Source organism: Ruditapes philippinarum, unplaced genomic scaffold (assembly GCF_026571515.1).
Source record: "Ruditapes philippinarum isolate M1 unplaced genomic scaffold, ASM2657151v2 ctg1152_1_1_1_1, whole genome shotgun sequence".
Classification (NCBI taxonomy): domain Eukaryota; kingdom Metazoa; phylum Mollusca; class Bivalvia; order Venerida; family Veneridae; genus Ruditapes; species Ruditapes philippinarum.
The window spans coordinates 1-288,358 of record NW_026856449.1 but is presented as its reverse complement, the minus strand read 5'-3'; the positions used below and the strand labels follow the sequence as shown (position 1 = coordinate 288,358).

At 31.8% G+C, this 288,358-nt stretch overlaps 13 protein-coding genes and 1 long non-coding RNA gene across 33 annotated transcripts; 7 read left to right on the top strand and 7 right to left on the bottom strand.

The window, feature by feature from the left end:
* Positions 1–13,512: 13,512 nt before the first annotated feature.
* On the bottom strand, positions 13,513–16,900 carry LOC132746557 (fibrinogen C domain-containing protein 1-A-like). Its single transcript, XM_060735742.1, has 2 exons — positions 16,743–16,900; positions 13,513–13,945 (listed from the first exon to the last, which is right to left on the bottom strand). Exons 1-2 carry the CDS (start codon positions 16,891–16,893, stop codon positions 13,680–13,682), a joined length of 417 nt encoding a protein of 138 aa, XP_060591725.1. The 5' UTR covers positions 16,894–16,900; the 3' UTR covers positions 13,513–13,679.
* A 10,454-nt stretch (positions 16,901–27,354) lies between these two features.
* Positions 27,355–32,644, top strand: LOC132746559 (microfibril-associated glycoprotein 4-like). Its single transcript, XM_060735743.1, has 5 exons — positions 27,355–27,876; positions 30,089–30,182; positions 30,614–30,750; positions 31,753–31,849; positions 32,283–32,644. The coding sequence occupies exons 1-5, from the start codon at positions 27,529–27,531 to the stop codon at positions 32,642–32,644; spliced, it is 1,038 nt and encodes a 345-aa protein (XP_060591726.1). The 5' UTR covers positions 27,355–27,528.
* A 7,646-nt stretch (positions 32,645–40,290) lies between these two features.
* Positions 40,291–50,262, top strand: LOC132746571 (derlin-1-like). The gene is made up of 8 exons (XM_060735771.1): positions 40,291–40,592; positions 42,888–42,999; positions 43,395–43,459; positions 43,796–43,822; positions 44,261–44,356; positions 44,709–44,761; positions 45,474–45,584; positions 46,317–50,262. The coding sequence occupies exons 1-8, from the start codon at positions 40,434–40,436 to the stop codon at positions 46,456–46,458; spliced, it is 765 nt and encodes a 254-aa protein (XP_060591754.1). The 5' UTR covers positions 40,291–40,433; the 3' UTR covers positions 46,459–50,262.
* Positions 50,263–51,889: 1,627 nt separating this feature from the next.
* On the bottom strand, positions 51,890–56,993 carry LOC132746556 (uncharacterized). Of its 3 annotated transcripts, none has more exons than XM_060735740.1 (3): positions 56,839–56,993; positions 54,053–54,162; positions 51,890–53,478 (listed from the first exon to the last, which is right to left on the bottom strand). In XM_060735740.1, the coding sequence occupies exons 1-3, from the start codon at positions 56,936–56,938 to the stop codon at positions 53,311–53,313; spliced, it is 378 nt and encodes a 125-aa protein (XP_060591723.1). In that variant the 5' UTR covers positions 56,939–56,993; the 3' UTR covers positions 51,890–53,310. The 3 variants fall into 3 exon arrangements, 2 of the variants coding, with proteins under 2 accessions (XP_060591723.1, XP_060591724.1); XM_060735741.1 differs by having other exon boundaries at positions 52,938–53,478; positions 54,068–54,162; XR_009627994.1 differs by lacking the exon at positions 56,839–56,993 and adding an exon at positions 55,690–55,814 and having other exon boundaries at positions 52,941–53,478; positions 54,068–54,162.
* Positions 56,994–72,194: 15,201 nt separating this feature from the next.
* Positions 72,195–76,525, bottom strand: LOC132746570 (uncharacterized). The gene has a single exon (XM_060735770.1). It carries the CDS (start codon positions 76,092–76,094, stop codon positions 74,361–74,363), a length of 1,734 nt encoding a protein of 577 aa, XP_060591753.1. The 5' UTR covers positions 76,095–76,525; the 3' UTR covers positions 72,195–74,360.
* A 158-nt stretch (positions 76,526–76,683) lies between these two features.
* Positions 76,684–104,686, top strand: LOC132746568 (short transient receptor potential channel 4-associated protein-like). 2 transcript variants are annotated; one of them, XM_060735767.1, is made up of 23 exons: positions 76,684–76,840; positions 78,265–78,384; positions 78,538–78,651; positions 81,501–81,561; positions 82,365–82,429; positions 83,632–83,791; positions 84,650–84,760; positions 86,602–86,727; positions 87,455–87,577; positions 88,930–89,063; positions 89,851–89,930; positions 90,973–91,033; positions 91,668–91,726; positions 92,282–92,337; positions 92,743–92,788; positions 93,430–93,513; positions 93,916–94,006; positions 94,812–94,952; positions 95,918–96,029; positions 97,575–97,595; positions 101,199–101,308; positions 102,865–103,080; positions 103,696–104,686. In XM_060735767.1, the coding sequence occupies exons 1-23, from the start codon at positions 76,739–76,741 to the stop codon at positions 103,816–103,818; spliced, it is 2,316 nt and encodes a 771-aa protein (XP_060591750.1). In that variant the 5' UTR covers positions 76,684–76,738; the 3' UTR covers positions 103,819–104,686. The 2 variants fall into 2 exon arrangements, with proteins under 2 accessions (XP_060591750.1, XP_060591751.1); XM_060735768.1 differs by lacking the exon at positions 97,575–97,595.
* A 2,092-nt stretch (positions 104,687–106,778) lies between these two features.
* On the top strand, positions 106,779–109,573 carry LOC132746569 (uncharacterized). The gene is made up of 2 exons (XR_009627997.1): positions 106,779–108,000; positions 108,100–109,573. It is a non-coding gene; the product is annotated as an uncharacterized LOC132746569 (long non-coding RNA).
* Positions 109,574–113,778: 4,205 nt separating this feature from the next.
* Positions 113,779–114,684, bottom strand: LOC132746555 (C-type lectin domain family 4 member E-like). The gene has a single exon (XM_060735739.1). The coding sequence runs from the start codon at positions 114,652–114,654 to the stop codon at positions 113,911–113,913; it is 744 nt and encodes a 247-aa protein (XP_060591722.1). The 5' UTR covers positions 114,655–114,684; the 3' UTR covers positions 113,779–113,910.
* Positions 114,685–121,615: 6,931 nt separating this feature from the next.
* On the bottom strand, positions 121,616–128,276 carry LOC132746567 (uncharacterized). The gene is made up of 5 exons (XM_060735766.1): positions 127,219–128,276; positions 126,541–126,699; positions 125,598–125,852; positions 125,224–125,314; positions 121,616–124,555 (listed from the first exon to the last, which is right to left on the bottom strand). Exons 1-5 carry the CDS (start codon positions 127,780–127,782, stop codon positions 121,938–121,940), a joined length of 3,687 nt encoding a protein of 1,228 aa, XP_060591749.1. The 5' UTR covers positions 127,783–128,276; the 3' UTR covers positions 121,616–121,937.
* Positions 128,277–140,501: 12,225 nt separating this feature from the next.
* LOC132746554 (uncharacterized) lies at positions 140,502–141,795 on the top strand. Its single transcript, XM_060735738.1, has one exon. It carries the CDS (start codon positions 140,833–140,835, stop codon positions 141,733–141,735), a length of 903 nt encoding a protein of 300 aa, XP_060591721.1. The 5' UTR covers positions 140,502–140,832; the 3' UTR covers positions 141,736–141,795.
* A 667-nt stretch (positions 141,796–142,462) lies between these two features.
* On the top strand, positions 142,463–147,551 carry LOC132746566 (uncharacterized protein KIAA1143 homolog). Its single transcript, XM_060735765.1, has 3 exons — positions 142,463–142,597; positions 144,976–145,120; positions 145,949–147,551. Exons 1-3 carry the CDS (start codon positions 142,496–142,498, stop codon positions 146,152–146,154), a joined length of 453 nt encoding a protein of 150 aa, XP_060591748.1. The 5' UTR covers positions 142,463–142,495; the 3' UTR covers positions 146,155–147,551.
* Positions 147,552–149,711: 2,160 nt separating this feature from the next.
* LOC132746563 (hydrocephalus-inducing protein homolog) lies at positions 149,712–228,797 on the bottom strand. Of its 16 annotated transcripts, none has more exons than XM_060735746.1 (72): positions 228,570–228,797; positions 227,990–228,136; positions 225,960–226,157; positions 225,447–225,656; positions 224,987–225,124; positions 224,242–224,565; positions 222,413–222,430; positions 220,923–220,961; positions 219,353–219,552; positions 218,797–219,070; positions 218,313–218,507; positions 217,932–217,955; positions 216,117–216,263; positions 215,505–215,744; positions 214,736–214,838; positions 214,487–214,585; positions 213,807–213,965; positions 213,294–213,452; positions 212,570–212,815; positions 210,067–210,224; positions 209,360–209,467; positions 206,737–206,877; positions 206,001–206,184; positions 205,683–205,824; positions 202,374–202,406; positions 195,301–195,381; positions 194,242–194,472; positions 193,646–193,771; positions 193,108–193,268; positions 190,473–190,529; positions 189,837–189,887; positions 187,576–187,655; positions 186,619–186,807; positions 186,127–186,278; positions 185,364–185,636; positions 184,066–184,110; positions 181,217–181,399; positions 180,531–180,650; positions 180,012–180,171; positions 179,482–179,654; positions 178,816–179,017; positions 178,320–178,419; positions 176,123–176,222; positions 175,437–175,688; positions 174,915–175,082; positions 170,832–170,921; positions 168,420–168,545; positions 167,324–167,459; positions 166,731–166,901; positions 165,898–166,152; positions 165,304–165,537; positions 164,734–164,824; positions 163,842–164,108; positions 163,084–163,355; positions 162,531–162,817; positions 161,932–162,198; positions 161,106–161,330; positions 160,613–160,751; positions 160,156–160,321; positions 159,434–159,581; positions 157,895–158,102; positions 157,273–157,494; positions 156,571–156,740; positions 155,785–155,983; positions 155,064–155,333; positions 154,408–154,577; positions 153,944–154,079; positions 153,054–153,517; positions 152,607–152,757; positions 151,944–152,174; positions 151,319–151,543; positions 149,712–151,107 (listed from the first exon to the last, which is right to left on the bottom strand). In XM_060735746.1, the coding sequence occupies exons 1-72, from the start codon at positions 228,663–228,665 to the stop codon at positions 150,622–150,624; spliced, it is 12,492 nt and encodes a 4,163-aa protein (XP_060591729.1). In that variant the 5' UTR covers positions 228,666–228,797; the 3' UTR covers positions 149,712–150,621. The 16 variants fall into 16 exon arrangements, with proteins under 16 accessions (XP_060591729.1, XP_060591730.1, XP_060591737.1 ...); XM_060735747.1 differs by having other exon boundaries at positions 210,067–210,221; XM_060735754.1 differs by having other exon boundaries at positions 210,067–210,158.
* A 4,014-nt stretch (positions 228,798–232,811) lies between these two features.
* Positions 232,812–254,639, bottom strand: LOC132746565 (hydrocephalus-inducing protein homolog). Of its 2 annotated transcripts, XM_060735763.1 has the most exons (18): positions 254,520–254,639; positions 253,322–253,391; positions 247,773–247,923; positions 247,344–247,469; positions 243,370–243,429; positions 242,622–242,741; positions 242,202–242,336; positions 241,584–241,783; positions 240,844–241,170; positions 240,506–240,632; positions 239,481–239,980; positions 238,812–238,879; positions 237,074–237,413; positions 236,686–236,869; positions 236,206–236,322; positions 235,159–235,311; positions 233,627–233,733; positions 232,812–232,950 (listed from the first exon to the last, which is right to left on the bottom strand). In XM_060735763.1, exons 2-18 carry the CDS (start codon positions 253,369–253,371, stop codon positions 232,812–232,814), a joined length of 2,904 nt encoding a protein of 967 aa, XP_060591746.1. In that variant the 5' UTR covers positions 253,372–253,391; positions 254,520–254,639. The 2 variants fall into 2 exon arrangements, with proteins under 2 accessions (XP_060591746.1, XP_060591747.1); XM_060735764.1 differs by lacking the exon at positions 243,370–243,429.
* A 6,445-nt stretch (positions 254,640–261,084) lies between these two features.
* LOC132746561 (PRELI domain containing protein 3B-like) lies at positions 261,085–288,197 on the top strand. The gene is made up of 6 exons (XM_060735745.1): positions 261,085–261,369; positions 276,543–276,711; positions 280,547–280,633; positions 285,462–285,532; positions 286,244–286,346; positions 287,596–288,197. Exons 1-6 carry the CDS (start codon positions 261,197–261,199, stop codon positions 287,734–287,736), a joined length of 744 nt encoding a protein of 247 aa, XP_060591728.1. The 5' UTR covers positions 261,085–261,196; the 3' UTR covers positions 287,737–288,197.
* Positions 288,198–288,358: the final 161 nt, after the last annotated feature.

Below are 288,358 nucleotides of genomic sequence, written 5' to 3'. Positions count from 1 at the left end.
TAATTCATGTACCAGTTCATGAGAAGAAAAAGACGAAGAGAAAAAGCTCAATCAAACCGAGCCTGCAACATTTTCAAGTCTGCCGTGTTGGGCTTTCTTTAGGGATTCTTATTTTCTCTATTTCATATTATTTCTCAATTCAGCGCAAGCTTACAGTTTTACAATTCATTTGAAATGGAGGAATACATGCTATTGGTACAATTGAAAAGCTTTTAAGGTTATGTAGATCAAACAAAGCAGACTATCCCATTAACAAAGTTATGCTTTATTTTCACAACTCAGCTCAACTCAACTCAAATATTTTATTAAAGTCTCATCTTTGTGCATCTTTACATATTTACATATTTAAATTATTTAAAATACATTTCAGTTCATATTAGTTACTATTCGAATACAATCATTAATTAATAAACTAGTAAAAAGCCGAAAAAAGGGATATAACTGTACACAACAATATATGTTACATTCATCACGTTACTTCCCTTCAATAAGAAGTAAGAGTTTAAAATATGTTTCGCCGTTTTTTAACTTTATAATTGCGTGCAGTGATGAAAATTTAAACGCCTGATTTAACACTGGGCCTTCGTAAAATAATAGCGGTCAACGGCTGGTCAATTTCTCAAAGCGCTGTGCTTGGGATTAACGTGTCGCATATACTACTGGAATCGAACATCGGTAGTCGGACATCTATACCAATACACCACGCCTAACTGATGAGTGATGTTAGCAAAATATATCAATATATTCGATAAATACTGGCCAGTGTTTATTCCAATGACCTTTACGAAAGTTAATGAAGTGCCAGGTCAATGTTGTTGGACAATACAAATTTACTTTTCAAAAGAGTTGCTAATATTTTTGAAATGTGTACATCATTCACACCTTTTAATTTTAAAGTCAAATCAAATTGCAAAAGTTTAATTACTATTTAAACACGTTTTAGCAGGATTTTTATGATAATAATAATTATTGCCGTTCAATAATTAACAGCCAATTATTCGTTGGTGCGTTTGTTTATATAATGCATTTTTTGATTGTGAAACTTTGTTAAATAATAACATGTGTATTTATTAAATCTGTGAAATATTGTTTGATTACATTAAGATGAGACTTTAATGAACGCAGCATTGTTTGGAGTAAAAGGCATCACTGGTCTGAAGTGATGCGACCGGTAGACCGTTAATTTTTTTTATTTGTTTCTTTATTTTTTTTATTTTGTTACACATTTTGAACAAAAACAAAATCTTCTCTACGCATCCAAAAAATTAATTTTTCTGGTCAATACTTTATAATATCTTAATATCTTTATATTTCGCTACGATTCTACTAGATTTATCGATGTGGGGAAATGACATCACGCGCACCTGTTTTTATACGGCCGATACACAAATATGGCCGCGCCTACTGATTTGTAGAAATCGGTGATTTAGCGATTTAAATTTTGTTATCATTCGTTTAATATTATTATTTGAAGGCAGAAAATATGCATAATTACTATTTATAGTATTCTTTTTCTGATATCAAATAGTGATTAACAGAGTCCCTAAAGAAAGCCCAACACGGCAAAATTGTAAAATGTTGCAGACTCGGTTCATGGACGGTACTGTAAAGTGCAAGTTACCGTCCACGACCCCTAGCACCGGCTTAAGCAGAATTCAACATTTAAACACAGAAATGGTGAAATTTTGAATTTAGAAACATCCGCAGATGTGTTCATACGGCGGTTATCATGGAACCTTCAATGTGACACAGAAGTGTCATTCCATGAAAAGCGGCGTATGGTCCCCAAGTAAATGAATGCGTGTGCCCTAAACGAGAAAACAATGGGCGGAACTAAATAAAATAGAATTTTGAAAGGGGATCTGAGGTTATGAAGCCTGCATATCACAGACAAGATGTCAAAAGACAAATTTAAAAAGCAGGCAACATATCCTAAGGGTGATTATACAGTATTCAAGTAGGAATACTGGAGCCACTCAAGTTGAAAAAGGCCAAATACAAGAAACTAAAAATACCATCTAAAATGTATACATAACAATAATGTCGTGCTGAACGATCTTCAAGGATCGAAAATATAACATCATTGATTTAATGTACGGGGAGACTTTTTACAGTCGCCACACGGCATAAATAACACGGATGTGACAATGAAATCAAGTTTTTATTCTAACATTGCCTTTCCCTTTAAGAGATGTTGACTTTACATTATCTTCCATGAACAGACTTAATAAAACCGAGTCTGCAATTGTCAACTTTTTGCTTTGTTTTTTATTACTCTCCTCAAAAATTTTCATATATAGAATCTTTATTGAAAAGAAGGTTAAAATTGTAAATGGTTGTAAATCCAACAAAACACCGCTCTACCTCTATAATAAGACTTTTGTTAAAATGAAATGCCAGTTCTAGCACAAGAAGGTGGGTGTTGTTAAGACTTTCAAATTTATTCTTTAGAATGACGATCTTTATTTAAAATCAGAGAATGACATCGAACCAAATCATGGTTGAATACCTTAAAGATATACTATGCTCATCTTTGGGTAAAATATTTTTATTGCAGAAATGTATTTAAATCCATGAAATTCTTACTGAATATGTTTAATCTGAATAAAAGAATGTATAAACTATGTATGGGAAGCTGCATTCCTTATTACTGTAAAGTTGGCCTTTTCTTTAAAAAATGCCAGTTTTTTAATGATATTACATATTCATATTGTGTCCACATGTAGTGTGAAGAGTTTAAAACATGGCATATCTACTTTAAATGAAGCAAAGACATGTTCATTTTATATTTACAGCAATAATCAATATTTTCAAACATCGAATTTGAGCATAGTGTATCTTTAATACTTTTTTTTTTTAAAAAATAACTTTTAATAAAGATCGTTATTTCAAAAAGTAAATTTCAAATCATGACACTTTAGCAACGAAAACAAAGTTGCAGACTCTGATTGAGGTTTTTCTCCAAAATTATACCAATTTCCTTATAATTGCATAGGCATGACTCATTCACATTGATGTGCCAACTTCAAAACTTCATATTGTTGAATTTCAATGTTCACATTTACGGTTTGAAGGCAGGGAATCAGACAACGTTATCCCAGGTGGGGACTTGTCTGTGACAAACTCATTTTTTATATAAAAACATCTTGGTGATGGGTATATTAATTACAGTATGTCACAATGAAAGACATTTTACGACAAATTGCGCTGTTTATTGTCATTGTGCTTGGTGGTAAAACGCGTGTTGCCACTTAAACCTAAACGATTAGTACGTTACTCCAGGCACTGTTTATCCCATTGGCCACTAGCTTTGGCCGTTTAATAAACAATCTCTTAAAGAAACAAAAAAAATGATGTTCGGCGAGTTATTACAAATGATTCATTACTTGCAAACTAATCTATAAAAAACATATACTCGTTCAATCATTTACACGATGAAAACACAGAGAATAGAAGCTGTATTGTGTATTATATTCATACAATGTACGTTACGAAACGCCTACATCTCGAGAAGGGGTCATAGTTGCAAGCTCGACAAAATTTAGCTAATTGGTATGCATGCATCTATCCTCGGTAACCCGTGCGTATTCTTGATTGACCTTTTCGAAAACGTAGCTAAACACCGTTTTCCGGTACATTACGGATTTAGCTCTGGGGAATTACACCAAATGAAGTACATAACACAGTTACATGATATTTCTATTTTTCTATCATTATTTTATCGTTTAAGGTGAAAAAAATTGATGTCTTTGAAAATTATCAATATTCCTTTAATATCTTTTGCAAATTTTTCAAAAAATAAATTGTTTATAATGAAAATCAATAAAATTAAAACAGACGTAGTGGAATCTTCCATATTATCTGCGTAAACTTGTGTAGCTTAACTTTATTTTTTGTATGGAATTATTCATACAATGATATTTAATTATTTTCTTATAAAGAAATAACTGTTTTATTTCAATTTAATTTAAGAAAAGACCGAAAACATCGAGATCGCTATTACACTCCATTAGGTGAATTCCCCAGAGCTATGTACAGAAAGTACCGGAATACGGCGTTTAGCTAGGTTTTCGAATCCGTGAATGAATTAAGTTCAGCAAAATCAGTACATGTGGGTTCCAACGATAACATGCATCGTAACTGAAAAATACATAAATTTCTTTCTTCGACAAAAAATGCATGAATTGCCATTCCAGATACAGTTTTGTCAGACACGTTTGAAGATAGATACTTATACAAATTTGCCACTTCCACCTATCCTTTGATTTGTATATTTTTGATGTCTTGTAATTTATTGTATGCATTACTTCATTTTGTTTTTAATTTGCTTCATTGTACGGAAACGTCCTGGTGCCAATTCATAATGTTCTATAAAAAAAATAAACTCCTACGTAGGAGATAAAAAAAGCCTAAGGAGTTTAAAAGTCCTACGTAGGAGTTTAAAAATTCTACGTAGGAGTTATAAACTCCTAATTAGGCCTTTTTATCTCCTACGTAGGAGTTATAAAGTCCTACGTAGGACTTTGTAACTCCTACGTAGGAGTTTATAACTCCTAAAAAGGACTTTATAACTCCTACGTACGACTTTGTAACTCCTACGTAGGACTTTATTACTCCTAAGTAGGAGATAAAAAGGCCTAATTAGGAGTTTATAACTCCTACGTAGAATTTTTAAACTCCTACGTAGGACTTTTAAACTCCTACGTAGGACTTTGAAATTCCTACGTAGGACTTTATAACTCCTACGTAGGACTTTGTAAGCCCTACGTAGAACTTTATAACTTCTATGTAGGACTTTATAAGTCCTACGTCCTACGTAGGACTTTATAACTCCTACGTAGGAGATAAGAAAGCCTAATTAAGAGTTTATAACTCCTTTTAAACTCCTACGTAGGACTTTATTACTCCTACGTAGGACTTTATAAGTCCTACGTAGGACTTTATAAGTCCTACGTAGGACCTTGTAACTCCTACGTAGGACTTTATAACTCCTACTTAGGAGATAAAAAGCCTAATTAGGACTTTATAACTCCTACGTATGACTTTATAACTCCTACGTAAGACTTTTAAACTCCTACGTAGGACTTTATAACTCCTACGTAGGGTACATATCAATGTTCTGAAAGCACAGAGTTCAACGGACATGTATGCTAGAGTATAATTTAAGATAGCGTATTATATAGGAAAATAAATTATATGTGTCAAGTTGTAATTGTGGCAAGCCGCTTTAGTAAATAAACTTAGTCTGTAGCCAGAGATGATTTTGTCATTCTCTGCATATATTAAACGATGATTCTGTATTATGTACGTTTAGTTATATTGATTATACACATGTACACAAAATGTATGGGTTAAACTTGTTCAAAGTAGGATATAATTCATTATTAAACATATGCATGCATAATGATCCGCAAACCGTTTTCTTCTTAAACTTTATGGAGCAGGAACAAGACACTTCCCTACTCCCCCTGCCCCCTATAAGGATGTAATCATTTCAAACGGCCGAAAATGGATAAATTGCTCGTTTTGTTAGCAGGTTCGTATGGAAATGGTAATTGTTAAAGCCTTTTAAAATTTTGATATATTCGTATTTTAGAAATGCTTGTTTTCGAATAAGTTTTTCGAATAGCTGTAAAGATATTTTCCGGGATACATCGCCAATGCTTACAGACACCTCGCTCTAAGACACTGTACACTCTAGAAACCTGAGACACTTTATTAAAAGGTAAAGTGTGGCGGCATGGCCGTGTGATTACTAGCCGCATGTGTTCAACCCCGTTAGGTGCAAGCCGTTGTTTCCTTGAGCAAGAAACTTTACACTCATTGCTCAGTACGTACTGGCTGGTTCCAGGAACGGATTCGAAAGTGTGTCAATAAGCTTAAAGCTTCCTACATAATCAAATATAAATAAATTCTGTATAAACCAAAGGTGAAATGTCCTCTATATTTAAGATTTGAAATTTCGGCCGGGGGCGGGGGTCGTGTCTTGTTGCATGGCCGATATACCGGTCCGGAATGTTGAGATTTTGCAAAGCATTCTGTATGCATTTCTTATAAAGTCATAAAGTCCTACGTAGGAGATACAAACTTCTAATTAGGAATTTTTATCTCCTACTTAGGAGTTATAAAGTCCTACGACTCATAGGACTTTATGACTTTATAGAACATTATAAATTGGCACCAGGACGCTTCCGTATCATTGAGTTGTTCATGAAATTTTGTCCGCTTTATTTGTATACTTGTTATTAACACTTTCATGAGCTCCTCAGTGTATACGGATCGTCAACTCTTGACTATTTATTGTTGCATATTGATGATTTTGAACTTGTTCACATTTTTGTATTACCCCAGCTAACGAGTTTTCCGATCATAGCGGACTCTGTTTAGTCTACCATGTAAAAATCAAGCTTCACCGCCTATTGAAATACACAAAGAAACGTTTTTGGAAATTTGATAATGCACAAATTTTACAATTTATAGAATGCTTAAACTCAAAAAGAGGAGATATATGAAAACAAACTAATGAAATTAACCAAAACGAAAATATTGATACTATATCACAATCTTTTATTAAGATTTTAAACGATTGCTCAAATGATATTTTCGGACAAACACGAACAACACGAACTGTATCTATAAATAAAGTATTAAAGAAAAAAACATGGTTCAATGCTGACTGTTACACTGCTACAGCTGAATTTAAAAAAGCAAGAAATGGTTTTGTAAAAAATAAAGACAATGATAACCTTCGTAATCTATATATAAACCATAAAAATAATTATAACAAAATTAAACGAACCCAAAAGAAAAAATATAACTTTAATGAGAGGCAAAACTTAAATGAAATGAGTAAATCTCAACCACGTAAATTCTGGAATAAGATTAGAAGTCAGTACACTAAAAATACAAGAAGGGCTGAAACTTTAACAACACAAAATCTATATGGGCATTTTAAAACACTGTATAGCACAGAGACAACAACTGGAAATACATCTCATAATCAAAATATTATAGATGAAGATTTAGATAAAGAAATTAGTATGTCAGAATAACATAAAGCAGTATTTTCACAAAACAATACATGTAATAAAAGTAGTAGAATGATACACTTATATCGGAAATATATAAAATTTCTTTTAATGAAACGTCTGATTTTATTCTAAGACTTCTTAACAGGATATTTAATACCGGAGAATATCCCAGTGAGTGGGAATCAGGAATTATTGTTCCTATACATAAGGGAGATGCCAAAAATTATAGGGGTATAACTTTGATAAACATTATTGCTAAATTTTATTCCCAGGTATTACTTAATCGCCTAGCATCATGGACTATAAAACATAAAACTATAAAAGATAATCAATACGGATTCCAAAAAGGAAAATCAACTACAGATTGCATATTTATACCTCACTCAATAATAGTAAAAACTTTTTCTGATAAAAATAAATTATACGTAGCCTTTGTAGACTTCGAAAAATGCTTTGATAAATTACAGCGTTCGTTTATCTTTCAAAAACTAATCCAGGAAAATGTTAGTTCAAAATTTGTAAAAGCAACTGAAAGCATGTACAGCAGCGAAAAATCAGCGGTAAGGTTTAAAAAAGAGATATCACCAAACTTCATCTCAAACATAGGTGCAAAACAAGGTGACCCCAGTTCAAGTCTTTTATTTTTATTTTTCGTAAATGACATAATTTCATAACTTTAACTGTAACATTGATGGAATTTTCACCGTACATGAATTAAAATTATTTATGCTACTTTTTGCCTATACACCCAATGCATTACAATCAATGTTAAATTATTTGAATTTATACTGCCAAACATGGAATCTAAAAGTTAACACATCTAAAACTAAAATAATGATATTTGAACAAGTTAGACATTCAACGTTTAACTTCATTCCTTAGAAATCGTTAAAAGCTTTAAATATTTAGGCGTTTATTTCTTTAAAAATTGACATTGGAATCGGACACAAAAGCATCTTGCTCAACATTCATCATTTTCTATGCATAACCTTTCTACAGTATTTAACCAACTTGATCTAAAGATTCAAGATAAATGTAAACTGTTTAATACATTAGTTGGATCCGTCTTAAATTATTGCGCAGAAGTGTTTGGATACTATGATTGTAAAAATATAGAATTTGTACATTGTAAATTTATTCGAAAGATCCTTTGTGTCCGTAAATCAACAAATCTAGATGCATTATATGGAGAAATAGGGAGATATCCAATGGCAATACACCGTAAAATCATATTGTTTAAATACTGGATTAAAATACTTAAGTTACCTGATAACTCAATTATTAAAAAAAATGTATAACATGCTAAAAGAAGATGCAGATAATGGGCTATCATACAGAGAAAAAAACTGGGCTTATCAAATAAAAAATATACTTAACCAAATGGGAATGTCTTACGTTTGGCTACAACAAGATAATTTAAATATAAATGTATGTGTCCTAAAACAAAGAATTTTAGATATCTACAAACAAAATTGGTATTCAAGCATTAATAATTCTAACAGACTTTCGTCTTACAGTCATTTTAAACACGAATTTCAGTGCGAAATGTATTTCAGCGTTATAAACAATGATAGCCATAGGATTATTTTAACCAAATTTAGACTATCAGCTCATAATCTCGAAATAGAAAAAGGAAGGCACGATAATATTCAAAGAGAAAACAGAAAATGTCGAAATTGTCCATTAAATTTGGTAGAGACAGAATATCATTTCTTATTAATATGCCCGAAATATTACAATTTACGTAGAAAGTTTTTTAAACCATATTTTTGTAGATGTCCTTCAATGCAGAAATTCGAAACACTAATGACAAGCACAAATTTCAAAACAATTAATAATCTGGCAAGTTATCTGTACTACGCATTTAAAGAAATGACATAACCTTTTAATATCCGATAACACACTTTTTCCTTATAATTACTGGTAAATGGGAGATAACTACGACAAGAAATGATTAGTACATATACAACGGTTATGTCATCTTAGAAATATTATAATTGCCGTTTGATGATATAATATAACGTTAACAAATATCTTTCTACTTAGTTTCTTACATAATTATTTAAGTGTGTTTATGCCAACTCTCTGTTTATACTTGTCACCAATAATTCTCGGCACGTGAACAAATCTCGTTCTACTGTGTACAAGTATTAGTATTCTTTTATGCAATTATGTCGTAACCTTTGTTTATATTTGTCAACAATACTTCTCGGCAACGTTAACAAATATTGTTTCTTCTTTGTTTAAGTACATTAGTTTCTTACATGTATGAGTATTTCTTATGCAAACTCTGTTACAAATATCATATCATTTGTTCATACTCGTTAACAATACTTCTCGGCTAATTGTTACTTGTAACACTTTACACCATACAGAATCTGATTTGACCATAAATTGTATGTTTACAATTTTATGTTAAATAAAATTTATGTAATGTTATGCTATGTTATGTATACTGGGACCTAGTTCTTCTGTCTAATATGCGGATTTGTTCTTAATAGTTATTTAAAACGATGTTTAAACAACAATAACACGTACAGTTTTTCAAAATATTATTATTTCGTTATCGACGCGTTTCGGTGAACAAAACTTTCATCCGAATAAATGGATAATTATAATAAAAAAAATCTTTCCTTTTATACTAGTTATTTAGCAGTTATAGGTAAGTGAATTAATTATTATCCTCAGCCTTAAAGTTTGTGAAAAAATTAAGCTTAGATGGAGAACGAAATACTTCAACTGGAAAGCTTTAATTGTTGCTTAGGATTTTATGGGGGAAAACAAAATTAAATATTTTAACAGAAAGTTTATTTCTTTTTATTTCCCCCTTTAAAACTATTTCATAGTGAGAAGGTATGGCTGGCTATGATCAATAAAAAGAGTCATCATCGATTAATTAAGTATTTACAAAAAGAGCAACAATCATTTTTTTTCCGGGTTGAATGCTTAAATAGGAATCAGCTTTCATCATCGCTTTTGATATTTTGTATTAATAATGTTATTCTTAACTCTAATCTTTTCATACAATGTTGATGTCAAAGATTATATTTAGTGATTAGTGCGTGCTGTCTTTGGACCATCAGTTGTTATATTTTGAACAAGATTTGAGTGATAAAAGTTTTAGCATACATGTTTCTTAAAGTTATGATAATATGCTTCTAATTACAATTTTGAATTTGTTCTTTTTTCGTTTCATAAAAACCGATTTGTATTATTGAACATTGATAGCATACCATTCAATTCATTTTAACAATAGATAAAAGGTGTGAATTTTGAGTATTGTAAACACTAAAATGCAATAAAAAAATTAATTAAAGAAAACCACCTTACTCATCCCATCCACCTAAAGCATGAGTTAGCTGTGTTCACATGCAACAATTTGTGTTAGATGTGTAGTCTACAAAAGGTAATGCTCGTTCAAATTTACATACTGAATTTACTGAAGGTATATAGTAAAGGAAAATAACATGAATTGTATTTTCTGTTGGATTGTATCGCCCTCTTGATTGCATTAAGATAACTTTATATAATCAGCTCAAGCGAAAGAACGCACAAGAATAACAAATTCACGCAATATTCCTTATGTATTTCATGTTTATAATTGGAAGTATATTTACGATGATAAAGCCTTAATAAAGCGGCAAACGCTAATTTGTAAATTGAAGTGGGTTTTTAAGGTGAATCTGCTATATTTAATTGTAATTTTTCAGTAAGTTTAATATGGTATACTCTCTACTGTGTGTATCCAGTAAGGTCAGCTGCATTTTACCAATAAGCTCAATAGCGTGTATCCATTTAGCTAAATTCAGCTCACGTTGTATTCAATGAGTATAATCCATACATGCGCAGTGGAGTTATTGCGCATGTATCAGTTCAGTTCAATGGGTTGTCCTTTAGATGAAAATGTGTTCAATGAGGTTAATCTAAAATAACTGCATTTTGTCAATTACCTCAATGAGTGTATTTAATTAGCTCAATAAGATGTATCATTTTCGTTGTTGTGTTCAATAGAGTGTATCATTTTAGCTCAATGGGGTTTATTCATTTAGGTCAAATTGTGTTCAACGAGGTTACTCGTACAATTGCATTTTACCAGTAAATATTTTACCATGAATTGCATTTTACCAATAATTTCAATTTGATGTATCTATTCTGTTTGATAAGTGAAATGAGATGCAATATTATCACTACATTGCAATTTATATTAACTCATTTATAACATGAGCGTGTCGTTAAAATACGTTATTCTGTTCTGAAGATTGTCTCAAAGAAATATAAGTAGTAGATATCAATCTGAATTCTCCTATTTATTAAAGACGAACTCGTCAAAATGCAAGTGTCGAAAATACAATATTTCGGACTAACTCATGAGATATTTTTTCTAAGATGCCAAGATATTTTAAGGTACATATATAGACGCTGAGATTCTCTGTGTGTGTTGACTGGTACTTAAATGTTTCCAATGGCCTCTTTTGGCGCTTTCACTTTAGTAGCTCTGAACTGAAACGTTTTGTTATACCAGTGAAACAGAAGTTGTTAGATGTTTTTTTAAACAGGGAGTGATTCAGTATGGTATTGATAAGTCGATAATGTGAATTAAAACCAAGTCAAAAAGTTTAAGCTATTTATTAAAAAAGGATACAAAAACAACAACAACAACAAAACAATACAATATACAAGATCAAAAACTACCATTTGTTTTTGTAAAACATAACTGCATCGCCTTTATGTCTTTGTGGCCAAAAAGAAAATAACTTTCATTTCTTCTTCGAGTGTACACAATTTGACACAGCTCGACAAAAGTTACTTCGCAATTTGAATAATGTTGACATTGATTTAATTGTTCCACTTTTAGACAACCATGACCTTTCTGACCAAACTCATGAGATAATTTTTCACACGTACACATTTACATCCAAGAGATAAAAAGGTTCATTTAACACCCAAACACTAAATCATTATATTTCTATACTTGAGACGCGTCATTATCAATCTTTCTTCTTCTTCACTAAATTCTTATCTTTCTGTGTTCCTTTCAAATACTATTCTATTTTGTTTGTTTATATTGATATACATGTTAATTCGAACCAATAATATATTCATTCTAAATGTTTTAAATGGAACATATACTATGTTTCTTGAAAATTTTAAATACATATCAGATTCTGTGTTTTCTTTTTTCCAATATAAACTTATGATTATTTTTTATTATTACATTCGTCTCAGATTATAAAATATGTAATGAATTGAGCGCCTATTATGTCAATTACTCACTTTCGTTCTTATTCTTTTTAAGAATATTTGAATTGATTTGTGTATATTGTAAATTGTAACATGTATATATATATATTTTGAGAAATAAAGTATGTTTAAACTAAACTAAGATCATTCACAATATGAATGGTGCATGTTGATATATATTCTTCTATAATTTCAGGATACATGTTGCTCATTTGTTTTCCCCGTCTCAGTGGAGAGTGGTGCCGGGGAACTATCCACCACTTCCACTCATAATATCATATATCTATCCCAGTAAAAGAACATACATAGTTATATTATACAATATAAGTGTTTTCAAAAATACAACAATCAAAAAAATCCATACATTACAATGTATAATGTTTAAAAAAAAATCATAACAATGTATACAATTTCAAAAAAAAATCAAGCGAACAGATTTTTGTAGTATTCTAAATGTTTTTTTTTCTTTTTGAATCAAAGATAATTTTGTTTCACAAAACTTACTTAATCCTTTATGTCAAAGCTAACTGCCACGTTTTGCAAATTATATTATTTTAAATGTACAATTCCACATTCTTGCATATCATACTGATGTTTATGTTAGCTTTACCCATGCCGGAAATTTCATGGGTGGTGCCAGATGAGTTGCGTGCTATACAATGGCATGCTTAGGATGACGTAATTTCGCCGTTATGATTGAATTTGTAATTTCATACGCTGTTGTAAGAAAATAGTTACGGTGTTATATGGAAAATAGTTTTAGTAAGGTAAATAATTTAAAATATTGTGTTATATGGTAGAATATGGAAGTAAAATATCTGACATATGTTTGCGGTTCGGATATTCCCTCCGAACAGCAACAAATGAAGATATTATTATTGTTATTCTGTCTACATTCAGTCATAAATGTAAAACTTGTCTAACTTGTTCACAGATTATAGTAGACTAGATCACACACTAACATCTATATTATAAGTTCTTCATAACTGCATCAAAATATACTAAAGCAATTCAACTGTAGGAGAGTTTGCTCATTGCATATGGTTGTCACCTAGAGTAAATTGGCCATACATGTTTAGGCTATCTTCAGCCTATTTGGTATAGTTATTGGCGACAACATTGCATGTATCATTGCTAGGAAGAATAAGTTATTTTACATGTTATTGTGAACAAGTTATTTAACTGTATGACTTCTTAAGTTTGTTTTTATTTCAAGTTCAAGTTCAACTATTTTCAACATTTAAGGTCTAACCAAGCGAATTATACACTTTTCATAGTCTAACCTTCAACACTTCTTATTGTACTACATAATTCACTAAAGTAAATAAAAAAATGTCAAATTCTATAAATGGAGAATAACATGTACAATGTGTACAGTTTGAAGAAGTAAGTAATGTTCATTTATATCTACATTGCGCGAAACATCAATTTAGTTGCTTTAAGTGAATTTAAACTATATGGTTGATAGAAAATGCCCAACCAATAACCGCCTGGATGTTTAAAACCTGGGGTTGCATATTCTCCATTCAAGTTGATACCGCCACACTGATTATACCACCACGCTCCATGTTGATTATGTGCACAATTTTCAGGAAGATATGGATCGCGATCGACATCTTTTGTTGTAAAGTTCATACCATTGTGAGCTATCATACCGTGTGATAAATGATCACCTAAAGAAAAAAGTAACAATATGACGATTTATATTAAACGTATAAAAATAAACAAAAATGAACAAAAACGTAACAAAGGGCAAGGGAAGTAGTGCAAGAGCAAACGAAAGCGGTAATGTCCCCAATCCCTACGTTTCAATGCCTGCAGCATTTATTTAATTTGCCGTTTTGGACTTTTTAGGGCTTCCTATTACCTCTTTTTGAAATGTTATACTATAACTATCCATATCACCGGAATACACAACATGAAGAGCAGTTTATTAATACGTGTTTCAAATAAATTGAGATGTACGCTAAAATGAAACATTTTTTATTCAACTTTATATTTTTTTCACATACATCGGAAAAATCAGTACAACATTACACCATTGATATTTCTAAAAGTAGTTTTTGGTGGAATATTGAATTAAATCCTATCAAAAGAATTTTTATAGAGTTTCTAATTTAATTTTCTTCAGTAACCGCTTTATGTGCATTAGAAATGTTATCTTTTTGAGAAGCTTCTTTCTTGAACATTATCAATGATATGCTTGTCACATTAAATTAAAAAAAAATGTCAAACAGATTAACCAATGTACGAAAAATAACAATGTCACGGATGACGCATATGTCTTTATCGAAAACTACTGAATAGCACACATCATTTTATTTGTATGCCTACCAAAGGGGATGCAATGGAAAGGTCGTTCTTACATGTGCTTGATCGACTTGGGATTTTATTCTCATAGTCGCTTAAGAGTTTTCCAATCGCTATTAAATTTGGAAATTAAATCAAATTTACGACTATGAATTAATGTAATTTATTTCCGTTAATAAGGATAACGGTAGCCATGTTTAAGAAGTATTACGTTCTTTAAAATAAATATATAGTTTATGCTTCAGTGGATCTTGATCTAAGTAACTATAACACATATTTTGCATTGAGTATATCTCCATCTAATTGTGGATAATGTACTGCACCAAAATCAAAGTCATCTCGCAACTTTAATATTTGATTGTTTGATTGGTTTTATGTCATACCGACTCATTATAATTCATATGGTGATGTTACAGCTTTACTGGTGGAGGAAAACCTCATGTACCTTGCATTATCTAGGAGTAGAACAATCACGTCCCGTAAGCTGGCTGGATAGCTTCCACTCATGAAAGATTCCAAAGTCCCTGCCGTGATTCGAACCCACAGCGATGAGGGGCAAGTGGTAAACTCATAGTAAACTCATAGTATATCGTGCCCACGACTTAATTTTCTCGTTCCCATGACTAAGTTTCTTGTGCGCACGACTTAATTATCTCGTGCCTACGACTAAGTATTCGTGGCCACGACTTAATTATCTCGTTCCCACGATTAAGTAACTCTTGGCCACGCCATAGTATTTCGTGCGCACGAGATAAATAAAAATAAATGTCTCCTCTGTGTCACCGTTATTCCTCTACCTTTAAGGAAGGTAAATCAACCGACATCAACATCAAACGCAAGGGGGAGGGGGGGCAAAACAGGTTATAACACAAAAATCTCGAAAGCAAATAATTGTCTAGCAAAAAGTCTTCCATTCGGCTTGCAAGATGCAATCAAAATAGGAAACTACGCGTAAAACTTTAAGAGGGTTGACACCCAATCATTTGGTATGCCTTAAATCTTTTTGGTTAAGACAGCACAAAAAATAACTAAGAAGTTTATAAATTACAGTTTCAAAGTCATCAGGCTTTCTTCAACCTTGTCGTAAAAGAGTATGTAAGAATACAATCATCTCTTGGACTTAATTCTAGAACCTTGTAAAGCATATACGTTATTTATAATAGCAATAGCCGTATTGAAGAAATTAAAACCATCTTCTACATGACTACATGCTCTAGCAAATTATATCAACTGAGAAATTTTAACTTTTTTACCCTCATTTGATGTTGCATGCGGTACATCTCCGTGTTAACGAATATAGGTAACGATATTGAAACACAGTGTTATGTCACTTTAGTATTGTTAAAGAGATAGACATTTTTAACTGAAACAAATGATAATAAATATCCAAAGAGTCCACTTTAATATAATATATATTACAGTAGCTGTTTGATCAACATAAGGATTATTTATATTAAGGATATCACCAGGTAGCGAGAAATGTTACCATATGCTTTTATAGCTTCCTGCTGGGAATAAGGAGAGAGACTTCAAAAACAATTCATCTCGAAGCAATATAAGAACGGTGGCAAGGGGGTGAACATTTAGTTCCCATTGGAAAGCCTATATTCTTTTAGAAAACTGTATTACCAAAACTGACATAGATGTAAATTAACAAAGTTGAGAATGATTTGCAACTTTAGTCACAGATCCACATTGTATACTTTTAAATGAAACAATTCGTATGGAAAGCCTTCTTTGAATAACAAAGATGAAAAGTGCAAACAATTCTAATAGGTTTCAAAAGTAACCTTAAGTGGAAACAAATCTAATAGGTTAGAAAAAGTAATTAAACCTAAAGTGTAAATAACTCTAATAAATAAGAGAAGTATTTAAACATAAAATGTAAACAAATCTATTAGATTAAAAAAGTATTTGAACCTAAACTGTACATAAACAAATCCAATAGATAAGAAAAGTGTTTTAACCTTAAGTGCTATTGAAAAAGTATTTAAATCTAAAGTGTAATTAGACAAGTATTTAAACCTAAAGTGTACATTTACAAATCCAATAGATAAGAAAAGTAATTTAATCTAAAGTGTAATTTAAAAAAGTATTTAAACCTAAAGTGTAATTAGAAAAGTATTTAAACATAAAGTGTAAACAAATCTAATAGATAACCTGCTGTTCCCTGTCCAAAATCAAGATGGATTGTGTACTCTGGACCAGCATCAAGATGAAAGTTCTGGAAAGTTACATAAACTTGTGTTCCATCCCCAGCTGTTAAGTCAAATCTTAGCTCTGTAGGTTTCTTTGACACCATTTCCTGCATAAACTTGAGGCCTGAGATTAAAAAACAGGACTGTTTCAAAACATTTATGACAGAGTTTTATGTGCATAGTATTCTTTTTTGTATTAACGTATGTTTTTTGGATTTTTATGTTTCGTGGACTTGTTTGATTCATAAACCCTTGAAAGTTTTTTCTTTTAATTTTTTTGACTCTTTTTTAAAGGAAAGAAAACCCGGGCCCAAAATTATTTAAGTTTATAGTTAAATTTAATTTTAAAAAATTCCATCACTTTTTGGTTTGGTTCTAAAACTTTTTTTTGAAATTGATTTGTTTTTTTTTCCCAAATTTTTAAATGAAAAATAAACCCGGGAAAATTTTTCGGGCGTGTTAATTATTGTATTGGGGCCAGTTATAAATTTTTCCTTTTTTAAATTTAAAAAAATTTTACCAATGAGATATGGTAAGAATTAAAAATTTTAAACATAACAAAACAAAAATTTCAAACCCAGCGGGCACAAAAGAAATAAAGGGCTGAAATGGATTTTTTTTGGTATAACGAATGTGAACGGGTTGGTTATTAATGAAATACAACTTATAGTTTATTGCGATGCTCTTTGGTACGGACAAACTTATACAGGCGAAATATAGAACAGAACTTTGTTGATGTTTCTGTTATACAAACAAAGTTATTAAGTCAGTAAGGGAAAATCAAATTTTATATCATGTTCGCTTGCATCAGGGTCTTTGAAAGACCCTGTTTGCGCAAATATATCTAGCCAGGCAATAAAATCATAGAAAGAAATAGAACATTTGAAATGTTCCAGCCTTGTAAGGTAAACAAGATGGAAATAATCCGGTTATATGTCGGAACGTTAAAAAGAATGACCTGCCTTGCATCGATGACGATTATTTAACTTGTGACAGTTTTCTAAATAATTAACAAATAACGTTTCTTTTCTTTTTTATCTTAAACATGTTTGAAGTTCAGGGATTCAAGAATCGAATTTCAGTTTGTAGCCATAGGTAATTTTAGTTTCATAAAGAGAAAATTTAAATGGAAAGGGGATGTTTTTTTATTTAATTTCATTTTTATGAAATGGTAGAAATATTTTTATTGTTTACAAATTTTACTAAACAGCAATAATTTATTCAGAAAAATCAGAAAACCTAGTTCAAACTGAACTATCAAAAAACAAAGGTTAAAAAAACCCAAGTTTCCCCCCTATGTTATTTATTCTGAAAAATATCTGGAACAAAAACGATTTACTATCTTTCCCCAACAACTTTTTTTTGCTTAAAATTTTTCTTTCGGACGGTTTAAAAAGGGGTTTTAATTTTTAAAAATTTTTTTCCTTTTTTAAGAAAAAATTTCCAACAAAAAAAAACCGGGTTTTTTTTTTAAAATTAAATAATTGTAATTTCCAATTTTTTAAAGTAAAAATTTTTAAAATTAGGAAAAAAGGCAAATATAATTTTTTTTCTTAAAAATTTTGTTTTGTTAAAAGGGTTTAAATTCTTTCCCTTGGAGGGGAAATTGGTTTTGTTTTTAAAAAAGCAAAAAAAAGGTCTGTAAAAATTTAGTGTTAAAAAATAGAAATGAGTTAAATTGCAATGTTTTTTGGCAAAATTTGGCTTTTTTTAACCCATTTTTTTTTACATTCATATCAATATTTCAAAAAGGCTTGGGTATGAAGTAAGTATTAATGATAACTGTATTTTGTTTTTGTATGTATAAATAATTACCCAATTTTGAACATTTTTGACAAGTTTTGTCTTTAATTTTGAAAAAATTTGAATGCGTTGTTGTGAAGTCAGCTTGAAATGATTCAGAGTGATAAATTGCAGGGCTTTTGAAAGTTTGACCATGCATTCGTTGGGTTCTATATAGCGCAGATATTTTCTATAATTAAATATTGTTGAACACACATTAGATGGAGAGCGTAATTGTCATAAATTTTCCTAAATTTTAATTACTTTTTGGGAAAATATTTTTTCATTTTTTAAAAAAAGAAACCGGGGTTTTAAATGAAATTTAGGGTATTTTTTTAGAAATGATAAACGAATAAAAAACCCGGGAATTATTCATTATTGAGTTTAAAAGATAAAAAAAATAAATAAAAAGAAATTTGTAAAACAAAATAAATTTTTGGGTGATTTTTAAACGTTTTTTTAAATCAAAAAATAAATTTTTCCCTACCCAAAAACTTTTTAAATCCAGACTCCCCAAAAACCCTTTTTTCAAAATTCAGTTGAATTTCTGAAAAAGTCGACAGAACCATAAAACGATTCTGAAAACCTGAAAAAAAAATTTTTTTATGAATAATTAACAACGGGCAAGTATTTTTTTTTTTAAAGGGGTTTAAAAAAAAGTTTTTGCCCCAGAATTTAAAATTTTGGGAAATTTTAAAGATCAATCCCTTCAAAATCGCCATTGAAATTTTTGTTTTCTTTTTTCCGGGTTTTATGGGGGGAAAAACGGTGATTTTTTGGGGGGGAAAAAGAAAATACTTCAATAATAAAATTTTTGGGCAGACAGACTAAAAGATAATTGAATGATCCCCCCCTAGGGATTTTCATGTCCGGGGTTTAAAAATTTTCATTTTAAAATTTATTTTTGCTAGGAAAAAAAATTTGTTTTAACTTTAAAACTTGAAAGGGGGTTGGGTTTTGGTATAAATTTACGAATTTAAATTTTTAAAAGGAAATTTAATGGTTTTAAACTGTAATTGTCTTTTTAATGAAATTTGGTTTGGTAGTTTTTAATTTTTTTGGGATTTTAAAAAACCGCCCAAGAAAAAAAATTTGTTGCTTGAAAAAAATTTTTTTTTAAATTTTTTTAAAAATTTTTAGTGAAAAATTTTTTAAATTATTAACTATGCATGTCAATTTGCCACAATAATCAGACGAGTTTTGTTAATGTTCGTACATCTACATTTTGCATATGCATGAAAACGACAAGTTTCTGTGAAATCAAAATACCAGTTAACATTTTACCAAAACCTTCAAAAGTTGTTTCGGAAATAGGATGTGTTATACCTGTTAAATGTGCAAAATTGAAAAATTTAATGATTATAATACACTAACCGTCCATCCTCCACCTTGCGTCTCCATGTCACAGACAACTGTTAATAAGTCATGTGATTTCCATAGTTTTATTTTATGCTGCCCGCTGATCGCATTAGGGAAATGATATTGAACGTCTGCACAATCTGTGGCTGTAACTGTAAAGGAGAAGAAGTATTCATTTTCGTTTTTTTTTTTTCAAATTAAAGATTGACAGAACATTAACATAAGTTTGACTTTGCTGTATGCGGAAAGATATAATATAAACTAAGGATATTTGTACAATTGGTGGCTGAAAAAAAAATACAGATTTTTATAGGGACAAAATGGAATTTAAATTCATAAATTGATTAAAGTCATATTTTTTGATCAAAGTTTATTGAGTATTTGTAAGAATCGATTTTATTTGCAGTTCATAATTAACAAAGTTAGCAACTTAAACAGTCAGCAGCAAATGAACCGTTATATCGTTGATTTTTTCTATGTAATTTGGATTGCAGCAAAAATTTAAGATTGTATTGGAATTTCCGTTATTTTTTTTCTTGTCAGGTTTATGACAAAACGAAAGATAACGACAAAAAGTAGTCATTTAAAACCCTTTTTCGTTGAATGAAAAATGTATGCTTATACAACATGTCTTGACAGAGCTTATTAGTTAATTGTTACAGTGCTGAAGATCCCCCTAACATGCAATCATGTATCTAAATGTAAAAAATTTTCTTGATTTATTAAGAATGTGCCAATTTCAGGTTAACTGTTAATTGAAATAGATTTTTTTATAATATTGTCCTAGTTTTAATAGTTTTAATTATTTATTAACATTTTAGTTAAAGTAATCGTTATTGTATTAAATACATTTCGGACAGAAATATTATTTGTGCATATTTGATATTTGTAGATTATTTTAGATTTAGAATATGTACTGCGTAGGGGTATGTAATTGAAGAAATTAGAACGGCATATTTTAGTCTAAATAGTCACATAAAATTCTGCTCAGTAATATTGAAAGGAAAAATAAAATTTCTCACGCATTTGTATTATTTCTATACAGTTTGAAAACAATGGTAATGAGCATATATATGACAATAACCTCTCTCTTTGCATTTCGGATTGTCTTTTCCGGGTAAGCATATTTGTGTTTCAGAACATGGTCGCTGACCACATGATCCAACCATCTCCTGCAATGAAATGAAAATTGAATATTTGAATTTGTTTCTTCCTAAATGTATTAAATTTGGTCCTTCTGAAATGTATTGAATTTGTTTCTTCCGAAATGTTTTGAATTTGGTCCTTCTGAAATGTATTGAATTTGTTTCTTCTAAAATGTATTGAACTTGTTTCTTCTTAAATGTATTGAACTTGTTTCTTCTGAAATGTATTGAATTTGGTCCTTCTGAAATGTTTTGAATTTTATCCTCCTGAAATGTATTGAATTTGTTTCTTCTAAAATGTATTAAATTTGTTTCTTCTGAAATGTATTGAATTTGTTTTTTTCTGAAAGGAATAGAAGCTGTTCCTTAGAGTGCTTACAATTTTTCTCAACGTTTAGAATTTAGATGTAGATATGTATGATGTATGTTGTTTTATCATACAATATAAATGCATACCATTCGCTGTGTCGATACAATAGTAGTTTGATTATTAGAAAGAAAAGCTTAATTATACAGTGAAAATGCATCTTGTATATATACAAGTGCTAGTGTTATGTAATATAAAGCCAAAAAGATAAAAAGATAACTGAAATGAGATAATTGATTAAAATATCTTGAGTGTTAAAAAAATCAGTTTTGAAGTATCAGTTAAAATCAGAATTAAGGTAAGGATCTGTAAAGACTTTTCAATTTAATGAGTTTATTTTTTTTTCAGAGGAAATGTCAAGTGTTTTAATTGAAATCGAAAGCTAACATGTAGCTTACAATTTACATTAATTTAGTACATTCAAATGATTCAAAAGAAAACTTGAATGAGATTGTTTGAATTATGAATATTTTGACAGCTAAGTTTATTGAATTTTGCATTTTTAAAATGAATTTGAATTTCGACTAATATCAATATTATTATAAGTATATACGAATATATGAAAACAGTAAAAATATTTTAGAAACAATCTGTAATTGAAGAGTATTAAAAGAAAATTAAATTACTTTGTGGGCGAATAAAATGAAACGTTGATTGTATTAACCCTGAATATAATCCTAAAAAATGTGTATACAAGACATATAAGATTAACTTACAATTGGCCAATCACTTATGTCGGTGAATATAGCCCCATTCTTTACTTCAAATTCGTTAAGTGTGGCAGACAGACTGTCGGCGTCGTTTAGTTTGCATGCACCTTTATAATAATCCAAACTTTTACACGCTGATAATGTAAAACATTCACGAGCACATTCATGATGGTGATTTACAGATAGTTCCATAATTGTGTGTCCCGTAAGATGTTTATTTAAATGTTCCTTCTTGATTTGAACATTTGCAAATGCACAAGACAACGGAATAAGCAGTAGAACTAAATACATTTTAAAATATCTATATTTTAAAACTTTGTATCGTTGAAGAATCTGAAATTAATTTAACTGAAATGTAGTCAGTTTTTTCTTCTTAATTAGTTCATGACTTTGAAATACATTTATATTGTCGAAGTTAAGAAACTATAAATGCGAACACTACAAGTATAATGATTTCTCGAACGTCATAATTCTCATTTGGTTCTCTGTATCCATTTCGTTTAGCATCATCATTTGATAATATGCAAATTACCAAGTTTCACATATATTTTGTGAGGACAGTATTCGTAATGAAGGCAATCAAGGTTCACTTAATCCCTCTTTCAAATAAAGAAAAGCTTTCACGATCAGCGATGTGTTATCATAAATATAATTGACTATTTTACATCAAGAAAAAATATGCTCTATGATGCTGTTTTTCAGATCATAATAAATGATGCCTTTTACTTTTAATGATGGTAGGCTGTACATTTACGTCTAAGTGACATACAAACATAAAAACATAAACGATTTGTTGTAAGATAAACTATTCCTACTACCTTGACGTATTTAATCTGTATTTCCCATCATAATTACCTCAGTGTATTCCCCTTACAAGCTTAATTGATCACATGGGTACAAGGTTTAAAACGCAATAAAAAAAGATCTGACACAATTTCCGTTTATATTTAATATTTCATCGTTTTCCTCTATTTATGAAAAGTGGTCAAAATATGTTTTGTACTAATAGAAATGTCAGATGACGTCGACAAAATTCCCCACAGATTCAACTGCTATTAATGACATGTTTTATATTCACTTACAAAATTATTGTAAATGCTCATCTGATACCTAAAGAATTCCCCGATCCCAATGTCACAGTTCTGAAAAAGTTTTACTTCTTTCAATAATGTTTGAAACTATAATCTATCTGTTTGCACCAAGATTAATCTGTTTTCAAATACATGTAATGAATTATAAAATTATTTCTCGACAAGATTTTTTGGTTCCTGTTTAATTTCGCATTGGTAATCAATTTAAGTCGTGAAAAATATATCTCATATTTATTCATTAATGTTAGGGGATAACATATATAAAAAGCACACAGTGGCGCAACTTTGATTTTTTGTTATGCTGAAATCATTTTGAAACAGACCAAAACGAAAAAAGCAAAGTATCAAATATTTTAAATGAAGTGCACAAGCACTATGAACATTTTTATGTCTTGAGTAAACGTTTCTCTTTATTCACATTATTTATTTAAAAAGACCAATATAATAAAGTCATAATAAGTTTATAATAAAACAGTTCAGATTTAATTAGACTTCAAAGGTATGCATTCAAGCGACTTATCAGTTTGTAATAAAACAAATCAGCTTTAATTAGACTTCAAAGGTATGAGTTCAAGCGAGTTATTAGTTTGTAATAAACTAGTCCAGGTTTAACTAGACTTCAACGGTATGCGTTCAAGCGAGTTTTACGAGTATTACGTGCCTGAATACTTAAGTTAAATATTCTTTTTTTAATTACCTCTGTATAAAAGTTTTGAAAAAAAAAGAAAAAAGAGATTTTTATTGCAGTGGAATCTCTGGGTAATTCATAAACTCACTTAATGACAGACCCTTTTAAAAGTAAATTAGCCTACTAAAGCCAATGTTTTGTTTATTGAACATAACAATAAAAAGTCACAATAGGACAAATACTTCATTAATATTTTATAAAGACTTTAAAACAAAATATTCTACAATAGGTTAACCACAATTCCAGATTCGCGCATATATTTTCGGATTTTCTTTCAAAACTTTCCCGATAATGCGTTTTTTGCAACCAGAGAAAAGGCATATCGTCATATTTAACATATACTCTCAATTGCATGTCTTTTCTTAACTAAAAACGGTTCAATACAAAACAGTAAAATTTATTTTATGCAATTACCAAGGAGTAGGTTAAAGAATTACAAAAAACGGACTTTGAAACTAGAAAAGTCTTTACAATGCATTGATTTTGTGGCTAACAAATCTTTTTTTTAAAAAAAAAAATTACAATCGTACTCCGTCTTTAACTATTTTTACCCGCTTCCAAGTCTACCGTGTCTTTTTCAGCAACGGTCATTTATATGGCAGCATTTCCGGCTGTAGTAGCAAGTAGAATTTAATGAATATCTATTGTCAAATGCTTAAAGCGACATCTTTTAACGCAAAAATAAGACATTAACGCGTGTAACTGGAGAGAGGCTTATCTTTTTGGATAATAAGTCACAAAAGTTTTTTTTTCTTTAAAATTACTGAAAAAAAAATTGTACCATTACAGATTTAAACCCTTTCCAAAAATGCATGTGACGTTGTTAAAATTAATTGGAAAAACTACAGGCCCCGCCTAAAGAAATAAAGTTACGGTTCCATTGGGGGAAATTTGGGCAGTTTTTTCTTTTTTTTAACGAATAGAAATAAAGTTTAAACTTTAAAATTAAAATTTTCCTTAATTTAGACCTTTTCTATCAATGTAATGTGTCTTAAAAAAATATTCAAAAGTTTTTTAATTTAAAAATCAATTTTCAAACAAAAGGGCAAAAAAAAAGTCCTTTAAAATTTTTAAAAAAATATGAGTTTTTGACTTCCGTTTTCCCATTTCAAATTTTAAATTTCAAAATTAATTTTTAAAAAAAAAAATTTTAAATATATTAATGAAATAGATTTTTCAATTTTCATAAGGTTAAAAAAATTAAAGTAAAAGCCATATATTTGTTGTCTGTTGATTGTAAAATAATTTGAAATTATTGGTTCAAGAATGAATAATGTTATGGTTGATTTGCCTTCATCATATAAAGAGCAAGACGTATATATTCTAAAGAGTAAAGACACACTATACAAATATGAACACATATTGGCTAATGAGAAAAGACTATATTTAAAAAGTGAACATAAATAATTTCATTTCATATGATCAAACGAAACTGGGTGTATTTATCTCTTCGTTTTTAGTAAGATACTCGGTGGGTATACTTTAAGATTTTAGTGTTGTTACAAAAAGGAGTTGCAGAAAATAAGGCTCTAATCTTTTCATTTTTAATTCTAACAGAAATATTGAAAATTCAAATTTGTTCGCAAAAGAACTTGTTGAAAGCCACTTTTGCCTCCTCTCACAAAAAAATTCCAGTGACCGGAAATGATGAAAATGGAACATTTTCTGAAATTAAGCTTTAGAAAGAAAGAAACATATTCGGTTATAGTATGGCTATCATGTGTACTCGTAATGTATTTCTATATCTATGTGTAAAAGTATGGCCTATTTTCATGGTAAGTGTAAATTTAATAACGCCGATAGGAAATCAGTCTTGCTCGAAGACTTCGAGGACAAGCTAGGTGCGATCTTCTGTGATATATCTGACTGGCAATTTGTAAGTATATCTTTTGACTCGAAGTCTACTTCAACAGCGGAATTCAACGTTTTTTTTAACTAAACAGTTTTCTACAATCAATTTTCAAGTGCTAATCTGTTCTCAAATATGATATACCATAATAAATAAGTAATTCCAAATCATGACAGTCACATTTGTTATTGCCTTTGCCTATTGCCTCTAAAGGACAAATGATCTTAGACTTAAATACATGTATAATGATATTTGTTTTGTGAACATGAGGGATTAGGATTTGATCACATGTGGAGAAATTTGTAATCATTTGTTAGCAGAGCTGCATTACTGGTACTTCAGTATGTACTGCAGTGGTTTTGCAAGTACTGGTACTGATACTGAATTACTCTTACAAAACATTATGCAAAATGTTGCTACTACTCGTACTGGTACTTCATTACTGTCTTAAAAAGTAGTACTGCTACTGCTAAAAACGTTTAAATTGAAAAACATGCATTTAAGTTTTTATTGTTTTCTCTGTTGCCCTTTCCAAGACAACCTGCCGGAAACCTTACATTATTTGAATCAGCATACGCGTTTGCAAATAGTTTGCAAATAGTTCCACCAGGTTTTTCTTTTCTAAAATCACTTCGCATATATGGTAATCTTAGTCATCACCATGCAGAAAAGCGTTATGGATATTTCATTAACTTGTGTATCGTTTAAATTATTTGAACATTTTCTGCTCTCAGTCATGTGAACAGATATTTCTGAAATTTTTGTTTCTCCTGTAGCTTTGGGATCTGGGGCTTGACCCCCTATCCCCTACAATCACCCCACTCAAAAGAAATAAAAATAAATAATAATCATTAGCAAGTGCGCTTTTGTTGGAAATTGATTGACATTACAGGTAGATAATTAAGTGGTTTGTCGTTTTACTAGACAAGTATAAGCCGTGTCATAAACGATCTACATAAAAGTACACCCTGCACGGGAGTGTGCCTGTTTAGTTTAAATAGAATTATATAAAAAAAAATGAAAAAGTTTCCATGATATATATTTACGAATGAAACTATTTTTGTAAAAATAATATATAATTCATAATTACCCTTTAATTTGAATAAAATTCATCTAAAATTTCCATAATGGCCCTTTTGTTTTAAAAATGGTTTGTACTTCAGTGTTATTGACGATACTTGGCTTTCTCTAATTTCCTTTGATTTATTAATAATTTACTAAGCACCGGCGTTGTCAATTGTTGACAGTACTATGGCCTGTAAATTGAATATTGACTCATACATTTTGGCATTATAAATTTATTAGGATTCAAGGGAAATTTTTGACAGGAAAAGAAAATTAATCCTATTCAAATAGTGAATGTAAATGATATAATATTTGATGAGCCTCTTTTGAAATAGCCAATGAATAATATATTAATTGAATAGCCTACATAATGTTAGGCATTTTACAGAGAGAAAGCATGCGAATATAAATAATTACTGTACGGGCAAATGAAATTGAACTTATTTTTGAGATGAAGTTAAATTTGGTTGTTTTTTTTTATCTTTGTATCAAGGAATTGTTCGGTTAAGTAAGGAACTCGGTGCTTCTACTTTTAGATTCTAATGTTATTTAAAATAATTATCTAAAATAAAATCTGCAGTTATACACATTGTTTTTGCAAGAAATTTTCTAAAATATTATTTGTTCGGAAAAGAAATTATTTAGGACAACGAAGTTGCAAAATAGATTTGATCTGACAGGAAGTGATAAAAATGGAAACTTTTTGTGAGAAAAAAAATCCAAAATTAAGTTTTGGAAAGAAAGTAACGTACTTAGTTCTAGTTTGGCTGTCATGTGCTTTTGCCAATGATTGTGTGAAGCCATTCCAAATGAAATCAGAATTCTTGAATAAACGTCTTAACAAACATTATATCGTAGAATTGAAAGTTCAGAACCTACACATGTGTGCTCGTGAATGTTTTTATGTTTCCATGTGTAAAAGTATGGATTACTTTCATGGTTCGTGTAAACTTAATGACGCGGATAGCAAATCTGTTTCGCAAGGAGAATTTCAGCACAAGCCAGGTTCGATCTTCTCGGATGTTTCAGACTGGCCCCATGTATGTATATCTTTAGGCTTTTAATCTCCTTCAACTATCACATTCTGTCCACATTGTTGGGCTTACCACTCAATTCGAGTAATTCGAGTTGATGTACTATATAAGATGAAGGCAAATCACCGATTTGGATATATTATTTCGATTCTAACACGACTCCAACAAATAAATGCTGCCGGACCTGATATTTAGCTAAATTGCGCCTGATTTGTTTCCGTACTAATTGTCAGCGCGTCACATTTTTAGTGGTAACGTCACGTGTATTATGATTACGTCACATGTCTAAATATAGAACGTCAAACAGCATATCCTAACACGACTCGAATTTTCCCTATTGAACATAGAAGAACCGAAAGTGTGTGTTGTAATGCTATAAAATCACTGTTTGACGTTCTATATTTAGACATGTAACGTATTTATAATACACGTGACGTAACCACTAAAAATGTGACGCGCTGACAATAAGTACGGAAACAAATCAGGCGCAATTTAGCTAAATATCAGGTACGGCAGCATTTATTTGTTGATGTCGTGTTAGAATCGAAATAATATATCCAAATCGGTGATTTTATTGCTTGATAACACCACTGTTAGTCGTTCGGATGCGCATCATTATATCACTCGGGCTACGCCCTCGTGATATAATTCCTCGCATCCAAACTCCAAACAGTGATGTTATTGAGCAATAAAATCACAGTTTGGGATATATTATTTCTTAAATAATACACACTTTCGGTTCTTCTATGTTCAACAGGGAAAAATGCGAGTCGTGTTAGAATAGTTTATATATTATAATTTACACGCAAAAAAGCAAATAAAAACACTTTCTCTCTTCTGTAACCGTTATATAGAGGATATTTGTTTAGTTCAGTGTAAGATCGGAATATATATTTCACCGAGTGAGCACCAAAAGGTATATTTCACGAGTGGCGCAGCCACGAGTGAAATATGAACTTTTGGTGTTCACAAGGTAAAATATATTTCAATCTTACACTAAACTAAACAAATTTTCTTTTTATTACATGCAAAGAAACGTTTTAAAAAGACATTTAACCTAATACTGAATGAAAAGCGCGCCAAATAATAATACAACGTGTCGTCATTTACGACGTCACGTCATTAAGTTGGTACCCAGTACTGTGCACGCCGGTATTTCACTGAAACAACGTAAGGGGCTAAAATTCAAAACAGTGAAATTATCAAAGTGGTATTTTCACTGTTTCAAACAGTGAAATTACCAGTTTTATATCACTGATATATTTCTATAAACCACCGAAAAGCATGTAATAAATACAATTTAATCTCATGGGTGGTTAAACCAAAATGAGCTTTCAATGCTCGTGTACATTTAAAAGTTAACATATTTGAGCCGCGCCATGACTAAACCAACATAATGCGTTTGCGACCAGCATGGATCCAGACCATCCTGCGCAATTCGCGCAGTCTGATCAGGATCCATGCTGTTCGCTATCAGTTTCTCTACTTGTAATAGGGTTTGTAAGCGAACAGCATGGATCCTGATCAGACTGCACGGGTGCGCAGGCTGGTCTGGATCAATGCTGGTCGCAAACGCATTACTTTGGTTTTGACGTAACGCAGCTCATAACAGAGGGTGTTTAAGGTTCCTTGATCAAAGCGATATGATGCCTCTAAATTTAAAACGTTTTTAAGTGAAAATTTTGAATTCTTCTAAAACCGATGTTTAACCGATTTGAGCCTGCGTCGTTTTCTATCATTTCCTTGGTCGTTCTTTAAAGCTTTCATTTTTCTACAGCAAAACTATATCGCACACTTCGTCTTTTATTTTCTTCGCGATCACTGATTATTAAAAACATTAAAAAACTGTCTTTAATCTTGATAATTAATTAAGTCCTTTGTGACATAAAAGACACGAACATACTCGATCAAGTCGAGCTTGAATGTTGTTGTATATTGTTTTGTTCATTTGCTCTTTACAGATTTTATCTTTTTAGATTAGTAAAAATGAAACTTTATATGAAAACTCAGTAAAACCAGGTCTGCAATTTTCATGTAATTTTGTTGTGATTATTGCCACCAGAGGACTACCCTTTACCCAGAACATAAGCTTTATCTAAATACTATTTGAAAGGCGGATGATGCTCAAGTAATTTTTACTTTGTCTTAAGAATATAGTACATTCAAACAGAACGATATGTTAAGGAATATATATAAGTACATTTCTCTATTGTTACAGGTGATTGCCGGAGCTTGTGGTCAGCGACCATGTTCAGAGACTCAAAAATGTATTCCCTTCAAAGGTGGCTACAAATGCGAGGAAATACAATTGTGTACGTTCATTGGTGTGCAAGGAATTGTTTACTTGACAATGTTTGAAGACTAATCTAATCACTATTGAACGATTAGAAAATAATAACATGTATATATAAATAAAGTTTAGGGGTCAAGTAAAACCAAATATGTTATACCGTAACTTTAAGTGGGAAAATCGGAAAGGTCGAAAAATGAAAGTATGGTTCAATATATAAATATACGGTTGACAACTATAACAAAGGGTTACTACCAATAATTACATTGTCTATATATTTCTTTCCTTGACCTGACGATTATATTCAATAACTTTAGAAAGTACCATTTTCAGTATCTTTAGATTAAATCAATTTAAAATCCACGTTTACAATAAATAATATTTTTTACAAAATGCTTGTTAATTCCGTTGTTTTTGTTGTTGTTGTTGTTTTGTTGTTTTTGTTGTTTTCAGTTATGCCAACAGACTGTACAGATGTTAAGCGTTATTTCCCTTCTGCTACCAGTGGGCAACATGAAATTAAACTATGGAAATCACGTAAAACATTGTCAGTTGTATGTGACATGGACACAGAAGGTGGCGGTTGGACGGTAAAAATGTGTTAAAAAGAGGAAGATTTAATATGAAATAGTTTATCGAAGCTTTTGTAAAAGATATTTCAAGTTAATAAACACTATCATAGCTCGGACATTGCCTGGTTTGCCTGAACGTGCATATATTTAGCGGGCCAATTATGATTATGAAATTTCCGGCCACGAGCTGCATACTTATAAACGTTCACGTAACACTTATAATAAATGTAGTAACAATTGTATTAATTCTCATTACGAACTATTTACCGGTACATTATTTCCATTGTTGTCGATGGATATCTTCAATTGTACATATTTTCAATTAAAGGTATACTTTGCTCAAATTTGATATTTGAAAATATTGATAATCGCTACACATTCTCTTTGTAAATATTAAATATACATGTTTTTACTTCACACAAAGTAGATATATTATGTTTAAAACCCTACACACAATAGATGATCACATTAAAAATATATAGTTTCATTAAAAAAACTTTTAAGAAAAGACCGACTTTACTTGACCTGTAATAGTGAACGCAGCTTTATTTAAAATATTTTTCTTCAAGGATGAGCACAGTATATATTTTAGCATTAATTGTTCTGTCATGTGATACACATTATTTTAATCAAAGAAATAAAATGTCCACTTTAAAGGAAGTCCACTGAGATACAAAAGCATAAAACACAACACTGGAGATTTTACATAGATCAAGGAAAACATTTTAAAACAGAAAGATATATATGATTATTAACAAATATACTAAGTCATAAATTGCTGTTTTTTTGCGCTATTCGTAGCCCAATTTGTGTGAAAAGCGTTGTAATGCTTTTCAATTTAGGGTCATTTTTCACGACTAGAATGATTACTCTGGAAAAACGGAGTAAGCGAATGATCTGAAATTATGAACAAAAATTATTGGTCAAGACTTACATCTGTTGGAATTTTCGCTGCCTCTGAAATTGTCCCTGTGTGAGAATAATTCCATGAGAATATATTCTTTTTATGGCACTTTATAGGTACTTCAGACACGATTTGATGGTTCTGTAGACTTTTACAGGAACTCAACGGAGTATGAATATGGATTTGGCAATTTGAATACAGAGTTTTGGCTAGGTAAGATGGTTGATTTCTGTACGGTGCTCTACTGGGTGCCTTTCCAATAGTCTTATGTGGCTAAATTTAAGATGGGACTGCTCTGTGAAATTCGTTCACTCCTGTTGATCTTTATACGCATTCCTTTTTTTATTTTCATAATGAATGTATTACTCTCCTGCGCATCGGTCGAATGTTCCACTACCGTCCATTTGTTTGTAGTAACGGTAGTGTTTTCAATAAGCTATTGAGGGAGCGTATGAACGTATAATAGTATGTCATAAGGAGTTTTAACGTGTCATTTAACATTATCATTTTTGTTAAAGCCATTTAATAGGGTCAATATTTCACTTTTTTTTAATATTCATGACTTAATCATCTTCACAATGCAGATAAAACAGTCAAACTGGTAGAAAGCACTACTGAATTATGAATACTGATATTTGCATTTAAGGTCTGAAGTATTTACAAGAAATGACGTCTCAAGGAAAGAATGAATTAAGATTTGACTTAATGGCCGCTGATGGAACTACCGTGCATGAAACATTCCCGAACTTTATGTCATACCACAATGGTATGCATTTTACGACAAAAGACGAAGATAGAGCTAACTACATCAAGAACTGCGCCATTCATTGTCATGGTGCTTGGTGGTATAACGCTTGTGGCGGCGTGAACCTCAACGGACAGTATGTTACTCCAGGGATTACTCATCCCCTTGGTCACTGGGTTGGAGTGATTTATCAACCATTTAGTCTACAGTCTCTGAAAGAAACTAAAATGATGTTCCGGAGAGCTATTACAAATGATGTTTGACAGAAGTAATAAGAGGCAAACAGTAAACATGTACAATCATTCTTTTGTGCGTTAATGAAATAAATATATAGTTTAATTCTATTTAAGGAAAAGATCAAAATTTGAGTGTTATAGATGGTGTAGACATGTTTAAGACTGTCGATGTTTTATTCTGTATAGATTGCTTCGAGACTCTCAAAATCTGAATGGGGTCATTGTTGCCATCTGGTATAAATTCAGCTTAAAGGCCCATTATGCCTCATATTATGATTTTATATTTAGTTCTCATAGGCTTTTTAATTTTGGTGTACTTTTATAGTATCCAACAAGGAATTGATTGGCCAATAAACAGAACCATCTTTTTCATCTGTTGTTTTTTTGTTACAAGAAGTACAGTTATAGTGAATTAGTGTTTTGTATGGAATACTTAGTTTACATTTTGCTCCTTTTATGACAAATTAGTTCACATTTATCGCTACATTGTCAGGTAACAAGCATCTAACAATTCTCTTAAACTATTATTTACACATTATAAAAGTCATGTTTGCCCTTTCTTAAAAAGTAAAACATTATTTGTGTCTGGGGAATAATGTACCTTTTTAATGATACATTGTAACTGACAAAACACAATCTTTTTTTAAATTTTTCAATCATCAACAATCATCATTTTCAATTTAATCAAATACAAATGTTGTAAGCTCGGTATTTTCAGTAAGCCATGGACGGCATTGATCATTGAGCCGTGTCACGACAAAACCAACGTAATGCGTTTGCGACCAGCATGGATCCAGACCAGCCTGCGCATCCGGGCAGTCTGATCAGGATCCATGCTGTTCGCTTACAAACCATATAACAAGTAGAGAAACTGTTAGCAAACAGCATGGATCCTAATCAGACTGCGCGGATGCGCAGGCTGGTCTGGATCCATGCTGGTCGCAAACCCATTATGTTAAATTTGTCGTGACACGGCTCAATTATGTGTTTCTGTGTACGATCCACCACAGCACCGACTTAATCATCTGATGTGTTATCGCAAAATCGAAATGTTCAAACTAAAATTTTAGGTGTTATTTAAAAACAAAATCATTCAAAAACCGTCATTCAAAAATTTTCAATTTTGCCATGCTGGGCCACATTTTCAGGTTCATTCATGAAAATTTATATTATTTGGAAAACAAAAACAGGGAGTAAATGACATCACTCTTTCATCAAATTAATTACTTCTTTAAAAAATAGACGAACATTCGAGGAACTTATCCGAAGTTTCTCGGGACTTTCCGTAAAAAAGAAAATATTTGAAGGAATACTTCATGTACCAGTTAATGAGAAGAAAAAGAGGAAGAGAAAAGGCTCAATCAAACCGAGCCTGCAACATTTTCAAGTTTGCCGTGTTGGGCTTTCTTTAGGGATTCTTATTTTCTCCATTTCATATTATTTCTCAATTCAGCGCAAGCTTACAGTTTTACAATTCATTTGAAATGATGGAATACATGGTATGCATGGTACCAATCGCAACTACTCGGCCCTTTCCGTCAGACTTCGGATAAGGACCTCGAACACAATAGTATGAATACACAGAACGGATGCGGTATTCCGGTCTAACCTACGCTAAGAAATTAAACATGTAAACAAATAGTAATTTAATGCTGGGAGTTGTTGACACGTTTATTTCCAATATATATAGTAAAAGTCCACTTAAAATAAGTGAATTCATAGGTACAAAAGCAAACAATACATTATTTATATATTTACAAATAAGGCTGTAGAAACCGAAAGTACAAAAAACCAACCTGTTGACATTTAGTCGGATTTGTTTAAAATTGAACATCAGTGGGCATATTTAAATTACAAATTGTTGTCAGACTTATTTTCAAGCATAAGAGTACCGGAACAGACATAGATGTCAAATATATGCATTCGTTTTACATTATCTCTGTTTTTGTTTACATCTGTAAACCACGTGGTAGAATTACTTTCAATCCGTATTGTTTCCGAGGTTAATATTATAGATAATAGCCGAGGCAGTTCCGAATGGCATGGTAAAACTGAAAAGCTTTTAAAGTTATGTAGATAAAACAAAGCAGACTATCCCATTAACAAAGTTATGCTTTATTTTCACATTTAAATTATTAAAACTTTTTTCAATTATTGCTAGGTGTGATCATAGTCCAATATATTAGACGTTACAGGCTTGTTACGGTTTTTGTCGGTCAAGCCTGACGTCTAATAGTTATTGCTCAAAAACGCATAGCATCATAAAAAATTCCAAAAATGTCTATTGTCTTGCCTTTCAAGCTTTATTCAAAAGCTTATCATATTTTCTTTCAATTTCATGCTCAATCATACACAAAAACTTTCAAACGATGTACTTATCAATTTAAAATAAAATATAAACATCAATCTATTTTTGTCTATCAGCCATACTGGTTAAGCAAGGTGCTTTACAGATTGATTCCAAATTTTTGAACGGAAAAATATATTCGAACACACTGACGGTGCATGGGCAATTATTTCGTTAAAAAAATATTCCGTTAGATTGTTCTGACTCAGTTAAAGGCTTGCATTTGAATTAGCCAATCAGATTTCGCGCACTTTACGGCCGCCATTTGTTTATCGGCTGTAAAAGGAATTGAAATACATTAGAGGATTTAATCATGATTTTTCGGATGTGACAGTTTAATTATTTTGACTAAAGGTATTTATTTTTTAGTTTTGTTCATAAATAGGTCAAAAATTATGTAAATACACGCTGTCTTCATTGTTTTTCGTTCCGCCCGATTTTCTGGCGGAACATGCTATGGGTTTTTGAGCAATTTCGATATGACGTTGCTTTGCCCAGAAGCAAAAATATCTCAAAGCGACGTCATATTTATAGGACTAGGTGTGATCAATGAAATGTGCTTTAATCAATTATACATTGTGCACAATAGAAGCAATTTTTTCCAATACTTTTGTACGCAGAAATGTTTTTTATAAATGGTTTCAACCCAATTTTCGAAAAAAGAATTTAGTTTCAAATGGTAGACTTAATGAACATAGGTTTTGACATCATCAATGAATATATCGGCTGATACTTTGGAGACATCAATATTTTCTGTCAACGCTTTTGAAAGAACAACAAAAAATCGGGATATTTCCACATATATGGCTGCTTCATTAAAAAAGTAACTAGTTTTGATGGATTAATTCCATGATTTATTTATCATACTGTATAAATATGCAAAAGAAAAACCTTATCGAAACGAATCTGTTGTACATTAACATGTAACTTATATTTCCAAACATATGTTTCTGTCTATCATGTTTAAGAAGCTATATAACTCATAAAGTCGTTTATTTTAAAATATAGGTCCAGCTACAACAGGAACGTTACTCCTGGCAATGTCCACCCTTTTGGCGTTTGTCATGGGGTGGTTTATAGACCATTGAAAGAAACTAAAATGATGTTCCGGCGAGTTTTTCCAAATGATTAAAACTTGCACACAATTTGAAAATAAAAGAAACAATATACAAACAATTTCGCAGTTAAACCGAAAATTTTAGGTTAATTCCATACAATTTTTTCAATTAATTATAAAAATGTTCATTCTTAATCATTTAAAACTTTATCAATACATTTTAATTGTTTTTATAAATTTATCTAAATGACTATTTTCTATTGTTTTTATCTATATTTGAAAAATTTATGGAAAATGTGCCCATTGTAGACCTACCCCCCTTACATTAAGTAAATATATACATTAACAATGTGCAAGTATAAAGTACATTATTCATATACTATGTTTTAAAACCCGAAAGTACCTGTTGACGACATTTTAGAGGTTTTGAATATAAAAGATTTACAACTGGCATCCTTAATACGATTCTCAATATCAGGCATATTTTCCAATAATAATTTTACCGAAATTGGATTTATTTTTTATTTATTCATTTAATTTTCTTATTTTTCTTTTTTTTTCGTTATCTATTTTTTTTTTTTTCGTCGGATGCTTATAATGCTTTTTCATTATACAAAGGATAGTTCCTCTGTTTTGTTTACACTTGTAGTCATGTGGTATAACTACTTTTAATTTGTACTAATCACTTATCACGTAATACTAGTATACTATTATAATACATTTACATATCAAAAATGTTATTAAGATAAATTATATTTTTAGTCATGCACTTTGTAGTTTCATCTTTTTTCTAGGTTGGCAGTGTTCTTAAAAAAAGAAACAAAACTGCATTGTAGACTTTTTGAAGCAATTTTTTACAAAAAAGTATTTTGAGGTGTTGTTTGTTCGCTTTTTATTTGTACTTTCTATTTTACATAAATATTTATTTATAATTCAATATGTACATACTGTCCTAACAAATTGAAGTATTGTATTTTTTTGGCTTTACGTGTCACCAACACAGTATATTTAGCTGGATAGCTTATTCACTTAAGAATTCGAACCTACACAGTGAAGGGCAAGTGGTTTGAAGTCAACGACCTAAACCACTCGGTCAATGACGCTTAATTTTCTTCATGTCATCAATAGATAAATTGTATGGGAAAAAAATAAAACGAAATTGGTAAACGACAAATGAGCCGCGTCACGACAAAACCAACATAATGGGTTTGCGACCAGCATGGATCCAGACCAGCTTGCGCATCCGCGCAGTCTGATCAGGATCCATGCTGTTCGCTTACAAACCCTATAACAAGTTGAGAAACTGATAGCAATCAGCATGGATCCTGATCAGACTGCGCGGATGCGCAGGCTGGTCTGGATCCATGCTGGTCGCAAACCAATTATGTTGGTTTTGTCGTGACGCGGCTCAAATATTGTCAGATTGAGATTGGTTATATTCTTAACTAATAAGCGCCACCTCGTTCGTTCCACCCAACCACCACACGCTAAAGCTGTTCTCACATGCAACAACTTGTGTTATCGGAAGCATTTAAGCCGTTGTATCTGAATAAAAGTGCTTACTTAAGGCAGCATGCCTCCAGGTGAGACATGATAAACTAAGAAAATCAACTTCGAAAAAAAGAATATTTTCATCTTAAGAAAAGTAAAAAAAAAATCACAATTCTTGGAATAATTTGCATTTTAAATACCAGCACATGAAATAAATGACTGATTTTGCAGTATTGATCATCATATTTCTACTGCGTGACTGACGCAGTAAGTGCTTTCTTTGCATATTCTGACCTAATTTTGTTAAAAATTACCGTTTGAAATGTGTCCATTAGCATGAATCTGGGTGTGAGAATAAACTTCTTTCCGTCGAAATATTATGTTCTTTGCATGATAACATTGTTTGCGTTATATTTTTACTCAAACTACATTGTATTATACTGCAAATTTTATGTATATAATGTTTCAGCCATTAAATATATACTATACTCATCTTTTAGTGAAATATTTTTATCACAGAAATTTATTGTTATCTATAATACTCTTTCTAAATGTATCTAATTTTGGAATAAATAATACAAACTATGTATGGGAAGCTGCATTCTCAAAATTATGTGTCAAGTAAAGTTGGTTTTTGTTTAGCTGCCGGTTTTTGTTAAGCTCCCGGGTTTTTATCGATTCTTTCAAGAGTTTAAAACATAGCATATATACTTTTATATACTTTTCGTGAAGACAAAACACGTTTATTTTATATATTCAAGGAGATAGTGGAGCAATTATCATTTTTTTTAATGTTAAATTTGAGCATAGCATATCTGCTATTATATAATATATCTGCTGTCATACTATTCTTAATATTCGTGTAACGTTTGTATTGTGGTCGATATTATGTCATTAAAGTTTTGTTTATATATAGAAAATGAGATGATTCTTGTTAATGATGCGTTTTATATGTGCTGCTATTCATTTACAGAACTTGCAATTAATTAGATTTTGACATTTGGGAAATTATTGAGTTGGTATTATGGTAATGATCATAGATTTCTGAACATCTTTGGTTGTTGTGTCTATTAAATTATTGATTATCATTTTAAAAGTGTGTTTTCCTTTATCTTAAATTTATTATGTTTTATGAAATAAATTATGAAGTAGATCTGTGTTAAAAAATATCAAACACAGTTTGATAAATAAATTCTGAAAATTAGTCACATACAAATTGTCAAAATTCTTGATCAAAGAAATATTTGATGTCTTTTGAATGATATAAATGTCTATAATCTTTGTTATTTTTGTATTTATGTATGTTTTTTCCCAATAAATAACTGGAGCTTTTTTGGACTTGGTTTTAAATCAAATGAACGACGCTATTATGGTTTTAAGTCAAATAAACGACACTGTTGAATCATAGCTTGTCTTACTTTTACCAATTTTAAATTGACTGTGCAGTTTCTAAATTGAATTAATGTAACCATTCCCATGAAAGAATATACTTTTCATCAAATTACAGTGGGATACACTTAACTTCGACTATATTACAGATATTTGAGAAAATAAATTTGGTGAAAAGTTTAGATGCTCGATAAAATATTAAACTGAATTTTAACTTCTTATAATTATATATTTTATTTGATTATAATATAATACCTTTTCTTTTACGTGCCAAACGTGGCGTCTATTAACATAGACGTGTGTTTGGTACGTTTACGCCATTTCCTGTTTTATGTATCAACTGACGAAGCTAATAAAGCGAAACATGTATTGATATTTAAAATGGTGTTGGTTTTATCTATTTGTCCTTACCTCTTATAATGAAAGCCCTTAAGTAGATTATGCCAAAGAGTTCGTTTCGATGCTTTGCCATATTCATAGCGTATCTTGTTTGCACTGTACAATTTTTGATGGTCGTGAAAATGTCCTGGAAAACCACACATCCAAACTGTTTTATTCGATATTCTCTTGAAATTTGGTCAGCTTGGCATTCTTGGTGTGTTTATGGCTGTCTCCTTGTAACGCTTCGCCAATATAATGAATGTAGATCAACCAACAAGAGTATAATCAAATACGTGATTTAATATGAACAAAATGGCGTAGTACAGATAAGGGGAGAGAAATATAACATTTAGTCCGAAACAGGCAAATTTCCGAATGTTACACAGGCCCGTCGTCACGATTTTGTTATTGGTGCGGCCAATTTGGTTGGTTTTAGCCAGCATCTAGGCGGGTACGGGGGCATGCTCCCCCGGATTTTTTTTTTAATTCTAGGATGCTCTCAGGGGCGTTTTCCCGTATATTTGGCACAGTTTACAGTCTGCCGCTAGTACTTGTTATAGTAATATGTCAACGATTTTTTTAACAGATTGTATGTGCATACAATACAGTCTGGCGCTTTTCAAATGTTTTGTAGGCTTTCTTTGTTATACAGAAATAATTTTATTTTCAATCCTGCACATTACCCTGAAGATCAAATGTAATCTGTTTGTACAGGCTTTTTATCGGCGTTGTACATACATACATACATGACTTAATCCCTTGATCACGATTGGCATGTTCAAATATTCAATTGAACTTATACCTTTATTGAAATATCTAATTACTGTTTTGAATGGTACTCTAGACCAATGTCTATATGGCATAAATATCATGAAAATTAAACTTAACTTGCAACTTTGATATTGGCATGTTTGGGGTTGTTTATGAAACGTATGTCAGAGAAGGAAAAGATTTAGCGTTGTTTCACCTACGATTCATTTTAAATTTCACAAGTTAGATTTTTCTCAAGACACCAATCTGTGTTTACTTCCGGTGAAATTTGCAGAAATTTTAGAAAGGCCACGTCAAAGTATATTCATCTATTTTACTTGTGATTCGGTTTCGGAGACACTGTCATTTATAGATATACATCTAAGTGGTAGTATTGGAAGATGGCGTCTAATGATATTGGTGATTGGTACAGAGGAATTCCTCAAATATCGAAATATTGGTTCACAGGATCAGTGATTGTTCCAATAGCTGCAAGATTTGGTCTTCTTAATCCAATGTATCTTATTCTTTTGTTTGAACCTGTCATATATAAATTTCAGGTAAGTGTTATTTCTGTTTAATTTTTTAGACTTAAAATTTAACTGATGTAATTACTGATTGAATTATAGATTTATGATAAGGATAAAGATAAGGATACTTCTGAATGAGGAGGCCATTGTTAATTGCTGTGCCAAAACCTGCTTTCAAATGTTAGAAAAGCGTCGTGATAGTTTGTATACTGGATAATATTAAACTGTACTATATTTTTTTATTGTATATAAACATTGTTTTAGTATATGAACATTGTTTTAGTATATGAACATTGTTTTAGTATATGAACATTGTTTTAGTATATGAACATTGTTTTATCTTGCTCTAGAAAACCTTATTAATAATTCATATGTCTGATTAGATCAGTCCTGTGCTTTTACTGTTTAGGCCATTTTGTAATGTTGAGCTTTATAAACTATTCCTTTTAAAGATATTCTGGGTTATAATTTTAAAACAAAACAAAACGACAGATTATCATCAAGAAGAGTTTTCTAGGTCATAGCATTTAGAATATGTGTATATATATGGTAAAGAAATTAGTATAGTTTAGAACCGAAAAATAAGGAGGGTTTGTTTTTGGTTATACAAATCAATGCCAAGTCATAATTTTGACACAACCACTGTTGTTATAGAACATGAATATTTGGGTCTTCATACAGTTTAGCACATTACAGTTTTCTGAACTATTTTGTTTATGATTAAATTTTTCAGCCTTTCTATGGGATAGACAGAGTAGTTTGAATTTTAACTTTACTCAAATATGAATACTTGCCAAGATCTTTGAATTGACAAAGTTATGATTAAGAACAAACTCAGATGACATTTCATTTCATTTCTTTTTCTGTATATGTACATTAAGTGAGTAGTCATTAAAATATGTGATAGAGTTTTTAAGAATGTGAAAATGTATAGTTTTTTAATAGTCTCTAGCAAATCAAACATTTGATTGGTTTCATATATGTATGCCATTTGTTTTATCCTGTATTTTATATTGATTGATATGTACATATATGTTATTGAGACGTAAATAAATAAATAAATAAATAAATATGATTATCTGATTTTTTTTTTGTTCACAAAATTTTGACTTCATACTGACTTCTTAATATGAAAGTAAGCAAAACCTATGAACGAGGTAGTCAGATAAAAGTATTTTGTTCTTTTCTTTATTTTACATTTTTCATTTTGAAAGTGTCAGTCGGTATTTTATAGATCGATTCCAATTTCAATTGGAACACCTCTGTGATGATTTTTTAGCCGAAAAGTTGCAGTTCTTCTGTTATCAAAATACCCCGGTGTTTATCATATTTTAACTACAGTGTAACTTCCGAAAACCGAACACCCATAGGACTTGTCAAAAAGTTCGGATTTCAGAGGTTTTCGGAATTCAGAGGTTTATGATAATGCGGACAAGACTAAGCCACTTAATATTACTAAATGTCAAAGAAGATGTGGCCATTACTGTATTATCATATATAATAGTCTTTTAATCAAGATAAAGATGTGCATGAAAAGAATACATTTTTATCTTACCTGCAAATGCTTTTGAATTTCTATCAGTTTGTAGAAATGTTGTTAATTGCATAAACTTACATATCGTCCGATGCTAGTTAATTAATTATTACATAAAATGCAATAAAATCCCTAAAGACGTTTGATGCATACATTGTCCAATTAATTGTCATTTAATCCGCTAATAAACACTTCAAATTAACTGACCGCCGTAAATTACTTTGATTAACCGCATCACTTCAAACATACCATTTCACAGTTTGTGATTTTAACGCGTGTCAAATTACACGATCACCGCTAATTAGTAAACAATCGATAGGGAGATTAAATCTTCCTGCAGGGTAAAAATTCTCGTTTTACAATGTATTTCACACCTTTGGATATTTCCGGTTTTTGGAGGTAAAATTGCATTGATTTGACTCTAATTTTACGAAAATATCGTCCGGAATTCAGAATTTAGAAGTTCCGGAATTCAGAAGTATTATATTAATAGAAAATAGAAGGGAAAAAATCGGGACCGAAAAAAATGTTCGGTTTTTAGAAGTTTCCGGAATTCAGAAGTTCCGGAATTCGGAAGTTACACTGTACTGGTTGCGCCCAATTAGAAATGATACTGTCAATTTCACCGATTGGTATAGAATTTTATATATATTTTTAATTGTTGTTTTATTTGATTTCCTTTTAAATATACACATGCAGTCTATAGCCAGGCAAGCCAAAGCCCAGGACCACTTTGACTTTCCCATATTATTTTATACATTCCAATGTTTATGTTTCAAGAAATATTTCAGATATGGCGTTTGGTGACATCAGTGTTGTATTATCCAATTGCAGGACCAAAAGGGTTTCATTACCTAATAAACTTATATTTCCTCTATTCTTATTCTACAAGACTTGAAACAGGTAACTAATAAACTATATGTTCTTCCTTTTTAGTTTTGTTCATCATTTACTTTTGTAAAAAAAAAAATTCTGCAAATGATACAATTTGTCATATCATTCTTTGAGAATGAAGCCTTGACAGTGTTTGTTTAATGTGAATATTACATGTCCATTATTTTATTATTTAAAGAAGAAGATCATTGGAAATAACAAGACTGTATACTAACTCTTATTTAAGCTATATAATGTAAGAATTAATTATTTATAGATTAATATAATTATTAATTATTATACATCTTCACACAACAATGTTAAAAAACAATATGTACATTATACCTCAATTGGTATATTTGCTATCTATGTTTATAACGGCATCTTGAACTGTTATGTATATTGTATGTTAAAATGTTTTGCAGGAATCTTTGATGGAAAACCAGCAGAGTATGTGTTCATGTTGTTATTTAACTGGCTGTGTCTGGTGGTATCCTTTCGTGTGAAATTTTGAAACATAAAAAAATTCTTCATATAAATTTCATTATACATCATAATTAGTGGATCAAATGCTGTATATATTATCTCAAGTGAGCTCAGGACACTTTTATTTTGAGACTGGTTGTTTTTATTGTAGTATGTTCAGAAAGTTAATGTAATGTATTAATCGTTCAAAACTTATTTAACTGTTTCCGAGGCAAATTTGGGTAGTGACTCTATGTAAATAATATAAATACATGTAAAGTAATATAAATCATTTATCCATGAACAATAAATATGTTAGCTATTTTATAAAGTGGATAGATTTTCTTAACTTTCTCAACAGATAATAGGATTTTGTGCTGATTTAATGGTAAGATTCAATTTTTATTTAACATTTTTTGTTGTTGTATATTTCTTACATATATATATTATATTAGTTCCTAATTTCCACATTTATACAGTTACAACTTAAGACAGAATTTTCTTTGAGTTTAAAGAAAATAGAAAGAATAAGTAGATTACTAGACACATCTATAGATGGATGGTTAATCTTTTTCTGTTCAGATCATAGTCTTATTGGTTCAATATCTGCCAGGAACAGTGAAATCTTTCATTTGTCATTTAATTTATTGTATGTCAGTTTTTTCAATTAGATTACCATGAACCAGAAAAGCAGAGATAGTCATCATACAACCTAAAATATGTCACTTGAAAATAAGATATGGGCAAAAAAAGAAAATTTCACTTAAGTCTTTTAGTCATACTTCCATAGCCTTGTGTTTTATCAATGTGCATGTTTATATTTCAGCTTTTGATGGACCCCATGATATTAAGTGTTTTGTATGTTTGGTGTCAACTGAACAAAGATACTATCGTGTCATTTTGGTTTGGCACACGGTTTAAGGTAAGAAATAAACAAAATCCTTGTATGTACATGTAGTAAGTATTGAATCATGGTAGAAGAAACTTGATTAAAGATTTTCAGTCAAAATGTGTGTGGATCACTGTGTTGTTAGTGTTGTCATGGCATCTGTTACCATGGTAATCTGTTTAAAAACACAATATCGAAACTGTAGTTTGCAAGGCTGATATTGTAACTGTAAAATAACTATATGATATAAATATTAAGATGAGAATTGTGTTGTAAGCACATGATTTGTCACCTTCAGTAAGAAGTCTTTTAAAATTTCCTTTAAATAAATTATTGGTTACAGTTAAATTTTGCATGTAGCCCTCATGTATAAATGGTTTTGCAGGCGATGTACTTGCCATGGGTGCTGTTAGCTTTCAACATGATCGTTGGTGGAGGGTAAGTTTATGAAGGATTTTATATTTTTGGTAGTACAGGCGACTTTAAATCTAATTTCTAGAGAGACAATACAAAGAAAAATTAGAATCAATGATTTTAAAATGATACATGATTGATGCGTTCAATCATACTGAATTGTTTGTTTTTCTTGTTTTTACTCAAATTTCCACACATTTTTGGTCATGTCTCGGCATTGGATCAACCTAACCCTCTTTTCGGGATAACTAACCAGTTATAACCAATTTCTCAGCAAGTGACTGACTACCATTAATTTTGAAATGTGTGAGAGAGTCAAATGACCATAAGACTTGATGTCCAAGATGAATTTCTTGGAAAAATTATGCCTTACACAGGGATCAAACCAGGCACCCCAGGATAACAAATCTGATGCTCCCTCCATTATGAACTTAGGGGGTGGACCTATGGTATAAGATAATTGGATAATGTATAATTGATACAAGTTTGATACATGCTATGGTGTAACTGAAGTCTACTCTGTCTAAACCTGTTGAAATGTTTGGGAAAATAGATACAAAATAATTATAGAGTCATTGATTATGATATAATTACTACACTGTATTGAATGATAGATATTTTACTGATATTCAGTATTGAGAGTGTATCGTTATAGTGATTGAAAGAATTGAAAGATGTATAAATCTGTTACCTGGTATATAATGATTTATTAATGTTGTTGTATATATCATTGCAGGGGTTTGATGGAACTTGTTGGTATCGTTGTTGGCCACATGTATTTCTTCCTTATGTTCAAATATCCACAGGATTTCGGAGGTGTAAGACTGCTAAATACTCCTCAAATACTGTAAGTTTTTTGGTTCTCTTGAGATGATTGTCACACTATTTAGTTACATTCATAAAAAAATTATTTAGGTATGCCAAGGTTGCTTTAAGCTCTGGTTTTATCACACATTTGAATTAAACATTCAATTGTTTAAAAAAATAGTGTTTGCTTTACACTTAGCATTGTAACAGATTGCATAGATAAAAAGGACATAACTCTGTCTGGATAACTTGTTTTATTCTCCCTTTTTCACTGATTTTATCTTATGTACCAACATTATTTAAAAATTATTGAGTTTGGACCCAGGTGCTTGCCTAAAATAATGCACATTCGGTCAACTGGAGTAATTATCTTACTGCAAGCTCTGTGATATTTTCTTTGTTGCTATGAACTCATTTCAGATTAAACAAAAAAACAGGAAAACATATATATCTATATATATAATTATGTATGCTCACCCCTATGGTAATGGTAATTTTTCTAGAGGCAAGGGTAAACAAACATAAATATACACACGTAAAGGAAGCAGGCAACAAGATTGAGTATGAGATTGAGTCTTTGCTCTCCTGTAAAATTGATATTTTATTTTTCAGTTGCATACCTGTAAAAAGAATTCCAGTGCATTGATTAATGAAACATTGATAATGTGCTTTGTCAGGCGAATAAAACCTATGTTGGTCTTAATTGTTCATCTAATAAATCATGACACAATTTTGTATGAAATTATTAATCTAATTATTGGTATTGTTTCAGTTACAAATATTTTCCTAATAGACGAGGGGGTGTGGCAGGGTTTGGACAAGCCCCAGCTAGTCAGCGACGCCCAAATAATGATGACAATGACCCTGGTAGACATAGATGGGGTGGTGGCGGCCAGCAACTTGGTGGAAACTAAATAAAACTTTATAGTTAAATTTTGGGCAAGACATTTTTTTTCTCAACATAATGGTGAGGATTTCTACAGAAAATCATTTACCTGGATTTGCAATGTATCCAGAGTATACAGAATGCAAGTGTAAGAGATCATGAAATATATATAAAAACATTGCCACTTGTGTTTGATTTCCAGCTATCGAGCATATTGAATGAACTTATAACAGCTTTATTATTATTTAAGTTTTCTTTACATAGGTTTTCTTTATGTGATGTTTTTCTGTAAATACTTTAGAACTATTTATATATCCATCATAAGTATTCCACCAGGGACTTTAGTTTCTTTCATGTGAAAAAAAGCTATCCAGCTAGCTATCAGAACATTGATGGTACTACTCAGTTGCCCGTTCATGCCTGAAAAAAATGCACAGAGGGTTACCTGAGGTTTTCCTGCACTAGTAAAGCTAAAAAGTTGCTGTGTTAGTGCAACATAAAACCAAACAAGAGATAATAATAATCATACAACTCTCCATGCCTTAGTAAAGAAAAAATTCAGATTTTACTTAAAGGAACTCCACTAAGGTTTAAAAGCCGAAAAACATAACATTTGAAATTCTAACATAAATGAGCTGGGGCACTTTAAACAGAAATATATGCAAAGATAGTTAAGAAATATACTTCGAAATAAATTTCAAATTGTATTTTTATGCTTTTCTTAGCCCAATTTGAGTGAGAAGCGTTTAAACGCTTTTCATTTTGGGTCATTTTTTTACAATTTGAATAAGTATTCTGGATAAACGAAGTGCGCGAATGATCTGAAATTTTGCACAAAGATTAGTGGTCTAAACCTTCATCAAATGGTTCATTTATCTGGAAAAAATATTGTCAGTCCCATCATGTCAAAAAACCTCAGTGGAGTCCCTTTAAAATAGCAGAAAAGCTTTGAAGATGTACCACTTCTCAATTGAAATATATGACAAAATATGAATTTATACAAGTTAATGAATGATGCAATTTCAGAAACAAACTTTTTTTGTTGAAGAAAATGAGAAAGTGACAGCATGGCTTTATTAAAGAAACAACCATAATGTTTAAGTAAAATTAAGCTTGCATACTGAGCTTGCCCTGCTTTAAATATGCGCCTTTTTGTTGTTTATTTTATGTTGTTGATAATGAATATACGTAAATTTAATAGGCCATTAATATAAAATGTGTAGTTTAAGACTGTCTTGTATAGCTGAAAGTCATTATGTCTACCAACAATTATAGAGTGACAGCGGACGTTATTTCAAATTTTGTTGTGGTTTTCATTTTTTGTCATTTTTCATCTTAAACACTTACAAATGCTTACTTGCATAATATTTGTAATTTGAATTATATTATTCAGTATTTGCTTATTTGAAATGGTCAGCACACACATTTATCAATGTGTCCTGTCCAATGCCATTTTCGTTTCTTGATGGTGTTTGTGATGGATAACCCATGAACTAAAGGAACTGAAAGTAATCAGCCTTTGCCACCTCTGAATAAATCCAGGTCAGCTTGCATATCTATGTAACCTCATCAGGGTCTAAACTTTTAGATTATATTTTGATATAAATCCCTTAAGCTTGGAATGAACAAATCAAAGGTTGGACATAATACACTGATTCAACAGGCTAAGGGTTAAGAAAATGATCTGATAAAAATGAATCAATTTAAAGAAACTTATAAAGTAATAAATGACCGAGTAGCAAACAGTGCTGACCATGTTGAGACATATAATCAGATGTGTCAGCTGATCCTTGTCTGTATGTTCATGGTCTGTTTCCAAAGGTAAATAAATTGCATTTAAAATTTGTTCCAATATTTACTATAGAAGCTACCAAACTATTACGTTGTTTGAACTTTATTCAGAATATTCATATTGACCTGTGCATTATAAATATGAAGGGGTATGGTACATGTATGTGTTTCATTTATAATGATGATATTTAATGGTATCTTTTGCAAATTAAAAATGCATTTGATATTATTTCACCTTTTATCACAAGCAATTTTTAATCATGAAAACAGCATTGAATATTTCTAAATCCACTTTAACATGTTTCTAATAGAAACACTGACTTGTCATGACCTGGTATCAAAACATATGTTCAAAGAAATTATTAAATTTGCTTTAAGTTAGTTACATGTTTTCTTATGAACAAATAGATTTTGCTGTTTATAAATTTTATAGTTTATAAATTTTAATCTTGGCAGACAATATCAGTAAACAATGTAAGGATCTTGCACCGGCTGCCAGTACAGACCGGAATATCTGGCTCAAAGGCAACTGTTTATAACAGTAATGCCTCATGAATAAGTAGGTTTTGAATAGCAAACAGTGAAGACCTAAACATTTACACGAGGCAAGATATTCCAGTCCGTACTGGCTGCCGTGTAACTAGTTGTTAAACCGGACTGATATGCAAGAATGCTTCTTCTAAGACTTATTATATGTAAATGACTTGCAGTTTGAAGATACAAAAAAGATGTTCCCCTCATTTGCTCAAATACATCATGGATAAACATGTACTTGCATATAAAAATATTCCACTGAAGTGAAATCCATTATATTTTATCTGCTTTGATTAACTTGTAGCCAGGTTTCATTACATCTTGTGACCACTGGCATCAGAGTCCTTAGATAATCATAAAATGACTGAAATTATACCCATATAACACAAACTGCCAGAAAAATTATCAAGAACTACTTTTCAGACACATCCCTGTATATACTATCATAGTATTTCAGGCAGTTTGTGTATGAAATGTATGAAAGCCGTGGTTGATGGTACTACTCGGGTGCTTACTCTTGCCTGAAGTAATATGTTCAAGGTCAGACAAAATAATTCAGCTGATTGTTTTACTGACTGAAAAAAATTCTACAAATTTTTTAATCTAGTCAAGTATTTAGTATCACAGCCCCACATTTCTGAAGCACATAGATTTGTAAACCATGTTGACTTTTGATCATGATTAAAGCTGCCTGCATTAGAATATATGTGAGTGTAGGGATCATGAGACTATGTTACTTAACCATTATCATGCTCAATATCTTAAACGAACATTACCCATCCTTTAATCTGAACTAAACCATTCATCAGTTTTAGGGAAGATTTGAAAACATGCACTGACTGTCTGCACAGATCGCATGGTTAATTTTAGTTGCCACCAGCAAGCATGGAGTGAATGTTATGAATGTAGTAGTTTTATTTTGTCTTTAAAGCTGCACACCTCCAGATTTGTGCAAATTATTTATGACAAAAATAATTAAAGATGTTCTTAACCAGTCCATATATGCTGAATCTATTTGTAACTTAATAGACATAATTATGATAATAAGAATAGTATTTCATATTTTCTGTAAAATTGTGTCATATGAACAACCACTCAGCTGGAGAAGTGCAGCTTTAATACTTGAGAAATATAAATATTTGTATTTAATATGATACATAGTATTTGTTCATTATCATTTTGTTTATTGAAAAATATTCATACATTGTACACAGACATGGCAAATTTAGATACTTTTTACAATATTGAACTTAATGAGGGAATCTTTTGCTTCATTTTTGAGCTTTTTGTGTGTAAGCTGTAATTGGAAACACTTGTGTTATAATTATTTTAAATGCTGTTCACTATCAGTTTCTCTACTTGTAATAGACTTGGTAAGCGAACAGCATGGATCCTGATCAGACTGCGCGGATGCGCAGGCTGGTCTGGATCCATGCTGGTCGCAAACCCATTATGTTGGTTTTGTCGTGACGCGGCTCATTTATCTTCGATATTGCACCAATAATTGTTTGAAGAAATTTGCTCATGTTTGTCACATTATGATATTTAATATTTATCTACATAGCTTAGTGTTCAAGACCTTTTTGGATGATATTTAGTTATTTACGCTACTTTAATATGTTACTGATTCAGTTTAAATATTCATAAATATAAGTTTGATAGTTAGATAAAAATGTAGCTTATTTGAACATCTCTCGTGTATACTTCCTGGATCAAACCAGCACTGTGTAATATGAGGAAACAATGTCGTGACCCTAGTAGGGCTCGAACCCACCATTCTTAGTTGAGATGATACACCTTAACCGCTGAATCTTTTAACATGATAAAATATGCTGGAATGTGGAAAATTGAACATCTTATATGATGTATACATATTACTATAATATATTTGAATTGTATATACAGGAAATTTTGCTTCTTTATCATCAAATTGATATCCATTGTTTCTTTTGAAATTATTTTTTTTAGAAACGAAATAAAAAGACATATAAAATAATTGTTTCATTCAAGTTCTTTTAACCTGTCATTCAACTGTTCGCTATAAACTGTTCCAAGTTTGAGATAGTTGACAAACACATTTTGAGTAAAAAGAAAAAAAAACGTATGACGACTGGTCGCTTATCATCGTGCAATTATATCATGCATACATGTGAACTCTCCCACTCTTAGCGGGAGACTCCCGCTTTCTGCAGGCATATTTTCAAAGATTTTTCTTAAAAAAGGAAAAAAGGGGTATTTTCACAAATTAAAGAAATCTCCCCCTTTTTTATGTCACAACTTCCTTCTTTGTTTATTGCAAATTCTAAAATCTCCCTCTTTTTGCAAAAAAAATCCAGCTTGATCATCGAAAAAAGTTCACATGTAAGTATATGTACCAGTTAAAGTGAAGAGAATTGCAAATTCACTATGATTATGTCAGTAAAATTCAAAATTGACACATGGACTCGACAGTAGTATTCCTTGTTGTCGAAGTTCTACAAGCTCTGTTACCACGTCACGGAATAATTCATTGTTACTCAAGTAGCCTTTTTGTATTAAATAAATGTGTATATTAGCCTTAATGAGAAGAAGAATCTTTATTTTGCAAATTAACTCTCAAAAGAGTCATGTACAAGCATTCATAACATATACAATTACATGTATGCATAAGTAAATAACTAATTACATAGCAAGATGACGTGACTGCAAGTATTTCTTTTCTTTCATTATTAATGGTTACCATTGATTATATATTTAATTTACAAATTATTAATTTTTGAGAGATTCTACATTCAAATATATAAAATAAGAAATACTTCGTGTATGTTCACGGGAGAGACATTGTCAGCATCTATTACATAGTATACTTTAAAGTCTCTTCCATACACTGGTCTTTGTAGTACATTTACTAATCTAGGCTTTATGGTTTTGATTTATTGCAATAGTAATATGGCACAACAAAACAAAACAAATGTTACTTCTAAACTATACTTTTGAACGCATATAATGCTTCTAACTTGATACAAGTAAGACCAGTGTATGATTTGAAACTTACAAATTTATAGCCTTTATAATCATCGTGTTACTTAACCTATTATACATACAATACACAAAGAATTGCAATGTATCAATAATACATCTATATAACATGACAGCTAATATTCGTACATAACACACATAGAAGTACAATACAATGTGTCAATTAACTTTTATGTACGTTTGCATGGGGCTAGATATTCGCATAAAACATATAAAATACCAGTATCTATGCCCTCGACTCCTTTAGCTAAAAACACATCTTCAAGATCATTCAAATACATGCTAAATAAAAATGGGGACAGGCTCTCACCTTGTCTTACTCCTAAATTACAAGTAAAAGCTTCACTTATATTATCAAAATGTTTAACTCTTGAGGAAATGCCTTCATATATGCTCTGTATAACTTTGAGAATATTACCAGTCACTCCGTATTTTATTAATTTGTACCACAGTACATCTCTAACTACGAAATCAAAAGCTTTTTTAAAATCAACAAAGCTACATATAGCTTTAATTTTTTTCAAACAATGTGAAATAAGAGCATTTAAAATAAAAACATTATCAACAGTACCCATATTTTTTCGAAAACCTGCCTGGGCCTCTACACAAACACCAAAGGAATCAGCCCAGTTATCTAATCTAGTATTCAATATTCTAGTAAATAATTTTCCGAGAGAACTTAACAATGTAACACCTCTATAGTTCGATGGTTGATCAACATCACCACATTGAGTAAACTTGTGCCTCAAAACCCATGGGTCGTGGGCCGAGTCCTATCTTTTTTACTAATATGTTTTCTAGTACGAAGCATGAACGTAATTTGACTACTGTGATTAGAAAAATTTCTTCGCCGTAGGAGGTGGGGATGTAAACGTAAAATAAAACCTGTTTTTTTCTCTTAAGTATATTTTTGTCATTTTAAGGAAATGAATTTCAATAAAATTTCATAAATTACTCATGATTGTTAAATATGTATAAAGATGCAATGCATATAAGAAAAATTAAGATATGTTGACATACATATGTACAGTATATACTGCAGTTGACATACACATATGTACAGTATATACTGCAGTTGACACATACATATGTACAGTATATACTGCAGTTGACATACACATATGTACAGTATATACTGCAGTTGACATATACATATGTACAGTATATACTGCAGTTGACATATACATATGTACAGTATATACTGCAGTTGACATATACATATGTACAGTATATACTGCAGTTGACATATACATATGTACAGTATATACTGCAGTTGACACATACATATGTACAGTATATACTGCAGTTGACATATACATATGTACAGTATATACTGCAGATACATTTATACCCAGCGTTCCTTGTAGCCTTGGATTAAGTCAATCTATAACAAGTTCTGTTAAACAGTCAAGTGATATACGATTATGATAAATTCCAATAACGTTTAATAAACAAGTCTGTCAGCACCAATTCTATGATTAGCGTTGACGTCTGACATCGAATGTACATGCGCGATAAATGTAAAGAGATGATCGATTCATTTCGGATTTCTTCTGTCTTTATCGGTTATATGCGACTCTTCAAACATAATAGCAAACATCCTCATGTCAGCATTAAAACTTTTTCTGCTCTTCTCTAGCAAGGACTCCTCGCTGAATATTTCGCGTAGCACGTTTTTCTCGTGAGATTCCGTTTTAAATGTAACCTGAAAATAATTTTCGAACAATTTTATTTTTGCTTCAAGTTTGAACCAGTCATCAACGATCGAATAAGACTTTACCCCAGTCTAATATTGCTATGTCCCCAGATATGCACAGATTTTTATTTCTCAAACACGCAGCATTTTTTGTGTCCTAATTTAGTTTCTTAAACGTTTCTACCTTAACTTTCTGTTGCTTTTGTGCAGTAAGTACAGTTATAGTGATTTATTTAGTACATGTATTTTGTATGGAGGTCAAAATAATACATTTTGCGTCTTTTATGACAAATAATGTCACATTCAGTGTTAATTTCTAAGTAATAATCATTTAAAATACACTTTAAAAGTAATTTAAACATTATAAAACTTACGTTTGCCATTTCTAAAGAAGAAGAAAAAAATCGGCATAATGTGCCTTTAACCTTCCACTGCCGTTGTTGCGACTTTTCAACATGTAGATTTTAATGGTATATTTTATTTGAATAAAGGAATTTTATGTAGAAATTACCATAGTAGGAAACTTAATAATCAAATTTTGCTGAAAAAAAAATGACTGACATGCCTTAATACGTTTTTTTACCGCTTTACCACTTACCTTGCTCGTGGCATTTTCTTGTGTGGCGCTGTTTCGTGGCGACATGGCGCCATCTTCCCCATCCCGACTTACGTCACTCGCACTAGCTGTCGTACCTTTCAGTTACAGAATTTAATTAAAATTTAAAACCCTGCATAAGTAATTTTAAACATTTATTTTTTTTTAATATACTCACTTTTTACATTTGGCAAAGGGAAAAGGGAAACTCAAGGAAGCCCCATTAATTTTCCTAACCAGGGGAGTAAAAACACCCCGGAAATGAATTTTTTTTGCCCCGAAAATTTGCCCCGGCCGTTAGGGTTTGAAAAAATTTGGGTTTAAAATTTGGGAAAATTTTTTAAATCAAAACTTGTAATGTTCGAAGCCCCAAATGGTAACCCGGCCCTTTAAAATGGGGGAGAGTCAAGTAAAAATTTTAAAATAAAACCTTTGTCAAAGTTTTGGTAAAAAAACCCAAAGAAAATTTCCCATTTGGGGGATCACTTTTTTGGTCTTTTAAACCTAGAAATGGGGTTTAAAAACGGCCTCTTTGGACTGTCCCCGGGGGCCCACAATCATGGCAATGGGCATTGCTGTACTTGAGCCACCGTCTACATTGCGTATTGGGTCGCATTTCAACAAATGAACTAATAGGTGTTCATTAACTACTCGAGGTATATATATATGTCTTTAAGATAATATTTACAAGAAACTTCAGCATGGGTCTTAATTATATTGTGTGCACGAAATAAAATCCTCGTAAACCATCAAAATCAATAGGGGCCACCTACTGGTCATGGTCAATGTTTTATGATTTTTTTTTAATTTATTGATCAAATGAGGATATTATACAAAGAGTCACTGTGACCTTGAGCGAATGACTCAATGTCAAACTTTTTCCTTAAGTACTGATCGGACAAGGAGTGTACGTGTATATTTTGTACAAATGTCACTGTGTCAGTGATCTGGTCTGCGGACCATATGCAATGTTCCTACACACCTTAAATCTAATGACCTCACAATCAATAGGAATCCAAGTGACATTCACCATGACTTAGACCTTCTCAAGTTATTGATAGACAAGGATAACAGGAATACGGACAGGCCACCATTTTTACAGTATGTGCCTTTTTCTTTGATATTTCTAAATATGGCATTTTCCCACATAAACCAATTAAATCTACCACTTAAACCAACGGTATAATTAAGTTTTTTTGCAGGATTGACCGTCGGATCTTTGCCCGACCCATTACAGTATGCTCCCCACCATAAAAAATCGCATCCTCATATGTTAATTGCTTTTAAGACACAGAAATTTAGATGAAATGAAAACGTTTATATTGCAAAATACATGAATGTATTTTTTTTAGACATTATTTTGAACTTATAAACGTAGATGGCGTGGAAATGGAAAAACAAATACATTCGATGAAATCGCAAAAAAAAAACAAGCTTCCATTAAGCATACATTGCCACGGACGTTTAAAAATCTTTTGTTTTGAGAAATTACTTTCAATGGATTTGTGCAGTTGCAGTTATATTACATATGCATTAAAGTAAAAATAAATAAGCAAGTATTTATTTAGGAAATAAAGTAAAATAAGTATTTAGTATTTACATTTATTTCGAGATGTGATGCTTACCTATTTTGTCTGTTTCTGATCCCAGAACATAAAAAAAATCCTTAAAATATATTTCCCTATTTCAGTCTATATGTGCGTGTCAGTCCAGCGTTCTTTATCAGTATTATACAGTTCTTATCTTGTTTACTAAACGCTTTATAGATAAATCCATAGATATACAGTTTTTCTATATATTTTACGTCGATAAGATAAAAAAGAAATATAAAATGTAGTATGCAAATGCTGAAAAAATTAAACGCGTAATTGTTGATAATATTTCCTCTTTTGGTGTAATTCAATTCTTTTTGTTAATTCCACTATTGTAACACAGACAATGATAGATTTTTGTCTATACATTATCTTATCTTATAATATCTTATATATTTAGCCGTCTTTTTTTAAGGAAATGGGTTAACGGCAAATTAGATATTTTTTAAAAACAGAAAATAAAACGTAAATATTCTTTTCGGTCGATTTCCATTTCCTTACTTTAACACCCCAGATTTATTGGGGCAATTATGCGCAGTGCAAAAATAAAACTGAATGACTAGGAAAAATAATATAAACCCTGAAAATATGTAAAATTTAGATCAATTAAATGCATAATGATTTAAACATGCAATAAATACAGAGATAAAATACCGAACAACTGTAGGCTGCTTATTTCCCCCTGTTTTAATGCTACATGTATTTATCAAATCTTCGAAAAATGGGGGACTAAGAAGGAATAAATTTATGGTCAGTGAAGTTTTCCCAGTTCACAAAGAATTAAATTCAAACGAATTTTAACACGGAAAAAAACAAGAGAATCTAATATATTCTAAATGTATCTATCTATCTATTTTCCATATAGTCAAACCCCTGCTGGGGACCTAGACTTGACGCGCGTCAACTGACAAGAATGTTAGTAAAAGAGCTGAAATAAAAGAATATAAAAGTAATGGAAATGAGTATATTGTTAAAAACAGGTTAAAAAACAAAAAAAAGGTATTTTAGGGAGATGTATGTTCAATCCGGCATGTACATGTATAATAAAATGTCAATATTTCGCTTAAACTTTAAGGCCGTATTGCTTTTCTTGGTTGTTTTTAGGGGGATTAGCACTCCTCAAATTTCGAGACCGATCGCCGGTATATACCTATATAGGCTTCAAAATAACAGTACCTATACCATTTTCTGCAACCTCGTCATCACTGTGGCTATCCCAGTCGTTCTCTGTCTCGTCACGGTCACTAATGTTACTTTCAGGTACACTTAAACAAATTCCCATGGTTTACCATATGAAATTTTAATGATGCTTCATCTGACGCCGTTGTTATGGTGACGTCATTTATTGGTGACGTCATAGACGTTTGCTCGAATTATGATTATGGGATTGACACTATCGTCTTGAAATTGAAATGTCAGGGACGTGCCCCCTTTCAATTCATTTTGCACGAGAACATTACATAAGTTGAATAACAAGATTATTCCTCGAAGAAATTAAATAAAACATTCAGAGTGTTGTTTCATAAAATGTTCATATTTTTATCTACAATAGACTGAGAAACAGATCAATAAAATGAATAACAAGCAAATGAGAAAAAATATAATTATATGAAATGTTTCTATGGCATGGATAACATTTCTGATATGGCAAATTGTAACGGAATCGTAAAAAACGTCACTGTAAGGTGATTAAAATATATATAGGCTATAGGCTATTTAGAAAATTATAAATGTCCTATATAATGAAAAAATGTCGTAAACGGGAGTAAAATGATACAATTAATTATTAAAAACTTACTTCCCGCCAATTTAATTGATTTATGGGAAGTAATACACTGGAAGAATTTTGCCTTTTTATTCTAGTTATCTCCCTTTGTAACATTAAAGCATCCCCATTGTATAAAAAATATCGTCTATTTTGCTGGCTCAAACAAACATACTGTGACATATTGAGATCACAGGTGGCAGTATCAGTGTTAATACACCCCACCCCTATAGTTATAGAAATCTATAACTATAATTTTGATAGTGGAAAAAAAATTATATAATTTTATCGGTGGTTTTGTATTTGGTACCTTATAGTAAGCCTTAGAGTGTTGAATTATTTTTTTCAGGGTTGTAGTAGGGGTCCAGGGGCAGATAGGAGTGGGGTGTCTAAACACTGATACTGCCACCTGTGATTGAGATCTAACAAGATCGTTTTTTGTACCGACAATGCGAACATACAAATTCAAGAAAATACGTTAATTATATCATTGAAACTATCACTTTTATTATTTTTATATGCTTTTTTATTTACCCAAAGATTATATGTTTCTGTAATGATGACAAGTCCGTGTTTGTGATTGCTTTTTTCTATATTTACTGAGCCAACATGTCTAAATATTTACACACACAGATTTGCAACTAAGGTCATGGACTGATCGTAGGCCTACTTAATACTAGCTTACCATATATTTGGAGTCACATTTTAATCATGTTTGAAAAGAATTAGAAGATTACATATACATATTATGAACATATTAATAACTATAAGCAATCCCCTTGATTTTTTATGTTTTTAACATAGATTAGACGCTAATCATTCAATTATAGTTTATATATATAAAATAACGTAAGCTTCTGGATCTGTGACTTGTATACATTTGATCGAATTTGCGAGGATATGATAGCATTAGGAGCGCTTGACCAGAGTAGCACGAATAGCGTTTGGCCAACGTATCACGAAGTGTGTTTGGCCATGGTAGCACGACGCACATATGACTATAGTATAGCACGAGACACATTTGAATATGATAGCACGATGTACATTTGACTAGGATTGCACGGGATACATAAAAAGGAAAGCACGGGGCACATTTTCGTACGGCAACAAGAGGCACATTTGACAAGGATAGCATCAGGCACATTTGACTAGGATTGCATTGGGCATGTTACAATAGGAAAACACGAGGCACATTTTCATAGGGTAACACTATTTGACTAGGGACGCACGATACACATTTGCCTATTTGCCACAAAAATTCGATTTCCAGTTTATTCCGAGTACATTTCTTAAATATCTTTTGGATATCTTTCTGTTTTAGTGCCCAAGTTGATCTTTGTAAGAAATCAAATTTTATGTTTTTAGGCTTTTGGACCTCCGTGGAGTTCCTTTAATACAACGAATATTCGGTTCTGTCGGGTCGGGTTCTTTGTATAGGCATTGAACGCTACAAAATATTTACAGCAAAACTGTAATTTTGTGAATGACATGTGAGGTACTAAATGCGTCCGTTATTTCACCTATTCTCACAAGATAGGCCCAACTTAAATTGACAAAATGTTAAAAAATGAACTTGTTTTTTATCAAATTTTTATTACATAGATGGTTAAAGAGATATGTGTCTGACAAATTGGGGAAGTTACAGCACTCAAACTCCATTATTTACCTGTATAACAGTCCACTGGAAACAAAATTGAGTAAACTTTTTTGCAAAATGGTAATTTACGCGTTACCTTAACTAAAAATAAACCAATGGTCATATTAAAGATATTTGATATATTCTATAAAATGCACTTGATACAGATAGTCACTTCGATAAATAATTTGCCAAAGTAACATAACATATTTTATGCAAAAGGTTTTAATAAAACCGTACACCAAGCTTAACTTTTTCATTTATGTTGGGTTGAATATTTCTGGAAAATATGATCATCAGTAATAATAGCTACATAAACAAACTCATTGTTGTACTTATTTAGCTGATTTTATTATGAATTATAAGCACCAAAATATTAACATACAACAGTATTTGACTTTGAAAAATATTTTGTATGCAGCATACACCAATACAAACACAACTAGGAAATGGTAACGTAAATTACAAAGTATGCACCTTTAACTGGGCAACAGCAAAAAACTCAAAGATTAAAGATAAAATGACAGCTATGTTTCATTTTTTTTGCTTTTGAATAATCTTAGATGTAATTATCAGTTATAAGTTTTCATCCGTACTGAGATTAAATTTTATGAAAAAAAGGTTTATGCTCAAACATAAATTCATTTTTTTTTTATCCATTTCTTCTTAACAAAACTCAAAATAGCTTAAGTCCGTTTATAGTTAAATATCTTCGGTTTGTGAATGCCATTAAGACATTATCGGTTTTTTTATCATATTAATAAAAAGTTATTATAAAAATATAAACAAAGCCTATGATTGTTGGTTTAAAAATCTGTTACTTTCAAGACCAAAATTAAACAAATAATGAACCAAAGTTAAAAGAATTGAACCGAGTTATGGTAACGCGTTAAATTACCGTTATATTCAAGGGATTTTTTATATATGTTTGAACATGGTCAAACAAAATAAAATGTTTGATGTCCGGAGCTATTGCAAAAAGAAATATAAATTAATTCATAAATTGAAATAGAAAAGTCTGTTCAAACGCATAAGAAAATCTTTAATTTTTAAACATGATGTTTATTGAAAGTTAAAAACGAAAAACAAAAAACAAAAAAAACAAAGGATTTGTTTGAAACAAAGCCGTACAATCATTTATTTAAAGCGGCCTTCAGTTTATATAAAAGTCAAATAAAAAAAATATGGTGGAAAATTATATTTGCCATCATAAATTATAGAATCAATAATTAAACTCCTGGATTCCTCTAATTTATATGTCCGCTATCTATTTGTATATTAGTAAAGCGTGTGATTCGTTTTCCGATTTTCTATTTTTAGAAACGAACATCACCGGCGTTCTATAAAATTTAGCTCTTGAAACACTGTTTTAAAGTAGTCCTTACAGTGATATGTTGCACTTTTCTAAGATAAAATTACTGAAATACTTAATTTGGGAAAAAAAAACATTTTCGAACAAAAGTGAAAGCTGAATGTCGCGCTTTAAATTTATCTTATCTCTTCCTCTTTTAACCTGAAAGAGCGCACATAACAACTAACTTTGGATGACTCATCTATGCCAGAAAAACCGTCTTCTAACTTGACACAAATCTTGTCGGCATTGTTTGGCCAATTGAAAGTTGGTGCTTTAACCCCTTTACATTTTCGATTTTGCTAGTATGAAACAAGAAAATCGTCATCAGCTACGACAACCTCTTCAATCAGTCCAAGGTACCAATGTGCCTAACTACTATTTTCGTGTTTCCGGGTGCTTGAACGTACACAATTTTCATCATCGACAATCAGTCTGTCTTCATCTTGAACACAACCAGACCAATTAATGTATTAACTTATATTTGTGTCTCAAGCTCTTTCATTCTGTGTCAATTTCTGGACATATTATTTTCGGGCATTCTATGTTCTGGTCGCTAAAGTCCCCCCCCCCCCCATCTATCTTTTAACTGTTGTAGCTCAGTATGATTTTGTTCTTTTTCTTTCTTTTTTCAAGTTATTTTACTCCTTATGTTGATTTTTTCCTCCCACAAAAGGCTCGCTGTATTTCAGCATATGATATACCCATTCTTGCTGAAACAAAGAAAAAGTAATCTACGTTACTTATTTTGTAATCAACGTTACCATTTTTAGAAACCATTTATTTATGCCTAAATTACAGTTTTTTCTCCAGGAACAAACAGAGTTATTACATTAAACTACCATATAATGATCTACAATATAGGAACATGTCAAATATTTGGAGAAGAACTACTTATTGGTGTTGCAGATATCACAAGTTGATATTTTTGTAATCTACGTTACCAACATTGGTATCACATTTGTTACACCTTTATAAAATCTTAGATGATCTGGTATAACACAGATAACATACATGTATCTGTGTAGATCACATATGACAAAAAACTTTATGAACAAAATCTTTTGGTAAGTAAAAATGGACACCAAAAAAAGGATTTGTTAAAAACTTAGTGGGCCATAACGTAACTAATATATGCAATAAATGTTTGAATTATAAGTGTACAGGATTAATTTCATTGAAATTAAAGATGTATACTTCAATTATAATCTTAAAACTATAATAAAAACATTTTTATCACTTACCTTGTTGAACTTTCCTAAAGATAACTGGAACTCAGTAATATAGTGATTCTACGCGGAAATTGCAAATGCAAATGGCGGAATATGTGGCAAATTTAAAATAAAGGGAAACTAACTATGTGTATATTGATCTAGAAGTTTATATAACGGAACCTTGAAACAGCTGAACATGATCTCGGACAGTAAAATCAAATTATTTGCAGGAATTGAAAAAACCGTGGTAACGTTGATTACATCTCGTAGATTACATTTTTATTGTCATGAGCATGAATTTTTTTACAAACAATCAACTTTTACAAAATAAAGAAATATTGAATGTTTAATAAGTCTAATCTAATTGATAATAGTATATATAGAGCATCCTATGTCACAATATTTGAGTAATAGCAGTAACGTAGATTACATTCTTAAATTTACTTTACAAATATAAAGTTTGTGTTTCTGGTGTAATGTTTTTTTATGAAATGAGTTAATCATTGTATCGCGTATTGTTTATACTATGTTTTGTTAGTATTTTCATCTGTTTAAACACCTTTTAATGTGTTTATTGCCTATGTATTTTTTGTGTGCAAACTAAGTAACGTAGATTACATTGGATTTGGAGACAAGAAAGTTTTATTTTATAACGAATAATGCAAAGAGCTTCACTCAGAAATTCTTTTAATTTTCAAACTTCAACATGTCGTGAAACAAAAATTAAAAAGATATGTTCAGTTTTTAATAAATTGATGCAGCACTTGTGTGTTAAATCATGTAACCCTTTACAGAGACAGCATATTTTTCTTTAAATTGATATTATTTGTTCATTTCTTTTCCTAAATACCAGTTTCTGACATCTATTGTGAATATGATTTAAGAGAAGGAACCATGTTATGTTGAAAAAATAACAAAACTCAACTGTATAATTGTATATGTTTTAACTTTTGTCAAGAGACACTCAAATTTCAAACTTGGGCCTATCTTGTGAGAATAGGTGATTTGTGAATTGGATGATATATCGTATTTATCAGAGACAAATAGCCTTCATCATTTACTGTATGTTTCTTTTAAAAGCTTACTCTTTTTTCGACAAGAATAGAGCTAAAAGAAACCTAAACTGAATGAATCTGAAATATATTTATATATCAACGATCATGAAATTTCTACAACAGTCAAGCAATTCACTCTTCAAAAAAAGGAACAAAGACCCTTTATAGTATGCATTAACGTCTGTTTTTATATTAGATCTTCAACTCCTCCAATAAGCTGAATAAATAACATTTGAACCCACTTTATGAAGTATATATTGACTAGTAATAAGAGCAATTGGGACAAACTTAAAGTCTATACCTACATCTTTAAATAAATATAAAATAAAGTGGGAAAATATTTGAATAAATTTGCTTAAAATGGTTTTCTTTTGCAATTACATGTATAAATAAAACTAACAGTGCTTGTGTGCTAAATTCAGTTTGAATTAAAGTACAAATGCTAACGTTGTATGATATTGGAGATTAAAAGTTGAAAGCAACCCTGCAATAAGTAAGCATGAGACAGATTTCTAAAAAAATTAAGAAGTCGAAGATATGCTACACTTTCAGACTACTTAGAAAAATGGCGGACAATGAAAATTCTCAATAATCATATGCTTAAAGTTATATTCGTAACACCAAAAGATTTTAAACAAATTTGCCCTGCTGCTCAGTTACTTGTGTAAATAACTAATTAATATGAAAAATAAACGAATATAAACATTCGTGTATATACCGTAACGAGCATAGGTATATACTGTACATTGATACCGTGTGCAAACAAATTCTGAATATGAGGAGATGCATCGACGAGGCTTCCGGTTCCGAGTGGTTAGAGCCATTGGATCCAATGAAAGTTAGAATTTTACAACAAATAAAAGTAAACGAAACCCCGCTTTAATATTGTTAAATAATAGGGACAAAAAAAATGTTGGACTACATCATCTATGTTATCTGCAAGTTCGTTCACATTTTTTTTTACTCGTGGGAGGTGCAAATGTCCTATTTCTTTGGGATCTTACTCCTCTCTGCAACCTTTCATCGAATATAAAAAATAGTGCCATTGCCTACTCTATGATCAACATTTTATAGACCACAAGTCTGTAGACGACAAGTGAAATATTACACAGTTTACCTCTAATAAAACAATGCGGTAAGTCATACATACAGTAACATACATGTTAAGCATGTTATCTTTGAATAACTTTCATTCAAGTCTGGCAAATAACATTCCTCCATACTGTGCGACCTGCTCAATCGCATTTTTTTCTGTCATTTGCGTCTAATTCCGGATATGGACTTTATTAAACTCGCTGAGGTGTTCCGAATACAACCTGTCACTTAGCGCAAAGAGATAATAATAATAATAATAATAATAATAATAATAATAATAATAATAATAATAATAATAATAATAATAATAATAAAATCATTATTTCATGAAGGTAACATATTAAGAAATACATATCTTATTAACAATATGGCCTACAATTAAACAAGATAATGAAATTCACAAATATGTACACACATATCAACAACACAAACAACAACCATTCAAATTGACAGACACATGCATACATCAGATTCATTTAAATTGTATATCAAGTAAATATTTTTTCATATTTCTTTTAAAAGCATATAGAGACGAAGACTCTTTAATATATAAATGTAAATTATTCCATACTTGCATTGCATTATTAAAAGTTCTTTTAACATATTTTGTATTAGATCTTACATGTATTATGTTTCTATTTGTAGTTGATCTAAGTGTATACGTTTCATTTTTCGAGAACACTATGATATCTGAAATGTAGGAAGGAGTCAATCCTTGTATAGATTTAAATACAAATAATGCTGTATGATACGTGCATCTATTTTCAAAAGTTAACCAGTTTATTTTAAGGAAAAGCTGTAAAGAAGGCGTTTTAACTGGTTTACACAATATTATCTTTGCTGCGCGTTTCTGCAGTTTATTCACTTTTTCAAATTCAGTTTTATTACAAGTACTCCATATAATACAACAATAATCAAAACAAGGTAAAATATAAGCATTGTTAAACATTTCTTTCATTTCAGCGGATAAAAAGTACGATATACGCTTTAAGAAAGCCATTTTTTATAATTTATTAAAGACGTGCTTTATTTGAACATTCCATTCTAAGTTTTCATCTAAGTAAATACCTAATAATTTCTGTGATTTCTTTTGACATAGCCATGTACCTTCTATATTTATATCTAAAGAAGGTGTCGAGGGACTTTTTTTTAATCTATTTTGGGTTGAAAATCAACATTTTCATTTGCAAACGAAGAACCATGTACCGGGCAAGTGCCCACGGAATGACTTTGCCTATTTTTTCTTATCTATTGTTACACAATTTTTGCAACGTATGTTTATTTATTTTTTTAAGTAAGTTTGTTTCATGTGTAATTTATTTTTCTACGATATAAACAGTGGTATAGAAATACAATACAAACATTTATACTATTGTAGAGATAATTTATCGTAAATATCTGACGTGTTATTGTTGATCATAAGATATGACGACATATTGCACACAAAGGCTAAAAAACCTATACTACTTTACCCGAGCGACAAATCAACCAATTTTCTACACAATGATATATCTATAGATAAATCGAGCGCTTACAATAACAATAGAGTAACAAAATTGTATAACAAATACCTAAATTGAAAATTTAAGTTTACCATTACATTATTTTGTTGTGCTTATGTCAATACCTAAGCATCACAGTGACTAAATATATTATATGTTTGCATATGTGATTTGCGCATGTTTTTGTAAATTATACAAACTGATTGTTATTGTAAATAAATAAATAAAATGAAATCGAAACAAAGCAATATAAATAAATAAAAAAATTAAAACATACTGTGCAATTAGGTTTCGACATTGTTCTTTTTTATTTAAAAATCAAAAACTAGTATATTTCGTATTTAAGATAAAAAAAACAAAGAATGGTCAATAGTTGCTATTTGTGTAATGAATTGCTTTCGGGTTTCTACTAGAGAATAAACCAAACTAACTAACTGTTTATTCCTTATGATATGGTGCCTACTTTTATAACTTGTCTTTTTGCAGGCTTCATAACCTCTTTTTTTTCAAAATTCCATGATATTCAGTTTTATCTATTTCATTCTTGTTTAGGGCACAAGCATCCCTTTACTTGGGGACCATACATCACTGATCATAAAAGACTAAAGGTCCTATTATCATCGCCGCAGGAATAAATCCGTGGATGTGTCTAAATTCATAATTTTACTATTTTCTTGTGTATGTTGAGTGGTCTTCAGCCGGTGCTTGGGGGTGAACGTTAGTTTACACTTGTCATTGTCGTCTATGAAACATTTTCAGTGTTGCCATCTTTTTGGTGCTCTTTAAGCTTTCCATTTTATTTAACTTTAAATGACAATTAATCTATCAGATAAAGTTGTCGAAGTTTGATATAGCTAACAATTTGAAACCATTTTAGGACAAAAAGACATAAAGAAGTAAAATAAAATTAATGAAATGTGTCATTAGATAATATTTCTTATGACAAGCATATTTGAAATGGTAGAAATTGCTGCATTCAATAACACTATTTTTTTCTTACCTTTCAAAGGGGGCCAGGATACGAAATTCGTCTAAGACCTTTAGTCTTTTATGATCATACCAATTTGTATCTATGGTAATACATAATTCATTTATATAACAATACTAGTTATACCATAATTATAGTCGAATCAGATGTATAATTTCTGGCCGATCCAACTGATAAATATTAAGTTTCAGCTGTATGCGTCATTGAAATACAATTTTTTCCATCATAACAAATTATACAAAATGATATAATTTATTAATATGATTTTTATGCCTAATTTGACTGCAAATCATAATACTACCAAATAAAATAAAACTTTTTATACTGACAAAAAAAGCTTTATAACGGCATCTAAGAGTTTCAACACGATCGAAGACGATTTTAAAATCTGTAAAACAAATCAAAGCAACATTTAAACAATTAGCTTCATAATTCAAAGATTTTTTAATGAATGAAAGAAGAAAATGCACGTATATTCAATTTATATCAGGATAGAAAATACATTTGTTTTCAATATAAAAGGTCCTTGGTCTTGTTTATTCTTACCACCACTTAGATTTATCACCGTAAAGGTTAAAGTCCCATATGGAGTAGATAATAAAAAATCATTTTAACAAAATCCGGAGCAATGACAAAGCTTAAAGTGTGATCAGACAAAAACACGTCTAAATTGTTGAAATATTGAAATAGCCGGTTATCTTAAATATCTCGCATATCCTTGGTTTATATATTAAGACAAGATAATATTCTTCACAGTATAATAATAAACAGGGATATTCAAACTAGTTGAACCAATGCAATAATGCAGGACAATATATTCCTAAACCATTGAGGATCTACCGACGAACTTCTGCTCCACTTTTAGATATAAAGCAGAGATTTAGCATGGATTTTCTGGGTTAAATAAGAACTTTGTATAGTATATTTCAGCTTTTATTAATTTCCTTTAATTATTTAGTTTATATGAGAACAATTTTAGGGTAAGCCTGTCTTAATTTTTTATAAACGTGTCAAGAGTGAGGGTGTCAATTTTTGAACACTTACAAGATTCTAAATAGTTGAACTAAATGTTTGACATTAATACATACACGTACCACTTGCAGGAAAGCGGGCCTAGGTCTTTGTAAACCTTTGTTTTTCTAAAAGGCAAGCACGTTTTATTAAACAATGTTCAACAATTTCATAATCGAGTGAAGCGAAAATACATTTTTGTAGACCTGTATAAATGTATATTACTAACAAAGAAGCGCATGACATTGTTAAATAGTTATTACCCTACTTACGGTCAATTAGTGGGCCAAATAGTAAAATGTATTGTTTCAAATGAAATTTAAAACCACAAATGAAATAAACTTTAAAGTCTGTAATGCACTTCATCGTTCAATTATGTCAGTCTATCTATGTAGAACAAATTAGTGTCATAAAAAACTTGAAATGATCATACTTGTATACAACAGTCGGATAAAAAAAATAAATACCGATATAGTTTTAATGTTGGTGTTGCTGTTTAACGAATACTTGAGGTCTTGGTAAGAAGGCATATAAATATCAACACTGGTTTTAATGTACTTGCACATTTACATGTTTTTTTTTATATTTCAAGTAGAAACCATAAAAGTAAACAAACAAAGAAAAATCAAGATACATTGTGTATTTGATCAGCGGCACACTATTTGTACGGTTCAATGATTCTCAATATACGAGTGTCTGGTTTTGAAAAAGAGTTCTCTTATTTTAGAAAATGAAATGTGTAATTCATTAATTTCCCCCCATTAAATATCAAGATGTTTTGTTGTTTTTTTATTTTGAAATTATTCTTTTATTTGCCACCGTTAATTCCCGCTGCTATGTTACATTCAGTAAGTATACATATATATTTTGTCCATATATTAATGCGAAAACGTTACTTTATTCTTCTCGTTTCTTTCAAGTACTCTATGTTTTTCATACACGATTGAAAAACAACTAAATAAACGCAAAACTTAAGTAATTTTCTCAATAAACATACGTTAATAAATCAATTGTTGAAGTTTTTATCGCAAATATCTGAAGTGTCCTTGTTCATTGTAAAAAGAAGATAAAATATATGCGCGTAATGTGTTAAGGGGGTTTATACTATCTTACCAGAGCGACAAATCAACCAATTTTCTGCACAATTGATCTATTGAGAGAAAAACTTTGACAGATGAGGTAATACAACTATTCAAGCAATAGTTTCAATATAGTTTAATTGACTCGTAGACCTATTCAAAATATGAAACAATTTTATATAAAGGACCATAATAACGATAATTGAAAAACTTCTTAAAGCACATTATTATGCGTCAGAAATAAATAAATTTTAACTTTTACGTGAATTTTATAATGTTTCAATGTGAAATAATTTGTCATGAACGTAGCAAAATGTAAACAAATACTCAGTATAGGAATTTTACTTCCATACAAAATATCACTATACATGTATATCATAATTGTACTTATTGCCAATAAGCAACAGATGCAAAAGATGGGTCAGGTAATTGGCCAATGTGTAACTTTTTGGTTACTATAGAAGTACATCAATATTAAATAGTTTTTGAGAAATAAAATTAAAAATATTTTTTGGGGCATATTGGACCTAAATATAAGTTAGAACAAGTTAATCTGTCAAGTTCATATTTATAATATCATTGAATGATTTGGTATGAATTCAAATAAAACTTATTTTGCCTGATTAATTTTTTTTCTGTAAATTTATAATAATAACTCTCATTTAAAAAGCTTGCAGACGACACATTTAGCTTCCAAATGATTAATGAATACTCAGTCATACAAACCAATTAAAAATGTATACACCTTCAGACGACGTTGGTAAGTTAATTTCATTCGGATACGGTATATATAATATAAGTCTTCTGTTGGAGTACTTATACTCGTACAAGTTCCGTCTTGTATATTTACAAACGTGTTTTTCATCAAATATTTCATGAACTATGACAAATATATTTTCTTATCCACTAACAATGTCATATCGTAAAAGTACAGCCAAATAAAATATCAACCTGTAATTGAAAATTAAAATTCAATTTTAAATCTATATAAAGTGCTACCTGCTAGAAAGATAAATGTTTGCAATCCACTTGACAAACCAATTAGAGTGGCACTCTGCGAGTTTCATGACCTGCATGATTTTATTTGTCATCAATTAAAATTCTTAAAAAGCTTTTTAGGGGATATTTGAACAATATATATAGTTGGAAAAGGATAGTCCAAATATGTATAAAATTATAAATCAAACACTGCACATTTGATAGTATCACGCCCAAGGAACATAGATTTGTTTTCTTAAAACATGAAACTTTTTATGTAAAAATGTTGAAGGTTTTTGTTTGATAACTCTATAATATCGATACTGAAAAATAAGACTTTTGTGATAAAAATAACAGCAATCAGGGAAGCCTGTGTGTAACTCAACGTTGCAAGATCGTGATTTTCAGTTGTAGGGTTGCTTGTCGCCGCTTTGGAAGTAACTTTGGAAAGTGATGATTTAATTAAAAATCACAATACATGTACTGCACATAAATACACATAAAGCCTGATATTTTAATATTTTTTATACTTTTCGTTCTCTTTCTAAAATTTAAACAATGCATTTCTTGCTTCTAAGTTGTAGTAAAGCTAGTGAGCGTTTTGTTCGTCTAGAGTCCTACAATAGTTGTTTTCATGTATTTATTAATTTTAACAACTCGTCCTAGACGTCTCCTATATTGTCCCTCTACAGACGCCTATTGGAAGAAAACAAAAGTAGAAAAATGCCCCAATAAATGTCCTTATTATTTATACAAAACTGATATAATTAACTTGTCAACTAATTTCCGTTTCACTGAAAATCAAAACGTATTCTTGATATCAAGTTACATATATATCCTATTAACCTTATTTAGACACAGGTATTTATTACAAAATCATCAACTAGTTAAAGGGTTATAATGTGTTTCGACGGTAATTGAATTGTATTACAAAATGAACAACAATAGTTTATCAGTAAACGTCAATCTTTGTGATCAATTAAAGAGAGAAAATGTTGGTGTCAGTTTCATGTAAATGCATGTAGAAAACTGCTCGCAAGGTCCTTGTTCCAATAAAGGTTCCTGTTTCTATATCAATGTTACAATTAATTCAGTACAAAAAATGGCATCACAACAAAAGACGAAAGCGGCAAATAATGGAAACAAATCAAAGATAATTGCATCACTCTAAAAATAACATAAACAACTCAATGTTGATCAATTTCTAATTATCTTGACTGTTACCAATGGAACAAGTACAGGAAGTTAATTATAGATCTGCCAGGTAAAATTACGTCAGTCTACTGATTATTTTACTATAGGGCGTGTAGTCATAAGCGCATCTTATAAATCTTTTAAATTGTGCCCTCGTTCTTTATTGTTTTTTGTTTTGTTTTGTTTTTTACATATATAAACAAGCATAAACTAATATTCATTATATGTGTCAGCTTAAGAAATCCGTATTAATTTTGTTTCTTTCTCTGCTGTTCGTATTATTGTACCTGTTACAACCTGTTAATTTGCTTTACATTTTAAATAGTAAAAAAATGTAGTCCAATCACTTCCCCTCCATACTTAGAGCATTAGTTTTGTAAAATGTTTTTGACAAGATTATATTTTTGTTACGTGTACTACTGCTGCTAACTTAATGATTGTATATGTTCACATGTTTTTGCATATTGTAAACTGTGACTCTGACAATAAAGTTTGAATTGAATTGAATTGAATTGTGAGCCAAGTTATATGTGGATACTTCTGCAAGTATTAAAATAAATTGTTCCGAGGATATGATAAAAACTAGATCCAACAACGTTCTCATATAATTTGACATTATTATAGTTAATTATAAGTTATAATTATTGAATTATTGATCACGTCACAAAGTAACAATAAAGCATACGTTATTCTTTTTAGTACAGATAGTTGCATACAATAAAATGACAGTAAAATGCAAATTAATGATTGTTTTTCAATATCGTATGAAGTTTGCTTTAGAAAAGTTGATCAATGTGTTATTATTTTTATCGTGTTAGCATGTAAACAAACAACAAAATTTTATAATAGATTATTAAAATTATACGTATCTACATGTATTTTACATTTTTGTAATTGTTTTCCAGAACTTTTTATTTGGGGAGATGGTCTATATTGTTTCTTTTTGCTTTAATCTATTATTGATGTTCGTGGATTGAGTCAAATTCAAAAATGAAAAAGTACGTATTTTTCTCATATGTAAGGACAACCTTCTCTTACTTGAAATTACTCTTATTGGCCAGCCCATGTTTAAAGTCCAAATTTCTAGACACACATAGCCAAAATATTCTCAATGCCAGTTTGGATTATTTCCCCAAGACATTTTCCCCCTTAAAATGAAGTACTTTGGGTATACAGGACTGTCTTGACCTCTGTAAACACTACACTATCGTAATAATATTACCAGTTTTATAATAATATTCTATAAATATTTTATTGTAACTAATGTTTTCTTCTCTTATGTAAGCACCATAACTATTTCAGCACAAAGTTGAAGTCATTTGTACTCAATGTGTGTGATTCATTTGTAAACAAAGTACACGTATGTGTTGTTTAATTCATCTACATAAATTTACAAGAAGCAACAAAACAAGTTTTTTATCATTATTGTTGTTTTGTTTTATTTTATTTCCGAATAACTTTCTAAAGTTTACATTAAACATGTAGTAAATACTTTGAATTTATTCGTCGAGATGTCAAACTCTTTGCATAAGTCGTTGGTAGTCTTGCTTCCAATTAAATAAGATGTTCGACTGGACTTTTAAATAAAATTATATCTTCAACTGCCAGTTTAAAACTATAAACTTTCTGTTAAATATAGAAAACTTTGGGGAATATATAAAACAACATAACTAATTACCAGATTTAATAATATATTGCAATATTGCATGATACATAAAATAAACATCTTTAAAATAACAATAAACAATAAATGCTTGTAAACGCATTATACAATGAACAGATGCAGAAAACGTTAGCAATTCTTATAACTAATTCTGCATGTTTTATTTTAACCTGAATGGCCTTGATATTTGGAAATGCATCGTCTTGATGTAGCTAGCATGTTAATGGGTCAAACTTATAGCAATAACGTCCATGATTTAGTTTCGCTGCAATTATTTTGATTTGCCGTTTTGGATGTGTGTTTCTTTTTACGTTAAGGTTTGCACTTATTTATTTTCTTTAAATACAGTGCAATTCGTGCGGGAGACGATTGGACATAGCGAAACGCACAGGCCATGGCGGCATTTCTCGATAATTAATGCAGAGAAATATACATGTATAAATTTTAACATGTATTCATATCATTATAATCTCCTATGTCATTAAAGTTTTTTTTTAAATATTAAATAAAATAAGTGAAAAGACGGCGCATTTAAAATCATACAGTTCGTCTCATCCTGCAGTCAGCCGCCAGTCTTGACACTATTTCAACGCTAATTAATAAAGGTAAATCGCTGTAAAATATACCTATTTATGGATTTGATCGCATTATTACTGTCATATGATTAAAATTTTGATCGCATTATTACTGTCATATGATTAAAATAGAGATATCTACGAATTGACACACAGTTAACCTACAGATTAAAATGGATTTAATACTTTAACAGTCATAAAATCGATATTTAAAATAAGCTTAAAATATAACTTAAATCATGACCTTGCATTATCAAAAAGTATATTTTAATCTTTTTCGCAGATTAAACTATTTGTCTGTGTAAGTACAATACACGATTATGTTAAAATCAATGCATGGCTAATCCATCATTTCTTTCCATTACAAAATAAATGCAAAATATATATTCCACTACAACTGAGAAAATACCTAAAACATAGGCAATATTTTGAAACAGAAACAATAGATAATACAAGTACATTTGTATCCCCAAATTAATTTTAGATGCAACAATTTTAAAAGAAATTCATGAGAGAAAAAAAATATGCCTTTTAGAATAAAGCGCGATACTGCTCAAGAGACATATCCGTTGAACTAAATATTAGCTTAGTTTTTCCATAGAAAAATCTATAAGTTACATAACTCTTACCGGGAGACTTTCAATTAGATACACAAGAAGGTATGTGTGCTATAACAGAGAATGATCATTTATTTTGAACAAAAATATTGCATTATGAGACATAATATTGCGACGAGTACAAACTGCTCACGACAATACAGAGCCAAATCCAGTTTTTTTTTTATCAAAGTAAGGGAAAATCTATTAATCATAACGACTGGGTCTTCTTCAAAGCAAGTAACTGATTAGCTCCCCTATTAACCAGTTCAATCATTTAAACATTAAACAGAAGAATCAATTACAGGAGAGATAAACAGAGGATATTTTGTCTATCACTGGTAGACATATTATTAATTATTCATCTACAGTCTCTTTAAATGTCCAATCACAAAGAATGTAAGAAGAAATAGCCATTATAACTCATTACTTATTCATCCCAATAAGTTTATGCAGAATTTTATAATTAAGTTCTTTGTTGGTGAAAATTGAATCTTTACAGTAACAAAAATAGTCTTTAAGACTTTTTAGATACCAGTTTTATTAACAACTGTGGACGAATCAATAAACTTTAATATCAGTATTAAATAACCAGAACACTGTTAATCACTTTAAATAAATCGTTTTAAGTTTTGTACTTAATTCAATTTTTCAAAGAGGAATATCTTATTGAATATGAATATTAATGGTGGTTTAATAAAATTTAATTGAGATAATAAACATTAAAAAGACACATCCACTCTAATAAAATGGATGACTTCAAAATCAATTAATCATTTAAAAGACTTGCTATGAAGACCCGTTTACAAATTTGTAAATAGTTAACGTGGAATGGTTAACATATAACATGAGAACACTATTAAGTTTGCAGTCAACATACACAAAATGAAATGACTGAAATTTTCTATTAATAAGGCAGCTTTCGGTACTGTAATCATAGAAACAAGTACTTATAGGAAATGGCAGTATAGAATTACTTTTAAAAGACATGCATCAGTATGATCACATTAACCTGTGACCTACACTGGTAGGTTCCAATCGTTTTCCTGATATTTCTGGTAGCAATGCTGGTACATTTTGCAAGGTTCCCCGTTTCTCGTGTTTCTTTTCAATTACAATTGGTATTGGCCTATATAAATCGCCTGCTTTTTCGTTTACATGTTGACTAGTATTCCCATTATTAGACCCGTTATCACAAAGTGTGATCGTCGATGGAGTTGAAAATCCTTTTGATGTCTTTTTATTGTTTTGTGTATTGATTTTTGTACCTGTGAGTGTATCAAAAAGTCCTTGTTTACAGATATCATCGGCACCTTTATAGATAGGTCCTCTGTCTAATTCCATATTGTTGTTATTGGCGTTTGTAAAACCATTATGATTAATATGATTATTTTTGTTTGGGCTATTGCCATATCTCTCATTCTGAATGAAATCTCCCATATTATTTGTCTTATTTCCATTCTTTATTTTGTCCAATGGCCGTAGTTCTTTTTGAGCCATCGGTTTTACACTGAAAATATCACTAGTGAGGTGTTCCGTTCTGATTGGGCCACGAGGTGTCAAACTGTCTTTGAAATTAGAACGGCCAGCTTCTCTATATTTTGGGCGATTACTTTGCATTTTAGTTAAATCATTTTCATTTTTGCGTAACCATTTTGAATCTTTTTTTATTTCATCCTCTAAAGCACTTATTCTTGTAGAGAAGTTTTCAATAAAAAGATCGCTCGCTGACTTAATCATCTGGCTACCAGATGGTATTGAATAATGAGGCACAGGAGTAACTGGCTCTGATTCGTGAATTGTTTTCATCTTTCCTTTTTGATTAACAGCACCATCCGAATGAGTACTTCTGACCCGAGTTTCTTTCCTACGAACATGTTTGACATATTCAATACCAGATAACCTAGTGTCATTTGATGCCACTTCTTTATGTTTGACTGATTGCTCCCTACCAATAAAAAGCTCATTATGGATCGACTGTTGTGGTTCCTTTTCGACAGATTGTTCAAAATACTGATTTCCTTTTTTAGCTTCTGTCAAATTTTCTTCTACTGACAGCAAGCTTCTACCTGTAGATATATGGGTTTCTTCTGCACTCGTATATCCAGTACTACTTTTAGCACTACTTTGTCTACTTTTCAGATTTAAATTTCTGTCACGCTCTCGTTCAGCAGTAGCCAGCTCTTTCTTTAATTGTCTTTTCATTTCCCTTTGCATTCTTTTACATGTATGATGCCATGTAGTTGAAACTTTCTCTGGACGTTTTTTTCGCATAGTATACCATTCTTTTCTGTCATCATACATAAACTTCAGCGTCCTATAACTACCATTATCATGTATATACCTACATGTACCCTGTTCAATGTTGGATTTCCACGGCGGAACAGGAAATGTTTCCATTTCATCTCCAATACACCTGACCGCCTGTTTCTGCTCTCCAAGAGCTGAGCCATTAGACCAATAATCATCTCCAAAGTTTTGGTTCGAGTAACCATTGCCATAAGTAAGATCAGTAAGTGATCTTTCCACAATTCGTTTCTTTTTAATAGTGTTACCGTTATTTGTTTTTAAAGCATTATCATTTGGTTTTTTCCATCCTGTGATTGCATTTGTCCACTCTACAGCAGATCTTGAACCCTTTGTTTTATTGTCATTAAAATATATAGACACTTCACTTAAATCTATCAAGCTATTTGTAACTTCCCTGTCGTCATAATTGTGGTCTGATTCACACATTGTTAACAACACTTAAACTAAGGTAGATCTAAATAATTCCCTGAGAAGTTTCTTAAACGACATTTATTTTAGCTATCTGGCCGTCTGATTCACTGGATTACAGGTAAAGGATTAACCTTCATAACGATATAAACACAAATGCTTTAAATTCCAATATATCCGATAAATATACATACGTGGTATTAAAGCGGTAGATCGACTTATCTATTCGTAGGTGTTTAAACACTTCACATTCTCATGCAATACATATGAGCAAGCATGATAAGAAGATAATCATTTACATAAATAAAACTTCCGTTTACTGATCAATTTTACTTTCTCTTTCGAGTATTTATCCTTACACGGCGCACTGACCATCAATTAAAGAATCGCTTCACCAGTAGCAACAGTAATCAAAATACTTCCGGCAGACGATCGGAAGTGCATGTCGCTTAAACAAATATAACCATTTAATTTATGAATAAAACAAAATCAATTGCACTCTCATATTCGACTCTATTTCTTATAAACAAGGCATCTTTTGCACTACTCAAAAAATATATTTTCGTAAAACTCTTAAAATATTTTGTGGAAGATATAAGCGGATATTTGCCCATGCGCGAACTAGATGCGCAGAAAAAATATTACCGCCGAGAAAGAAAAAAATGTTCCGTCAAAAACCACGGAATGCTCCAAATAAGAGCTCTGTTTTTCTTTCTCATGAACAGTGGCAATATTCTGGAAACGGGTACAAGCGGTTGAGCCAAGTATGTTTTTTTTTCGGTGAAAAGATCTTTGAAAATAAATGTTTCGTTTTCTTCGAAGCTCATGAAAAATGCAGTGGGTGGGGTAACAAAAACAAAGATGTTTTGGAAACTATCCCAACATTTTTACGGAAAAAACAAACTAAAATAGTTAAATCTTTAAGGAAAATATTAGGTAAATAAATTATCAGACTTTATATCATGTAACAATGTGTTAGATCTAGTCTGTTTGATATTTTTTTAATGAAAATTGAAATTAAGAAAATAAAGTATGAACCACTCAAACAGACTTACTCTTAAGTTATGTCTGTTAAACCTTTAGTGATATAATAATAATGGTTGAGTGTCTGCCAAGAAGCCAACTTTCCTTTGTATTCCTTTTAGTAACCTGGTCAGTAGCTAAGGGTTTTTCTGGTTTCAATTGTGAAAAAGTTACAAAGCATGATTGAAATGCATCAAGTTATTCATTTGTGGTCATGAAAAATTGACTAACACTCAATAACAGGCAGAAAGACAAGAGTGCAATTAGAATGTTCCTAAAATTTAAAAGTAAAGGGAACTGTATCTAGGTAAAATGCTAGGATGTTTAATTTAATGAAACACATGCTTTATCAACTCATGTTTCAAATAATTAAAAGAAATAATAAAATTCTTAGTTACTTTATGTAAACTACAAAAAAATGGTTTGTCCAAGATTCGACGTTGCAACTATGAGGTCACTCCCCACTAGGCAATTAAGCAGTTATAATGATTTATGTTTTGAGATCTATACTGTCATTAAAATTCTTAGTGTAAATAAATATAAATAATAGTAAATTACAAATATTATTAACAGAAACCGGAAAATGTTTTGGTCAATATTGCCAAACAATAATTATTTTTCATTTAAAACTGATAAATGTAAAGATTAATAAAAATACAAGACTTAGAGGCATTGATGACAGCTGTTTGAATGTCATGTCAGGCAGATATTTTTGAAAATTACTTTTGTTGAATCAAAGCTTGCTTGCCCTGACCTAAAAAGATAGAAACCACCAAACATTTTCAAAATGGGTGTGCAATCTTCCAAAAGGCCTTTGGGCATACATGTGAACTCCACTTTAAGCGGGAGACTCCCACTTTCTGCAGTCATATTTTCAAAGATTTTTCTTAAAATAAGGGGTATTTTCACAAATTAAAGAAATATCCCTCTTTTTGATATCAAAACTTTCTTCTTTGTTAATTGCAAATTCTAAAATCTCCCTCTTTTTGAAAAAAAATCTCTCACTTGATAAAAAGTTCACATGTATGTTTGGGAGTTAATTTATCCACTAGTCATGCATTTTTGATAATAAAACATAGATTTTTCTTTGTCATATTAAACAGATATTTATGAATTGTTCTAAATTATTAAATAAATGAGATATGACATTTTTGTGTTTATTTAGGTACCTAAACATGTTCTGGAAAGTGTCAGTGATAATGACATACCCCTTACAGTTACTAAACTTGATGATGGAAGTCTCGATCCAGAATGTGATAAAGAACAATTCTTTCAAGACTTAAAGGTAAACAACAGAACATCATTCTTTCTAATAAACCTTAATTAATAATTTCATTACCTCAAATATATTCTTTATATCTAGAAGTTAAACATGTTTTAGAATTTGGTGCTTTTTGATATTTTTAGTGTATTTTTAGGACTGTTGTTGTAATTTCAGGGAATCCTAGGAAAACTAATGAACTTTGAGTCTCGTAGAGGTCAGGATGATTCCGGAGCCGACGATGAGCAGAATAAATATGCAGTTAGCTTGTATAAAAATGGTGGAGTGGATGTAAGTTCTTTTCCTGTGTAAAATCTTGAAATTCACCTCATAAAATAACATCTTTTCTGTGACATTATGATTATTAAAATAATGTACATATTTAAAATATTTTTATACCTTTAAAAGTAACTTTCTACAGGTATATTTTATATATCCATGGTTGGTAAATATCTTTATGATTTTTCCTGAATGCAGGATTTTTAGATTCTAAGAAGTCTGCTTTTTCTTTAAAAAATTCTTCGTAAAAAAACTGAATAATTTTTTTACTTTGCTTTGAATTTGGAACAGTTATTTGAAGGTTAAGGGATTTTATTATCAAGGAACAAAAAATTAAGTTCTACCAACAACTTTCATGTAGTCATGAGTTTTTCTCTTTTAATTGGAAAGATACCTTTTGATTTTTTTTAGAAGAATTATTGCTATTCAATTTTCAAGAAACCTGCATCAGTGTTCAATCTAGAACAAATTCCCAGGGGGCCCTTCGGGCCCATAAACTTTTCAAAAGGGGGTCATTTGAGAAAAAAGGGGGCCCACACTTAAAATGAACATCAAATTCAAATAAGGTGTTGTATCTTTTAAGTTACTTGTTCACGTACCATATTTAGACCAAAAACGGTTGAAAATTCCAAAACAGCTCGACTAAAAAAAAAATGACATTAGCGTTGATACAGGCTCAATTTTAAGAACTGATTGGTAAAGAAACGCGATGACATAATGTTCAAAGAAAAATATGAATCTTATTTTAATGTTACCAGGGATATTTGATAATAATGTTCAGTTTTTAGCTCGACTTTTCTATGAAAAGGGGAGCTATCCTACTCGCCCCGGCGTCGGCGTCACACCTTGGTTAAGTTTTTCGTACCACCCCACTTTATTTCAGAAGTATTACAAGTATGGCTTTGAAACTTACCATACTTGTTCACCATCATAACCTCCATCTACAGACAAGAGTACATAACTCTGTCAAGGTTTTTGACAGAATTATGGCCCTTTTTTGACTTAGAAAGTGTATTGAGCTTGGTTAAGTTTTTTGTACCACCTCACTTTATTTCAAAACCATTGGAGGTATTGCTTTGAAACTGACCATACTTGTTTACCATCACGACCTTCATCAACAGACAAGAGGACATAACTCTGTCAATGTTTTTGACAGAATTATGCCCCTTTTTGACTTAGAAAATACATTGAATATGGGTAAAATCCACTTATTGCCTTAACCCTTTGAGATATTGCTTTGAAACTTTTAATGCTATTTCACATCATTACCCCCATCTGTACGCAAGAGAAGGTAACTCTGTCAAGGATTTGTTTTAAAAATTAGGCCTTTTATCGACTTAGAATCTTGGTTAAGTTTTTAGTACCAGTCCACTTTTTGACTGAACTGTTTGAGATATTAATTTGAAAGTTGGAATACTTGTTTACAATCATGATTCCCAAACATGTCCAGGAGAAGGTAATTCTGTCAAAGATTTTATTTGAATTATGGCCCTTAACTGTCAATGTTTTGTATTATAGGCAAGCACTAAAAAACTTAAAAAATCTAAAAAAATTCATTCCTATCCACTGAACCTGCAGTGTTCAAGGGTATCACACAATTCAGTAAAATAATTCTTCACTAAATATCTTAATGCTCATGGCCATTGTTCACTTTAAAAATACAGAGATTCTTGTATTGCCTTTTACTGCAAAAACTTTTTTTATTGGCAAGCAATAAAAAAGTCGAGCGCGCTGTCTTACGGACAGCTCTTGTTTAATCAGCGCCCGATATATAAAGGAAAATCATATTTTGAAATTAGCTTTGTTTATGAAGAATATAAACTTACAATAGTCGCTAAAAACATTTACCTTTCTCAATATATCCAAGCGAAAAACAAAGTGTCAACAGGTGCTAAGACAATGTATATTGACATACCGGTACCTTTGATCTTTTGTCGGGCAGCAGTTCTTACGTCACGCTTAAGATGTCTGTATTGATTAATGATATGCACAATGTTTTAGCGCCGACCAGCCAAAGACCAATCAAAGTTAATTTACTTAATTGTCAGACACTCCCTAGCCAATCGTGTTTGATTGCTCCATCTTTAAGACTTTTTTAATTTGATGAAGGCGTGTTTGTAATAATTTATGCACACTTCTCTATAATTAACTCGCACTTTTCACAAATATATATATTTTTTTCTTTTGGAAAGTTATTACATATTTATTTGTTTTGACCGTGAAAAAAACTATAACTACATGCACGTATTGGATTATCTGTGACAATTTGTTTTGCTTATAAAAACTGTGACTCAAAAGTAAGTAATAGTTACGGTACGAAGAACAAGTCTACATAGTATTTACAGACGCGGACCGAGAGAGCGTAGCGATAAAGGTTTTAAATGGGTTACCGAGTGCGGTAAACTATCTTACCAACATGCTCTTGTTTTTCAATACAAACTTCAGTTTTGAATTCAGTATTTATTAATATTATTCACAAGAAACTTCTTTTATGTACTTAATCAGGTTTAAGAAAGCATTCTAATGTCATTTAGGGCATTTTCTATGAGTGCGCCCGTCGGGCCCACAGTTGATTTTGTTTTGCGCCGGCGGCCTTTTCAGGGGGTCAATGGCGCAATGGCGCGCTCTAGATTGAACACTGCTGCATGATTGTAAATAAAATTTCTGTTGGAAAGGGGCCTTTTATAGTGTTCTGTTACATAAAGGGAAAACTCGTTTTAGTGTCTAGTCCTACTGGCCTGGCTCTATACTGGTAGTAAGGACTTAGTTACTTACAGTTTCAGTAGAATGAGGAGTAAGGACAATAACACCCAAAAACCAGTGTATGTACATTTCTGAATAGTTTATTTCTTTATTTTCAGGTACTGGTCAGAATTTTGATGTTTCCTTCTTTATTTCCACCATTCACAAAATATAGGAGAGGTATGTGAAAATAGATTTCTTAATTTGGAAAATAGCTGTGAAAAGTTTTAAGTCGGAGGATTTACCTTAACAGAAACAAACATGTTGAAAATGAACTTTCTGCACTATAAACCAATGTGTGTATCATATTAGATAACTATATTAAGTTGATAATTATACAATAAGGAAATGTTATGACATGGGAATGTGTTGAATGATTGTTTTAACACATCAAAAAAGGATTGACTTGTTGACGATTATTGCTTTGATCTCTATAAATTCCTTGAATAGAGCTAATGTGCTTTGAAAAAAGATAAACATATTGTTTCAAAAAACATTCTTAGAGAATTATCAATATCTTGATGTTAATTTTTCAATTGTTTACCTCAGAATTGGGAAAAATACCAGTGCATATTACCTGGCCTTAACTTGGCTTAAGGCAATAAAACTAGTTTCAATGTACTTGTTAAATCTCTGGATTATCATTGGTCAGTGTACATTCTCTGCTGTTTTCTGACCAGTCAAATATAAATGTACAAATATAAATAGATCTGAGTTTGAACTTAAAATTTCTTTAAAATCTCAAACTATTAAGTAACGACTTTATTTAATGAGGCTTACACATTTGGTTTCCTGATCTTCCATGTGGGCCTCAGCAAGCTCAGGACACAACATAAAGTAATAAATAATATTTGAAAATGCACAATATAGCAATGTATTTTTTTCTCTATACCCAGACCTTTTCATCAGTGGAGAAAGTGATGTCAAAATTTCAAAGACAGTTATACAATTTTATACATTTAATTTATTTTTATTTATTTCAGAATCAGACAAAGACTTAAGAATTAAGGCCATGGTGCTAGAGATACTTACAAAAATGACACCAACTGTGAGTATGAAATATCAAACTACCAATACTACCATCACGAACAAAAAAAAATTGAATTAAGTCACCCTTGTTGTTCACATATGCTAGTCAAATATATATCATTATTAAAATGGTCATAATTATGCTCCCCGAAAAATTTCGGGGAGCATATGGTCGCCGGGTTGTCTGTCCGTACGTACTTCCCGAGTTCGTGTCCGGTCCATAACTTTGTTATTTGAAGTTGGATTTTACAACTATTTCACAGAAATGATCACCATATTGAGGCGATGTGTCGCGCGCAACATTTGGGTCGCTACCTTGAAGGTCAAGGTCACAGCATGACCTGGAAGCAAAATCGTGTGGTCCATAACTTTATTTGAAGTTGGATTTTACAATTATTTCACAGAAATGATCACCATATTGAGACAATGTGTCACGCACAACAATGGGTTGCTACCTTGAAGGTCAAGGTCACAGCATGGCCTTGCAGCAAAATCCTGCTCGACCCATAATGTCTGTATTTGTAGTCGGATTTTACAACTATTTCACAGAAATGATCACCATATTGAGAAGATGTGTTGCGCGCAACATTTGGGTCGTGTCCTTGAAGGTCAAGGTCACAGCATGACCTTGAAGCAAAATTGTGTCCGGCCCATTACTTTGTTATTTGTTGTCGAATTTTACAACTATTTCACAGAAGTGATCAACATATTGAAAAGATGTGTGGCACGCAAGTCGGTAGATAGATCTCTTTGAGTAGAAGTGCAGTGCAAAGAACAGTAACTCTGCCTTGCCTAAGTTTGGAATTATCACAGTTTGAACTTTGTCTGGGAAATAACTCTGAAACTACAAAAGATATACTTTTCTGTGTCCAAAACCTAGTCGGGGAGCATCACCCGGTTCAACGGCTCTTGTTATATTTTCTGACAAAGACTAGTTTTTGTCCTCCTTTTTGATGGGAAAAGACCTTTTTGTGACAGGGCAGTAAATGTTGTTTGTTCTTCCCATTTCACTCTTTATGTATGAAATTAATACTGCTCCTTTGCCCAAGTCTATAAAATTCTTAGACTTTTTTGCTGATTTAAAAGTCTGAATTCTCCTTTCTACAATAAAAAGTGGATATAAAAAAGTATTTAGAGCTGTTAAAAAAAACAGTGAAATAAGCGGTATATCTCACTGATGAAATCTGATATTTCATCTGACAGTTTTATTTATTTTTTCAGACTGTTGGAGAACAGGTCACAACCTACTTGATGGAACAAGAGGATGTACTAAGTTATATGTTCACATTGTTAGCACACCAGAAAACTTTCATTATAGCCTGTCAGTTGATAGAAGACATGCTACAGTCCAAAAAAATACTTCTAGATCTGAACAAAATAAGTAAGTTTAAATAGCGTAATGGTTGAAATATTTGTCTGTATAATCCTGATCCTGCCGGAACAGAAAGTAAAATTTCCCTTGCCATCAGTATATAGTATATAGGTCAGTCTGAACTTTGATGTAGACTGGCCAAGTCCTACAGTGTTGGTAGCTTAATAGTTGTATTCTGATAGCAGTGATTTTTCGCTTTATATAAAATAGGCCTATAATAGACCTCTGCCCAATGGAAATTTTCTTTAAAACCATGCAGTTTTCTAAAAAATTTGAACTTAAACCACCTTTTTTCACTTCCCAAATTAGCAATTATTAGCAATCATTCTTCCCAAAATCAAGACTGGATAGTGAACTCCCTTCAAATTCAAATCTACATGAAGTATGCGTGTGAAAGGCCTAATGATTAATTGTATACATGTCTGTTAAAATCAAGAAATTTTTAGTGGAAGCTCTTCAAGAATCATAGTGTTTTATTATAAGTTAACAGTTCTGGTGAGCTCGAAAATGAACAATTACAAGAAATGCTTCAAATCAATATAAATAATGATTATATCCAGACTGATATAATTTTGTAAGGACAACAATGATTTATGTGGGAAATTCTGATGTGTAATGTATAATTTTTTGACACAACATGGCCTGTACAGTGTTTGACTAAGTTATAACCCATTAAATTAAATCATCATATCTTTAAGATGGGATTTTTATATTGATATATCTTGTGTTCATGCATCCTTTATGACTGGTGTGATGTTATTCAATGTATATTTGTTATCTTCTGTATAAAAATTTAGTAATAACAGATTTTTTCCCTTAAAACTAGTTGTGTTGATTTTCATAGAATGTTGTTATTTTTCATTTCAGATAATATACAAACATTGATACAATGTCTCAAAGACGACCAACTCGCCAACTTTTGTAGAATTCTCGCAGTAGCAATCTCAGACCTTGATATTTATGACAACAAATCCTCATGTAAGTTAAAAAATTACTCTTTACCATTTTGAGTGGTATGTCTACTTGTTCAGGGTTCTCGGGGACGCTTATTTCGGCGTCCCGGTACGCATGTTTATTACAGCTGGACGCAAATGATTTCAGAGCAAGGATTCCACGTACGCTTAATTTTGCCTGGGGACGCATAAACATTACCGATTGTTTACAACCAGAAATACACAAATGCGTCAGCGCGTGTCAGTCTATAGGTAGGCCTATGCACATCGACCCGTGAAGCGATTAGCCAATCAGCGATAACGCTTACGATCATTATCACGCAATTTAGTGATCAGACTAATGTATACACGCGCTGTACAGTACATGTAATTACCAGATATAACACGAGGTGATAATTTTATATCTTTGATCAACAGTTGATTGGAAATTAGCAAATTTTACCGACAAAAGGATAAAATTATCGACTATTTACGCCGCAAGTTTAAAGTTACAAATGCGTGTAATTTTGAATGATTGTCGAATATTTTCGGTATTTTCTATGCACAATTTTGCTTTAGTTTCATTCTTGCAAAAACTTTCGATAAAACTATTAAGAATTTAAGATATTGTGCCGAAATGCCAGGACAACAAACCAAAATACACATACGCTTTTCTTTGATATTTAGATTCTATCCGAAAATTGATCCCGAACATCGGCGATTTCACGTTCGCCAGAAACCCTAAAATTTCGCAAAAATTCTCGGTTTCCAAGCCAAACATGCGAATGAATTGTTCCTTTACTATTTAATCAACATTAAATCTTTAAATATCAATCTTCAATTTGCCCCCTTTTGAAGATATTTGCTAAAATAATTGTCGATCGGATGAATCTCTTACACACTGTTGGAAGCTGTACACGATTTTCCTATTCATTCCGCTAAACGCTGCCTATATACATTTACGTTTTTTTTACAAATATAAACTTTTTGTCTTTAGTCTAGAGTGGACTTATTTAACCAGAATAAAATTTGATTTGGTATAAAAGTGAAAAAAAAAACAAACAAACGATTTTCATGTGTTGATGCATTATAATGAAATAATTTCATAATAAATATCAACAACAAAACAATAATTATACAATGTAGTTCAGAGTTTGTAAACTTTGGAAGTCTCTTGAAGATTCAAAATATCAGCAATGCTATTGTGAGCATTGAATGACTAATCTGTAAACATATTAATTGCGACGCGCTTTTGGACTCCAACTTTTTCAGGGTTGGGAGTCCATGGACTCCATGTTTTAAAGTCCTAGTGAGAACCCTGCTTGTTACCATTTTGAGTGGTTGTGTGAACCGACCATCAATCTTTCTGCCTTCTCAAAACAAAATTGTGAAATGGAATAACATAACTCTATGTTGTTTTTTTCATAGCATGTTTATCTGAGTTCTATTTTTGTTGTTGAGAAACAAATAAGAGTGGAGGCTGTAGCCACATTGTAGGAATTGGTTTGATATCATGTGTCAGTCAGTTTAATCCTTTTGGTGCCTGTCCGACTAGCAGTGTTACACATATTTGCCTACAAGATGTGTAAACCTGTTCCTCCCAGAGTGCCACATTTTAGCATTTATATCGTAATTTTGGTTTGATTTTTGGAAAATAGAATGTCTTCACTTTTATCATTTTCTGAAGATGCTTCTTGTAATTCAAAGAAATATTCCAGGCTATACATTGTAATTGTATACTTAAAACCCAGATAGCTAAACTGTTTAACAAGTTATATAAACTATGATTTCCTCTAGAAGTTGGTATCTCCATAGTTGACAAATCTGATGATGAAAGAATTTGCCAAATGTACCTTAATATTTTATTTATTGATTTTATCATTTCAGTATTTGCACAAAATAAACAAAAAAGAAGTAAAGGTTTTGTAAATGTACGGGACATAAATCAGGAGTTACTTCTTGCTATACCAGAACTTTTACCTAGACTCGTAAACCTTGCAGTGTCAAAAGCTTGTAAGTACATAGGTTGATTTTAAATGAATATTGTTGTATGTCTGTTTAATTTTCAATAGAAAATGAACCAGATTTTTAATCCAGTGGTAGCTTGTTCAACTTCACAGAATATTCAGAAATCATGTGGGATTAGAAGTAGAGATTCTGGTAACTGCAGGTTACTTATCAAGGAAAGCCAGTTACATGGATCAACTGTCGAAATATTACCAAAAATGTGTTAAGAATTAGATTGGAAAAAAAACCAAACAAACAAAGCAACATACTCTCTGACTTGTGCTTATTTTCTTGGAAATAAAGAAAATGTTTTAGATATTAAAAAGAATTTGTTATAAAGTGAACTAATAGTGTAATTTTAGCAAGCATAAATATTAACTATCCTCATTAGTTACCTCATAATTGTTAAAATATGCAAAATAGCATTGATGCCATTAGCAACATGAAAATGGTGATAAAAGTTGTAAAATTCAGCATTTACGCTTGACTTATAGAATGTAATGCATAATTGATAATTCAATATTTTGTGAAGGGATGTAATAGGTTATTCTTGGTTGGGAAAATTACTTTATGACCTTTATAAGTTTCAACCATTGAAAATATATCTTTTAGTATTTAATGAAAATAGATGTTGAATTTTAAATTCTTGCCTTGTCTGTTTGTTAGAGAATAATTCTTTTCTTTGAGTGTGATCATCAGTAAAAAAAAAAATCATGATGAATGTAAATTGTAGATACTCCACGGTTCCCGGGAATGGTGAGTGAATTAGATTGTTGGATGGAGTGGATAGAGAACCAGATGGCAGAGGAACCATACGACAACCCACTTGATGATGAGATGGAAGATTTTATTGGAGGTATAAAACCACTAAATTACTAGCCAGATTAAACTATAGCATTTATTGACCTCTAAATTCCTGTACCTCTCCCAACCAAACCTCTAAAAATTAGCATTCTTTATGGAGGGATACAAAAAGTGTGTATGGAATAATCAACTAAATAAAACCACTTTGATTGTATTATGTATTCTTACCTCAAAGTGACAACAATTTCAACTGTATGTGGTATAAAAGGCACTAATAACTATTAGTGCTTTAAAGGTGTGGAGACGTTTTGCCTTTTCTGCTTCAAAACAATAATAGTATGAGAGCAGTGACCTTTATGCAGAGTTGAATGAGAACTTGTTTTGTTTAGCTTCATCAATGAATAAGTTTTTATGCCCCCACAAAGTGGGGAGCATATAGCGTTGCATTTGTCCATACGTCCGTACGTCCCGAAATCTTGTGAACGTAACTCCTCTTAAACCGGATGGCAGATTTTGCTTAAACTTCCAGGAATGAACAACCTTACTGTGTAAATGGTAGTAAAGAAAGGAATTTTTGCTGCGACCAAATTTAATAGAATTATGGCCCTTTGTTGATTTTTTCACTATATACTATGTAGAAATTTTGTGAACGCAACTCCTCTTAAACCGGATGGCAGATTTTGCTTAAACTTCCAGGGATGAACAACCTTAATGTGTAGATGGAAGTAAAGGAAGGAATTTTTGCTGCGACCAAATTTAACAGAATTATGGCCATTTGTTGATTTTTTCACTATATACCATATATATGTTGTCAGTGGGGGCATCCGTGTCCTTTGGACACAGTTCTAGTTTTACAGTAAAACCCCTTTTATGATCACCTTGGAATCATGAACACCCTGCTGTTAGGACTTTTTTAAAAAGAACACAATTTTTAGGCTGGGTTTCAAACAGTTTTCTCAGCAGCTACTTATCACCGCCTCTTGATATTTTGTATACAGCATAAACACATGGTCCCTTACTGTGGGATTCGATTTCAGGTCTGTCGCTCATCCACTCCCTGTTTACCTATTTTGTTAAATTTTGACATTAATGGTCAATGTTAGAAAATTTTCATAACACCACTGCCGCGTGATATTTGGTATACAAATGCAGCCCGGCCATTTTTGTCTTTGGCCCATTTTCTGTTCTTTATTTCATTGGAAACATTAGTGGCTATTAAGATGATCCTGCTAATCCACTATCAAGTTCACAATGTTCAGTCCCCATCTCTTTGTTTTCTTCTTCTTTTCACCCCACTATTGGGACCACTGATAATACAATTGACACCTGTCTAGACAGCAAGTTTGTTGTAAATATTTACTTTGATCCAACTTAAAATCTAAAGTCTGAATTTTGTAATTTTAGGTATAACAGCACCAACTACAGCAGAAAGTCCTATGCAGAAACAACAAGGCCTAACAATAACAGAGGAGCTAGTACAAAGAGTGGAAGTTGTTTATGTTTTAGGTCTATTCTTACTGGGTAAACATAGAAAAAAGGTGAGTGGATGAGATTCTTTCACACATTCATACATGTTTGGCCTGTTGTTGGTATTAAAAGAGTTTTGAGTATTGAGGAAGTTGAAACTTAAGTTTGCATGGTTTAAGGATTACTTCTTTTTATTTGAAAAATATCTATTTATAAAAGGGCTGCTGTAGCTTCTTGCCTTTTCCACTGCTGCTAGGAAGAAATGTCAAATAATTTCATATGAATCAGCTAGTTTGGCACACTTTGACCTAACATTTTAAATGTAAACCAATTAAAAACTAAACCATAGAAATACAACAGGCCTGCTAATTGTCATATTAGTACTATTAATTAACATGAAATTGGAGAAAATATAAAATTCAAAAAATTGCCACTGTATAGCTTATCCTATTTAAATTTCCTTTACACAGGTAACAAAAAGTCAATTCAATAAATTTGGTAATAGCTTAAAATTCAATTTTGAAGATATTTTGACCATGTCTTTAATTAGATAAATGGTTGAAGGATAAGATTTCAAGATTCAAATTTTTATTGGCAAAAACATTTTACAATGTCCATCGCCATGTTCGGCGGTTCAATAAACACATAATGAGAAAAGTATGTACATAATGAGAATGAGACAATTATAAATTAATTAGTAAATAGATTAATAAACCAATCCTTTTAAGAAATGATATGTGGCAGTTCAGTGTAGTAAGTTACTATGATGAAAACTTTGATGAGGCTCATATTTGCTTAAAATTCTCAAGTTTTTAGCAATTGTATAATTTATAAACATTTTGTTTATGTAATCTCTAGGTACAACGAAAGTTAGCAGAATTAAAGCTGGCACCAGGCCTCAGTGAATTGTTTGACCAATTTATATGGAAGTGTCAAGTGTAAGTATCTATTTTGTATCATGATTTACTGTTTAGAAATAGTTGAGAATTAAGGCAGACTTATCCTTGTTTAATGTATAAGCTAAATGATAGAGTGACAAGTCCTGTTCTCATTGCCATAAATATACTATCTGATTAGAATATGATTACTTTGTTAACTTATGAAATGATAACTTTTATTTTGGGAGGCATATTGTTTTTGCCTTTGCCATCTGTCTGTTCGCATTTAGCTTGTCTGGCTTTCACAGGTCAAACTGCTGGTGGGATCTTGATCAAACTTCACAGGAGTGAACAGAACCATACATAGCTTTGGGAGACATATGTCCCCTAGTTTAAGATTTTATGTACATGTTTCTTTTCTTTTTTGCGTTTTTTTTTTGGTGACAAAGAGATACCACTCCTTTTGTGAAAGATTTATTATTTTCACAGTTAAAACTTTGTTTTCAAGTTTCCTATTGGTGTATCCCTTACAAGTATGGATTTAGCATTTCACACATACTGCCTTGTCTCACCTTATTGTAAACATGTTATTGTTAAGCTTCCCATTTTTGCAAGGGATGAATTATCTTTTTATATTGGGAAAATCTGTTAAATAAGCGTAAACAAAAATACCTTTTGCTCATTGTGTCGCTAAAGATTTTTTATGTACTAAAGAAAAAGTAAAAATAATAATGAAAATAAAGTAACAACAAACATTTAATTCTAAACAACCATAAATATAGAAAATTGATGTTTGATGAATTGAGTTGTAGGTAATATACACAACTTATCTGTGTAGCAAATCTAAAGCAGAAAAGAAAGTGACAGAAACTCACAAAAATTAAATTGCAGGAAAAATAGCGAATCAATTTTTCACGATATTCATTGCACACAAATAAAGCAAAATAAGAAACATGCATAAAAACCCTGATATACGGTATATATTTTGTTATCTTAAATTTTTATGAACATATATTTAATCATATAAACACATATGCCCTTTATGTGTTTCTTGTACGGCACAATTACAGCCTGGATGTTAATAGATGTATTTTATTTACAGAGGTAGATATACAAATAGGCATAGGATGAGAGGACATAATGCAGCTTGTGAATGTAGTCCTGTAAGTTTGTTTAGACTTTTGTTGGGTTTTAAGTCATACCAACACTGTCAAGGCTGACATATGGTGACTTGCTAGCTTTTTGTGTGGAGATAGATGTTAGGTGCCCCTCCTTGCATTTTTTCAGGCCGCAGCAAGCAAATGAATAGAACCACCAATGTTTTCGGTAGCTTCCTTGCATTGTACAATCTGAAGCCATTTCTGGGAATTGAACCAAAGCGGTAAGGGCAAGTGGTCTTAACCACTTGGCCATGGACTTCCCAGTCTTGTAATAAATGCTTAATTAGACAAAATAACTGTAAAACAACGGACATCAATGGTCTTCCTTCACCACTAAAAAATGAAACTGGCTACATACACTTGATGATGAAGTTTGTTACCTGTAAAAAACAAATTATCTTATTGTTATAATGTTTTAATTGCTACATACTTAAATGACTTTAAAAGGTTCATTCGTAATTACATATCATACAAGTTGTTCATCACTTGATTTGTGTTCCTGTATCATTATAAAACGTAAAAAATCTTTCTTATATTATAAAATATATCTGAAAAGTATTAAAAAGTTAATGTCAGGAAAAATGTAAATGCATGAGGACAAATTTTGTAGTTACATATATACCTTGATTTATTGCAGGAAGTTGCATTGAAGATACAGTTTTTAAGATTAGTCCATAGTTTCTGTGATCATTCAGAGTAAGTATAACAATTAACCATATCATTGTGTATACAGATAGGTACCCACTTTGTGAAATCTTCAAAAACAGTACCCTCTTTGAGAAACCTTCAGAAACTAGGTACTGTCTTTGAGAAATCTTCAGAAACGCTACCCTCTTTGCACATGCACAGGTCATTCTCGACTGAAAACAGATCAACTGACAGAGATCTAGTAAATCTACATTCTACAGTCAGCTCACATATCTCATTAGGGAATGCAATGAATTTATAATGTGTGATGGATTTACCTTGCTTTGAATTCGGAACAGAGGTTTTCAATTTTGAGAGATGTCAAGAATAACTACAGAAATAAAGCTACTTACATTATACAGCATGGTCACAGTGCTTTCTTGAAGATGATAGAATGAGAGATTTTTATCTTAAACATATATTGTATTGGAAATGACCCTCAAAATGGCAGTCAAGGGAGGTAATTATTGCTATAAATGAAAACCATCTTTTGAATAGATACATGTAATTACCCTGAAGATGACAGCTTGAATTATTTTACAATCTACTGTAAATTTATTTCAGCTACAAACATTTATTGTTGTCAAAAAGTGAACTTAGTGAAGTCAAACGAATAAATGGTAAGTGAACTGTTTATATGTTTATATAAAAGAGATAATAGCTTTTACAATTATTAACTTACCATAGAGAATATTTAAGATTTTAAACAATTCAGTTTCAAAACATATTCCATTGTAATTTTTTTGAAAATATTGTGTTTTGTGGAATCAACTTTATAATAGCATTATATTTGTGTGTGTCCATTTCCAATAAACTATTACATATTGCTATATAAGTTTGTTGCCAAATTTTTCTTTCGGTCTGCTTTTGATGGCAACTGATTTTTTTTTTACCTATGTAACCAGTGCAGAACAAGATTATCTCCTCCAGTCTCTACCTAGTTTTGTAGCATTTGTATCAATTTATACATGTTTAGATTGCTGAAATTACTTTATATATATATAATTAATTTTTTGCAATTTCAGCCAAAGCAGGCTCACTACAACTGGCAAATTTAGACAATGTTAACAGGTAGTTATCCAATAGTTTTACCTTGTCTGTGAATGGTAGATAGTACATTAGAATCATACATTTTATCGGCTGAGAAATAATTTGATTTGTTATATTGTTATTCATTCAGAAATTGAAAAAGTGATACTAGTTATTATACCATTTACACATGCTGTGTCTGCTATAGACTAAGACCACACTTGAAGGTCAAATGCCAGTCAATTTATTGATTCCTGAAGGATTTTCTTTAAACTTAGCTCAAATGTTAACTTTCAGAAATAATGATTAATGGACTTAAATAAAATATTGTGTCTTAGATATGGCGATTGTAATGGTCACTCTTATTAAGCTCTTGTTGAATTAACATCGATTAAAGCACATTTCTATATTAAAATTTTTATTTTAAGATTAATGTTCACATTTATGGAAAGTGGCAAAAAAAAACCAGGATAATAATTTCCTTGTGTTGTTGCTGTGAAAATAAATGAAAAATTAGCCAGTATACATCTACACAAGTACAACCTTATGCCAGTTGAAATGTGAAAGTAACTTTATGACTTAAATAGCATTTTGTTTACTTTAAATGAATATCACTCAAGTTCATGATCATCTCATTTTATGTTGAACATAATTTTGTGACAATTATATTTTCTCATTATCAGACAGTTAATGTGTAGAGGAAACAAAGGTCTGTTGACAAAGATTGTTGAGGTGATGAAGAAAGAGCCAACTACTTCCACGTTCAGGTAATATCAAAAACTTATTTCTGATGAGGTCTCTATGACTAACTTTGGAATTGGCACGCATCCATTCGTTCATGTCAGAAACTGTGTAATCTTAGGGCAATTTTCAAGCCACTTAGTCCTGATACTTGTGAGAATCTTAGTATGAATGTGATAAGAAAAATGACTGTTCAGTTTTTACGTTTTGGGTATTGAAGCCCCTTGAAATTTAATTAGACTGTCCCAAGGTCAGATTTGGGCAAGTTCATTATATAAATTAGATGGAGTAAGTTAAGGATGAGCATACACCAATAACGCTTATATTAATGAATATATAACTCAGCATGGTTAAATGAGTAACTTAAATTAAGTAACACTTACTCATGAAGTATTTGTTAAACATACAATATATTTTACTGCCTGCAGATTTTGGTTGGCACGAGCTGTAGAAAGTTATCTGAGAGGTAACACATCTTACTGTGATCAAGTCTTCCTGATGAGACGTGGACTTCTTCAGGTAATATACATACATATTATACACCTGGTTTTTTCAGATGCATATATTCCTCCCTTTTGACACTTTATCACCCAGAAGTTTTTTGTTTTTTCCCTTACTTCAAGTCACAAATAAATGAATAAGAAAATTATTTAACTAAAACTTAAAGAGTTGTTGTAGTTCCTAATATCAAAGGGACAAAAGTTTGTTGATGTAACATATTTTCATCAGAATCGAAGAAAATTATTAATGATAATTGTTTTCCTATGTAAGTAGTTATGAGACAAAACTTCCACACTCAAAAGAGACATACTACTGCTCCCCTTATGCTGAAGAAAGTCAGTAATATTTCAGCTAAAAAAGGGTACTACTTTTCCCATATATCTGGCCAATCATGGGCCACTTTACTATTTTAAAGTACATTTTTTCCTCTAAAGCAGAGGGGGGTATTTCAGTTAAAATTGAAATTTCTCAGAATGGTAATCATTTAATGAAATTATTGCTTTTTATATATTGTTAACTTTGCCTGCTTAGCTTATTAGTAAAAGCATCAGATATGTTATGCAGGGATCCCAGATTCATTCCATAGGTGAGGCAGTATTTATCTGTGACTATTGATCCTTGACATTTGAGACTAAAAGCCATTTGTCTGTTACCAATGATTCTGAATCATTTAGAATTATTAGTCTGTCTCTTGCGGAAATTTTGGTAATTACTAATTAATTGTCCAGCATAGCCGGTTAAGTTGACTCACTGTTGAGATATAGCATTAAACATCCATTAAAACCAGAAAAAACAAACAAACAACGTCTATGATTGTTTTCAGCATGTGGCTTCCAACATCGTAGAACATGAGATCAGACATAAGGAGATTCTACAGAGTAGCTTTGATCTGCTCGGTGAACTAGTCAAATTCAATATTGAGGCTTTTAGAACCTTTGACAGTATTTTAACAACATCAGAAAAGGTAGGTCAACACAATATTCTGTTTTTATCTTGAGGTTTATTTATATTATATAGAAAAAAATCAAGAATTTCTCAATAAAACACCTAGACGACAAGATTACAAATGGTACAGGCTTAGTTTGACCCTAATTCTCCTCATGTTGAGTACTTGCCTGTCACAGCTTCCAAGAAAATTTGAATTTTTTTGTATGACGAAGCTTCCCACTTTGCTTAAGGAAGGTCAGTGGTTCCACTCAGGTGCTTGTTTGCCTCTGGAATAAAGCTAAATAAGTTTAAATCCTTATTCACTGGTAAAATTATAATTACTGTTAAAGAGTTGGTCTCATTTAAAACACAAAGAGTTGAAAGAATACTATTTTGGGTCATGGTTGTTTATATTGCTTGAATCGTTTAGATGGATTTGTTAAAGCCATAAAGTTAAATAATTCTACGAGTAAAACAGCAACCTTGATGATCACATTCATATTCATCGACCTGTAATAGAAGTATGATATATTCTGATGACTATCTTAATGATTGAAATATACTTGTATGTGAGATAAAAGGGGCAGCTACGCCTTTAAACCACTTGCCCTTATATGTTGTTGATTCAAAAGTTGGGAATTTTCCATGTGAAGGAGCTATCAAGCTGGGCTCTAGAACATCAGTGGTTTGACTCCATGGGTAAAAGTTTTCAGGAGTATTCCGGAAGTTCAGGATTTTTAGTCCCCTGAAAGCCTTCTATATCCTATGTAAAACTATAGAAGAAACTGCTTAATTCAGGATTTTCAGGATTTTTCAAACTTTTACAGACTTGGGTGCCCATTCATGCCTAAAGCACAAAGGGGCACCTGAAGAAATCCTACACGATTAAAGCTGAAAAGTCACCATATTACCTTTATAGTGTTGATGCAATAAAAAAAACCTACAATAGAAGTATGTCACATAATACAAGTATAATGTAGGAATTTTTTTTATATATTTCAGTTTGACAAGTTCATTACAACGGTGAACAGAAATCTTGTTGACTCAAACATGTTTATCCGCAGCCTGATCTTGTCACTGGAACATTTCCGTGCCGAAGATGAAGCCATTAGTGGTAAGTTGTCATAGCAACAAAGTTATCTCCCCTTTATTTTTGTTGGATACTTTATTTGTTTACAATATGAAATTAAATCAGTTTAGATACTTTTGTTTCTGTATTCCCTCTATTGTATGTAGTTTAGATTAAATTTAATTTAAATTAAATGTAATTTAATTGATTTTTAATAGAAATAGCAATGTCAATTAATATACATGTATGTATTGGAGTGAAGAATTACTTTGAGCCTATACATTAGTACAATAGTGCTCATTTTAATGATTTTCTTGAAGTTCAGATCTCTCAATTTAAATGTTTAAAAATTTCCTTTCTTCAAAATATTTATATATGATACTTCTTTGAATAAATTGTAGAGGGTTTTCATTTGATATTTAGAGGAAAATATACATTTGACAATCCTCTGAAATGAATGAGAGAAACTATTGTATGAAATCTGTTTTATTGTTAAAGTTAGTATTGAGTATGGATATTTTAGTATACAAAGGGAGAATCCCCATACTGTAATCATAAAGCAGTGTAATTTATAGGGAAGAGTGTGATCTGGAATGGTTTAATGTATAGAAAATATAGCTGATGCAGAATTGATGCTATTTTTGCATAGGTCTTCCCACTGCACAAATTATTAGATCTGTCATTGATAGTACTAATTTGATATATCAACTCTAAATATTTTCTGTCAATCACTTATCGATAACACATTGAAAAATTAGATAATTTTAACAGATGAATGAAATGTCTAGAAATTATGAAAATTCACCAAAAAACATGTACAGAAGCAGGTGTCCATGTCTGCAAGTGTGTTGTTATGTTAAGGACATATTTGGTAGCATGTGATAACAAAAAGAAATAGTCAGAAAAAAATCTTGCAAGGGAATTTATAAACGAGACACATCATAATTGAATGAACAGAAAATGTATCTTACTGAAATCATTTAAACATATATAAAAGTGAATTATTGACAAGTAATTACAAGCAATTATTGAATGATATATTGTCGATAATTGTTCTAATAGCAATATATCATGATATCAATATATCATCAATATCCCTGACTCTGAATCAATGACAGCTCTACAAATAAGTGAGAATATATTGAGGGTTTAGAGCAAAATTGATTCTATTACTATAGAAAGATCGACCAGTTTCGCTCTAAGCCATCGATATATTCAATGTTATAGTTTACTTACTGTAAAACTCATCTTGAGCATCAGCCATGTTTTTCTGTGTAGTAAACCTATTCGGACAGCATGATATTTTTGCTAAAATTTATGTGTTGATATCAGTAGGGTGCAACTTTGATCATTACTAGTGTTGTTAATACATATAATGACATTATCATTGCTTAAAGTTTTATATGATAAAATAGATATGTTTAAAAATACTACAACCCTACAATTAAAAAAAAAAAAATCCCATTTACGTGGTATTTAAATATTTGGCTGTTTGTCATGTCAAATTTGTTGAACTGCAAATTGTTGTTATAAAAAATGCTTGAAATAATGACTGAATTCACCAAAACTTATTTTTCTATGTGGTTTTAGGTCCGCCAAAAAACAACACTGGTAAATATATATTTGTTCTTTTACGCACCCATTTTCTCTGATTATAATCTGTATTAAGTTTGAGCAGGCCACTGAAGCTAAGCAGTGAAGCTCCAGGGGTCTGAAACACTTGTTTCTATACCTTAGCTAAATTCCCACTTATGACAAATGAAAATATGTCAGTGTAAAGGAGTTATTCAGGTAGCTTTGAAGGTTTGTGGTTTTACTCGAGATGCCCATATGAGTCTGAAAAAATGATGATAATGATATCACCAGAGGTGTTTTTCTTCCATAGCTGAAGCCTGGAAAGTTGCCATATGTCTTTCACATTGTGATCTTAGTAAAAAATATAAAAAATAATGGAAGGCTGGTGTATCTACACAAGTTTCAATTTGATAAATTGATGATAGAATCATGTTCCATTCTTATAATTTCTTATATGTGCAGGAACCAGTAAGTTGTGTAGTTTAGTTACATGTAACAAATATGTATGAATCCAACTGTTATTTATTTCTACCATATTTAGTTTATTCAATTTATATATATTTAATTATTGCAATGCTAAAAAAATGTAACAGTCAATAAATAGAGCAGTGTTGTATAATTGTTCGCATCTACATTTAAGTCAATATTGTAAGTTATGATTTGTCACAAAAATGAATGTTACCTTTGTAATTTTGGAAATTTTATTTTAGTAGCCATCTGAAAATTTCGAATTTTCACCCTTCATTCATTCCCAATCCAAAAAAGTCATTATTTTTCTTTTCCAATTTTAAAAAAGGTTCCCAACAGCAGCCCTTCCCCTAAAAAAAATAAAAAAAGAAAGAAATGACTCTGTTTCAAACTTCTGAGAAATATTGAACTGTTTTGATTTGCTATTTTAAAGACCTGAAAGGTTACATGTTCACAGACATGTTAAAAACAATGAAAATCATGTATAAGGAGTTTTACTAAAATCTCCCAAAATGCCTAATGATTTTTTCCCAAGAGGCCTTTTCCCAAAATACAAAAATACATGTTTTTGGTGTTTTAAGGAAATTTCAATACCATCCTCCCCTAACCCAGTTGGGAAAAAGGCCTTTTTTCTAGATTTGATTGGTGCAAAATAAATCTCTGACATTTGATTAACCCAAAGAAAAAAATAATCTCTTTGTTTTAGGAAGTATGATTATTGATACATAATATATAGTTGACACTAATTAAGAAATAATATATCCCAAACAGTGATTTTATTGCTCAATAACATCACTGTTTGAAGTTTGAATGCGAGGAATTATATCACGAGGGCGAGGCCCGAGTGATATAATGATGCGCATCCGAACGACAAACAGTGATGTTATCAAGCGATAAAATCACCGATTTGGATATATTATTTCGATTCTAACATGACATCAACAAATAAGTGCTGCCGTACCTGTTATTAAGCAAAATTGCGCCTGATTTGTTTCCATACTTATTTTAAGCGCGTCGGATTCTTTTAGTGGTTACATCGCATGTATAATGATTACGTCACATATCTAAATATAGAACGTCAACTGTGACTCTGTTGCATAATAACACACACTTTCGGTTCTTCTATATTCAATAGTGAAAAATGCAGGTCGTGTTGGAATGTATAATAATACCATTTTCACCATTTCACTAAAACTATTTTGCTAAAAAGAAACTCATTTTGTTGATTATTGTTTTGTTTTGTTTATTTTTTACATTATTATGATTGTTATTGTAAATGTTATATAGGTAACATGAAGTTTTAAACTATTTTTTAAGAAAAGTTGAAATATTTAGTGAGCAGGACTTGAATAGAATGAAGAAAAATTGAAATAAAAATGTACACAACTTCTTTATGTATTGTATATCTTATCAGTTCAAGTCATTGTACGCTTGTACTTAAAAAAAGTTCAATCAAAACTGCATGTTATTTTATAATCATTATTTGTTTGTTGGACCAACATTCATGTGTTTGTTGTATCTACATTCATGTGTTTGTTGGATCTACATTCATGTGTTTGTTGGATCTACTTATGCATTTTAGGATGAACATTCATGTGTTTGATGTATGAACATTCATGTATTTATTGGATTTATATCCATGAGATTGTTGAAATATATGAGTTTGTTAGATCCACATACAGTCATATTGTTGGATCTGCATTCATGTGTTTGTTAGATGTACAATAATGTATTTTTAGCTCGACTTTTCTATGAAAAGGGGAGCTATCCTACTCGCCCCGGCGTCGGCGTTGGCGTCACACCTTGGTTAAGTTTTTCGTACCACCCCACTTTATTTCAGAAGTATTACAAGTATGGCTTTGAAACTTACCATACTTGTTCACCATCATAACCTCCATCTACAGACAAGAGTACATAACTCTGTCAAGGTTTTTGACAGAATTATGGCCCTTTTTTGACTTAGAAAGTGTATTGAGCTTGGTTAAGTTTTTTGTACCACCTCACTTTATTTCAAAACCATTGGAGGTATTGCTTTGAAACTGACCATACTTGTTTACCATCACGACCTTCATCAACAGACAAGAGGACATAACTCTGTCAAGGTTTTTGACAGAATTATGCCCCTTTTTGACTTAGAAAATACATTGAATATGGGTAAAATCCACTTATTGCCTTAACCCTTTGAGATATTGCTTTGAAACTTTTAATGCTATTTCACATCATTACCCCCATCTGTACGCAAGAGAAGGTAACTCTGTCAAGGATTTGTTTTAAAAATTAAGGCCTTTTATCGACTTAGAATCTTGGTTAAGTTTTTAGTACCAGTCCACTTTTTGACTGAACTGTTTGAGATATTAATTTGAAAGTTGGAATACTTGTTTACAATCATGATTCCCAAACATGTCCAGGAGAAGGTAATTCTGTCAAAGATTTTATTTGAATTATGGCCCTTAACTCTTTTGACTTAAACATTTCAAACTTTGCTGCAGTGTTCAAGGGTATCACACAATTCAGTAAAATAATTCTTCACTAAATATCTTAATGCTCATGGCCATTGTTCACTTTAAAAATACAGAGATTCTTGTATTGCCTTTTACTGCAAAAACTTTTTTTATTGGCAAGCAATAAAAAAGTCGAGCGCGCTGTCTTACGGACAGCTCTTGTTGGTCTAAAATTTTATGTATTGTTAACCGATTATCAATAATCAAGCAAATATGCATATAATGTAAAGTTATTAGATTCACCAGATATAGTCTTAAATGATCAAGATTTGATTTTACCATATTTTCTCATTTATAAGACTAAATCATCTATAAGTCAGGGTCTTTATTTTATGGTCTTCATGAGTACTTTGATTGAACTGGCATATTTTTAATGTGATCAGACAATAATGCAAAGTGTATTGTATAAACTTCTACATTTAAGGTTAAAATTTAAAAAAAAGAAAAAAAGATCATCTCACAAATGAGAAAATATGGTAATATTATTATTGTATATTATTGAGGGCAAATGAGGGGTCAATGCAACATTGCCTCAACTCCTTGAACTTAAAGAAATAAGATATTATATGTGTGCAGAAAACATGCAGATATTATATTATTCAACTTGTAATAAATTGTTTATTCCCTTCACACACAAGAAAAGTATGAATGTTTGTTTGTTTATTTATAGATTATGTACGCAAGGATAGTAGATTATTGATGTACATTGGTGATTTCAGTCGACAACTTGATTATCTCCACAAGTTGATCACAATTATAGATGTTCAGAATCTTACACAGGTAATGTTTGTAAAATATGTCAAATATAGTCAAAAGCTGAATCTCTGACTGGTCAATTATGGTTATTATAGCATAAAATCGGCTATTTTCCCCTATTTTGCCCATGTTATAACGGGACCAAAACCATGTGTTAACATAGTCACGCGCTCTTGTTATAGCCCGGTTTCACCTATGCGCAATACATACAGGGCCCAATAAACAAACAAACAAAAAATGACGATTTGGCCTGTTTGCCGAAGAGTCATGCGCTCTTGTTATATTGAAATTTATTGATTCGAGGGCCTCAGTCGCATATTCAAGTAACTATGCCGGAAAAACGGCGTAAAGACATCGGTGCTAATCTTGGTTGTCGCCCTTTCTAAGAAACGGACAGTTGTCAATGTAAACAAATACAGTAGAATATACCTGTCATTCAGTTTAACACTCCGATTAACTTACAAAACTAGATAACACAAAATTAATATGAGAAAATGTTTTTTATTTATGTTAATGTTGATAAATGCTCTTTATATTTCTTTGATAGAATAATGCTTAGTGCCTGATTATTTTATAAACTTGTTTGCTTGAAAAAAAAACCGATTCTGATGTCACTGATCTTTTTTCTACCGTCAATCTGAAATCATTCTAAGAATTTCTGAGGGTCATGTTTTGTCTTGGGTAGAGGGTAGAGTAATGTAACTTTTTTTTTCTTGAGATAATAAATCTCCAAAGGTCAAGCTTTGTTAAATTAATTAAAATTCAAAATTTCGTTCGGTTCCGAGAATTTTCCAAGTTGTTGGCCCCGGAAAAATGAAACGCATACGTAAAACATAGAATTGGATAAATACCGTCCAAGCACAAGACTTTAATGTAATTGTGTTTTGTATAAACTATACATCACGAATCTGTTTGAAAATTTTATGCTATAATAGCGTCAACGCACGTTTATTTCGTGTTATAAAGTCTGCAGAGTCCCTCGGAACTGTTGGAGCCCTCGCCCTACCGGGCTCGGGCACCAACCGTTCCTCGGGACTCTGCAGACGTTATAACACGGAAAAACGTGCGTTAACCCTATATTAACACCTTTCAAGGTACAAAATATCGCATTAAAAAGTGATAGGTTGTGCTTGGGACAGAAAAAACATCTTTATATCTGAAATATTGTAGTATTTGATATTGTTACATGAGGCATGTAAACTTATGGAACAAAGGACCGAGTCAGAACTGTGACAACAGCATCGTTAAAATATGTTCATCATGCATCAAGTGATATTGCTTAAAGTGGAGTTTACTGTACTTAGTCAACAGTATAGAGACAGAAAGAGCCTGGTCAACAAATTGCACAGATATGCAGGCTGAGCTAGCTCTAAACTGGTAGCAAAGGCTTTGTATTGGCTATCAAAGAATGGTGGGTAGTTCCAAAATATAGGAGGGATACACATATTACAAAAAAAGGAGGTTTTTACTTTCATAAAAAAAGTTCAGTTTATTGATTTTATATGATAACCAGTTGCTTTTTAAATCCTGTATAACAAGAAAATATAACATGTTGAAATAATGTATTATTCCTTTTTCAGGAAAATGTAAGTTGTCTGAACACGACCCTGGTGTTCCTTATGTTTGCCAACCGGAAGAACCAGTTGGGACGTTACCTACAGGCATTAAAAGATGAGAAGGAAGGCATGTTGGAGGTGAATGGTTCAGTACAATTCATGACAAACTTTCGTGATCTGTTACTCTTCTGGCAAGACCACTATCTCCATAAAGATAAGGACTGTAGTGCCTTAGAAAAGGTCAGGATTACATTTATATGGGTGAAAGTTTTCAGGATTATTCCTGAAGTTCAGGATTTTCTCCTGAAAGCCTTCTATTTCCTATGTAAAACTATAGAAAATCTGCTTATTTCAGGATTTTCTGGATTTTTAAAATTTCCAACTTTCACCCATGCATTTACTTTTAATAGAAAAATGATAACATGTATTTAGGGTTTTAGAGAAGTTTCACATTTCTTTGGTGATAAAAATTTAGGAAGTGTAGAGAGCATCAGCTTTGTCAACCTACATAGCTCAATAGGGACAGCATCGGATTAGAAATTCAGTGGTTGTTGGTTTGATCTTCTGGCAGGGCGTAATTTCTCTGTCACAACTGATCTCAGACATTGAGTCTTATGGTCATTTGTCTCTCACTACTGATACAAAAATCATATGGCATTAGACTGTCACTTGCAGAGTAATAGGTAGTTACTGATATACTATCCAGGAAAGCCTGTAAGGTAGATAAAATGCCAATATATAACTAAAATGTGTTGAAATTGTTGTGTAAAAAAAAAAGAAGGAAAAAAAATGAAATTATTAATTTCTTGTCAAAAGGAGTGGTATTGATATTGTATTAAATGTTTATAATTTCAGAGTTCAAGAATAAGTTTTGATTACTGGAAACAGACAGTTGCTACACTTGTGTGTGACGATCAAGACAATGAGTGTGCTATTGTACATTACTGTGTACGACCGCCATGTGAACGGACTATTTAGTGTGTGTGTATGTAGATAAACAAAAAGTTAGTGTGTGTAAATAGGCTTGGATATTCACTGGATGTGGAGAACAGTGGTATGAAGATGAAATATAACGGCATCAAATGTCTTAAATGACTGCCTTGAAAAACAGAAATAGATTACTTGTGCTATATGATTCTTTATAAAGGTGATGCGGTGCCTAGGTGGGAAGGGAGGAAAGGATCGAGTTCTTGCTATGCATGACCAGTATATATAAAGGTCAAAGGTCAGTAGTGTACAAAAGGTACAAAACAAAACACAACAGATAGAAGAATGGAATATAAAGTTGGTAAAATGTCAGTGATTGTGGTTGTTGTGAAATGGTTTACTTGGAAACACAAAGCAAATATTTTATACTGTGATTATTAAAAAAAATTACTATAATAGTTTAACTATAAACTGATGTTATAAGAATTTTCAGCTCTGAACTGTCATAAATTTTATAGTCTAATAAGTTTTAATATAAACTAAAGTTCTTAAAGCTTTAAAGGGACTCCACAGAGGTTTTTTGACATTATGGGACTGAAAATATTTTTTCCAGATAAATGCACCATTTGATGTAGGTTTAGGCCATTATTTTTTGTGCAAAATTTCAGATTATTCGAGCACTTGGTTTTTCCAGAATAATTATTCAAATTGTAAAAAAATGACCCAAAATAAAAAGCGTTTAAATGCTTTTCACTCAAATTGGGCTGGAAAAGGCATAAAAATATGATTTTCAATTTATTTCAAAGTATATTTTTAACAATCTTTGCATATATTTCTGGTTAAAGTGCCCCAGCTCATTTATGTAAGAAATTCAAATGTTATGTTTTTAGGCTTTTAAACCTCAGTGGAGTCCCTTTAAACTGTTTGTTGCTTCTGAAGCTGTGAACTGTCATCTTGACTTGTTTTGTTACTTTTTTCCCATGCTTTCTTAAATTTTGATCCATAATGTTTTAGCTTCAGCTATGATGTGAAGTTCATTCATTGCTTTTATTGATCTATGAATTTGTAGCTCGATGTTTTGTTAATTTTTGTAAGTCATATTTTGTAGTTTCAATGCTAATTAAATTGTGACCTTTGGTCCTTGCTTCCCCTGTATTGAATGTTCTGTTTTAAATTTATTTGCCAAACAGTGTTCATTCTATGAGTGGCACGAACTTGTATATTTTATGAAATTAGTCCTAAAAGGTTTGTCTATGTGTGTATCTCATTGTATAACATGTAATACCAGACATGAAGCCTTGATGCTCAATTTAAAGGGAGGTAATTTTGAGATTTTAATATGAGTAAGTAAGTTTTGTTTGAATGTATTCATACTACTCAAACTTTAAGTCATTGTAAAGATGTGCGTTATTATGCTTGGTTGAGCATAATGGTGCTAGTCTGTTATAGTTCCTGGTTTTACAATATTTAACCTCTCCTGTCAAAAATGGCAGCCATTTTGGGGCCCAGTATACCATATATAAATTACAAAATAATAGAAGAATAAAAATACATTATAAACAAATGATTCAAGTGAATTGTCAAATTCTTTTACATAGGTTAAACTGTTGTTATAGCACAAATATGTTATAGCACAAATATCTAAAAGATTTTTTTATCAGTTTAGATGAAGATGATAGAATTGTGAGATTTTTTTTTATCTTTTCTGAAGTATGATTTATATTAAGAGTAACCCTGAAAATGGCAGCCAGGAGAGGTAATACATGCTATGTGAAAAGCATCTATTGTGTTACTCTTTTCATGTCATTTCTGTCAATGAGGCTTAAAAAAAGAATATCTTTATTTTATCCGCTTGAAAAAAATCATAATTCAGCAAATTTATTTTTATGAATGCCAGGCAATAAATAGTTCCTGATATATATTTCTTGATATAGATTTTCCTTTTTGTATTTATTAATTTTTAGTATTCTATTTTTTTTTTATTTTATTAAAGACAGAATGTCTGCCATTTGAACAAAATATAATCAAGTAGAATTTCAACAATACAGTCAAATTCATATTTGCCTTAAATAAATGTGTTCTTTTTTATGAGTGTGCCACCAAATACCAAGTAAAAGTGCTATGTTCATGGGGTTCTACTGTTCTATTTTGATATGATATAGACTTAATTTATTGTGATAAAGTAATTGTTCATTTTTTATAGCAAAGCAGTTATGTCTTGCTTGCATATATATATTTTGGTTAGGTGTAAACATAAAAAACAAAATATGAATTTACAAATTACCTTAGATAACTTACATGCATGCATGATGAAATTGAAAATTATATTAACATTGTCTTTATCTGATAATATTTTTTAACTAAGTTTTAACTTGTATTCTAAGATTTAACTATAGTATATAACTCATTTTCAAAAGACTCCACTGAGGTTTATTTGACATGACAGGACAGTTTGACCAATAACTTGTGTGCAAAATTTCAGATCATTCTCTCATCCAGGTTTTCCAGAACAATTATTCTAATTGTGAAAAATGACCCAAAATTAAAGGCATTGCTTATCACTAAAATCAGGCTAAGAATAGCACAAATAAACAATTTTCAGTTTATTTCCGAGTCTTTTTCTTAATTTTCTTTTGCATATTTTTCTGTATTAAGTACCCCCAGTTGATCTGTGCTAGAATTTAAAATTTATGTTTTTAGCCTTTTGGATCTCAGTGAACTGGCTCAACTTTATTCTTAGAAGTTATAGTATATGTGGTACTATGACCAGCACTGTGTTAGTGTGCCATAAACCAAACCAAACAATGAAAATTATTTAAATCTTGATATCTATAATAATACTTATGTCCCTACATCACGAGTATAGAGTCGGGCCAGTTTGTTTGTGCACACTATATCATGGGTATAGAGAGTATCTCTAGGCCAGTTTGTTTTCTTGCGCACTCTGACTAGAGAGTATGCGATCCATAGCATTATTTTAGCATTTTTACATTTGAAGACATTTTAAGAATTGAAGCCACACAAATATTGTGAAATAATGTTAGAAAAATTACTTCTACAGGTATGAGTGTAAGGGGTTCTTTAGTATAAAAGGTGATTAATTTGTTGCCAGACCAGCATTTGGAGTCTTGTGTAGTGCTAGTATCTGGGGGTGGTACTGGGTGTTTTTCTTCAACCAGTACTGTTTCTAGCATTTTCAGTGCAGACTTGATGAAAGGGAGGTAACTTTGACACCATGCTTAAATAGCTGAATGTGTTATTGTCTCCCTTGTCAAGTTAAGCTATATTACACAATATTTTAGAGAGTAAAATTGTTATTTATAATGATGATTATAACACTTGAGATATAACATTAACTCATTACTCTTTTTAATTTGTCATTTTCTCAATTAAGTTTTTCATAGTAAAAGATATTTTATAATAAATTTGACTTCTTGGTTTTCTATGGAGAGTTATGTCCCTTTCATATCATAGTTACTGGCCTACGCTGTGCTATTTTCAAAACTTACATATGTGAGTTTTGTCTCATTATATACATATATTATGTGTTTTTCTATGTGTGTACATAGTGTGTATATAGATATTAAAAAAACTTGTACATATTGTATATAAATTATTACCAAAAAATAATAAATCATGAGTGAAACATTATTGTTTACTGAGCAAAGTGCTGCAACTGTTTTTCCGAAAGTCTCAGTTGATTTGATTTATATTAAGTCTTCTTGTCTGTCAGCATATTGTGTACATGTATATATATTGAATGTGTTGATACATGAAATGATACAGCTCTGTATCTCTAAAAAAAATCAAGTTTTTATCTATTTCTACACATATTGTGTAAATTCATGTGTGCCATTTTTTTGGAATTTAATTTTTTATAGAAAATAAGAATATATTTGATGTGAAGACAAACAATCACTAGTGGCATTATCAAAGAATCTCATTTTGTTGTAAAATCTGATGTTTCAATGAATGAATAGAATATAAATATAATCATTAAAGTCATATCTAGTGTGAAATAAGGTCAACAAATTTGGTCACATAAAGTGTGAAACTAGGTCAAAGAATTAGGTCACATTAAGTGTGAAACTAGGTCAAAGAATAAGGTCATATCAAGTTTGAAACTAGGTAAAGGAATAAGGTCACATCAAGTGTGAAACTAGGTCAAAGAATTATGTAACATTAAGAGTTAAACTAGGTCAAATAATTAGGTCACATCTAGTGTTAAACTAGGTCCAAAAATTATGTCATGTTAAGTGTGAAACTTAATTACTTGAAGTGGAAAGAAAACTAGGTTATTAAAAAGTTAGGTCACATCAAATGTGAAACCAGGTTAGAAAATAGGTCAAAACTGGTGTGAAACTTGGTCTAAGAATTAGGTCACAACAAAAGGCAACCATAGTTAGTTGTTGCGAATGAGTCTTTAAAACTGAAGTTCACTATATATCTTTTTAATTCATTAAATTTAAATTTTACCACCTTAATGGCTGAGTTGTCCAATGAAATGGAAAAAGAGTTGTTATTGCCTTCTTAGAAGTTAAAAGAAATAAATTTCTTCAAAGACAATTTTAATTATTTTTTAACACAGGGAGTATGTAGTGAGGTAAGTAATATTTGAAGGAGGAATTGACCTACTATTAAATCCTATATTTAAACACATTTCATTATTTTCAATACATATTAACTGTAAGATTAATTAAAATGTGTAAAATTTCTCCTACGTTGTATTTGAGATGTATTGCTTAAATCTAAATTCCATAAATGATATTTAATTAATTCTGTATTTTTTCGTCTGAAAGGACTGGGAAGTTGTTATTTATCAAGGGTATGTTGCATGGAATTGAACTGACTTGCATGATTTAATGCATTGAATAGGTGATAAAATTACTGATTTTAATTGTTGGGTTGAAAATGAAAGCAGATGTTGTGTTGAAAATGAAAGCAGATGTTGTGTTGACTGTTTCATGAGCAATGTTGTGTTAATTATATAAACATGATTTGAATATGTTTACTACTACTAGCAGATGTTGAGTACTTGTTGAACATTGTTGTATATATGAGACCAAAAATGTTGTGTGAATGTTGAAAATTTTCTTGTAAATGAACTTGTATGTATGCATTTTGTGTGGGTTATGAAAATCATTGTGTTGACGAGTAAAAGGAAGTATGAATGTTGTGTTGTTGATGATGAAAATTGCTGTGTAATTGACTGAAAACATCTATAGATGTTGTGTGGATCTAAAAGTGTTGTATACATGACCAAAAATATCAGGTAGGTAATTTTGAAAAGTGCTACATGACATACTATCCATTTAATAGAAGATATATTGTAATGGAAAAATTTTGATTTCAAGTTTTTTCAATGAATTTTTTAATGGTTTTGAAAGTTCTTTTTAAGACCATATTAAATTTTTATGTGACAAAAGGATTGTAAATATTCAATATGATCAATTTCAGGTTTGTTATATAACTTATCAAGGCATGTCACAGGAAAATGTTAAATTATTGTCAGTTTTTACAGTAACCTGTTGGGACAAAAATGGTTTGCCATGCCAACGGTATAGAGTCAGGCCATTCTACACTTCCATGTAGTATGACCAGACTCTATACTGATTGCAGCCTAGTTTTTGCATTTTCATTTTCAAATGAGGGCAAATCAATTACATACATTTAGCAACTTAAATTTTATAAAATTATATATTCTAGTTTGCAAGAACAAACTTGTTCTGTGGCCCTACCAGACCAGTTTGTAAATACATGCAGTCTGATCTGTGTCTATGCTGTTGGTAGCTCAATTACACAATTATTTTGATATAATAAAACTGTCACAAAGGACAAAGTTTACAACTTCAGACCAGTCTATTTGTCAATTAGAACCATGTAAGGGTTTACATAATTTTATCTCCGCTATTTGTCATCTTTTGTAAGAACAAACTAGCTGTGAAGCCCTACCACTAATAAAGATCCAGGCCAGTTTGTAAATCCATGTAGACTGATCATCTATGCTGTTGGTAGCTCAATTATATTGATACATAAATAAAACTGTCACACAGAACAAAGTTTACAACTCAAGACATTTCCATTTTTCAAATTGAACAATGGTTAAGGTTATAATAAATTTATCTCCGCTATTGGTCATCTTTTGATGAACAACATAAATATGCATGTTTTAAATATTCCTTAAAATAATCTTGTCTTCTGACTGGTAGGTTGTATCTGTAAATAGTAAATGAACGAATGAATTGTTGTGTATGATTAATTAGATTAGAGAAAATGTTTCTATGTTGAGTTATATGAATGTATATGTGTACTGTAATTGGTAAAATTTTTATTTGAAGTTTATTTATAGTATAAATTTTGCAAGCTGCTTGCGGTAAAGATTGTATCATGTTGCTATCATGTTAAAGTCATCATGTTGAAATAATTGATGATCATGTTTTTGTTATTGTAATATATTTGATACATGAAAATTTTATCCTGAATTTGTCATTAAAAGTGTTCTACAATACATGGGTATGTAAATAAAAATGCATAAATTATATAAATTCTTCTTACTTTAAAACCTGTCTTTGAATTGGTTCAATGATAATTAGCGATTCATGATATTATAATAGTCGTTATAGAATAGAAGTTATGATATTGATGAGTCAGCAATCTGATCAATTATCCAATCAGGGGTGTGTTTCACTAACGTACTTACGTTATCGTAACTTGAGTTTGACCGTAAGTTTTTGCGTAAGCAGAACTTGCGTATTTATTTGCATTTCACTAAACTTTCTTAGCTATGCATTGGCGTAGGTTTAAGTTCCGCTCACTTATCGCTGGCGTAGATTGCAAGTTCTGTTTAGTGAAACGCAACAAACGTTAATTTACGTTTTGGGTAAATCCAAATTTACGTAAAAAGGTAGCTTAACTTACGGAATATTAGTGAAACGCTCGTCAGATTTCTGACTGGCTAGTAGGTAGGTCCATCCCTTTAGTGTTGTTGAGAGAGCATCAGGCGAGGTGAAATTTCTCCATGACAATAATTGATCTCGGAAATTGATTGTTTTGGTCATTTGTCTTCCATAGCTGATTCAGAAATAATATGGGATTTGTAGTTGCGGTCCATTGCAGAGAAAATTGTTATACATATAACTGGTTAGTTATCCAGGAACTCCTGTTAGATGGACCGAGATATGATTAAAATTTTCTTGAAATTGGCTAAAAAACAAACCATATTATGTTGAGCGGGCGATAGTTTCCTGCAAAATTGTCAATTTAACATTGGCCTTTTTGCATACAATTAACCAATTACTACATAAATTACCAACCCCTTGTCAAAAACTTGATACACACTTTTATAAGCATTTGAAATTATGCTGTATTACTGTTTTTCCAGCATATCATACAGGATTTTCTTCAAACATCAGTGTTAGAAACACCATCATCCTCTGGAATCGCCTACCCTCACAAGTTGTTGAGCAACCAACCTTGGAGGGATTCAAGTCGGCGCTGATGAAACACTACCACCAATTAGAGACATTACCGGTTTTTATATGCCCGAAATAATTTCAGGCATATTATGTTATACCCCCTGGCGTCCGTCTTGTCTGTCTATCCGTCCGTCTGTTAGCAATTTGGTTTCAGGAGCATAACTTAAGTTCCATTTGGCCCACAATATTCAAACTTCATAGGATGATTGTCCATATTGGGTAGAAGACACCTATTGATTTTTGGGTCAAAGGTCATGGTCACTATTACCTTTAAACTGAAAACAGTTTCCGGAGCATAACTTAAGTTCCGTTTGGCCCACCGTGTTCAAACTTCATAGGATGATTGTCCATATTGGGTAGACGACCCCTATTGATTTTGGGGGTCACAATGTCAAAGGTCAAGGTTACTAATACCTTAAAACTGAAAAAGTTTCCAGAGCATAACTTAAGGTCTATTTGGCCCACAATATTCAAACTTCATGGGATGATTGTCCATATTAAGTATAAGACCCCTATAGATTTTGAGGTCACAAGGTCAAAGGTCAAGGTCACTATAACTTTTAAACTGAAAACAGTTTCTGGAGCATAACTTATGTTCCATGTGGCCCACAATATTCACACTTCATAGGATGATTGTCCCTATTGGGTAGAAGACCCCTATTGATTTTGGGATCACAAGGTCAAAGGTCAAGGTCACTATTACTTTAAAACTAAAAAAAGATTCTTGAGCATAACTTAAGGTCTATTTGGCCCACAATATTCAAACTTCATAGGATAAATGTCCATATTGGGTAGAAGACCCCTATTGATTTTGGGGTCACAAGGACAAAGGTCAAGGTCACTATTACTTTAAAACTGGAAACAGTTTCCAGAGCATAACTTAAGTTCTATTTGGCCCATAGTGTTCAAATTCATAGGATGATTGTCCATATTGGGTAGAACACCCCTATTTATTTTGGGGTCACAAGGTCAAAGTTCAAGGTCGCTATTACCTCAAAACTGAAAACAGTTTCCAGAGCATAACTTAAGTTCCATTTGGCCCACAATATTTAAACTTTATAGGTGGATTGCTATTTGAAGGAGGTAATACTTTATTTAATTTATGTAATGTCTTACAAATGCTTCATCCTTACATAAAAAACACTTTCGGGCATATAATGCTCCGCCTAGCGATGCTCTTGTTAAAAGATGTAAATAGACTACTTTTTATTGTAAAGCGGAACCCATTTGCTGCGCATGTACATACATAGTAGATGATGATGATGATGACTATTTTAGTGAAAACAGCAGAAAAAATACTATGACCCATGATCCTACGAAGTTTGTAAACCACATCGCCATAGAAATCAGGCTTGCTAATACATATTCGTAAAAAAGTTTTAAATTACAATTAAATTTTAAAACTAAATCTGAATAACGATGGTTAAACTTAGTAAAATATTTCCGCAATTTATGATGGCAATACCCTTGTGAAAGAAGTTAAGAACTTTTTAAGAAGTGCACGCCCCAGCAAATCTAATTAATTGAGAAATATATACTTCATATGATGCAGCATGAGGTACATCTCCATCTAGATGTGGAAATTTAACAACATCAAAGTCAAAATCATCTCTTTTATCATAGATTTTAGGTACTGTAGTATTGTTAATGATACTTAAATCTTAAAAAGATGTAATAATGTCTGTAGAGTTAGTCTTATTCAATTTAAGTTTACTGGGATATATTTAAGTAACCCTGTGATCGAAATTAGGATTATTCATGTTAACCCTTCCCCCATGAGCATATTGTGAAAAATTGCCATTTTCACCGAAAAGCCTCCTCTTAAAAGTTCAAACTGCTATGAAATTATGAAAAATGCTTCAATACTAATCAAACTTGGCACAAATGTTGACTGGACCATTGCCTTTGTAACGACATGCTCAGTCTTAAATTTCCTGTTACCATGGCAACGAGGGGACATCTCAAAATTGCCAAAAATCACTATTTTGCCTCGATTTTTTCCATCAAAATTTATTTCAAAGTGCTGCAACTTCTCAAGGGATTGAGATAGAGTCAAAGGCTTTTCAGCGTTGGTTACACATTACTTTACGATCAACCTGGGGTCATTTTAAGCCTCTCACAAGTCCAAAATTTTCTTGGCGATGAGGGGGACTCCGCCCCCCCTTCAAACCCCCCAAACAGAAGTGGGCACATCGCGTTGTTTCGCGTATATATGAGGTAAAGGGTTAAAGATATCATCTAGGTAGCGGGAAGAGTTATTTAATGCATTAAATGCATGTATAATTTCCTGATGTGATGTAGGGGAATGACTTAGCGTAAAATCCCTCTCATATCAGTATAGAAATAAATCAGCTATCACTGGTGCACAATTAGTGCACACTTGAAACCGCGTTTAATCTACTTTGATAAAAGCAGTCAATCATCTGTAAGTTAACTTTAATAAAACATACAACTGTATTTATTACACACAATATATATTTCAAAAATAAAATATGGGAAATTGCTTTTACAAGATTTTAATCTTTCCGGAAAAAGGGACCTCCAGGTCGGGTGGTTTCAAGTCACCGTGTTCACATAAATATGATTAAAACCAGTCATCATAAATCAACATGGGTTATGTTCGTCACTGAATCCCTTAATGAAAATAATTCACACACGGTTATGCAGCTCAAAGATGATATTCACAAATAAAAGGAAGCTCAATGTCGCACTTAGCGTCATTCCATGTCCCTTCACGCTCTACAATGAGACAATCTTCTTCTCCCATATTGTTTGGTTCCCCTTCCCTCCAGTCATTAATTGAATTATCCAGCGGCACAAGGTTATCATTCTGAATATCTTCATCGCCATCTTCCCATCGCCATATTGTTTCTTCTTCAATGTCACGACCTCCGAGAAATACATTTCCAGTCGCTTGTACAAGCACAATTTTCTTCCATACGAACTTTGCTTCTTCTGGATCTCCAAGAGCCGTTAGATGCGCACCAATGTCTCTGCACTGTCGCTTAGCAACAGTCCAGTTTGCTACATCTGTATATATTTTATAACAGGCGCTTTTCCAGCGTAGCCATCCGTCGATGCATTGCGTCATTTTATAAGTCTGCCAAGTGTTATGATGCGGCTGTATGGTATCTTCTGCTGAAGTGCTGTTCATTGTCAATAAAAGCCTGCAAGTCTTTTCATCGGAATTGAAACTAGAAGCCTTACAGCCGTGAAGCTGTGCGGTAGTCTCCAGGCATTTTCTAGCACAAGCCAACATATTAGGCTCATGTGTTTTATTCAAATATTGTCCTCTAGTTGCACCAATATACACAAATCCTTTTGACTCGCACGAATATTCTGGTACACCAATGGCGAACAACATGTACAATACATCAAACATTAATTCCCTGTTATGAGAAACAACAATCATGATGTTTCTTTTTGTAATACAATCTGTAGATTTATTTCGAACTGTTCAGACTTTAAAATTATCTGAGCGTGAATCTTTGCTTATTGTGTTGAGACTTTATAGTACACGTAGTTGTTCTACATACAGTGCAAAACGAAAATTTTGCTCACGCTAATCTGAACTAGTTTATTGAGCCTAAATGTACGGAATAAAACAAACGTGTTCATTCTTAGGATTCTGCTAATGGATATAGGACGTGATATTTTACATCGATGATTACGTAGATATGCCAGTTGTATCTACAATGTATTAACCCTTAACGTGGTCAAATTGCGCATATTTAGACCAGTACATTCAGAGTTAAATTTTCAATATATAAAATTAAAAAAAAATAGGGCAATGAACAATACTTAGCTGCAATTGATCGCGGCTGCAGCAGGCCAGGTCAGTTTGACCTTGAATCGGTCAATTCTCTTGCCTATTCAACAAAAGTTACGGTTAGCATGTTATGGCCATCATATCGTTTAATACAATGTTGTTAGATTTGTTTGTTTGTTGTTGTTGTTTTTTATATTATTATTGTTGTTTCAAAGGGAACGTTAAAAGTGTGCAAATATATGAAAGTTTATATTGACAATACTTTCCTTGGTAAAAAAACAACAACAAAAAACTGTTTAAATACAATTGCTCATTACTTGGTTATATGCTTTTAATAAAATGGTAACTTTTCTGTTACCATTCTAAAATGATTATTCTAAAGGATAAATTAAATCTATTTTGTGTGTTTTATTTGCTTTAAAATAATTTATCAATCTGACAAAATACAATTTAACGGTACACTGATGTTTAAATTTCCTTTGTTTTTTAATTACTTTAATTAACACCACCGTCATTATCGACCCCGTCACTGTCGCCCTAATAAACCTATAATTAAGAATCGCCAAAATGTGACGCATTGCAAATCTGTTGGAGTTTAGATTATCTAAAATTGTACAGCTATTTTTCCGAGTGTAAAACTTATTTCAGAACTTCTCTACACCGAAGAGATATTTTTTATGGAAACTATACATTTATTTAATAGTGTTTCTCTTTTCTTTGGTTTTTATTTGAATAACCAACAACCATTTACGTCTGAAACAATGAAAAAGATCGACGTTTATTCCAGTGTCAATATTAAATACTAAAAGCATGAAATCCTCATTGTTAATTCGTCAAACCGGAAGTGCATCTTGTAAAAATCAATACAAACTATACGTGATGATAATTGACAAGCTTTTTACAAAACAATTCAATCCAGATTTTGTATTTTCAGTTTGTGTTGATAATGACTTTCACAAGATTATTTTAAACATATAATCAAAATAATGCATTTATTTTTCAAAACTCTGTCCGTCATCGTAAAGCAGACATGTAAAATTTTACCATTTTATGTTTAAATGTTGAATGCTGCTTAAAGCCGGTGTAGGGGCGTGGACAGTAACTTGCACTTTCCAGTACCGTTCATAAACAGACTCAATCAAACCGAGACTGCAAAATTTTTAATTTTGCCATGTTGGGCTTTCTTTAGGGATTCTGTTTCTCTCTATTTTATTACAAAAGTTTTAAATGCCATGTTTTATAAAAGAAATAAAGGGAGCGAGATGCCTGGCATTGTTGCTAGGGGATTCCTTTGTTGTTTACTCAATATGATAACAAGTAAAAATGGTTTCCTGCGGGGAACATTTTTCATGATATAAAGATATTTCATTTAACTATTTTCAACACCGTTTTGGCAGAGGGGAATAAATAAACGTTTATATCGGGAATATAGTTGACAATAATCGATCAATATAGAAGGTCTTTCAAAACTGGTGACCGTTGATGACCGGAGAAGGTCGAACATAAAACAATTATTTCTTTTTAAGAAAATGATTAAATAGGCCTACCATATTATGAATAATTAAAAGCAAAAAAAATAATAAAGTAAACACACAAGTTTACGCAGAAAATATCTCTATTTATTATGGCAGATGCCACTACGAATATTTTAATTTTGTAGATTTTCAGTATAAACAATTTATTGTTTGTAAAATTTGAGATACATATATTAAAGAAACAATGATAATTTTCAAATTAATCATTCAAGTTTTTCCACCTTAAACGGTAAAATAATTATAGAAAATTAGAAATATCACGTAATAGGTTTTTGTTCTTAATTAGGTTTAATTCTGACTAATTCCCTCGAGGTATATCCGTAAAGTAATGACAAACGGTATTTAGCCAGGTTATCGAAAAGGTCAATTAACCAATCGTGTACGGTTTACAGATCACATGCTCCTCCATGCACCGAAAACTGGTCACGTGCTCCTCCATGCCTCAAAAGTAAAACGCGTACCAATACCCTGCGGTCTCCGGACCGCAGGGAATAAAGTTATCTTCTGTAATAGATATATCAAAATGGACATCATCATGGTACTGTGCTTTTTTAGTTAGCATCGTTCAGTTATGCCTACACCGGGTGAAAGGTGCCAAGGTAATACACCAGTTCCCCAGGTGGTATTTATTCTTTCCTGCTGTCAGTAGTCAAACATACTTTACATGCCCTTCATATTTGCAATCTACTATGCTCGTATTAGGGATAAATGTAATGAATTCCGACGTATTCAATGATTGTCTCAGTCCTAATCCAGCATGCAAATTGTCACAGGGGATGCCGAATTTTGTTTTATTTCAATACCAGTGAGAAGACAGTCTTTTACAAATATCAGAGCACTTTTTCGGCTTTGTAAAGAGAAGCTATTTTTGGAGTAAAAAAAAAAAATAAGTGACTCTCAAAATAACTGCTTATTCCATGTGCAAAATTACATATAATGGTATTTTGTTTTGTATCTAGTTTTCTGTATTCAGTTTGATCAGTTGTGTTTTGTTTTTGTTGTTGTTTTATTAAATGAACATGCATCTGCTTGAAATTGGAAGTAAAACTAGGTTTTGAGTTGTGTTATTTATGACACATAGATGTTTGAAAATACAGCAACTCTTTTTTTCCTTATCTTAAACTTTAAAATGATTTTCTTTTGTTTTGCTGAGTTTTAACTTTTAAGTCACACCGACTCTGTAAAGGCTTATGGCACCTTCCATTTTTTTTCTGGAAAAATAATCATCGGAGCAAGACCTTCAGTAATCTATCTCACACAAAATAAAATCCCTAAGAAGAAAGTCGAACCCGAGTGGCTTTTAGTCAACAGCACAAATGTAAAATTACTCAATGCTTATTTACATCATTTTTTCGTCCTAAAGAAACAGAAGTAAATTTTCCGTAGTTTCGTAGGAAGGGCCCCGAAATGCTGCTTAAACTTTAAACCCAACGGTTTACTAGCACAATGTAAATATATTTGATTATTTTAGGAATGCAATATAATATCCTTTATGTAACTGTTATATGAAATAACTTGGCAAAATAATTCTCTTGAGAAGTTTAAAGATCAAGGCATTACTCAAAGATTATAAACCAAGCTTGGAGTATTTTGTCTTCAAGGGGCATAGATCATAGAATGAATTCCCATACACATGCCAATGGAAAGGTTCAATCTACTATGCTCGTATTAGGGATAAATGTAATGAATTCCGACGTATTCAATGATTGTCTCAGTCCTAATCCAGCATGCAAATTGTCACAGAGGATGCCGAATTTTGTTTTATTTCAGTACCAGTGAGAAGACAGTCTTTTACAAATATCAGAGCACTTTTTCGGCTTTGTAAAGAGAAGCTATTTTTGGAGTAAAAAAAAGTGACTCTCAAAATAACTGCTTATTCCATGTGCAAAATTACATATAATGGTATTTTGTTTTGTATCTAGTTTTCTGTTTTCAGTTTGTGTTTTGTGTTTTGTTGTTGTTTTATTAAATGAACATGCATCTGCTTGAAATTGGAAGTAAAACTAGGTTATGAGTTGTGTTATATATATGACACATAGATGTTTGAAAATACAGCAACTCTTTTTTTCCTTATTTTAAACTTTAAAATGATTTTCTTTTTTTTTTTGCTGAGTTTTTACTTTTCAGTCACACCGACTCTGTAAAGGCTTATGACACCTTCCATTTTTTAGCTCGACTTTTTTGTTGTTTTTTTTTTAAAAATAGAGGTATTGTTATAGTCAGGTCGGCGTTGCCGTTGCCGTTCTCGTCCGCAAACTTGTACCTGGATCATAACCTTTTTTATTTCTTGGTGTATTGTCTTTCTACTTGGCCACAACAACCCTTGGGACAAGACCTTTCAGTAGACCACACTAACCATGACCTTCATCCATAAATGACCTTGACCTTCAAGGTTTAATGTCCAATTTTTGCTTGTTCATGCTGTTATTGGCTGTAACTTTGTTATTTTTGAATGGATTGTCTTCAAACTTGAACATAATAATCTTCAAGGATATCCCTTAAAAATAACCAGCCAGACCTTGACCCTCACTCATAAATGACCTTGACTTTGAAGGTCAAATTATTGAAATTTTCATTTTTTTGGCTATTATTGGCTGTAACTTTGTTATTTTTGAATGGATTGTCTTCAAACTTGAACATAATTATCTTCAGGGATATCCCTTAAAAATAACTAGACAGACCATGACCTTCACTCATAAATGACCTTGACTTTGAAGGTCAAATTATTGAAATATTCATTTTTTTGGGCTATTATTGGCTGTAACTTTGTTATTTTTGAATGGATTGTCTTGAAACTTGAACATAATAATCTTCAAAGATAACTGTTAAAAATATACCGAAAGACCTTGACCTTCACTCATTAATGACATTGTCTTTGAAGGTCAAATTATTGAAATTTTCATTATTTTGGCGGTAACTGACTGTAGCTTTGCTATTATTGAAGGGATCAACTTGATATTATAACAGAACATTCTTAAGGACAAGACCTTGTTGTTTATCAAACCCAGATTTGCTTGGGCTCTTTAATGACCTTGACCTTGAAGGTTAAATTAGTGAATTTTCTCAGATTTGTGCATTAAATGACCAGAATTATATATTTATTGATGTGTGTGTGTGTATATATATATACATACATATCATCATCATCATCATCTTCATCATCAACATCAACAACAACATGTTTCTATTTATAGAATTGCGTCATTGTTTCTATTTTCAGAAATTGCGTCATTGTTTCTGTTTTTAGAAATTGCGTCATTGTTTCTATTTTTAGAAATTGCGTCATTGTTTCTATTTTAAAAATTGCGTCATTGTTTCTATTTTTAGAAATTGCGTCATTGTTTCTTTTTTTAGAAATTGCGTCATTGTTGCTATTTATAGAAATTGCGTCATTGTTTCTATTTTTAGAAATTTCGTCATTGTTTCTCTTTTTAGAAATTGCGTCATTGTTTCTATTTTTAGAAATTGCGTCATTGTTTCTATTTTTAGAAATCGTGTCATTGTTTATATTTTTAGAAATTGCGTCATTGTTTCTATTTTTAGAATTTGCGTCATTGTTTCTATTTATAGAAATTGCGTCATTGTTGCTATTTATAGAAATTGCGTCATTGTTGCTATTTTTAGAAATTGTGTCATTGTTTCTATTTTTAGAAATTGCATCATTGTTTCTATTTTTAGAAATTGCGTCATTGTTTCTATTTTAAAAATTGCGTCATTGTTTCTATTTTTAGAAATTGCGTCATTGTTTCTTTTTTTAGAAATTGCGTCATTGTTGCTATTTATAGAAATTGCGTCATTGTTTCTATTTTTAGAAATTGCGTCATTGTTTTTATTTTTAGAAATCGTGTCATTGTTTATATTTTTAGAAATTGCGTCATTGTTTCTATTTTTAGAATTTGCGTCATTGTTTCTATTTATAGAAATTGCGTCATTGTTGCTATTTATAGAAATTGCGTCATTGTTGCTATTTTTAGAAATTGCGTCATTGTTTCTATTTTTAGAAATTGCGTCAATGTTGCTGTTTATAGAAATTGCGTCATTGTTTTTATTTTTAGAAATTGCGTCATTGTTTCTATCTTTAGAAATTGCGTCAATGTTTCTATTTTTAGAAATTGCATCATGTTGCTATTTTTAGAAATTGCGTCATGTTGCTATTTTAAAAAATTGCCTTATGTTTCTATTCATATATATATACAAAATATATAAACAAAACTATTGTGACAAGACAGACCAACTAAATTTATAAAAAGGAAACATTAAGATATGTTCAAACCTTTGTATGTTTGCGTTTAGAAAAAGTAAAAAGTCGAGCGTTGCCCCCGCCGGGCGGTGGCTCTTGTTTTTTCTGGAAAAATAATCATCGGAGCAAGACCTTCAGTAATCTATCTCACACAAAATAAAATCCCTAAGAAGAAAGTCGAACCCGAGTGGCTTTTAGTCAACAGCACAAATGTAAAATTACTCAATGCTTATTTACACCATTTTTTCGTCCTAAAGGAACAGAAGTAAATTTTCCGTAGTTTCGTAGGAAGGGCCCCGAAATGCTGCTTAAACTTTAAACCCAACGGTTTACTAGCACAATGTAAATATATTTGATTATTTTAGGAATGCAATAAAATATCCTTTATGTAACTGTTATATGAAATAACTTGCCAAAATAATTTCCTTGAGAAGTTTAAAGATCAAGGCATTACTCAAAGATTATAAACCAAGCTTGGAGTATTTTGTCTTCAAGGGGCATAGATAATAGAATGAATTCCCATACACATGCCAATGGAAAGGTTCAATCAAGTAGATGACACAAATTGTACATGTATTATCCGCGCATAAAAAATCCAATTTTGAACCTTTCACATGTATGCGTTACTTTGATTTTGTGCCAACACACCGTTTCATGATGGTGTAAATATAATATAATTTTAATATATCTATCAAGTTAACACAACCAAAAAACTATTTCGCAGGAACAAGGCGATTCTTTATGAACACCTCTAGTGACTAATAGATATAAGGTTATCAGTGAAATACACTTTATTAAAAGTTTTTTTTTATACAACTAACGTTTTTATCTGTCACTTTTTATTATATTTATGCATTTGAAGGAATCGAAATTAATTATCCTAAATTATTCAGATACAAAACCAATTGTGCATACATTTATGAGAAATAATAACAAAATGAAATAATAACGTGCAGGATGTGTTTTGACATCATATCATAAAACAATCTTAATATTCTGTATGAGTGTAATAATAAAATTGATCATCAATGCAGATGAAAATGTTTATAAAATACCCTGAAATTGATGGCTACAGCTTTATTGTAGTTGATCCAATTGTCAGGGTTTGACCAGTTTTTACATATTCAAAGATATGTTTACGATGGGAACAGTCATGTTACTGTGTTGCGTGTATATATATCTCCCCAGGGCATACGCGTCACCAGCATCTTTTTGCGTTTTGAAATATTTATATATGCATCTTCATCCACTTCCGATCCGTTGAACGTAACATGAACAATATTTTGAAGATCACAAAGGCTGTCAACAAACATTTGCACTGTTTCAATGTTCATATGGACCCAGTAAAAGCCAATTACTTCGAGATTCTTCATACTTGAATCGACAGTTATAGACCTACTGGCAATATCAACATAAGATAGCATCAACTTTTCCAGCTGGTGAAGCGTGTGCAAAACAGAATTTATTTCCCTTGTAAATAAAAACCTGTTTTCGTGAACACTTGACAGATCCAGTTCAGTCAGACATCTAGCGTTTAACAACATACTAAAATGCAAGATGCTATGAGGATTTACATGCAGACATTTTAGATTTTCAGTGTTGATGTTAGAAATGATTACATTATGACAATCAATGTCAAGTTTCTTCAGATCGTTGTGCCTACCAAGGTCAAGCATATGACCTTCGCACTTTTTCATCGTACAAGTTAAATCGGACAACCTTATAACCTTTAGAGGTGATGTATGTATGAATGACGACAATTGTTCCATACAATCATGCGGTAACTCGTCAAGGTCAGCATCAATATACTGAAGACGGGTAAGGCCTAATACCCATCTAAATAACTCCAGATCAAAATATTCAAAGTTCCAAAAACTAATCACGCTGTCTTTGACTATATGGTGCAATGTATTAATGTTAGTATCATAATCAACAGTTACATCACACATATGTATCATCACCTGTTCATTTAAGTCTCCCTCTTGTAAGCAATCAGATATAAGATGCTCAAATTGGTATATCAGAGTACAGTAACTATCCTCGAAGCGCGAGTCCCTGTCCCTTATCATATCATCATCAATGCTTGCGATATAGCAAATGACTTCTGTAATATCTTTAATAGAACCGGGTGACATTCCACATACCATTTTCAACACGTTTGATAACTGCAATATAGCTGCAACTGACTCGAAATCTTTAAGCAAGTCATGAAATACCTTCGCTGTAGTTTTGCTTTGATTCATCCCTGATGCAGTATTATGCACTCTGTGGCATTGGCTGACTAAATAAAGAGCTGCAAAGAACTCCAGGTAAGATTTATGGATGAATATCAACGTAGTTCTCTCTCTTGTAGGATTAAAGCATTTTTCTTCAACAACAATGCCTAGGTTTATTACCTTCTGTATTGATTTTGTTGATAAACCATTCTCCTTTAGAAATACCCGACTGAAAGTACTTGTTCTTGACTCAACCAATAATTTGAACGCAACACTTCCAATTTGAAGCAGAAATTGTTTGTTTTCCTCACATCTTGGAAATCTGTGTAAAAGATCGGGCAGTACTGTAGTATCGGTGAGGGGCATATCTTGCAAACATGCATCCCCTGTTTTATCCTCTGACCAAGCAAGCATGATGTTCAAAAGATGACTGTATATATCAGTTGAAGATCTTCCAATATCATTCTCCATACAGAATAACCATACAAGTTGTTGTAAAAGCAGAGGATTATTTTCTAATTTTTCAATTTCGCTCAATCTAATTTTGTCTAAAAATGATTTACATGATTGATCAGTTTGGTCATTTTGTGCAAGGTATTTTCTTACGAACATTTTCATATGTTTTACATTTATTCCTAACAAGTCGATTCTCTGGTCACATTCAGAAGATTTCATGTTGATAATACCCTTTGCTGAAGGCCGAGACAATGTTATGATTCTTGCAGCATGTAGTTGGTTTCTACTGGGTAACCCGTAACTTTCATGTGGTAATAAACCTTTAGGTTCTGGAGGAATCCATTCATCCAAACTGTCAGCAATGACAAGGCAGCGTTCAGATTCTGTGGCAAATATTCTATCTATGATTTCTGATGTTGAAAGATCGGTAGATGTGGCAAATGATTTTATCATGTCGATGAAACTCCCATAACCAGACATTCGTTCTAATGGTACGAAGAAGAGAAACTCAAACTGTTTGATTTCTTTCATATTTTCAATGTTAGTTTTAGAAAAAACTTCATTATAATCCCCTTCGACGTGCATTCCGATTGAAGGTATTGTTTCACCATTTTCACTGCTATCATATTCATCAGATGGCATAGACTCATTTTTATCTACTGTCTTTAAGGAACAATTTTCATACATAATTTCATCATCAACACTACCATCTTTTTTGTCCTGTTGATGGATGTTAGGACTGTTACCAGACCTTTGCCGTTCATTCACAAGTATGCCTAAACACCAATTCTGAATCATCATTTTGCAAAAGGCACTTTTTCCAGTACCTACGTTGCCTACAATATATATATTTCTATGTTTTTTATCATTTGTTTGTAGTATATCTCGATAATGACTTACGGGCCTTGAAATGTTTTGTGAATCTCTTGTCCGATGTAAGTTATGTGTCTTGTCCCCTTTCTTCTTGTCTTCCATGGTCATGTTTGGAAATACGTACATGTCTTCAATATTCAAGTCATTTTCTTGTGATTTCAAAGGTGAAATTGATGTCTTTATGTAATGAGTTTGGTAAAGGTGGACTAATCTTTTCTGAAGTGCTGTTAATACAAAAATATATAATTTTACAATGGTAAAGTTTATATAGAGGATATTTGTTTAGTTCAGTGTAAGATCGGAATATATTTCACCGAGTGAGCACCAAAAGGAATATTTCACGAGTGGCGCAGCCACGAGTGAAATATGAACTTTTGGTGTTCACAAGGTGAAATATATTTCAATCTTACACTAAACTAAACAAACTTTCTTTTTATTACATGCAAAGAAACGTTTTAAAAAGACATTTAACCTAATACGGAATGAAAAGCGCGCCAAATAATAATACAACGTGACGTCATTTACGACGTCACGTCATTAAGCTGGTACCCAGTACTGTGCACGCTGGTATTTCACTGAAACAACGTAAGGGGCTTAAATTCAAAACAGTGAAATTATCAAAGTGGTAATTTCACTGTTTCAAACAGTGAAATTACCAGTTTTATATCACTGATATAGTTCTATAAACCACCGAAAAGCATGTAATTCGTACGATTGAAAAATATCAAAATAATTAAACCAGTTCAAATAACTATTAAAATAACTGTTGAAAATAACTGTTAATATATTTTAAAGATCACGTGCAAAAGTTGCACACATAGATTGTGTACATACATATTTTTTGAAGTAACAAAAACAATGAGCCTTAAAAACTAACAGAAATGTACAATACCTAGTTTTGCCTGTACGAAGTCTAATTGATTTCGATGTTTAACACGCAAGTTTTCAAATTTGTGAAATTCAGTTTCTATCGCTGTCAGTCGCTGAAAGTAAAATAGATGAAATATTGGGACAAGATACAATAGAAGTAGATATTTACACTTGTATCATGCCACAAAAAGACGTATAACTTTAAATCTCGTTGCTGATGACGAGTGATTTGTTAGCATTTGTAGTAAATATTTCACGGGTTTGTTTCCATCATAATAATAGCAGCATTCCTAATAACAGTTTTATACTTTTTTTTTACAAAATAAATTAAAGTGGTTACGAATAGCTTATTGTATTTTATTGCAAAGAAATGTAACTCAAGGCTATCCAACTTACTGATTCAAGGCGTTCGACTCGATCGTAGAGGATCTTATCCGTTTTTTCACGTTCTTCTTTCAAAAAGTCTTGAACAACTGTTCTCGTCGTATCTTTAATTGTTTCTATCTGTTTTGCACCACTCGCACCAATATCGTCCTTTGCCTCTTGAATGGTACGGGTTAATTCCTCGCATTTTTCAGAAAGAATGTTAAAAGATTGTTTGAATACTTCTGCCTCATCATTAGTAGTAATAATAAACGTCTTTTCCTTTAACTTGAGAATAAGAAAATACAAAATTAATTGATTAAGTACTGAGTGGCAATCATTAAAGATTATCTCTTACCCAAGCAGAACTATTGTGGAGTATGGTCTGAGCAGAAATATTGTTTAAAGAAATCGAGTATAGCAACGCTCAACGTGCGAGAGACGACAAACATTACGCGATCTCTGGCCATTGTTTGCTGACATGTGTTTAAAATAAGACAAACTGCTCTTGACTCTTTTTTTACGTATTGCTTTTTATCAATATCATATAATATCGATTTACATTAAAAGGAACTCTCTCTATCCTGCCAATATGAGTTATAACGACAAAAAGTCCTTAACATTCTCCTTTTTATACAAAACATGACGTCTGAATGTGTATGTTAATACAATAGTTATTTAACAAAGTCGGACGGAAGTGGGTGTTGAGGAGGATAATTAGCTTTTTTTCTTAGTGTCACTATCCTACTATTGTAATCATGACTTATACTAGATCTTGCTTAAAGATCAATCAAATTACATCGACTATATTATGCTTTACACTTTTCTAAAAAATGATCATCCAAGATATAAGGGCTTCCAAAACAATAACATCTGATACATGCTTATTGATAAAACCAAACATAATCTTAGTGACTAATCATGCTTTGTATCATACGATACTTTTGGCAAGTACAATAGAGTATCTTTAGATTACCTGATTTAAATTAGCGATCGCTTCTTTTGCATCACACCTTGCTCCCAGTTCCTCACTGTCCTCAAGTATTCTTATCATATCATCTATAATATCATTCAGTTCAGATTCATCAAGCTCCATGTTTGCAGAATGGCATAGATTATTTCTTCCGTGCAGTGTCTAAATATAAGAGTACAATACTAGTACAAAAATTTCCAACAATGAAAAACAACAATCACACTAGTTCGAACTTCATTAATTTTAAAGTACGTTTGTTTTATTTCGAGTTTTGTCATAATTTAATAAGAACAGCTTGAGTACAATTTTCATGTCTTAAGATTAAGATTATATTAGTACCAGAGATAGGGACTATTTATTTCAAATTCGTGTCCAAAAGAATAATATGCATGTATACAACTATTATTCAGTTATCTGTTGTATCGTGACGTTTCCTTCCAAATAATTTAAATGTCTTATATAGTGTAATGTTTGGCATTACCATGCTTGTTTGTAACATGCTACCTCATTTACTTATTACGCAGGTAAGAGAGGTGTTACAATATTTACCTATAACAATATATCGTTTGAAAAAAGTTAACTATATAGTATGTAGCATTATATATTGTAGTCGTCCCAAATGTTGTAAGATTAGCTCTTTACAAATCATACACATGAGCTAAAGATGTTAACATAATTTACCTTTTCAAGCATCCCGCTGCTGTTCAATGTATCTGACAGATGAGATTTGAGACTAATGTTGTTTATTAATACATGAAGCAATCCTGCTATGTCTATATCTGCTGCCTTTGTCAGCTTTGAATATCCCGGAGCTTTGATGTAACATTTTCCAATCTCCCACGGACTGGTACACCATTTATGTATGTCTGTATTTTTCCAGTTTGGATCAGGGGGCATTGAGCCATGACAATTTATTATTTCTGTATGAATAGCATCACAGATTTTAGCAGGACAGGGGAATGTATTCTTAGGACAAAAACAGCCACATCCTTTTATGTCAAAAGGACATTTATTTTTGCCAATATGATTTTTCTTGCACGCATGTAAAGGTCTCAGATTTCTAAGACAACAAGAGCTACACGTGGTCCCGGGTTTGTGTTTTATTGTTGAAAGAATTCTTTCATGTTCCTTCTTAACCGCATCATCGATGAAATCTGCTATACCCCGTCGGAGATATTTATATGCCAATCCACCTTTGACCCAGTTTCGGTACCCCGTTTTCTCTATGTCTTGTTGAAGACTCATTGCAGTGATATAAATGCATAAACTAGTGCCTTATATATACATTGTAATTATCATTTTCATATTTGGAAAATATCTCTGTAAATGGAATCGAATCGTTTGGTACATATATCTCTGGACATTTAGATTGTACTTTTGTAGGGTTGGTTTCTTATTAAAAGATACTATATCCGCTGTGTTGAAAATAAAAAAAAAGAAAAAGAAAATTAATTTGGCACCATAAAGAAAAAATATATGCATGCAATTTAAATGGAAATATATCTTTCCACTCTAATACAAAGCCTTGACTTGTCTGTTCAGCTGAGGAAGAGCCGCCATTTTTGTAAAATAAAGGACATTAAAGGTTATATGTACAAACATGCTACAAAATAAGATATAGTGTTAACAATACAACATGTATATAAAAAAGATGTAAGTTGTTAATCAAAATTATGAAGAAAATATTAACATAAAAGAAATAAATCTAATTACATAATGTAAATTTTACCTTCCCATTTTAGCCGGCAAAACATTTATCGTTGCAAAATACAAATATAACTAGGACAGACAGCGAGGTCGCCAATGTTTTTTACTGATAACAAGAATCAATTTTAGCCATGCACACTCATACAAGTAGAGTTGTTTTTAAACCCACTTCTCAAACTTAATCTCTGTATAAATATTTATATTCGGCAGATTTATTGTTAAATGTATAGCACATTCGGGAAAGTAGCCATAGATTTGAAGTCTTCTTATAGACAAATATAACTCTTTCATAGAATTTATTCAAACTTTGCATGATCTTAGAATATAACAGAAACATTTTAGTGAACATAAAATAAAAGAAAACAATATGGGTTGATGGTCTCATTTTTGAGGTATTTGCCCTTGAATCTGAATTCTTTGTTATTCATGTAAGTTTTTAATTAATTATTAGTCCCTCTTTATCCATTTTTTGATATTTAGCCCAAACACTCCAAACGAAGTCAACTAAAATGTACATTGAAAGTAGAAAGATTTCAGACTTTCTTTTCCATAAATAACCTGCCCTTGAAATAAGCCAAAATAAAAATGAATGAATGAATGAATAAAAATAACAATAAAATCAAATACAGAGGTATTTTCCTTTCCTAAGAAATCCAGTTCCAGCACACACTTTTGATTAGTTGCATTGTCTTGCTTCATATTTTACTTCTTATTTACGATGGCCGATCTATTTTTTTTTTTTTTAATGTCTCGAATGTCTTTTGCAGGTTGCATGTTTTGCTCTTCGGTTAATTTGTTATAAAGAAGGCACCACACAGTAGTAAAAGAACAAAAACACGTATTTATACTAATACATGTATTACTACAATGTTTAAAAAATGAGTTTTTTACTTGTTATGATAAGGTATGTTTAATCGCATGTATTTATGTAGATTTGTTAAATGTCATATACATGTTCTTGATTTATATTCAACCAGAATAGAAACTAGGTAGTATATAACGTTTATACATATTTGAATGATCTATATGTGTGTTCACATCAGTTTAACAATTAATCGTTTCTCAGCAAATCATCGAAGTTACATTAGATTCTAGCCATTAATATACATATGTACGAGTAATTGAAGCATATTTGGTGATACTGCTCTTAATAGGAATATGAAATCGGCTCACTCTTCACATTTGGAATGCCTTCCTTGCATATTTGACGCAGCCATGGTTCTATCAACATGGAGTTCAAAAGTGCATAAATATATCCGTCTCATGGAAATATTATTCCACTCCTCCAACAAAACATTTTTAGTTTGTCAGAGTAGCAGGGTAGTCCAAATATTTAGACGTAAACCGCGGATTTGAAGCTATTTTTTACATTGGTCAATTTTCCGAAGGACTAAGTAGCAGGGGACTATGACTTCTCCTTACCCTTCTTGATCTTGATCTGTATTTCCTATTTTTCAATCATTTATTTGTTTTCTTTGAATTCCTAATCAGTTACAAATTATTTTTCATTTTAGTGATTAACCTGTCCGTGCTCTGTCTTGTACCCTGTCCTGTTTTTGTTTAGGGTCCGCCTGGGCTCCTTGCCACTGGTTCTTGTTGCTGGGTCGTAAGGGGGTTGCGTTCTTGAACGCCGCCTTTCCTTGTTGATCTTGTTTATCATATCATATACTGTATACGGTGTGACATCATAGAAATTGTTTACACCGGCCTTTGCAATTATCAAGCGGCTTAGGGCAACATGATACCCTCTCTAATGATTTTTGCGAGAGTTCCATTCTTTCACAGTAATTGGGAAAAACTATATTTCAACACATCAGTACGTGACTGGATACGAAGACTATGTTGGTTCTTGGTAGATCTTTTACTACGTTGTAAAATGTTTATATTTGTATGTGCTGGTTTGTTTACACCTTTGTTCATTAATATGAATATATTTTGTTGTCTCCGATCCTTAAGAGATGGTAAATCTATTTGTTTCAGAAGTGTTGTCATAGTACCAGGTTCATAGTTATAATTTGATGTTATAAATCTAACTGCTCTCTTTTGAACACTTTCTAATTTTTCTTGTAGATAAAGTTGACGCGGATCCCAAGCTGCACTACAAGTTTCTAAAACTGGTCTAATATGTCCTTTATATGCTTGTAATTTTACTTCTAGCGGGCATGTTGATATATTTCTTTCCAAAAGTCCAAGAGTTTTGTATGCTTTGTTACAGATTTCTTCAACATGCTTTCTCCAGTGCAAATTACTTGTTATATGGACACCAAGATATTTAATAGATTGTAGAAATTCCAGCTTTGTCCCTTAAAATGTATAGTCATCAGAAATTATTTTCCTTTATCTGGTTAGAGTCATCATGTTGCATTTTACCGGTTGAAACCTCATACCCCAAGTAGTTGCCCACTGCCCTAACTTGTCAATGTCCTCTTGTAAAATTTCACAGTTTTTTTCACTTATTATTTCTCTGTAGCAGACTCAATCGTCAGCGAATAACTTTATGTTTGATGAAATATTGTTCGAAATGTCAATATGAACCAGAAATAATATCGGCCCTAACACCGTACCTTGCGGAACACCAGATTTTACTGATGAAGTGCTAGATTTGCAACCGTTCACTACTACGCACTGTGTCCTATGTTTAAGAAAAGAGTCTATCCATAACAAGATGTTTTGAGATCACGGATTTATATTATATTATTGTAATATAAATCCGTGTTTGAGATACTCCATATTTTTTCAGTTTACTTTTCAATAGTTCATGAGGTACTGTATCGGACGCTTTTTCGAAATCAAGAATGGATATATCTGTTTGTTTATTGTTATCTATAGATGTAGCCCAGTCGTGGATGACGTTAACAAGCTGTGTTTCGCAACTATGATGTTTTCTAAATGCGTGTTGACGATCATTCAAAATATTATTTTGTTCTAAATATTGCATGAGGTTGGAACAGATTATATGTTCTAACAATTTATAAGTAATATATGTCAGCGACACAGGTCTGTAGTTACTTAATTGGAATCGATCTGTCGTTCTTTTTTAACAATGGGGAAATGTTCGCACTTTTCCAGACTGCTGGTATTAATCCGCAATCAATGGACTGTTGAAAGAAGTGGGCTAGGATTCCTGATATTTCATATGAAAGTTCTTTGAGTATTCTAGGGTGGATGTTATCAGGACCCATTGCTTTACTCGGATTGACATTTTTTAGAATATTTTCGACACCTCTTTAAGTAAATATAATTTTCTTCATGGTTTCAGTAGTTGGTTTGGAATACGGAACAAAACTGTAAATTTTCTCTGTAAAAACACTAGTAAATAGACGATTTACCTATGATTGTTCCAGCGGATTTACCGTCTCCTGACTTTAAGGGTGGTATACATTGCGAGTCTTTCTTCTGCCTACTTATATACTTCCAACAGGGTTTTGAGTCCTGTTTGATGTCACCAATAAGATTGTTTACAAACATACTGTGTGCTGATTTCAATTCATTATTAATAGAACTTCTCGGGATCTTCCATCTTTATTTAATCTTGGAGTTACCAGTTTTTTTATACAGAGCATGTGTGGGGTTTCATTTTTTAATCAAACGCTTAATATTATTATTAAGGTAGAACCTCTTTTCCACCTGACATTTTGCTAGGAATGTTCTTTTCAGATGTACCACGGATTTAAATTACAGGGATCGGACACTCCTAGTAAACCTATATAAAACGTTAAAATATCTTGTCGCGCGTGTACCTGTACACTCGATATCGGGAAACCGATCAATAATTCTTAGTTTATCGGAGTTAAGCGTAAAATACCTGCGCTAAACTGATACCTTCTCTACAAAAAGTCTTGTTGTCGTTTCATTTATTATCCGATTTTGAAAATTAAAAGACACATTTTAAGAAAATTGATTCTATATTGCAAATATCTATTTTTATTGAAAAAAATATATACTCTCTGTCCATACCGACGATTAAGAAATTGAAAACGACGAAAACCCGGAGTAATTTACCGTTAACTTTTCGGGGTGCGCAATTGATACTTACAGTACAAAAAGTCTTACTGCTTTACCATTTATTATCTGATTTTGAAAATTAAAAGACACATTTTGAGAAAATTGATTCTATATTGCAAATATCTATTTTTATTGAAAAAAATATATACTCTCTGTCCATACCGACGATTAAGAAATTGGAAACGACGAAAACCCGGAGTAATTTACCGTTAACTTTTCGGGGTGCGCAATTGATACTTACAGTACAAAAAGTCATGCTGCTTTAACATTTATTATCCGATTTTGAAAATTAAAAAGAACATTTTGAGAAAATTGGCCCCTAATTGCAATCATCTATTTTTATCTTAAAAAATATATATGTTCTGTCCATACCGACGGTTAAGAAATTGAATACGACGAAAACTCGGAGTAGTTAACCGTTAACTTTTCGGGGTGCGAAATTGATACCTACAGTACAAAAAGTATTGTTGGCGTATCATTTATTATCCAATTTTGGAAAATTGTAGATTATATTTGAGAAAATTTATTTTTTATTACAAATAAAGTTGTCAATAAGATAATAATAATATATATATATATAATTAGCCCGTCTCCGTTCATACCGACGATTAAGACAAAGCCGTGTACAAACGGTTAAAATCTTCTTTTCTTTTCAAATACAACATTAAACTTGATTTACGGATATTTAAAAAAATGCCATTTCAGACTATTCCACCGCTTCTATTATTTAATGAGCGAAGTTAAAGTTGCTTTTATTAAAGGATGTACGAGTAATAGTTGGATTTGTGCTTTCCAGATGCAGTTATTTTCCGTAATATCGTAGAACAATTCAACTATACATGTATTGTTTTTGGTAAGCACGGGCGTTTACTTGCCTTTTATTTCAATCATATTTTAAATACAAAAACAGGCCCTATTATTTTTTTTGGAAGTCATAACATTTTTGGGATAATTGATATTAATACAGGCATTCACAGTTTGAGTCGGTATTGAGCGGTTGTTTTTTATCTGGTAAGTGTAAATTATTCATAAACACCTCATTAAAATTAACGTGCCTAAAACTTTTTAATTAAAGAATAAATTTCTTTGAAGTTTCTTGATTAAAGAAGGAACGTTAAAATTCAGGTAGTAAGTGTTAATAACAGTACTTAAGTATCAATGCTATTACCAGCACAATTTTGTGTTCTATATTTTACTATTGCATGGTACTTGTCTATGTTAAGATGGCTTATTCAAATGAGGATTTTATCAATTTTTCTGACCTAGACCTAAATTTGCTTTTGGGGGATTTTACAGAAAGTGAGTACAATAATAGTGACAGTGATTTTGAATCAGAGAAAACTGAAAAATCGAAAAATGCTAAAAATGTAACCATAAAGAAAGCTAAGGTGTATCAGTGTGATGAATGCAGCAGTTCATATTCTTCAATCTCTGGTATACGTGGTCACTTACGGACAAAGCATGGCAAACAGAATATAAAAGGTGAGCCCTTAAAAGGTTCTTTTAAATACATCAAATATTTGAGTGGAATTTAAGTCAGATCAACACTCTAACATGTTTTCATGGCCAATTTTTGGCTTACATGTGGATTTTTTTCAGGCATTAGCAGGCACCAGAGTTATCACCACTGATATTCTTCCAAACTAACTGGATACCCTTTTATGTGAAAGAATCCAAAAGCACTTGGCAGGATTCAAAAATCTGTTATATATTCATTGGGAGGACATACATACAATATGAAACAGTAGATTTTTTGAAAACATTTATTTACATACTTGAACACATTTTTAATTTCTTTCAATTATGTATGTAATTATTCATACAAATGTAACAGATGGATGAAATTTTGAACATATATCCTGTTAAACTAATTGTCACTTTTATATTTACTAAATTAACTTTGAAATAGTAACACAGCACATGAAAAAGACACATGTGAACACTGACACATTGAAATCACATTGTATAGAAATTTTGTTTCCAAAACTTTAAAGAATAAAAAACAATATAACCTGGATGACTGTATTAATAAAGACTGCATAAAAATAACCATCAAAATATGATATATTTACCAGTATCTGATTTTTATATACATTCCGGTAGATAGATACTTTTTATTCCTCTAATATTAAAGAGCAAAACATATTTACAAAACTGAACAAAAAGAGCACTAACAAAACGTAATATATAAGCAATTATCATTTAATACGCAATCCTTACAGTTAAAATAAATATATGGAGATATTCTGATATCTACATTTATCACATAGGATGACATAAATTGTATATAACAGGCTTCATATGTAGAAAAACCACATCTGTATTTGTATTTACTCTGCAAATACTGGAAGTTGACTATCAAATTAAAAAAAGTTTATAGGATACAAAAGATAAATTTAACTGCTAAAGTTATGTTTGGGAATACATGTATTGATCTCTTTCTTTCTTCGGTTACTTCTGTCAAAATTTTACTCGAAACGAAATAGCAAAATGATGACTAAGTTATTAATGTATTTAAAGCTTCTTTAATTTCAATATGTCAAAAAAATGGTACTCTAGGAATATCACCAACTGATGACATAAATTGTATATAACAGGCTTCATATGTAGAAAAACCACATCTGTATTTGTATTTACTCTGCAAATACTGGAAGTTGACTATCAAATTAAAAAAAGTTTATAGGATTCAAAAGATAAATTTAACTGCTAAAGTTATGTTTGGGAATACATGTATTGATCTCTTTCTTTCTTCGGTTACTTCTGTCAAAATTTTACTCGAAACGAAATAGCAAAATGATGATTAAGTTATTAATGTATTTAAAGCTTCTTTAATTTCAATATGTCAAAAAAAAATGGTACTCTAGGAATATCACCAACTGTTTATTGATGTTTTAACATTCGATGTTACAATACATATCATAATTTTATATAAACAATACATATCCTACTGTTATATAAATATGATCTATTTTTAAGCAAAGGAAAAAAGCAAATTATAAAAACAAAGATAAATAATGGTAGTATTCATGAGATCATATCAGTATTTATGGCGTTGTGTTTATGTCTCACAATAATGCAATTATATACATGTATACTTGAACAATTTGTATAGGCATTTGCAACTGAAACTTAAGTTAATACCAAATAAATGTAAGTAGATACCGCTTTTCAATTTTTATGATAAAACCAGTTCATAAGGGTCTGTTGCTTAGCACAGTGGTTCCATTAAGTTTCAAAATTTGGAAGTAAGAGACTGCAAAAACATTTAAAGTCACATAATAAAGGTAAAGAAGAAAAATTATTAAATTTAGTCTCATACCAAAATCAAGAAGGAAATGACTCCCAAACTTCCATAAAGGAAGCTCTGGTTGCAAGATATGTACATGTACATAAACTTAAGTCATATTCATAATGAAAGCTTTCTTAAGAATATGTTGTCTTACATTTATCAACTTAAAGGTACTCCACTGAGGTTTTTTGACATGACTGGACTGGAAATATTCGTCTATATTATTACTCTATTTGATGTAGATCTATACTAATAACTTATGTGCATAATTTCAGATCATTAGCTCTTTCAGTTTATCCAAAATAATTATCATAATAGTGAAAAATGACGTTTAAACTCTTTTCACTCGAATCAGACAGAGAATAGCACAAACATACGATTTTCAATGTATTTCTTGTATATTTCTTAGTTATATTTTATTGATATTTCTTTTATAAGTGCTCATGTTGATCTATGTGAAAAATTAAAAAACAAAAAATTTCGAGGCTTATTAACCCCATTGGAGGTCCTTTAAGAAGAAAAATAAAACAAAGTACAAGACAAGAGAATCAGACACATTGTCATGAACATGATCTTTATACAATTTACAAGAAGAGCAAATTATTTAGGTGTGGAAATGAAAGACTACACAACTAACATTGTAATTTGTTCCTGCATACATAAAGAGTAATTAATATGTACATGTACATGACTATATAGAAAACAGTTAAATGTTTTATATACATGTATGAAGTCAACAAAGCCACTTAGCTCCAAGTAAAAATTTACAAGATCTTAAAGATGATAATTATATGCAGATCTTAACATTACAGCCTAAGAATTTTTTACTCAATTTTAATCTAATAATTTAACAAATAGAAAGTCACTTTACAAGAAAATCATGCCATTTTCAGTTGTTGGATTTTTTTTATATTAAACATTTATATTTAAAATTCAATATGCTATAAATACATTAAACTATGACTTCAAGATTAAAGTGAAATGAATTTTTAAAGAAGGTAATTCACACCTAACAGTCCGTGCAATGTCTTAAAACATGTAAAAAAAAATGTGATAAAAAATGTAAAACCGCACATAACATGAAGATAATAACTTGAATCTTGAATGGTTTCATTTTTCTAAAAACTTAGTTCATTTTTCTCAAGCATGACTTTCTTGCAATATTATGGCACATCTGGAGACATGCAGCTTTAATATCTAACTAACTGTCACATTCAACTGTTCGACTTAAGAGCCTTGGTTGAAAAAGATTGTATATTTCATCAAATATCATTCTCAGATTTTAAATAGACAACAATATAAATCACATACAAATCCATTCCTTACAAAACAAGATCAACACGTCATGTATACAAAAGTCAAAGTGATTGCAATGGAAATTCTCAACAATTTTAGTACATGTACTTCTGTTAATAAAAATTGTGATATGCATATTTGCAACCATTTGCTTATAATCAACTTTTAAAGTCAAATTGGAATGTTAAATCTTCAACTGGACCTAACAATCTTGGAAAAGAATATGATGTTTTATCTAATCCTTCTTACACACTTTTGAACTCTTAAACAAGTTAGCTTCAAGTTGAATTATGACGTTTACGCTTACACAATGGTGTTTGGTCTAAAGTTGGCAGATCCAACCTACGACGAGCCGTGTTCCCTCTGAATGGGGCTATTACTTGACTTCCAACAGTCCGTAGTTGAACCATAGAATTATTGAACTCTTGTAGATTTGGATTTGTGTTGCTGCCACAATTGGCTCGCTGAAGACCAAAATGTTGCTCAATTGGGTCCTGGTTAAATCGTTCAGTCAACACAAATTCCATACCGGAGTTCAAACAGTACTGAACACATTTAATAACTGAATTGACTGTTATCTCCAAACCTTCCAAGGTTTGGTAGCTAAGCATCATACCGTTTCTTTGCATTTTTGAGAATTGACCTTGGCGATTCTCAACACTTTGTTTCCAGGAGTTGAAATAGCCCAGGAATTCTGTTGATAGGTACTTGAGTCGCTCATCATCTACAGATCTGTACTCCTTAAGATGCGGATTACGGGTTCTTGCTGCTTCACCCAAATGTCGAACATTTAAGCAGTCAAAAAACTTATTCATGTGTCGTATGAACTTGACAGATTCCGTAACTTTTTGGTCGTAATGCATTTCTAATGCAGTTGCCACTGTCTCAGACAAAACTTGTGTGGCATACCTAACTTTCATGGCACCAAAAGATGAAACATTAATATGGTCACGAGTCAATTTTGGACATAACCTGTACAAGCCAGAACAATGGTCCTTGAAAAGGTTGACAATGTGCAACCACGATATGTCGAATCCATCTTTCCACATGAATCTACTTTTTTTATGGGAAAAGGAATTTGAGAAACAGTTCCTAGCTGTTTTGATCAGATGTGGGGGGTCACTTATAAAGTATATTTCTCGTGGCATTGGGGCAAATATATTCATACTGCTAAAAACGGTGTGCATAGCATTTTCAGGTTGATGTAGTTTGATGAAACGTCTATTTGGTGAAGCACCATCACTTGTAATAAATAAAACTTCCAAGTTCACATCTGTTTCTAAAATTTCAATTGCCTCCCACAAAACACAAAATAACTGATCGGAAGTGACTCCTGTCGTAGCGAAATGTGCTAGAGGAAACTTAAGATTTGTCGAAATGCCTCTAACCATTAAGACAATGACATATTTTGCCAACCTTTGTGAATCCGATTCCTGTATTTGGTCCAGGTCATTACCCATGTTCCCTAGGTCAACAAATCCAATTAGTTGACCTGTATGTCTATTATACACTAAATCACGCTTTATTTTTACTTCATCTTGAAGGATCCCAACAACTCTTTTGTGTGATTCCAGGCCGTTCATTTCATTTATTAACATTTCCACTATGTCAGCATGAAAACCTGTTCCCTTCCTGGTAATGTTAGTGTAATCAAAGAGGGTTCTCTCAGAAGGTAATGTTATAAATCTAGAGTTTTTTAAAGCATCATAGGTGGAAGATGATTTACTCTTCAAAAAGATACACCATTTTATAATAGCAGGGTGCCATCTCATACCATGCTTATTTTTTAATGTCAAATTTTTTCTTTGCTGTTCCCAAAAAATCCTCTGATATGAGTTTTCGTCCGGGTAACTTTGATGCACTTCCCTTTCAGAATTTTCCATTATGTCTATAAGATCTTGCCCTTCACAATCACTGAAAACAACACCTTCCTTCTGAATTTTTCTTTTTTACTTCCCGCTTTAGCCTGGCTACCTCATTTTCAAGTTGACTTATTTGAATATTCCTTTAATTGTTTTATTTTGTGGAACATTTGATTTTCAGTCAATTTAGAGTTGGGAATTTTGGACTTGATCCAATCCTTCTTGGGAGTAGCTATCTTTGGAGTGTTTTGCCTTCTTAACAATGTTTTTCTTAAAGTCCGCCTATATGTGTTACAGTGTTCACATCGATTACTTGTTTTAGTGTTTATAAGCAGACTACACTTTGTGGCTCTGATAGTGCTGCCTATGTAAAATGATTCTCTGTAGCCTTGAAATTTGTAGTCATTTTTTACATCAAGAAATGTACCAACAGGAATCAAATTCTGTAATTCACTGTCCTGATTCCCACAACATATGTCAAATTTCTCAACCTGTTCAAGGACATGTTCCATATCTTTGACTGAAGTACAGTACCTGCGAACTGAATTCCATATAAAATGGTTATCTGGAATTTCTTTACCATGAACACTTATGTGAATTTTAAAGTCCCTTGCTACACAAACACAAGTTTTCACCCGGGGAGAGTCCCAATACTTGTCAGTGTCGTACAACTGTATGAATTTCAAGTCATTTGAAGATTTCATGTATGTGAAATTGTCATTTGTTATTTGCCTTTTACAGTTCTCACGGAATTCACTAAATATCCTTACCGATTCATTTTCCACAAACTCATCAAGATCAGTATCTGGACAATATCTGTAAGGCTTGTCAAGAATAACAAAAAACTCGTCAGCATGACATCCATCACTGTCAAAGCACTCAACTCTTTCTAGAGGTGTTTCATCACTTTCTGTAGTACCATCCTTAACGAAGAATGTATCACCAAGCGATTTTGATAAGAGGTCTTCTGCCAGAACATCTGCTGACAAATGTTGCTTATGTTGCTTCCGTGGTTTCTCTCGCTTCATTCTTCTACCAATTAGTCCCTTTTTTCTTGTCATGATTGTATGTTGATATAGCACCAAATAAATAACTGTACCAGGATCAATATTCTGAAAATATATATAAAATACCCATAAAATTGAACACATACAAATCAAATATTGAGAACTATTGATGAAGTAAAATTAGTTTTTTTTCATTAAAAATATATTTTTCTGCAGTGAAACATATTTTTCATATTTTCACTTGTGTCTTGCAGGAATATTTTTTTCTAAATTCAGCCGATATTTATTTGTGGAGTCTTTTAAATTGTAATGGATGCCAGAAAAAGAGTAAAATTTATATACGTATATATGACTTTATACAATTTAAAAATCATATGAGCCGCGTCGCGACAAAACCAACGTACTGCGTTTGCGACCAGCATGGATTCAGAGCAGCCTGCGCATCCGCGCAGTCTGGTCAGGATCGATGCTGTTCGCTATCATATTCTCTACTTGTAATAGAGTTTGTAGCGAACAGCATGGATCCTGATCAGACTGCGCGGATGCGCAGACTGGTCTGGATCCATGCTGGTCGCAAACGCACTATGTTGGTTTTGTCGTGACGCGGCTCATATTTTGGATAATTGAAATATTTCGATTCTATATTATTATAATTTCTTCTTTGCTTTATACTTTGTACATAATGCACATTCTGTAACATGTAAAAATCTTGGAATGAGATCAATATCTATGCATAGTTCAATTCCTGATTGACAGAAAATATTAATGATCTACATTGTTTTTCTTTTGGTTTTTTTTTACATTTCTTATCAAAACAAAACCCGAAAATTATGAAATCTTATGAAAACAAACAATACTGATTTAGATTATAAACTTCTTTGACTCCCTGTCATTATGGAACGCAGACAATATGAAAGCACTATTTTTCCAAACCGTAGGCAACAGATGGTTTTGAAACATACAAAATATTGAAAATTAACAATAAAGTTGATGATTATTTATGAACTTTCAATAATAACATTTTTACTATGTTTCAGCTTCGCAGTACAGAATTGGAAAATCCACAATCTCGGAGAAAAAACAACCTTTCCGGTTGTGTGAACATGAATTCAATGGGCTGTTTAAAGGAATGATGCCAGATACTCTTAAAAACATCATTAAAAATAAATTTCGCAACATAAACAAGTCAGTGAATGGGAAGTTCATAGTTGACTTAGCATCAGATATGCTGAAAAATGAACATGTCCTAGAGAAACTTATTGCTATGCTGCAGCCCATTTATTTCAAGATTTTGAACACAGCTTCTGAGTCAGACAATAACACAAATGAGTCATTACTACGCACGTTTCACTCAGCAGTGTTTACTGAAGAGATAACTTCAACAGTTATGAAAATATGCTTAGAATTATCCAATGACATGAGAGTCCGTCAATTTATAGGTATTCTCCATCGCCAACTGATAACTGATCTGGTAGAAAATAGGTCTAAAATCTACAAGTCCTCTATCCAAGGAGAAAATGCTGAGCTTACAAAATCTGATCAGTCCGTTCTTATGATGATAGCAGGGTATATCCTTCATCAACTGACAAAGAAAATACCTGAAGCTGAGATAGAAGCAGTAAACAACCTGATGAAAAATGAGCGAGACTCGGAAAAGACCTTTGTCTCTAAATATTCAGAGTGGACAAAAGAAATAAGTCGCGGGGGATTAAAAATTCCAAGCGACATTTTCTTTCTTTTCATACGAGAATGTGAAATTTGTGTTCGTAAGAACATCAGTGAATCAGACATGACAAAAGACAGTTATATTACTGCAAAGGAAATAATAATGGATGACCATATGGTAAAATTCTATGGAGAAAAACTTGTGTCAGGACCAGCATCACAATTTGTTATTGAAAAGAGTATTGCCATCTTTCTGAATGTGCGAGGACCAGCAGTTGCCCGAATGAAGAAAATGACATTGTTAAATGAGACTGAATCAAAAAAGTCTTTGAGAAAAACATTGCAAGACAAGACAAACAAATGTTGAACTGTCATAGAAAATGACACGCTCTTTTCAAAGGAAGCAAGTAACTATGCTTGCGTGAACCTTAGTCAATTAAAGTCCGTGGATGTACTTAATTATTATAAAAGCTTTATTCTTCGACTGATCTTTTGTTTTGGTAACCATTGAAGTATTGGTATTTGGAATAGTTAACTGCATCCTCCTTCATTTGAGTGTAATCACCTTTGGAGTATTTAAAAAGTTTCCGTTTTGGCATAGACTTCCTAGGTACATAACAGCTGAATGTTCCAATAATGGCGTCGTGGTCGCTCAACTGATCTGGAGAGTGAATATTGCTAAACTGACCAGGTAAAGTTGTTACCAAATAAGCCTAAGGTGTTACTTTCTCTAGTTGGAAAGAGAACAAGTTGTTGTTCGCTAGCCTCATTTAAAATGGATAATTGGCCTTCACAGTCTGATAAACATGAATCAGTACCTTTATTCAGTTTAGATGTCCAGTTTATTTTAGTGTAGTTGAAGACCTTGAAGTCGCCCAAGATATGGAGGCTGGCTGTATGTATGACTTCCCAAAGGTTTAAATTTAAATGGATATTAATATCACGGATTTATATGACATAATATAAATCCGTGTTAATATGTATGATAATGTATACATTGATTTATCTTCATTTAAGATTTCAATGGTGCAATCATTGCAATGTAACTATCCAAACCCGGACGGTAACCTCCCTGATATTTACAGTTACGTCCCTTATATTTACACACCCCATTTGCACGTACAAAAATGTCTAATAAAGTCTCGTACGTTAAAAATGAGGAGCCTGCCTTTATTAAAGCTTTTAAGCAGAAGACTGGGTATAAAGAAGGACCGACAATTGATGATAAGGTTAGTTAATCATACATATAGAATGACTAATAGATATTAATAATTTATTTGCAAGTTTTACGATTTGTATTTTGCAATTCCAGTATGCTGATCAATGCTTAAATATTTTCCTTTTATGGATTTATTTATGGTTATGGACCTGTCATGCTTTGAATCAAAGTTTGATGTGTTAATTGTAGTAAAGGTTTCTAATATTAACCTTGGCTACTGTAGCACCTTGGGTCATATTTATCTCATTCAAGCTTCATTACACATATTCTCTTGCATATTCCGTCATTTTTCAGAGACTCTTTCAGTGTTTCCGACTTAACTAGTGGTATACTGGTAAGAAATCCAGGTAATCCTCGCATGTGTAGCAGGAGAGCGCTACTTCCGAGGCGACAGGTTGCAAATTATCACAACCTGGCTTCGCAAGTTCCTCTCCTTTTTACTTGCTACTGATTTATAGAGCCTTAGAAGCTTGGACTCACTTCGTCCCTTTACCCCGAATATTTGCTGCAAGAAATGACAAAACACCAAGTTTCCAGTTCTAATTTTTAATACAAAATTAAATACTTATACGACAATGTTCTTTATTTAAACATATAAACTTCAATTTATCAAAGTATAGACATTAAATTCTATAACAACTACCAAATTTAATATAAAGAACTTTCAATGCAGAGTAATAGAAAATAGATATACTGTACTTTTACTTTAATAACGAAATACTAAACAATTTACTTTTATAATACCTAATAAATTAAGATAGGGGAAGGGGCGGTAGCTTGGCTTTGTAACCTTTGCCACCAATGATGCGTATGTATGTAGTTATGTATGTAGTTAAAGCTTAATGAGGGTCCATCCGCCCTTTCGGGCACAAAATGCAGCTTGCGCTGTCGAGTACGGACCCCGGACATGTCACCAGTCATGTCCTTAAAGAGTTAATTTTGACGCACAAGATGGTGATAATTTACCTCCATGCAATTTCCACGGAGTATTAGCCAAAGATATGAATTTTGAGCCGAAAAGTAGGTCACTGTACGGCGGTCAATGAGAACCTAAATGTACAGCAACCTGTGACAATATGGCTACCAATGATGCCAATAAAATCTGACCTTATATACCAAAGTAATTATTATTTCTAATCAACTAATATATCAACATATCATTTCTAACATTAGCTTCATAAATATAAATTAAGAATAACTATTTAAAACAAAATTATTAAATTTTTATACCTGAGACCTTCTTTATCTTGACAATTTTAATAGCTAACAATTTACTCGATAAGTTGTATACAAACTATTTCATAAAATATAACAAATTACAATTTCATGTACCAAAAAGAAAAGGGAAATAACAATTTAGAACTTAATTCAATAAGTGTCAAAAATCAGAACATTAATTACAAAGGGAAACAACCTGCCCTACTACACATGTATCAGTGTTATACTGAACAAGGGGTCTATTCAATAAGAACTAGGGACTGGTTCCCGGATTCCCTTGTATTTCATAGCTTTCTGTGAAGTGACAATTTAAGAGTCATGTCATGTCTAAGTCCCCGCGAGGGGTTTGCCATTAATGGAAGAAAGATACATGTAGGTAAATACAATAAAATTAGGGAAAATACGTTGAAAACTGTAGCAAAGACATATCAATTACATAGTTTATTCCGTTTACTGTTTACATGTAAGCAATTATGTACATAGAATGGCAAATAATATGAATTAACACATATCTGCTGCCTAATGAGTAAAGTTGTGTTCTCATATTTCCAAGGTAATTACATTTTAACAGTTTCAAAGGCAAAAACAATACACAATAGTAATCTTTAATTTTTAGTACATCTATACTTAGCCCCGTCTTAAAGTGGGGATTTTCTCTTCTCTATGGCATTTTATCTCAATGGTTGTTAAACCACAGGAACCAGAAATTCTATCCAAAACAAAAATATAACAATTTAAAAAAAAATCCCATATATATACTATAAAAGTGTTTTTTTATAGTATATATATGGGATTTCTTTTTTAAATCGTTATATTTTTGTTTTGGATAGAATTTCGGGTTCCTGTGGTTTAACAAAGATAAGTAAAATGGTGAAATAATTTACTTTGCTCTATTCTCAATAAAATAATAAGTTTTCTCAGTTGTATATGTAGCATTTCGATAAAAAATACAATAAAAAGTAAAAGTAAAAAACTAGCAGGTGCATTAGGTCAAGGAGGCACTTGAGACTGTTCATGCCTAATACCTTGGAATTATGGGTACCACGAAAATATGAGGCATCAGTATATAACTAATATTATATACCTTTAGTCATTATTGGTCAGCATTCAAAAAGTCAGTCATTATTATTTAAGTATTCAAATTGTCTAAAATTATAATTTTATCTCTAGAAAGAAGAGTTGAAATATGAAGATGAAGATAGATCAGATAATGAAGATGAAAAACCTACCATTGTAGTTCTGAAAGAAGGTGATCTCACTCCTGAAGAGGCATACCTTGCCTTGAAAGATGACAAGGCTCTCTCACAGAATGATGGTTTGTATTTATGAATATACATACAGCTTTGTTATTGACAAAATTTGATAGAATCTTTTGTCTTTTATTTCACACATAGAAAATGTGTCAATCATGTACTGCTGGGAAAATCTCAGATAAGCGAACAGCCAAACTTGTTTTTTCAGGTTGTGATTTTTTTTCTTTCATGTTTATTTGTAACTCTTGTATGTAATCCAGTTACTTTGTTAGTTTTTTTTATCATCATTATTATTACATAATTTATAGAAAATGTGCACACAAAACAGACATTTAATGCTTTTGCTAAGACTTTATAAACTCATGGTCAATATGTTTAAGACTTACCAGTATCTATCATATGATATTCTCTTGGACAAGTACTAGTGACAACATGACCTAAATTGTGCCAGGAAGACTTAAAACTCAATGAAAAGAATAGAAAATGTACTTGTGGTAATACACTTGTTTACAGATGGTATTATTTAAAGTCTGTATGTTTGTTTTGAGTGAATACTGGCCTTGTTCTTTACTGGTTTAATCAGAATGTCATTATTACCACTAGCATAAAAATGACAGGAGTAGTACATTTTGTAGTTTCAATTGTTTTGACCCCAACTGGGGTTATGACAGTGTTTCCAAGCCTGCCACCAGTATAGAGCCTTGTCAGACTGCATGCATATTGGCCGACTAACTTCAAATCTTTATCTTGATATCCCCCAGATTGTTTATGGACAGTTCCATAAATGAAAGCTGGATAAGTCCATTTAAGAAATTCAGCAGGTAACAGGTTGTTACTTACAATTAATTCTGTTAATATCATACAAAATAAATTTCTTATTTCCTCACCAGATGTGAATGAGAAGGAGCCATCAGATGGGAAAATAACGTTCAAGAAGCCAGTTAAACGACAAAATGAAACAGCTAATGAACTTGCAGTGTCAAGTAGTAAAAAAACTAAAGAAGAAAAGAAAACAAAGAAAACTTCATCATCAAAGGAGGTGAAAAACTCCAGTTTATTATCATTTGGTGATGATGAAGAAGATGAAGAAACTTGAGACAGGAATTGTGTCTGAATGTTGTGAATATAATTAATACAAAGCAAGAAGTGTACTTCTACAGAGCTTTCGGTCTTGTGTATAATGTCCAAAGGTTAAATTAATTTACCTGAAAAGAATAAAACAAATATTGCTTAATTTTGTGAATACTTAAGAAGAACAAAAATTACTTAAACTTTAGAAAAAGATTGACAATCTCTAGATTTGAAAAAGAACATGAATTTTGTGACTATGAATATTTGATTAATTTCAAACAGATTTTATCTTATAAACTACTTTGAATTACTTATTTGTCATGTAAGTGATTATTATACCAAGATTTATATTTAAAATTTTGTAAAACTGTTTGTTGATGCAGTATATTCTGTTAAGCTATTATTTCATATGACTTTTTAAAAATGTTGTTAATACAATGTATAATGTTAAGGTAAGAACTAGATTTTTTGGTTTAATTTAGTACAAAAAGTTTTTGCAATAGCCAAACTGAACTTGCATTGTTTGACAACATTTTATTTATTAATATAGTAATACAACAAGATTTTCATATATTTATCTTTGAAATTATACGATCATTTTGTCAATACCATATTTCAAGAAATAAGGATTAAGGTCAGTTTATGAACATAAACATTTGTCCTTCACTTGCAAAAGTTTGCAAATTTACTGTAACGAAAAACTACCTGTAGTTTTCTTTTTTTTTCACATGCATTTTATGAGTTTGGAGGAGTTTTTAAGTAGATAGATAGATTTATTTCGGCAAAGGAAGCATATACATAGTTGACAATATAACAAAGGATAAAATAGTGAGAATTATTAAATACTATATCACATACGAGAAAACTATGACATGCTCACCAAAACCAAAGATAACACAAAAAAGGCAAAAAAGCTCTTATTTCCATTGTGGTCCTTTGTATTGGCGGCATGACATAGAGAGGCAGACCTAAATATAATCATGTTTAAAGATACTAATAAATCATAAAAATATATATCACAGTCAAATCTTGAGTTAATGATACTCCTGTTTACAGCTAGGATTTAAAACACATTACTAAAATTGTAAAAAGATAATTAGCAGACAATTTAAAATCCTGAGCCGAAATATGTAAAAAAATTAAATTCTGTTCATAAGATGACTTTTGAGTAGAGCCTTTGTAGTGTACTACTTATAGTAGGGAACGTACGGTACTTCTTTATTATAAAAAAAAGTATTGGAGCTATTGCTTTGTAAACCTATGTCTTCATTTCTTGTCTTGATATTCAGTAAAACAAAGGACTGACTTACATCTACATTATGTTAACAATGATTATGTGTACAGTTGTGGTTATGATTGAATGAATTGCTGAGGCATACATTTCTACTGACAAAAAATACAATAAAAAAATAAGATAACAGTCATTGTCTTTTGTATATTTTACTAAATGTTCTTGTCTAAAAGCAATAAAAAGCCACAACTCCACTTTAATAGAGGTGCTGTCTAGATTAAATTCATTTCTAAAGAAAAACTCCATTACAATTGTCATGTTTGAAATGGAAAAATATACATAATTGTATAAGTTGTAAAGAAGACTGTAATGGGTATTAAACCAGCATGCCTACAGATTTGTGTTAATTTTATATGTAAATGTGAAATTGCTCTATTAATGACATGTATACTTTTGTGAATTAAATGATTTAATCTTACTCTAGTGATATAAGTAAAAAGGCAACAATTATTTCATGTATCCTCACCTTAGTGCAGTTACAGGTTAACCTATTAAATTAAATAATAAGTAAACCTGTTACTGCACTAAGGTGTAGTCAAGTACTGGTGTAACTCTCCAGGAACGATGGTTAGGAAACTACCCGCATATATGACTGAAATACTGTTGGGGAAAAGGCGTAAAATGAAACAAACAAACAAAGGTGACGATATTGAATCTGTTCTGTCAGTTGATAAGAAAACTTTCTTATTTGGAAATTATAATCTATCCACGGAATTTGTTTGATAAAAACAAGAGCTAGATATATTTAACTGACATAGAAAAGGCTGGTGCTTCTATAATTTATGTTTATACTTTACTCTTCAATAATTCAGAGAGTCACTTTGTGTCTATATTCACTAGTAAAGCTTAGATGTAGCTTTACAAGCCTTTAACTCTTAACCTGCTGGAACCAAAAGTTTATTTCTTTGTGGTTTTTTTGCTCAGTTAGTATGCCAATTTTAACACATTTTTGTGCTCCCACTTTAGAGGGGGGCATTTAGATTTACCCTTGTCCGTCCATCTGTTATCTTTTGTGTCGCACATAGCTCAAAAAGTATTTTACCTAGAGTCATGAAACTTAATAGGAATGTTGCTCAGTATGTGTAGTTGTGCACCAGGGGTTTCGTTTGTGGATTTATTATGTTTTGTTAGAGTTATTGCCCTTGACTTTGTAAATATTTGCAATTTTCAATTTGTGTCACATGTAGCTCAAAAAGTATTTGACCTAGCCATGAAACTTTACAGGAATGTTGATCAGCATGTGTTGTTGTGCACCTGGGTATTGTTTTGTTGATATGTTTAGTATTTTTAGAGTTATTGCCTTTGACTTTGTAAAAAATTACGATTTTCAACCTGTGTCGCACATAACTCAAAAAGTATTTGATCTAGAGTCATGAAACTTAACAGGAATGTTGCTCAGCATGTGAAGTTGTGCACCTGGGGTTTCACTTGTGGATATTTTCTGTTTTGTCAGATTTATTGCCCTTGACTCACTGAAAACTGTTCCATTATGTTGAGTTATTTGTTCCTCGAGTGCTTGAGTTAGAATCAACCCAACTTTACAGGAATAATGATCAACATCACTGTGAAGCTATGCACCGGGGGTTTTGCATGTGGATTTTTTTTCAGTTTTGTTAGAGTTATTGCCCTTGACTTAGTATAAGTTTGCAATTTCAACCTGTTCATGCATAACTCAAAAAATATTTGACCTGTAGGTCTGAAAGTTTACAAGAATTTTGGTCAGCCATGTACTTATGCACCTTAGGGCTTGCTTGCGGATTTATTCAGTATTTGCAAAGTTCTTGCCCTTGACTTAGTAAACGGTTTTTAGTTTTCAACCTGTGGCATATGTAGCCCAAAAAATATTTGACCTAAAGTCATAAGATTGACAAAACAGTGGAGTGTTGGGGCACCCTAGTTATATATATATATTTGTCATATCTTGGCAGTTGATTTTTATAATCAACTTTTCTGGATAACTAACCAGTAATTATCTATATCTCCACTAGTGACCAACTGCTAATCCTACATAGCTTTGCAACCAGTGTAGAGTCAGGCCAGTCTTCACAACCAGGCTCTATGATGTTGATAATTCAATTTTTGTATTTTTATATTGAAAGCCCTTAAAATTTAATGGACTGCAGGGCAAGTACATTACATAAACTTTGATAAAGTCAGCAGATTAATTATAAGTAAGGGGCTAATAGAGTCCAAATGAGTGTCTTCTTTTTCATCTTCTTTCCATCTTCAACAAGAATTAAAAGATCATTAAAATTTCACAATGCGGAAAATAAATAAAACTACAACATATGTTCACAGAAAATAATTTTATTGTGAAGCTTTCAAAGTACATTTTAAGACAGCAAACTAACTGTTATTATATAGAAAAATTCATAAAAAAAGTATCACAGCAGTGGTCAGCTTCTTAAATACATTAACTACGGTAATACTTAAACAATCATTTTTTCATAACAAAATGTAAGTCAATGTACATAATAACACATATTTGGGGAATGTTATTTTGTAAATAATAACTGTTTTATAAATACTGAATTTCATACATGTTAAGATTAAAACATTGGGACGGAATGCAATCCAGCTAGAAATATACATGTACACTAATGTATAGCAGTGTACATTGATTATATCATGTATATAACAGAAAAAAATGTAAATTTCATTTGGACGGAAAGATGTGTTGCATATAATGTGAATTAACAGCTTTAATTATTCCTTAAAATACATTATAACAAATTTAAACTGCGGCAATATTTATTTATATACAGTTTACCAATCAAATTCTGTGTCTCAGTTATCAATTAAAGAATTGATACATTTTCAATATTGTGCCATAATGTTTAACAAATTTATTTTCTAATAAAAAAATCATGCAACAAGTCAATTCATAGTCTAAACTTTGCAGTTCCTGCAATCAACATAACATTTTAATCTTCCAGTAATAAAGTCAATAAATAGTTTAAATAAACAATACAAATTTATATCAACAGTAACATATATCATACATACAAACAGAAGTTAACATTTTATTTTTAATCAATATCAATAAAAGCACAATGTTCATTTATCACACAATTCAGCAGAAATTTATATCTGTAGTTTTTCTATTCACACAACTATTAATTTATAAAAGTATATTTATAAAACAAAGTCTAAATGTTTTTCATATTTTCAGAGGGTAATGCAAAAATAGAATGTTCAAATTTATTGGGTAATACCTTTAAGGTAGTACACCCACTGTACGTTAGAATTCCCACCAGCAGATCTTGGGCATGTCACAATGAGTTTGCCCATGACAGCCGCTTTTGCACCAACCTCGTTTCCATCAAAGCCTACAGAAATTCTATGATCTTTACGTGAGCGAATATTTTCACTTGTTTTTACTAAATGGAAAAGTGGATTGTCAACTTGGAAAGTAAATGCTGTTGTACTACTGAAGACATTTCTGAAAGATATGGTCGTAGTGGATCCTGACTTGATCATAAATGGTCCCTGTGGTTTTGGAGCAATGCAGGTACCAAAGAGCGGGAAACTGTATTCACCTCCAACTGGAGAGCTCACCACTAGCAGCGCCCTCTGTTCTCCTAGACGTGACGGTTCAAACGAGACATCCAGACCTACTTCTGTTCCACCAGTTGATCCTGGTGCTGCAGCCACTGTTTTATCAACATGGAAATCTCCGTTATCAACCTGGAAAAAAAATAGTTTTGTGGAAAAATTAAATTAATATTTTACTGACAAAAGATATCAAAGAATATCAATTAAAGGTATTGTTTTTTCTTGTTTCTTTTTTAGTTTTAAGTTAAAACTCACTCAGAAACTCTAGATGTACACATTAAAGAGGCAACAGTAGATAGCTTATTTTTAATTTCTTTTATTCAAACTCCTTGCGCTAACTTACCTTGCAAGTGTAGTCTGTTTTCTGTTTTGCAAAGTTCAAGAATTTTGCAACTTGGACTTGACTTTGGCCCAAACAGGTCCTGAAGTACAGGGCTCTCTCTGGCCCAGCTGAGGTCGCCTTCAGATTGAGGTCATAGTAGTAGAAGCCTAGCTCATTGTTGCTAAACTCAAGTCTTGCAGTGCTCTCACCAACTCTCAATGGTTGATACTCCAAGGTAAAATCAGCCTGAAATGTTATGTACAATTGTCACACTTGAATTATCTTGACTTGAAAAGTGAAATATATAAACCTCATCAAACTATGATGAAATAAAATTGATATCTCAATGATACACAGCAACAGATATTGAATACACTGAGAACATTTATATTAAGCTACTTCTAACAGGTTTCTCATATCTAAAGCTTATCCAGGTGAAAGAAACAATGTAGTATTTCAACAGCAGCCACACATTTCTATACATGTGTTCTTTGAATAACTGAAGTAGTTACTGAATAAATGATTTGAAACTTTTACACAAAAAAGCTTTCTGAAAACCAAAGTAAGCTCAATTCTAAGCTAGACAGAAGTGGCATCATTTTCACATAAGGAAAATTTCATCTAAAATGCTTTTTAGAAGACTAACACTCGAGTTTGGAGGTACATTCAGAGTGCTCGGCATAAGGACTTCCTGTACATTGCAGGATGCTGCAAAGGTCACAGCCTGCGGTAGCGGGTTGTCCAACTTGATCTTGTGATGGACACTTTGTCTAACTGGGGTCACAAGGTCAATGGTGTTGATCACGCCAGGTCGTGTTGCCTTGAATGTCACCTCATAGTACTGGTATTCTCCGGTTGGCTCATTTATAAATGTCACCTGTAATAATAACCAAATAACATTTAGATAATTACATCATTTATTTACCAGTTTCTATACAATTGAATTTGTATTTTGTTCTTTTATTTAAAGCGGACCAAATTCTATATTGTTGGCAGATATCAATATCAATTTTAAAGGAGAAATGATTGTACTTCTTATTGTACCTGACACAATTAAATAGGTGTACCCAGTTTAAAGTTCGGAAATAAGCCATTCTTCATTTCAGAAATATCAACATTAAATAGTAAAATTGATCTCCAAAATAATCAAAAGGCTTGCAAGTCTACACAGATCCAAAAATCTGCAACTGATCTTGTTATATGATCCATTGAACTGGCTCAATGATCGTGACAAAAGCCCATGGAGATAACTTTAGGTCAGAAGTTTGTCACATTCTTATACAAATGATCATTTGAAATGTTAAATTACCTTCATTGATGTAATACTCTCTTTGTAGGCATAGAAAGAGAGTTTGTAATCTTTCTTACTGCTGGCAGGTACGTCTATATAATCCATAGACTTGATCTGTGTACCTGTATCAAACTTTTCTTGTCTCATTGGCTCAACTTTCACTCTAAACCTGTAAAACATAGGACCAATGTGTGAGATGTGCAACAAAATTCTGTATAATTATGTTAAAATTATTTTGAAATCTGAAAACCATTTGAAGTAGAAATTCATCATGAAAATAAAAAATGCCCATAACTATCATTTTAAATACTAAACAAAAACATGTACATGTATAAGGAAAAGCATTTTTGAAACTCTCAAAAATTAAAAAAAAAATTATGGTATTTTCTAATTCTTTTATTGAAACTTGTGTTTTTCTTCAGAACGTTTAATATTATTTCCAATGTCATGACATTAGTTACCAACCTTTGTGGCTTCTTGAGCCAGTTATGTACAGGTAACATTTCATTGTACCAGGTTTTGCTCGGGATGTCACGTGAAACCTTTCCACTGGGTCTGGGAGCTTCAGCTGTGCCGACCAAGTTAAACATGAGCCCTGTACCATCTGGGAGTGGGAAGAAGATCGAGCCCTGGTGTTTTTTACCCTCGGTTGTCATGGTGATAGGGAAATACGTGAGCTCGTAATGTTTTGTCTGCTGGGGCTCAACGGTAAACGATACCGGACCGCTCCATTGCTCGCCCTCAATGATTGGCTTCAAATGCCAGGTCTGGTTGCTTCGGTTTGGAATGGTCAAGTTTTTAGTATCCTTGACTCTAACATTGGTGGAGAAATGTTGACCTTCTCTCACTGGTGGGTTACCGATACATGTTCCAGTCAAGGTCAAAGTGACAGGCTTATGAGGTCCACCTTCGAGGAAACATCGCAATTTCTGAATAATAAAAAAGTAGCGTTCTGATTATACCTATGTACTGATGACAGTGTTACTAGTATTTATTTCTTTTTTTAAAGAAAATCTGATGATGACTGGGATTTCTGTACATTGTACATAGGAACCTGGAGTCAACATTTTAAGTTTACATAATGAATAAGAACATAGTAATTTTACATAATAAATAAGTACATAGTAATGCTTAACTTCAAATTTACAAATTTTGTTGGACAAAAATAGTTGTAAAATGGCAAATTTGAAAGAGTTAAAGACCAAGCTATGGTATCTCATTTACATTATAAGAAGTGCATGAGTTAGAGTTTCCACCTTAGAAATCAGAACTTTGATAAATTCCAAAATATAATAGTGAGAATTTTAGTACATACAATAATTTACAAGATGTTAAAAAAGTTCAAGTGTCCTTACATCATATCTTATATCCTGGCTTATTTCTTGTGGGTGGAAGAATACTTCAAATGTCACTTCCATACCAGGTGTGATGTATCCCTCCACAGGGTAAACTGAGAAATCAGGCTTAAAACTGTTTATATCCCAGCAGAATCTGTTAAACACAAATTAAATAGTTCTAGTAAAGTTTGTACACTAAATTTTGTATTAAATAATTTAATTTGCAAAAATATAAATCACAGTTTCTAAGATTTTATTAATTAAGATAGTTAAATGTTTGTTAAATAAACATTTGCATTCTAAAGAAAGTCAAATGAAAGTATATACATGCATTTATTCGGGTTCTTACAGCTTTTTTAAACATGAAGATTTTATTATATGCATTTATTCGGGTTCTTACGGCTTTTTTAAACATGAAGATTTTAAAATAATAAGAGTTTGTAGATCATATATCTTCAATAACAAATGAGGTTGGGACTTACTTGGCATTCATGTCTCCAGAGTTTGTCATAACAATCTTTCTAGAAGTCTGGCTGCGTTGAACAACGGCACCAAATGGTATTGCCACGGTGTCGAGTGAGATCTCCATGCCAAGGCATGAGCCCTGCATCACAAACAATGGCTGTGAGAGACCGGCACACTCCAACAACACCTGATATTATCAAATACATAAATATAAAACAATTTATTAAGGATTACATGTACTTGAAAGGTCTTAAAAATCGTGATTACACAAATCAAAAGTTTATTACAAATTTACAACAACAGCAACTAGTCCTTCAAAATTTTTTTAAGCAACTTGTACTACAAGAATAATACAAGTCAACATCATCTGACTTAACTAAAACAAGTATTTTTAATTCTAGTTATCTTTGAAGTTTTGCAGCAAACCAGTTATTATAGGCCAGTTTCTGTGTGTGTCAACAATACTTATTAATCGACATTTCATAAATATAATATACCGCCAATGCGTGTTCACGATCCTTGGAGGCTGACCATAAAACAATCAGAGCATCAGGTAAACGAGCTGACTTTCCATAACTGCACAACATAATTAAAATTTTAATGCCTGATACAAGATTCAACCAGCTGAGTTGTTGGATCAAATTCATATGTACATGAAATACAACAAATTTACCTCTTCCATGAACTGTGGTATCCTACCAGTTGGTTTGAAAATCACCTCTACCTTACAGGTGCCACCCTTGCCCTCCAGAGTAATCTGATGGGTGGGGGATATAGATAACACTCCTGGTTGTTGTAGGGCTGGGGTTGTGGGGGTCAAGGCCAGGGTGAAAGTTATAGCAGCAGGGCTGTTGTTGATGATGGGGATATAACGTTTTACAACCTTGCCAACCACTTGAGCACCAAGGTTCAACATCTTGTGTTTTGGGTCTGCTACCTCAATCTGTAATAAAACCAAGCATTTTCACATTTTATAAATTGCATATCTATACTTTGTGTATGGGTTCCCATCACAATTTTGGTACCAGTATACAAAGAAGCAACTCAGGCCAGTATTTCAATTTTCTCTATGTGAAGCATCACTAAGACTGTATAAAAGTTAAATCTATTGTTAATTGGAAAAATATCAAATTGACATTGTTATGGTAATATGGTGATTTTCCAACATTAATTCTGGAGGAAGAAAGGATCCAAAGGGCCAATTATGAACATTATTACATACAGCTTCTGAAAAAAATGGCCAAACCCATTCTGATAGGTTTTCAACATGATTAGATTTTTTTACTGGATGAATCTTTATTTTACTAACACTCCCTACAATCCATTGTGTCAAACTTCCATCAAGAATACTATACAAAACAGTTTATAATTTTTGACTACATAAAATTACACACCTTCATCTCTGTTCCTTGGCCGTTAATTTCCACGTCCTGTTTAGAAAGACCATTGATTTCAAATGTGACAATTTCCTTGTATTTCTTGGCTTCTCTAGGATAGAATGTAAATGCTACATCTACAGATTGTCCTGGCTGGATAACACATGCCTCAAATGTGTGATGTAAATGATTGGTTGGTGTGTAAAGACAATCAACACTGTAAAATATACATGTATATATTTGTAAACAACATTATTCATAAACAGTTTTTTTACTGAATCATTGTTTAACTCATAACAAATTTGAAATATTTCTGGTCTATTCTTCTTGTTAAACAATTAAGTAAATTGCTGAATTGAGAACAAATTGTTTCCTATATGAGTGAAATTTCTGAGAAAATTATTTTAAAATGTTCCATAAATTCCAATAGGAAAAAAGATCGATGCCTGAAAATTCAACTGATAATGAGTAAAAAAAAACCTTTCCTCCACAAGCAAATGACAACTTATAAATATATATCAAATGAAATAGCAGTGGAGAACAAACAGACACACTTTCATCAAATTTTGATTGAAAGTAATGTGTATTCTACAACTTCCCATGCCTCACTCTTGCTGCACAGCAGGCCCAAAGACCTAATACTTTCTCATCTATGCAAATCTAGCAGGCTCTCATTAGAGAGACATGTACAATAGCAGTTATTATATTGTTGCACCAATACAGTTTAGATCTTTTTCATTCTTATAATTTACATGCATATGAAATTTATTTCAGCTATAAATTAAGAATGTAGAAAGGACATACCTTATTTCCTTCTTATCCTTGTTAGTAAGTTTGAGCACCTTGGTATGTGTCGGCATGCCAGCACGGTATATAAAACAGCTACCAAAGTTGGTTGTCAGGAATGAGAAGTGGAGGCCTGGACTCACACCTAGACCATTCAAAGCTATGTGGTAAGATGGTCCATGGGATATCTGAAAATATACATAGGTACAGCTGATATATCAAGAATAAAATTGTACAATAGATTGTATCATATTGGTAGAAATCTTATTTTCTCATGTTTTCCATATGGAAAATTCTTATCTAAAATCGAGAATATTACTTTAACACTATAGGAACATATCACAAGATTATGAGAGAAATATGACCAAATCAATCCAACTGATTCCTATCAGAACAGATAACAATCTTTATTTCCTGCATTTGAGTGTCACATGGCTTTGTCAATCTGTGATATTCATATTGTCCCATATCAGCCTGAAAAATCGCGATATCAAAGTAGCAAAGTTAATCAAGCCAAAGTACAGAGTCTGGTAAGACAACCCAAATATACAGACTGATGGGGCACTAAATAAGTTATTACTACTTCAATTTTTTAAAGAGTTTAATCACTTACTTTATCTAAAAATAGAACAAACATCATTCTCAACTTTAATGTTTTGCATTTTTCTAAAAATTGACTTGTAACTAAAAAACATTTGTGAAAATGTAAAAAAACTTTACCTTAAGAGCAAGTTCTGAATCTCTCAAGGTCATTCTAGCAGACGGACAGAAAGACAGGATACATTTCTTCCTCTCACCGTGGTTCACGCCACCAGACATCGGTGTGATCGTCACCATATCCTTACGCTTTGTTGCCATGTTAAGCTCCCAGTTATAATCAAAGTTAAACTTGCCAGAGTTCAGAATGAACAAATTGCGAATCTGTTGCTCATTCACTTCCACCTGAAATACACAAGTTATTTCAATATCAAAATATTCCAATAGCATATCATATATTCACATTAGTTTGGTAAGACATTTGCAGGATTGCTTAATTCATGAATTTATTTTTTACTGTATTTAGGAACCTTAGAGTGGAGAAATGGTACAATGTCAGTGACCTGTACCATTCGGCCTGAAAAGTTTTAGAACTTAAGACTTTATATTAAAGTATCAACAGATACTTCAGATAAAAATTGGCTACCAAATGAATCTTGAATAAATACTTTATACATAATATAAAGAGTTTATAATGCTGGATACTTTACTTAAACACTTATTCAATATTAGTGTATATATTTCACTGAAATAACTTCACTCTGTAGCTGAAGGTATACATAATCACATGAACTATTTCCCTTACCTCACCAAAATTGATCTGACTTAGACCGTCTGGTGATAATTCTACTCTGTTACCGAGGGAATCCTCACACAGTAACGTACAATCCATGGAATAGCCTTCTGCTTTCACGTTCAGTGAAACTGGCAGTGTTTTACGACGTACATTACATGTCAGGTTGAAATTTACTTCTTTGTCAGAATTTGGTGTGAAGTATAGATCCACAGGAATCCTGCATGACAAGAAAACAAACAATAGTTTTTGTAAAATCCAATGTTAAATATCATAATGAAATTTTACGTCAAAATTTGAAATATTTGTTCTAGATTAAATTGTTTACTAGTTGCTTAAAGCTACTGTTGATGAAACAAATTTACAACTGTATTTTAGCTACATGACTATACATCTAATAACAAATAATTGAAATATTGCATGAACAAGGAGGGATAATGTACTTGCAAATCATCTTTTGTTAAATGCCTAAACTGAATTTAATTTATAGTAACCAAGGAAATTATGTATTTGTGTTGAAATATACTGGAAAGGCAGTAAAACAAGAGCTGTCAGAAGGACAGCGCGCTCGACTTTTTTAGTGCTTGCCTATAAAACAAAACTTTGACAGTTAAGGGCACACAAGACTTTAACTAGGAATTTCTAAGTACAAATCAAGAAACATTTTCACAGAGTTATCTTCTCTTGCTTACAGATAGGTCTCATGATGGCACATAAGAACTCCAACTTCCAAAGTAATATCTCAAATGGTTAGGTCAACAAGTGGACAAGAATGAAAATTTTAACTGAGTTTCTAAGTCAAAAAGGGCCATAATTCAAATAAAATCCTTAACAGAATTACCTTCTCCTGCCCATGTTTGGGACATGATGGTAAACAAGTATTCCAACTTTCAATTTAATATCTCAACCAGTTCAGTCAAAAAGTTGACTGGTACAAAAAACTTAACCAAGATTCTAAGTCGATAAAAGGCCTTAATTTTTAAAACAAATCCCTGACAGAGTTACCTTCTCTTGCGTAACAGATGGGGGTAATGATGTGAAATAGCATTAAAAGTTTCAAAGCAATATCTCAAAGGGTTAAGGCAATAAGTGGATTTTACCCATATTCAATGTATTTTCTAAGTCAAAAAGGGGCATAATTCTGTCAAAAACCTTGACAGAGTTATGTCCTCTTGTCTGTTGATGAAGGTCGTGATGGTAAACAAGTATGGTCAGTTTCAAAGCAATACCTCCAATGGTTTTGAAATAAAGTGAGGTGGTACAAAAAAACTTAACCAAGCTCAATACACTTTCTAAGTCAAAAAAGGGCCATAATTCTGTCAAAAACCTTGACAGAGTTATGTACTCTTGTCTGTAGATGGAGGTTATGATGGTGAACAAGTATGGTAAGTTTCAAAGCCATACTTGTAATACTTCTGAAATAAAGTGGGGTGGTACGAAAAACTTAACCAAGGTGTGACGCCAACGCCGACGCTAACGCCGACGCCGACGCCGGGGCGAGTAGGATAGCTCCCCTTTTCATAGAAAAGTCGAGCTAAAAACTAATCTTACTTGGATTTAGGAGGTAGAACACCAGCCATTGGTTCAACAAACAAGTGGGCGGAGTATCCTGCTGAGTGGGTGGAGTCTTCATCAAAATTGAAGTGGAATGATTGGTTCTCATTGTTGATCAGCAACACTGTTTCCTTGGCTTCATGACCTAGATACATACATTACATTTTATACAAACAGATTCCACATTTATTATAATCAAAAATCAAACATTAAGATTACATTATTATCCATATCATGATAAAATAGAGAGGAATGGAATCCCTAATAAATGGCAAACTTGACAATGTTGCAGGTTCGGTTTGATTGAGGGTAGTGCAAGTTTCCATCCATGACCCCTAGCACCCAGTAGTAGGAAAGAATCAAAATATGAATATCAACTTAATATTTACTACAATATACACACTCAATGAATTTTCACACCAGTGTTTACCACTAGATAACTGAAAGATCTTTTTCTAAATACCACTCGATGAAACAAAATAATTCATGTCTATAAAACATCAAAATTTGGAAAAATTTTCTTTAATAATTCACTCAATAAATCTTTTATGGTTAAATAAGAAATTTCTCAATATTCCATGGCCAATGTTTTATGCCCTGTATAATTGCATAATTTACTATATTTTACCATGGCGCTTCAATTTTAATTAAAGCATTAATTTTATGTAATCAATAATTCTATGCTAAAATAATGTCAACTACTCAATAATCATGTTTACCTATAAGTAGAGCCTTAAAGTTCATGTGTGACCTATCCATGATGATGTCCGGTTCCTTCGCCTGACCAACAAGTAAGAATGGAATGTTGATATTCTGTTCCGGTATCGTAAATCTCCAGAATGACTCAACCACGTCCAGCTGAGTGGCGCTGTACTCAAATGTTACCTTTAATAAAATAATAACATTTCATATTAAAACTTGTTAGTTACAGTTGTTTTAGATTGTAATACTTAAAGCTACTGTCACAAACACAGTGATTTGACCTTTTTTTTTAAAAAAAAACGACAACAAAATCAGTAACAAAAACCTATTATACAGATTAAAATCACACCACATGTCTAAACATTGGCATGAATTAAGGTAATTTTCACATTTCTGGCTCCTACAAATACAATCTTATCCAAATTTTAGCACTTAAATTTAAGAAATTTATCCATTACAAAACTAAACTCTTACAGTAGCTTTCTTTCCACTCCTGATTTGTCCTTTAGGTTGTACACAGAGGAATGATGAAGGTTTCTTTGGGTCAACTTCATCCTCACATATCCACTGGTAACTGTATATCTGACTAGTGGGGTTAACTATACCAAATGATCTGAAATAATTAATATATATAACTATGATTTTTCTAAATAATTATGTTTCACAAATTACATGTAAATTAATACTTGAACATGTTTTGTAGCAAACATTTGGTATGAAGTTTATAGACAGGAATGTTATAGGAGGGAATGTGTGAGAGGTCACATGAAACTATATATCATTCTTGCCAATATAATCCTTTCTGCAGCAATTTCCACATTTTTTATAACAAATGATGCTCACTTTACATGATTCTGGTAACAAGTTAATTTTATTGCTACTTATTTTTTTCTGTGAAATTTTCACATGCATTTGTAAAAGAAAGGAGGTTAGACTAAGTTCTTGTTAATAACCAGTCATGACTTACTTTGTACATTTCACAGACACTCCTGTGGTTTCAAACTCAATCACTCTAGTGTTAGGGTCGAGTGTTGTGCCAGGAGGTGCCCCACCTGGTCCTCTCATCTCAGGATTGCGGCGGGCGTTTGTAATATAGTCAGAATCTTCCAACTCAAAGTGACAATATGGCATTAAACTCTTTCCTTTTATGCCAAGTACTGGACCTTGTGAATTCTTCTCTAGATTTGAAATCCTACAAAACAAAGGTTAAAATGAATTAGCAATATTGGTTTCTAACATCCACTGACCTAATATATCCCTTTACCATACTTCTCCAGTTACATGTTTTCCAAAACCCCTTTAAAAAGGAAAACAACAATTATAATTTCACTAAGTACAGTACCAACTTAAGGTGATTACTCTTCTTATTATACATGATCATAGTTAATCAAATACCAGTTTATCTTCCTAAAATTCTCTTGTGCAGAGTCACCCCTTATAATAGTTTGTTAGTTATTTTTAACCTAATTGATACAACATCTTAAAATATTTCCAAAATAACATCTTTTCATATAATTTTAACCTTTAAGATATGCACAAAAGCAACATATACACTGTACATGTCATATGTCAATTTTCATTTTTACCAATGAAAGAAGACAGATGGTGCCAGGCATTATTTCAGACATAAGTGGACACCCAAGTAAAACCACCAACCATACATGAAAAATCCAAAGTCAATTATGTCCTGAAGTTTTAATAAAAGTTAGATTAAATCAAGTCGTGCATCCACATGTTGGTTCTAAAAACCAGTCAGTTGATTTAAAAAAAATAAAATAAAATTGTCAGCTTACGTGCAGACCAGTCTGCCTTCATAATCATTGGTATCCAGGGGAGTAAACTTGACAGCAAATGTCTGTTTCTTTCCTGCCATAATTGTGCCATACTCTGGCTCTATAGTGAACGGAATGTACTGTGTGTCAATTACGTCTACACGAGACTCGGGCCTGTCACCTTCAGAGATGAAGGTCACAGCACGCTGTATGGTTGGTGTGAAGTTCTCCATTACTACCTGCCAACTGTAATCTAGCTGAACCGATCCCTTGTTACTCATCTGAAACCTGTAGATAAAGAAAATTCATTACGATAATCATTGCTATAAATAGAAAGTTTTGTAATGCAAGTATGCATTGAAGAAATGTTTTGCAAAGTCTGTTATAATTTTATAGCCAACTGGTCAATCTCATACTTACCTTTAACTGTTTACATCTAAACATGTAAACATAAATAAAAAGAAGAAAATAATCAGCATGACTAAAATTCTTTTCATTTCATGTTATTTCACATTTAATACACAAATATTGATGTGACACATTGATGAAATAATGCAACTGTAATTTATCTTTATATTATATATTGAAATAGTGAGAAAAGTAAAACATGATACACTTACTCGTAAACTCTGGTTTGGAACATCAAAGTCTCTCTGAAGCAGATACTGTCTAATTTACACTTGAATTTACTATAATCAGCTACGGCACTGACAAGCAGATCAACATTTCGAGCCGAGTCGGCAACCTCGCTATGAGGAGGTTCTGGTTCAGTTTCTACAACCTTCCTCTTAGCTGGCCTAGGCGTGGCTGTGGTGGCTGTCTTAGTTCCGGTGGTGCTGCCCTCTACAGGAGAGTTTGGTATGTCAACCCACTTGACAGTACGTATACGGTCATCCCAGTCTGTTGCCTATAAAATTAATAAATATAACATGTTTTTTAAAACATTTAAAATAATACCAGTAAAACAGTCTTGATAAAATAATAACAGTTCTTAAAGTCTTAAATATGAAAACTTTTGAAGTTGCCTTATGAAAACTTTTGAAGTTTGTAAAAATATGCATGAAAATATTTCAAGTTCTTTTCTCCGAACCATTCCTTTGTCATATAAGTATGCAAATGATTGTTTACTTTTAAACAAAATGTTCATCAAACAAGTTTTTGTCATTAAATTACCTGTCCTGGTTTGTTAAAGGTAATCTTGGTAACTTTACACGGCACTGCAGACTCTTGCAGTGTTTTTGGCTGGTCAGATTTAAAGGTCACTGTGAAATCTTTACTACAGTTGGTATGGAGATGACCTACAGTGGGCGAGAATTTCAACTGTGGATGATCAGGCCACTGGAATCTGATTGCATCTGTCTTGGAATGGTTTGTCATCGAGAATGTCAAAGTACGAGGCTCGTTGATAAAACAGTCTCCAAACCGAATAAGATTTGGTTTTGCAGCTGTAAGAAAAATTGACAAATATTTTGTTACAAATTTTAAAAGCAAGTTTGATAACAAAACTTATGCTTAAGTTTAAGAATAAGTTTTTATTTTCTATGCTTAATTTCTGTTAAGTTGAAACCAAAGACATTTTATATAGGCCATTACAATAATGATGTCAATTTAGCCTTGTCTATAAAAATCAATCCCCTTTTCATTACTTGCAAATATTTTTAAAAAAATGCAGTTTCATTGCTTATAAACCTGTACTTCTGTAGCTTTATTGGCTATTTACTAACTTTATTTCCAATCAAAATATAGTAAAAAATTTTTTTCAAGTTTGATTGGACATCTTTATATATATGAAGAAGAGTATTTACCTAAACATTAAACATTTCAAGGATTTATAAGTACTGTTCTTGCAGTCTTAACAAAGTGTTTTAAAATGCCCCTTGAAAACAACAGTAAATATTTTATTTTAAATTTGAATTTATTTCTTTAGTCACCTGAAACATCATCTTCAGCCATATTGCCTTCCTCACTCTCGGGGTCAATGGGTACATCTACGCTGTTTATCTTGTCCAATGAGATTTCATCCTCGTATCCCTCGCCAACAAGCTGGATTACAGAATCCTCGTACTGGTTGTCAATCACCGATACACGAACATGTGCCTGTGACCTCTGGATTGCCGTTGGGCAGAAATTGACTTTAAAGGCGACAGTTTCACCAACACTGACATTGACTGAGGCTGTGTGTGGTCTTCTGGATGCATCTGATTTAAAAAATAAAAGAAAAAAATGAATAATTTCTATTTGTTTCAAATAAATTATCTTTAAGAGATAACTATAAGAGATAACGAAATATTTCTCTTGAATAGTTAAGGAAATGTTCTAGGTCTAAACGGCTGTTTGACTAGAAAATCATAAAATTATCTTGTCATACATTGTAACCTTTAAGCTGCTGATTTTCCTAAATGGACTTGCCCAGCTTCAAATTTTTGAATTCTCCATAACAAATTTTGGGGATATCAAGATGAAAGTTTGAAGTTGCTCACCAACAGTATAGAGCCTGGTCAGACTGCACGGATATACAGGCTGGACTGACTCTATACTGGTGTCACTGAGGCTACTCACTTAACATTCCAGCACGCTAAAGGTTAAAACCTTCCTCTCTGATAAAGAAATAATACCACCAACTTTTTATCTTGCAAAATTTGGATGGAGAGTGTATACATTTACTCCTTATAATTTCTCAAGCATATATTGTCACCTTAAAGCAGTAATGGCTTAAATCCTTATATATTTAAATAGAAGTTAACCTATTACTGCACTAAGGTGAGGATATACAATATATGGTAAATTCATGATGTTAGTGATTTATTTAAGCTGTATCTATACCTTCATCCTCGTCATCTGCCATGATAGCATTTGTGTTTTCTGCTGGCAATAGTTTGAACACTCCATCAGGGTCTATAAGATCTATGTCAACCTAGAGAAAAAATACACAAAACAGTTGAAAGTTTGAAAAATAAACACTATATACAAACATGGGTGCAAGTTCAAAATTTAAGAAAATCTCAATACCCTAAATTTAGCATTATGTCAATTTGTTTTATATAGAAAAAGGCTGCCTTCAGGAATATAAAAAACCTAAACTTCTGGTAAATGCCTGAACACTTGTAACCATGTACAAAGAAATGTAATGTAACTACATGTATGATTATAAGTTAAGTAGAATGAAATTAATTAACATGAAAGTGAATCATTTCCAAAAAACAAACGTTAAAGTTAACAATAAATATGAAAATCTACATGTCTCTTCGTATGTGACACAAAAATTAACGGAACTTTTTTTTAAACAATGCAATTACAAATTAACCTGAAACTGGATCTCTGTCATTGGTCGATTTTCAATCTAAACTCTAAAACCGACCAATCAAATTACTTTGATCATCATTTTCTACATACCTTACTTGGCAAAGTGCCATCATTTTGCAGAACCAAGGGAAGTGACTCTGTTCTACCAACAAGATTTTTCTTGAACAAGAGTAATGGTTGTCCTCTCTTGTTTCTTACAGTTGGCTTGGTAATAGAGATTCTGGGTAAGTTACCATCACCAGCAATTTCAAATGTGAGGGTCTTGCCTCTGGCCTGGTTAGGTGACAGTCCGTCAATGACTGCTTCAAACAATGCACTGAAACTCTGCAAAAAGGTTCAAAACACATTTAAATGTTTATACACCTAAAATTTATTAAGCACAGTCTTTTACTTTTACAGATTTAGAGGATTTTTGTAGAATGATCAATTAGAATTTTTTTTTTTTTAAATCTTGTGATTTTAGTTTCAAAGGTTACTTCAACTTATGGCATAAAGCATTTTATAAAAAAAAAAATATCTTTAATATTATTGTAAATCTATTAATTTGTGATTTTATTCCATTTTTAACAGATGTGGATATAAAAAAAAAATATAGCTGCTTTATACATGCATATAAGAAAATACCGAATAAAGTTTCGTTAATTTTTCTTAATTTGAAAATATTTCTAGAAAAATTAGACATACCTGCATTGAAGGTGGAGTAAAGGTAACAGTGGCATACACGTAACTGTGGTTCATAATTTGAGACCTGCCAGGTTCTACTTCAAATATGTCTTGTTGCCGGCTCTTTGCACCTAGGGGTTTTACAGTGAACACCACGTCACATGGGACCTTCTGGTTGTTGGAGATCTTGAATCTAGCAGTAGCTTTACGTCCAACAATCACGTTGTTAAACACAAATTTCTTCTCATCCTCAGCATAAACACCACTACTCTCCAGCTGTAAAAAAGGGGAAACAACTCTGATTACAAAATAAATAAGCTTGACTAGTTGTCAAACAAAAAAGGAACAACAAAATAAAGAAACACTTCAGAAAGAACTTTTGAGTCTCCAATTCCATGTACAAAAAAATTATTACCACAAACTCAATATAACTTATGGGCAGTAATTTTTGTGCCTCTCCTGGATAGGTCAATCCAAATATTTAAATGTATTCAACTCACTATTTCAATCATAGGAATGCAAAATAATGAAGGAAATAATGCATAACTTTTCAGAAAAGCTCTGTATCAGATAAGAATTATGAAAAATTAAGAAAAACTTTATATACCTAACTTCTTATATTAAGTGTGTTCTCTCCTCTTGATTTACTTAAGTTCTATACTTACATATAAGTTTCAATGCCATGGCAGCTCAACTGAGCTTAAGGCACTCTTATATTCACTTTTATAAGATTTCAGACACTACACCATTTGTTGTGTCAATTATGAAACTGAAACTCCGTACCCTTGCTAAGGATAATTTCAAAGCAAAAAATTATCCATTATGCTTAATAAGCAAATAAAGATTGAACTTACAGAGTTTGTGTGCTGCCAGACACTCAAGTTCTTGCAGACACGGTGCTCCTCAAAGATCGAACCAAGGTCGTCAACATTAATGGACGGGATACAAGCCTCGGCCAGCAACTTGTATGATATGCCACCTGGGTGATCAGTTGGATCTCTATCAGCTATATCTATACTTAACTCCTACAAAATTATAATTTAAAGTTAAAATACTGTTTATTTACGTATGAATGTTACAATGCTTTTATGTAAATGCTCTATAAGTTTAATATTTCCTTATTTTATATTAAAATTAAGAAACTGATTAAGGGTTTTTGCTATTGTATACACAAAAATTCTCCCTATGTATGAAAAGTTGTAGCCTTTGTGAGCTCAGAAAATTTGCAATTGCAATCAAAGAAAATGTTAATTTCTGAGCTTTTTTTCCAAGGTTTAGAAAACTTGAGTATTCGAGCCTAGAAAACTTGCCATTCAGCTTAGGAAATAAATTTCAGACAGATCTTTAGTTAATCAAATTTTACAATTTAATTACAATATACCGGTATATTAAATTTTAAATACAATCTAATATATATGAATATGACATGTATAAAAAATTTTTATACCTCGTCAAATCTTCCCTGTGACTCGGCCACACAGTCGACAGTGATGGTTTGATGACCGTTTGGTAAGATTATACCAAATGCTGGGAATATCGTGAAAGCTCCGAGCTGTAACTTAGACTGTCCACCCATTTCTTGTCTGAAATTATAAAACATCGCTTGGTCACGGACTGCTACACAAATTGATCATTTTCATAAACTATTCCCTTGAAATATCCCTATTAATACATGATGCTTTGATTTTAGCATGATTAAATATGAATACCGATAATCTGACTAAAACATGTGCAGCAAAGATAACAAGGTAGGACTTTGATTTAACAGTTTTAATTTTTATCATGCAATCACTTTGAAATTAAGTTTACAAAGCTTAAAAAGTTTCTTACTTTAATCTACATATTTATGTACAATTCTAATAAGCCAGAAAGAAATTCAAATTTAATAATATCTATGAGTAAGTGTCAACACATAAATTTACGTAGAAGTGATTCTATCTATTGAAATTTTCTTGAAACTGAAAATGAACAAAATACCAAAAAAAAAACAACATTTATATGCATGTACATTAACAATTAAAATTACAGAACTTTTACTTCAAAGCATGTTCAAAATAATCTACCGGTAATAAGGGAAATAGAAATTTGTAGCAAATAAAAACAATCTATTTCATTATCATTTACTGCTGCTATTTACTACATTTAGTGAAGAGTAAGTATATAATCACAATGTACTATATTTAAATAACATCAATTTAGGATGTGTTTTTTTTCCTACCTAAATCGCTGTAATAAAAAGTTCTAAACAATCAGAAAAAAATTCTGACAAAAAACAAAACAAAAAAAAACCCCATTCCCCCAAAAGGAATACAATTAAGAATAAAGAAAAAATAACAAAAAAACCCCCAAAAAACAACAAAAAAAACACCTGAAAACATGTGAATTCTATGAAGATATTTCAATGTGAATAATTCAGGTTAAAATTGTTTTCTCCCCTGACTAAAAAAAGTTTTGACCATACGTACCATATATGAACAATGAACAAACAATTTTTCATAAATCTGTAATGATTTTCCAACACAATTATTTTTCATCAACTTTACCTGTTATTTTGGAATAAAGTAAACTTTCCACGCATGGAACTACCAACGCCTGGATGGTCTCTGCCCGACTTGGCAGGCGTGCCACTTATGTGGCTTGGCTTCTGCACAACACTTTCGGATTGTTCACTACACACAGCAAGCAGAGAAATAGACTGGTTTGTTAGTATAGCAGGAAGCAGAACTAAAGGCCAAGACTGACAAAATTGGATCTAGAAAACCAGTCTACATGTTTGTTACATATTGAGATTGACCAATGAAAATATAAGATACATTTTGAATTCAAACTCACTAATTTAAAAACAATTTTGATTGGTTATTTTGAGATATAATAAATTTTTTAAATGAACCAATGGTAAACATTTTTTTGACTGGTTTTCTAAAATCAGTTTATTGATCTTGAAGTCAAATGATTGATTCATGTTTTCTAAAGTGTTCTCTTCAGCATTTTTAATAATATTTCTTAAAAATAAACCATCTAAGTTAATTATATATTAAATAAGCCAGTTTAACAGATTTTTTCTGTTCATTAAAAGACTGAAGTTTTGTTGTACAGAAAAAAAAACAATCTGAAGAATGAGAAATATTTTTATCTGTTCCTTTTTAATGGCTCCTATTAATTTAGTGAACCAAAGTTTTTTGAAATTATGAATCAATCAATGCTAGTAAGCAAACATGTTACTTATGAAGCAATAGCAAAGAAAGGGTTTAGAGGTGAGGTTATAACTTGTCTATCTACAAATTACTTAGACAAAACAAATATACAACTTGCACAGTTTGCACAGACTAAAAATTTAAATATAATTTTTATTCCACTGTAAAATAAAGAAACCAAATTATAACTAAAATGCATGTTACACCTCCATTCACATCTGACATCTACATCATATAAGCCATGCCGTGGGAATTAATTCATACATATGTAGCTCAAGAAATTCTAATTTGATTATTACTTCATGCATATATAATTCTTGCTTATTATAATTCCCACCCCGAAAAATGGTCCAAATTTTTATTTTTGACAAAATTTACAATGAATTAATTAAAATTCCTAATAATATTTCTCTCTATCAAATAACATAAATTTAATTATATATTAAAATTAATATTTATAAAAATATAGGGAAGTTGTAATAAAGTGAGACATAAACAGACTTAAAATAATTGTTTTAAAAGCATCTTTCCTATCAGATTTATTAAAGTTAAAATTAAATCATTAAAAAGATAAAAGTTTTAAAAATTCAAAAATTAAAAAAAAAAATTTAACGACAACAGATTTCTGCAACAGAAAGAAGTAAAACCATGCTCACACTTTGTAACTTAAATTAGCCAAAAGTAGTTTTAATGGAACCCAAAGTCATGAATTATAGTTTTATATATAAACCCAAAGTCACAAATGTAAAGTAAAGATATATAAGGAAAATATAGAACATCTATCACACAGCCTAATCAACCATGGAAATAAAAATGGGCTTTGCATGACTTATGATTGTTATATGTACTCAGTTTTGAAATAGTCTGAGAATAAAAGTTTCCATACATGGGAATCTCTCGGAAAAGTGCCGAAAACTGACAAACAAAAATTTCTTACAGACATCAAAATTTTCAGTTTCAAAATCAGAAAAAAATTATTATAATTATAACTAAATGATTCTTAACATAACTGTTGTGCAAAAATTAAAACAAGTTTGGTTAAACAAAAAAAAGGTTAACAAAAAGAAGTGAACATTTTGCAAACATTTTGAATTGTTAGGGAAAAAAATTTCAATATTAGAATGACTGAAGCTAGTTTACTGTGAATTGGGAAAGGACTGTACCGGCACCAACATTTCCATAAAATTATTATCTCAATATCTTTGCCTCGTCTTGTCTGAAATGTCTGACTAACGATGCACTAAATTTTTATTTTAAAATAATATCAAGTTTCTAAACAGAATATTTCAATATGAGTTAAAAAAAAGTTTGGTTATCCCATTTAAAATAATATTTGTCATAATTATATCAGCTTGTTCCCAGTGCTTTAATTGCTGGACTATAACGTTAAAACAATAGCTAGGAACCAGTTCAGTGTTTCCATGACAAGTTATAAATATAACAAATTCTTTAACATGACAAGAAAAACAGCCTACTGTAACAAACATTATTGTTTATTTTTTTATATTCCTGCATTCACCAGACATAGCAAAAGAAAAAAAAAATTGTAAAATCTTGTAACTTTTTGTTATCATTTTATATGACCACAGACTTTTCCGATTTCACAGTAAAATGATTTTAGCAAAGGCAAAACAATATGGCTACCACTTTAAAATCTTCACTACAAAAATTGTTACAAAACAAAACAATGAAGTCAGTTTTGTCAGTTTCCAACAAAAAAAAATTAAAAGAGAGTAAGTGCACCAATAATCGGATACAAACCTGGTCGAATCGGTTTTCTTTGGTTTGGCAACAGATCTACCTGAACTAGAGCCATCTCGAGATTTTGTACGCTTATCTCCCTTTACAGGCCTGCATTTTAGGAATAGAAATGTTTTTGCCTACATAAGGAACAGGGAAAGATTTTTGTGCAATGTTATGAATGGGAAAAGATGTGAATTACTTATTATAATTATTACATGTAGTATGAATAGCAAAATGATACACCCTCTATTAGATATAACGCGTATTATCATAAGGAGGATAGACGTCTTATAGACTTGGCGCTATTATGGTACGTAGCATTTTACCGTGATGAGACGTTGATGTCACATTTGTTATAAATGTCTTTTACATTTGAAATTAGAGTTGAAAGGCCGACGTCAATATTCAGTTGTCAATGTCATTCTGATATTTTGGTCCCGCAAACCGGATACAAACCAGGGACCATACTCTGTATTTCAAAAGTAAGAATTTGCAAGTGAAACGCAATTCATCCTTCAAAGCTGGTTCCTTATTTTAATGAAATCAGAACAGGTCTATACATGTAATTAGGGAGGGCAGGGTTACAATAAATCCTGTAAATTCACATCTTTTCCCAGAAAAAAAGTGCAATGTCATGGCTTAAAGGATTTAAGCTAATTCCCCTTATATTTAGGAGAATACGTTGAGAAAAATAATATATATATTTAAGCTAAAACATCTCACACATATACATATATATTCATGTATATATGAGCCGCGTCATGACAAAACCAACATAGTGCGTTTGCGACCAGCATGGATCCAGACCAGCCTGTGTGTCCGCGCATTTTTTTTTTTGGCAGGGATGCGCAGGCTGGTCTGGATCTATGCTGGTCGCAAACGCACTATGTTTGTTTTGACGTGACGCGGCTCATATATATAGTATTCAAAAGAAGTGAAATATAAATCATAGAACAAATCTGGCTATACATTTAAGCTGGTTCAAAAACAAATGTAACAAATAAAATGTCCATCATCACAGCATTAGACTGTTAAATTACTGCACATGAAGTAATAAAACATGTGCAACAGTCCAGTGCTGAGGTGATAATTTGGCAAGTATTAAATATGTAGAATATAAATATTATCACAATGGTTTAGTACACTGTAAAATAATATTCTGTTATAAAACATAATTATATATATTAAAAAAAAAAAAAAAAAAAAGGGCAAAGATAAATTCATATACATGTAATACTATGCACATAATTATATATTGTAATTATAACAATAGTAAATACATGTATATACCTATATGTCTATACAGATATTTAAATTAATAAAAAGAAAAAGAGAAAAAAATCCTATGTAAAAGGTGTATACAGGGAAAACAATACCAGGTACTATAAAATCATTTATTTCATGGTGATTTTAATGAACTTTGAAAAAAAGAAAAAGCACTGAGCTTTAGAAGAACAGTTAATTTTCAACTGATGAATTAGTGTAATGGCTTCGCCAGGCTTTCAATTTGGAACAGTGCTAACCTGTTGAAATTTTGTAACAACTTTGCCAAGCTTAGAATTTAGAACAGTCTATTTAAACATATTCAGAATTTCCAAACACAGAAATTGAGCTATGTAAAGTATAAAATCTGTTCAGATAAAATGAACAATGCAGACCAAGTATTAAAGAACAAAGGGTTTAGGTGACAGAGATTTTTTGTTTGTTTTACTCTTGGTCTGACAGAAGTTTGCTTCATATTCTACAAATTTAACATGCTTTAAATTTAATTCCAATTAACCAGTAAATGATTCTCACATTTTTTCTTTTTATCTGTTTTTCAGAAATATTTAATTCAACTTTAATAACAGTAAAGCACTTTTTGAAACACACACTCTCTCTCTCTCTGTATTTCCAGATGTTTGTTTATGTATTTCCAGATGTTTGTTTATGTATTTCCAGATGTTTGTTTATGTATTTCCAGATGCTTGTTTATGTATTTCCAGATGTTTGTTTATGTATTTCCAGATGTTTATTTATGTATTTCCAGATGTTTATTTATGACAATGTTAAACTAAATATGAAAAAAATCATTTCAAACTTACACTTGACTTGAGTCTTGTTTACCCAGGATACGGGAATGGTGAGACTGGTAGTTGCTATAATTTTATGGACAGATAGAAAGAAGAATATAAAGAAATGAGAGAAGAAGGTATACATACAGGACAATATAGGCTACATACATGTAGAAAAGCTGATAGGAATTGTGAGGTAAAAATACACTGTTTTTTAGTTGAAGGAAACATAAGAAATATCTCTGACTGTTCTTCAGATTATTTGAAATGAAGTCAATTAAAAAAAAAAAAATCTCAATAAATCTGTGAACCCCACAAATAACTCACTTCTTATTCTAAATAGACTGGCTCCAATAAATTGAATATTGTCTAACTCAGAATGGTAAATCAAGCTGTGTACCAGTACTAACAGATCTAAAATTCTCCACTTATACATGCTTGCTGACTTTAATTCATTATAAAATTACTTCAGATGATCCATCTTTCAACATTGTTCAAAATTTTAAACAATCCAGATTCCAACTTACAAACACTGGGTTCACTAACCTAACATTTTCTTTTCATTTTTTTTTCTTCGTTGTTTTTAAAGGTGCTTTTTTGGACAGCAGTTGACACATTCATAAGAAAATTACTTTACACAGTTACAACACTGGTGTGAAAGTACATAATGATTACGGCACTGAAGCATAATTGAACGTTGAATGTTAACAACTGAAGGAGACTTACTGTTTACTACGTCCTGGTAAAGATCCTAACACAGATGATGCCACGGAACTAGACATGGAGGAACAGACAGAAATATAGAATATAAAGAATATAGAAGAAGAAGAAGACATAGAATTAACATTCATATATATATAGCAGAGACATTGGAAATGATCACATTGTACCATGAGAATTTGTTGGAAAAAAATGAGGAAATCATGTGACATAATTCTAAGTGAATCTATACAATGATGGTGATACATAAACAGATGAATTTGGCAAAATATTAAAACTTAAAGCATGGAATTATTGTAAACATACATCTTGAGTGGGAATCTGTTTTGATAACTTTCACTTGTAACAAAAATGAACCTTATATTGGGCAGAGATGATTTTATTTATATATTTATAACATGTGCATTATTATCCCTCTAAATTTGAATGAATCATATAGGCAGAGGAGGTCACATTAATGTAATTATAAAAATAACGTGTGTACATGTGTTTAAATTATTTTTCCCTCGCAATAAGAATGATCCATATTAGCTAATTGTTAACATCTTGTGAAAACATTGTATTGTGTATATGTATTTTTATTTGGGTGCATTTCGATCATTTTCTCTCACACTAAAATGAATCACAAGATCCACCAATAAACACTATGTAAAATACATATTTATATACACTACCTATGCTGATAATTCATTAAAGTTCATATCATACCATTTGTTTCAGAATATAACAAATCAATCTAAATACATACATACATACATACAAATGTACATACACAGAGCTAAATACAGTTCATACTTTACACACATATACACGCTTACTTTCAGGCATATAATATGCTAAACATATAAACAATAGGAGTGATACAAACTAAAAGGTTGTGACAATATATAAAATCTGTTTTGCAGCCACCACAACACAAACATGTTAGTACATAGTTCTATCATATAAAAATTATTATATTTTTATGTCATTATAATATATTTGACACGTTAGCCACTTTTCGGGAGGTATTTTTGCTATTTATAGTAACTATATCATTATTTCAATAATTACATTCTACAAAGGAGGTTTATTCAAAATGTTAAATCTATTTCAGTGGCTTACTGACGGAAATGATCATACTTGATTTTTTTTTCTTTTCTGTACTTTTCATAAACTAAAGATTTTATTCTTTTGTCCATTTAGAGCAAAATTTAAATATAAGGCCAAATTCAAGGGACATGATTCGCAGAAGTTGTTTCCCTTTCATAGGATGATAAGAGGAATTAAAATTAAATTCAATTAAATTAAAAAACAAAAGAAAAGAATTTCTGAAAGCAATACTTACGGTCTCATTGACCTGGTTCCAGGCTGCTGGGCTGGTTCTTTGATCATTTTTGATATTTGGTATTTGAAATCAAATTCTCCCTTATTCTCAATTATAAATGTTCGTGTTTTCTTGCTATTTACTAACAGGGAACCAAAGTTGATGTCACTCATTGGTAAAATGTTGTACCTTTAACAAGAGCAAAAAAATGTTTTAGAACCTACTATAGAACAAAAGTTATTTTATAAATACAGAGACTAAATATAGATCTATATGATACATAAAATAGAAAAACAGTATTTCTTCAATTAATATCAGTATGTTATACATTAATTCTTCATTAAATAAAACTATAATTATGATAAATTTCAAAATTCTGTCCATGCTACAGCATTTTTACAGAACATGTATACCAAAATAACACTTTTATTTATTTCAATTAAGATCTATCTCTATGAAACATCAGCCTTTCTGTAAATTTATGACATTGTTTTTAAAGTATCCTGCTTTCTGATCTTCAAGAATTTGTTTTTGTATAATTACTTGTTGAAGACGGCCTTTACGGAGACTTTAACCGGAATACTGGCGATGAGTTCACCATCCTCGGCAATGTTTGGTTCGATCACCTGACATTTCAGGATGGGTTGATCTTTCACTGTTACTTCTTTGTTTGATTTAAAGATGACCTGTACAGCCGTCTGTCTGTCCTGCGGGGCTAGCACGCCCTTCGATGGAATCACGGAGAACAGACTGGTTATGTTAGGGTTGGAAGGATCAACGTTCTCGAACAGGAAGCTGAAAAGAAAAGGTAAAATCATTAAACTTGTTGTCTTAAAAGTAAAAGGCACAGTAAAAGATGTTATCTATTTTAAGTTTCATAATTATTTACATAGAGAAAGCATTCTTTATACAATCTTTTAAGAATAGTATAGGAGCTGTTCAAAATTGACACAATTAGTACTATGGAGCAAACCTGCAAGATTTTGATGGCTAGCTTGCTGAAACACTATACAGTCACAACATATCCTTATTATAATCACATTAGCTGGGAAAATTAAAAAAAAATCTAGAAATTTTCATATTCTTGTTTAAATATACCAATTAAAAATGATGTTAATATAGATTGGGAAAAAGGTTTTCAGTCAACAACTTTAACCATTCAGGCAAAGAAGGCTTAATATTAGTGAAGAAAGAAAAAAAACCCACATTTAATCAAGAAAGAAACTTACTTAAACTGAATATCATATTTGCCCTTATTTTTCAGTGTACATGTCTGTTTGACCTCATCCATCACCTTGATTGTGCTAAAGTCAAGGCCACCATCAGTTCCTGAAATAACAAAAAGTTATTAACATGTGTCCTGTTACATTTTACTTTTATTCTTGACCTGCTTTGAAACAGGAGTAATCCATAGCTGAATTATACTTTATAGGATTTTACTATCAAAATATGCAACATATCAGGAAGACAATAATACAGAGTTTGGGCCCGTCCTAATAGTGCCACTGTACAAACATATAAAAACACAATATACAACAACTGAAGACACTCTTATTATGTATGGCCATAACTATAAAAATCTTAACTTATGTATGTATATTGATTTTATACTAAGATTTAATTGAACTCGTAAGATATTTAAGGAACTTACTTTAGCCTTTTTCTTCATTCAATCAATATTTGAGCGAGATAACAACATTAAGGTTTACTAACATTTGAGCCAATATGCTTCCTTTATTAGCAAAAAGTTTCATGTTTCAGATAAAGGTGTAGTTTCCACTTATAAAGTCATTAAATGCAATGTTTTAGTATGTTTTAATGTGCAGAATTCATTGAGCATTTTGTATACATTTTAAAAGGCATAGGAATAATTATTTGATTTTTAGTTTACTTCTCAAAATTTCAGTACTAAATTGGTGTAAAATTATCCTAACAGCTTATATAACTTATATACAGCTTTAGCATATATCTTGGGAAAGACAAATTGACAACAATCAACAACATAAACAAAACCAGTCCATGCTACATCTATTAGAAAACTGTTTCTTTTCTTTTACAATAACATGATAGTGGAAACCAACAAACAAATGAGCCGTGTCACGACAAAACCAACATAATGCGTTTGCGACCAGCATAGATCCAGACCAGCCTGCGCCTCCGCGAAGTCTGATCAGGATCCATGCTGTTTCGCTATCAGTTTCTCTACTTGTTATAGGGTTTGTAAGCGAATAGCATGGATCCTGATCAGACTGCGTGGATGCGCAGGCTGGTCTGGATCCATGCTGGTCGCAAACCCATTATGTTGGTTTTGTCGTGATGCGGCTCAAATAATGTAGAAATATTCAATTTCCTTATCAATTACTTGTGAAGATGATACCAGGTATAACATACAGTTTTATTTCACTTGCACTCTTGCTGATACCTATGTTTTGTTTTAACTTGATTTTGTGTGTACATGTATATAGTTTATTTTATGTATGAAAAACTTGTATAAAATCAGTTTTACATAGGTTGAAATATTTAATTTTTTTTATATCAACAGCACACAGTACTATACATTTCGATACCAGTGGAACATGTGTTGAGATGCCACCCATTCTCAAAACACTTGTACATGTATGTGTTCCAAATGCATTAGAATAATTGCACTGAAGAATGTATTGCACTATGTACATATTTCATAATATTTTTACATCTCCCATGCAGAATTTCACAAATAAATATAAGATGGCAGTTTTTTTTATTTTTCGAAAGATTTTACATCGCAACAACTCTGACCCTCAAAATTCATTTTACATTGTAAAGGATATCTGACAATTTAACAACAAGGTTGTGTGATTTTTAATAAAACAATTTTTTTCAGTGATACAATACACAAGTACCTTCAACATCGTCCCCAATACATACAACCTGGTCTGAAATATTGTCTTTTCTTTTTGTTTATTTGTATTTTAACATTTCTTCAGAAAAAAATTTTAACTTCATAATTTATTATGTTTATATGCATAATATTGCACGTGCTTCTTTCTTAGAATTGTACACTATTACATATCATAGGACAAAAATGCTTAGTCTAACAGTGTAACACAGAGGTCACAGGGTTGTTAAGTGAATATATTTGGAATTACGGATTCCATTATTTGTCTATTAATTCATTGTGGATCATTCTCATATACAAATTAAGATACTAAAATTTGTCTAATTAAATGAAAAAAAACAAAACAGTATTAATAAATAAAGTTGTGTTAAAGCCAAACACAAAGTAAATATCATCTTATAAGCATAAATATTTTCTTTTGGATGTGATTTTCCCCAATAGAATCTTTAATAATTTGGCAAAATGGAAACAAATTCTGATGAAGTCAGAAATATTCCAACTGACAGAAAAAAAAATTGTTGTTTAAACTAATGTCTCCAGATACATACCTTTAGGGAAAGCAATATCAACTGCTACATCATAAGCCTCTGCTATAACTTGTATAGGTTCTGTTCTGATCACACCCATTGTTTCTTCAGCATCAGAAATCTATAAATAGATCAACATCATGTGCAATCATAAAATTGATTTAAAATCAAACTTGATTACATGATACCTTAAAAATTAATATGTTTAAAAATATAACTCAAACATAAACTTGTGGCTATTTTTCAACTGTTTTTTATTATGTGGTGTGGTACACTACCATTTTTAATTGGTAGTAGAAAAAAAATCTGAGTGGGATTTGAGCATACCCGGATGTTCACCATCACACATACAAATAAACATATAGCTCTTCATACTCATGCTAGAGTAGATTCTTTAATGTTCTATGAGGTTGTATTGAAAGCTATCATGGTAGGGGTGCGCCTGGATGTTACATGAATAAAACCTTGTAAAATAAATTAACCTGACCAGATAGCTTTGTTGTTTAACTAATCTTACCTCAAGTCTGATCATTTTCTTCATGGAGTTGACAGGTTTCATGGCCCTAAAGTAGGCATTCAGGGCATATTCTGACTTGGGCTCAACAATACCACTGTCAGCGGCTACAGTGAAGTCCTCGCCTAGCATGTCAAGGCCACTAAGTTTCCAGTGTACAGGAATCTGGGTGCTGTTTCTCAAGTAAATGGTCTTTGTATCTTTCCTGCAAATTAAAAAAATAATAATACTGTTAAACCTGTGCATAAGACCACATACAAATTAAGATTACACAACAGAAAAACCTGTACATAAAGGTCAGTATTTTCTGAGTTCACATTTGCACAATTTTAGAGCAATATTACCTGTTTTAATAGACCACCTGTCCACAACATTTTGTATTTCAAGAAGCAGGCCTTAATTTCTAGGTATGACTGTATTTCATTTTCTCTCTTTTTTTTTAAACCATGTTCATAATAGTGCAAGTAGTTATAACTAAACTTTAATTGTGTATTTCATTTCTTGCTGACCAATTCCGCAATTCATTTGAAATATTTATTTATACTCAAATATGAAGCAAGTTCTATTGATATATTTCATAAAGAATAAATATATTTACAGATTAGGCTGGCCATGACAAAGTAAAGGTCGGTCATACAACCTTGTTTATAAAGCTACAAATATTGATACCTGTGTAATAAGACTCTATCAAAGTGAAGCTGTTTCCTATCTAGGTCAAGCTCTGGACGGAACGCGTCACAACAAACTTTGAATACCACTGGCTCGGGATTTTCTCTTACACAGCATACAATGGAATCCTCGTAATGGTTAGGTACCATAGGATACGCCCAAATGCTCAAATCCTGTAATTGAAGAATGACAATGGTATATTTTAAAGAAATGTTCTGTATACCATATAAATTAGTTAGTACATGCTAATCAAAAGCAATGACCAGATTATGGCTTATAGATAAATATAATCCATTGAGAAAGCAGATACAAGCATTGTTTTTTGGCTATTAATCTAAAATTTAGAAAAATGAATAATATTTTCTTACACAGTTATAGTTAATACTATTATTTCTTAAAGTTTAAATTCTGCAAACACACTAACAGATAAAGATTATTTCCTTTTAGCTTAAAGAGAAAAATTCAGTTATTTGTTTTTCCCTTTTAAAGATTTGACGATACACAAGTATGAGGACAACATTGATCGGTACCTGTTGCTCGCCGGGTTTAAGCATCATGGCTGGTGGATCCAGCAAGAATGTCTCTCCTTTACTGTCATTAAGATAACAGAAACTGATGTCAGCATCTAATGGGGATGTATTCTTTACTGTCAGAGTCTCCATATGTTCCGGGAACCTTCCTTCTTTATACCTGTATAATTAAATAATTGAAATTACAAAATCAATCTATTCCAGGAACCTCCCCTCTTTATACCTGTATAAATAAATAATTACAATTACTAAATCAATTTGTTCCGGGAACCTTCCATTACAAATATAAATGACTCAATATAAAATATGACTTATGTACTCAAAAATGTACCAATATGCTGAACTTTGTCATTAACAACAAAAGCAATGTTGGGTCTGTAGATTAAAAATAATTTTCCAAGCTAAAACTCAGATCACAGGTATTTGATTGGTCAAAAACATAATAATAAAGAATGTATACAGAATCAAGAGATTTGAGAGTGATCATAGAAAAAGACCTGCAAAATGGGTAAACATTACCTATCTCTGTTTCTTCCGACAAGTAGCGGTCCAAACTCGAAAGTCTCAGATGTCAGAATATATTTCTTATGCACGATCTCATCCAGTTTCTTACTCTTCTTACGATGTGGAAACACAATTCTAGACGAAAATATTCAACAAATTGTAGCATTAACTTTTCATTCTAAGTCGCTTAAATTAATTTTTGTAATTCTTCAACTTTTAAACTCCCTTAATTTATGAATTGGGCTCTGCTTTGAAATTGGAACTGTCCATTCTCAATTTGAGTGTTTTTAAGACTTAAATGCTGGGCTGACTTTATACTAGTTGTATATGTAAGTAATTAAAATAGCTCGAGCTCAAGCATTGAAAAAAAAAAATACTTAAACAAATTTTTTTATTATTCTATATCATAATATCTTAGCTTACTTTTTCAAACTAATATTGCATACTGAACTTGTTTCAAATGTTTAACGTCAAAATAAATTTAATGCCCATTTCACGGATTTAAATGGAGCAGAACTAAGTTTTCATAGACAAAAGTAAAATATCACATCTATGTGGATTTTCTTTGAAACAGACTAATTTGGCAATATACTGACTGTTGGCAATGTATTATCATTTAACTTAAAAAATTAAACAAAAAACATTTTCAATTCTTCCTTATTTCTAGATACATGTATAGAATGTGTCTATTTTTATATTACCTTGGTTCCCTGCTGATTGTTGGGAAAGCACAAATTCCTCTGCAGTAGAGCTGGTACCGACGTCTGGTTCCAACAATTTCAAAGTTAAGAGTCTGATCAAATTGGCCAAGTTCCTCGGACTGGAACCGGAGTCTGAGTGTGACCTCACCATTGGCAGGTATGATCCATCGGAAAATTGTCAATCTAACAAATACAGAAAGAGAAAATTTTTGCTCATGAGCTTTTAATTCCTTACAATGACCCTTATCCATGCAAAGGCGATGAGTGTTTAATTTTGAATCAGTGCATCACATTACTGAAAAACAATGCCTGTTCATTGCATCCAGAACGACTTTGTTGAAATTATCTGATGCAGTAAACTGCACCATTGTCTAAAAGGCGAGGGTGTAACATAACATGCATTACAATGAGTACAATTATATTTTTCCTACCAAAGACCATGCACATTATATTGCTATAAATTATTCTCTCTATAAGCTTAACAGAAGTAAAAAATTTTGTCCTTTCAGACAGAAAAATTCTACAAATCATGCGTTTAAAAAATACATATACATGTACATGCAAACATATACATTGTTGAGTGTCCTACTTATTTCAGATACAACAAAATTTTAACTCTGGTAATAGGTTTACCACAGTGAAATTATCGTTTCTGAAGAGATAAAATTATTAAGTCAACTGCAACTGGGTTTATGATATATTTGTATATATATTTGAGCCGCGTCACGACAAAACCAACATAGTGCGTTTGCGACCAGCATGGATCCAGACCAGCCTGCGCATCCGCGCAGTCTGATCAGGATCCATGCTGTTCGCTATCAGTTACTCTACTTGTAATAGGGTTGGTAAGCGAACAGCATGGATCCTGATCAGACTGCGCAGGCTGGTCTGGATCCATGCTGGTCGCAAACCCATTATGTTGGTTTTGTCGTGACGCGGCTCATTTGTACAATGACTACTTGTACAAAAAATTAGAGTAAAGTCTGAGTGTTATACAAGGAAAGTTAAATGGAGATAGATATGTAAGGTTGTTATACATGTATAATGTGAAGGTCTATAATAATTGTGCTCTATATATATATATATAGGAATCAATATATATATTAAAAATGTGTATATATAGACACTAAATCTACAAAAGAATTGAACAATACAATATCCTTAGAAAGGATTTTAACAATGACCATAACTTATAAAATCTGTTATTGGCAATATTTCTTTTCACTCCAATATGCCATTTTTCACTCAGCGACAGCATTTCACTCAAAAGATGGCATTTTTACTCAGAAATAGCATTTCACTCAAAAGTTGGCATTTTTTTCAGAGATGGCATTTTCATTCAAATATGGTATTTTTACTCAGATATAGCATTTTCACTTAAAGATGGTATTTCACTCAACGATAGCATTTTCACTTAAAGATGGGATTTTCACTCAAAAGACGGCAGTTTCACTCAAAGATAACATTTTCACTCAGACTTAAAGATAGCAGTTTCAATCAAAAGATGGCATTTTCTAGCAAATATGAACACATTATATGGCAACACAACATCATTACAATTTTCACAAAGATATTTAACATTTATAAAGATATTTGAAGCATATTACCAACATGTTAATCAATGGACATTTATTATTACATAAAATGAAGTGTTAAATAAGGGGACAGGAGATCTCAGACCAACTCTAGTACAGTGTGTTTGCAAAAATCATTCAACAATATAATTCTTCATTTTTTTTTACAAACAAAACTTTAAAAACAAGGATATGAACTTTAATACATGACAGGCAAAATGAAAAATAAATGCCGTACTTGGTGATAAAAAAAACAATGTGCAGCATATCATGTAATGAGATTCTTTCTTTTTTCAATTACGTAAATGAGTCAGTTACTTTCAAAACAATTATCTCATTTAAACATTTACTTTTTTATCCCCTTTCAAATGGCAAAAAAAAACAACAGAAACTTTGTTAAAGAATGTATGCTGAACCCAAGAAATATAAATTACAAATCTAAACATGTAAACAACACAAAAAGCAAATACACTAGCAAGCTCTTAGAAGCAAACTTTAGCCATCAACCACTGTTTTTTTTTAAACATAGCTTGTGTAAATTTGAATTTCATTTATTTATGTTCCAATTGGAGGAATTGAAGTCCCAGGGCATAGGGGGTGGAATACCACTTGAAGCCCATGGGAGAGGGGCTGGGACATCCATTAGAAGCAATACAGAGTTTGGTTGTGCATTTAAGTCACAAAGACACTGTTAAAGGTCTCATGGCCATTTAACAGTATTACTAATGGAGAGATGCAAAAAGATATTCCCCTTTGTGTATTATTGCAACAGTTAACAGGGACACAGACAGAACAATCTGTCCTAAAATCCTGTTAATTTTTGCTGAAAACGACTTTGCATCAGCTTACTAATTACATACATTTTAAGGAATTAAAATCACAAAAACAAAAGTGATTTCAGCATCATGCAGTGACTGTGTAAATCTGACCAATAAATCCTGAGGCAATTTCATACTATTAGCTAGGGGAAGATTACAGGCAGTTGCAAATACTGAAGAATCTTTCTCACAACATTTATAGTCATTTCACACATCATTTATGGTCATCAAGTAAAACTGACATGACACATTCATAGTTTGACAGTCCCCACTCTTAACTTAGGATTTTTTATCAGAGTACAGAAAAATCTCCTCTGTAAGAAGAAATAAATAAATAAAAAAAAACCCTGAGAAATAAAAAAAGAACGAAAAAATAAAAACCCTTTGAGAAATAGGTTGATGGCATATAACTGTAGATAGAATGACTTTTGATCACACCCTGTAACTGTGTACTTACTTCGGTGTTTTATTGTCGGTTAGAGATGACAGATCACCCGCCGTGCTGTAAATCACATCAAAATCCAAAAACATTTCAAACACACGTCCAAAATACAAAACATGATTCTACTAAAATGTTTTGTTAGTGCAAACAACTACTGTCAAATTCCTAATACTATTACCTAGTAGTACATATCAATTCTTGTTTTTTCGTAATTCTACCTTTTTTTCTCAAATACTATTGCTCTTGTTCAAATAAACTGGTTTTATTAAATGGATCAAACAATTACCACCTGTCTGCTTGCAGGTTGACAATTTTATTAAGATCACAGTTAATTGTCAGTATTTTTTTTTATCATGTTATGTTTCAAAGTACCCTGATTCAGTACAAGTTCTAGTAGGTCAATCAGTACAATGAGTTTGTTTCAGACATTAGAGCATAAGCAGTTTGAAAGACTGACAGTAAAACGTTTCCACAATTTAAAGAATTAAACAGGATTTAAACCAAGTCCTAAACAGGATTTAAATCAAAAATGGCACCAGTTGCAATCGTGATCAATACAGAATCAGCAACCTGATCCACTCAGCCATAGAGGCCTATAAAATCATGTTTTAGAGTTTAAAGTTCAAATTTTTTTAATTAGTTCAACTCAAATGGAATAAGAATCAGTCAATATATTAAATAAATGCTAAATATATTTATATAAAACAGGTACGTGCAACTATGATACACTCTGACTACATTGGATGATCTAGTTTTGACATGCAATACTAACTAGGTCAAGGTCATTACTCTAAACTTAAAGGTCAAGGTTATAATAAGGTCAAATAAGAGCATGCATATTGAAATATTGTGGGTGTTTTATATTTGTAGGAAACAGCTGGCATGTAATAAAGGGAAGTAAATTCTAGATGTGTTTTTGATTTTTCTTTTAAAAAAATTAATTGTTTCATCTCAAATAAAATCAATTAATCTTTATAATAAACTTGAAATCTAGTAATGAAAACATTTATTACCAATAATTTCTAAATTTATCAGTGCAATAAAACAATACACATTTAAATTTATTTTAGTCAATCAACTTAACCACAAGATCACACAAAATTATACCTCTATCAAAACAAAATTGCAAATTATGAATAAGCAAAACTCCATTTTTAGTAAGTGCTTATAATATCAACAAAATGATAATAATAAAGCTCAAGCCTTTGAATAATTGATTCATGAAACCTTACAAAAAGCACTCCAAATTTTAAATAACCGAAGCCCTTATGTTAGAAATAAAAATTTAAAATTAAAAATATAAAACGCCATACCTTAAAGCATCACCATCAGAGATGGGTGTAGCATGGCCAGGAGGCGGGGAAGGTGGTACGACAGAATTTCTACGAGAGCCTTTCGAAGTTGTTTTCCTCTCGGCACTTTTCTTTCTCTCCTTATCTTTTCCTGTGTCTTTCTTTGAGTCATCTTTCTTGTCTTTCCCGCCTTTACCTTTCGTTGGGGTTGGATGGTCGTCCTTGCCCTTGTCAGGGGTCACTGACTTTTCTTCTTCTTGTTCAGACTCCTTTGTCTCAATGACTCCAATATTTCTTATAAAAGAAGAAAATTAATGTTTAAAAATTATAACACTACACTTATTAACAAAACCCTACAAAAATAAATGAAGAAAGATAAAGGATAAACTGGAAAAAAGAGTTATAAAACAGAAGTTTTATCATATCATTATAAAAGTTATAATATGTGCTATTTGTGTGAGACCTATAAACATGTAACAACAAACAAGAGCTGTCAGTAGGGCAGCATGCTTGACTATTCTCAGTGCTTGATAATAATGAGGCATTACTTGATACAGTCACCTCCTCCTGTGTACTGGTTGAGGGCATGATGGTGAACAAGTGTGCAAAGTTTCAAAGCCATATATCAATGGACTTTGAAAATATTTGAGGTGGTTACGCAAACTTTAACTTAAGTGGTTACGCCGAAATTGATGCTCAGGGAACTATGATAGCTCTCTATATTCTTTGAACAGTCGAGCTAAAAAATAAATTGGACACCATGTAGAGCAACATGATAACTTACGGATCATCTGGTGACGAGGCAATGAAGAGATATCTTCCTCCAAACTCAGACACACCCGGGGCACGACGCTTCACTGGGTACGGTACTACACTGAAATTAGCTGGAGGTGGTATAGGTGGTCCTCTCGGTCCAAGACCCAAACCATCAAGAACCTGTAAACAGCAATAAGGTGTTTGTTTGGATAAGAAATGTTATTATGAAAAGTTCACTTAAAATCTGCTTCAAAAATTTTTCTTTTAAAAATTCTGTAACATTTTTAAGAGGTTTTAAGATTTTATTTTGTTCTTTTATTGAATAATTGTTTTTAACAAGAACATCGCATGTGATACCAAGGTTCCTCTGTAAAGGGCAATGACTAAAAAAATAAAATTCATGAGTGCTATGTTATTCAATTCATTTCTCAATGAAATGAAGAAATTTCTTGATTATATGGATATTTAAGATACTGGTATTAATACAAATGTTTCATTATTTTAGTGACAATAACACTACCTCTTCTACTGTTGGCAGCCTGCCAGAATTTAACACTTTCTGACTTGGTGTAGAAGATCTCTCATGTACATCAATGACAATATGTGGTACCCCGATCACATCTTCTTCCTTCTCCTGGGAACCGTCTACAGTCTCACCGTCCTCGCCCTCGGCTTGAGCCGCCGCTGCCGCCTTAGCTGCTTCTGCCGCCTACAACATATATATTCAACAGTCAGAATGTTTGTTTTATATTTTATGGTACCAATATGATTTCATATTACAGCAAAATACAAATTAAACAAGTATATTTATATCCTGATTTTCTCAGTTTATGTTGTTTTCATAATTTCTAAATACTATTTTTTTTAGAATACATTTACCCCTGAACTAGTTCTTATGGTTTTAAAAGGGTTTAAAAATTTTTCACTAATAAAATTTTACAACCCTTTTAAATTCCCCTACCACAAGCAATTGCCCAACTTCCCCCCCTAAATTTATATATAAAATTAACTGCTTTTGGAAATTTGAGCAAAACAGAAGCTTTATAAAAAGGTAAAAAATTTCTGGGAATTTAATCACTAAAACCCAATTTCCCAAAATCTCAAATTTTTTAAAACTCACAAAGCGGGATGTAAAAATTTTTTAAATTCTCTAAAATTATAGGAAAATCCAATGATTTACCCCTTTTTTTGGGGCCCCCCAAAAAACCCTGTGAATGGGAAAAATTTTACCTGTCTTTGAAAATGAAAAAGAAAAAAGAGTTCCCTTTCCCTTTTGGAAATGACCAAAAATTTATAGTTACCTTTTCCTCAGAATGGACAAAAATATTAGAGTTATATCTGTTGGATATGACAACAAAAATATAGAGTTACCTCTCATGGTAATGACTAAAATAGTGAGTTACCTCTCTTGGTAATGACAGAAACATAGAGTTACCTCTCTTGGCAATGACAAAAATATATATCAATATAGAATTACCTCTCTTGCTAGTCTCTCGGCATTTTCCTTTTCTATTTGCCTCTGCCTTTCCTTCTCAGCCTTTTCTTTATCATGCTTGTCTGAAATAACAAAATAACAACATATAACACCTGGACTATATACTATTCAGGTAATTACTAAACACTGTGAAAACTTGTAGCAAAAATCAGATCTCCATTTACATCAGTACAGAACCAGGCTTACCATCATCTTCTATCTTATGCTAAAGTTTTGCTGTAAAGAAGCCTGTTTGACCTTCAATCTGCCGGAGGCAACAACTTATTTTACTGATGTGACCTGTGTAGCCACAAAGATCAGCCAGCACAAGGTCTCACACCATCTCATGAAGGAAGTGGTAGTCTAGTGGTTAAGGTGTCCGCCACTCAAACTAAGAAACGTAAGTTCAAGCCTTGTTAAGATCAGGACCATGATTTCATATATGACACCAGTACTGGTTTAAGTTCTAGGAAAAAGACTTTACAGTGGTTTAAATAAGCTACAAACTTTACCACACATCACAATGGAGCTAAAATAAAAAATGTTTCAAATAAATGATTGATATCTAAAAATTGGATTTTTTTTTTATCATTTTCTAACATTATAAACATATAGTCAGATATCTGTTTGCTAGCATTTTATTAGATCTTGTATTTTGGGAAAAATGGGAATTTTTAAAAATATTGTCAATTCTTTTGTCTTCCTTTGGAAAAATTTCTAATTTAAATGGTCACTTCACCACCTTTTACCCCGAAACTCTGAGATGGGGGTTTTAGCCCGAAAAAAATTGGGATGAATTTAAAAAGGGGTGAAATGATTTGGGTTTTTTTTCCCCTTTAAATAAATTTTAAAATAAGAAAACCAAAAAATATTTTTTCAACAGGAAAAATTTTTCACTGGAAAAGAAAAATTTTTTTTTTATGAAAAACATGAAATATAGTTCAAAATTTTTGTAAAATCTGTAACATTTTTTTAAACCCAGGGAAAAAATTTTTGAAATTTTTGGTTTTTTGCAAAATGGGGTTTTTTATTTTGGTTTAAAGGGGGGGGAAAAAAAAAACAATTTTTTATACAAAATGGGGAAAAAAATATAAAAAAGATAAAAAAAAATTAAAAAGAAATAAAAAGGGGTTTACATGGGAAATGAATAGTCATAAAAATAATAAACAATTACGTGCAGCCCTGTTATTTACATAATGTAACATGTTCTTTAACTCTATCTATGATGATATTTATAGTGAATCCCTGCCTAATGTAAAATCAAAGTACAGAAGTATGGATGGGGTGATGAAAATTTATAGGAAAGAAAGAAAGAAAGAAAGAAAGAAAGAAAGAAAGATACCGGGTAGACTTGAGACCATTATCCTTCTAGCACCAGAAGAAATTCGTTTTTGTACAGTACTTTCTACAAATAAACATTCAATGTTATATTAATAATTCAAGGGAAGAAAAGAAACAGAAAAGGGTGCAAAAAAAGAATATAGATGAAAATGACATGATGAAAAACTGTTAAAAGTACATGTGTTTTTAAATGAAAGAAATATGAAATAAGTATTTCAAATGAGTACAGAAATATGAATATGATCTAAATGTTTAAGTAATCAAAATGTAACAAGAAGAATATCTACAATAAATTTCTTTCTTTTCCTAAATCAAGCTTTGAAATAAAAGCAGAAGAGAAAAAGCCTACAATATTTCTGATTGTTATACACATAAAAAAGCCATGCATGACTCTATTCCCTTCACAAAACTATGCCCAATGTCTTTCAGAATGGAACCATCAATGTTATACTGATTCTGATATAATGAAAAATAAGTTTGAAGACCAGTCACCTTACACTTGCATCTGATTGGTTTATTTCAAATAGTATTTTTTTAAACTGACCAATGAGTGGCCGGCATTAGGACTGGTTTTCAAAGTTAAGTTTTTATTACCAGAGAACCAGTGGTTCCTATAAGATTTGAAATTTAAAACTTTTTTGAGCACACAAAAACTATAGAACAGGAATTTAAACAAATAAAAATACAATAATACGAGTATGAATAAACATGTAATAATGATATGAAAATATTTTGTATTTGAAAATTTAATCAAACAATTTTTTTATAGATCTACTATAATGCATATAAGAGAATCACAATATTTTCTGTGTATATTAACATGGAAATTTACTGCTGAAAAATATTTAAGATGTTAAAAGGAAAAATCATGCTCAAAAAAGTAATTTTCAGTTTTGTTATTGTTACAAGAATTTCACAATTACCATGCTCGGAGTGTCTCCGTCTCTGACCCATTGAACTTGTGGACAAATCCTCTACAGTGTCAAACACATTTATATACACATTATATATGTACATATAAATACAACACAACATATTATATGCTGTATAGTTACACATAAACACATGCATGATAATTTTATATTTATATTTACCAAAAACTAAACAATTCTTCTAAAGAGAAAACAATTTCTAAGTACATAAAATCAAACAAAAAGCTGACTTATGATTTGAAACACTGAGAAGAAACAAAATTTCTGTCTTTGTTAGAAGTAAAGCAATAACTTAAAGCATTAAAAATGCACTCCTGTTTCTTTTTTAACTAACAGTAAATATGACAAAGTTTAAGACACTTGCAAAAATTCCTGTCAGAATTACATTTAATGACAGCATTCTATTAAAATAAAAAAGAAATCACATTGAAAAATAAAGTTTTTAAAATGGAATGATAGAAAAGAAGAAAACACAAAAGGAATAGAAAGAAACATAGTGTAAAATAAGAAGATAAAAATGTGATTCATAAAACTAAACAGAAACATCTTGATAAAGAGGGGTCTATCCCTTCGAAACATTGGAGGAAAGAAAGAAAGGAAAAGAAAAGAAAAGAAAAGAAAGAATACCAGCAGATTCAGGAATAGCAAGAAGAACTTTATCATTATCAAAAGTAGCATGATGGTCTGTAAAGAAAATAAAGGAGAAATGAGTAAATGTTTATATCACAAAATAAAGTTTCGGACAAAAATGCCAGTTTGACCTTTCCATTTTTACATTTTAAAATGCATTTTCTACCCCGCTATCCCAATTGCCACAAAAAATCCCCTTGGTTTTGGTTTTACAGGGTTTTCCCCAAACATAGTTGACCTTTCCGTTTTTTGGATTTTGATCCCAAATTGGTTGACTGGCTATTCAACTCCCACACTGTGATAGTACAATCATGGCCATTGGTTGAGCTGCTTTACCCAGAACACAATCATGGCCATTGGTTGAGCTGATTTACCCAGAACATGATAGTACAATCATGGCCATTGGTTGAGCTGGTTTACCCAGAACATGATAGTACAATCATGGCCATTGGTTGAGCTGGTTTACCCAGAACATGATAGTACAATCATGGCCATTGGTTGAGCTGATTTACCCAGAACATGATAGTACAATCATGGCCATTGGTTGAGCTGGTTTACCCAGAACATAAAGGAACAAATTATCACCTTAATGAACGGTTTAACTTCTATTAAATTATATAAGGAGTTTACCCATTACTGCACTAAGGTGACAATATGGTTTTGTTTGTTACAATGTTTATGAGCAACTGACCTAACATTGGGAAATTTTTCCACTGCTAAAAACAGGAAAGGTCCATTCAAGAGACCATAGGGACTTGCATATCCTGCAGATCAAACTAATGTTAGCTGCAAAATTTTAGCTTTTTCATATACAAGTTTTACAAGTTATTACAACTTTATTTGATATATGTTGAGATACTGATATAATTAAATAAACCAACAAATGAAGTTCTATTTGTCACAATAATTTCTTTTTACCCACAATATTATTGTGCCATTACTTAACCGAACAATTGTTTAATATAATTACCCACATTGATATAAAATCATTACAGACAACACTTCATATTGATAATAATATGTACCCAACAACATTTGAGAAAATGTAACAATGAATGTAAAGTGTTAAGGTTCAGTCTGTTTCAGGTGACATCGTTTAAAACATGTTACTCACAATGCATAACATTTCATTTACCTTGTTCCGAATCTTCTGGTGCATAGATACAACCAAGTTAATAATAAATTAGCTTATTTTGTTGGATGTTGAATCACACTGACACTATAAAGGTCATGTAATCATTTTCCACATTTACTGGTCGAGGAAGACCTCAGATGACCCTTCATGCATTATTCCAGGCATAAGCGGGCACCTGAGTAGAACCACTGATTTTCAGTAAAAGTTTCTTCACATGAAAGAATCCACAAATTGTGGTACTAAAGGGGGGTGGGGGGAGTGATTTGAAGTTGGCGACAAACGACAAATTAACCATTCAGCCAAAGTCCATCCTAATAATTTATTTACATATTTCACAATTAAAAGTTATTCTGTTGTCCACATGACTGCTTGAAAAAGAATAAAAATGAAGAACAGAAAGTTACAGTAATGAAAAAAATAAAGAATGCTGTAACAGAAGAGAATCAGAACTTATAGTCAGATATATAACAATAATAAATGTAAGAAAATTCAAGATAAATCTGCAGCAATGAAGCAAAACAAAAATGCAAAGCACAAATTCACTCTCTGATTGAATAATTTGACTTATGTAGGGAAATTTTATTATTATAGAAAAAAAGAACATCTATAAAAGGTTAAAAAAGAAAAGTCTCAGGTGTACAAGTAAATTTAAAAGTGTAATATCATAAAATATTTACGACTTTTATAACAAGACAACACATGAGGAAATAACTATTGTTATAAAGATTCTGGCGAGGAAAGTTAAAAGTTAAAGATCTATTTACCATAAGAATGGGTTGTAGGGAATATACTACGATTAACTTTATCCCGTAGAGCTTCCGAGTTAACGTCTGTTACATACGTGATATACATAAAGTAAAAGTTTGATATATTTATGCATATCAGAGCAACCAAGTGAAAAAAACAAAACAAAAAGTTAAACTAAAAATTGCTCAAGTATTCCCTAATAATCCTTATAATACATTACACATATGTGTAATATGCTAATTGTGTACTGACAGTGATTACACAGATATGTATATGCATGTAGGGATAAAAATCTAGTTTATACATAAATCAAAATATTACAAAACAAAGCAAAAAATTCAGTTCATATATTAACTAAATTTCGATTTATTTTACATCTTTAGTAAGGGACATGTCAGTTTAAACTTAAAAGTTGAATAACAAGAAATAAATATATTCAATTTACAAGTTATCCAACATTAAACATGTATGTGGATGCATGAAACACTAAAGTAAATATTTATAGACCTACCCCATAAACAAAACACCAAAATTCAACAAGACAAAGTTCAACATGATAAAATGATATTTTGTTAGTAAACTGCTGGAAGATTAACAAAGATTAGTATGTTAATTATAAATACATGCAGAAAATTTAACACAAATGAGCTTATATATGTTATATATGTATAAATACATGTATATAAATAATAAATCATGCAAGCCTAATATTTGAAATTTATGATCAAAGGACCCAGGTTCAAGTCTCACCTTTGCCTTTTCCTTTCTTGCCTGAGGGTGGATGCTGATGCTGTCCATCTTCGTCTGATCTCTCAGACGGTGTGCGGGGACGTTTCAAATTTAATGTAAGGCGGTCCCAATATTCCACAAGCTCAGCAATTTCTTTCTGACTGACTTCAAATGTTCTGAATCTAAAAAGAAAAACCATTTCATAATAAATCAAGTGTATCTGTACAACAGCCATTTGCTTGATTACAAAAGTAATAGCTCAGAATAAATTCTTAAAATGTAATATTTACCTGTAACTAAAAGAAAAACACATACAATATTGCTTAAGCAAATATTCATTTAATTCTTTTTTTCTGAAAGAGCTTTTAATGAGATGACACCTTAAAAGGAAACAACATGTTCATTACTAAAAATAATGTCATGTACAAAATTATTACTAAAATCACTTTGTCCACTTAGAAAAGAAGTAACCAGTAAAAAACCTTTTGATTACAAAAAAACATATATAGACATGTATATACAAAAATATTTCTTAAAGATAATTGGTCTCAATTCTTACCTCTGCATCAGTAGAATTTCTGCCTCTTTAATTGGATCTCTTGGTACTTCTTCAGCCGTAACAGCTTCATCTTTCCCCTTCTCTCCTTTCACTTTCTCTTTGTTGTCCTTGCCTTTTTTACCTTTCCTGGAAATATACATACATCCATACTTCATGTACTTTTTATTATAGTTTTTAACAACTTTTAATTCCACAAAAATAAAACAGAATGATATCAAGCTTTGCATTTTTATAGTTAAAGGCCCATTATGCCTCACAAATGATTTGATTTTTGGTGTGCTGTTAATATTTTTCAAGAAGTTATCAATCGGCCATTTCTTTTGTTATTTACTATCGAAGTTGAAGAATGTCATGGCATCTTATTCTAAAGAAACAGAATGACACCTTTCGTTCTTCTTTTAGGGACTTGGTATGAAATAGTTGTTATTCATATAGGACAAAGAAGAAATTAAAAACTATATTGCATCAAACCCTTACTTAGTTATGTTCTCAGTTAGACGGCCACTTATCTGGTTATGCAACACTACTATTCTAAAAGAAAGAACCATGATAAAAAAGCTGAAGTGTTTTAGTATGAAAAATTTGTATTTATTTACTTGTCGGCTTCTCCAGTGGTCTGGCTATCACTTTTCTCGGTCTGATGTGACTCAGGTCGTTCAGTGTTTGATCCTGTCTTACTAACAGTATGGTCAACGTCGTGTTTTCCTCCAATCTTCACCTTCTCCTGACTAGCTGACACGCCCTTTCCTGCCGCCTGACTTTTCTTACCATCTTTACCTACATCATCCTTGACATCCTTAGCAGCTTTCTTGCCCTTCTTTCCTTTTCTAAAATATTTACAATAATAATAACACTAGTCTTAAATAAGGAATAAATGAACAGTTCAGTGAATAATAAAGAAATACATGGAAGTGGTATAAGCAAAATGCCCCAGGCCATTAGATGTAGAGAAAATTTGTGGGTACAAATCCCAGAAACTTGGAATTCTCTCATGAGATGTCAAGCTTTCCAGGAAGATTTTACAAGGTTTAAGATTAGAAAATCAAGCTTTTGAATAATGTACAAATAAGTGCAGAAATATATAAATCCATTGAACAATTAACAAGTTTTAGACAAAACAGGATGCAATTTGTTATGTTTTTATTTCCATATCTCTACCCTCACCGCTTATAAATTTTGGCTACTTTTATACATTTTGTCCCAATTGAGGTAATTTTTGTGGAATATAGGTTTCTTCTGCTAACATATGTTATTTATTCACTTGATAATAGGTTAACATATTGAAACACTTTCTAAAGTTAATAGAAAAATAAGCATTATGTGTATCAGGGACAGGTTGTTTTATGCTTCATTGTTTTGCTGTTTTTATACTGATTTTAAAAAAACATTTTTTGTCATATTTCTGCCATCAGTCCACCTATTCTGTTTCCTTGCATAACCTGTAATTACCAGTTTCTCCACAAGTGACAAACAACTTGATCCACATTACTTCTAGCTATTGAGACTCAATGACTCCTGGATCAATTGTAATGCAGGAATTTCCCCTTACCCAAAAATGGAACCAGTGCCACCCCACCTCCACACATTACAAATCCTATGCTATCACTATTAAGTGACATGGAAAAACTGTGTTAAAAACCCGATTTGAAACATACCTTTCTTCCTCCCTTATTCTTTGTTCCTCTTCCTCTCTTTCTCTCCTTATTCTTTCTTCTTCTTCCTTGGCTTCTTTCTCTCTGAAAACAAACAAAATATTTACCTGTGAATAACTTAATATAAACATAGGCAATGTAGAGGACATGAAAAATAACAGTCAACTATACATGTACTGGTATAGGCTGATCTCCAAGAAAATATCTGTTGTAAATATATAATGGTAAAAGAAACATGCCGAGATATATCAAGAAAGAAATACATTTACTTCAAAAAAAAACACACACAACAAAAAAGAAAAATCAGTTTGTAAATCTGGGCAGATTTCTTTCTGTTTTGGTACTTTTAGTCTGCCCAGATATAATAAAGTGCCAAAACAAAGGATCTTCCCACCTTTACAGAATGAATAATAATTAAATGATATACATCAAAGGTAATTATCTACCCACTTCTACAGATTTATATGCCTATATATATATTTGTATATATAAACAGAAAGATATTATCCAAATTAAACTAGTGATAAATTTAGATAATATGTTTTTTTTTAAAATTCCGCCATAGCAAAAATTATAACACTGACAGTCACTGTAAAATACTTCTTCCTGAAACTAGAACTATCACTAAATGTGATTAATACCCCCACAAGTCTGCTTCGGAAATGAGGATGTTACTAGTAACAGAATACCTTGTAAAAGAATTGAAACATAGAGTTATGGTTGTGGGCAATTAAAGATAATTGTTGTTCATATATGTTGCATTTCCTTTGAATTTGGTTGGCCATTGATGAAGTTTAATTGAATTACTCTGTAATAAGTCCAGAAAGACAAAGAAAAAGAACAAAGGGCAATAACTCTATAAATACTGAAGATAGAGTTATAGTTCTTGTGCACTGCACTTCCTCTTATTGTGCTTGACCATTGTATGAAGTTGTTTTGAATTCCAACCAGTACGTTTTAAGTTATGCTCCGGACAAGGAAAAGTATCAAAGGGCAGTAACTCTGTATTTTGTCAAAATGGAGTTATGGCTCTTGTGCACTGCACTTCCTTTTAATGTCCTTGACAACTGTATGAAGTTGTACTGAATTCCAAACAGTAGTTTTCAAGTTATGCTCTGGACAAGGAAAAGTAACAAAGGGCAATAACTCTGTAATTAGTCAAGATGGAGTTATGGTTCTTGTGCACTGCACTTCCCCTTATTGTGCTTGACCATTGTATGAAGTTGTTTTGAATTCCAACCAGTAGTTTTCAAGTCATGCTGTGGACAAGGAAAAGTAACAAAGGGCAGTAACTCTGTAATTACTTTAGATAGAGTTATGGTTCTTATGCACTGCACTTCCTCTCAATGTGCTTGACCATTGTATGTAGTTATATTGAATTCCAACCATTAGTCTTCAAGTTATGGTCCGGACAAAAAAAGAAGGCAATGGAAAAGCAACAAAGGGCAATAACTCTGTAATTACTTTGGATAGAGTTATGGTTCTTGTGCACTGCACTTCCCCTTATTGTGTTTAACAATTGTATGAAGTTGTTTTGAATTCCAACCAGTAGTTTTCAAGTTATGCCACGGACAAGGAAAAGTAACAAAGGGCAATAACTCTATAATTAGTCAAGATAGAGTTATGTTTCTTACGCACTGCACTTCCTCTCAATGTGCTTGACCATTGTATGTAGTTATATTGAATTCCAACAATTAGTCTTCAAGTTATGCTCCGGACAAGGAAAATTCAACGGACAAAAAAGAAAGCAATGGAAAAGCATCAAAGGGCAATAACTCTGTAATTACTTTAGATAGAGTTATGGTTCTTGTGCACTGCACTTCCCCTTATTGTGTTTGACAATTGTATGAAGTTGTTTTGAATTCCAACCAGTAGTTTTCAAGTTATGTCCCGGACAAGGAAAAGTAACAAAGGGCAATAACTTTGTAATTAGTCAAGATAGAGTTATGGTTCTTGTGCACTGCACTTCCTCTTAATGTGCTTGACCATTGTATGTAGTTATATTGAATTCCAACAATTAGTTTTCAAGTTATGCTCCGGACAAGAAATGCAACGGACGTCTGGACCGACCGACCGACCGCCCGACCGACCAACCGACCGACCGACCACCGAGTGACTCCTATATACCCCCCCAAACTTCGTTTTTGGGGGTATAAATATGGCTTCAGTGCGATACAGCACTTTTTGCCCCCTTTAAAACTAATAAATAAATTTAAAAATAACAACGAAATCAAATAATTATACATATAAAATGGTAATGACTGTGAAATAAAACTTACATCAAAACTTGACAGTAAAAGGTGATATATATTTCAACAAAAAACGTGTTTTGTAGTGTATTTGTTAAACCAATATGATAACCTCTCAAACTGGCAGTGTTCCATTCTTATATGGAAAATACAAGGGATCATCTTCAAGTGACAAAAATGGGAATTTGGACGGAGGATTGAAATCGGAATGCTCATTTTAAACGATATAGAGAAGTTAAACACATCAAAAAGCTTTTTTCTTCAAAATTAATTTCTCACTTATGAAGAAATAAGTCTTAGAGTTCTTTTTTTTTAATAAGAAAGGACTGATAAAATATTTGATAACAATATATAAACTTTATATAACCAATTTTACTGCCATATAACCTGTTGAAAAATTCTTTATAATGCTTCTTATAATACTGCACATTTGTAACATTGGTTTTCATTGGATAATCATGACATTTATATAGTTTTATATACACGGCTGCTGTTGATTCATGAAGAAACCTTACTTTTTTCTTTAAAAAATTTTGCTTGCTGTATTATAAATTCGTTATAAAGATTGTTGACAGGTTATATGGCCGTATATAAATGACTGTTTGCAATATAACCCAAGCTGCTATACATGTATTTACAAATAGCCATTTATATAGGGCCATATAACCTGTCAACAATCTTTATAACTAATAATATAAAATGTTAGCAACTGTTGATGAAATAATATAGTCGGTCAATTTAAGATGGTGTTTCAATACTTTAAATCATCTTCAATCTTTAGTGTTATAAATTTCACATATTTTAAATTGGTAAAAATTTCAATCTAAAAGTCAATACTAATGTACAATTTTGACCCAAGTTTCCTTGGAGACCAGCCGTCAGTCTTTGTAGCTTGTTGACAAAAAAAAAACAGAAAAAAAAACAAAAAAACCCAATCCCACAACATTTTGATGTATTGAAAAATATGATGGAATATACATGTACCTCACTAGGATGTGTGAAATATGAAATATTTTCACTTGCCAATTAATAAGAAATGAAATCAAGAGAAAATCCATGTTACTTTTCTAGTAAGTAACAATTTTTACACTTTCATGTACATAACACACATTTATATTATATAATATTATATGTATCATACAATTAAGTGCTGATATTGAATAATGAAGGAATAAATATATAAGATCATATACAATGTACAATGAAAAATCATCAGTGACTGATATACAATATATCTCTGTGATAAAATAAATCCAATATTTCACTTTCTAGATTAGATAAAATGAAATAATATGTTATGTTAATATAAAAATCCATATCCACAATAAAATATTCTGAATATTAAAGAAGCTCCACTGAGGTTAAAAAGCCGAAAAATATGAAATTTGATATTTTTTTTACATAGATCAAGTGTAGCACTTGAAATTGAAAAATCTACAAAAGATTATAAAAAAATAAACTAATTATTCAATTGAAAATCAAAAATAGTGCAAATCTTAGACCGATTTGAGTGATTTCTTGGCCATTTTGCACAATAAGAAATGATTATTCTGGAAAAATGGGTTGAGGATTTGCACACAAGTTTCTGGTTCAGAATTATGGTTAATCAAATTGTACATAAATCTTGGAAAAATACTTCTAGTCCCTTCATGTAAAAAAACAAACTCAGTGGAGATCCTTTAAACATAATGTCAATTTTATAGTTAAATACATATTCAGTTTTCATAAATACATCAACATATATAGTGACATAAACTTTACCATTATTAGACATTGGCATCAAATATCAAAAGATGTTATCAGGAACACTGGAAATGTGGATTTTCTCCATCTTATCCTGGGGTACAAACAAACTTTTACTGTTAGAGCTTCGCTCACAATACAGTAAACAACGCGTTTCAATTATTATCAATATTTATATCAAGTTGTAACTGTAAAAATTTGTTTGTACCCCTGGATTAGATGGGAAAATCCCACATTAGCCGAGTTCCGTAGTATCAAATACAGTATTATACATATACAATCAGATGACGCAAAGACAGCCAAACATTGAAAGCAAGCACATTTCAGGTCATTCAAAAAAATGAGCCGATGTTTTTAATCTGCCAAATTATTAAAATTTCACTCCAACATCATTAAAATTGCAACAAGTTCACACATAAAACAATATAAAGATTGATCCTTAAAATTTAATACTTTATATCAAACACCTTAATACTTTAACCAGTACTACAACTGTCAGCTTCTCCTAATAAATCATTAGAATGGCAGTAAAAGATAAATGGAATTCAATATGATGACACTTATATAATTGTCAACGAAAAAAATAACAGTGCCAAGGATGTGAACTACATGATTGGGTTATGAAGCCATATTATTGTGTAATATGCAGCTTTCAAACTCATTCACATGATTGTGTTATGTAGCTATTCAGCCACAAAGGTTGTGTTATGAAGCTTTCATGCTCATTCATTATGATTGTGTTATGTAGCTTTCACATTGAGCTGTATGGTTGTGTTGTATAGTAACATGATTGTGTTATATGATCTTCATGTTCAGTTGCATAATTGTGTTGAATAGCCACATGATTGTGTTATGAAGCTTTTAAGTTCATGTTTATGTTATGAAGCATTCATGTTCAGCCACATGATGATCGTGTTATGTAGCATTCAAGTTCAGCCAGTAAATTGTGTTATATGAAGCGTTCATGTTCAGCTGCATGATTGTGTTGTATACCCAGTATTACTCACATGATTGCGTTATGTATCTTTCATGTTCAGCAACATGATTGTGTTATGTATCTTTTAAGTTCAGCTACATGATTGAGTTATGTATCTTTCATGTTCAGCAACATGATTGTGTAATGTATCTTTCATGTTCAGCAACATGATTGTGTTATGTATCTTTCATGTTCAGCAACATGATTGTTTTACGTATCTTTTATGTTCAGCTACATGATTGAGTTTGTGTCTTTCATGTTCAGCAACATGATTGTGATATGTATTTTCATGTTCAGCTACATGATTGTGTAATGTATCTTTCATGTTCAGCTACATGATTGAGTAATGTATATTTCATGTTCAGCTACATGATTGAGTTTGTGTCTTTCATGTTCAGCTACATGATTGAGTAATGTATATTTCATGTTCAGCTACATGATTGTGTAATGTATCTTTCATGTTCAGCTACATGATTGAGTTATATATCTTTCATGTTCAGCAACATGATTGTGTAACGTATCTTTCATGTTCAGCTACATGATTGAGTTTGTGTCTTTCATGCTCAGCAACATGATTGTGTTATGTATCTTTCATGTTCAGCAACATGATTGTGATATGTATTTTTCATGTTCAGCAACATGATTGTGATATGTATTTTTCATGTTCAGCAACATGATTGTGATATGTATTTTTCATGTTCAGCAACATGATTGTGATATGTATTTTTCATGTTCAGCAACATGATTGTGATATGTATTTTTCATGTTCAGCAACATGATTGTGATATGTATTTTTCATGTTCAGCAACATGATTGAGTTAGAGTCTTTCATGTTCAGCAACATGATTGTGTAATGTAAATTTCATGTTCAGCTACATGATTGAGTTTGTATCTTTATGTTCAGCAACATGATTGTGATATGTAGTTTTCATGTTCAGCTACTTGACTGAGTTATGAAGCTTGCTCATTCAGCCACATGATTTTGTTTACGTTTTCAGCCACATTCGTGTGCTATTCAGTCACAAGTTTATGTTGCACACTATGCACGTTCAGCCACATGATACTAGTGTAATATGAAATACATTTGTATTTAATCTTTTACATTTTATAATTAGTTTTAATGTGTTCATGCCAAAATAAAAGCATTTTGAATCATTATCAACACTTTTACAAACAAATGAACCATGCAGATTATGTTATTAATTTATTAATATTCCTTTATCTTTGTAATATTTTCAATGTCCAATTTTTGTCAGGCATTTTCATACTTTTTATATTTCAGTCCAGTATGTGTTACACTTATACAATAACATTTTTTTTTTAAATCTAAACATGGTTAGACAACAGGAAAAATTTCTATGTAAGAGTTTTGATAAAAATTGAATTACATTAAAAACATTAAAAAATTTAAATAGCCCCCACAAAATTATTTTATTTTTTTTATAAATGTTAAATGCAAACATAAACCTTTTTTTCCTCAAACGAAAAAAAATAAAAATAAAATAAATCCCCCCAAAAGTCTTTAGAAAGTTTATTATTTGGAAAAAATGAGATTTTTCATACAGGTTACATAAATTAAATGGTTAAATTAAGGGACTGTATTAATCTTGTGCCTGCTGAATTTGAGCATTAATTATCCCAGCTTTCAACAAAAAATTTGGAACAGTCCATATCATGATTATGGGATTCCAGTATCTGTGATTTTCCTGCTTATATAACAACCTCTGATAAAAGACCTCTCCCCAATTGAGAAATTTTCTTCACAATCATGTAATTTTCCAAAAAATCTGATCTTAAACCTGTTTTTTTTTAAATTAGCAATTTAGCGATAACTTTTCCCAAAATCAAGAGGCTAAGGCCTCTTTCCAATTTATTGAGAAAAATCAATGAGTATCAAAACACTAAAAAACATCTTCCAATAGTATAGAGTCTGGTCAGACTGCACAAATGTTTAGACTTGCCAAGGTCTATACTGGTAACAAAGGTTAATTAATTTCAATTCCAGCAGGTTAAAGGATTAAATGAGCTTGCTATTCATTATTTGAGCCAAAATCATTAAAGAAAGCAAGCATTATGGCACTACAGTGAAAAAAATACACAAGATTTACTTTCGTCTATAACTTGTAGCCGAACCATAACGTCTGAAAATTTAACATAAAGATTTTTCTTAATCGTTCGAAGTTAATGAAAAATTGTTTCATTGAAATGAAAACTTTGTGTTTATATATTGGTACATATTTCAGTCCTTGCTTACAATGGGACAAACACAAAACATAAATATATTAGGGATGCACCATTTGAGGGAAGTGATAAGGAGCTGCATGGGGACGTACTCTAGAGGGACAGGAGGAGAATCTGCCTAAAAATAAATTGCAGGCTCTAATAATCATTGGTCAATATGTACAAAGATTGTCTATAATATTTCAATACCCTCCTTATAATTCCAAATGAAATAAATCAGTCCTAAAGTCTCAAAATAACCTTTACGAGAAACAAGTCCCAATTAACACCATTGGTATATTAATTATTAGCCCCACAAACCTAATGATTATATAAAGAAACATTTTAAGTTCCCATTTTTTTATTGGTTCAGCATGTTCTTTGATAAAGTTATAATTTCTATAAATTATGTAAAAATGATTACATTTGGCACATGTTGCCTCAAAAATATTCCGACCTTTTTATTCTGCTAATGTCTGGGGGCATATGAGTCTAGTACATCATACACATATAAAATCAGGCCCCAGTTTTCCAACAAACTATCAAAGAATTTAAAAGTAAAATAAGTTAAAGGAATTGTTACAAAGTATATTTTAGTAAAGCTTAACACAATGTTAGCTGCGTTTTACTGCAATGACAATCAAAGCCAAATAACCAAAGTAACCTTTAACCTCAAACATTTCCTGCCCCCCTCCCGCTAGGCATCCTCCCATCGCTATCTCTATAATGGTAGATCCCTAATTATTTATTATCACTACCACAAATTATCCCCTAACCTGCTGAAACCAAGAGTGATAACTTTTTTGCCACCAGTATAGAGCCAGGCCAGCCTGTTCCATTCTGTGCAGTCTATAAGGCCCTACTGTTGACTAATCAACTTAAAATTTTCATTTTGATATCCAAAATATGATAATGGACGGTTCCAAAAATGGATGCCGGTCAAGTTCATTTGAGAGAATCAGCAGGTTAAGGTTGATAACTTCAACATTGAATCAGTCAGCCTTGCCATATAAGGCAGTAGCACTTCAATGTAACAACAGGTGCCCCAGCTTTGTTGCTGAGGCAAAAAAAAACAAGGTAAATATTCTGGTAACAAATGTACGCCCATTTTAAAACTAGGGAAAAGAAAATTCACATATACATTAAATAACAAATATGTCTCAAACATCTGAACATTTCTTGTTATATAGGATAGTTGCATTAAATAGAATTTACATAGCTGTGTATAAATATAAATAGGAAAAAAAAAAGTTGAATCTAACTGTTTAATTGAAATTGTTTAAATTTGAAATTTTCAAAATATTAAGATTTTTTTTTAAATTTTCTTCTTTTCCAAGGCGTTACAAACTGTTACCAAAATATTTTTTTAAAGAAAATTCATGTTACAATTTTTCCATCTACTTACATGTTTTGGCTGCAAGAAATTAATATACAAAATAATATTCTACTGCACTAGATATTTAGAGACCTAACCTACTTCTACTGAAATGAAAGTAATTTTCTATGTTGCTCTCCTAAAGCAACTGCACACAAAATGATTTCACCTTTTTTATTTGCATTCAAATAAATAAAAATTACAAGAAAAAATAAATAAAAAAAAAACAATAATGCAATTTTGTTATTAACAGACATTAACAAAATTAAAAACAAATTTGAGTTTGAACAAAAATTGGCTTTAATAATTTGAAAGAAAAAAAATAGAAGAAAATGTTTTTTCTATTTCATTCAAACATTTTTTTTCTTTAATTTGTAGTGAAGAAAATAAGGAATGAAATCTCAAACTGAACTTATCTCAAAGAAATGGAGAAACATCAAACTTAAAAGAAAAACAACAGCTAACACATTAAAAACAAAATTAAATAAATTGTTTCAATTTAAAATAAAAAAAAATCTTTTTTTTTCTATCTGCCAATACTCACTCCTCTTCTCTGAAAGTTTCGAATGCAAATAAATATAAATTCTGTATACAAATTCAAAGAGCAACCATGGAATCTTTTTTGACCAGCTTATTCTTTAGAACATATATTACCTATCATACATGAAATCTGACTGACCATGGAATTTCATGAACATCCGGATGTAATCTGACTGACCATGGAATTTCATGAACATCTGGATGAAATCTGACCATGAAAATCTTATTGACCATGGCTTTTCATGAAAAATCTGGATGAAATCTGACTGACCATAAAATTTCAAAAACATTTGGATGAAATATGACTGACCATGAAAATACATGTAAATCTGAATATAACTTGACCATAAAATACTTTTAATTGACCATGGTACATTTCAAATTTTCTATCTGGCTAAAATTAGGAGTTACGGTCTTCCATGGAATTTCTGTCTGAACAATTATCACAACAGGATTTCCTACATGTCTTAATGACTGACCATGGAGTATTTCTGAACAGTTTTAAAGAGATCCCTGCAGTGTTTGCACTGCTTAAATTGACACTGTTAACAGTAATGCATCGTTACACACAATATCAAAAATACATTACAATAAATTATTAAATAAAAAACCCTTCGATTATTCCATAAAGAACTTTAGCAGTCACTGTACACAGATGTGGTACAATATAAACATTTACCTTACTTTCATTTCTAATTCTTTCTCAACTCTTCTAAAAATATTTTCAAGAAAATGCTATAAATTCATATTTTGTACAGGTAAAGTATAAAATACCTTTTCCAAAAAAAAGATTTCTATTTTGCACAACAACAATATATATTTTCTAGTCTACATAAAAATTTTCAACGCTAATAATTTTATTCGCAAAGCAGGTAAACAATGCTGCAAGCTTTGGCATGCAAGGTGTTGTTCTTTATTTCTCGTTCTGAACACAAAGCCAGGTCATGCAGTTATAAAATGCTATGATACATCCAATATATATATAAACATCTATCTAGTTTCTTATTTCTGCCTAATATTATATTCACAATATTAACGGATATACATATAATTACATTAATAATACAAGCCTAAAATATAATATCACATCTAATACCAAAAAAAAAAAAACACCCAAAATTCTATGTCAAAAATTATAAAAATAGAATATGCCTGTCCATAAATAAAATATGACAGTCCACAAATAAACAGAAAATGACTCATGATATATGACAGTCCATGAATAAAACATGACTATAGTACCTAATAAAAAAGTATCAACAAAATCTGTTAATAATCTTACTTTCTTATCCGTTCTTTTTTAATTTCGAGACGTTTTCTGTCAACTTCAGCTTTCTCTTTTTCCGTTAGAGCGTCATACTCTTCTTCTGACATCTCCTCTAATCTTCTTCTCTCGCCTTCCTCACGCTCACGATCCATTCGCTCTGTTAATAATAAACAACAACAACAATGTTTTATTTAGGTTTTTTTCTTTTTCTTTATTTACAAATATCATTTCTACTCTCTCAATTTAATAAAACATGCCCCACCAAACACTAACAAATAAACTATCTCTAAATATCAAACTGTATATTAACTTAAGACGAACAAACAGACATACCTTTTTCCTCTTTGTCTTTCTTTTCTTGTTCTTTCAGATGGTTATAGTCCAGTTTCAGGGAGATAAAGTAAATAAACCTGCGGTTGTTGAGGGCCTTCAGTACAGCCGAGGCCGCCGTGTGCTGGTTCTGGGCAAACAGGGTCTCCAACCCATCAAACACCACCCCTCGGTGACAGTCATTTAACTGTAAATTTATGACTCTATATTATTACATATTTCTTAAATTCTAATTGAAAAATAAGTGACATCAAGTCAGCTAATATGGCATAAATATGTTGTGTTATCAAATTGTTCTGTTTTTCAAGTAAAGGCAGCCGTTCAAGTTCAAGATACACCATTCCTTTGAAATCATGTTTTACTTAATATTAAACATGTCTTTTTAATACTTAGAATGATGTCAAGCCAATGTTTAATCAGTGTCATGAACCATGAAACTATTTAAAACATTGATGTTGTGGGGAGGGTTGTTGCTTATATTGTTGTAACTTGTAGCTTGACCCATTTACACTTAACCTCTCTTTTAATATTTGTTTCTGTATCATTCATGTAATTTTAATCATGTAACATTTATGTATTGAATAGTTGCGATAAAATATTGTAAATTTAACTAAACTTTGTCTACAATACCCTACTTTCCAGTCTGAGACAAAATTTACCCATAATGGTAATGAAATTGAAATACATTTTATAAGCCATGTACCAGAGCTGCTATCAAACTTTCATATTCAACATTTACCTGTAGGCGTTCAGCGAGGATTTCAACCAGAAGTTCTTCCGGTAACACACAGCTCATAAGTCCCTCCTCTCCAGCCACGCTGGCACTTACACTCAGTCTGCGGGCTATAGGGGCAGCCAGCGGTGGTGGACTACTTGGTACCTGAAAATTACAATCAAATGTCACTGTATACTGACATATCATCTCTCAATACTGACTTTGTTACAAGACCTTCTAAAATACCATACCTGTAATGGAAGGGCATGTGACAATGAAAATATAAAAAACTCATCAATAACTCCTTATGGTAGATATATTTGATTCATGTTATCCAACAGAACACAATTTTCAATTTATAGCAGTAAATACACCTCTATCAAAAAATTTAAAATACAAATACTCGTACTAAAGATAAATAGTTTTGGGCTTAAATATCTAATTTTATATCTCAATTTAGTATTTATAAAGAAACAGTGTCCACTGTGCAAAATGTTTCTCATTAAACATGGACCTGCAGAGGTCTTTATAAAATTTGAATTTTACAGATCAAATTCTGTAATTAAACACAACTAATTTTGAAACAAAATCAAATAAAGCAGAACATAATCAAACTAAACAATAATCTCTAAACCAAACTCTTTATCTCTAATCAAAAGGGAACTTTTTACATAACAAAAGGGATTATCAAACATTTGATTAAAACTCTAAAGTGAAAAGAATTTATTTTCAAACTTTAATCCACAAACTAAATGGAATTCAATTTCTCAAACTTGAAAAATCTTTGATTTGTGATGAATTTTTGACTTGTATTTTTAACAATTCTTTTGAAACTGTGATGTGTTTTAAAACCAGTACTAACAATAATATGAACACAGAAATAAAGAAACAGCTCAAGTCTGTTTCCAAAAGTTAAAAAAATAAACTGGTATTGAATTCCTGAGATTTACTATTTTAGGACTGCAAAAGTTCTAAGATCAATAAATGTGCATTAACCAGACTGTGCAAGATATTGTGAAACCTAACCCTCTGGTTTTGATAATGGCTAAATAGCCTGACTTCAAAAAAATCCCCAAAATAACTCTTATTAAAATAAACAAAATAACTAAGGCAAACAGAATTTGAATTGGGATGATCAAACCTAAACTCAAACTAGACCAATGAAAACTCTTCAAAAAATTATGAACAGAACAGAAATGTGAATAAATAAATAAATAAATAAATAAGACAAAAAAAGCAAAAAAAAAACATAAACTCGAGGGTCCAACTATTTTAGAATTGGCTTCTCTATGACAAACATAACTACTGAGATTTTTCTAACTTCAAAACTTGTTAGCACTCAGTATATTTTGTAAGGTTTTAAGTACTGTATGACTGTATAATTTGCCAAAGGTCTCTCAATCCTCAAACATCTACTTTCATTCAAACATTCCCTTTGTTCTTCAAACCAACTCTCCTTCTATGAACATCCCAATTGCTTTATACATCCCTTCATTCTTGAAGCATCCCATTCATTTTTTCAACATACTATTTATTCCTCAAACAATTCCCAGTTCCCTCAAACATCCCAGTTCCCTTAAACATCCCAGTTCCCTTAAACATCCCAGTTTCCTTAAACATCCACTGTTAACACAAACATCCCAGTTCCCTCAAACATCCCAGCTCCCTCAAATATCCCAGTTCACTCAAACATCCCAGCTCCCTTAAACATCCCAGTTCCCTCAAACATCCGAGTTCCCTCAAACATCCCAGTTCCCTTAAACATCCCAGTTCCCTCAAATATCCCAGTTCCTTCAAACATCCCAGTTCCCTTAAAACATCCCTGTTCCCTCAAACATCCCAGTTCCCTCAAACATCCCAGTTCCCTCAAACATCCCAGTTCCCTCAAACATCCCTATTCCCTCAAACATCCCAGTTCCCTCAAACATCCCAGTTCCCTCAAACATCCCTGTTCCCTCAAACATCCCAGTTCTCTTAAACATCTCAGTTCCCTTAAACATCCCTGTTCCCTCAAACATCCCAGTTCCCTCAAACATCCCAGTTCCCTCAAACATCCCAGTTCCCTTAAACATCCCAGTTCCCTTAAACATCCCAGTTCCCTCAAACATCCCAGTTCCTTTAAATATCCCAGTTCCCACAAACATCCCTATTCCCACAAACATCCCTATTCCCACAAACATCCCAGTTCCCTTAAACATCCCAGTTCCCTTAAACATCCCAGTTCCCTCAAACATCCCAGTTCCCTCAATCATCCCAGTTCCCTTAAACATCCCAGTTCCCTTAAACATCCCAGTTCCCTTTAACATCTCAGTTTCCTCAATGATCCCCCGTTCCCATAAATATCTCAATTCCTTAAACTTTCTCATTTCTTTAAACATTCCTTTTCTTTCACAAACACCCCCTACCCTCAGACCTCACTTTAGATCTTCCTACAATATCATTGTTCCCCCTCAAACATAAATCACCCAACTTCCTGCAAAAATACCCTTTCCAAAACTGTGTGCCTGAAACAGTGCCTGTCACAGCAAGAAGATTGATTCTACTTTCTACAGACAATTTCCCCTATCACCTGTCAGTCAAATTATAACAAAAATCCTTAGAAAATATACCAAGTGCATTGATACTTCTACAGTATGGATATTTTTACTTTTGGCTCTAAAACCTTGTCCATATTTGGAACTGTGAAGTCAACAAGAGTGTTTTTTCGACCTCCACTTCTTGTAGGTTCTGTTGATAGCTGTGACTTGCTACCTTGCTAAATTTATCAGGCAATAAGATAATGTGAGTTCTCAGTAGAAGTTCTTATATTATAACAGACTAGAGTTGGAGGGGCATGTTGGTCAAATATGCATACAAATACTCTCCAACACAAACGTTTTCTTTAGAAAGGTATCAGACTGGCTAACAGGAAGTAAGTGGTCCTACTATAATGGCTGGTTATGGCTAAAAATACTGTCAATGGACTTTTCCATTGTTTATAGTTTTATGCAAATTGGCTGACAAGCTACCCAATTGCTACACTTGGATTATACTTATGCATTGGTTGACCTGGTTTAAACAAAAGAATGCTTGATTTTGTTTGTGATACTGTTTGTGAGCAGTTTACCAAGCAATGATCAGAATGGTGGGGCTTAATGTTTCACAGCTTAAAATAGAACAAAAGGTCAATACACAGAGAGAGGCAATATACCTCTTAAAATCAAATAATATGTCAGAAACTTTGTTTCTAATATCTTAATGATGTGTCTCATTTCTAAATATTGGTATTTAAGGTATAATAAGCGATGTGAATTGAAAGGAGAAATTGATATTAGCCAATTTGAAATTCACGAAGTTATATATAAATGTATATACCTGACTCCCTGTGCCACCTTCGATGGATGACGTATTGATATTTGTCTTGCCTCCGAGGACGCTGCCATGTTTGTCTTTCATGCCCTTCACATCTGTAATGGTACTTGTTTTACGATTGCTCACCATAGAGTGGGCGGCACTTACTGACACTCCACCTGCTGGGGTCACAAAGGTCAAATCACATGTACACGGGTCAGTACACACAACACCCTTAACAGTCTTCAAAATGAGTACATAGCTTCTTTTTATTTTCTATTCTCTTACAGTAAAAGAGACATTTGCATGCCTTTTTGAAAAAGAAAATATGATTTTAGACTATGAAGTGTGCCAAAAAGATACTTATCATCAGGTATTCAGGTACTTTAATCATCAATTGCAAATTTATCTATTAAAGAGTAGTTCTTCTTCTCATTTGTGAGAAAACATGTAATTTTACATATTTTTCATAGATATTTTGTCTCACTTACTGATTTTGAAGACTGTTTTATTAAGCAAAGAATAAATGTGGTCATATCCCATTTCCAACAATAAGTAAAATATTTTTAGGTGTTTTGTTATTTGGAAGGAACAGGGTGGAGTAATAAATAAAACATAGCAAAAGAATGATATTCTGATTACTTTACAAGGTAAAAATGGATAAATTAAGACTTATAAACGTGAAGAGAAGTTCCATCTCTCTATATTTCATATGATATCCAATCACTTTGCTTAAAAACCTCAAAATAGTTCTTACTGACAACATGGTAAGTGCATTAAACCATAAAATTCTTAATTCTTCATCCATAAGACGCTTTATCATCCTTAAAGTCTAATGTTGAAAACATGGATGTGCGACTTATAAGTTTTTATGTAAAAATTAAATGAAAACTATAAAATTGTGTATGATTGTATTGAATCTAGTTTTAAGGTTAACTCTCTAAAATTATGTGAAACCAAACCTGACTGGGCTAATAGAAAAAAATAGGCATTAATGATTGAGAAATTATGTAAGCATGTTGTTTTATTAAAGCACATTTAAATGGTTTAATATAAAGAAAAGTGAGACTGAGGTTTTCTACAATCTTAGACTTAAGTTATTGTTGGAAATGGTTAAAAAATTTAAACAACATCAACAGCAGCAAAAATCAATCTGTGAGTAGAAATAAAAAAAAAGCATCTAGATATATAAATGTTTCCACATCAGCACATAACCAGGACCAAATTCTCACGTTAATATATATATCATAACAATGTGCTTCTACATGCATTTTAAAGTTGAAATATAAAACAATTAGTAGCACTATCTAAAAGCTTCCTGATTAATGTTTAAAGAATAACAAGAATTTTGTTAACACATTTGAATGCTCCCCAATATTGTCTTGACAACAATAAACTATTGCCATAACCCTTATCCTGCTATATATCTTTAATGGACTTGTCTGTCTTTCACTCACCATTTATCAGTTTAAGGGAAAATTTGAAAATATATTACCAACTGAACAGCGAACAGTGCAGAGGCTATGGTCAGACAGCATGAATGCAAGGGTAAAATAAGGGCAGGCCAGCATGCTTAGAGTTTAGTTAATATGGAAAAAAGTAAGAAAATCTATTTTAGCCTCAAGTAACCTTGACCCAATTATACAGAATTCCCACAAAAATTGGTAGAGGTCAATGGAATGAACCATCATAGCTATCAGTCAATGAATGGAAATGTTATTAAAAATGGTAAGTGAAAAGGAAAGGTGAGATATAGGAAGGTCAAACCACCGACTTTTTTGTTCCATCATAAATATTTGGGGAGCATAAAAAACAGCGAATAAAAACTTCTGGTCATGCAGTGTTAGGTTGAACAACAATCAGTGTGAGTGAGGTTAAGCCAGTTTATATACTGAAAGCACGTATAACATGCACTAGATGACAACCCCTTCAGGTGGACAACTTCAGCTCCTACCCATCTCTTGTTTTCATTTTACTGTCTGTAAAAACTTCTCAGTGATACATATAACATCTATCTGCTCTACTCTCATGATTTTTCAATTTACCTTTTTATTTTTGCTAATGCTGATTTTCACATAAGCATTAATACTGTATCTATATGCAATTGTAAACATTTTAAGCTATGCACATGCATTTATTTAGCCTATGGCTGTAGAATTGGCACAAAACCATTTCTGATTATTTCTTCTATGGTGAATTCTTGTTCAGCATTTAATAACAATGATGCCGTTTGGCTTGCTTTTGTGATAAGTTCTGTTGTTTTTTTTTGGTTAAAATAGAAAGCATATTAAATGAAATACAGTCAGGTTTTCACACATAGTTGTTCCTTGACTAATTTGTTACAGTTCAATGTAACATGGCAAAAACTGCTTCCTTTCTACTTTTGGAAAAAATTGTTCAAGTATATCAACAATGATAACATAGATTTCTTTCAACGTCTAATTCTCAGCCAAAATAAAACACTTAAACACATAAGGAAAAGAAATTGAGAAAAGTTAATTTATTATCAATAAATTATGATACTCACTAGCTCCCTGTGTATGAGCAGCCACAGCCTCAACACTCAAACCGCCTGCCACTTTCTTCTCTCCATCATCACCTTCCAGGGCGCGAATCTCTTCCATACGCTTACGTGCGGCTTCAGCGCACATTTCACGTGCCTTAAGACCAGAGCTTGTGTTACCATTAGATATAGCATCTAACACAACATTGTCTATGCTTAACAAAGCAGCTTCATATTGTTTTGCAAGAGTTATTGCAGTTGCTGTCTTTCCTGAAATGAAAATTCTTTATTTGACTGAAATGTCCTTCAAATCTTTATCTGAATGAAATTACCTATAATTCTTATAAAATGATTTTAGTCCTCCATTTCACATCACATTTCTTGCCCCTCACCCCTGTAAGTTCCAATTCAATAAGAGAATTTGGATTCTTTCATATGAGGAAGCTATCCAGCTAGCTTACACAATGTCAGCTGTTCTACTATGGTGCCCAATAGTGGCAGAAATAATGTATGAATGGGCACCTGATGTCTTCCTATAACCTTTTCAGTATCAGTCTGAATTTAAACTCATGAAAGCACATTACTATCATATTTAATGATTTCTGTGAGAAGCTGGGGAAACACATACAGTTAAAATAAATCATAATTCAGGAGAGATAGATAAATACAATGTAATTGCAAGATGGTACATAAATGAAAACCTATTATGGTCTGCCTGTATTGTAAACAAATTAACAAAAAAACAAACCTGATAAAGGTGCTCCGTTAACGATACATGCAATGCCTCGTCTATTACGTGCTGCTTTGCCCTCGTCAGACAGGTCAATACCAAGATGTCTAGCTACGGCCTTCGATACAGGTGTAATCTCCATCTCGCCAACACCAACGCTGCTTGATGTTTCTTTACCTGAGTTATATAAACACACATGTATATCATGTACAAATATGTATATATTATTTAAAATAGATATATATTTAAAATAGATAAATATTCTATTTAATATTTTACACCCACCCAAACACTACAAATAAGTAGTTGTAATACAGAAGGCAATATTTACTACGAAGTTGATCTGGACTTGATTTCTGGTAAAATTTGACTAATATTCACAATAGTACTGGCTTTCACTTAATGCTGTGATGGCTAAATATGACACCTGCCATAACAGAAAATAGTCAACTTAACTATGCTAGGTCTTGATTTTTTTGGTAAATACCTATGTTTAATATTAATGCATTTTTTATGTCAAACACTATTTACCATCATCAGATTCATGTTTAGATTTGGCATCATCCAGACCCTCGGCACTGTCAGCAATAGATTCTGCTCTAGACCTGGCTGTGTTTGTACCGTCCTGGGTATGTCCAGCATCTGTCTTATCTGAACCATCCTCTTTCTCTTTTCCTTCTTCACCATTTTCTATTTATAGAAATAAAAATTATAAACCTTTCAGCATTTATAATATAATCAATAATAATGAAAAATAATTACGGTACCCTAGCTTATAGTAATGGTCAATAAGATTTTAGTCAAGCAGTTTCGGTACCTGAGGAGCTTGTAACTCTGTTACTCTTAATGACCATTAAAGGGAAATAACCTTGAGTACTCTCCAAGCAAAGTTGGTTTTAGTTTTATTAATTATGGAAGGACATTGTATTGAATTATTCATCAAACTCAGAAATATTTCAAACTTTAGTTTCTTCAATACTCTCACCCTTTTACAGAAAATGCTTGCAATCAAATAAAAAAAATTCTTTTGTTTCAAAGAATAAAAAATGATGCTCCTTACTGTTTAAGAACCTTTGAAATTTTTAGAACTGACATATTTAAATCTTAATTGACAGATTTCTTAATAAAAATAGTCTAAAAAAAGATTAAAAAAATAAAAATAAAGGGAGACAATTTTCTTTTCACTATAAAGGAGATAACTCCAGCATTACCTTCTCTTTCCCTCTCCTCCGCCTCTCTTCTAGCAGACTCTTCTTGTTCTTCTGCTTCACGACGAGCCTTCTCACTCTCTTCTAGCTTCAACATTTGTTCTGTAACCATAGAAACACGGATTTCTTAGCATATTGTATATCATTAAACAATTGGTAGGCCAGTTGAAATAAAACAATTATTCAATACAATCAGGGTAAATCAACCTATAATACACAGTACATAAGAAAACTTATAGAGAAAGACATTACCTTCATAGAATTCCAATAATTCTGGTGGCAGTTTCTCCCCTGGGGGTCGAGGAGGTAGTAGTATTGTGTTATATTCATCATACCCTTTCATCAGACGTAACATCTGAAAAAAAATTAAATTTTAGTGTTACGGTGTACATATATTAAGATAGAGAATCTTCCATTTTGCAAAAATATCACAAGAACACTAAATCTAATTGCATGTTTCTCTTTTACATTAAAACCTGTATTCAAGACCACTTCTGAAGAAAGGCCATATACAAAAACTTGTCCATAAAGGCCATATTTCTTTAATAAATCTATCAATATTAGTACATGATCTGTTTTGATAAAAACAACCTGTCAACAAAGACCAATTCCCCCCCCCCCCCAAAAAAAAAGCTGGACCTTATCAAAGGTTTGACAGTATGAGTCAGTATATGTCATTACTATTATGGTCTTTCACTGATGTAGGAAATTTAGTATAAGCCAAACAAGTCATATATTACATCATGCTAATCTATAGCAAGCTAGATTTATTAAGTGAGATACAATTCATATCAATTAAATTTCAATAGTGTAAAGAAATATATATATTTGAAAGAATAACATTAGAAATATGTAACATTTCTTTGAACTTCAAAATTCTTAACAATACCTTACCTTGGCCTTCATGATGATTTTGAAAAAAAAAAAAATCGAACATTGGCAACAATCTACATTCCATTTCTGAAAGCAAGTCACTGAAAAAAAATCTCTAAAAGAGTTGATGGATGACTCCCTTAATTACCTTTTCTTCTTCCAGGTACTGTGAGTCAAACTCTAGGTTGTACACCTCTATAGGGAATGCACATGGATTTTTCACGACAACCTCTTTTTCATCACCAACACTGTGAGGCAGAATTGGTCCAAACTGCATCATGTTCAAATCAAAGTCAAGTCGAGGCTCTGACCCTTGACCTCTACATAGCAACAATATTCTCTGACTGCTCTGAGCTATCCTGATGGGGATTCTCTGCTCGTAGAATTTCTGAAAAATAAAACATTATTAAAATATTTATTATTGTGCTCTATAAGGATAATGAATTAAGAAAACAATATTTGAGACATTACAAATACACTGTTCTGCATTAATTACACAGTGTACAGATTTGTGCAGACATTATAGTTTTACTTCAGAAATTGACAGCACTTGCTTAAACATATTATATAAACATAATAATTTTCCAATGAAAATGCTACAACCATGCAATATAAATATGCGACACATAATAAATTAAATATTTTATCTTATTAAGTTATTGCACTAAGGTGAAGATATACAGACTGGTATGGCTCTAAACTGGTAGTATAGACCTGTTATATAACCTCACTAATGTTATAAGATATAAAAATGTTTTACCTCTTCTGTCGGCATAAATTTGACCTGAACATTTAGTCTCTGGCCTGGCATCAGTGTGCCAGTAGGGGGCATGATCTCAAAATACCGGGGTTTGGACTTGTCAGCTTTGTTCTTTCTTCGTAGATGCATAGGTACATGCTTATCTGCCTGCAATGTTTGAGAATATGTTATGATAATGAAATATATTTCTAGAATTACACTGAATATATTACATTGAAAATATTATAGGACTTATTATTGAATTAAAATATCAATAAATAAACTTAGTATGATACACATGTAATTAGATCTTATTTAACTGATTCACATTTTTATAAAAGCTTTCAATTTATTGTCTCATTACATAACACCTAACACAAATGCAGGTTTTTGAGATAATAATATATTTGTAAGCCATTTCTATAGATGCAAACAAAACACAAACGAAAAAATGCTATATTGTGCAACCCAATTTCCAAGAAGGGAAATAACCAGGTATTCTGTGAATACATAATACATTGTACAGGGTAAAGTATTTCAAAATAAATATAAGGTATCTGATTATATAATATATAATGTATAGTTTTTATATACAACAATGTTTATCAATAAAACTGATTGAACCACATTGCAAAACAATATCAAAACATGGATTCTGACAATTTATCAGAGAAAATTTATTTTCGTTTTTTTAATTTATGTACTTCAAGTTTTTTGGTCTTTACGGATCATTGATACCAAGACTTTAAGGTTTGAAAATTGAGTATTGAAAATCAAGCCGGTGCTGGAGGGTGTGAGGGATGTTGCACTTTTTCATTATTCCTCATGTGCAGACTCAATCAAACAGACTGCATTGTATCCAGATTTTTATGATTCTTGAAAAAATCGTCACATTAATTTTCTTTATTTCATTTCTTAATTAGTATTTTAATTCTTATTTAACCTCACATTCTTATTCACATTTCTAATTCATATTTTAATTCATATCTTAATTTCTATTGTAATTAATATCTTATGTCATACTTTAACACGTTGTATTTCTCATCTTTATTCATACTTTAATTTACATCTATAATCTTATATTTTAATTTTTCTTTTTTAATTAACGGACCAAACAACAGTCTTATTTCACTGAGTTAATTAAAGAGGGTCTTTTATATTAAGCTTATTCTACTAAACTTCTTTTAAACAAAACAACAATATCATGACAAGTAGAGAATAAGAAAAGATCAAAAATATAAAAGTAATACAAAAAATTCCAAACAATAAACCATGGCAGTCTATAATACAAAGCAAAACATAACACAAAATCATACACCAAAATTTCAACACAAATAAAAATGGAGAAATTTAACCAACAACAGCTATAATATACAAAACCCGAGAAGGGAATATGATATTCTGAAGGCTCTAAAAGTTATATACCCAGCTAGCATTAAAGTATTGCCCAACCTCCACCACCTCCCACCCCCACACACAAAAACACAAGTCAAGTTTGTTTTAAAATCAGTAATTTTTTTAGTAATTTATAGTAGGTAATGAAACAATTCTATGTTACAAAGTTTATTGACTTGTCAAGCTTCCATTTTTGGAACTTCCCATTATCAATATTTGGGGATATGAAGATGAAAATTTGTAGTTAATCAGCCAACAGTATAGAGCCTGGTCAGACTGTATGTATCTGCTGGCTTAGAGCCTGGCTCTATACTGGTGGCAAGGTTTTAATAACTTTTTCGGCCTTCAGCAGGGAAAGGGCTAAGACTGCATTGGCCCAATGTAAGACAAATACATAATACTAGCTGGGTTATATATATAGTGTTACAGTAAATGGCTAACCTTGCCAAGAGAAAAACCTGATCTCTGAAATTAGTGAAAAAATATTTTGTGATGTACTAGTAGTATAAGGTAATGTAAACAAGGAAAAATATCCTTATAAAGAATTTTCAAGTAAAATTAAATCTTGAAATTTATTTGAAGAAAAGTTTGGTAAAGAAAAGATGCAGCTTTCTGTTACAGCTATGATAACAAATAAACAAATAAAATTTTATTCAAGGCATACAAAAAGACTGACAAACAACATCATTCAGAGTTATAATGAGATTTTAATTTACTCACAATATCAAACCAGGGTTCTTACGATGATCGTCATTAATTATTTTAGCTATATTAGTACCACGCTGAACCTTTAACATAATTTTTTCATTTTTTTTTTTTTACCTTATTTCTTTCTTTCTCCGATGGTAAAGAATTCCATTCACATTTCACATGTTGGTAGTTGTGAAGCTGCACAATGACCACACGACATTCACCGCACCGGACCTCACCGAAATCTAGAGTGTCGTCCGAGATCTGCATATCTGGCATAGTCACATTGGCCTTCAGACGCATCATAACCATTGGGCCATTCAAAATCTGTGAAATATTTTTTAGATTTACATGTATGTATCAAATATAGAAAATCCTTCTGCCTTAAAAAAACCATTCATTCCATAAAAAACCCAATCAATCAAGAACATATTATTTTTGTACAAGAAGACTTATCATTTTAAATTCTCTAGTTATTTTTACATAACACAGGAAAACAGCAGAAAACCTATATATTTCAAAAATATACACAAATATAAATAAACCCTTTCATGAACATATTTTCTCTTTATCTACTCATAACTGCATATGTTTCAACAGAAAAAAAAAGACTTACGTTAACAGGGACATAACTCTCTACTGGACCAAGAGGCAAATTAGCTCCCCTTGGATCAAAGCTGACAACAAAATCTACTGATTCATAATCAGGTGAGCCAGGAAGATTTCGTACACGATCCAACTCTACATGGAAACCATGGTGATGGAAGTCATTACGCTCTACTTGAAAAGAAGATGGGAAATATCCGGTATTTGTTGCCTTGACGATGTGAGTGCGCACAGTTCCGAGAACAACGTAACCAAAGTCAAGCAGGTATTCTGGTAGTCTTGGTCTAAAAAAATATATTAAAAAAATTATGCACCATTTTCTTGTTTTTTTTCCGTTTTCATACAATGTATAAGATATATATACTACATGTACATAATGTTGGTTACATGCTTTTTTAAAATTATGCTTTTCTAGAGCATAAAAAACCAAAGAATGATTTTTAATAATCACTACTAATTTATCATTATAACTCTATTGTTCTACAAAAAAATACATGTTTATATAGAATATACCATTGTCATAATGTATAGATAAAAATTTAGAAAAAAATAGTTGTTTCCCTTACTTAATTTTCTTTTTACGACCTCCTTTAGAGTCCGCTGTGTTCTGTGTTTCCCTGCTCTCATTACTGTTTGGTGGGTCAGTGTCGTACGACTCGTGTACTGCCATCTCTTGTTGTTGTAGGTCATGAGAGTAATTCCTCACAGAAAGTCTCTCCACTTCTAACTGTACATCTAGCTCTGATGGCATCAAGCATAGTTCACCCTTAAATAAAAATAAAACCACCTATAGTAACACTGCCATCAGAAAAAGAAAATCAAGACATAGTGCTCTAACTGACTCAGTGTAGGAACAGCTTAAATTTCATTACTATAACTCTAGCCTTCTTTCTAAGTAAACCAGTATGAGGATTTTTTCCTCTCTCAAAACAAAAAGCTAATTGTAGCAATGTGCATTTATCTAGCGGTAACATAGCATTTATGAAGAACATTCTAAACTTTTAAATAAATTGAGTAAAATGTCCCCAAAAAAAGTAGACAACATTTACATTCCAAATACTGCAAACTAAGACATTTTAAGACTCAATCTTCAATGATCAAGCAGTGTTTGCAGGGTATTTTTTAGTAGTTAGCAATTCATTACACCAGTACAGTCAGGCCAGTCTGTACCGAGTCAGACAAGCTGACAGTGTCATGTACAGGCCAGCCTGTTCACCTGGCAAGTGCGACCAGGGTGACTTAACTGTTCACCTTGCAAGTGTGATAAGGGTGTCTTTACTGTTTGCAGCTAAAAATATATTTATTTTGATATCAAAATGCCTCGCAATAGATATGTATAGTTCTAAATATCATAACAGAGCAAATCCATTTTCAAAACTCAGGGTGGTAAGGGTTAATTGTGACAATTCAGTTCAGCGAATTGAATTGTGTACCAATCTTAAATACCACAAAAGTGCCACTGCAAATATTTTCTAACAGAAGCAGTGAAAAAAACACCATCTTTGTATCAACTTATTTTGCAATATGTATCTATAAGCTAGTGCTCCCAATTTTATACACTAAAATTGCATTGTGGGTAATTTTGAATGTAATAAACTGCTTCAATAATTTTACAAAAGTTAATCAGAGATTTTTCACAGCAGTGTGTAATAGCTCATTATAGCTGTGTTTATATAACAGAGGCAATTAAAAGAAATTTGAACATGTCTTTGAGAATAGAGTATCTGCACATAACCAGTTAGGACTGGTTTTGTCATGTTTTTGAGAATAATACATGTATATTTGCAAATAACCAATAGAGACTGGTTTTGTCATGTTTTTGAGAATAAAGTAAATACAGATAACCAGTCAGGACTGGTTTTGTAATGTTTTTGAGAATGAAGTAAATGCAGATAAAAAGTCATGACTGGTTTTGCCCAGTGTTTGAGAATAAAATATTTGCAGATGACCAGTCAGGACTGGTTTTGTCATGTTTTTGAGAATAAAGTATTTGCAGATAACCAGTCAGGACTGGTTTTGTCATGCATATAAGAATAAAGTACATTGTGTGCATCAATTCAACAAGTGGTATTTAATAAAATGATAAAAAAAGAAAGAAAACTCTCAAAAAGCACAAGCATTGTGTGTATAGCATACTTTCTTCACTAAGTCCATTTTTTCTTGCTTCTTTTTCATCTAATAAAAATTACAGTGTTGGTAATAAAGCAGCAAAACAAAACAGCAGTTAAGACGGCAAATAAATACCATTGTATAATTATTGTTAAACTCATTCTTGTAAATGCATAAAACAACATTATTTTACAAGACTATACTTGTGTACTTATAATAAATGAGATTAAACAAAGCACACAGGGCAGAAAGAAACATAAAAATTAAGCCAATTGACTACAATGTCATAAACAAAAACGAAAAAAAAAGCCATGCTTTTACAACAAAAACTCTCTGTTTCTGCTAGAATTTACCAATCTTTTCACAAAAAAGAATAATTAAAGGACTATAACTTTCAAATTACAAAAAAAAAAAAATGTTTTAAATACATTTACTCCTTGTGCAATGTACTGTTTGCCCATTATTAGGTGGTTCCATGCATATAGGTTGTATAATAAGCAAATGGATGAGTAGGGTAGTGGTCTAGTGGTTTAAAGATGGTGGCCTCTTAACACAGGGATAATGGATTCTAGCACCATTTAGGTCATAGTCATACTCCCTAAAGTACATTGTATGATACTGGTACTGGTAAGCCCAAGAAACAGACTCTCAAAAGTGGTTCATAAAAATTTCAAGCTCTCATCTCAAATGAGCTAAATAAATGTTTAAACTAAATAATAAAAATGCAAATTGATCTGTCTTGTTCTGTACTGCCCCTCTATAATGTCTCGAATAAATGCTTTATCCGATACATACAGGATAGTAATTCTAAAGATCGGACAAATCTTATATTCCCAATTTTATATTTAGATATCAAATCAATAAAGAACAAAGCAAAGAAGATTTTTCCCAAAAGGAAAGAGTGAATAGGGTTTGAAGAGGTCAGGTTACTAAAGGAACTTAAACGTCATACTCTTTGTAATTTGTTAATTTCCAGAATTATTGTAAGTTTTCACAATCAGGCAAGGTTTTTTTTTTTTAATTCTCATAACAGAAATATTAGTATCACTTGAATAGAAAATTGGTTTTCATCAGTGAGATAAACTTCATATCACTCACTGTACATTATATATCACTAAATTAAATTTCATTCATTCAATAAACATGGATCATAAAAATATTTAAATGCATTTTTGATTTAATATGGTAGACATGACTATATATTTTACATACAATGCCATCTTGTGAGGACATTAATTGTGCAATACTCAATATAAAATAAATTTAAATTCTATCAGAAAATAAAAACTATGAATCAAATCAGATTGCGAGAAGTGTTACTACTGACAATTTTGGTGAAATATGATGGGGGAAAAAACAACACTATAATGACAAAAAAACAACAACAAAAAAAACAAATAAAACCTATCAAAAATCAAATAAAAAAGCCACAAAAGGCACTAATTTCTCACATAATCTTTATTGAAAGCTTTAAAAAGGTTTGTGGTTAGCCAACACCTTTGTAACAACAAACTTACCAGATCTTGATGATTGCCCTGAGATTTATAAATGAAGAAAAAATCTTGAGTAAATAAAACTCTCTAATCTATTGTTACACACACACATCTAGTCATAATTAATATGGTAAGCAAATTTTAAACCCACAAACCAAGTCAAATTTTAAAAACAGAAAAAAAGAAGATTGGATACAGGGCTGTCGAGTTATCACATTATTGTTAATGATTACACATCATAAAATTAAAATAAGATAATACGTATCCTAATTTTTAAACCCATAAAAAACTAAATAAGAACAAGGCTTGGAAAGTTACGAGTCAAATATGGACACCATTAAAAAGGGGTATTTTATTGCTGAAACTGTTAATTACAGAACATGCCTAACACTGATTTATATTCATGAAATTCAATAATGTCAAAGCATTTTATCCATATATTTTCCCAGCCTTAAGTCCTACTCTGATTTCCTAACTGTCCAATGTCATTTGTTTATTTATATATATAGGATTTTAATATTACAATTTTAAAATTAAGCAACAAACAGTATAGAGTATGGATGAATGTTCGGCCCAAGAGGTTCTGCAGTCAAGAAATTATCGCATATCAAACTAAAGATTTCATTTGGAAAAAACAAACAGGCACAAAATGTATCTTGACCAATGAAAATCCTGAGATTCGAAACAGAGCTCAGAAAAAAGTTTAATAACCTGGAGGTCTGGTATAAGTAGGTTTTATAGACAACTGCCATTTTACAAAAAAAAACATATTATTCAAATGCAAGCACTGTTGGAATTTTTACCCCCACCCTGCCAAAAAAAGAAAAAAAACAACAACAAACCTCTTATATTAGGAGAAATAAGTGAAGTCCTTTACAAAAGTTAACTGTTTTGAGATCAATTCAAAATGTATTGTTGATCAATTTATCATGTAAAACTCTTAAAATATAATGAGTAATATAAGCACTAAACAAAAATATTGTACAGAGCAGAATTTTCATAATTCAGTTTTTTTTGTTTTTTTCTTTTTTAATGATAGAAATCAAAACTGAGCAATTTTAAACGTGAAAACATAACAGCCCTATGTATCAGCATGCACCCAGTATATCATCAGTAATTGAGAAATAAGCTTTGCAATCATGTGATTATATTTGAGAATTAGAGGGGTATAGAGATATGTCATTTCATACTAATTATACTTAACTTCTACATCAAATCAAAATCAAATTCCAGATTTTATCAATAGTCAGTTCAACACCTACTTGCCAAAAGGGACATAACTCCTACATATATATTTTACAATATTCAGCAACAAAATTGGAATTGTTGTAATGAAAATGTTTAAAATGTCTGTGTTTGTAATAAAATTAAGAAAATCACTTTAATGTGAAATAACATATCTCATAACATGCAAAACAGTATACAAGGGAGATAATTTGTTATATGAAAAGTTAAATCCTTCTGAATATATATTACAACCCATGAATTAAAAAAGCATGTCAGGGTTCCCATATTATATACAAGTTAAAATTGTGTTAATAAACATATATTTTAACAAAAAATACCAGAAAAAAATGAAGAAAAATTGGAGAACAAAGATATATTTCAAACTTCAGTAAAAAACATAAAAGGCCAATTAAAAATAAATTGTTTGCATTGCTTTTATAAAGGAATAAAGAAAAAGGAGAAAAAAAATGTGCAACGATTTTCAACAAAATTCACAAATAAATAGTACAAAAAAAACATTTATTTTTTATGGAAAGTATATTTACTTCCCATGTATGAAAATGAAAGCCAGGCAAACAATTTATTCATCAAAGAACAGCCGGTTAATCTTTGTAAAAGAGTCGTACCTGTGACTGAGCTACCAGCATATTTTCCGTAGCAAGATGCTGGCCAAGTGGATGTGAAATGCTGGGGCTACCCTTTGGATCGAAACTCTCCATTGTCCTTTTATATACATTTTCTTTGGCGTGTTTAACCAGGGTTGTGTACTGATCATCTGCGACCCTCGGCAGATCAAGTGAAATTCGTGGGAAAACACCTTCTCCGTGAATTGTGATCAAATCAGGCTCAAAGTGGGCCACTTGTACACGGAAACATTTATTGAATTTTTCTGGTACACCTGGTAGGTATTTGATGGTTAATTTCTGTTCGCTCATTGGCTCAATATATCCCTGAAAGGTCAAATATAATTCCATATTAGGTCAAAGGTCAACTAATTCAATATTGGCCTAAAAATAACTTATTGTTAATCAGCAAGCCCCCTAGAAACATGGTAGTTTTTATGAAATATAAAAACAACAAAGAACCCAAAATGTTCAAAATACTGATACTAGTGTGACGTAGTGTCCTATGAAAAATTTAACGTAAACTTATAAATATGCTTGTAACCCTTTAAAAAATATTAGTATCGTGTGTTCAAATCAAACATAGCACAAACTTCATTACAACTAACGGAATAGCAATGACATTATTGATGTAACATTCAATCGTTTTTTATATTAAACATTTGAAACCTTTCTCTCCCCCCCCCCCCATTAAACACACATACACACAAATATTAAAAGACAATAAAAGTAATCAACAAATACTCACTGCGTGTGGCACCATGATAGGTACACCAGGTTTGGGCTTCTTGGCAAGTGCAGGATCGAGGTTAAGGCAACAGAACTCAAAACCCACTTTACCAGTGTTCACAAGAGTGATTTCTGTGGTGGCCACATGATCATACATCTGAAATAACAAAATCAGTTTTTCTCTTATAACAAATTAAAACATTGGAGAGAAAAAAAATTAAAACAACATCAATAGTGAAAACATAATATACATGTACCTAGAATTTACAATGCAAAATGCATTTATCTGTGTATGATCCATTTTAAGAATTTCATAGACAAAACTCTAGCACATGGTCCAAATGGCAGTATGACCCTTTGACATAGATAATAAAATACAGAATATATATGGGAAAGTGGACACCTGAATTACCTGTTTCCCATAAAGAATTTCTTTGCAAAATACAGAAAATCTATGGGAAAATGGGGAGAAAAATTACCTGTTTTCCATAATGAATTTCTTTGCAGTCAAATTTGTAACTGACTAATGAGGCCTCTCCTTTTAGTGTGAGCTCGTATGTAGGTCCGCCTTCCACCTCACAGATGGCCTTTGCTTGACCCCAGATATCAGCATGACCATAAAACGTCATGGTAACCTGCTCCGTGTCGCCAGGCTCGAGTGTACCATACAGTGGCAGTATATCAAATACCTTGAAAAAAAATAAATAAGTATATTCATAACCTAAGACTGATATTCTATGTTTCCTACAAAATACCCTGCTTAGTGCGAGGTTTTTATAGTGCAAATATCTCAAATATCCTTTAAATATTTGGTTTGAAAACCAAAATTTCTTAGTATTTCAGCTGTCAAAAACCTGATTTTAAGATTATATAAGCAATCGAGTACAATAAACTACATATGAAAACTTGTATCACAATAAATATATGAATGCCTCTTCTCAGTAAGTTTGTAATTTAATGACTTGAACATGTATGTAAATATGGTTTTTTACCTCTTCAACACCAAGAGGTGTGGCTTCTTGACCTCGTTCTGACTCGAGGAGAGCAGCGAGGGCTCGGTTTGTCTTCAGAGGATCCTCATCAAAATCTTCCTCCTCGAGGGACTCTAGACTGAGCCTCATTCCTGTTGTGTCGGCGCCCTCGGCCTTCTTACTCTCATCTTCTGCTGAAGCTTCCTGTTCCAGTTGACCCTGAAGTAACAAACATGCAAGCACTTTAATATGTAGTACTATATTTCACCAGTGAGATATAAACTATATCACACACTGTTATATGTATAAAATTATCATCTATAAATTTCTGTTACTATTCCATACCAAATCATATCAAATGAAGAACCTTAATGAAGCGAAACATGTATTCATAAACTGTGTTGGTTTTTGAATCGTTTTATCACACTATAAAACACTGATATAAGTTATAAGTTCTGGTATACAATGTATAATAACTATGCAGAAGTAGATATATATAAGACATAATGATGAATTTTTGAAGCTCCATTTGAACAAATATTTACTTTCATTATTATTTTATTTATCTTTATTTATTATTTCTATAGTATCTGTTAGTTGATATAAAAACAAAACAAGTGTACAAGTGAAGTTATCATTCTTGTAATAAGATCAAAAGTGTTATAATGATATTAAAGAAAGAAACCTGAAATATTGAACTCTTGCATGAATATTGCAAAGATAATTTCAATACAAAAAATGAAATATTTGATAAGATAGATTTAAAATGAATTGGTCTATAATGGAAGATCTGTAACATTATAAATAATTATGTTGATAATATTTAGTATAACATGTGTTAACAAACCATGAGGTAACTATACGTGTATATGGATGGTGTTGATATTAGTGTGAGATACATGATCCGATATGACGTATCTTTAAATGCATATTATACAGTGTTGTAGAACAAAATATTATCATTCATCAATATTAATGTCCATACTAAAACTCTTGGAACTAAGATATCAACATTTTTCTTTTACAAGAATTATTTTACAAGAATATCCAAATGATACATTTCTACAGTTTTTATCAATATTTGAAATGTTTATAAAAATTGTGCTGACTGTGGACCAATTCATTTTAAACCTCGAAGGCAGATTTTCACAAACAAAACAACAACAACAAACAGCAGAGATATAAAAAGAAAAGTTATCAGATTGTGTGCAAATAGTTTACAGATAAATTAGCAAGCATTAATTACGAATACAAGATGTTAATCAGCTAATTGAGAATTTGATAAGTAATAATTAATTTACAGGGAAGCTTGCAAATAATATTTTGCATAGAGATAACTTTTTAGAAATAATTAGTTAAGACAAGGAATGGGCAAAGCAATAATTACCTATAGAGAAATTGACAAGCAATAGTTAGTTAAAAAAAAGAAATTTGCAAGCAATAATTAGCAAAGATAGAAATTTGTAGACAGCGATTTGCCAAAATAGCAATAACCAAGAAATATCAAGTCAAAATTAAACTTTTTGTCAAAGCCATAATTAGTTAGTTAAAAGGGAAACTGGCAAGCTAAAACTAGCTAAAAGTAGAATCAGTAAAATGTTAACATAACTAGGGTTAAAGATCCTGTAACTCAAATCTTTTTATGGTTTTATATCATAAATATGATGCTCAAATGAACATTTATCAATATTGTAAGTTGTAAGATATTACCGAATTTAACATTTCCTGTAAATAAAGGGAGGTTATTTGTATTCATTTTCCATAAATTCTAAGCCAAATTTTTCAATAAGAAATGAATGCATATATTTTTATGCGTATAAACATTTGCAGTACATATTTAACATATTCTTGGATGTTTGGAAAATATTTTAGAAGAATATTTAATATACATATATAAAATTTCACTTAAGTGTTGTTACATCCTTAATTACAACATACAGGATCTTTAACATGGACATAAGAGAACAAGTTATTATGAACAAGGAAACAAATAAGGAAAGCACTAATTATGTAGGTGAGATATTAGCAATCAACGTGACAGTGATCTACACCTTTTCTGGTACATCTTCTGAAGGCATTTCCGAGACATTTGGTGAACCAGTCTTTTGATCCATACTTTTATTGTCGTCTGCTTCTCTAGTTGTGTCAGGGGACTTAACTGGTGACATAGATCCTGTTGTGTCAATTATCTCCCCTTCCTTTGTACAATATTAACAATAAGTTGTTTTGAATAGATTTGTATTGGAATTATGTGAAGTAGCAGTGAATATTAAATAAAACAAATGGGTAACTGTGATAAGATCAATGGAAAGCCACAATGTTGTGAACTATCTTAAATTTATCCACAAATATTTAACAAATTTTGATCAGTCCAAATATAAAACAATTCAAGTCAATTTTTTAACTTAAATTTACCTCTAAATTTAAAAAAATTGGGCTCAGCTTAAATATTTAAATTTTATGTTTAAAAGAGAAAATTGCTTAAATATGAAAATTCAAAATAGAATTACTTTTAATTCTTTCTAATTTTCAAAAATTAATGAAACTAACTGGTTCAGTATTATAATCTTTTGTCAAAGTTGTGGCATGTATAAAACAGACAGGCAAAAGTATCTGAAACTTAAGCATTACCTCTTTGGTCAATTCCACTTCAGACTTTTCAGTTTCCTCTTCTTTAATTTCTGTAGCTTCTTGAATAATCACTTCTACCTGTTGCTCCAACTCCATTGGAGGGGCGTGGCCTCTTGCTGAGCTCCTCCTCTTCTTCCACAACAACCTCCTCTATGATTGGGCTGGGTGGTTTGACTAGGGTGTGTTATAACAGTAACTGGTTTGTTTTGATCATCGCCAATCAAGAATGACCACCTAAACTCAAAATTTAATGTGTTTTTTGTTTAAACTTGTAAAATGCATCTTAACAAAAACTGAAAAGTTTTTGATATTGAAAAACAAGCAAAGCAAAAGTTGTACTCGATAAATAACCTTAAATACATTGAATCTGATTTAAACAGAGTTTAAAAAAAAACAAAAAAACAGTTTTTGCAAATTTTATGGAACAGAAATATAAGATGCTAACAAAAAGTAGTTGGCAAGTTAAGACATTGTTATGTATAATGAAAAAATAATGAAACACACATAATCTTAATAAGCTTCCATTTTTGTTTGTTTGAACTTTCTGATATAAATGTATGTTCTGTAACATCATTTCAATAACAAATTCTCTGCAAGTTACTGGACATCTTAACATTACTATCACTTGTATCAGCCTGCAAAAACTGCTACAGAAACCATACCAAGCTTAATATTGAAGCTTATGATATATGCCTTAGCTTTGTAGATATATCAAGAGCTGTCGGCAGGACAGCTTAGTCTACTATTCACAGTACTGGATAGTAAAACAAGAATATGGATAATGTAAAATTTTCTAAGTTCTAAAAGGGCCATAATTCTGTCAAAATCCATTTCAGAGTTATAAGCCTTGAACAGTGACCTAATATTAGGCTCTCAAATAATTGGTTTCAGATTCAACCCATTCCCTTCAGTAGTTTTTGAGAAACCTTCCTGCATGCTTAAAATCTAAAGTGTGACACCAATGCCTTTGTGGAGAACAATACCTATTCTTTGAATAGTTGAGCTAAAAATTGTTTCTTGATGGAAAGGATGAGAAACTAGGTACATCTGTACTAAGTACTGGAAGTAACACTGACCTGTATTTTACAACCATTGGACTGTTATTTGTGATGTTAACATATCGTGTCACCTCTGTGTCATTTAAAATACAACCAAAGTCCATCACTGACTTCTCAAACTCTAAGTTTGGGAAATACACTTCACCTCTCAGGGCAATATAGTCCTAGGAATAAGATAAAAATATGAAAATGCTAAAAAAATCACTAAAAATATTATTGTTTTAATCAATTGAAATTAAGTAATTTCAAACAAGTTAGCATTTTTGTTGCATTTAAACAAAAGCTTTTGCCTTTAACTTAATTTTGTATATAAGCATAAAATATATATGACAGGCAAACAAAAAATAAATATGTCCATATTTCTTTCCCTAAAATTTATGTACAACTTTATGTTGACAGTTTTTGATTATGTTTTTGATATAGGTCTTGTTCACAATTAAATTCACATTCAGTTTGGGATAAGATTTCTCAACTCAACTGTAAATATTATTGGAATATCCAAAAATTATGATAAATGGCAACTTACAATATGAGGATGTTCCTTGTAGGTAATGTGAAGAATTTCATCAATTGTTCTAATGTGAAGATCTTCCTTGTAGGCCGGGTCAAACCGGATCTTTAATGTGTATGTCTTACCAATCTCCAAGTGAACCTCCTGCATTAAATATTAAAATCAATTCAGAAAATTAATTTATTACTTAAATAATTACCATGTTTTCATTTAATTTTTAACAAAATTAAAAAAAAGATGTGCAACGCATAAAAAATTCTTTTGGGCTTGAAAATCAATTTAAACAAAACATGCTGAAATATTTTACTTCAACTGCAAACAAGTAAAAAGCAAGAGATAAAAAATTAATATTTCATCTTCTTAACAAAGACATAAATCATTTGAAATTAATAAATCATTAATCAATCAATTAAATGTTATGATTTTTGAACCTAAAATAATTCTATAAATTTTCATTTAAAAATCTAAATTGTTCTAAAAATAACTATGACAACACTTACAGTTTCTGATACCTCCGAGCCATCTTCCAGCAATATTTGGAATGGTTGGTTCAGTTTGAGCGCGGTGGTCAGAGGCAAGCTGGATACATTACTGATCACAAGTTCCCGAGTCTGAACCTCTAGGGTATCTTCTGGTTTCTAAATATACACAGGAAATTTGAATTTTTAAAATAATTGTAAAATAGAAGATATTGCCGTTAATAAAAGAGTATATATTTTCCGAACAAGGCACATTGGAAGCAATAACACTTACAGACAAGAAAAACACAATGGCACTTAGATGGAGTTTATAATAATAAAACAACAAACCTTGTCCACCCTGAAATAAACACTCTTTGTAGAGAACTCGAGGAGGGGACTGATAAAATCACTGGACACGTCAATTTTCATGATCAACTCTTTACCACCTTGACGTCCAATTATAGCATGACACAACAAACGCTCTTTTACAAACTGTGGACTGTTTAAAAAAAAACAAGAAGAAAAAATTGGAGAGATATTGATATAAAGGTTAAGATTTTTTACAATGGTAAGAATTATTTCTTAAAATGATACAATACTAATTTTTCACTGTTAAGTTTAGCTGAATCTGCTATGACAGCTGGTTTGTATCTTCTAAAATGGTAACATACTACTAATTGAAAGTGACAAATGTTTAACAGTAAAATTTAATAAACAATTGTAAAAATTAAAAGATTGATCCACTCCTTTTATCATCATTGAATGTTTTACAATAACAATAATAAGGCTGCAGAAATTACTAATGAAACATGCATGCTTTAAACCTCATATACATGTACACATATATAAATTAAATTTAAATTAGGACAAAAACTAGAATTCAGTCTATAGTAGCTATGATAAGTACCTGGCAACAAATCCCTCTAATTTCAGATCAATACTGGTTCCTGGTGGAAGATCAAACCTATTTGGTGTCACCTTGAACACGGGACTCGGTAGGGGAGCTGGTGGGGGCTGATTCTGAAATACCAAATAAATATCATAATTCTGTGGTGAATTTAAACATACTTGTCTATACCTTATTGTAGAATTATATTATTGTCACTTATAACCATCAGGACTGAGACTGATTTTTGCACACAAATTCTACAGCTAATGCAATGTAAGGAAACATGGCCTTTCGAGTATGCCACTCCATAAACATTATAAATTTTTATCTTTAAATCATTAAAATTATCACTGCACAGTTTCCAAATTAATGCAGTGCAAGTCCAGCACACACATTTAGAATAGAAAGGGGCAGAAAAAAAGTGAAAAAGATAAAATGGAAAACTGCAAGTACATCAAAAAAGGTAAAAATGGAAAATGTAACAGGACAGTTTGATTTAGCCTGTTCATGGATGGAAGCTGTAAATTCAAACTACAAAGTGTCTTACTCCTAACGATAACAAAATTTTTTGTTTATCATGCTGTTGATGCAACATTGCCATAACTCAACAAACATACATAATAAGATACAACAGTTTAGTTATTAACCTCAGATATATTCAATTATCTATAATTTTATTATTTTAATGTACATACCCTGAATTTCATATCCAGCGGATTGTAATTCTGCATTTCTTTCTTCGCTTTAGCAATGGGAGAGAACCCATCCAAGCTCCATACAAGTTGCTGGTGTCGTCTCCCTTTATTTGTAAGGTGGAACACTTTACAGTATGGTCGGTTGCTATGGAAACAAAATAAAATACATTTATTTACAATATATTTTTTCTTTTTGGTATTTTTTCCTGCTGAAACTGACATGATCTGAATACACAAAGTCATTGTTGAATTATTGGTCACTTTATCACATTTTCCCATGAAAATAATAAGAAAATCTTTTAACATTTTTCATCAGAACTTTGCTGATATATTTAAAACTTTTTTAAACCATTTGTTATGTCTATAACTATACTTAGTGCTTGATTTTGATGTGTGAGATATCATTTATTAATTTTTTGTGAATATTCTCGCACTGTCATACCAATGCATTAAGATTATAATGAAATACCACCTGCCTTTAGAGACCGCAATTTCATGTTTTATCAGAATTTCAAATACAATTATTTAACCTGTAAGCAAATGTCACCTATCATAAAAGACCACTTGACAGTCTTTTTGTTTTGTCTTTTTCAGGGAGGCATTTAAAAACAGGTATGTTTGTAGATAATTACCTGAAGTTTGGCCCAAGATCTAGGTGTGGTGTAAGAGGAGGGTCAGACACTATGGTTGTTCCGTGTCCGTAGCAAACTAGAGGAATATGTCTAACCTGGCTCTCTAGAAAACTAAGCTGAAGTTTGTCGTGAAATCTGAAACAAATGATGTATTCACATTGATAACTATCTAATACTAAGAAGGTACTGGAAAGTGGAAACTACTGTCCATATGCCCTTGCACCGGCTTAAGCAGAAATATTCAACAAACATACAAAATTTTGATTTTATAATTTACACATTATTATTATAAATATCCACAAATTGGTCTCAGTGGATATGTAAAATAAACATTTAAAGAGATTCCACTCAGATTTTTTGACAAAATGGGAATACAAATTATTTTTTTTTAATGATGTAGATCTCGACCAATAAATTGTGTGCTAAAAATTACAGATCATTTAATCCCTAAATTGAGTTTAACTTTCATCATGCAAAATGACCCAAAAATGTATAGAGTTTAAATGCTTGAAACTTAATTCAGGCTAAGTAACACACACACAAAATCAATTTAAGATTTAATTCTGAGTGTATTGCTTATCTTTTGCATAGTTATCAGTTTTAAGTGTCCCAGTTAATGTATGTAAGAAATTCAAATTTTAGGTTTTTAGGCTTTTGGACCTCAGTGGAGTTCCTTCAATATTGCATGGATGTGAAGACTCATCTGGCTCTTTACTGATGACATTATTATGTCTGTTATTAATTGATCCTAAGTGTGTGTACTAAAAAGGCTATACTGAGTGAAAAAAAAATCCAGAAAACTTCACAATACCTAACACTGTCATCAGGACAGGCTGTAACTGTTATTTCTATGCTCTTCTCTGGTGGAATTTCTCCCCATTCTGCCGGTTCTACACTGTACACCGACTTTTGTCTCATCTAAAAACATAAATATAAACTATGTAAAAAACAATAGCACCATTTTGTACAAAATCCTGTGATTCTCATCTTAAAGGGAGACACAGGCAAAATTTTCATTTCTTAGTTTTGAATTTTTCGTTCCTAATTCTGTAAATGCCCTCAAAATAAATATATTAGACAGTCAAAGGAACAAAACTTTTCTCCATATAAATAATAAAATAGTGGTTTCCTAACATGACCCGCGTGGGTCAGGTTAGAGCGATAGGATTTCATAATAATTGTCACAGTGAACTCTGGAAACGTTAAAGAACATGTCAAATGAATTATTTAGGTTTGTTTCAATCATACAATATCCACAGTATCTGTTAATGTAACTTCAACGATTTGTTCAAGTCACCTGACTTGTTTTAAAATTATTCGGTGAACTATTTGCGTCTAAATTTTGTTCAATATATATAGATATATTAATGCTTCAAATCCAAAATATATAGAATTTAAACAGAAATTCATGCTGAAACTTTTAGAAATGTCATTTTAGAGCGAGTTGAGTACAAAAGTTCGTTTTAATATTTTTGTCATTATTTTGCCTGAATATCCCTTTAAACATTCACAATTACTAACTAGTTTTGTTATATTCATAAATTTATTACAAAAATGTCTAAAACAACTTTCTTAGGGTATAGAATTGGTGGTAACGAGTCCAAGTTACATCAAGGATACATGTGACATATAGGAGATTTAGGGTCTACTGATGTATTTATCACACATGTGTATTTCCTTACATGAAGACAGTACTTGTTAGTTCCTGAACTGTCATTTTTCAGTATCATACATGTATAATATCAGAGTTCTTACACTGGCTACTGGTATTGTTTAAGGCTATAATGAGGCTCTGCCTAGGTTCCTCTACGCAATTACTGAAAAGCTAGATTTTCCCATTTGTGATGTCAAATATGTGAAATATCATATTTTGAAAAGAAATTATTGAAACATATATTTTTATTTACTATTTTCTTCTTTTAGAGTTGTACGAATTTACAACTTCACTCATAACACCAAAATGTAACACCATATATGCAATTAATTCATAAAAGGCACAAAGGAATGACGTTATTTGAATCATGTGACTCGTCTAACACAGGGGTGTACAATGAGTTTTTCAGGCACATAAAAAGATCTTGTCTGATAAACTGTGCAAGATGACCTGCATCTATTAATAAAAGAGTCAACAGCTTTAATTTCAATAAGAAAAGAACAAACTTGAAAGAAACTTTATTTAAAAAATAATTAAGTGTTTTCATAATGACCTTGTTACTGGGCTTAATACTGTCAAATTAGCCTGTAGCCAAAAATATAATGACACAGTTTTACTGAAAAACTATTCTTTCTATATTTTAGACAGGCTGTGTATGTTTTACAAAAGTAAACAAAATAAAATATTACCATATTAGCTGTGAACTTTGCTGGTATGAGAGATTCGTTGGACAGGAGGATCTTTTTGGGTTTGGCTTGTAGCACAGGGATTGTACCCCAGTCTAGCTCTAGTGGCATCACATGCACAACTGGTCCCTCTCCTATACAGGCAATATGCACAGGCTGAAAAAAAATATTGTCAATATAGCAGTAATAAGCATTTGAATAATCATTGTAATTTTATCATTGAGAATTATAATTGTAAAACTTTAAGTGTTACAGGTTATAAAACAAAAGTAACCTGAAAATTTATTACCATTGAATGACTGACAATAACAAATACATGTAAAAGCAACTCTCTGTAGCAAACAATTGATTATCTTTAGTTTATAGTAATTTAATTCAGTTTGATTGTATTGAAAGCTATAAGCTTATTGAAACACTCTTGAATCCGTTCCTGTAAAATTTCTTGTTCTGATGGAGTTTTAACCCAAGCGGCCAGCAATCCTTTCTCTTTCATTATTCTCTAACATGATAGGGTTTGAAGAATTATACATTTAAAATATATATGTGCTGTAGGGATGTGCGAGATACATGAGCAGATGTTGCATATATTTATATAGCAGATAATAGTTTTAGAACAAAATATAAAACATATATTGTTATTCATCCTGTAAATGTTCATACTAAATCACTTTAAAACTTTATCAACTTTTTTTATTTGCAAACAATATTTTATAAAAATATCCAAAGAATACATTTATATTGCTTTTATCTATATATGGAAAACATGTCTATTGTCAAATGTAAATGTTCATAACAACAGAGAAAGTGTATAAATATGTAATTTACACTTATTTTATGTAATATTGTTTTTGATTGGTCATCTAGTGCCCTAAATCCCATAAATCATGGACAATCAGTTTAAAATAATAGATGGTTAGATTAAGAGCGTAAGTCAATGTCACTTTCTACTGAATGCCATGTGACTGTGTTTTAGCCAACTGCAACACTGGGGAAATTTTTAGCCATATATAATCACAGGTACAAAAATTTATATAGATCTCAAATACAAACCATTGGAGGGTCAGGGCTTCCAAATATGGCAATCTGTGCCACAATGTCTTGTTCCTCGAGGGTCTGAGCCTCAATGATCAACGGGACGTCCAACACTGAATGAGGGTCTACAATACCCTGCAATATTCAATCATTGAAATTTCATTAACACAAATCATGCAAATATTCTAGATACTTTGTTGTTATAGTTGTTATTGGGTTTCAAGTCAAAGAAAACAAAGGAAGTTTTGTGTGACAGTTCATATTTATTACCTTTCTGTTGCAGTAGTAAACATTTGTAGAAATTTACATAAAATTTTAATCGCAGCTCACTTCATGTTTTTACACAAACTTGCCATCAGATTTGCATCAATTGGTGGCGATAACTGTTATATTTAATGATTTTAATTAAAGGTGCATAGAGCTTAAACTTCTGAAACTACCTCTCTATAAGCAGTATCAGAGTCAGACAAGTTATGTAGAAGAACACTGTAATCTTACCTTTGGTTGAGGACTCTTGTAAGTGATAGGTGTCTCTGCAGATACAACTTGTTGCACCAGTTCATATTTCGCCGGGAGATCTGAGTCATTGTGAAGCTTGATGCTATGTTCATATGGATGTCTAAGAAAGCATCGTCCATAATCCAGGATTGGACTTAACACTGTAATCAGTGGTACAATGCACCTGGAAAAGTTAAAACATCACAAGTTTGATGATAAAAGGCGGATTAAGAAACATATATGGGTATGTTTTTCATAGAAGTTTAAATGCACGGAAACTGAAAACATGAAACAATACAAAGAAAGTTCATGACAGAGATATTGAAGAAGTTTTTGTATTTTCTTCCTATAACAGTAATGTTATTAAGGAAATTTTGTAACCACTTACTTGGCAGTAATTGGCAGGGAAACGATTTCTTCTCCTACACTTTCCACATCCACCACCAGGTTCATCTCATACTTCTTAATTGTATTTGAGATAAAATTCACCGTCACTTTTATCTCGCTCTGTGGAGGAATACTTCCGGATGAGGGAATTATCTCAAATTCCCTCGGTTGACCTGATCCTAGGGCTAATGATGGAGTAGTAGCCATGTCACTACGTGCACTGTCCAGATCACTTGTGCCACAAACGCTGTCCGTGGTCCCGTCACCAGGCACACGGAGGTTAAACTTCATTGGCACGAGGGACGTATTTGTCAGAGTACAACTCTTGGTGTTCAAAAATCCTGTAAAATATGTTTTGTTATAAATCATTTTAGTTTTATCTCTATTAATTTTAGGGATGGCAACGAGTAACCGGTTAACCGAGTACTCGATCGAACGTCCGAATATCGGTTTACAAAATTGATATTCGATTACTCGGAAAAAAATATTTCATTTCTACTTTTTTGCGATTTAGAAAGATAAGTTCAGTAATTCGGAAATGTACACGTATCTGTATAAATACTTGTTAAGTGCAATCAAAACATCCTTGCAGACGTGTGAAAATGTTATCGTAAGTTTAACGAGGCGATCAGCAGTTCGACACGCGTATGGGATTAAACACAGTCCTGTGTCGTTTACGTCATTCGGCCTCTTATTATATTTAATCACCTTTAAATATTACACAGTTTGTAGCCGAAACTTGTCAATTATAAAAACGTAAATATATACAGAATATTATGTTATAGCTTTGTATTTTGCTACGAGCAGCGGTGGAAAAATTATTGATATCTCACGAGACCGAATGTCGAGCGAAAAAAAAATTTCCAACATTGCGAGTAGAAAAATGCATGGGCTACAACATAAGAAACCTTTTCGTTTGAATTATAAATGATTTTCATTATACTACACTTCTATACGAAATTTCAGAAAATGAAATGTAGCTGTTAAGAAATAGATTTATGACCGACGGATGAATACGTAATTTTTGCAAAACCGGCCACGCCTTTTATAATTTTGGTTTCCGTTTCCAAATGCTACGTTTAAAGCTAAGATCGGAACCAACGTCAAAAATAGTACGGCACTTCCATATATGGTACAGTATTTGTCACTAACATAATACGGAATTTTGTAATCGTTGAAGCGTATTTGCGCTTTAAGTTCATCCTGTATTTGTAGGTATATAATAAATGCTGTCATTGACATTTCTTATGTTTATATTTATATATGTATTTCTTGCAGTCCTTTTTCTAGTTACGAATTCTATGAATTAAAATAGAAAACGAAAGTAGCATGCAGACGGTGTTGATATTGTGTGATAAAACTTTAAAGATCATTGGAAATCATCCGAGTAACCGAGTACTCGATCGGAAAAATGACCGAGTACTCGAGTATTGATTTTGGTATTCGTTGCCATCCCTAATTAATTTGTTTTATTTTATTTTAAAGACTAGGTAAATTTTTCATCATTTATAAAATAAGAAACTTTATCACTTATAAGTAAAATTTTAGTACTGTTTTATCCTGAAAATGCGCAAATTAATTCAAAGACTTGGCATGCATTAGATATGAACTGCCTTTTGTAAGTTCAAGCATGCAAATTAGCCTTGACCTATACTGGTGGCTCGGGTAATACATTAATACTGCTATCATTCACTGAGTTAAAATAATTCACTATTGTAATCACAAATGAAATATCTTACCAAATGAAACAGATCCAAATTTCAGACGTGGAACATCAAACTGGAATGTTGGGCCTATCACAGAACCGCTAAAAATAGAATAATTCTGTTTGATATTTCTATATCTACTTGAGTCACAACCATTCAATTCTTTATGTTTCCATGATAATTTTGGGGCTTTTTTAAAACTGGAAATTGTACTGACAGAACTGTATTTCTTTACTGGATAAAATATTCTCTTACATAGCAATGACCTTTGACTGGTTTTGTGTGAACTGTGATACAACGATTTTTTCCAACATTATAATTAGATAATAAAGTTTTGTTGAATGGAAATGAAAGTTTAATTATCTGGCCAATTAAAGTGAAAATGATACACAATATACCTAACAACCTTTAATTCAAAGAAAGCTAGAAAATATCTAAAACTTTTGTATCTTTGTTGCCTCCTACTAGAGAAAAACTTTTTTTTCAAGGTTGGAAATTTGAATTCTGTGCGATATAAAAGAAAAGGAATTAAACACAGGTTGCAGTCTCAGATGGGAATATCTATCTCTCAGACAGAGCCTTGTAACCATCTTAAAATGTTACTTTCAATCTGGATATTCTCATCTGAACTGGTAGCCAGTGTATATTTCTTATAGTCTTACATCATCCTAGAAAACTAAAGTCTGGAAGTATGAAACTTACGTGAAAAGTACTTTGAGCAATTCTGGTTGACCATCAACTTGGAATGAGAATTCCTCTTCAAAATCTCCCAGGTATGGACTTTTGAATGACACTTGTATAGCTTGGTGTCCACCAGGCATTACTATACCCTCTGCCGGATTAAACTGGAAACACGGCCCGAAAACTGACTGATTTGGTATCACGCTATAAATAGCATCTATATCCCCTTTGTTTGCCATCACTATCTCGTAATAATGTTTCGATCCAATAAAAATGTTTCCCATATCAAGGGTTTCTAGTGAAAAATGAACTTTTGGTCCAATACCATCTCCTTTTATTCTTAAAGGGAGACGACTCTCTCTGCCTGTGACATCACAGAAGGCAGTTCTACTGTAACTTTTTGCCTCCCTTGGTTTGAAAATGATATTTACTTCAACACTAGAATTTGGCCAAATGTCGCCTTCAGATGGTTCGACTTTGACAACATCATCATTAAACAGCATGTCATCATTCTGTATCAGCTGAAAACAAAAATGTACAAAATGTGAATAAACACATTGTCTTATTTTATTCATGTGAGAGTGTCCCTGCAGTGCCCCACTGTCTAAAATTTTACATACTTATATTAAGTATTTATGCTGAAATTAAATAATCTAAATGCAGCAATGAACATTTAAAACACTTTTAAAACAAAAAAATTTAGATATGTATTTTTAAGGTATTTTTGTATTCTTTACATGTTTATGTATAAGTAAATATATTTACTTTAATCTTATAATATTTCATGTTCACATGAAGACATGATTGTGACAAAGAGATACTTCGGAACTCAACAAATGCAGTTTTTTCCACAATCTTTTCACTAGGTACAAAATACCTTTTATAGTATTGACTTAATAAATGTATCAATAATAAGCGCAATGCATTGATCACATAATTGTGAACTTTAGTGCACCATAAAGCTGTAACTGTAAAAATTTGATTGTACCCCTGGATTAGATGGAAAAACACACATTTGCTGAGTTTCCGATAAGATTTCTTAATACCTGTTTTCTATTTTTGAATGTTCTGCTGAGAATTGAGAGTTTATCCCTTAAGGTAGGATCTTGTATACATTCTTCCAGGAATCTATCTGAATCTGTCTTTTCCTCTTCTTCCAGAGACGCTGTGATTCTAAAATATCCATATGCAATGTGTTAACACATATGTATGTTACTATAAATAGAAACATTCTTAGTACTATAAATAACTCTAGAAAAAGATGGAGAATTGAGTGCCAACCACACATAAATTGCCGTACTATACTGTTTTAAAAGCAATTTAAATCAAAGTAAATTTATATTTTCATCTATGAATATCCTATCAAATGGCATTATTTACTAACTTGTATTTCTGTTGATCTTCTTCTTCTTTTGTAGCAAACTGGGTCCATCTGAACCGAGCTAACACATCTGTCCTGTTGCTAATAGTAACAGTTCTCTGATTGGCCATTGATATAAATGTGTTCTCGATACGGAGAGAGTTTTTGTCCAATCGCACGTTAGCATCTTGAGCAGCACCGTATAAGCTGATATAAATGTCTTCACCAGTGTCGTAATGCACTACAAGATCTTGTTTATGATCACCGACCTTGTCCGGGATAAATTCAATCGTAACCTGCATACTGTCGTTCACAGCCAGGGTACCGATTTCTGGTGTCACAGAAAATGGCCTACAAGATAAAAGAAATACATTTAAAAGAACATTGTGCACAGTGACTGTAATTCATATAAAAGATTTCTTAACCTACACATGAATAATCATAATGGATAAAACTTTATATGTTATGAACAAACAAAATACAGTTAAACATACATGTGTATATGCATCCGATCATTCAGAAATAAAATTTGTTCTAAAACCTGTATAAATCATTCTTTTAAAACATCTAAAATAGAATTTTGCGGAATATTTAATATTCAGCCTGGTCAAGTTGCATGGATGTCATTGTGTCAATTGGCCTGGCCCTAGACTGGTAGAATAAACAAATAAACTTAAATAAACTTTCCTTATATCCCAAGAATTTGTTTGGAGAAATTGCATGGCAGATATTTGATGGAAAAGAAATTAAAATAAACAACTTACTTTCCACATTTGATGGTAAATTTGGCTTCTCTGTTGCCAATATTTCTGATCAACAACGTTTTTGTGTTTGAGTATTTCACTGGACCTATCGGGAAATTTATCTCATCTGGAAAGTCAAGCACGGCACGTGCACCGATAGCTCGGACGGGAACAATAAACTTTTCTCTTTCTGTGATGCACACAAGCTCGTGCATGTAATCCTGGGAAGATATATATATGTCACAGGTAACTAGCATACAACTACATTCAAAATGAGTATTCAGAAGGCAATAAAATTTTAAAGTACCTTTGTACTTAGTTAGCAAATCCTTATCCTTTTTATTCATTTACTGAAAATTTTAAAAGGCCTTAATTTTCAAACTTTGGTTCATTAGAACTGGTGGTTATAAAAGGTACTTAATTCTGCATGGAAGGGCAGCTGGGAGCCTAACTCCATCAGCTCAGTTGGAAAGTCACTACATGACCTCAATAATGTTTACTTGACTTAAAATCAACCTAAGAAACTGTGCATTAGTTGAGATAACAAAAATCTTTGAGATATTACACATGTACACAATGATATGGTATTTATCAAATTAATAATTTAAACAAAAATAAACACTTTGGACTATCACATACCTTGATTTCATCTGGTGTAAACTGAAGCCTGAATGTTGTAGGCAGGCCAGGACCGACTTTGTGTCCGACATCATGAGGGCTGATTATCTTGAAATAGGGCGAGTCTGCCTGTGTCACTTTAACTAAACGAGGCACCTAAAAATGATCAGTCATGAATTTATTATATCATATTTGTTTAAAAAAAAAAAACACAACAACATAAGTTCAAATTTTCCCTTTAATTTATCAATTAATATTAACCAAATAACCAAATTATTTAAGGTATTTGCAGTGTATAGGATTTTCAAACACAGAAGAAGTTAAATTCATTTCATTGACCAGAAGTTTCAAAAAAAAAAAAAAATGTAGCTGGAAAGGCCCATTTAAGAAATTCAGTGTGGCAATCATTCTCACCTTTAAAGATTAACTATAAATTCGTACCTTATCATTATTTCTTAGTACAAGTGGAACCTCATATGTCTCAAATGGTTCAAATTTTTGGAAGAAAATCTCTGATGGAAATGGCTGGAACATAGGCTCATCAATATTTACTTGTGAAAACTGAAATAAAAACATTTAAACAAATTAAAATCAGCAACAAGTGCATTTAACTACTTAACAGTCTATTTTTACTCTTAGAATATTACAAACTAAATCACTGCAAACAAATTTTCTACCTTTTTTCCTTTTTATTAATGGATGGAAGCCTTATTTTTGTTCTTTAAACTGTCTATTCATACTCATTACATACTCAAAGATTCAAAAAGTTTCAATAAATCGAAGATGAAAGGTGTTTTAACTATGAAAGGTATTAAAGAGTACTTAAATATCTAATTAACCTATTTACTTTTTTATTAAACAGTAAAGGTGTAAAACACAGAGTCACCTAAGTACAGTAACTCACAGGTTAACTCATATTAATCTTTAATAGGAGTTAACCTGTAACTTCACTAAGGAAAATTGTTACACTAGTACCTTTAGACAATAAATTAACATCCAATTATCCAACAATCATTTTTAAGAAACTTTCAATTGAATTATAGTTTTACTGCATAACATTAAAAAAGAAATTTATCTAAAAAAAATAGTAAATCTTGTTTTTAACTAAAAAAGGAACATCAAACAAAACTAAAAACATGTCTCAAAACAGATAATTACATCTGTAACTTTAACATAAATTTATTCTTACATGGCTGGATACCAGTGTAAGTAAAGAATCAGCTGGTTCCCCTTGAGAGAAAGATCTTTTCTGTATGACAAAAATACAAAATGCTTATAAACTTATCATGATTAGAATGAACCTCCAGTTTTTTTTTCATCAATTTCACATAATGGACACTAAGAAGGCGTTACAATATCAAGAAAGATAACTCTTAAAATGAATATTTCATTCTGGTAATTGCGTTACTTCCCTTTACTAGTTACATATAATATGCTATGTAGGTGTAACATGCATGAACCTCTATGATACCAGGGGTGTTATCGCCTGAGCTCTGGTCCTTACAACATAACCACAGTAAAAAAAATAGAACGCTAGTAGATAGGATCTTGTATCATCAATACAACATAACATATGGTTTAAGCTTGAAAGAAATTCTTTGTAAACAATAAATCACTCAAATAGAAATATTTGTCTCTATATGACATGTTTAAATATTAGCACTTGATCATATTTTCACTACACATTAAATTTTGAAAAGTTGCATTTAGACCACAGAGAGAGATAATTATTTAATTCAAACTTATAATATGATCTAAGTAAAAGAACTTATTTCATTTTATAGAATATAACAACAAATGTTGTTTTATTCCAGACACTATCTATCTCTTTCTTATAATACACTATAAAATTAACATGAAAAATTCATAAAACTTTAACAACACAGTAGGGAGGGCATCTTGTAAAATACTTCATATTGTTTACCATTTATCTGGGGGTAACAAACATGCTTGGTTTCCTTTACAGAATAAATAACTAGCTAAATACAAAAATTACAGGATTTTTAAAAATAGGTATATCAATACCTTTTAATACCAATCACCCTGGATAATCTGTCTGCTTTGAACTTCAATCTTTTTATAGAAATGTAATGAATAAAGGGAAAGAACTCTGTAACTTGTCTTATACAGCCCTTTCTCTACCATCTTATATTACCATAAAGCGACACAAATGACAGTTTCCTTTTTAAAAATCAACAATCGGAAAATCCTTGGCTATTATGACTGACGAAAAGGCCGGAGAAGTTGCAGTTGCCCTTTTACAAAATCTGAATGCATTCCATAAAGGGCATCATGCTTCGGCACAGATGCCAAAAATGGGTTTATCATAAAATTGGCATTGTTCAATAGACAATTTAAGTGATTTTGACTTACTTTTTGTATTAACAGTTAAAACTGGATCATTTTTTTTACATGTCTGTATGATATTCATAAAGTTAATTCTTGAAAATATTTCACTTAATCATGCCAAATGTGGCACAACCTGTTCAATACTGAGACTTGATAACTGCAAATGACTATTTCATTAACCCCTACACCGCTTAATGTATATAATGTACATGTATATGATGGGCTTGTCAAATTTTAAATATTAATCTATCATTCTCTTCATCAAAATATGAACATTGAGTTTTAACAGCAATATAGGATGGTCAGATTGATTATGTAAGCTAGTGTGTCTATTTAGTGGTTGTACAGGCCTATAATTAATCACATGTTGTGGTCTAGAAGTTTATAATCAGATTTTTAAGGTAGAGTTCAAAGGGATGCAGTTAAGTACTAAATTCTGATATAAGAAACAAAATTTGGTCCTTTCTTTTAATGAATTATTTAAGACTAGATATTAAAAAAAAATTAACAGCTTTAAATTACATGATTGTTTATCATTGAAAAAAAAATGCTTTTTTTTTGTTCTATTTGTGAAAAGATATATCTATTAGGTCCAACTGACAGATTATCCTAAACGATCAGTACTAAAAAGGAATTTTTATAAGACATGTATAAACAACACTCTTTTCAAAGCAATAATGGGTGAATTATATATAAAATAATATAAGTCTATCATCATTTTCATACATAAAACTATGGCAATTTATGTAAATTAAAACAAAAAATGCAGCTTTACTAGATATATATACAACTTTGACATTTCAGAGCCCGCAAATAAACAAAAACTTGAATACTTGATGCTGTGTTTTAACAAAGCCTGGATATAATTTTTCAGAGGACTGATTTCGGATCTTATATATTAAATGTCAATATATCCAGAAAAATCATGATAAACAGCTGAAATTTTTTTTTGATAAAAACAAAATTATAACAAAATATTTCAATAATTCACTGAAAATAAATAAAAATTAAAGCAAGTAATAAACATCAGCATTTCATTGTCATGGTTATAAAATAATACAAATATTCACATGCTTGCGGGGATATATGTTGGTGCATGCCGCCAAAAACTTACCTCTCTGATAAACCCAGGCCTTTCAAATGTATTTTGCTTTAAGTACATAAAACACATCATCTGTAATATTGAATGCCTTATAAAGATGTAGCCTTGAAACCTATTTAATGCTGGTATTTAAATTATTCATATTTCCATACTGTTTGTTTGTTTGGTTTTTACAATGATTTTAACACTTTTTTGTTCATATCCTGGCAGTGAGTAAGTCCAAGTAACCCAGCTTTACTGGATAACTAACCCAGCTTTACTGGATAACTAACCAGACTTTCCTGGATAACCAACCCAGCTTTCCTGGATAACCAACCCAGCTTTCCTGGATAACCAACCCAGCTTTCCTGGATAACCAACCCAGCTTTACTGGATAACTCACCAAGCTTTCCTGGATAACCAACCCAGCTTTACTGGATAACTCACCAAGCTCTCCTGGATAACCAACCCAGCTTTCCTGGATAACCAACCCAGCTTTCCTGGATAACCAACCCAGCTTTCCTGGATAACCAACCCAGCTTTACTGGATAACTCACCAAGCTCTCCTGGATAACCAACCCAGCTTTCCTGGATAACCAACCCAGCTTTCCTGGATAACCAACCCAGCTTTCCTGGATAACTCACCAAGCTCTCCTGGATAACCAACCCAGCTTTCCTGGATAACTAACCAAGCTTTCCTGGATAATTAACCTTGCTTTCCTGGATAACTAACAAGTATTTACCAATTTCTGTATCAGTAACCAACTACTAATCCCACATGATTTCCAAATCACAGTAAGAGAAAAAAGACCATTACACTCAAGGAATGAGATAAACTCAGTTACTATGATAAATAACGCCTTGCCCAATGATTAAACAAGCTATTTCTGGATTAAAAACCCAGTTCTCTCCCTATTCAGCTTACAGCTGGAAGAAAATTTTTCCGCACACACAATCACAACTGTTAACTAAATATACCGTGACAAAATACAAAGTTAAAACATTTGAGCCGTGTCACGTCAAAACCAACATAGTGGGTTTGCAACCAGCATGGATCCAGACCAGCCTGCGCATCCGCACAGTCTGATTAGGATCCATGCTGGTAGCTTACAAACCCTATTACAAGTAGAGAAACTGATAGCGAACAGCATGGATCCTGATCAGACTGTGCGGATGCGCAGGCTAGTCTGGATCCATGCTGGTAGCAAACCCACTACGTTGGTTTTGTCATGATGCGGCTCATTTTTTGTCCTCCAAGAAATAAGTTTCTGAAGCTAACAAACTACCTTCTAGTTATTATTTACACACATAACAATTTCAAAACACAAATGTTAAGAAATTGTCAGCATTATACATTGTATTAATTTCAGAACAAAATTTGGCCGTTTCAAAATCAATTGTTTTTTGGAAACAGAAATATGAAATGAAAACTTGACAATGTAGCTTTAAAAAAAATTATAACTCAAAATATAATCTTAATTCAATCTATTGATGTTTCGATATAATGTTTAACAGTTGTTCTTAGCTTAATATCAAATAATGTAGGTGTTTTATAGTATAATAAGTAGTTTTATGTAGGAAACAATAAACAAAATACTAGTAAAACATTTCAAATGTGCGATGCAACACTGATGTAAGTATACAACCTTAAACAAACATGTTTCAATTTTATTACAATTGTACCTTGCAATGGTTCTTTTTTGAAGCAATGTTCTGAAAATATAAATTGTTACCTTTTGAAGACTTGTGTCAGCCATGTCAAGAAGTTCGATTTTCCTCGGAACTTTCATTGTGTGAGTGTTAGCTAATTTCTGCTCTGTGTTCATCTGCATGTCAAACATGTACTTGCTAGGTGTCATCTAAAAATACATTAAATAAATAATATATAATCATATACAGATCAGCATATTGGTAAGGTTGCTGGAACCAAAAGTGAATTCAGCCTTTGCCCCCAGTGTAGAGCCAGGCCAGCCTACACATCTGTGCAGTCTGACCATGCTTGTAATCTATACTGTTGAATTTTTTTTATCTTAATATCCCTAAAATTGATAATGGACAGTTCCAGCGCATTAAAGTTATAAGAATAAATAATAGAAATGCAAAGAAATTTCTTTCAAACCATTATATGTCCAGAATTTTAAGAAACAAATAAAAACAAGTACCTTAAACCCTTCATCTTCTCCAAGTTTGAGTAATTTTGGATTTCGTGGAGCGACAACCTTGCTCTTATAAGCATTGTTGTCTATTCCAATGGCCTCCAAGGTTCCGGTTGTACCCACAACCTCACCAAATGGACCCAACGGCATACTGCTTCTACAAATATATATAAATAAGACAATCAATATATATGTATAATCAAGAAATGACATGGAATTTTACAGCAATCTTGTTATTACATTAATGAGGAATTATTCTCTTATTTCTGTCTTATCTATGTTGATATAATGATATGTGCAATGCTGGCAATTAATACCTTATTAGCTCACTAGAAAACCAGTTAACTAGTTATTGTACACAATTCTCAAGCTAAAAGTATTTTATCCCCAGTCAATAAATTTCAAAGGATTGCCTCTGTTTGAATATTGAATTATTGAAAAACAGTTTTATCATATTTTCAACAAAGTTTCACAAATTCTAAACCTCTTTACCTGTTTTCCTTAAAGAAACTGAGTTGACTTGAATTGTAACAAGAGGGCCATGATGGCCCTGAGGTCGCTCACCTGTATATAGTCCCCCCAAACCCCCACAACCCCCCCCCAACGTTGCAGGGCCAATTTAACCCAAGGGCTTTTATTTGCACAAACTTGGTAGACACCCATAAGACGATGTTTCATGCTAAACATCTAAGCTCTAGCTCATTGGGCTTTTTAAAAGAAGTTTTTTTTAAGTTTTTACTATACACATATAGTTAAAAACAATGACACCCCTGGGGCCGGGCCAGTTTTGACCCCAGGGCTTTTATTTGAACAAACTTTGTAGACACTTACTAGAAGATGTTTCATGCTTAATATATCTAAACTCTAGCTATTTGGGTTTTTTCAAAGAAGATTTAAAGTTTTTGCTAAACACATATAAAGAAAATCAATGACCCCCGGGGCGGGGCCAATTTTGACCCCAGGTCTTTTATTTGAACAAACTTTGTAGACACTCACTAAAAGATGTTTCAAGCTTAATATCTTAACTCTAGCTATTTGGGTTTTTTCAAAGAAGATTTTTAAGTTTTTGCTATACACATATAAGGAAAATCAATGCACCCCGGGGCAGTGCCAATTTTGACCCCAGGGCTTTTATTTGAACAAACTTGGTAGACACCTATTAGAACATGTTTGATGCTCAATATCTTAGCCATAGCTCTTTGAGTTCTTTAAAAGAAGATTTTTTTAGGTTTTTACTATATGCATATAGGGAAAATCAATGACCCCCCGGGGCGGGGCAAATTATGACCCCAGGGCTTTTATTTGAACAAACTTGGTAGACACCCATTAGAACATGTTTCATGCTAAATATCTTAGCTCTAGCTCTTTGGGTTCTTTAAAAGAAGATTTTTTAAGTTTTTACTATATGCATATAGGGAAAATCAATGACCCCCTGGGGCCGGGCCAATTTTGACCCCAGGGCTTTTATTTGAACAAACTTGGTAGACACTCACTAGAAGATGTTTCATGCCAAATATCTAAGCTCTAGCTCATATGGTTTTTTAAAAGAAGATATTTAAAGTTTTTTCTTTCGGTTGCCATGGCAACCAGAGTTCTGCATGGAATTAAATTTTTGAACAATTTTTAAAGGTGACCACCAAAGGAACATTCCTGTGAAGTTTGGATGAAATTGGCTCAGTGGTTTATGAGGAGATGTCATTTAAAGTAAAAGTTTACGGACGGACGGACGACGGACGGACGGACGAAAAGCGATCACAAAAGCTCACCCTGTCACTTTGTGACTGGTGAGCTAAAAATCGATATAATTATAATAAATTACTTGCAGCTTATTATTATTAATAGAAATCAGTTTATTTTCTACTAATGAGAAAATCTTTATCCTTAAAAAATTCTAAATATTTTAAATTGTCACAACCAAACATATATTAGGTTAAATATAAATCTGGTTATTTTTACTACTAATTTCCTTCATAAACATACAGTATACTAATGTATGAAAAAAAAGAGTACATGTAGTGAAATCACAACATTTACCATTACAATAAAGAAAGAGAGTAATATAGAAATGTTGCAAATAAGTGGAGTAGAATTACTGTAAATCTGTAAAAGCTTTCGTTACAATTGCCATGCTATTAAATGAAGAAAAAATTAGGATAATTTATATCAAAAGGTTATATGAGGTTGTAAACTTACTTGAACCTTAAAGTTATACACACAAACCATTAAATGAATAAATGCTTTAACAATTCATATGATTTCACTAAGATGCAAATGACATAGAGAAGAGCTCACAAGTAAAGCTGTTTGATGTAAAATTTTTGCTCTGTTAATAAATATCTTAGCTTCATTAAGACGCTGTCATGGTACAGTAACATATCTGACTTATGATCTAACTCAAAAGTAACTGTCAATGACAGTAACATATTAGGCTCTGCTGAATTTACCTTTTAAAACAGTAACACTTAGCCTTTTTTTTATTTGGGAAAATTATCGCTTAAATTGGTCATTTTGGAATTTTGTAAATTCAATTTTTGGGGAAAACTGCACAATTTAAAGAATTTTTCTTTGGGGAAGCAACCCTATACAGGCCCCTACTATAGAAGGAAAAAAGCCCTGGTTCTAAAAGAAATTATTAATACAAATATTTTATTAAGCATCTTTTTGCTTATAGTAAATTGTAGCTTCATTAATAATGGTAGAATGAAGTCATTTTTAGCACATACCGGTAGCAGCATGTCCTTGTAAAAAATGCTATTAATAGGCATGTGAATGTAAAATCAATGTTACACAAGGCCCTTTGGTCATGAACTGAAAATCGGTCTGGATTGTTAATTTATTCAGTCCAAAACTACTGCAATTTCATTAGAAAAAACTCCTTTGAAAGACTTAGACTTTGGTTGTTATTCTATTGCAGTTAAATTTAAGGTAAATTCTTTCTTAGGAAAGAAACGATACAGTCAGGGCCACCCTGCAGAGTGCAGAGGTTGCACAGTGTAGATATAAAATAAATTAATAATGTTGAGTTCCATGCCACATCTAAAAATAATCATCTATGATGTCATGCAAACTACAACATATGAGCCGCGTCACGACAAAACCAACATAATGGGTTTGCGACCAGCATGGATCCAGACCAGCCTGCGCATCCGCGCAGTCTGATCAGGATCCATGCTGTTCGCTTACAAACCCAATAACAAGTAGTGAAACTGATAGCGAACAGCATGGATCCTGATCAGACTGCGCGGATGCGCAGGCTGGTCTGGATCCATGCTGGTCGCAAACCCATTATGTTGGTTTTGTCATGACACGGCTCAAATATTGATTTTATCTAGCAATCTGTTATCTGCTTTAACTATCTAGCAAAGAGATCAATTCAAATTGTTAAGTGGAAATCATCTATACATGTCAATAATTTCAATAATGATCTTGACTATCTACTTATCCAATTACAATGTACTACATGTATATAAAAGCTGGAGTATTAATCTTTTACTTTTTTTGCATCATGCTCATATTAAATACAATAACGGTATACATATATGAATATAATATGGTCATATACCTTCAAATGAGACAATTTTAAATAAAAGAGTTTCAAATGTTTTTCAAACAAGAACTGTCGGAGGACAGTAACGCTCGACTATTCGAAAATTTGTCACAAGGGTGTTTCATTGAGTATAATAATGCTTACCTATATGAAAACATCAAATTGTAGGAAAAGGTACAAACCCTTCAAGTTTCAATACAATCACAGAGAACAAGTGTGTGAAGTTTCAATCCATTCCCATCAGTAGGAGATACCAGCTTACACACAAAAACTTAACCATGAATTTATGAATCGAAAAAGGGGAATAATTATGCGAAAAAGTAAATCAGAGTTATGGGACTTGTGCCAATCATCTTAAATAATCACAGAGACCAAGTGTGTGAAGTTTCAATCCATTCCCTTCAGTAGTTATGGAGATACCAGCTTACATACAAAAAAAACTTAACCAAGAATTTCTAAGTCGAACAAGGGGCATGATTATGTAAAAAAAGCAAATAAGAGTTATGGGACTTGTGCCAATCATCTTAGATAATCACAGAGAACAAGTGTGTGAAGATTCAATCCTTTCCCTTCAGTAGTTATGGAGATACCAGCTTACATACAAAAACTTAACCAAGAATTTCTAAGTCAAAAAAGGGGCATTTTTATGTAAAAAAGCAAATCAGAGTTATGGGACTTGTGCCAATCATTTTAGATAATCATAGAGAACAAGTGTGTGAAGTTTCAATCCATTCCCTTCAGTAGTTATGGAGATACCAGCTTACACACAAAAACTTAACCAAGAATTTCTATGTCGAAAAAGGGGCATAATTGTGTTAAAAAGCAAATCAGAGTTATGGGACTTGCGCCAATCATCTAAGATAATCACAGAGAACAAGTGTGTGAAGTTTCAATCCATTCCCTTCAGTAGTTATGGAGATACCAGCTTACATACAAAAACTTAACCAAGAATTTCTAAGTCGAAAAAGGGGCATAATTATGTAAAAAAGCAAATCAGAGTTATGGGACTTGTGCCAATCATCTTAGATAATCACAGAGAACAAGTGTGTGAAGTTTCAATCCATTCCCTTCAGTAGTTATGGAGATACCAGCTTACACGCAAAAACTTAACCAAGAATTTCTAAGTCGAAAAAGGGGCATAATTATGTAAAAAAGCAAATAAGAGTTATGGGACTTGTGCCAATCATCTTAGATAATCACAGAGAACAAGTGTGTGAAGTTTCAATCCATTCCCTTCAGTAGTTATGGAGATACCAGCTTACATACAAAAACTTAACCAAGAATTTCTAAGTCGAAAAAGGGGCATAATTATGTAAAAAAGCAAATCAGAGTTATGGGACTTGTGCCAATCATCTTAGATAATCATAGAGAACAAGTGTGTGAAGTTTCAATCCATTCCCTTCTGTAGTTATGGAGATACCAGCTTACATACAAAAACTTAACCACAGGGACTCCGACGCCGACAAATGGGTGACTGCATTAGCTCGATTATTCTACGAATAGTCGAGCTAAAAATGGAACAGTTAATAAACAATGTCCAAGAACTGCCAAAAGAAAATTGATGTCAAAATAAAAAGCAATCAACATTTTGTATGTAGCATAATAGTAGATAGTTTACCATGAATTCTCAAATTTTAGAATCAGTAACTATTTGAACAATGAGTCAGTTTGAAATTTATTAAAATGTTCATGAATAAAATCAATTATAATTGTCACTAGTCTATATGACAGAAATCATTCACTCATTGCCATGCAAATAAAGGTGAATAAATGAATGATGCATGAAAATAGTGTGGCAGTCCCTGCATCGCATTAATTCTATATGTAAGCAACAGAAATATGAGAAGAAAAGAAATTTTAAACTATATGAGCTAAATATATAAGCCAGTATGAGATAAATTTAAAGCCAATATTAGGTCAATTTAAAGCAAATGTAAGGTATATTTTAAGCCAATAGGAGATAAATAAAAAATGAAAATAAAGAGCATGCAGTTTATTGATGACATACACTGACAATTTGCCACTTGTGTTACGCAAGCGGCGTCTGTTGGCTGACATTTTTCACAACAGGCTGATTCCTGAAAATACAACTACTGGTTTAAATCTTGAGATACACCATATAGTCAACATCAATAATTTTGTGTCATAAATAATCTCACAGTAATGATGTATTTACATGTGACCGGCGCGTTTACATTGATCAAAGTTGATCTATAATTTTCATTCATGAATTTAAAAACCTAGCTCAACATCGTTATCTGTACATTCTAGATATTAGCTCTGGGGAATTCACCATTATGGCATGTAATAGCGATAATTAAGTATATTTTTTTTTTACCCTTTTTTTAGGATTATAATGACGTAAAACAATTATTGTCTTTAAAAAATGCATTAGATACGACATTGTGAATCATAATAAACTGATAAATATTGAATAGAGCTTTAGTATCATTAACAGTAATGGACCATTTACATATGTTTTTAACTTTTTATTGATTGCTTAAAAGCAATTCCTGGTATAAAGTACTTAAAAACAAAGATGGCTGCCAGACATGTGAGGTTATTAACAGAACTATCTTTTTGATGTATAGTTAAAATTTCTTTTGGATGATTGTTATTTTCATCAAAAAAATGGTACCTTCTACAGAAAATAACTATTTTACCCTAGATTTTTTCTGTATTATATGATGGTGGGCCTAATAAGTCTTACAATCCCAGTAGATAGTACAACCAGGATACTTTTTTTGAATTTTTTTTTATGCTATGCGTTTTTGAGCAATAACTACATCAGGCCTGTAACGTCTAATATATTGGACTAATGTGACCAAAGATATTTTTCATAATCGACCTACATAAATATATTAAGATACTATAGTATATAGCCCATATATATAGAACATAAAAAAGTTTGTTTCAAGCACCTGGTAGGCTGGATGTGACACAATTCCTAACAATTACCATCAAATTGATATCATTTTCTAGACTCTAGATCTAGTCAAAAGTAATATTGAGCACACTATTTCTTAACTGATGACTGCCATAAACACTTGTATTTGACAAATATGTGGGCAAACATGGCAAATTAAACTTAAACTTAAAGCAAAATTATCTGAGAGTCTAGCTTGCATATCACATCCAACAGTTCTTTAAATGGCCATGATAATTCCAAAACAAATAATAACAAAATGTTGTTTTTTGTAATTTACCTTGTTTGTGGATGAATTACACTGAAAATTAAACGCTATCTTAGTTTAATGTAAAAATCTCTACGCCGCAATGTTTTTAGTCGCCATATTGGCGCTGTAACCATAACAATCTCATTGCCGAATGGATATGCTAAACTGTTTATGATTGGCTGATGCTTACTCAGCAAAGAGGTTGCAGATAACTATATATTTTTGTAGGTTGACTACCACTACTCCCTTTCGACCCGTTGAACTAACATAGGCAGCGAACAAAATACATTTTAGATTTCATACTCGTGCAGGATGATACTTATGCCGGCTCGCCACGGCGAGCCGGTATTACGGTAGGATTTTACTGAGAAACAACCTAAAACTCCGAAGCTATCCAAAAATTTAATCGAAGCTTGGCTTCCAGCTTTCTACAAAATTTATCTATCAGGGCTAGGATCCAAAATTATTTAGCCAATCAAATTTAATCTTACATAGCGTCAAAAAACCTTCAATTTTCACGCCATTTTTAAAAATCAGCAAGTATTGTTTTGAGCGCAAAGATATAATGATGATTAAAATGTTTGTCTTTATGAATTCTTTTCAATAAATCATATTTACACTGACTTCTGATTTAGCGATTTCACCTGTTTTCTCTGTAGTAAGTTTTTCCTTTGGTTAATTAACATAAGTGTACATCTGGTTCTGTGCATTTTTATTTTTCCCTTTTTCCGGTCATTTATCCTTTCCGGTATTTAGTGTATGTATTTACTGGCCGGGATCCGGGACGCCCGGGATCTGGGATCTTATAAGATATGGAGGAAAAAACCTAATGAACTATATTTGTGTTGATTGTTGTCGTAATGAAAGGCCATTTTAAACGTTGTTTTTTTTATTGTATATAATGAACGTTAAATTAATTTAACTTAGAATATAGATATATTTAGAGCTATTTATTAACAAACTTAAAATGCGGAAATCACAATACTTATAATTATATGCCTAATTAATTGGAAAAATCAAAGACTATTTCTTGAATTGGTCAAATCCCGGGATCCCAATATGTTTTAAAAACGATCCCAGCTTTTCTGAAAACTATATACTTGAACTGGCCAGTCCGTGAGATCTATTTACATTTTAATACGATCCCGGCTTTTCTGAAAACTATATTATTGAACTGGTCAATTCCCGGGATCCCTATATGTTTTAATAGGATCCCGGCTTATCTGAAAAACATCTTCTTAGACTGGTCAATTTCCGGGATCCCTATATTTTTTAATAGGATCCCGGCTTTTCTGACTGAATTGATTGACAACTTGTGTTTACTTTAGGACTTGTGCCTCTCATTCCAATACTAAATAACATACATGTATTACAACTTAATTTTGTATAAAGAGACATCTTTTATGAAATCTAACTATCTAACATTTTGTGGTCAAGGTCAACAGGCCATATAGTAAATGTGCATAGACATAGGTTCTTCATTCAATCTGTTTACATGCACCTTCATATATACTCAAACTCATCTTGGTTAAAACTGAGAGAACTTTATATGTCACTTTCAGTCAATGATTTAATTTTTTTGTTTTTACTGGCCCAAATTTCCCAGTTTTGAATTTTTTCACAAATAATTAACAAAAATTTTTTTAAATTTACACTGGCCTAAATTTTATCAAATGGCCTCGGGCACCGGGCCAGTGTTTTTACTTTACTTTTATTTTTTATGTTCGCTGAAATCTCTTTAGCAACAGAAATGCATTTTTTCATTTAAACACACCCCTTGAAAAAAATACGAAAAACGAGTCCTACTACTTTTTAAAAACTAACCTTGTTTCATTAAAAACAATCGATTTTTGTTATTCTTTAATAACCCCAACCGATGTAAAACTTTTCATAATTTTTTTTTGGTTTACAGACTAAAAATTTTATTATCAATATCACGGGTTTGTATTTCAAAATATAAACCGTTTGATATCCACGGCTTTTATTTTTAATAGAAGAGCATCGAAACACGAGGATATCTGGTTTGTACGAGAGGGCGTAGCCCCCGGGTATTAATCAAATTACGTCACATTTAATCTCGCGGTAAATGGTGCTACATCCTCGTTTTGTTTACGTTCCTAATGTTAGTATACATGTACACTGTAGTTCTACGTACAGTTAGACAATCAAACAACTTTACGTTTAACAGCAAGAACAATTAAAATACCTGATTAAAATACCTGATTATTAGGTCAGACACACTCTATTTTATCATGGAGCTAAATATATTGTATGTATATCTGTGATTTTATTGGACTTACAAAACATTTTGCCGAAATGAATAAAATGTTATTTCATCGAAACACACATACACATATATGTATATGAAATACCCAGGATGAAAACCTTATTTTTATGTCATGAAAGATAAATTGCCCATAAAAGTAAAATCTAGTTCCAAATGGTACTTTTTACCCCCCCCCCCTCCCATTTTACCCACTCTATGTGCCTAAGTTTATATTATCTCTTCGTCTTGCTTGATGCATAGTAAAAAATAGTATTGTGTGACATAGGAAGATACCGTTAATGCACATTGTCAAGCCAAATTGTATTATCATTATAGTTGTGGGAAATACTGTCACGCCAAAATTTATTATTATAATAATATTATTGTGGGAAGTATTGTCACTCCAAAATGTATTATTACGATAATTGTGGGAAGTAATATGAACAATAAAAAATGTGAGCGCCAGTTAGCTAGACTTTGCATGAAGTATATTTAATGACTATAAAGGATTCGTAAAGCAATCGAGAGTGCATTGTTTTTTTTAATTAGTTTTTTGTTTGCTTAACTGATTTCGTTTTGTCTTCCTAAAAAAACATGAAACATTAATACTACATTTAGTTTTTTGTGTTAATATAGGCCATAAGTTATTTTTTCATCTGTATGTACTGGTACTTTTTCTTCTTTTGCAACCAAAACATTTGCTAGAATTTTTCATTTTATGTATCAGTTTTTACATTGACTTTGTTTCCAGGTTTGTTATAATTTAAATTGCCTCTGATACACCTAATTGATATGGTTTAAACTCCTAAGTAGTACTTGTTGTCACCGACAAATCCTTTGGATATATCATTTATACACTTAAATAAATAACGATTAAGTATTTAGACTATTTTTTAGTTCCAGATCGTTTTTCTCTGGTTAAAAATGTGTTGCTACTTTGGATGAAAACTGTTTATCTACAAAATTATTAATATCTGAGCTATGGTTATTTTTTACGACGGGATACAGGTTGCTTGGTATGACCAACGTACTAAATTCTACATTGTCTACAGAAAATTACAGTCGCATGTATGAAAGTGTTTGTTTTACAATCAGTAGTGTTGTAAATGGTGAATACCACATGTGGCATGACTTTGAAAATGTTAGTTCACATAAAACACGAATATGTAGACGGTTTTACCAAGAAATAGAGAAAACAGAATCCCTGAAGAAAGACCAACACGGCAAAATTGTAAAATGTTGCAGGCTCGGTTTGATTGAGCCTCTCCATGGACGGTACTGGAAAATGCAAGTTACCGTCCACGCCCCCTAGCACCGGCTTAAGCAGAATTCAACATTTAATCACAAAAATGGTGAAATTTTGAATTTAGACACATCCGCAGATGTTTTCATACGGCGGTTATCATGGAACCTTCAATGTGACACAGTGGTGTCATTCCTTGAAAAGCTGCGTATGTTCCCCAAGTAAAAGAGTGCGTATGCCCTAAACGAGAAAAACAAAGGGCGGAACTAAATAAAATGGAATTTTGAAAGGGGATCTGAGGTTATGAAGCCTGCATATCACAGACAAGACTTCAAAAGACAAATTTAAAAAGCAGGCAACATATCCTAAGGGTGATTATACAGTATTCAAGTAGAAATACTCGAACCACTCACGTTGAAAAAGGCCAAATACAAGAAACTAAAAACACCATCTAAAATGAATACACAACAATAATGTCGTGTTGAACGATCTTCAAGGATCGAAAATATAACACCATTGATTAAATGTACGGGGAGACTTTTTACATATTTTGAACTTTTGAATATTACATGTAGGGTATTTTCTTTTGTATGCTACAATAAGTAAACAGTTTTTAGTAAATTTGGTTTGGCTTAAATACATGCGCATTTTGCTTCGCCGACACAAAAGTTCGATTAGGTCGTCGGCCCTTTCCATTAGTCAGATTAACGTATTTATATATCTGGCGTTTTCTTGGAAAAAATATAGAAAACCGTAAGGTTCAGTAAGATATAAGGATGTAAGATGAAAGTGTGATATTTGATAGGATCGAATACAAAAATTGTTTCAGAAAGGTATTTTTAGAAACACATGTATACATCTAAATATGTTCCATTTTCAAGATAAATAACCCTACAAGAAATTATTGCAGCTATGCTAACAATTCTATATGACTTCGCATGGAAAACAAAGAACTAACATATGCAAGTTAACCAATTTTACTTCGGTCGGGTATTTCTTTTAAAGATACTTCTTTTTTTAAATTTAGTATATATATAATTTTACATGTATGTTTCTGTGGTAATTAGTTTACTTGTACATATCCTGTTTTCTCTTATTATTGTAGGGCTATAAGGACTAAACGATCGTGTTTGAACTTTACATAACATTTCTTTATTGTATTTTTTTACATATACACACAAATTATCCTCTTGAACAAATTACCCCGTTGAAAAACATTAGAGACTAATATACAAAATCACGGACTTTAATTGACGATTTAATTTAATTTAATTGTAATTTAAATCCGTGACAAAATATAGCTCTGTGAAAACATTTTGAAATAAAAACCAACATCATAACCTTAAACAGTACGAATATTTTTTGTGTGTGTGAATATACTGACTTTATATGAATCATGGAGCTAAATATTTTGTTTATATGTCTACATGTGTATGAATTAAGTAAGCGATTTCTTGTATTATTCGTGATTTTGAATGCTTTTGGGCGCTTAATGATAGTTGCTATGTGATGATTTAATTCTACACATAACTTCAGATAATTATAGTGTCTCTTTTAATTAAGTATTCAAGATGCATTATCTTAGGAAATATTTGTGTCTTTTGGTTCAGTAAGATTAAAACTGAATTAGATATTTTAATACATTTCTTGTGGTGAATTCTGGCAGGTAGATAAGTAAATCGGCGCTGGGACTTAAACTATTTAATACCAATAGTTTACTGTCCTAGTAACACGAGTTTAGGTTTTTCATTCACATTAAAAAATCACATCATAATCCATAAGGTATGATTTTGGGTGATTATACTCGATCATTTTAGATTTTTACAATGTAGGACTATGGGAAAATCTAAAGTTTAGTCTGACCATTCTTGAAATAGTATATTCTGACCCAGTTATTTTAGATAATAGCCGAACACGGTAATAGGACATTTCGGACCATGGACGTTTCGGACCAGACATTTCGGACCAGATTTTGGGACACTTCGGACCATATTTAGGGACATTTCGGACCAGATTTTTGGACATATTGGACCATGTGTTGGACATTTCTGATCATGCGTTAGACATTTCGGACCATGTGTTGGACATTTGGGATCGTGTGTTAAACACTTCGGGCCATTATTTTGGACGTTTCGGACCAGAATAAATATTTTTTTAAAATATATTATGCATCAATTATACTTTAAACTAAAGTGTAACTTTAGAATATATGAGACACCATGGAACGATTTTACACCTATCCCGATTAAGATTTAATATATTTTGCACTATAAATGAAGAAAATTAAAAAACAAAAAAAAAAACAACGTTTTAATGACACGTTTGCAAACATTTAAATTATTATTATTATTATTTTTATTCGTATTCGCAAACAATTTATTATAAAGTATATACAAAAAGACATTTTTATATTGCAGTATGGACATCAATTTTTTACAATTATAATCAATTTGTTTATTGATGATTAAAACTGTACTTTAATCGCATTCCAATCAATTTAAATATTTGTTGTCAAATTAGGTGAAAATTGCATACATATACTTCTTTAATTGAGTGAAACGTAACTTAAACAAGTTCTATTCAGCAATTAAAGCGTGTGAAAAGCTGCATTGACAAGGATGTCGTTGTTCTTTAATACCTGCTTAAACACGATTTAATTTGATTAAAATTGACGGACAGGTCATTACTGCATGCATTTTGAATATCATAAAATATAAAATTGTCAAATATTTGTTGCATTTATTATTAGAAAATATATTAAATACATCTGAAATAACAAATAATTACATATTAAAAGGAATATATGTTCTGGTCCGAAGTGTCTCCATCATGGGCCGAAATGACCATCACATGGTCCGAAATGTCCCAAAATCTGGTCCGAAATGACCATAAAATCTGGTACGAAGTGTCTGGTCCGAAACGTCCGTGGTCCGAAATGTCCGTAATTCCCGAACACATCCCGAATGCGATTTGACTGGTTCTCAGCATTTTTGCGCTCTCTGAAAAAGCCAGGTATAACTCAAAGAAATAGTTCGCAATCATTGCATAAGACTTCATCGAACTTGATTTAAATGGGTCTAGATGGATAATTCAATTCCATACTTAAAAAAATAACTCTGTGAACAACATTTTTCTTATATATTTCTTTTCATTTTCAACATAAACTGGAATTTCATATGAAATTCAATACAGTTTTTAATGAAACTAGTCCCTGCGGATATAGATTTAAAAGATAGTTTTTCGGTTCTTCCTTTTTACGTAAAGGTCGTCGCGAACGTGACAGGCTTACCGGGAAGTAGGCAAGTTTTTCGTCTTTACAGTCGACCAGGGTACAAAAACATGAAAATTTGGAGTAAAGAGCATATATTTGAGTAAGTTTTACCATATTAATTTCTTAATTATTTACGTACTCAACACATTAAATTTTATATGCAACTAGATTTAAACTTTAATATTTTGCAATCATTCCCTGCTCACGTGTTGCCATTGACAGTGATCATTAGCTTGAAAACTAGACAGTTCATGGCATAGCAGATATGTCGAAAGTAATTGGTTTTAAAATCAAAATTATTTGCTCTTTTGTCAAAAAAGTTATCCTTGGTTATGTAATGAAATCATAGAAATTTCCAAGAACATTATACATTATAACCCCGACTGCTCAAAGAATCCCAACTAAGTCTGAAAGTAACTTACATAGTCAGGGCTCACACTGGCTCAAATAAAATAATAGCCAATAATTTCAACTTAAAAAAAATAATAGCCAAAAGTTTAGCGGACTATTCACGAATAAGTGATTAACAACATAAGCAGTTGATTAAATAAACATTACATTTATATCTTTCAGTTTTATAAGGATTCTCAAATAAACTGATACATTTGTGTATATTGATAACTACCTTTTTTTTAAATAGAACCACAACTTTAATTGTTATTATAGAACAGAATAAAAACGTTATAATCAGTGTTTCTGCCAGCTCTGATTTTCTGAGGGTCTTTTATGACCCCATGTGTGATATTTTAGGGGTCATTTCAAATTCATAAGGGTCGTGCCAATTAATTTAACAAAAATGTAAAAAACAACAGGTAGATTCTAACACTTTATAAGTTTCATTTTCTTAGGCACTTTACTTCTTGCCAGAGAACATTTATGTACCATCATGTAGTTTAACTATATGTGAATAAAAATATTGTTAAATACTTGTTTTTGTGTTATATTTTTAAACGGTTATTTTAATTTTTTATGTCAATTTATTCATCAACAAAATTACACCACTTATAATGGATTGTTTTTCTTTCGGGGAATTAGTGTCATCGTCAACATGTTTCATATGATACTTCTTTTTGGTCATGGACAACAATATTTTGTGTATTTTTCGTAAAGAAATTGGTCAATCTCCACTATTTTGGAGCAGACGGCATTTTCCACAGACAGTTAATTCGTTCGCAGAATATGACGACAACAAAATAAATAATTTTGTCTGGGCGCTTTCAATATACAGTATCGTATAAATTCAAGCGTTTATTAACTAGATGAAATTGGCTAAATGCCGGCCCACGGACCCGGTAAATTTCATTTCTCATTAAAATTATAGTGGAGCCCACGGTAAACATTCCGTACATTTTTATACTGAATTGACAGTTTATAGTCTGTATATATGACTCGTGTTGAAATCAGCGACGGTGAAATTCTTGCGTCACAAAATACGCACTAACTAAATTTCATTGCGTCATGGCCGAAAATAATGCGCCAAAAACGCAAAAACGCGCTCTGGCAGAAACACTGTATAATTAGTATAATTACTGTATAACAATAATATTAAAGATTCATTATAACTTTACATAATGTTGTTATCAGACAACTTTTTTTGTTTGTTCTAATCAAATTACCACTGTCAATTTCCACATTTCACACAGAACTGGAGTAGATCTAGGTCATATTAGCCTATAGAAATAACACAAGTTTGCAAACTCATTCACAGAATGCAGCCTTTTTTCTGAATAATTTACTGAAAAATATCATCATCACCAATGTAATACAAATTTTCTGCCATAGTAGTAAAGATTTTTAAACAGAACATAGCTTATTTCACCTTAAAATAAATATCAAAATTATCGGTGTCGCGAAAATATGTGACAATCGGATTTTTCCTGTTTTCTGAAGAAATATTCACAATTTTGGTTGTTGTGCAAATAGTTGTTTGGAATTTAATACTTTTTAACAGTGATTTTTCTCACTTTATTGGGAAGAGGCCTTAGCCTCTTGATTTTGGGAAAAAATATCGCCGAAATTTCTGATTTGGGAAGTAAAAAAGCTGGTTTAAGTTCAGATTTTTGGGAAAACTTCATGATTTGAAAGAAAATTTCAATTGGGAAGAGGCCTTTTTTCGGAGTCTGTTATATAAGTAGGAAAATCACTGTTTAAATATTTTACCATTGTTTTCCACTGGCGATTTAGTCAAGTAGCTTAAAACAAAAAAAAATCAAAATTTGCAATTACTGGAATTCACGGTAAATTTTGGGTAAGTCAATATCCAGTTTATCAATTTTAAAAGGATTTTTGTGGCTTATTGACGGATATTTGATGGCTATTATAAATGCTGGACAACATCTTTAAAGTACTTATACAGTAATACATCTCCAGTGTCTATTCTAGGAATTGAAAAATAGGGGTGATTTTCCCCCCTCTATTTCAAAAAAGGGGGCGATTTTCAAAATCAAAGACAGTGTGCCAATATAAACTGCCAATGTTAAATCGTCTGCATTAAGTTTACACTGAGGCGTTCAACCGATGAAATAATTAAAACGATAATATTTATTTAAGGCAGCAGAAGTTGTCCCCCCTTAATTTTTAAACGAAAACAAATTATTACAGAACTGCCGCGATTGATTATAAAGGGATTGGCAATACAAGTAATCGAACTATCTTTCACGTCTAGATCGTAGCCAAGCTAGGAATTGCCTCATTTTTCTTGATTATTTACTACACTAAAATGGCGCCCAACTGTCAGACCTAGCACACTAGTTCCGGTCGATACGGAACATTCTGTTAATTTCCGTCAACTCACGAAACCAGTACCATACGGTACTAAATTATTATAATTAGCTTACAGTTACCTCCCTTTGGTTTTCGGTGTAAATGTAAACAAAACAACCAAATATAATGCGGGATGGAAGTTTTACGGTTTTATTAACTTTTTTTATAGATGCGCGATTTTCACGCACATGATTTTGAATTGTGCGCGATCTGTTAAATACTAGCGTGAATCGCGCAATCGCGCGTCCTAGAATAGACACTGCATCTCGCATGTATTTTATCACCTCGGGCAATATAGTTAGCAGCACGTGACCGGTAAAAAGTTGACATTCAATTAAATGCACCCTGCTGGTGTTAATTGGGTCTACTGCATTCATTATCGATTTTTACACCTTATATAAACACTGTTGGAAGTAAAAAATAATCGCCAGATTTTGTAGCCAAAATGCAAAAATAATCGCCAATCTTATAAAATAATCGCAAATGGCGACTATGGCGACCGACAGCGTGAGCCCTGCATAGTTTTTTTTTATTTCGAGACGTTTCGGCCCCAAGACGTATCGGCCCCAAACTACCCAAGACGTTTCGGCCCCGGACGTTTCGGCCCTTTATCAAATCGGCCCCAGAATAAGTACTGTCTTTTAAACAGATATATTAATAGAATTTTAATAAAAAAATAATCAATTAATATATATATTTAATCATTTTCTATAAAAACTAGATTATTATAGTAGTAGGGGGAAAGTAATCAATACAAACAGAACAGAACATACTGTAAACTTTATTTGAAAAAATATAATACACAAACAAACAATTATTAACCTGAATAGATAATATTTTATTTAAATGATTAAGAAGCAAGACACAAAACAATACCGTCAATTAGGGATGTGCGGTATTACCGGTATACCGCGGTTTCGCTCAGACGCGGTACGTACCGGTACGACCCCTAGGAATACCGGTTTTTTAATATATATAATTTTACATAATATTTTTGTAAGATTCGGACGTTATTTACCCTGTAATCTGTGTTTCAACTATCAACCTAAATTAAAGTGGAATTCCAAGTCTATTTTTAGAGCAGCAGTAAATGCACAGTATAATACTCTAACGAATAATTAGTCGCGGAAAGGTCAGATCGTTTCCCGGTTGTTTTTCATATTTATTATGTAGTGTAAATACATTTCATCCGCCGACATTTTTATAATTTCTATATATCATTCTTCATTTAAATGCATTAAAAGGGGACACCCATGTTAGTGCTCAGTCTAAGGCTAGTAAACATGTTGACGTATTGACGAGTGGCGACAAGAACAAAACGTAAAGCATTTAGACATAGCCCAACTTGTAAACAGCTCATACCGTCATGGACGAATTCACCACGGTCAAAAATCCAAAGGGGAAATCGGATATTTGGAGGCATTTTAATTAATATTAATCTGTTTTTCTAAAATGTATTGTGTTTTATCAAAATGTTTAAACATTCTTATGGCAGTTGGTCTTAGTTTGCATAAGTTAAACATTAAAAAGTGTCTTCATAATACCGTGGTACATACCGCGGTACACAGGTGAAATACCGCGATATACCGCGGTACAAAAAAATTGGTGGTACCCATCCCTACCGTCAATTAGCATAAAGTTAACAGTAAATTAGTTACACTTTGAAAAAATTACGTATAGTTTAATTAAGATCAAAAGATAATGTTTTATAAGTAAGTAACCAGCCTTTATTGTTTGTTACACCTTTAAAAACATTAAGTGATTAACGTATATCTAAATGGTTCAAGAGATCAAAAGATAATAAATAATTATTCAAAGAATTAAAGTGTCATAATTGTTTAATTGTAATTAAATTAATTGTTGTTAATCAATCAAGCAATACACTATAGTGGGACCGAAACGTCTCGCGGAAAAGGGCCGAAACGTCCAGGGGCCGATTTTTCAACTGGGGCCGATTTGGTTTGGGGCCGAAACGTCCTGTTTGCGTTTTTTTTGTTATTATAAATTCTTTGAAGGCTTGAAGTGTTTTTGCTGCTTTAGGCTGGCATTTCATCTATATGTGAATGTAAAAAACGAATGTTGAACAGAGCTCAATTTTCTTTTGCCAGTAGAAATTTAAAAAACCGTTAAATGCCATGTTAGTGTGAAGTGCCACGCCAGGGTGAAAAGTGTGCATGCAGTCAATTTCTACATGAAGCGATATTTCACGCTGACGTCATTAGTAAATAACTTGTTGTCGGTATAAGCGTGAGGTGATTGAAAATGTTACAGAATTTATCAGAAAATTCCATGTAAAATAATTGTTTTAGGAACCTTTGGGACATACCTCTACGATTTCGAGACGTTTCGGCCCCAAGACGTATCGGCCCCAAACTACCCAAGACGTTTCGGCCCCGGACGTTTCGGCCCTTTACCAAATCGGCCCCAGAATAAGTACTGTATTTTAAACCGATATATTTATAGCATTTCAATAAAAAAATAATCAATTTATATATATATTTTTAATCATTTTGTATAAAAACTAGATTATTATAGTAGTAGGGGGAAAGTAATCAATACAAACAGAACAGAACATACTGTAAACTTTATTTGAAAAAATATAATACACAAACAAACATTTATTAACCATATATAGATAATATTTTATTTGAATGATTAAGAAGCAAGACACAAAACAATACCGCCAATTAGCATAAAGTATAAACAGTTAATTAGTACATGTACACTTTGAAAAAATTACGTATTAGTTTAATTAAGATCAAAAGATAATGTATTCTAAGGAAAAATTGTAAGTTACTTTCTTAATTCAGAAGTTTTTAGTGGTTTGTTTATAGGTAAGTAACCGGCCTTTATTGTTTGTTACACCTTTAAAAACATTAAGTGATTAACGTATATCTAAATGGTTCAAGAGATCAAAAGATAATAAATAATTATTCAAAGAATTAAAGTGTCATAATTGTTTAATTGTAATTAAATTAATTGTTGTTAATCAATCAAGCAATACACTATAGTGGGGCCGAAACGTCTCGCGGAAAAGGGCCGAAACGTCCAGGGGCCGATTTTTCGACTGGGGCCGATTTGGTTTGGGGCCGAAACGTCCTGTTTGCACCTCTACTAAATTAAAAGATTTAGAACTCGGTGAAGAACTCACGAATCTAGTAAAGATTGAATCTTACTTTTGTTTGAACAAATAAAAAATTTAATAGTAGATTCATGTAAAAATAACCCTCACTGCTCATAATCATACTGACTCACCAATAAAACTAAACAAAAGAACAAAATAATTTCTTTATACAATGCGTAGAGGTATATGAAATTTGTGCCCTTGAAATATCATGCCTCAAGTTTCTTGTTCCAAAAAATTATGTTCATGTGGCTCCAACCTCCAAAACTAATACCAAAAGCTTTTGTTATGTGGGAAGATTCCTGAAAAGCAGTACCCCATATTTTTTGTTTTAAACTGTTAAACTTGAATGATACAGTATATATTAGATACTCTCTACTATTTCAGTGTTTTTCCCCCTACTTTGTGAATGGAGCCGGTACCGGACAATTGGGAAAAAAATCCATGCGTTGACTGAATTGGGAATTTTACATAAGATGCAAAATATTTTGGGGAATTTCTTTTATTCCAGGACGACATGAAAAATTATGCATAATAAACACTGTAAAAACCATGTATTATTAACTTAATGATTATTTTGCTTCTTGAGTTGAATAAAAAATGATAATCATAACAATTGCTAATTTTAACAATAAATAATTTAAAAGGTGGTGAAAACACTAAAAGTAGTACGAATATCACTCATGTGGTTATACTTTGGTTTTTATTGCATTTTTCACTTATCAATGTTTTTAGCACCTGTCAAAAGTGACAGGGTGAGCTTTTGTGATCGCTTTTCGTCCGGCGTCCGGCCGTCCGTCGTCCGTCCGTCCGTCCGTAAACTTTTGCTTTAAAAACACATCCCTCATAAACCACTGAGCCAATTTCATCCAAACTTCACAGGAAATGTTCCTTTGGTGGTCACCTTTAAAACATTGTTTCAAAGAATTTAATTCCATGCAGAACTCTGGTTGCCCATGGCAACCGAAAGAAAAATCTTTAAATATCTTCTTTTAAACAACCCTAAGAGTTAGAGCTTAGATATTTGGCATGAAACATCTTCTAATGAGTGTTCTACCAAGTTTGTTCAAATAAAAGCCCTGGGGTCAAAATTGCCCCCCCCGGGGGGCATTGATTTTCCCTATATGCATATAGTAAAAACTTAAAAAATCTTCTTTTAAAGAACTGTAAGAGCTAGAGCTAAGATATTTGGCATGGAACATCTTCTAGTGAGTGTCTACCAAGTTTGTTCAAATAAAAGCCCTGGGGTCAAAATTGGCCCCGCCCCAGGGGGTCATTGATTTTCCCTATATGCATATAGTAAAACACTTAAAAAATCTTCTTTTAAAGAACTGTAAGAGCTAGAGCTTAGATATTTTGGCATGAAACATCTTCTAGTGAATGTCTACCAAGTTTGTTCAAATAAAAGCCCTGGGGTCAAAATTTGGCCCCGCCCCAGGGGGTCATTGATTTTTCCTATATGCATAAAGGTAAAAAATTAAAAAATCTTCTTTTAAAGAACCCAAAGAGCTAGAGCTTAGATATTTGGCATAAAACATCTTCTAGTGAATATCTACCAAGTTTGTTCAAATAAAAGCCCTGGGTCAAAATTGGCCCCACCCTGGGGGGTAATTGATTTTCCCTATATGCATATAGTAAAAACTTAAAAAATCTTCTTTTAAAGAACCGTCAGAGCTAGAGCTTAGATATTTAGCATAAAACATCTTCTAGTAAATGTCTACCAAGTTTGTTCAAATAAAAGCCCTGGGTCAAAATTGGCCCCGCCCCAGGGGGTCATTGATTTTCCCTATATGCATATAGTAAAAACTTAAAAAATCTTCTTTTAAAGAACTGTAAAGAGCTAGAGCTTAGATATTTGGCATGAAACATCTTCTGGTGAGTGTCTACCAAGTTTGTTCAAATAAAAGCCCTGGGGTCAAAATTGGCCCCGCCCCAGGGGGTCATTGATTTTCCCTATATGCATATAGTAAAACACTTAAAAAATCTTCTTTTAAAGAACTGTAAGAGCTAGAGCTTAGATATTTGGCATGAAACATCTTCTAGTGAATGTCTACCAAGTTTGTTCAAATAAAAGCCCTGGGGTCCAAAATTGGCCCCGCCCCAGGGGTCATTGATTTTTCCTATATGCATAAAGTAAAAAAATTAAAAAAATCTTCTTTTAAAGAACCCAAAGAGCTAGAGCTTAGATATTTGGCATAAAACATCTTCTAGTGAATATCTACCAAGTTTGTTCAAATAAAAGCCCTGGGGTCAAAATTGGCCCCACCCTGGGGGTAATTGATTTTCCCTATATGCATATAGTAAAAACTTAAAAAATCTTCTTTTAAAGAACCGTCAGAGCTAGAGCTTAGATATTTAGCATAAAACATCTTCTAGTAAATGTCTACTAAGTTTGTTCAAATAAAAGCCCTGGGGTCAAAATTGGCCCCGCCCCAGGGGGTCATTGATTTTCCCTATATGCATATAGTAAAAACTTAAAAAATCTTCTTTTAAAGAACTGTAAGAGCTAGAGCTTAGATATTTGGCATGAAACATCTTCTGGTGAATGTCTACCAAGTTTGTTCAAATAAAAGCCCTGGGGTCAAAATTGGCCCCGCCCCAGGGGGTAATTGATTTTCCCTATATGCATATAGTAAAAACTTAAAAAATCTTCTTTTAAAGAACTGTAAGAGCTAGAGCTTAGATATTTGGCATGAAACATCTTCTGGTGAATGTCTACCAAGTTTGTTCAAATAAAAGCCCTGGGGTCCAAATTGGCCCCGCCCCAGGGGGTCATTGATTTTCCCTATATGCATAAAGTAAAAACTTAAAAAATCTTCTTTTAAAGAACTGTAAGAGCTAGAGCTAAGATATTTGGCATGAAACATCTTCTAGTGAATGTCTACCAAGTTTGTTCAAATAAAAGCCCTGGGGTCAAAATTGGCCCCGCCCCAGGGGGTCATTGATATTCCTTATATGCATATAGTAAAAACTTATAAAATCTTCTTTTAAAGAACCCAAATAGCTAGAGTTTAGATATTTAGCATGAGACATGTTCTAATGGGTGTCTACCAAGTTTGTTCAAATAAAAGCCCTGGGGTCAAAACTGGCCCCGCCCCGGGGGTCATTGATTTTCCTTATATACATAGCAAAAACTTAAAAATCTTCTTTGAAAAAACCCAAATAACTAGAGTTTAGATATTAAGCATGAAACATCTTTAAGTAAATATCTACCAAGTTTGTTCAAATAAAAGCCCAGGGGTCAAAACTGGCCCTGCTCGAGGGGTGTCATTGTTTTTAACTATATGTGTATAGTAAAAACTTAAAAAATCTTCTTTTAAAAAACCCAATGAGCTAGAACTTAGATGTTTTGCATGAAACAACTTCCTATGGGTGTCTACCAAGTCTGTTCAAATAAAAAATAAAAGCCCTTGGGAAAAAAATTGGGGCCGGGGGGGGGGGGGGGGGGGGGGGGGCTATATACAGGTGAGCGACCTCAGGGCCATCATGGCCCTCTTGTTGTTTTTGTTTACCGATTTTGAGGAAATTTTCAGTGTTATTTTGGGAATTTATCAGTCATGAATTGGGAAATTTGTTGTCTATTTTCTATTGGGAATGGTGCCGTTCTTCGGCATCAGTTATATCAGGGAAAAAACACTGTATTTAAGTGTTTGAGCAGCATTTTGTATTCATTATTTCTAGGAATCTTATTTTGATATGTTTTTATTATTAAATTATCAGTCTAAGGTGTTTCAACAAATTGCTGACCAGTGTTTCCACCCTTGCCAAGGCAAATTTTTTTACAATATATACATACTCTAGCTCTGTCTGTAGGAGTGAAATGAAAGCTTTGTTCTAGAGCCCACCATGATGTTGACATCAGCAAAAACATGTACCGTAAAATTCCTAATAAACGCCCCTCCCCTAATAAAGGCCCCCAGGCTTTTTGATATGGAAAAAATCAACTCATCAGTGCTGAACTCATGAGTAAATCCATAATTTTTTTTGAAATCCTTTAGAATCTATTTTAGATTTTATAGTAAACACAAAATTATCTATTTTATATTTTATAGTAAACACAAAATTGTATCATGTGAACTTTAAAACCTTAACACTTTAATGTTATTACCAACACTTGCTAACACTAAATGTATTTACAATGATTTTTGGATTTAGTAAAAAATGTATTGTAATAAAAGCCCCCCATTTGGAAAATGTTTAGCCCCCGGGGGCGTTTAATAGGAATTTTAGGGTATATCATAAAATTCGAATATTTTAGTGCAAATTGCAGAAATGTTTTTATAGCAAAACACTAACTATATTTTTTAAGAAAAGTTAAAATAACAAATTTTATGCCATTTCAAGTATTTGAATTCATGCAGCAGGGTTTCATAAATACAAGGATTGCCGCTACCTCGAGCACTCGATATCCCTTGACCAATAGGTCATTTTGGACCACGGCCATTTGGCATTCATTTTGTGATATAATTGCCATAAATAATTGTTGATTTTTTTGTTTTTTATATACAGTAAAATTCCTATTAAACGCCCCCGGAGGCTAAACATTTTCCAAAAGGGGGGCTATTATTACAACACAGTAATAATACTGTAAATACATTAATTTTAGTGTTAGCAAGTGTTGGTAATATCATTAAAAAGTGTTACGGTTTTAAAGTTCTTTTTATTCATATTTCATTTTGTGTTTACTATAAAATAAAATGAATTCTGAATGATTGAATAAAATGATGGCTTTAATTATGAGTTCAGCACTGATCATCAGATGAGTAGATTGTTTTCCTTATCAAGAAGCCTGGGGGGCCTTTTACGGTATTATTTGTTTTTAATTTTGAAAAGACCGGTACTTTTTGAATCAGTATTTACCGGTAAAATATAAAACTGTTTTCGGTACGGTATCAAATTGTTAATTTTTTAGCTCGACTATACGAAGTATATGGAGAGCTGTCCTACTCGCCCCGGCGTCCGCGTCCAGATTTTAGATTAAAGTTTTGGTGCAGTAAAATATTTTTCACTATAACTTTGTCATTTCTTAAGGTATCAACTTCAAACTTCAAATATATGTTCCTTATCATCAACCACATCTTATGTGACAAGGTTCATAACTCTAGCACCAATATTTTCAGATTTATCTCCCCTTGAACTTAGAATTTTCCTTAAAAAATACTATTTTTTACTGTTACTTCTTTATTTCTTAAGGGATCAACCTCATACTTCAAATATATGTACCTTATCATCATCCCCATCTTATGTTACAAGGTTCATAACTCTAGCACCAATATTTTCAGATTTATCTCCCCTTGAACTTAGAATTTTCCTTAAAAAATACTATTTTTTACTGTTACTTCTTTATTTCTTAAGGGATCAACCTCATACTTCAAATATATGTACCTTATCATCATCCCCATCTTATGTGACAAGGTTCATAACTCTAGCACCAATATTTTCAGATTTATCTCCCTTTGAACTTAGAATTTTCCATAAAAAATATTATTTTTTACTGTTACTTATTTATTTCTAAAGGGATCAACTTCATACTTCAAATATATTTACATTATCATCATCCACATCTTATGTGACAAGGTTCATAACTCTAGCACCAATATTGCAAGAATTATCTCCCCATAAACTTAGATTTTTTTACTAGAAAAATGTTATTTTTTATTATAACTTTTTATACCCCCAAAAACGAAGTTTGGGGGGGTATATAGGAGTCACCCTGTGGTCGGTCGGTCGGTCGGTTGGTCGGTCGGGCGGTCGGTCGGTCGGTCGGTCCAGACGTCCGTTGCATTTTCCTTGTCCGGAGCATAACTTTAAGACTAATGCTTGGAATTCAATATAACAACACACAATGGTCAAGCACATTGAGAGGAAGTGCAGTGCACAAGAACCATAACTCTACCTTGATTAATTACAGAGTTATTGCCCTTTGTTACTTTTCCTTGTCCGGGGCATAACTTGAAAACTACTGGTTGGAATTCAAAACAACTTCACACAATTGTCAAACACAATAAGGGGAAGTGCAGTGCACAAGAACCATAACTCTATCTAAAGTAATTACAGAGTTATTTCCCTTTGTTGCTTTTCCATTGCTTTTTTTTTGTCTGTTGCATTTACCTTGTCCGGAGCATAACTTGAAGACTAATGGTTGGAATTCAATATAACTACATACAATGGTCAAGCACATTGAGAGGAAGTGCAGTGCACAAGAAGCATAACTCTATCTTGACTAATTACAGAGTTATTTCCCTTTGTTACTTTTCCTTGTCCGGGGCATAACTTGAAAACTACTGGTTGGAATTCAAAACAATTTCACACAATTGTCAAACACAATAAGGGGAAGTGCAGTGCACAAGAACCATAACTCTATTTAAAGTAATTACAGAGTTATTGCCCTTTGTTACTTTTCCATTGCTTTTTTTTGTCCGGACCATAACTTGAAGACTAATAGTTGGAATTCAATATAACTACATACAATGGTCAAGCACATTGAGAGGAAGTGCAGTGCACAAGAACCATAACTCCATCTTGATTAATTACAGAGTTATTGCCCTTTGTTACTTTTCCTTGTCCGGGGCATAACTTGAAAACTACTGGTTGGAATTCAAAACAACTTCATACAATTGTCAAACACAATAAGGGGAAGTGCAGTGCACAAGAACCATAACTCCATCTTGACTAATTACAGAGTTATTGCCCTTTGTTACTTTTCCATTGCTTTTTTGTCCGGAGCATAACTTGAAGACTAATGGTTGGAATTCAATATAACTTAATACAATGGTCAAGCACATTGAGAGGAAGTGCAGTGCACAAGAACCATAACTCTACCTTGATTAATTACAGAGTTATTGCCCTTTGTTACTTTTCCTTGTCCGGGGCATAACTTGAAAACTACTGGTTGGAATTCAAAACAACTTCATACAATTGTCAAACACAATAAGGGGAAGTGCAGTGCACAAGAACCATAACTCCATCTTGACTAATTACAGAGTTATTGCCCTTTGTTACTTTTCCATTGCTTTTTTGTCCGGAGCATAACTTGAAGACTAATGGTTGGAATTCAATATAACTTCATACAATGGACAAGCACATTGAGAGGAAGTGCAGTGCACAAGAACCATAACTCCATCTTGACTAATTACAGAGTTATTGCCCTTTGTTACTTTTCCTTGTCCAGAGCATAACTTGAAAACTACTGTTTGGAATTCAGTACAACTTCATACAGTCGTCAAGGACATTAAAAGGAAGTACAGTGCACAAGAGCCATAACTCCATTTTGACAAAATACAGAGTTACTGCCCTTCGATACTTTTCCTTGTCCTGAGCATAACTTAAAACATACTGGTTGGAATTCAAAACAACTTCATACAATGTTCAAGCACAATAAGAGGAAGTGCAGTGCACAAGAACTATAACTCTATCTTCAGTTTTTATAGAGTTTTTGCCCTTTGTTCCTTTTCTTTGTCTTTCTGGACTTATTACAGAGTAATTCAATTAAACTTCATCAATGGCCAACCACATTGAAAGGAAATGCAACATACAAGAACCACAACTATCTTTAATTGCCAACAACCATAACTCTATATTTCAATTCTTTTACAAGGTATTCTGTTACTAGTAACATCCTCATTTCCGAAGCAGTCTTGTGGGGGTATTAATCACATTTAGTGATAGTTCTAGTTTATTTTTAAAGGTATCTACCTCAAACTTCAAATACTTATTCCTTATCATCAATTACATTTTATGTGACAATGTGCATAACTCTTGAAGCAATATTTACAGATTTATCTCTCTTTGAACTTAGGATTTTCTTTAAGAAATATAATAACTTCTTTACTTTTTAAGGTATCTACTTCAAACTTCAAATATATATTTCTTATCATTACACAAATGTTGTGTGACAAGGTCCATAACTCTAGCATGACTATTTCTAGAATTAATCCCCTTGATCTTGGAATTTATGTTAACAAATGTTATTTTTAGTCCCCTACCGGTTTACCGGAGGGGACTTTAGGTTTACCCTCCGTCCGTCTGTCCGTCCGTCCGTCAGTCCGTCCGTCCACAAAACTGGATCCCGCGATAACGCAAAAAGTACTGAAAATATTTTAATGAAACTTGATATATGGATAGATGGCAGTATGGAGATTATGCACGTCTTTTTCTTTTCTTCCTATGTTGAAAATTCTGGTTGCTATGGCAACAAATAGACTGAAAATATGGCAAATTTTACACATAACCTGGATCCCGCGATAACGCAAAAAGTACTGAAAATATTTTTATGAAACTTGATATATGGATAGATGGCAGTATGGAGATTATGCACATCTTTTTCTTTTCTTCCTATGTTGAATATTCTGGTTGCTATGGCAACAAATAGACTGAAAATATGGCAAATTTTACACATAACCTGGATCCAGTGATAACACAAAAAGTACTGAAAATATGTTTATGAAACTTGACATATGGGTAGATGGCAGTATGGAAATTATGCACATCCTTTTCTTATCTTCCTATGTTGAAAATTCTGGTTGCTATGGCAACAAATAGACTGAATTTCAAGATTTCTGATTCTAGTTTTTAAGTTTTTTTCACTATAAATTCTTATTTCTTAATGTATTTTCTTCAAACTTTAAATATAAGTTGCTTGTCATCAACGCACATCATATGTGACAAGGTTTACAACTCTAGCACAAAGTTTATCAGAATTACCTCCCTTGAACTTAAAATTTTCATGAAAAAAACTCTTTTTTTTTTAATAACTTCTTTTTCTGAATGTATCTACTTCAAACTTCATATAAATGTTTCATATTATCACTCAACATTAAATTTTGTGAGTGTTCAATACTCTAGCAAGACTATTTCCAGAATTATGCCCCTTTTGAACTTAGACTTTTTTTTGAGAAATTGGTAATTTTTACTCCAACTTCTTCAATCATGATAGGATTTTAAAAATGTTATATTTTGATAACAGGGATGTTTAAAAAATAACTTTAGAGGGTCTTTCAGTCCGTCTGTCTGTACATAAAAACTGTTTCCTGTGATCACTTTCAAAGAACTTTTTCAACAAATTTACTTAAAATAGGAACCTAAGTGAATGGCCCTTCAAAATGTTGCTTGGGCTCTTACTGGTAGGGGACTTATGGATTGCTTGCAATACTATGATAATTGCTTGTTTTACTATAACTTAATACATAATTATACATAATTGATTTTTCTTTCATTGTTTTGTCCTCCTTACTGCGTCCAGTATTTTATTAGTCGAGCTTCGCTGTCTCCTGTGACAGCTCTTGTTATTTTTTGTAATATCATTACATATAAATTTACTGACTGTATATGTGTAATTAGGTCTCTGAAGAAAAGTGCTGTAAAATTGTGTGGTTAATTTTTTCCAGTAATCCTTGGGAACTAGTGGCAAGGGCTCAATGGAGAAAATATCCCAACAAATTTAACCAGGCAGTTGAAGGCATTGATGTTGTGGACAGAAGAATAGATGAAAAAGGTGTTTTGAAAACTCATCGTCTGTTAAGCACGAAATGGGGTATTCCAGGTTGGGCCACTAAGGTAATTAAACATAGAAAATAAAGCTTATTCATCTGACAGTAAGAAATTGCACATTTGGCAGGGTTGCAGTGTGCCATAAATGACTGATTTGCAGTATTTATCACCATATTTCTAAATTTAGGGCTATATGTGCATAATTTAACCATAATTTGGTATTTCGAGGATTTTAAGTTCCGTTTTCAATGTGTAAATTACTTTCTTTGATCAGAATATTTTATTGTTTAACACATTTTTAAAAAATTCATGAAATTTAGCCTGAATCTTGAGGCATGCTGCTACAAAGCACGTTATTATCTTCATAAAAAAACAACATACACAGATCATTTTGGAGATTTAAGTCGGAAACAGTGATATTTATTTACTACTTTGTACATCTTGGTGTTCAGCATAATTAATGCTATTGCTGGTAAAAAATGAAACTGTAAAGTAAGTTTGAAAAATTACATGCATTGTATTTTCTATTCAAGTGCAGGTTTACATATTTGAGCAGCGTCACGACAAAACCAACGTAATGCGTTTGCGACCAGCATGGATCCAGACCAGCCTGCTCATCCGCACAGTCTGATCAGGTTCCATGCCTGTTCGCTTACAAGCCCTCTTACAAGTAGAGAAACTGATAGCGAACAGCATGGATCCTGATCAGACTGCGCGGATGCGCAGGCTGGTCTGGATCCATGCTTGTCGCAAACCCACTATGTTGGTTTTGTCATGACGCGGCTCATTTATTGGTATTATTGAAACATGATGTGAAAATTTACAGGTTTTGGGTACGTCTGGCCTAGTATATGCCAGAGAGATCTCTGTTTTTGATCCTATTACACGATATATGCACATCAGATCGTGTAATGTGAGTAAAATGAGAAAATAGTATTTTACACACAGGCTGATAAGTGAAACAAGTCTGAAGAAAATTTTCAAGAATTGCATTTCATATTAGCTATTTTTATTCTTTTTCTTAGCCACTAAAATAAAGTTTGGATATTAAGAAGTTTGTATTAAAGATACATGTATAAACTAAAGTTAGTTGTGTTAAAATGATTTTGAGAAAGAAATTTATGTATGATTTTATTGTCATAATCATTTGAAATAAGTGGAATTCAGATAAAACAATATTTGTAAATTAGATATTAAAGTTAACTGATAAGTATTTACTTGCCAGTCTGTAGGTAGAATACAGTTCCTGGTGTACTTTCTAAGGCTTTCCTTGCATGAACTGGACTAAAGATGATCCATCCATCATTTTGTAGAAGCACATACATTGATGTATTTTATTTGCTTCTTTCTTACTGTGCCTTTACCACATGACTTTTGGCCCCACTGCTTTTCATTACAAGTTTTTGTTTAATCTGCATGTTAAGGAAATCTGTACAAATATTTCATTATTTTATATGGGATAAAGTGTAGAGCCCACACTGCTCATTCTAATCTAGAGTAATCCATTCATGTAGAATGTTTCTTGGGGAAAATGTAGTATATTTCTTTCAAAAGTGAAGCCACATGAGTTTCTGAATGTTCCAACACACCATCTCTGTTTCTTTTTACTGTTTGAAACTGTGAAATTATCAGTTTTATATTTCACTGATATAATTCTATAAACCACCAAAAAGCATGTAATGAAACTTTGTAAAGGTTAAGCTTATGATAAGGTATAACCCAGAACTTTTACCTGCTGACAAATTGTTCTAATATCTTAAAAGTAAGAAAAAAAAGGTTTGTTATTCAAAGCAGGACTAATGTAACAGTCAAAGAGTGAAAAATGAAATAGTAGACTAGTGTTACTGGAAAAAAAAAACATGTGAGCAGTTGATGGATGGATCACCATATCATTTCACCATAAATGTTATTTTGTTTTGTGTTTTTGCTCACCAGAGTAATGAGTAACTTACAAGCTTATAATTATAAACCTGTAAATGTTATAATGTCCTTTCTATTCCAACAATTTTAAGTTAGGTCAGCGTTTGACATGTGTACAGGGTGATGATGGGGAATTCCATAACCAAGAGGTTCATGTTGTTACTTCAAACTACTTGCCCATTCCTGTAAGTGTTGTATGTTCAAATCCTTGCAGGGTCTTTGAATATTTCAAAGCACGGAAGTTAATATCCGGCTAGCTTACAGAATGTCATTGATTTTATGCAAGTGCCTGCTTGAAATAATACAAGAAGGGACACCTCCACCAGGAAAGGCACCATACAACATTTAAGATTGTCATTGTTAATTAAAACTCAGCAAACAAAAGGCTGGTCAGCCTTTTCTATACTGCTAATCACACAGGTTTTCAAATTGTCGGTACTGAAATCCCTCCAAATAATATTGGACTGTCCCACATATAAAAAAAAACAACTTTATATTCAATGTAAATATTTGCCTGACATATTATTAAGAATGTTATTATATGATTTCGATCTAAATAGCTGTGATTTACTGTTACTCTTGTGAGCTATATTAAGTTGTATTCATTTTTAGCTCGACTATTCGAAGAATATGAGAGCTATTGTAGTCGCCCCGGCGTCGGCGTCGGCGTCGGCGTCAGCGTCCGCGTCGGCGTCTGCGTTGGTTAAAGTTTTTTGTAAAGTCAAATATCTCAATTATTACTAGAGATATTCAATTGAAACTTACAATACTTATTTATAGTAACAAGGCCCATCAGATTGACAAGTTGGATAACTCTGCCTACAATATTGACAGAATTATGCCCCTTTTTAACTTAGAAATTTTGGTTAAAGTTTTTGGTAAAGTCAAATATCTCAATTATTGCTTGAGATATTCAATTGAAACTTACAATACTTATTTATAGTAACAAGGTACATCAGATTGACAAGTTGGATAACTCTGCCTACAATATTAACAGAATTATGCCCCTTTGGAACTTAGAAATTTTGGTTAAAGTTTTTTTGTAAAGTCAAATATCTCAATTATTGCTTGAGATATTCAATTGAAATTTAAAATACTTTTTTATAGTAACAATGTACATCAGTTTGCAAAATTGCATAACTCTGCCTGCAATATTTGCAGAATTATTCACCCCTTTGAAACTTAGAAATTTTGGTTAAAGATTAAAGGTCTTCAAAGATATTTACTTGAAACTTTACACATGCACTTAGGGTCATAATTGGAGGGTCATAATTGTATGTCACTGACCAAGTTCCATAACTCTATCTTGCATTAAGGCTGATTCATATCCCCTTTTCTACTTAGTCTCTTGGTTAATGTTTACATGCAAGTTTTACATATCTCAATAACTATTAAAGATATTTATTAAAAACTTCACATATGCATTTAGGGTCATAATTGTAGGTCACTGACAAAGGTCAATAATTCTATCTTGCATTTAGGCTGATTTTTCTCCCCTTTTTCAACTTAGAAATTCATGGTTAAGTTTTTCTTGTAAGTTGTTATCTCAATAACTACTGAAGGGTTTGTGCCTTTTTCGGGACAATTTTATGCATTCATAATAATAAAGCAGTGATTTACTTGATAAAACATCTTAATAACAAGCCTTTGTACCTTTTCTGTCAAATTTATTTATTCATAGGTAATTAGTATTATTATACTCAATAAAACACCCTTGTGACATTACCTTCCGAATAGTCAAGCCAATACTGTATAATTAGACTCTCTCTTAGGCCTTTAACATGAATTTATAAAAAAAAATTAGCCCTTTTGTGAACTTAAAAAATTAAACAATATAAAGGCTCTTTTACTATCAAGCACTTAGAATAGTCGAGCGTGCTGTCCTACAGACAGCTCTTGTTTTTGTATGCAAGTACTGTTATTGTACATTGGTTTTTCTATTTTTGTTTATATTTTGATATGTATTTTTTTGTTGTCACAGATAGTAGGATCCGATGGTATTGGCCATGCAAGTGAACACTCAACTGTTGATCCCAAGAACAAAACCATGGAATTAAAAACACGCAATGTATGTTGTATTGTGATTTTCAATATTTTCCTTTATTTTGCTTATTTTTTTGTCTTAGTCATTTTTAGTGACTGGTCCATAAAGTTGTATTTATTATACCCCCAAAAACGAAGTTTGGGGGGGTATATAGGAGTCACCCGGTGGTCGGTTGGTCTGTCGGTCCAGACGTCCGTTGCATTTTCCTTGTTCGGAGCATAACTTGAAGACTAATAGTTGGAATTCAATATAAGGCCAAAATAAAAAATATGTCTGGTTCAGGGAACCCAACCGACCCTATTTTTTTACTTCCGACCCTAAACTTTTTTTTTTGATTTTCGGTACGAAAATTACAAATGTGAAAATTTTGTTTTACGATGCCTGTTCAAATAGCCGATGAGTAACAATCTTAAAATAATCAAAAAATATTTAATCTTATATGATCAAAATCAACAACAAGTAGAATTGTGAATGTTTCTGCAGGAAACAGACAAATTTTCAATTGTCACATATTTTCGCGATGCCGCTTTTTTATAATTAAAAAAATCGTAACCAAAAGGGAGATATGTTTTGTTAAAATGTGTGTAATAACACTTAAAATATAGTTAAGAAATTAAATTAACTATTAGTTGAGATGGAGCCATTACCAGTATGTGTTTGTAACATACAATGAATATTTTCTTTTTTAAGGTAGGGGGGTGTAAGGTCTGATGATGTATGTTTTTTAAATTATATTTCAAATATTTTCAATCACTTTTATTGTACAGTGTTTTCCATTTGGGACATATTACCATTTTCCTGAATAAGCTTTTTCTCTGTTCAAACTCTGACTCCCCAACCCCTTACTCTGCTATACATCATATTTGTCAACTGCAGATAAGTGCAGCAAAGATGGCTTAACATATTCAATGTGATCTGGAACTCCTACTTTTTTGTACTTGGGAGTCCCAAGACTCCTTCTTTGTAAGAACCCTGCAACTGTTGGTACCAGTTGCACATATAGACTTGCAGAAGACCATCTGAAGACCATTTGAATATGTTTAATATTAAAATTATATATACAGTAGCTGTGTTATTTTGGTCCCCGGAATAGTGCATGTCAGATGTTCTAAGCTTATAATACAGCATTATCATTAACTTGTTACAGAGTTGACCCTTGATCTTTTAATTGTCAGACCTGTCAGATGCAGGTTAGCATAGTACAACGGGTGATTCAAAGGGAAAGGGTACATAATAAGCAGAATAGAAAGCAAATTAGTATGAATACAGGTGCTACATGGTTAAATGACTACATACAAGAAATAAACAACACAATATCACATGCTGATAGTTTATTACAAAATGGTGTTTGCATTGATTGATTACAATCTTTGTTTAAGTATGTTAAGCAAGCAACACATCTATATATGGAAAATAAGACATTCTCTCAACCCAAAAAAAAAAAAAAAAAAAAATCCCTACCCTCCTAATTTTTTGGACCAATGTTTCCTGAACCAGACATATTTTTTTATTTGGCCTAACTACATACAATGGTCAATCACATTGAGAGGAAGTGCAGTGCACAAGAACCATAACTCTATCTTGACTTATTACAGAGTTATTGCCCTTTGTTACTTTTCCTTGTCTGAGGCATAACTTGAAAACTACAAGTGGAATTCAAAACAACTTCATACAATAATTGTCAAACACAATAAGTGGAAGTGCAGTGCACAAGAACCATAACTCTATCTAAAGTAATTACAGAGTTATTGCCCTTTGTTGCTTTTCCATTGCTTTTTTTTGTCCGGACCATAACTTGAAGACTAATGATTTGAATTCAATATAACTACATACAATGGTCAAGCACATTGAGAGGAAGTGCAGTGCACAAGAACCATAACTCCATCTTGACTAATTACAGAGTTATTGCCCTTTGTTACTTTTCCTTGTCCGGGGCATAACTTGAAAACTACTGGTTGGAATTCAAAACAACTTCATACAATTGTCAAACACAATAAGGGGAAGTGCAGTGCACAAGAACCATAACTCTATCTAAAGTAATTACAGAGTTATTGCCCTGTGTTGCTTTTCCATTGCTTTTTTTTTGTCCGGACCATAACTTGAAGACTAATAGTTTGAATTCAATATGACTCCATACAATGGTCAAGCACATTGAGAGGAAGTGCACTGCATAAGAACCATAACTCTATCTTGACTTATTACAGAGTTATTGCCCTTTGTTACTTTTCCTTGTCCGGGGCATAACTTGAAAACTACTGGTTGGAATTTAAAACAACTTCATACAATTGTCAAACACAATAAGGGGAAATGCAGCGCACAAGAACCATAACTCTATCTAAAGTAATTACAGAGCTATTGCCCTTTGTTACTTTTCCATTGCCTTTTTTGTCCGGACCATAACTTGAAGACTAATGATTGGAATTCAATATAACTTCATACAATGGTCAAGCACATTGAGAGAAAGTGCAGTGCACAAGAACCATAACTCCATCTTGACTAATTATAGAGTTATTGCCCTTTGTTACTTTTCCTTGTCCAGAGCATAACTTGAAAACTACTGTTTGGAATTCAATACAACTTCATACAGTTGTCAAGGACATTAAAAGGAAGTGCAGTGCACCAGAGCCATAACTCCATTTTGACAAAATACAGAGTTACTGCCCTTTGATACTTTTCCTTGTCAGGAGCATAACTTAAAACATACTGGTTGAATTCAAAACAACTTCATACAATGGTCAAGCACAATAAGAGGAAGTGCAGTGCACAAGAACTATAACTCTATCTTCAGTATTTATAGAGTTATTGCCCTTTGTTCCTTTTCTTTGTCTTTCTGGACTTATTACAGAGTAATTCAATTAAACTTCATCAATGGCCAACACATTGAAAGGAAATGCAACATATAAGAACCACAACTATCTTTAATTGCCCACAACCATATCTCTATATTTCAATTCTTTTACAAGGTATTCTGTTACTAGTAACATCCTCATTTCCGAAGCAGTCTTGTGGGGGTATTAATCACATTTAGTGATAGTTCTAGTTTGAAAAAGCTTTTTCTTCATCTCTCATGGGTTCAAACAGATTGAAAATAAGTTTTTACTGTAATTGTAAATTCATGGAATCTTAATAGTTAATAAAGGGGATTTTAACATGGAAAATTCATTAAATTCCTAAAAAATTGTGGAAAGTGGAACTATGTCCTAGAAGAAAAGATCTAAACATCTTAAATAACAGACAAGAATGTTTTGCAAGGCTATGAACAATTCTGTATCATTCTGTTTCGGTCAAATATGCTTTAAACGAATCACATTTGGGTTCTTTATTATTGCTCAATTTCAGAATACATCTTACTTTCAAAACTTAAGTATTGCACTGTTTCCTATATGGAATTTTTTTGTTTTAAGCAATTTGCATAAACCCTTGGCATTAGAATTTAAATTGAAAATAAATGGTTGTTAAGCGTGTAATTGTGTTTCATTTCCTGAAAGTTAAATTTTTACTTTCTATGCCCTAACATCAGTAGCTCAGTAGATGTTTTGTTTTCCTGCCTGTAAGTCTTACTATTGAAAGTTTGACCACAGGAACTTGAAATTCTATCACTTTTAACAATAATATGCAAAATATACCCCCTATATACTATAAAAAAACACAAGGAATGAAACGCCTTTTCCCCACCCGAACATAATTTACGCCGAACAAATCAACAAAACAACGGATCAAAATAATCTATCTGGCCATTTCGATAAACAATACATAAATGCATCAAATACCACCGATAACTTTTTTAATTTCGTAGCTATATATGAATAATTCAACATTTTCTGATTATTTCCCACGATCTGAGTTTGTCGCCGACTCCATTTCGTGACGTCACTGGATGTTGATTCGAGGAGAATAATATTTATTAAAATTATTTTTAACAAGTTCCAAAAATAACAAGTTTGCAAGTAAAATACTGTCAAACTAGAACAAATGACTGATTTATTTCTTACGACAGGGCTGAATTTATTTGCTGGGCCATATCAAATAGAGTACTCAATTTTTTTTTAAAAACGAAAGTACTATTTCAAAGATTTACCGTTCTTGTTTGGGGTTTCCCTTTCAAATGTATTTATAAAAGTAATTTGTTAAAAAGGTTTTTACATGAAGATGTTTAAAATCTATTTTACATAGAATAATTTGCAATAAAAGTTTTATACATACCTGTTATTTTTTGGAACTTATTAAAAATAATTTTAAATAAATATTATTCTCCTCGATTCAAAATCCAGTGACGTCACAGAATGGAGTCGGCGACAAACTCAGATCGCAGGAAATAATCAGAAAATGTTGAATTATTCCTACACAGCTACGCGATTTTAAAAAGTTATCGGTGGTATTTGATGCATTTATGTATTGTTTATCGAAATGGCCAGATAGAATAATTTGATCCGTTGATTTGTTCGGCGAAAATTATGTTCGGGTGGGGAAAAGGCGTTTCATTCCTTGTGTTTTTTTTATAGTATATAGGGGGTATATTTGGATATTATAATTAATATTGGTTATTTGATAGAATTTCAAGTTCCTGTGGTTTGACAATAATATTTTCATAATTCAGCATTCTTCATTAAATTCTTATTGAGAGTAAAACGAGAATGGAAACTGAGCTTTCATTTAAATCTCAGAGATTTATTTAATTTTTCTATATGAATTATTTATATTACATAATAACACATGTATTGATTTGAAGGCGAAATGCCTTTGGTCAACATCACTAAGCAGGCCAGAAAAAGGTATGTTGAACTCATCCAAAGTAAATGATAACATGATATTATTCTTTCTTGATTTTCAAAGTTCACCTGTTTCATTTCAGTTGACATTTTGCAATATGATAACAATAGATGAAACACTTGTGTACTCTCCCCATCCAGAAGACAAGAATAAGTAAGTTCACTTAAATGATGACTCTAATATATCTTAATTACCTAGGTAAAAAAGACATTTTTATTCAGCAGCAATAAATTCCAAAGAATCATATTTGATATTTTGACTTGTATATTTGTAAATATAGTTTAGCCAAGGTTTATAACTGATATGATAACAAAACTAAACAAAGAAACTAAATTTGTTTATAACTGCTACTGAAAAAAAATAAAAGAATTTTTTACAGTTTGTAAAGATATGTTAGCTAAGTCAGTAAAAAGTATTGATTTCAGTTTACTTCAGGTATTAGGCTCTGTGTTATTTGATTTTAGCTTAACTTTTTATGTGGGCACTGACCAGGCCTTCTTTTCCTAATAGATATAGTTACTTCCAGTAAACAAAGGCATTCCCAATGCCAAAATACATTATTTTTCTTTCCTGATTGAGAAACATAAATTTAAGGAGGCCTTGATTTTGAGGTTTGTGTTGTCAGGGGACATTTGTGTACACATTTTCTTTCCTTAGAACTAAAGAGCTAAGATGAAATGAGATCTTTTGTCACCAGTCTAAACTTGTATCATTCTTTCTTACCTAGGATGAATCAAATTTTTGAAGTCATATATCAAATAGTGTGCATTTCAGTATGATGAGACATTTCAGTAAAGCTGATAGCAGTATCATATATGATTTTGACATTTCCTTAGGGTGTTAATCATATATTAACAATTTCAGGACTTGCTTAAAGCAGGAAGCTGTGATCAATGTTAAAGGTATCCCATTTGGCAGCTACATTGAATCATTTGTTTGTGACAATATATCAAAGAATGCATCCAAGGTGAGTACAATAGATTGATAGGTATTTATTTTTAACAATGCTTTTTTTTTCACTTTAAAGCAGCACTCATCCAGATTAATGCTTATTTTCATGAAAATTTTGAAAATGTATTTAACAGTATAATATTGTATAGTAACCAAAATGAAGCAACTAACACATTATCAATGGCACTTCTTACCCACGTAAATAACAAAAAGAGGTAAAAATATGCAAAAATCGCTCTACTGCGTTGGTGCGTTGGTAACGCAGTAGAAATATAGTTTGAAATGATGAAAAATTAGCAATTAGACACTTGTAATATGCAATATTTTACTTGAATCTTGATTCTTTCTACTTTTCCTAAAATCTTAGTACATGTTTTTCAAGTTTCATTTTATTGAAATATTTTGGCTCATCTGGAGGCATGCTGCTTTAAAGGGAATGATGGAAGGGCCATTGGTAGGGGGGAAATGTGTCGTGGAGGGGGGAAAGGGAAATCTAGAAACAGATACAATACTATGTTTTATGTTAATTGTGATGCAATACAATACATTTTCCAAACTACAATGTCCCTCTTGTCCCACCCATGAACACATTTTTTTTACTTCTGTACAAAATTCTGTTTCAAAAATAGGGGGAAAAGATATAAAAAGTATATAGGGGGAAAATATATATACTTTTTGAAGAGGGGATTTTTTTCCTCAATTGGCACTTAAAATACTGTTTTAGAGTCCCAAAGGTTGAAAATATTACAACGATGAATTTAGGGACCTTAAACTGAAAAATATGCTAAAGTTAATGAAACTATTATCAAAATTTAATTGAAAATTGATATTTAGTATGATTCTAAGCCAAATTAAGTTATAAGTGTAATAACCTTTCATTTTTAGACAATTTTGCGCCATAAAAATTATTATTCTGATCTAAAGAAAGCTACTCTGGTACATATATTAAGGAAACACAAGTTATGTGTTAAATATATAACAGACAAGTTCTGGATTATGTGTGACCACCTCTGTGGTCGAGGGGTTAGAGTCAATGACTTCGAACTTCCAGTTACCTCTCTGGCGTAGGTTCAATCCCCGGGAGATGCTATGGTAGTTTAGCGCAGAGGAAGGTAGTCTAGTACTGGTGTAACTTTCCAGGAACGATGGTTAGGAAACTACCCGCCTATATGACTGAAATACTGTTGGGAAAAGGCGTAAAATGAAACAATCAAAAACTGGATTATGTGCAGGAACGTTAACATTTCAAGTGATATACATTTTAGGGACGAGAAGCGATGGACCATGTTATAAATGTTATACAGATGGAAACCAGAGATTTACAATTAAGAGCTCAACAAGCCATGGAAACTATCAACCTTAATTTCGAGGCCATGGAATCGAACAATCTCAGTTTCGAAGTTTGACGAGAAAACAATCTAGGGTCTTCCAATTATAAATCATGGTTTCATCATCTGCTTGAGATTAACCAAGATCTGATCCTGAAAAAACTTGATTTTTCAAATCTTGTTAATGTTTGAAATCATCATCTAAAGACTGTGCCTCTAAGTTGACAATGAATTGTTTATCATCTTAAAACCCATATGCGGACCATAAAGAATCTGTTATGTGTAAAGTTACAAGTTTCTTAGTGCTTTTTATAAGATAGCTTCAAAATGGACACATATCAACAGCTGATTAATGCTGATAGATATATTAAATCTTTATACTAATCAAAGTATATGTACTAGTGCTTATTGTCACTTATTTCATCAGATACTTAAATAACAAAGAACTTTAATGGTTAAGAATAACATAACCAAATACTTTTACAACAAGCTAAATATTGAAATTTGAAAAATCATGATTACGAAAGAATTGATTTTTTTACAAAATATATTTTTTTGTCTATAAGTAGGAAACATGGTTATTTTAGTAAAATTTTAAGTATTTCTAAAAGGTTGACTGCATCATTTACAAATATTTATGTTTTTGGATGTCCAAAAAACTGTAATAAATATTGATTTCTTTGGAACAAACATTCTTGTG

Bases quoted from the DNA above. Each gene is read 5' to 3' on its own strand.
- LOC132746557 (XM_060735742.1), bottom strand. From the start codon at position 16,893: ATGCAGGAAATGGTGTCAAAGAAACCTACAGAGCTAAGATTTGACTTA. The intron at 13,946-16,742 runs GTTATCTATTAG...TTTTTTCTTTAG, and splicing joins TTTTGGACAGGGAACAGCAG to GTGATCATTTATCACACGGT.
- LOC132746559 (XM_060735743.1), top strand. From the start codon at position 27,529: ATGGAAACTTTTTGTGAGAAAAAAAATCCAAAATTAAGTTTTGGAAAG. The intron at 27,877-30,088 runs GTATGTATATCT...CTATTGTTACAG, and splicing joins ATGTTTCAGACTGGCCCCAT to GTGATTGCCGGAGCTTGTGG. The intron at 30,751-31,752 runs GTAAAAATGTGT...GGCACTTTATAG, and splicing joins CAGAAGGTGGCGGTTGGACG to GTACTTCAGACACGATTTGA.
- LOC132746571 (XM_060735771.1), top strand. From the start codon at position 40,434: ATGGCGTCTAATGATATTGGTGATTGGTACAGAGGAATTCCTCAAATA. The intron at 43,000-43,394 runs GTAACTAATAAA...AATGTTTTGCAG, and splicing joins TTCTACAAGACTTGAAACAG to GAATCTTTGATGGAAAACCA. The intron at 44,762-45,473 runs GTAAGTTTATGA...ATATCATTGCAG, and splicing joins AACATGATCGTTGGTGGAGG to GGGTTTGATGGAACTTGTTG.
- LOC132746556 (XM_060735740.1), bottom strand. From the start codon at position 56,938: ATGGGAATTTGTTTAAGTGTACCTGAAAGTAACATTAGTGACCGTGAC. The intron at 54,163-56,838 runs GTATAGGTACTG...TGTAACTGAAAG, and splicing joins TGACGAGGTTGCAGAAAATG to GTACGACAGCTAGTGCGAGT. The intron at 53,479-54,052 runs GTAAAAAAACGT...AATTATTTTCAG, and splicing joins GCAAGGTAAGTGGTAAAGCG to GTTACATTTAAAACGGAATC.
- LOC132746570 (XM_060735770.1), bottom strand. From the start codon at position 76,094: ATGTGTGAATCAGACCACAATTATGACGACAGGGAAGTTACAAATAGC.
- LOC132746568 (XM_060735767.1), top strand. From the start codon at position 76,739: ATGTTCCGTCAAAAACCACGGAATGCTCCAAATAAGAGCTCTGTTTTT. The intron at 86,728-87,454 runs GTAAGTACATAG...TGTAAATTGTAG, and splicing joins CCTTGCAGTGTCAAAAGCTT to ATACTCCACGGTTCCCGGGA. The intron at 87,578-88,929 runs GTATAAAACCAC...TTGTAATTTTAG, and splicing joins GATGGAAGATTTTATTGGAG to GTATAACAGCACCAACTACA.
- LOC132746555 (XM_060735739.1), bottom strand. From the start codon at position 114,654: ATGATTGTTGTTTCTCATAACAGGGAATTAATGTTTGATGTATTGTAC.
- LOC132746567 (XM_060735766.1), bottom strand. From the start codon at position 127,782: ATGAGTCTTCAACAAGACATAGAGAAAACGGGGTACCGAAACTGGGTC. The intron at 126,700-127,218 runs GTAAATTATGTT...TCTTATATTTAG, and splicing joins GCAGCGGGATGCTTGAAAAG to ACACTGCACGGAAGAAATAA. The intron at 125,853-126,540 runs GTAATCTAAAGA...CTTATTCTCAAG, and splicing joins CGATCGCTAATTTAAATCAG to TTAAAGGAAAAGACGTTTAT.
- LOC132746554 (XM_060735738.1), top strand. From the start codon at position 140,833: ATGATGCCAGATACTCTTAAAAACATCATTAAAAATAAATTTCGCAAC.
- LOC132746566 (XM_060735765.1), top strand. From the start codon at position 142,496: ATGTCTAATAAAGTCTCGTACGTTAAAAATGAGGAGCCTGCCTTTATT. The intron at 142,598-144,975 runs GTTAGTTAATCA...TTTTATCTCTAG, and splicing joins GACCGACAATTGATGATAAG to AAAGAAGAGTTGAAATATGA. The intron at 145,121-145,948 runs GTTTGTATTTAT...TTTCCTCACCAG, and splicing joins GGCTCTCTCACAGAATGATG to ATGTGAATGAGAAGGAGCCA.
- LOC132746563 (XM_060735746.1), bottom strand. From the start codon at position 228,665: ATGGAGTTGGAGCAACAGGTAGAAGTGATTATTCAAGAAGCTACAGAA. The intron at 214,839-215,504 runs GTAATTAAGGGA...ATTTTTTTTCAG, and splicing joins AGTACCTGGAAGAAGAAAAG to ATGTTACGTCTGATGAAAGG. The intron at 176,223-178,319 runs GTATGTATCTGG...TTGTTATTTCAG, and splicing joins TGATATTGCTTTCCCTAAAG to GAACTGATGGTGGCCTTGAC.
- LOC132746565 (XM_060735763.1), bottom strand. From the start codon at position 253,371: ATGTCAGCCAACAGACGCCGCTTGCGTAACACAAGTGGCAAATTGTCA. The intron at 247,470-247,772 runs GTACTTGTTTTT...ATGTATTTTTAG, and splicing joins GAGAAGATGAAGGGTTTAAG to ATGACACCTAGCAAGTACAT. The intron at 243,430-247,343 runs GTAACAATTTAT...TTTGTCATACAG, and splicing joins CTGACACAAGTCTTCAAAAG to AAAAGATCTTTCTCTCAAGG.
- LOC132746561 (XM_060735745.1), top strand. From the start codon at position 261,197: ATGAAACTAGTCCCTGCGGATATAGATTTAAAAGATAGTTTTTCGGTT. The intron at 261,370-276,542 runs GTAAGTTTTACC...AATTTTTTCCAG, and splicing joins AGTAAAGAGCATATATTTGA to TAATCCTTGGGAACTAGTGG. The intron at 286,347-287,595 runs GTGAGTACAATA...TATACATTTTAG, and splicing joins TATCAAAGAATGCATCCAAG to GGACGAGAAGCGATGGACCA.